This window comes from Astatotilapia calliptera, chromosome 7 (assembly GCF_900246225.1).
Source record: "Astatotilapia calliptera chromosome 7, fAstCal1.2, whole genome shotgun sequence".
In the NCBI taxonomy this organism is placed as follows: Eukaryota; Metazoa; Chordata; class Actinopteri; order Cichliformes; family Cichlidae; genus Astatotilapia; species Astatotilapia calliptera.
The window spans coordinates 57,376,917-57,632,504 of NC_039308.1; the positions used below are offsets into that span (position 1 = coordinate 57,376,917).

At 40.6% G+C, this 255,588-nt stretch overlaps 14 protein-coding genes and 1 long non-coding RNA gene across 34 annotated transcripts; 9 read left to right on the forward strand and 6 right to left on the reverse strand.

Moving 5' to 3' along the window:
- Nucleotides 1-6,369: 6,369 nt before the first annotated feature.
- On the forward strand, nucleotides 6,370-9,577 carry LOC113026843 (uncharacterized). Of its 2 annotated transcripts, XM_026176035.1 has the most exons (3): nucleotides 6,370-9,049; nucleotides 9,123-9,328; nucleotides 9,408-9,577. In XM_026176035.1, the coding sequence occupies exon 1, from the start codon at nucleotides 6,586-6,588 to the stop codon at nucleotides 8,215-8,217; it is 1,632 nt and encodes a 543-aa protein (XP_026031820.1). In that variant the 5' UTR covers nucleotides 6,370-6,585; the 3' UTR covers nucleotides 8,218-9,049; nucleotides 9,123-9,328; nucleotides 9,408-9,577. The 2 variants fall into 2 exon arrangements, with proteins under 2 accessions (XP_026031820.1, XP_026031819.1); XM_026176034.1 differs by having other exon boundaries at nucleotides 6,370-9,328.
- Nucleotides 9,578-12,953: 3,376 nt separating this feature from the next.
- syt1b (synaptotagmin Ib) lies at nucleotides 12,954-21,026 on the forward strand. Its single transcript, XM_026176040.1, has 9 exons — nucleotides 12,954-13,156; nucleotides 14,365-14,523; nucleotides 18,491-18,672; nucleotides 19,019-19,132; nucleotides 19,276-19,443; nucleotides 19,550-19,717; nucleotides 19,921-20,038; nucleotides 20,375-20,508; nucleotides 20,591-21,026. The coding sequence occupies exons 2-9, from the start codon at nucleotides 14,388-14,390 to the stop codon at nucleotides 20,795-20,797; spliced, it is 1,227 nt and encodes a 408-aa protein (XP_026031825.1). The 5' UTR covers nucleotides 12,954-13,156; nucleotides 14,365-14,387; the 3' UTR covers nucleotides 20,798-21,026.
- LOC113026846 (uncharacterized) lies at nucleotides 18,150-19,619 on the reverse strand. Its single transcript, XR_003272960.1, has 3 exons — nucleotides 19,559-19,619; nucleotides 18,989-19,021; nucleotides 18,150-18,573 (listed from the first exon to the last, which is right to left on the reverse strand). It is a non-coding gene; the product is annotated as an uncharacterized LOC113026846 (long non-coding RNA).
- A 3,405-nt stretch (nucleotides 21,027-24,431) lies between the features above and the next one.
- otogl (otogelin-like) lies at nucleotides 24,432-52,978 on the forward strand. Of its 3 annotated transcripts, none has more exons than XM_026176037.1 (57): nucleotides 24,432-24,515; nucleotides 24,822-24,864; nucleotides 25,201-25,246; nucleotides 25,510-25,588; nucleotides 25,692-25,784; nucleotides 26,889-27,043; nucleotides 27,574-27,695; nucleotides 27,902-28,107; nucleotides 28,648-28,772; nucleotides 28,938-29,044; nucleotides 29,154-29,260; nucleotides 29,379-29,504; nucleotides 29,578-29,686; nucleotides 29,766-29,812; nucleotides 29,900-30,045; nucleotides 30,143-30,269; nucleotides 30,446-30,623; nucleotides 30,699-30,823; nucleotides 31,072-31,281; nucleotides 31,464-31,632; nucleotides 31,790-31,864; nucleotides 32,102-32,145; nucleotides 32,428-32,593; nucleotides 33,303-33,410; nucleotides 33,589-33,727; nucleotides 34,525-34,659; nucleotides 34,755-34,901; nucleotides 34,981-35,100; nucleotides 35,306-35,422; nucleotides 38,293-38,449; nucleotides 38,646-38,672; nucleotides 38,771-38,950; nucleotides 39,044-39,322; nucleotides 40,101-40,218; nucleotides 40,307-40,386; nucleotides 41,088-41,953; nucleotides 43,336-43,513; nucleotides 43,602-43,744; nucleotides 43,823-43,846; nucleotides 43,951-44,043; nucleotides 44,132-44,321; nucleotides 44,613-44,830; nucleotides 46,042-46,183; nucleotides 46,271-46,456; nucleotides 46,549-46,761; nucleotides 47,948-48,052; nucleotides 48,147-48,254; nucleotides 48,354-48,455; nucleotides 48,548-48,652; nucleotides 48,842-48,882; nucleotides 48,993-49,056; nucleotides 49,229-49,407; nucleotides 50,010-50,114; nucleotides 50,191-50,310; nucleotides 50,444-50,489; nucleotides 52,072-52,151; nucleotides 52,272-52,978. In XM_026176037.1, exons 1-57 carry the CDS (start codon nucleotides 24,443-24,445, stop codon nucleotides 52,470-52,472), a joined length of 7,794 nt encoding a protein of 2,597 aa, XP_026031822.1. In that variant the 5' UTR covers nucleotides 24,432-24,442; the 3' UTR covers nucleotides 52,473-52,978. The 3 variants fall into 3 exon arrangements, with proteins under 3 accessions (XP_026031822.1, XP_026031823.1, XP_026031824.1); XM_026176038.1 differs by having other exon boundaries at nucleotides 30,146-30,269; XM_026176039.1 differs by lacking the exons at nucleotides 30,699-30,823; nucleotides 31,072-31,281; nucleotides 31,464-31,632.
- Nucleotides 52,979-53,684: 706 nt separating this feature from the next.
- On the forward strand, nucleotides 53,685-98,497 carry ptprq (protein tyrosine phosphatase receptor type Q). Its single transcript, XM_026176041.1, has 63 exons — nucleotides 53,685-54,121; nucleotides 54,288-54,407; nucleotides 54,514-54,658; nucleotides 54,755-55,039; nucleotides 55,153-55,370; nucleotides 55,986-56,166; nucleotides 56,387-56,755; nucleotides 56,844-57,146; nucleotides 57,859-58,155; nucleotides 58,263-58,562; nucleotides 60,094-60,224; nucleotides 60,522-60,651; nucleotides 60,726-60,879; nucleotides 61,002-61,108; nucleotides 63,350-63,447; nucleotides 63,830-63,998; nucleotides 64,090-64,350; nucleotides 64,479-64,639; nucleotides 66,152-66,263; nucleotides 66,944-67,052; nucleotides 67,892-68,006; nucleotides 70,118-70,187; nucleotides 70,307-70,506; nucleotides 70,690-70,918; nucleotides 71,014-71,142; nucleotides 71,241-71,387; nucleotides 71,572-71,729; nucleotides 72,159-72,675; nucleotides 72,811-72,972; nucleotides 73,086-73,265; nucleotides 73,364-73,471; nucleotides 74,202-74,483; nucleotides 74,591-74,872; nucleotides 75,316-75,436; nucleotides 75,510-75,664; nucleotides 75,794-75,939; nucleotides 76,238-76,409; nucleotides 77,680-78,000; nucleotides 78,090-78,365; nucleotides 78,454-78,605; nucleotides 78,864-79,005; nucleotides 80,602-80,877; nucleotides 80,957-81,325; nucleotides 82,169-82,278; nucleotides 82,482-82,668; nucleotides 82,758-82,996; nucleotides 83,778-83,847; nucleotides 84,183-84,341; nucleotides 84,557-84,818; nucleotides 84,930-85,000; nucleotides 85,188-85,293; nucleotides 85,444-85,572; nucleotides 89,104-89,148; nucleotides 89,814-89,840; nucleotides 90,028-90,109; nucleotides 92,903-92,993; nucleotides 93,143-93,219; nucleotides 93,314-93,448; nucleotides 93,600-93,725; nucleotides 95,175-95,320; nucleotides 95,556-95,691; nucleotides 97,509-97,632; nucleotides 97,714-98,497. Exons 1-63 carry the CDS (start codon nucleotides 54,077-54,079, stop codon nucleotides 97,749-97,751), a joined length of 10,764 nt encoding a protein of 3,587 aa, XP_026031826.1. The 5' UTR covers nucleotides 53,685-54,076; the 3' UTR covers nucleotides 97,752-98,497.
- A 1,240-nt stretch (nucleotides 98,498-99,737) lies between these two features.
- iqsec3b (IQ motif and Sec7 domain ArfGEF 3b) lies at nucleotides 99,738-135,672 on the reverse strand. Of its 2 annotated transcripts, none has more exons than XM_026176042.1 (15): nucleotides 134,706-135,670; nucleotides 129,270-129,344; nucleotides 124,655-124,772; nucleotides 123,188-123,622; nucleotides 121,452-122,179; nucleotides 120,537-120,698; nucleotides 118,193-118,315; nucleotides 109,550-109,716; nucleotides 107,454-107,593; nucleotides 107,151-107,282; nucleotides 106,943-107,042; nucleotides 106,177-106,335; nucleotides 105,987-106,079; nucleotides 105,024-105,067; nucleotides 99,738-104,048 (listed from the first exon to the last, which is right to left on the reverse strand). In XM_026176042.1, the coding sequence occupies exons 1-15, from the start codon at nucleotides 135,227-135,229 to the stop codon at nucleotides 103,629-103,631; spliced, it is 3,420 nt and encodes a 1,139-aa protein (XP_026031827.1). In that variant the 5' UTR covers nucleotides 135,230-135,670; the 3' UTR covers nucleotides 99,738-103,628. The 2 variants fall into 2 exon arrangements, with proteins under 2 accessions (XP_026031827.1, XP_026031828.1); XM_026176043.1 differs by having other exon boundaries at nucleotides 103,926-104,031; nucleotides 134,706-135,672.
- A 4,306-nt stretch (nucleotides 135,673-139,978) lies between these two features.
- Nucleotides 139,979-146,005, forward strand: wash1 (WAS protein family homolog 1). The gene is made up of 11 exons (XM_026176044.1): nucleotides 139,979-140,132; nucleotides 140,660-140,800; nucleotides 141,789-141,900; nucleotides 141,999-142,145; nucleotides 143,447-143,583; nucleotides 143,686-143,821; nucleotides 143,905-144,100; nucleotides 144,245-144,409; nucleotides 144,611-144,769; nucleotides 145,254-145,325; nucleotides 145,412-146,005. The coding sequence occupies exons 1-11, from the start codon at nucleotides 140,125-140,127 to the stop codon at nucleotides 145,555-145,557; spliced, it is 1,419 nt and encodes a 472-aa protein (XP_026031829.1). The 5' UTR covers nucleotides 139,979-140,124; the 3' UTR covers nucleotides 145,558-146,005.
- Nucleotides 146,006-146,017: 12 nt separating this feature from the next.
- On the reverse strand, nucleotides 146,018-158,923 carry ddx11 (DEAD/H (Asp-Glu-Ala-Asp/His) box helicase 11; the record flags this gene model as incomplete). Its single annotated transcript, XM_026172263.1, is given in 28 exon segments — nucleotides 146,018-146,233; nucleotides 147,882-148,036; nucleotides 148,120-148,195; nucleotides 148,304-148,388; nucleotides 148,977-149,077; nucleotides 149,179-149,247; nucleotides 149,362-149,511; nucleotides 149,607-149,710; nucleotides 151,117-151,189; nucleotides 151,275-151,387; nucleotides 151,477-151,611; nucleotides 153,197-153,332; nucleotides 153,430-153,468; nucleotides 153,556-153,623; nucleotides 154,797-154,838; nucleotides 154,940-155,019; nucleotides 155,104-155,150; nucleotides 155,239-155,316; nucleotides 155,514-155,588; nucleotides 155,699-155,901; nucleotides 156,012-156,099; nucleotides 157,196-157,303; nucleotides 157,441-157,498; nucleotides 158,082-158,218; nucleotides 158,323-158,409; nucleotides 158,497-158,712; nucleotides 158,802-158,836; nucleotides 158,839-158,923. Coding segments are annotated over 28 exon segments (2,676 nt in total), but the record flags the coding sequence as incomplete, so codon positions are not given.
- Nucleotides 158,924-159,875: 952 nt separating this feature from the next.
- fkbp4 (FKBP prolyl isomerase 4) lies at nucleotides 159,876-167,010 on the forward strand. The gene is made up of 11 exons (XM_026176045.1): nucleotides 159,876-160,079; nucleotides 160,594-160,738; nucleotides 161,097-161,239; nucleotides 161,939-162,059; nucleotides 163,208-163,364; nucleotides 163,806-163,896; nucleotides 163,991-164,074; nucleotides 164,163-164,348; nucleotides 164,476-164,619; nucleotides 165,029-165,124; nucleotides 165,231-167,010. Exons 1-11 carry the CDS (start codon nucleotides 159,981-159,983, stop codon nucleotides 165,330-165,332), a joined length of 1,368 nt encoding a protein of 455 aa, XP_026031830.1. The 5' UTR covers nucleotides 159,876-159,980; the 3' UTR covers nucleotides 165,333-167,010.
- A 1,223-nt stretch (nucleotides 167,011-168,233) lies between these two features.
- b4galnt3b (beta-1,4-N-acetyl-galactosaminyl transferase 3b) lies at nucleotides 168,234-186,551 on the forward strand. The gene is made up of 20 exons (XM_026176046.1): nucleotides 168,234-168,798; nucleotides 174,528-174,583; nucleotides 174,663-174,746; nucleotides 176,556-176,651; nucleotides 177,825-177,915; nucleotides 178,025-178,125; nucleotides 178,217-178,284; nucleotides 179,995-180,073; nucleotides 180,214-180,280; nucleotides 180,435-180,569; nucleotides 180,719-180,828; nucleotides 181,566-181,666; nucleotides 182,074-182,141; nucleotides 182,236-183,379; nucleotides 183,946-184,205; nucleotides 184,835-184,988; nucleotides 185,085-185,157; nucleotides 185,261-185,414; nucleotides 185,517-185,643; nucleotides 185,987-186,551. Exons 1-20 carry the CDS (start codon nucleotides 168,663-168,665, stop codon nucleotides 186,096-186,098), a joined length of 3,216 nt encoding a protein of 1,071 aa, XP_026031831.1. The 5' UTR covers nucleotides 168,234-168,662; the 3' UTR covers nucleotides 186,099-186,551.
- A 3,119-nt stretch (nucleotides 186,552-189,670) lies between these two features.
- Nucleotides 189,671-196,460, reverse strand: tnni1c (troponin I, skeletal, slow c). The gene is made up of 9 exons (XM_026172264.1): nucleotides 196,433-196,460; nucleotides 193,937-193,973; nucleotides 192,116-192,155; nucleotides 191,663-191,704; nucleotides 191,374-191,505; nucleotides 191,187-191,276; nucleotides 190,876-191,058; nucleotides 190,679-190,775; nucleotides 189,671-189,681 (listed from the first exon to the last, which is right to left on the reverse strand). The coding sequence occupies exons 1-9, from the start codon at nucleotides 196,458-196,460 to the stop codon at nucleotides 189,671-189,673; spliced, it is 660 nt and encodes a 219-aa protein (XP_026028049.1).
- A 7,640-nt stretch (nucleotides 196,461-204,100) lies between these two features.
- Nucleotides 204,101-230,416, forward strand: c2cd5 (C2 calcium dependent domain containing 5). 15 transcript variants are annotated; one of them, XM_026176051.1, is made up of 31 exons: nucleotides 204,101-204,672; nucleotides 205,105-205,213; nucleotides 205,361-205,447; nucleotides 205,579-205,750; nucleotides 205,842-205,937; nucleotides 206,235-206,390; nucleotides 206,474-206,711; nucleotides 209,426-209,541; nucleotides 212,420-212,644; nucleotides 213,073-213,161; nucleotides 215,871-215,979; nucleotides 217,808-217,861; nucleotides 220,600-220,714; nucleotides 220,867-220,965; nucleotides 221,073-221,184; nucleotides 221,272-221,351; nucleotides 221,747-221,933; nucleotides 222,019-222,180; nucleotides 223,852-223,896; nucleotides 224,367-224,507; nucleotides 224,591-224,654; nucleotides 224,788-224,849; nucleotides 224,972-225,070; nucleotides 225,204-225,293; nucleotides 225,402-225,480; nucleotides 225,914-226,006; nucleotides 226,516-226,548; nucleotides 226,835-226,966; nucleotides 228,101-228,294; nucleotides 228,380-228,526; nucleotides 228,616-230,416. In XM_026176051.1, exons 2-31 carry the CDS (start codon nucleotides 205,124-205,126, stop codon nucleotides 228,739-228,741), a joined length of 3,492 nt encoding a protein of 1,163 aa, XP_026031836.1. In that variant the 5' UTR covers nucleotides 204,101-204,672; nucleotides 205,105-205,123; the 3' UTR covers nucleotides 228,742-230,416. The 15 variants fall into 15 exon arrangements, with proteins under 15 accessions (XP_026031836.1, XP_026031833.1, XP_026031835.1 ...); XM_026176048.1 differs by lacking the exon at nucleotides 209,426-209,541 and adding an exon at nucleotides 210,145-210,302 and having other exon boundaries at nucleotides 204,104-204,672; XM_026176050.1 differs by lacking the exon at nucleotides 209,426-209,541 and adding an exon at nucleotides 210,145-210,302 and having other exon boundaries at nucleotides 204,105-204,672; nucleotides 226,835-226,936.
- Nucleotides 230,417-230,890: 474 nt separating this feature from the next.
- On the forward strand, nucleotides 230,891-236,448 carry lmf2a (lipase maturation factor 2a). Its single transcript, XM_026176064.1, has 14 exons — nucleotides 230,891-231,150; nucleotides 231,855-232,108; nucleotides 232,187-232,215; nucleotides 232,389-232,582; nucleotides 232,717-232,895; nucleotides 233,004-233,148; nucleotides 233,312-233,440; nucleotides 233,528-233,633; nucleotides 233,727-233,823; nucleotides 233,899-234,081; nucleotides 234,186-234,354; nucleotides 234,667-234,778; nucleotides 234,989-235,097; nucleotides 235,552-236,448. Exons 1-14 carry the CDS (start codon nucleotides 231,057-231,059, stop codon nucleotides 235,936-235,938), a joined length of 2,187 nt encoding a protein of 728 aa, XP_026031849.1. The 5' UTR covers nucleotides 230,891-231,056; the 3' UTR covers nucleotides 235,939-236,448.
- miox (myo-inositol oxygenase) lies at nucleotides 236,447-241,835 on the reverse strand. The gene is made up of 10 exons (XM_026176065.1): nucleotides 241,681-241,835; nucleotides 241,504-241,584; nucleotides 240,273-240,353; nucleotides 238,442-238,604; nucleotides 238,283-238,350; nucleotides 237,959-238,068; nucleotides 237,590-237,657; nucleotides 237,427-237,476; nucleotides 236,915-237,027; nucleotides 236,447-236,837 (listed from the first exon to the last, which is right to left on the reverse strand). The coding sequence occupies exons 1-10, from the start codon at nucleotides 241,696-241,698 to the stop codon at nucleotides 236,729-236,731; spliced, it is 861 nt and encodes a 286-aa protein (XP_026031850.1). The 5' UTR covers nucleotides 241,699-241,835; the 3' UTR covers nucleotides 236,447-236,728.
- A 370-nt stretch (nucleotides 241,836-242,205) lies between these two features.
- Nucleotides 242,206-251,231, reverse strand: adm2b (adrenomedullin 2b). 2 transcript variants are annotated; one of them, XM_026176066.1, is made up of 3 exons: nucleotides 250,297-250,347; nucleotides 249,973-250,093; nucleotides 242,206-244,955 (listed from the first exon to the last, which is right to left on the reverse strand). In XM_026176066.1, the coding sequence occupies exons 2-3, from the start codon at nucleotides 250,071-250,073 to the stop codon at nucleotides 244,550-244,552; spliced, it is 507 nt and encodes a 168-aa protein (XP_026031851.1). In that variant the 5' UTR covers nucleotides 250,074-250,093; nucleotides 250,297-250,347; the 3' UTR covers nucleotides 242,206-244,549. The 2 variants fall into 2 exon arrangements, with proteins under 2 accessions (XP_026031851.1, XP_026031852.1); XM_026176067.1 differs by lacking the exons at nucleotides 249,973-250,093; nucleotides 250,297-250,347 and adding an exon at nucleotides 250,933-251,231.
- Nucleotides 251,232-255,588: the final 4,357 nt, after the last annotated feature.

A 255,588-nucleotide genomic window follows, 5' to 3' on the forward strand; every position in this document is an offset into this window, starting at 1 on the left:
AAGCTCTTCACAGAGCGCCTCACTCCTGACCGCATTGGTGATCGCCTGCTTGAGAAAATGTGGCCAGAAATTAATGACAAACATTTGGATCTATCTCCAAAAAGCCTAAAAAATATCCACGAGGCCATTTTAAAGGATCTTTGCAAAACACACAAATGCAAGGAAAAATATTTGATTTTTAGTCTGAGGGAGCAGCTTGATAACATTACTGTTCCAATCTTCACCAAACACCTGCTGGGATTACCAAAAAGAGTACTCAGTGTATCTAAAAACTGGGACGAGTACTGGGAGCTTGTGGAAAAATTCACTAGAGATCTGGTAATACACAGTATGGCCGAACTAAATGAGACGACGACATGGCATTCAGGAACAACTGACTTCATTGTACAGAGGCTTAGCCAAAAGATCTGGAACAAAATTTTGTCCAAAAAATATAAAATCTCCCTAGAGAACATTGAAGAACTCAGCTTGACAGTATACAATGATCTCCATGAAAAGTGGCATTCTCCAGGACAGTTCATGAAGTTAAGCAACCCAACGGTTGACGAAATAATTGTCAACACTTTCAAAAAGCATGCCAAGCTGAAGAGACAAAGTATCATCTCTAGGATTTTCTCATGTGCACACTAAATGAGTGCAAATGAGAAAAAGGTGTGCTATTTTAAGACAAGCACACGTGCTTGTCTTAAAATATTTATTTAAATTGGTCCATCTCATCTAAACTTAGTTTTAAAACCAAGTTTAGATGAGATGGACCAATTTTAATTGGCAAAAAAAAAAAAAGAGTGGTTAAAATAACCACTCTTTTTCTCCTGCCTTCCTTCCCTCATCCCCAACTGGCCAAGGCAGATGGCCACCCCATTCCTGAGCCTGGTTCTGCTGGAGGTTTCCCCCTTGTAAAAGGGGGTTTTTCCTTCCCACTGTCGCCAAAGTGCATGCTCTTGGGGGTTGGAGTTTCTATGTATTATTGCATGGTCTTGACCTTGCAATAATACACCTTGAGGGAAGTGGAGGGGGGTGGTTTGGCACCGTTTCTTAACTTAAAATGTCCAATTACAACAGGACATTTTAAGTTAAGAAACAGTGCCACACCAAAATAAATAAAAAAAATAAAAAATAAAATGAAATAAAAATACATTTTGTGTTGTTTCATTTCATTTGCTGAAAATGGGATATCAGATTAGTTTAGTGTGTAAATAAAATACCTTCCATCTGGTGTTGTACCTCTCTCTGTCTTTCTGTAAGGTAGATCACGAGCCAATATTTTCCCCATGACTCCACCAATCAGCTCGTGTCAATCTGGAGTTTACCTGCATACATCCTGTTCACTCTGTCAGAAGTTTGGCGCCTGCTAGTGATTTAGGAAACACCCCCAGATTGCCTGGTGATAGTCACAGTTTAGTGTGGGCAGTAGCCTGCTCAATACAGTGTATAATTACGTATATATCTATAACGACTCATTACGTTATAACTACATTAGTGTACTTTGTTTCCTTAGCTCAGGCCTGCTGGAGATTGCCTTTACTCTCAGAGGGACTTATCCGAATTAAAACAGGTCTCTTAACGTAGAGCATAGAATAGAACTTTATTAATCCCTTTGGGGAGGTCAATTTATTGTTTATTTTTGAGCATGTGGTTTCTTTGTCTGTTCTTCCCATCCTCACTCAACCTTAAAAAAGCAGTGCAGCTGCATGGCTGCAGATGTATGTATGTTCCCTATGTTTGCTAGTACCACTTAATTAAATAACCTGAGCTCTTTTTACGCCTCCACTTCACAGAATTCAATAATTAAATAACAACCCAAAAAGTTTCAGTTCTATTTATTGTTCATTCTTATGGCTTTGCACCTCTGACACACAAGGATAAATTCAGCAGCGTGTGAGAAAGAGGAGGAGAAAGTCGGAGCAGGGAGCACCAACCTAGAGATGAAGAAGAGAACAAGAGAGATCAGACATGATAGCCAAAAAAATATTGTGATAATAGCCTATTTCATTTAAAAAATCCGGGTGTGTTTTAGAATATCTTGAAATATACCTTCTCTGATTTCTAAAAAATAAAATAAAACGCGGCTTGATTTTTCAGGACTTTGCTCACCATTAGTTAGAAAGGATCGCTCGCCTCTGTGCTTCTTCTTTGGTTGAGGTACCTTGGATTAGAAATCGCTGCTTCCACCTAGTGTATCCAGCCAAAAATGATCACAGCTACACGACATTTGTTGATCTCTTTCCAATGGTTTGCAATTTAATATACATTTAGGAAATACTGCCGGATAAGTATACCAGATATACTTAGTTGAGTTCTTTCCCCGCCACCACGCCACAAAATACAATAACGAAATAACAACAAAAAGACTTTAGTTCATATCAAAGTTATATTTATTTTATCTCTCTTAAGGCTTTCCAGGCTGTTCTCGCTCCTGTCGTTAGCTGATGTTTGTACGAGACTTTATTAGCGACAATGAAAACAAGGCAGCATTCAAAGCCTGTCTGTATTTCTTCACCTTGGGGTGCTTATGGATATATTATCGCTATTAACCTAAAAAAAAAAACGTTTAAGGTTCTTTGTTATTGATAAATGAGCCACATGAGAGCTGTTACTTACTTTAAACAGAATTTATTATTATTATTATTTAACTTTAAACAGTTTTCTTCGGGCCAAGAACTGCGTGTGACGTCACACTGGCTACCTGCTGTGACCTATCAATGCGTTCTTCGGGGTGGGCGTGGCTTCTGACATGCGAGGCTATAAATAGCCAAGAGCAATGCCAGTAAAGCTCAGTTCACAAAGCATTTATGCATCAGAGCAGCGAGTGTAATTTAAGCGCATTTAGTTTACAAACAGCACACATGTCTAGCACAACTGCAACTACACATCAAATGAATCCCACTTCTCCAATTCAGAGTTTAAATAGTACAGACTTTAACATGAATACTCCACTCACTTACACCTCAGTGGAAACTTGGGAGTTACTCATCAACCACTTTTTTGGTACAATTGTACCACAGTGGCAATCTCTGGTACCGTTCAAACCAGAGTACTGTGACTTTCATCTGCTTTCCACTTTGTTAACAGACATGCTGAAGTTTTGTAAAATGTTAGTGAGATCAACTAGGGAACCCACAGAGAATGGAGATCCAACCTCCATGCAGACCTCTGAGGTCTGTCTTCAGTCCATGGGCACAGACTGCCCCGAGAAAACAGAGGATACAGGAGCAAAGGACAGCATCCTGAATGAAAGCTCTGTGGATGACCACAGTGATAATGAAAACTTAGAAACTCCAGGACTGGAGGCTGAAGCAGCCCTAGACTGCATATCTGTGGGTAATTCAAACACACAACTCGAAACAATAGACACAGCAAAGCCAAAAAAGAGCTGTATGAAGAAAAACTTCACAGCTGATAGAAAAGACTTTGACAAAACAGAATCTTGTCTCCTGGAAAACAATGTGAAGCTAGAAGTACCTGAGTCTGACACTGAGTCTTTAACTTTTTCTAGTATCAGTCTGCTGTCTGATTCTCTAAGTGAAAGCTCTGTAGAAGACCAGGGATTGGAGGCTCAACCAGTTGTAGGCTGCATATCTGTAGACAACTCAAGCTACAGAGATGAAACAGAAAGTCGAGGACTGAAAGATGAGGCAACCCCCAGATTTCAGGGATTCCTCAGTGACAGTGAGTCTTTAACTTCTTGTCAGATCAGTCCACTATCTGATTCTCTGAGCGAGGAAAAGTTGTGTGTCAACAAAGTTATTCAGATGGTGGTTTCAAAGGCCATAGACAACGTCGCCTCTAAACACAAGCTCTTCACAGAGCGCCTCACTCCTGACCGCATTGGTGATCGCCTGCTTGAGAAAATGTGGCCAGAAATTAATGACAAACATTTGGATCTATCTCCAAAAAGCCTAAAAAATATCCACGAGGCCATTTTAAAGGATCTTTGCAAAACACACAAATGCAAGGAAAAATATTTGATTTTTAGTCTGAGGGAGCAGCTTGATAACATTACTGTTCCAATCTTCACCAAACACCTGCTGGGATTACCAAAAAGAGTACTCAGTGTATCTAAAAACTGGGACGAGTACTGGGAGCTTGTGGAAAAATTCACTAGAGATCTGGTAATACACAGTATGGCCGAACTAAATGAGACGACGACATGGCATTCAGGAACAACTGACTTCATTGTACAGAGGCTTAGCCAAAAGATCTGGAACAAAATTTTGTCCAAAAAATATAAAATCTCCCTAGAGAACATTGAAGAACTCAGCTTGACAGTATACAATGATCTCCATGAAAAGTGGCATTCTCCAGGACAGTTCATGAAGTTAAGCAACCCAACGGTTGACGAAATAATTGTCAACACTTTCAAAAAGCATGCCAAGCTGAAGAGACAAAGTATCATCTCTAGGATTTTCTCATGTGCACACTAAATGAGTGCAAATGAGAAAAAGGTGTGCTATTTTAAGACAAGCACACGTGCTTGTCTTAAAATATTTATTTAAATTGGTCCATCTCATCTAAACTTAGTTTTAAAACCAAGTTTAGATGAGATGGACCAATTTTAATTGGCAAAAAAAAAAAAAGAGTGGTTAAAATAACCACTCTTTTTCTCCTGCCTTCCTTCCCTCATCCCCAACTGGCCAAGGCAGATGGCCACCCCATTCCTGAGCCTGGTTCTGCTGGAGGTTTCCCCCTTGTAAAAGGGGGTTTTTCCTTCCCACTGTCGCCAAAGTGCATGCTCTTGGGGGTTGGAGTTTCTATGTATTATTGCATGGTCTTGACCTTGCAATAATACACCTTGAGGGAAGTGGAGGGGGGTGGTTTGGCACCGTTTCTTAACTTAAAATGTCCAATTACAACAGGACATTTTAAGTTAAGAAACAGTGCCACACCAAAATAAATAAAAAAAATAAAAAATAAAATGAAATAAAAATACATTTTGTGTTGTTTCATTTCATTTGCTGAAAATGGGATATCAGATTAGTTTAGTGTGTAAATAAAATACCTTCCATCTGGTGTTGTACCTCTCTCTGTCTTTCTGTAAGGTAGATCACGAGCCAATATTTTCCCCATGACTCCACCAATCAGCTCGTGTCAATCTGGAGTTTACCTGCATACATCCTGTTCACTCTGTCAGAAGTTTGGCGCCTGCTAGTGATTTAGGAAACACCCCCAGATTGCCTGGTGATAGTCACAGTTTAGTGTGGGCAGTAGCCTGCTCAATACAGTGTATAATTACGTATATATCTATAACGACTCATTACGTTATAACTACATTAGTGTACTTTGTTTCCTTAGCTCAGGCCTGCTGGAGATTGCCTTTACTCTCAGAGGGACTTATCCGAATTAAAACAGGTCTCTTAACGTAGAGCATAGAATAGAACTTTATTAATCCCTTTGGGGAGGTCAATTTATTGTTTATTTTTGAGCATGTGGTTTCTTTGTCTGTTCTTCCCATCCTCACTCAACCTTAAAAAAGCAGTGCAGCTGCATGGCTGCAGATGTATGTATGTTCCCTATGTTTGCTAGTACCACTTAATTAAATAACCTGAGCTCTTTTTACGCCTCCACTTCACAGAATTCAATAATTAAATAACAACCCAAAAAGTTTCAGTTCTATTTATTGTTCATTCTTATGGCTTTGCACCTCTGACACACAAGGATAAATTCAGCAGCGTGTGAGAAAGAGGAGGAGAAAGTCGGAGCAGGGAGCACCAACCTAGAGATGAAGAAGAGAACAAGAGAGATCAGACATGATAGCCAAAAAAATATTGTGATAATAGCCTATTTCATTTAAAAAATCCGGGTGTGTTTTAGAATATCTTGAAATATACCTTCTCTGATTTCTAAAAAATAAAATAAAACGCGGCTTGATTTTTCAGGACTTTGCTCACCATTAGTTAGAAAGGATCGCTCGCCTCTGTGCTTCTTCTTTGGTTGAGGTACCTTGGATTAGAAATCGCTGCTTCCACCTAGTGTATCCAGCCAAAAATGATCACAGCTACACGACATTTGTTGATCTCTTTCCAATGGTTTGCAATTTAATATACATTTAGGAAATACTGCCGGATAAGTATACCAGATATACTTAGTTGAGTTCTTTCCCCGCCACCACGCCACAAAATACAATAACGAAATAACAACAAAAAGACTTTAGTTCATATCAAAGTTATATTTATTTTATCTCTCTTAAGGCTTTCCAGGCTGTTCTCGCTCCTGTCGTTAGCTGATGTTTGTACGAGACTTTATTAGCGACAATGAAAACAAGGCAGCATTCAAAGCCTGTCTGTATTTCTTCACCTTGGGGTGCTTATGGATATATTATCGCTATTAACCTAAAAAAAAAACGTTTAAGGTTCTTTGTTATTGATAAATGAGCCACATGAGAGCTGTTACTTACTTTAAACAGAATTTATTATTATTATTATTTAACTTTAAACAGTTTTCTTCGGGCCAAGAACTGCGTGTGACGTCACACTGGCTACCTGCTGTGACCTATCAATGCGTTCTTCGGGGTGGGCGTGGCTTCTGACATGCGAGGCTATAAATAGCCAAGAGCAATGCCAGTAAAGCTCAGTTCACAAAGCATTTATGCATCAGAGCAGCGAGTGTAATTTAAGCGCATTTAGTTTACAAACAGCACACATGTCTAGCACAACTGCAACTACACATCAAATGAATCCCACTTCTCCAATTCAGAGTTTAAATAGTACAGACTTTAACATGAATACTCCACTCACTTACACCTCAGTGGAAACTTGGGAGTTACTCATCAACCACTTTTTTGGTACAATTGTACCACAGTGGCAATCTCTGGTACCGTTCAAACCAGAGTACTGTGACTTTCATCTGCTTTCCACTTTGTTAACAGACATGCTGAAGTTTTGTAAAATGTTAGTGAGATCAACTAGGGAACCCACAGAGAATGGAGATCCAACCTCCATGCAGACCTCTGAGGTCTGTCTTCAGTCCATGGGCACAGACTGCCCCGAGAAAACAGAGGATACAGGAGCAAAGGACAGCATCCTGAATGAAAGCTCTGTGGATGACCACAGTGATAATGAAAACTTAGAAACTCCAGGACTGGAGGCTGAAGCAGCCCTAGACTGCATATCTGTGGGTAATTCAAACACACAACTCGAAACAATAGACACAGCAAAGCCAAAAAAGAGCTGTATGAAGAAAAACTTCACAGCTGATAGAAAAGACTTTGACAAAACAGAATCTTGTCTCCTGGAAAACAATGTGAAGCTAGAAGTACCTGAGTCTGACACTGAGTCTTTAACTTTTTCTAGTATCAGTCTGCTGTCTGATTCTCTAAGTGAAAGCTCTGTAGAAGACCAGGGATTGGAGGCTCAACCAGTTGTAGGCTGCATATCTGTAGACAACTCAAGCTACAGAGATGAAACAGAAAGTCGAGGACTGAAAGATGAGGCAACCCCCAGATTTCAGGGATTCCTCAGTGACAGTGAGTCTTTAACTTCTTGTCAGATCAGTCCACTATCTGATTCTCTGAGCGAGGAAAAGTTGTGTGTCAACAAAGTTATTCAGATGGTGGTTTCAAAGGCCATAGACAACGTCGCCTCTAAACACAAGCTCTTCACAGAGCGCCTCACTCCTGACCGCATTGGTGATCGCCTGCTTGAGAAAATGTGGCCAGAAATTAATGACAAACATTTGGATCTATCTCCAAAAAGCCTAAAAAATATCCACGAGGCCATTTTAAAGGATCTTTGCAAAACACACAAATGCAAGGAAAAATATTTGATTTTTAGTCTGAGGGAGCAGCTTGATAACATTACTGTTCCAATCTTCACCAAACACCTGCTGGGATTACCAAAAAGAGTACTCAGTGTATCTAAAAACTGGGACGAGTACTGGGAGCTTGTGGAAAAATTCACTAGAGATCTGGTAATACACAGTATGGCCGAACTAAATGAGACGACGACATGGCATTCAGGAACAACTGACTTCATTGTACAGAGGCTTAGCCAAAAGATCTGGAACAAAATTTTGTCCAAAAAATATAAAATCTCCCTAGAGAACATTGAAGAACTCAGCTTGACAGTATACAATGATCTCCATGAAAAGTGGCATTCTCCAGGACAGTTCATGAAGTTAAGCAACCCAACGGTTGACGAAATAATTGTCAACACTTTCAAAAAGCATGCCAAGCTGAAGAGACAAAGTATCATCTCTAGGATTTTCTCATGTGCACACTAAATGAGTGCAAATGAGAAAAAGGTGTGCTATTTTAAGACAAGCACACGTGCTTGTCTTAAAATATTTATTTAAATTGGTCCATCTCATCTAAACTTAGTTTTAAAACCAAGTTTAGATGAGATGGACCAATTTTAATTGGCAAAAAAAAAAAAAGAGTGGTTAAAATAACCACTCTTTTTCTCCTGCCTTCCTTCCCTCATCCCCAACTGGCCAAGGCAGATGGCCACCCCATTCCTGAGCCTGGTTCTGCTGGAGGTTTCCCCCTTGTAAAAGGGGGTTTTTCCTTCCCACTGTCGCCAAAGTGCATGCTCTTGGGGGTTGGAGTTTCTATGTATTATTGCATGGTCTTGACCTTGCAATAATACACCTTGAGGGAAGTGGAGGGGGGTGGTTTGGCACCGTTTCTTAACTTAAAATGTCCAATTACAACAGGACATTTTAAGTTAAGAAACAGTGCCACACCAAAATAAATAAAAAAAATAAAAAATAAAATGAAATAAAAATACATTTTGTGTTGTTTCATTTCATTTGCTGAAAATGGGATATCAGATTAGTTTAGTGTGTAAATAAAATACCTTCCATCTGGTGTTGTACCTCTCTCTGTCTTTCTGTAACGTAGATCACGAGCCAATATTTTCCCCATGACTCCACCAATCAGTGTCATGGTCTACGGTGGGTGGCTGGAGTTTCCATTAGGCTCCTGAACTGACCTGGGATCCGCCCCTGGGCAGGGCCAGCTCCTGCACACCTGGAGCCTATTGCAGGCTATCAAGCCAGAGGGATTTAAACCACACATCGATGTTCACTCACTGCCAGTTCGTCATCAACCCATGTTGGTAACAGGTCTTGTGTTTCAAGTTCTCGCTGTGATTCATCTTACTAACTAAGACTCTTTTGTGCTACAGTCGCTGTACCCACCCTGGCTCACTCCACCTCCGGACTCGGAATACCTAGTGATCATTTTGGAAATCCCTCTGTGCCTCACCTGCCTGCCCTCCTGCCATAACACTCCATCTGGAGCCCCGGATCTCAGGTCAGCCTTTCCACGCCACTCAGCCTCCCTGGATCTTCATCATCCCCCTCTCAAACACTCCAGGTCCCTAACTGCAAAGTAAGAATTGCTGCTCTTATACTGGCCACTTCTGAGCTGCCTTCACTACCTGCCTAACTTCTATATCCTCTCCCCTCAGTGTGACTGTTCCCCACTCAGCTCCGTTCCACTTCTCAGGCCTCGTTCCCTCGCCACGTTCCCCTGGGCACGCCACACCAAGGCTCCACGTCTCGTCATTTTCTGTCTTTGCCACATTTCCCTTTTTTTGTTGTTCCCCTTGCACTTAACCGTAATAAACTATTAAATCAACTACCGTCTCCGCTCTGGGTTCCTGCACCTGGGTCCTATTCAGTACCGGCCATCCGTCGCCGTGACAATCAGCTCGTGTCAATCTGGAGTTTACCTGCATACATCCTGTTCACTCTGTCAGAAGTTTGGCGCCTGCTAGTGATTTAGGAAACACCCCCAGATTGCCTGGTGATAGTCACAGTTTAGTGTGGGCAGTAGCCTGCTCAATACAGTGTATAATTACGTATATATCTATAACGACTCATTACGTTATAACTACATTAGTGTACTTTGTTTCCTTAGCTCAGGCCTGCTGGAGATTGCCTTTACTCTCAGAGGGACTTATCCGAATTAAAACAGGTCTCTTAACGTAGAGCATAGAATAGAACTTTATTAATCCCTTTGGGGAGGTCAATTTATTGTTTATTTTTGAGCATGTGGTTTCTTTGTCTGTTCTTCCCATCCTCACTCAACCTTAGAAAAGCAGTGCAGCTGCATGGCTGCAGATGTATGTATGTTCCCTATGTTTGCTAGTACCACTTAATTAAATAACCTGAGCTCTTTTTACGCCTCCACTTCACAGAATTCAATAATTAAATAACAACCCAAAAAGTTTCAGTTCTATTTATTGTTCATTCTTATGGCTTTGCACCTCTGACACACAAGGATAAATTCAGCAGCGTGTGAGAAAGAGGAGGAGAAAGTCGGAGCAGGGAGCACCAACCTAGAGATGAAGAAGAGAACAAGAGAGATCAGACATGATATAGCCAAAAAAATATTGTGATAATAGATTTTCCTCACATCACCCAGCCTTTATTTCTAGTACACACTACAACAAGTAATAAGAAATATTTAGTGGAAAAGAGAATACAGGTCAGGTAAAAAAGGAAAGTCAATTTTAGTTTTTTATTTACCTGAGCAGCAGATTGCAGATACTAGTATTAAAAATACTCCAGTAAACTCTGAAGTACTGATTCAACTTGTTTACTTATGTAAAGGTGAAAAGTACAGGCTCTGCCATATACTCAAAATAGTAAAGACAGTAAAATTTGATATTTCAATGACATTTCTACCCGCTATTTTTGTGCAAAGCTAAACTTGCTATATCATAATAATAGAATTATATTAGTACATTAGAATAAACTCAAGTATTTTCTGAGCCACAACATGCAAAAAACATGGAGACACAGCTTCATGACAGGAATTACAGGAATAGATTATTTAAGACAGTAAGGGAAGGCTGTGGTTTAGGAGGGAAAGCTGCCACGGTTGTGTTTCAAGTTCTGTGTTAATATGTTTAAGTATTGTATTCCTGGGTTTGGTTATCCTTATTTCTTAAGTCTTAGTGATCTTAGTTCTTCTTCCCTTGGTATTTATCCTTGCCTGTGTTAAGTCTCTGTTGCCTATGTCTCCCCAGTCACTGCGCTTTAGCTTATACGTCTAGAGTTGGTGTCCTCTGTCACTACGTGTTCCCTGAGTCCTACCTCTAGGTTTTTTTTTTTAATTTGCTGTCAAGCTTCCTGTTTTATTTTGATAGTCCTTGTCCTTTGTCAGCGTATCTGTTTTGCTTCCTCCCTGCGTCGTCATGTCTAATTAGGTTCAGCTGTCTCCCTCCTGTTGTCTACTCTTTACCTTGTGTGTATATTTAGTGTGTGCTTCCTTCTGCTCCTTGCTGGTCTGTCTGCATGTTGTTCCTTGTGTGTCTCTGTGTTTCTTCTGCCCTTTTTCCCCATGTCTGCTGGTTCCTCATTTCTTGCCCATGTTTCCATCCACAGGTTATTTGTTTTCCTTAGCTTTTCCCCAGTTTTGGTTCATTTGTCAGTTTTTCTTTCCCTCACCAGACGTGTCAAGAGCATACTAATTGAAGCATAGATGAAAAATGGACAAAAAGTGCCCCATGCTGAGGTTAAGCTCAACTAAAGGCAAGCCCACAGGACCTTCTGGGGCCCCTACTTTTATAGGTAGTGGTCTACTACACCCATCCTCTCTAAATTTCCATTCTTGATCTCATCTCTGGCAGGTGGTGAACTCTGAAAAGTCAGTAAATTCCAGTTCCTTTGTTCACCACCATTAGCAGGTCACTCTGACCTGAAAGACTTTAGGGCACAGGTACCATCTGTCTTGCACTATAAAACCTTTGATGCTGTGCAAGACATGGCATCCAAACACAAATCTTACTATATTGATTACTTGGGCTCAGACCACCCTATGTGTTGTTAGATAAATGCAGGACTTCCAAAATAGAGTACATGAAACATTAAATGAGAAATGTAACGAAGTGTCACATGGTGCCAACCTTCATGACTTATAGTTCAACTTGAGATAACATTACACTCTTCAGTGTTACATACTGTTTCATTGGGAGTTTTTTATATATAAATGAGTTATGATCATAAATTTACTGATTAATTAATGATTTCTGAGTAAATAATGATTATACTCTTAACATATATTGTTTTCAACCTGAAAAAGGTCAAAGGTCATACTCATGAAATCTATATATGATAAATGTTGGATATTTGTATTTTGTTGTAATGTGTCTCTGGTAAAAGTTGATTATACAGCTTCTTGTCCTAAAATTAAGCTTATTTACTAAAATAAGGCCAATAATTGTGATTTCTCACAGGTGAACGCAGGATTAGCAGCACATCTCTGGCCTGCAGGCCTTCTCTATGATTAATTCACTTAAAGCATTTAAAACAGTTTGTAGTGACCAAATAAAATACAGTGCTACTATTTTCTACATGTCACAAACAGCAACTTACATTGATCTCCATGTTTCCCAGCCCATCCCCCAAACCCTCTCTTTTCCCTCTGTCTCATCCCTCCTTCTGTACAGTATCTCTAGGTCCTCAAGGTGAATGAGGCGGAGCAGGAACCTGATCTCAGTGTTGCTGCAGAAACCACATCCTAAGTTTCTAAATCAGGCAACATCATCCATAGATAGTATGAGACAGTTCTGCAGCTACTGCCAGATGTACAGATGCGCGCATGCACACAAACACGCACGCATATCGAGCCGTCCACGCTGAATGTAAATGTCCTCTATTGCTGAAGTCTCAGTATGCTAACGAGCTGTTAAAATGCCATGTCACTACACTAATGAATATACATCAGTGGCCTGGTGAGGGTGACCTGCGGGGATGGGACAGAGGTCACAAGAGGTGGGGTGGCAGAAATCAGGACCAGTGCTCCCATGAGACCTGAATGCACAGAACAAATTCACCAGAACACACACACACACACACACACACACACACACACACACACACACACACACACACACACACACACACACACACACACACACAGAGGGAAGCAACACAAGATGACTGAGCTGCCATTTCACCTATACCCACCCCACCCTTTCTCTCGCGCTCGCTCCTGATCCAGCTCTCGCACACCTGCACTGTTCTTCTTTATGTCTAAGAACGCACAAGACACAAAAACAAAAGGACAACGGCCAGCGTGGTGGTCCTTACCTCACCGTTCTCATCTGCGTCTCGTGTTCTGTCATCTTTTATCTTCCTCCTGCATTTTTGTGTAAGGAAAAGAATTGCCCGCAAGTCCGAATATTGCTGCTGGGACGCTTTAATACAGGTATGTCTCTATTTTCTATTAATTTCAAATGTTGTTTCATCAGTTGAAATGTCTTTTTCTGTCCTGACTGTGGTGAACCTAAATATTAACTATGTGAAGACTCATGAATACACAATGGTAAATATTTATTATATTGTCTACTGGATACAGTCTTGGTCATTTAATAATATGTAAAATCATAACTAGCAAAGGGAACTTCCTCTGAAGGAACAAACCTTTGGAGGTTGATATATATGCTAAGCTGTATATTGTCTAAACATTTAGGTGAATTTGACACCTTTTATACATATTGTTACATATTACATATTACCTTCTGTTTTGGAATAGAGTCATACATGTTGATTAAGTGTCTTGCATCAAATTAGCTCTTTTTTCTAAATGTTGTAGAATCTGTCATAGGACATGGACAGCTGAACATTTTATCATGTATTTTGAGCAATGCTGTTTAGAATACACGATAATATCACCAGTGTCAGAGCTCTGTAATATTGTAGATATAGTGTTTGGAAGAACTCCTGATTCCTTTGGGTATCCCTTTAATTCTGCTTGCTCCTGCAACTCTTAGTAACAGTGGTGTATCTTTTCAGACAAAATTGGTGTATGATCCTGAAAATGCAGACATAAAATGAGATCAGTATCTGTGTGTGATCCCATCTGCTGATTCAGCCTCAGATACTCAATCCTCGCGATGTCTGCAGAATAGAATATAACGTACCAAAACAGTTTTGCATTTGGGAGCCAACTTTTGGCAAATTAACTTCCCCTCACTTAGTTTGTTTGCCTTTGTTAAACATCACCTTGGCACATGATTTTCACCTTTGGCAGCTCATTGTGGAACAGCAGAGGTCCACGCATGACGCTTCAACCTCCCACCTCACCAAACACCTCCATGTCAGCAGTTTGGCAGAAAGAGAGAGAGAGAGAGAGCAGCTTTCACATCCTGTTTTCAAGTGTTTTTGCCAGGCCAGCAGAAACAAGAGAAGTCATTTCTCACTGATGGTACAGCATCTATAAGCACATTACTGCTATCTGATCAATAACAAATATGGAAACTCTCCTTTGTGTGTATCCGTGTTGATATTGCTTGTTTGGATGGTTCTACGGAAAGTTTGCAACAGTCTTCTATTTTATGGAAGTATAATGTTCGCTTTATTGCACGTGCTGTGATGTTTTTAGGGCTGAGCAATCTTTTTTCTTCATCTCACCAGTTTCTGTCGTCACTCTTCTAATAATGACTGGGAACCGCCGAGTTGAACCAAGCACCTCAGCTACCCCTACCCATCTGCCAAATGCAACTACCACGCCAGACCAAAAATCTGGAGGCCACAGTCTTAATAAGTTCATGAGTGAACTTCACAGCATCCACAGTGAGTTTGAGAAATGACTTAATGATAAAATGTATGAATTAACATTTGTAACCAGGAAAATTAGGAAAAAGGATTATAAAAATTATGAATGTGAGCAAGTTACATTTTTTTCTAGCTGCTACGGGGATTTGGTAAAGTATATGAAGAAATTAAGAAACTTGTGCACTATTAAGAAATTTGAACATCTCACATTTCCTATTAGTATTATCGGTGTTTTCCCAGTCAGCTGGAGGACTGGGATCGGATAGCTGCAATGATTCAGTCAGATATTATCCCCTAACAGCAAACAGTAATGCAAGTGATATAATTTCAATAAATATTTTTGAAGGCCAAAGCACAGAACAACATCTAAAATGCCATATTTGACACATTTGCTTTTATGGAGCAAATATCCCACATTAAACATATAGACATATTTTAAATGATATAGATTTAATTTTAAAATACCCTCCCTGGTAGTAGTGCATTACAAGTTTGTGTGACAATCATAGTTGGAAATCATTCTTTTTATCAGAATCAGAATGGGTTTATTGCCAGATGTTGAGGTTTACAACATTAGGAAATTGCTGCGGTGCTTCAGTGCAGACAATAAGAATTAAAGTGCTATGTAGAAAGAAAGATATATGCATGAGATATACATGAGATATATACATGAGAATAAGAATTATGAGTGCTACGTAGAAAGATATATACATGAGTGCAGGTGGTGATCAGTGCCAAACATATATACATGAGAATAAGAATTATGAGTGCTACGTAGAAAGATATATACATGAGTGCAGGTGGTGATCAGTGCCAGACATGAAATGATGCAGTGACACAGCGTAGGGTCATGTGTTAGTGGCGGGGACAGTCATGTGGTTATTGTTCATGTGTCCAACAGCAGAGGGGAAGAAACTGTTCTTGTGGCGAGAGGTTCTGGTGCGAATGGACCGGAGCCTCCTGCCTGAGGGGAGCAGGTCAAACAGACTGTGTCCAGGGTGAGAAGGGTCAGCTGAGATCCGGGCTGCACGCCGCAGAGTCCTGGAGGTGTACAGGTCCTGCAAAGATGGGAGTCTGCAGCCAATCACCTTCTCAGCAGAGCGCACAACACGCTGCAGTCTCTGTTTGTCCCTGATAGTGGCTCCAGCGTACCACACGGTGATGGAGGAGGTGAGGATGGACTCGATGATTGCAGTGTAGAATTGCATCATCGTCCGTGTTGGCAGGTTGAATTTCTTCAGCTGCCTCAGGAAGTACATCCTCTGCTGGGCTTTCTTGATGACGGAGGTGATGGTGGGCTCCCACTTCAGGTCCTGGGTGATGGTGGTACCCAGGAAGCGGAATGAGTCCACAGAGGTGATGGGGGTGTCAGTCAGGATGATGGGGGGGAGTGGGGCTGTGTGCTTCCTGAAGTCCACAATAATCTCCACTGTCTTCTGGGCATTCAGCACCAGGTTGTTGTGGCTGCACCAAGACACCAGACGTTCAACCTCCCTCCTGTAGGCAGACTCATCCCCGTCAGAGATGAGCCCAATGACGGTGGTGTCATCTGCGAACTTGATTAGCTTGACAGACTGGTGGGTGGAGGTGCAGCAGTTGGTGTACAGGGAGAAGAGCAGAGGAGAAAGAACACAGCCCTGAGGGGAGCCGGTGCTGATGGTCCGGGAGTCCGAGACATTCTTCCCCAGCCTCACGTGCTGCTTCCTGTCCGTCAGGAAGTCAGTGATCCACCGGCAGATGGGATCAGGCACATTCATCTGGGAAAGCTTGCCTCGGAGATGGTCTGGAAGGATGGTGTTGAAGGCAGAGCTGAAGTCCACAAACAGGATCCTGGCGTAGGTTCCTGGGGAGTCCAGATGCTGCAGGATGAAGTGTAGGGCCATGTTGATGGCGTCGTCTACAGACCTGTTGGCTCTATATGCAAACTGCAGGAGGTCCAGGAGGGGGGCCGTGAGGGTCTTGAGATGGGAGAGAACTAGGCGCTCAAATGACTTCATGACCACAGATGTCAGAGCCACGGGTCTGTAGTCATTTAGTCCAGTGATCCTAGGTTTCTTGGGGACAGGGATTATGGTGGAGGACTTGAAGCAGGCAGGCACATGACATGCCTGCAGTGAGGAGTTGAAGATGCCAGAAAACACTGGGGCCAGCTCGTTTGCACAGTGTCTGAGGGTGGCAGGAGACACACCGTCTGGGCCGGGAGCTTTCCGAGCATTCAGACTCCTAAACTGCTTCCTCACATCTGCTTCATGAATATGAAGAGTTGTGGTCGGAGGAGGTGGTGTGAAATCCTCTTTTGTGTGGGGTGAGGGGGCGGGTGTTGCAGGTGAACAGTTTGAAGGTGGTGATGGCTCTATGGAGGGGGGAGAGGTGGGGGAATGAGTGTCCAAAGTGCCTCTATTGTTGGGGTCGTTGGAGGTGTGAAGGCTGCCTGATGGCTCGTCAAAACGACAGTAGAAGTCGTTAAGGGTGTTGGCTAAGAGCAAGTCGTCAGTGGAGTGGGGGGTTTTAGACTTGTAGTTTGTAATATTCCTAAAACCTTTCCACACAGAGGCCGAGTCATTCTCTGAGATCTGCTGCTGCATCTTCTCAGAGTGCTGATGTTTGGCAATGTCCACTTCCTTAGTGAACCTGTACTTGGCCTCTCTGTAGCAGTCCCTGTCTCCGCTTCTGAACGCCTTACTCTTTTCCAGCCACAGCTTTTTGAGTTTAGGGGTAAACCAGGGTTTGTCATTGTTATAACTCACCCTGGTGCGTGATGGCACAATGCTGTCCTCACAGAAGTGGATATAGGAGGTGACAGTGTCCGTAAACTCGTCCAAGCTGTTAGAAGCGGCCTTATATTTTTGTTGTTGTACTTCAGATTAAGTAAGTCAAATGTATTTATATAGCACTGTTTACAGATATATGTTGCATTATGCTACAACAATTAAGAGACAATACCAATAGACAACAACATTAAAACAGAATAAAAACTTAAAAAGAAGAAGAATGTCAACTGAACGCCCAATTTAACAGTATTCTTTTCAAAAAAAGATTTCACAGAGATAAACTGTTCCAGAGCCTTGGTGCCACAGACTGAAAGACTCTGCCCCCCCTATTCTTCAGTCTTGTATGAGGGACAAATAATAGATTTTGAGATATGTAGTCTGGAGCTTTTCCATTTAGTGCTCTGTAGGGAAGTGTGAGAATTTTAAAACAAATTCTAAAATCAACTGGGAGCCAATGTAAAGAGGATAAAACAAGGGTGATGTAAGATCACTTGCCAGAGTGCATTAGGAGTCTAGCTGCAGCGTTTTGTATTGCTTGGAGGCGTGACAGAAATGATTGATCTAAGCCAGTAAATAAGGCATTAGAATAATGTAGGCGCAATGACACAAACACATGAACAATTTTCTCTAGTTCAGAGAAGATTATAGCTTGCAATTTAGAAATGTTCCTTAAATGAAAGAAACTAACTTGAGTTATACATGCGTACCGCTTGGACAGCCATATGCATGCACATTTTTTGGAAAATTTAAAATTGCATGCCAAATGACAAAAATGTAATCTTGGAGATGGTGATGTCCCTTGAAACGACACTTCAGAACAAGCACTTGAACTATGCTGTGATAATACCATGACATGACAGATGACAACACCTTGCAATATGTTTTAATCTGGATTAACATAACTCCAAATTATGGTCTAAAATTTCCATGGATTGTGCCCTCATAGATAACACTGTAGAGCTGTACAGTTGATTTACAATAAATGCAAAATTCCATAAAGACTTGAATTATCAGCTATTCAACAAATAATACAGGAACATTAGGGTTCATTGCACTATTTCCCAGTGTTCACTTTATGTACTCTTAATTCAGACAATGTAGAAATTTGTTTTATTTCATTTTGCCTTAAAACGATTTTAAGAGAAAACAACAAGAACTAAATTTTTTGTCAAACATTTATGTATGATTAATCTCTGTGCTTTGTGGATTTGCAGTGCCATCATGGGCTGTCGCTGCCCTTTGTATTGTGAGCCTGTGTATGGTGCTGTCCTGCGCTGTGTGCGTATGGAAGAAGTTCCTAAAAAAGGGGGACAAGGGCAAAGAAAAGGACAAGAAAAAGGGGAAAGAGAAGAGTAAGGGAGGTTGTGACACTGAAATGGATGGAGGTTACAATGAGGTAAGCTGTAAAAACACACAGTCTGTCTCCCCCCCCTCTCCCGCCTGCAGACGCATTGTCCTTGCAATGTATCACAGTCCTGACATCCGGGTCATCCAGGACTACTAAAACTGTCAGTGTGTGTTCAGACATATGGATGTTTTGTACTCCTTCATGTTGTAATAAGAGTTGAACTATGGTGTGAGATAACTTGTTCTGGACTTTAATCAAAGCTGTGTGTCACACATTGCTCATGTATCATCTATTTCTGTGTCTGGTTGTGTGAGGGTACACAACATACAGAAGGAACATCCTCACAAGTTGTAGCACAGATTACCTGATGTGATGCATGTCTGTCTGCATGCAGTCCCTGAAAGATGAATGTGACAAAGAAACAGAGCTGTCAGATAACGAGCCCGAGGAAGACGAGAAGCTGGGCAGACTACATTTCACATTAGACTACAATTTCACAGATAATACGGTGAGTCCCAGCTATTCACTATGATGCGTTTTGCCCACCATCTGCCAGCTCTCAAAATGTCACATTTGAATACTTTTCTTCTCCCTGTCAATTAGCCAGAGTCTCTTTTCTCCCCCTTACATTCCCCTGTTATCATGTTCCAGCTGGTGGTAGGCATCTTGCAGGCTGCAGAGCTACCTGCGATGGATGTGGGAGGAAGTTCTGACCCTTACGTTAAACTCTATCTGCTACCAGACAAAAAGAAAAAGTTTGAAACCAAAGTTCATAGAAAGACCTTAGAACCCAACTTCAATGAGACTTTCACATTTAAGGTAAATTGTAATACACCAACATAAATAAAGGTCATTTCCCCTGACTAGCAGCTCTGTTAATATATGTGCAAAATGACTGCCTTTAATCATGTTCTCTGCTCTGCAGGTACCATACACTGAGCTGGGCGGGAAGAGCCTTGTGATGACTGTGTATGACTTTGACCGTTTCTCAAAACATGATGCTATTGGAGCTGTGAAGATACCCATGAGCAGTGTGGACTTCAGCCAGTCTCTGCAAGAGTGGAGGGACCTGCAGAAGGCAGAGAAGGAGGAGGTAGGAGAATATTATGACAGGGGGAGGGTGAAGAAGGGAGGAGCACAGAAGATGAATGCGTTTAGCTTTTTAAATACTACACAAAGCATTTCAGTCTTAGGAACTCCAGCTTCTTTTACTAATTAATAATTTATGCATTAAAATTTATTAAACATTCATCGAATGTGATACTCTTCTTTTTCACTACTCCTTGTGTGTATTAGAGTGAACGGCTTGGAGACATATGTTTGTCCTTGAGGTATGTCCCTACGGCAGGGAAGCTGACAGTGGTGATTTTGGAGGCCAAAAATCTGAAGAAAATGGATGTGGGTGGATTATCAGGTGAGTTAAGCAGCAAAAACTTTGAAATCATCTCAGATTTAAAGCCTTTGGCAATAATCTTTTTGACCTTTTTTTAGTACTGATAATTTTCATGATTCAGTGCAAACCAATTAATACAAAATCTAAACATCTAAACATATGTCTCTCTGTGTAATTGATGATTTCACCAGGTGCTCTCTTCAAACTCCAGATTTGGTAGTGCTGGCTCAGTTTTGGTCTTCTAAATGCCTTCAAAAAGAGGACAATTGATGTTGTGCTTCATTGATGGAGTTACTGCATCCATGCCAGGCCGTTGGTCTGCTCTGTGACATAAAAACTCCCTGTTCTCATTTCCAGACCCATATGTGAAGATCCACTTAATGCAGAATGGGAAAAGACTCAAGAAAAAGAAAACAACAATTAAGAAAAACACTTTGAACCCTTACTACAATGAATCCTTCAGCTTTGAAGTACCTTGTGAACAGATAGAGGTACACATTTTTAATTGCAAATACAAGCACACAAATACAATAATCAGCACTGATATTTGTGCATCTGTATTTTCATTTGTAGAAGGTGCAGGTAGCAGTGACCGTGCTCGACTATGACAAGATTGGGAAGAACGACGCTATTGGGAAGGTGTTGCTGGGCGGGAACAGCACTGGAACTGAGCAACGCCATTGGTCAGACATGCTGGCCAACCCCCGGCGGCCAATAGCCCAGTGGCATAGCCTTCAACCAGAAGATGAAGTCAATGCACTAATTTCCAACAAGAAATGAAAGCCTGGAGGGATATAAAACTCAGCATTTACCTCAAATACTTCTAATTTTTGTTCCTTTAGAATGTTAAGCAGCTTAACTGACTAATTCTACTCAATGATAACTTGCTTTAGCCATGACAATATCCAAGTCTTTAAAACAGGCTGCAAGCTTTTCATTCCCTCCTCCTGCTTCTGCCTTATCAAAGATGCATCACTATGTACAGTGTTATTAAAGCAAATTACATTTTTTTACTTGTAAGTGTCATCTGTTCTATGATGTCCACCAAGAAAATTACACTTACGCAATAGACAAGCCAAAGGGCTGAAAATAGGCACTTGTATGGCTGCTATTAAGTGCCTGATTCATTCTTTTGAAATTCATTTAGGTACGTTAAATTTCTATTGTATTCCACTGTAACATTTTACAAGAAAAATAATATCATTAAAGGTTAATATAGTGCACTGTGACTGAGGAGCCAAGAAAGAGAAGCCAAGATAATTTCTAGGCGGCACTTACAGACTTGTTCCTTTGCTCTAGCCAAAGTGGAGAGTGGGAACAGGCCCAAATCTCAACAGGAATATTTTATTTTTCCTGTCTTGACAGAATTTGAAAATAGGAATTTGTCACATTTGCCTTTCTTGTTTTGCCACAAAAGTAAACCATGGGCATTTCTAACAGGGACTAGTGATGAACACAGACTTTGTATAGCCATGCAGAATGCTAAAAGAAACTAAAGCAAATAAATTGTTTTAAGCTCGTAATTGCATAAGCCACAAAGTGGCAATTTCTGCAAAATAACACAAAAAAACCCCACTTCACTCTTTAATGACAGGACTTTATTTCTAAATTTTAACCGGTGGGAAACAGTATTTGTTAATCCTAATTGTGCATAAAATTGCATTAAACCATGACCCATCCTTTCTCATTTTGGGGATATAGGTGTACACACATTTTTTTTTCTTTGATTAAAAAATATATCTGTGAAGTGCAGATGGCCGCACGATATAGTGTAAAGTAATAATGTGCACATAGTGAGCGCTGTAGTGTTTTGTCCTCATGTACACATAGACAGACAAATAGGAATTCCATGAAAAAATTATGGAGGAAGTTCATTTTCATTGAGGAACAACAAGGGTGCATTATTATAAGTGTAGATAATAGCTATCCTAATATATGCAGCTTTAATTATTTTAATAAACTGGTCCTTTAAACAGCTCAGAGGGAAAGGCCTCTGTGTATGCTACAAAGCCTAAAGCCCCACAGAAAAATAATATTTTTTCTCAAATAATTAATTCATTGCCATGCTGCATTTTGCTGTGTTTAGAGAGGTACCATACCATAATCGCTACTGCAGTTACTGACTTTAGGTGGGAAAGCTCAGGACAACCTCACAACAAATCTATTTTTGGTTTCAGTTTTTAGGGATCTGACTTTAAAAGTAATAATAAAAAAAAATGTTCAGATTGCTTTGATAAGACTGCTTCTGTATAACAAAAGATTCAAGTGTAAAACTCTGAGTTCGACATCTCAGCTGCCTGAGGAGACCCTGACTTATCCTGTCTATGCAGAACTAACTGGATAATTAAGTTTTAGCATGTGCAAAACCCACAGGATGTTACCTGAAATTAATAAAACATTTAGTGTGTTATCAGTTCTGTTCCCTGTAGGAGATTTACACTAATGTTTGGTGATTTCATAGCTGTAATGAGTGATTTTGCAGCCAGTGCATTAAGAGCAAGTTTTGTTTGGATTCTGTAAGGCTATAGCTTATGAAGCAGTCCATCCAGTGCTAGTGGTGTGGCAGAGAGACCTGTAAGTGTGCCAGCGAAGCAAAACTTTCTATCCTGTCCCCAGCAGGGCTCCATCACTGCTGAATCCCCTCCTTCTAAATCCTTTCTCTCCTCATTTAACAGTCCTTTGGGGCTGCTACAACATGCATCAGCATGAAAAAAGCTGAAGTGTATTAAATTATTGTGAGAGATCCCATCTGGAGGTGCTGAGACTTGCGACGTCCTCCTTTTTGTCCTCACACTAACTCTGTAAACTGCAGATGTCGCTGTAGAGGCATTTTGATCAGAACTTAAAATCATGGACAGGCCTACCTTTGGCATTTTTCATGGAGTCAACTATGTAATGGTGACATGATATGTTTTTTTTTTTACAGGCAGCAAGCAACAAAGTGCTGAAAGATACAATTTAAAATAGGTTATTTGCTTAATTGTCTGCTATGTGTACAAACAACAATGGTCCATCCCATGTTAATGACTTAATAATATTTTTTTTCTTGAATGATTCACAGGTCCATGTTGAGAATGGAACAATGGCGCAGATTATGACTGTCACCCCACAGCAAGGCAGGCTGGGACTTTTTGTTTACATGTTCTGCTCTGGCTCCATCTGGGTCTTTATAGCTTCCTTCCACAGTCCAAAAACATGCATACTTACTAAATGTAGTAAAAAGATCACAGCTGACACCAGATGACACTGGCGAAGTGTGGTGGCAAGTGCTGTGCAATAACATAGCTTTGTCTGTGTTAAGTGTAGGTTGAAATAAAGTTAACGTGAAAGCACAGATTCTTTGTTATGTGTAGCAAGAGAAAGTTATTCCTGCACTAATAGTCCAGTAAGCAGTGCAGTAATATACACCAGTATTTACTGGTGTAACATCTTCCGGTGTGGCTGAATTAAAACAATTCCTCAAACAAGAGTGGAACAACACTTCTCAAAGTGATAAGAAAGACTCATTGCCAGTTACTGCAAACACCTGATTGCAATCCTTGCTGCCAAGGGTGGCACAACCAGTTGTTAGGTTTAAGGGGCAATTTATGCCTGTTAATAAATCAAATTATAATTTTTAAAAACTGCATTTAGCATTTAATTAGGTTATCTTTGTCTAATTTGTCTAATTGAAATTAGTTCAAATATCTTAAACATGCAAGAAACAAAAGAAAATGTTTTTTTTTATTTGTTTGTATTTATGTATTCATTTTATTATTATTATTATTATTTATTTTATTTTTTTTGCTTTGCTACCTTTACATATGGTAGCTTTAATGATTTTCACACATCTTTGCATCAGTGTTCGTATTCTTTTTTAGCTAGCTAACATACTTTTCTGTTAGCTAATGGACTAAGTTTACTTCAGGGCTGTCTTCCAGAAGGGCTTTTACTCCTGTTGTTTTCTTTTTCAAATATATGTTTGTTGTTTTTATGGTTTGTTTTGGCTAATAATGTCTATATAACCAACTTTTGTGAACTGGACTCTTAATTCGAAGCTCTCTAGTTCATTTCCCCCCTGCTTGTTTCTCTGTTTGTGTCTCTGACAAGGGTCCCACCCCACAAGTGATTTTACGGTACATTCAGGTGAAAACCTCTGTTATGGAGGGGCAGCTTTGTAGGCTCACACGGTGGCAAACGGTCAAGCCAACGTCAGCCTGCTGGCTGAAGATGCAGTGATAGAGAGCAAAGCAACAGGCTTACCTGCGCAACAGGTGTAGGCTACTCGTCAGCTGGTCAGGGGGGGGGGGGGCTGTCTCCACCAGGTACGTTTTAGAGGTACAACCAGGCATCGTACCGGCTCAACAAACACCCTGAACTCTTTCCTCTCGGGACAGTTGAGATGCACCGTTAACGTTTCGGCGAGACTTCCTTTCGGACTCTGAGATGAACTTAAAGTGGACAGTGAAACGATTTCTTCTTATGTCGTTTTCAGTCTCCCACTTGCTGTTACTTGAGGGTAAGTCAGACACATCCAGACTTCTGTAGATGTTAATATTATTGATATTATATGATGTATTACAAGTATGAGACAATATTTACATAAATAAGCCACAAAATCCTTGAGGTCTTACAAGTTATTTTCGACTCATCTCTCCTTTCTTTTATCAGTATTAGCACTGACAGATGGTAATACAATTTTACAACTGTCTGCTTAACACGATGTACACTTTGAGATGTATTTTGATTTTACACCTATAAGATACCTTTGACTGAGATGAGTAAGGCAGAAACCTTAATGCTGATTTTATAACTTTGCATTTAGGAGTTCAGAGTCGACTTTCAGTGGCAGAAGGAAGACCACAGAGGTAAATAAAAGAAAGAATACTAAACATGTTGCTGTCTACTAATAATATTAATACAGTATTAATACATTAGATGATACAAATGAAAAGTCATTTTTTTCATATGTCATTCTTACACATTGCTCTAGGGTGAACATGATAAATGCATTTACACTTCCTGTATGGTGTATATGACAGAGACAGTGTATGAGAGTGTGTGTCTGTGTGTGCCTGCACATGTGCGTGTGAGAGTTCAGTACAGAGAGGTTTCAAGTCTAAATTCAAGTGGTGTAAAGTGCACTTAAGTCTCCCCTCTGACTGTTTCTTCCCACTAATGTGCATGTTTGTGTGTGTGTGCAGAAGAGCTAATGCACTCCGGAGGAAACGGGATCTCCTCGGGGAGGAGGTTTGTACACTACACCTAAGAGAACCAGAGGAGGTCAGGGCACCCACATGCGCACAACACCCTAAGCGGCACAAAGCTGTCTTTGTAGAGAATGAGACACACTCACTAACTTGTACACTTTCTCCCACTCAACTTGACGCAACTGTTATCTTACAGGAGCAGTTAGAGCAGTGGTACAGAAACATCAGTGTCAGCGATATTGTTAAAGCTTAAGAGTTATTTAAGGAACTACTCTTAGCATCTGTTGTTTACTCTTTTCCAAGACGTACAGACCATTGCTGTCAGAGGGTACTCTGTCACGCAGTATTTTGCACAACTACACAGCCAGAGATTCCTCTTCAGGTAAATACTCCGCCTGTGAAGTGATTCCAAATGCATTCACGGAAACTTAACACTCTTTACCTGGGCAGGCTGGAATGATTACCCTTGATTTTGTCTTTCCCAGAATACTGCGGCTGCCTCAATGGCGGCTGGTGTCAGGAAGGTGGGGTGTGTGACTGTGCCCAGTTCCAGGCATTGGGAGACCGCTGCCAGATCAGTGAGTAATCCACCCATCTACATGTCTTCCTTCAGATTTGTCTTATAACCACACATTTTTGGTATGCAATAAACCAGCTGGCTAGCATCTTTGGTAACAATATCCTTTTTTAATAACATAACATAGTCAGTCTTCAAGAATTTGTGAATGTGCTCCACAATCATTCAACAAATGTTAATTAGCTGTACACACTCCAGCATTAATTATCAGATTTTCCCAGATCTCTTTCTCTCTGTCTCTCCTTTGTTGATACAAATCCACCAACCTCCATCTCTACTAAAACCACCCACCCATACACACACACGCACACAAAGACTTTACTCCCTAGAGGAGCTGATATAAAGTCACTTGAACTTAGGTAATAGGGTAAGGGCTGAGTGATGGAGTTTCTGGTTTCTATATTGTGAACAGGCTCCTTATACAGCATATCAGGAGATCTGAGGTCACAGTGATTGTAAAGACATTTTTCATTTCAATAAAAACTAATTTAGTGTTGACAAATGGTCGAAGGCAATGCAGTTCTTTAGAGACCACCTGTGACTCAGCTGAGACTTGAGGAGAAACCCTGAAATGGCACTGACAAGATAAAAAATATGAATTTTAAAAATAAAACACCACTACAGAAAGAAAATATGAAAGAATGTCATGAGTGCAGGTTTGTCATGAAGGTAATAAAAGCTTCACCCAAGAGAAATATCAAGCTCTCCCACCGTAACAGATTATAATAATTGAGGCAACTGAGCTATTCTTTGAAAAGTACTGAATAAAATTTGAAAATTATATTTTTTAAGCATTAATGTCTGAAATTGAAGATATGTAAAATGAGTCATTCATGTCAGAGTATTAAAATCAGAAGATGTGTTTGCTGTCAGCGCAACCCACCTCCTCAGATTTTTGGGAATGGCCCTCGGCAGCATCTTGGCATATCCTGCTATGGGGATTTCCTCTAACAAAGAGCTTTTAGAAAATTCAGAAGTTCATTTTCCTCTGATAAGTGCAATGAAATAGAACATGATGAAAGGCATAACGATGATAGGTCAGTTCATTTGTGTCACTATCATTACAAGAATCTTGTCTGACTGAAGTGCCCATTTTTCCTCTCAGTACCTAACCAGGGCCAGGATAGAGATGGGATCTGCAGGTCATGGGGTCAGCACCACTATGAAACATTTGATGGAATATATTTCTACTTCCCTGGAACCTGCTCTTACATTTTGGCCCAGGATTGTCACTCAACTACACCGCAGTACACAGTGTGGGTAAGGCTAGTAATCAGTCTTTACTCTATGTCTATATATTAGCTTCTTGCTACATTGCCATGTTTGCTGTTAAAACAAAGCAATACGGAAGTTTCTTAAATAAGCTAAACTGCAGTGGCATCTGACTGCTTGTACTGAATAAAATAACAGGAAATAGGAGATCTGTAAAGGCTATAAAACAGTCATGTGGCAAGGTCTTAAAGTGTCTGTGTTTAGCATACATTATTAACAACTATCTGCTGTCAGCACAACACCGATGTGGCATATTTCTTTGTGCCATTGTTTTCTAAAAACTCAACAAAAAAATTGCCTTACTAAGGACAAAAAAATGTTTTTAATTATGATTAACCTTTTCAAAAAAGGTGCCAAAGTCATTCTAATTATGTCTTTATCCTTGCAGCCATATATTATTAGATAATGATAGTCTGCAAAATTTGAGTTGTAGCTTTAATGAGCCCTTGTTCATAAATCGGTATGCTTTTCCCTCTGTGGCTCTTATTCCACTTCTATCATTTTCTGGTGTTTGTCAGGTTCACAACAGCAGAGTGTGTGAGGGGAGTGTGTATTTATGTCCGAGAGCTCTCAGTCTGTTCTTCCCAAACGAGGAGGAGATCCACATCTCGGGATATCGGGTCCACCAGGGAGGTCGCAGGTGCATATGAGTGTGTGCATGTATGTGTGTGTTTGTTAACTGCAGAGGTGTCAAAATAAAAACTAAAAAGGAAGAAAGAAAGAAAGCATTTGCTCGCCATCCCATCTAAACCTACTGTAAAATCGATAGAAGACTATGAGTAAGATTTTCAAAGACCTGACGTCATCCAATGATCTCATGATGTTTCTGTCTCTGTATAATGTCAGGTTAAGTTTACCACAGACCGTGGGCGGTGTCTTTATTGAACGACTGGCTGATTACCTGCTCGTGAAGAGCGTGTTTGGCTTCTCTTTGGCCTGGGATGGAGGCTCGGGCGTCTACCTGAAGATGAGCGAGGAGCACCAAGGCGCCCCTTGTGGCCTGTGTGGAAACTTCAACAATGTTGCTGGTGATGACCTCACCACTGCTCGCGGTAAGACCGGCCTGACTGGCGACTCATCCTCTTATCCCTTCTCTCAGCACCCACTCATCATAATTATTGTTATTATACACTCAACACTGATTCTGGCCAATTATAGTAGCAGTGGGACCTGGGGAGTCTAGAGTGGAAGGACAGGGGAGAACTGGTAGTTTTGATTTGAATAGCTGGAAGAAGCATGGACTTTCCTCATATGACCTAGTAACATGAACTACGGTGCCCCGCTTGTTTGGGAGGAGAGATGACCAGTAATGTGGAGATGAGCCCAAGGAAAGACAACAGACAAAAAGGAACCAACTACAGCGCATTTCTACACGCACATATTTCCTCTTAGTGCCTCTTATAATCAGCCCTCTTTTTTATGTCTCATGTTATTGTGTTTAATGAATTAAAGAAATAATTTAATGTATGTTTGAATGGAAAATCTACTCCATTTTTACTCTGTGTATGTGTTTTTATACATTTTTATCTTTTGTCTGTACCTACGTCATGCTGGGTATACCACATACAGCTGCACATATGTGTTTACTTTAGGTATTCGGACTGATGAACCTGCACTGTTTGCTAACAGCTGGGCAGTGGACCTTGCTCATGAACGAGCCTGTCCCTCAGTGGATCTTGACTTTAGTGGGCCCTGCCAGTCTGAGTCAGACATGGATGTAAGAACCACAGAAGCAATATTTCCACTTAATAACATGTGCAAAGACAAATCAGGCCCACCAAAGTGCACCATAATAAAACCTTTTTTAGCAGTGTTAATTTTTGTTTACTTCTGGTGGTATATTATGTTGCATATATTCATACCATACTTTATTTGTATGCAGGATGCTATAGAGAAATGCAGTGCGCTTCTCTTTTTCCCCTTTTTGTCCTGTCATGAAAACATCGATCCCAATCCCTTTGTTGCCAGTTGTGTCTCTGACCTTTGTGTGTAAGTAAAAGCAAGCACACTGTCGAGTAGATACATTCAACCTTTTGCTTGAGTTGAAACTTTTTGCATAGAAAGCAGTTCCCCGAAAACATTTGATGCATGTTTTCAGCTCTGATGATGAGGAAACTTTTTGTCGAGCCTTGGTGGAGTACACCCGAGCATGCTCCCATGTTGGATATCCCGTAAGAGAGTGGAGAGACAGCTTCCCTTCTTGCAGTAAGTAATGGCTGCTGCTCTACGATTTCAGCGGAAACATGAAAACTTGTATAATGTATTTAGTGCACACTTGTGTTCTACTTTTATTGTTAAGCCAGTTGTTTGTGTTTATGCTCAGATGACGGCTGTGAGGAGAGTTTTGTGTATAGAGACTGTATCAGCTGCTGTCCACCTACCTGTACATTTGAGAAAGAATGCCTGGGAACCAACCTGCATTGTCTGGATGGCTGCTACTGTCCTGATGGTATTCAAAGAACCCCCCCAAATTTTTTTAATGTCTCTGAAATTGTTGACTGATCTCAGATCCTTGCATGCAGGTCTCATCCTGCAGAATGGAACATGCATTGCTGCCTCTCAGTGTCCATGTGTTTATCATGGAACGTCATATGTACAAGGACAGGTGCTACAACAGGGATGCAGTGTCTGGTGAGTGTGGAAAACTGTTACTGTGTGAGAATATAGCACAGCCAACGTGTTGCTAACTGTTTCTGTTTTGTTTTTTCAGTGTGTGCATGGGTGGTGTGTGGAACTGCACTGAGAATAACTGCACAGGTGAGAATCCCATCGAAGACAGCCAAAGAAGAAATAATGCATCCAGATTTAAAAAACAAAAACACTCTTCTCTTTGTCTCTTCTTAGTTGAATGTTCAGTGGTTGGGGACGTGTTTGTGACGACGTTTGACGGAAGGATGTTTCTCCAGCCAGGGGCGTGTCAGTATGTCCTGGCAAAGAGCCGCAGCAGCAGCAGATTCACCATCACACTACAATATACTACTTGTGCAGAGGTAGCACACACAACTACTTTTGCACACACCTAACAAGCCTGCAGTGTTCCTTTAATCCAGATATAACTGCCCCTTCCGTATAAATGTGTGTCAACAGCAGCAGGTGTGTATTCAGTCAGTGACAGTAGTGCTGGATGAAGATGTAAGTCGCCAAATCACTTTGACAAGAGAGGGGGAGGTGATAATTGGTGTAAACCCAGCGCCTGCCCTGCCATATGTCGATGGTAGGAATCACACGATGCACACACACACACACACACACACACACACACACACACACACACACACACACACACACACACACACACAATATCAAATGGTACATGTAAATACATTGCTAGAAATAGTTAAAAAAAAACAACCAATTGATTCGATTTTAAAACTTCTTCCTGACATACAGATGCAGTCGAGGTGCGGAAGCTGACCTCTGTGTTCACACAGCTGAAGACTGGGATTGGTTTCAGGCTGCATTATGACGGTCGAGGCGGAAGGGTCTATGTGCAGCTTGACAGCCAGTGGCGCGGACAGACGCTGGGACTCTGTGGAACCTACAATGGAAATCTACGAGATGATTTCCTGTGAGCATGTACTTCCCACTTATACATCAGTGTTGAAAATGTGACTTTTGCTGAGAATATTTTTGTGGGGGGTAGGTCTCCAGCGGGTATGATAGAGGGCACTCCGCAGCTTCATGCCAGTGCTTGGAAGGTGTCATCTGCCTGTGTTGCTCCAGTTAATCTACCTATTACAGACCCATGTGAGATGAATCAGCACAACGGTAATAGTTTCAATTACTGTGGATTTGGTTATTATTCTTTCATTTTAGCCTTAATGAAAAAATATGAAGAAAGAAAAGGATTAAGGCAAAACTTTAGGGGTTTGAATCCCAGATTGTACTATGCATTCTAACATTACTGCTTTCTGGTTTGAATTATGAATTGCTCAAGTGTTAGCTGCAGGCAATCTATCTTGTCAAAGGAACTATGAGGATGTGTTAAGTTTCGTGTGGGCTTATGTGTCTTGTAGTATTCTACGCATCCCAGTGTGAGGTGCTTTTGGGCACTGTGTTTGCTCCGTGCCATGGCTACATCAGTCCAAACATCTACCAGCAGCAGTGCCGCTATCAGGCCTGCCGCTGTGGGAGCAGCTGTTTGTGCACTGCACTGGCTCATTACGCTTACCTTTGCTCCAAACATGGAGTCAACATTAATTTCAGATCACAAGTCTCTGAGTGTGGTAAGTTTCCATAGTCTGGATTTTTTTTAGACATTAATTTGTGCCTTTGTGATTTTTCTTCTTATTGATATGAGATTTAAGTGTACACTGCCCCAAAATGTAGGCATTGTAAAGGGATTGCAGAAGACTGTAATTTACCCCAGAAAAACAAATTTGTACTATTCTCTGTGTGTGATATACAGGAGTGGTGTGTCTTGGTGGAATGATGTACCACTCGTGCGTGTCGTCTTGTGGCCGGTCCTGTCGGGCAATGTCCAGCAATGAGACATGTACCCCTGATGATTGTGCCGAGGGATGCGGCTGTCCAGACGGCAGTTTTTATGATGATGTGCGCCAGCGCTGTGTGCAGCTGTAAGCCTTAAGCACCTCATACATCATCCTTACTTACTAATGGGTATCAGTTGCCATTTGGCCAGAAAGGACATACAATGGCACACAAAGCACTTAAACACAAAAAGCATCATCATTAAAAAATGTAATCAAAATATTCTCATGACTTTCTCCTCAGGTCGCAGTGTCACTGTTATTCCATGGGTGGGGTGTCACAACCAGGAGAGGTGACCTTCAGTGCCTCTGGGCCCTGGTGAGTCACAGCTGACCGTAAGCTGCACTGAAAATTGAAAACCCACTCTTCTTGCTCTTCAAACTGCACACAGTGCAACATACTGGCACACACCATGATCCATTTGAGAAAGCAGTTTAAGCTTGAGTGATTGTCAAATGAGATGTAGAGCACTTAAACTGACCTTGTGTTTGATAACATTATTCTCTTTCCCAAACACTCGCCCCTTTTTCTCTCCCTTCCTGTCTCCACCATCAGCCTGTGCAGAAATGGGAAGATGGAGTGTGTGCCAGAGGAAAAAGGTAACCTCTCTGCACTCCCCCCTCCTCCCTTCAGTTCCTGCTTTCATCCGTTCCAGTAACAAAGTGGCATTTCAGGCTATGTCCCTCTTGCTGAAATCAAGAGCCTTATGTCTGTAGCTGTGGCTTGTTTCCCATGACTTGATGTTGCAATTGGTGTTTATGGCAACTAGGGCATCGATTTTCTTGTGTGTGTGTGTGTGTGTGTGTGTGTGTGTGTGTGTGTGTGTGTGTGTGTGTGTGTGTGTGTGTGTGTGTGTGCGCGCGCGTGCATCAACATCATAGAGCCAGATAGTATAGAAGTCGGGGAGTGTGCAGAGGGGAAAGTGTACCACAGCTGCACTGAGCAGAGGGGAGGAGTGGCCTGTGCACCAACCTGCCGCAACCTGATGTTGAACCTGACGTGCCCACCCAGTACACCATGCATACCTGGCTGTGTCTGCCCTTCTGGGTAATACAAAGACTTAGTGACTATTTTCAAAATAACATGAGAATGTATAGGTATTTGTTCGTTTGTTTTTAGTGGCCTCCTACCTGTTAGTCAGTCACTTTTTTTTGTTAATTTTAATACTAATTGTAATCCCTGCTTTACCCGTGTTAGGATAGTTACATTGAAACACAAAAAGTGGTACCTTAACGTAGTTAAAACACCTTTCACCTACCCCAGGACCATTTGCCATTGGCATGGGTTGCACTCACCACTGTGGACTGTGTGAAAAGAAGCATCTTGCAGGCATCAGCATATATGTGTCTTAATTTCACTTACAAGATTTTTGCCGATATTCAGCAACCAGAGCACAAAGTACTCTGAAAGCTCATGTCCAGGGAAAGACTGGTTTTCAGTACTGTCACCATAATACTGGAAAAAAACCTTCAATGCAGCTTAAATTTAGGAACACTAATTCCTGTTAGAGTTTATATTTCTAATAATTGTGACTGTTTTAATTAGTGGGGAGATGACTGATTGTTTTGAGTTTGTGTTTGAACTGTTGAATCTTGTGTTTATGTATTTTCTCCACCATTTTTTCCAAAAAGAGATTTGATCTCCAGGCCTAAAAGCTAAAGTGTTAATTGCAACACAGAGACAAACACAGATATGGGGTTTGAGTGTTTAAGTGTTCGCATGCTTTGTACCACCTACTTTTGTTTTACCCATGAAGGCTGGTGCTGCACCAGGGGGAATGTTATTATCCAGAAAATTGCCCTTGTTCCTGGCTTGGACTTGAGTACCTGCCTGGAGAAACTGTGGAAACACCATGCTACAAATGGTAAACACCTTTCCTGCCTCTGTATTATTTACAAAGTAATAATGAGGTTCCTTATAAGGTTGTCAATCATCTCCAAACAACTGATTCTCAAAGCAGTTACAAAAGAAAGTTTGTCTTTTGTCCCACCTCTGCTTTGTTTTTGCTCTTCTCTTATGCACCCACCTGTCCATCCCTTTAGCGTGTGTCACCGTGGCTATTTTAACTGCAGCTACTCCCCGTGTCCAGCTGTGTGTACTGTTTACAGCGACAGGCACTACCACACCTTTGATGGCCTCGAGTATGACTACCACTCTGACTGTCAGGTCTACTTGCTCAAAGTGAGTAGGCTGGCTGTGTGGATTTATATAACAACTTTCTAGTTAGCACAAAAAAAAACTAATAAAGGTGTAAAATTATATAATTTGCTTCCAGTGACAAATTTATGGATTCATTTTTGGCACTGGAATGTCAGTGGGGATTGTCTGATAGAGACTGTGCTAACCTGTGCCAGAGAAGTTTGTGTGATTGATTGCGTTTAAGGGCAAAGGAGGAGCATCCTTAACAATTCCTAGCCAACACTGATATGGATCTGGGAAAGAAGATCCAAGCTGGTTTCTAATCTTGGAGTTTGGGTTTTAATTAGAGCCGATTAAGGCATGTATGTGTGTGTTTGTGTCGGTGGGTTGGGACCACTGTAATGCTAGCAGACGCTGCGCAAAGCTGTAGTGACACAAAGAGACCAGTGTTCACTTCAAACCCCAGGGCTCCTGCGCTCCCAGGGATATAGAATTAGAATTAGCAGAACAGACATTCAGAGCTCGCAGGCCGCCTGCCACCATGCAGACCTGAAAAGAATGGGGAAGTTGGTCAAAACTGTACTTTAATAGTCTACAGTTGTTTCCTCTTTTTGTCACTTCTCATGTGTCCAGGATGATGATGTTTCCTGAACAGGTAGAATGAGATTCCATCTCTGAGTCTAGCACGTGGTGTTTAGATATTTGCTTTCTGACTGCTGTGGCTTTAGTGAGGAAAATTTTGAACAGACAAAAAACACAACAAAAGTATTTTGTTGTGTTTGCTAAAAAAAACACAACTTTCCTTACAGTAGTAATATTTTGCCTTCTCCTCTCATCAGAGTGCAGGAGAGACCGAGGTATCCATTGTTGCCCAAAACAAAGACTGCTATGAGAGCGGCATTGTGTGCATGAAAATCCTGGTCATTCACGTGGGACTTACCAAGATCTACTTCACTGACAATTCTGGCAACCTTGTATGGATAATACAAACACAGTAACAAGCTGAAATATTTCAGTAAAATCCAGTGAATCCTGCTGATGTCACGCTACCTGGTTTATTTTGTGTTAGAGCCCTTCCACTGTTGTTGGTCGAGGGTCAGAGTTTGAGCTCTGGAAAGCCGGCTACTACACTGTCATCCACTTCTCAAATCAGGACCTGACCATCCTTTGGGACCGCAAGACGACTGTGCACATCAGAGCTGGACCTCAGTGGAAGGCATGTACTAGTAGCACATCTGAAATTCGAAGTGTTGTTATAAGAAAAATATGACAAGTTGTCTGCTTTTTCGCTCCAGGGTCTTCTCAGTGGGTTATGTGGAAATTTTGACAGTGTGACAGCGAATGATATGACCACCTCCAGCCACATGGAAGTCAGTAATGCACAGACATTCGGCGATAGCTGGGCCCTGGGACAGGTATGAGTCAGCTCATTTCCTCTACTCCCCTTCATTGATTCTTCTTTTGCCCTCTTTTCTCTTTCTGTCTTTGTCCATCACCCTCAAACTCACTACCTCTCTACCTCCCTGCTCCCTGTGCCCGTCTCCCTCGAGTACACCGTGATATTTAAGAGTAATCAGACACTTGATCGCTTTCTGTGTGTGTGTGTTTTCTGTATTTTAGTGTGAAAGCGACTATGTACTTGAGCGACCATGTGAAGGGGACTTAGGGAGACAGCCGTACGCCAAAAGAGAGTGCGCTCTCCTCTACAGCGATGTCTTTGCACCTTGTCACAATGTTGTAAGTGCCATTCAAGTGACACATATAAACACACACAAACACAGAAACCTGTGTACAGAGAGACTGCAGCTATGAAAAGGTTATATCATTTGAAAAAGGGAGCTATAGGGATTAATAAGGGGTTATAGGAACAACTCTTAACTAATCCTGGTAAACACACTCTTTAAAGAGATTCACAAGCTTGCCACTCAAATTCAAATAGGGCACACCTAGTGTTTATTATAGTGTTATATTTCAATTTATGACCAGTAGATGGAGCCATGTTTTTATGTACAGTTTTTTAGCCATCACTATCAACCAGTGGAGAGTCCATTTCACTTCATTGCTTAAACTACATTTCAGAAAATACATACATTTAGAATTAACTAAGAGGTTCAGTAGAGATTATCATAAAAAAGCAAAAGTCAATCTTTGAACATGTCTGTATTCAAACAAATTTCTCTCTGTCTTATATTCTTTGCAATAAATTCATTTTTCTTATTAAACTTAATGTGCCCTCTTTGATCTGATCTGATTCACGTTCTTGTCATGTTCTGTTTGCCATAGTTGTCCAGTGAAGACAAATACGTTCCCTTGAAGCAACCTTTAGAGGAACATCATTTAGTAGTATATTCCTTTGAGATATTTCTGAATTCCTGCTACTTTTTTTTAGCACTTATTTAAAGTATGTTTGTATTCTTTTGCACTAAAACAGATTTATTTGAGGAAACAACAGTTTAATGTATTAATTGATCAAAAGCAAAAAATATAGATTACAACGAATTCTCAACAGAAAAAGAATCATGCTTGCAGACAGAAGACTATAAAAATGTAAATCAATACATTTTTAAATATGGTACAGACACAGCAGACCTGATAATAAGCAGGAGGCAATCCCACAGAGCAGGATTTAAAATGTCAGAAGCACAGTTCCTCTTTGTTCTCAGTTTCGATGGTGGGATAATTAAGTGCAGTCGGTCAAAAGATATGAGTGGTCGTAGTGGAGAATACAGGGTGATGAGTTCAGATATACAAGACTCTGCTATGCCATGGCATGCTTTTAATGTTAAAAGCAGAACTGAACTAAATTATGAAGCATATATTCATATAAAGCATGTCAGTCTGTGCAATTCAGCAAGAATAGGGTAATGTGTTCTTCTCATTTAGTATCATATATGTGCCTCACTGCCTCATTCTGAACCAAATGATTTTCAGTAAATGCTTTAAGATACAAATCTAGATTTGCAGTAATTAAGGCAAGGATAAATAAAAACATTAATATCCCAAGGCAGTACTGAGCTAACTTTGGAAATATTTCTGTACAGCTAGATCCAGGCCCAGTGAGTTTTAACTCATGTTAGTGTTGAGCTAGCATTCAGTCTTTAATAGTAAGGCTGTCACAGCTGGTCTGTTGATGTAGTGTGCAGTACCCAAATGTAGACACACGAAACCACTAATTATATGAAAATGAGCATTTTATTGGCTGATGCAAGTAGAAACCAAACAATAACAATCCCAAAGAGTAAAGACATCTAATCAACAGGGGTTAGAGGGACACAGGTGAACACAATTAACAATGGATGAAAACAATCAAGGAATCAAGGAAAGGCGGATAAAACACAGAGGAAACAAAAACGTTCAATGTAAAACAGGAAATCAGATGCTCTTACCAACACTAAACAATATAGGAGATAATAGGAGACAAGGAGACAAAAGGGACCAAAGCATAAACGTGGTATAAGACAGGAATGCATAACACAAACACTGTCGAGACCACTTCTACAAACAATTCTAAAAATAGACAACAACTAAAATACAAACAAAAACAAAAAAAACCCTCATCACTGGGACAGATACGAAGTAAATATACTGCTCTTTAAAATTCCGAAAAAAGGAACACTTTTATGCCTAACACCCTAACCTTGTCTAGTTGGCCATGTGCTCACGGCCTGGCAATGTGGAGCCTGATTTGCCATAGAATACCAGAATTAGGAGAGACACACATACCTCTACAGGCTAAGCAATGGCATCCTGACTGCCATAAGATATCAAGGTGAAATCCTTGATATCGTCCGACGTTACGCTGGTGCAGTGGGTCCTGGGTTCCTCCGGTGCAAAAGCATGCCCGGCATCATGTGATTAGAGAATGCAGGCAGTTCCTGGAGGTTTGATACCAATCAGTGGTATCAATACCTTATCAGTTCCAGAATATAACAATAACCATTCACAACTTTGAAATCTGTCTCTGTCTACGCTGATAATGTGACAGATGTTTACAAATTATAGGACAAAATATGATTCACATGTCCTGTTAAACATGTACCTGCTTGTTATTAGCCTCTGACAAGCACTGGGGTAAAAGTGACAAATTTATTGTTGTTAGTGTTGTTGAAAATAAAATTTTACAAGAAGAGAAATAATAATATGCATCAGGGGCACAGAAAGGGCTTATTAAATGTGTTTCATAATAACATTCTAGTAAAATGCTAACATCTGAATATTAATTGTAACCTTGTTGCTCCAACCTGGTTGCAGCACACGTCTCTACTTGTTATATTTTCTAAAATTATAGTAATACAGAAAAGTATTATTTGCTCCTGTTCATGTACATCATAGTAGCCAGTGTCAAAGACAGAGTTAACCTTCCCTTTGGCCACACCAACTCATTGCTGATGCATAGTTTGTCATAGAGTTCATCTGATACCTTCTGCACCAGAGGTTGACCCACATTTCTTTGTCCCGATATCATCGGTCTTTCCTGTCTGAATTATTTAAAACAACTCCCCCCCCCCTCCGAAAAATAAGACCTCCCTCAGTTTCTCCCAGCGAGATTTGGCCTCGTTCATTTCATGATTGTTTGTGTGGATATCTTTCTGTGTGTACCCTTTCAGGTTGATGTGGCCTGGTTCTACAGGAACTGCCTAACAGACACTTGCAATTGTAACCGTGGGGGAGACTGTGAGTGTCTCTGCACGTCCATCGCTGCATACGCATACAAATGCTGTCAGCAGGGGGTCACAATTCACTGGAGATCACCTTCTGTCTGTCGTGAGTACATACATACACAGACAGACAAATACAATACAGGCTTCTGCTGTGTGGGTCAGGGACGTGACCTTTGCTTACCTCTTTGACCCATTTTCTGTAGTCACTCTTTGCATCAGTCAATATTTTGCCATTTTTCACAAGATTAAATAATTCTTCTGTTATATCTTACATTTTACTCTTCTGGACTGTCTTTCAGCCTATGATTGCGAGTACTACAATCAAGGTATGTTTAACTGAGAATCTTCTACCAGATTTGTAAACCTTACTCTTATTCCCTGCCATCTTATCATTCATTTCCTCTTTCGCTCTCTCACATCACAGAGCTAGGCGATGGCCCATTTTCCTTGGTGAGTGCAGTCTATAAAGACACCATGTTTGGAGTGAATCGTACCAGCAGCTCTGTTTTTCCCCTGGTAAGAGAAAGACCAGGGCAGTTGCCTGCCCCAGGTCTACTGTTCAACTTCATGATCACAGCAGGATTGCAGAAGGACAGAACATCACGTGAGCATCTGCATTATTATTATTATTATTATACATTGATATGTGTTTATTTTCTGCATAAATTACTTTGATTATGATTACGACTATTTGTAGGTGTTCCCATGGTGTCGCTGGAGTCTGCAGAGAGACCCAACTACTTCCTTGTTGTGTCAGGGCGCAGCCGTCTGCAGTTGGAGCAGTGGAGTCGAGGGGTGGAGTTCAGTCGTAGAGCAACCTTTATCCAGCACCAGGGGCTGATTCTCCCAGGTCACACATCATTTGAGCTTGTGGCCCAGCCCGGAGTTTTTTTGACACTCACACGCACTGCTGCACGAGCCCAGAGATACGACACCTCACAGGGCTTCAAAGCCAGCAGCAGCTTCACACTGGAGGGTCAGAAACACACGCATATATACAGTGGCCCCAAAAACATATCAGAATGACCCAGTTCTTTTTTTTTATAAAATGTTAGATAAACTAGTATTTAAACCATAAAATGCATTTAGGACAATTTAACGGGAAGGTTTCTATTAAAATAAATAAATAAATCACAAGGAGGGAGAAAGCATGAACACAGTGCTCTAAATGGCAAGCTGGACAGGTTCTGATTGTTAAACTTAGTGGACCATGCCCATTCCTAATGTGATGAGCTAAACTCCACCATTGGTTGCATTGCTAGAGGCATATGTTTGAACTGATGAGCAACTGACTTAATAAATTTGTTACATTTCAAAATCACCTTGAAACTTGTTGGTTGAACATCAATTAAAATGTGAAGAAAAATTCAAGCATCATTTGCTTGCACACAGGAACACTTTGAATATATATTGTTAAACATCCGTGAGAAGAGAAGCAGACACAGGAACACCAGCTGCAGATTGGTCTGCATGGCTCTGTGCAAAATCAAATCAGAAACAGGTGATAAAAAGCAGCAAGGACAACTCAGCTTAAATATTATCTTATGAATAGAAACCATTCATAAGCTAAAAATCAAGACAGCTGTACCTGAACTTGCCTGAGCCCGTAATGTGATGTAAATCCATATTTTCCGTATGAATTTAGCTCTTTTTACTTGTCCAAATAACTTTTTGGAGCCACTGTATACCTTTTATAGATGCATGCTGTACATACAAATGCTGACTAATAAGGTATGTTTCCTCTCTTCTTGCAGAGAGCACTTTTGTAATACCTTACCGTATGATGTGTGAGTGGCGCTACCAGTCCTGTGCAAGTCCTTGTGTCCCCACGTGCAGTGACCCAGATGCTACACGCTGCCAGTTTCTTCCTCCGTAAGAGGCTTGGCTAATTAAAAAGCAATAATAAAATCAGCATAATGTGTGCTCGACGCAAGTATTGAAGTAGTTTTGTATTTTACAGTGTAGAAGGTTGCTTTCCACGATGTCCAAAGAACATGGTCCTTGATGAAGTCACTAGAAGATGTGTCTACACAGAGGACTGTGAGTACAGCCATTTTTATTTTAAGTTGCTGTAAAAAAAAAGAAAGAAAAAAGATATGGTTTTCTCATATACCAAAAAATAAACTTAGTACAAAAAGCAAGGAGATTTATGTTTGGTAAGTTATTGCTTAGCTGTAACAGCACTTATAAAAAATCTTATATTTTGGAAAGCCTTTTTATTTCTCTTAATTGTAAGGAAAATACATTTGTGAATTGAGCAGCAGCATGGACCGTACTACAGCTGTCAGTTGGTGTCTACTGCAAGCATGCCATGTTTGACTGATCTGGATTGGTCCCATGCCATAAGACAACAACCAAGCTGCAGCATTACTTGGCTGTATATGGTTCTTCCACATGCTACTGAAAAAATGGTTAAATTGCCAATATGTCTTATTACTTCACACTTCAAACACCCAATAAAATAAACCACACCAAAGTTTTTGAACCGACATACTCAACACTGCTACTCAACTCAAAAATGCATTTTGTGGCACCATTTAAGTGGAAATAAACAAGCAATTCAACAGTGTAAGGTTTATTGCCAAGAAGCAGGATTATGACAAAGAAATAATCAATCAGACATAAATGTCCTTACTTTTGTGCCAAGTTTATATTTTTTCTTGGTTTGCTCTGTATATGACGATGGTTTTAATCATTTTCAATTGAAAATATTTGCCTGTTATAATAAACGTCTTCTCCAGGTGTGTCTCTTCCCCCAACTCCAACCCCGTTTGCATATGTGACGCGGTCTAACAGGACTACTACAGCACCACTGCCAATACCTACGACTACAACAACAACTTCTACTACCACCACCACCACTACCACCACAAGGCCGACAACAACCACCACCACTACTAGAGCCACCACTACCACCTCCACTACTATCAGGTCCACAACAACCACTGCCACTTCTACCACCACCACTCCTGCTACTACTCCCAGCACAACATTAGCCACTGAGCGTGTCACCACTCTGTTCACCCCAACTTCATCCACGTCTCCATCTGCTACTCCCACCACTATTGTTTCAACTACTCTCACTCCCACAACCCCGACAGAAAGCACCACTCTCAGGACAACTGAAACAACCCCCACTCAAACGCAAACTACTACGGTGACTACAACAGTTACCTCTGCAACGCCTTCCACTGTACCCACTGGAGCCACTACAGCCCCCTCCACTACTTCTCGTCCCTCCCATACCTCACCCTCAATTCCTACCTCCACCACCATTACCGCACCATCCACATCCCCGCCTCATCCAACATCCCCCACCTTACCACCCACTACAGTTGTTACAACTACCTCCACCTCAGCTACTTTTGAACCTGAAACCACTACCAAATCCACAACCACTCCTCAACCTCCTCCAGCAGATACGACTGTCGCCACAGAGGCCACCACTCCAACAGACACTCCAACAACTACAGCACCCCCTCCAACAACCATCGAGCCCACCACTGAGCCTGTAACTACAGAGATAGTCACAAGTCCTGCAACCATTCCTGTAACAGAGGAAACATCAACCACTCACCCTTTCCTTTTGCCCACTATTCCCTGTACAGTAAGTCTTTTGTTTTAGTTTATTATATATGCACAAATATAAACGTGCATGAAAATACCCATCCTTGTTAAACTTTAGAAATCATGGTAGCAATTTAAATGATTACTTAAATCATCATAGATTCCTTACATGATTATTTAGTATGAATAGGCTTTAAAATATAAGCAAAATGCTACGAAGAGTCCAGGTTGCTGTTGACATCTTTAATAGTTCTGTTGTAATCTTGTAGTAAAATAAGTGTCACAGTAAGCATCCACAATACTAGCTCTCTAAAACCAGTGAAATTCAGTCGTGTTTTTTTAAATTGATGCTGGTGCTACTGTTCATACCGTTATGTGTCAAAACAAATTATACCTACTATTAAAAATTAAGAAATGCTTTCTGACTCACAATGAGCCTTTCATTTCAGAAAGGCTTGATCGGTCCTCGTACCATAAAGGCAACATTTCTGCATTACCTGTGCGCCAGTCACATATCACACCTATTCTTGTGGCCTTTCACTGACTTCCAGTGAAACTCAGAATCAGCTTTAAAATTCTATTACTAGCATATAAAGCTTTACATGGAGAAGTCCCTGCTTATATAGCAGAGCTTCTGAAACCTTATCAGAGCTGCCGGCCTCTCTGATCCTCTAACCAGAGCCTCCTAACTGTCCCTCGCTCTGATTTTAAAACTGGAGGTGATCGTGCTTTTGAGGTTGTTGGGCCCAACCGTGGAACAGTCTTCCTTAGTCGGTCAGGTCGGCTCACTCCATTATTTCTTTTAAATGACTACTGAAAACTCATTTTCATCATTATTGCTATGCAGAATATCCATTCACTTCTGCCCTTTTCAGGGTCGCAGGCCCAGTCTGTTGCTGGGCTAACACACAGGGACAGACAACCATTTGCACTCACATTCACACCTATGAGCAATTTTGATTGATCGATTAACCTAAGACATGGTAAGTGCATGTGTTTGGACTGTGGGAGGAAGCCAGAGCACCCAGGGAGAACATGCAAACTCCACACAGAAAGACCCTGGCCTGATGGTGGAATTGAACTCAGGACCTTCTTGCTGTGCAGCAACAGTGCTAACCACCGTGCCACAGTGCTAACCACCGTGCCACAGTGCTAACCACCGTGCCACAGTGCTAACCACCGTGCCACAGTGCTAACCACCGTGCCACAGTGCTAACCACCGTGCCACAGTGCTGCCTGCTATGCAGAATAATGCATAGTTAATCTGCATACACATACTGTATTCTAAGCAATAATGGGTTGGGCTGAAAGAAAAAACAGATAAATCATTATGTAGAAATTAAATATGTGTGTTTGATGATGATAATGAAGTTTAAGCCAGCTCAGCTTTTAAAAACAGAACGTGTATATTTGCATCCACAGCCCCCATACTCCTATCGCATTGATGAGTGTGTTGAGCTGATCTGTTTTAATGGAGAGCTGCTGCTTCACAACTCTTCTCTTCACTGTCGCTACAACACCACCCAACCTCAGTGCAGTCTGCTGGGCATGCCTATCCTGGTTAACACAGACCCCTGCTGTCCGCAGTGGCAGTGCCCGTGTAAGTTTTTCTATATGCACTAAAATAACTTGGTATGAAATGGTATGAAAGTTTTCTTTTGCCTTGATAATCTGTTTGGCTTTCACAGGTCGCTGCACTGTAATGTCAGACCTGCGTGTGATCACATTTGATGGTAATAATGTAGCCTTGTACGACAATGGCTCCTACATCTTGGTTAACCTGCCCAGAGAGACTATTATTGGCACTGTGGAGAAATGTCCAACTAGTCAGGTATTATATAAAGTAAATGCAATTAAGTCTAATATACTAAAAAGCAGATGTTAATGGCTTACATTGACGTTTTTTCAGAGTGTGAATTCCATCAGACGAACTGTGAGTACAGCTTCAATTCTTCCGTGTTATTCCCTGCAGTTATACTTGCATCAAAGCTGTTGTATTATTATCTCATTATGACTACTCTTTAATGTTTCCTGCAGAGCCCTACAGGTGGAACATCTGGACTTTGTTTTAAGAAGCTGAACATTACTACCTCTTTCTACAGAATTATAATCAACCGACTCGATCGGAAGGTCATTATTTTTACCAGCTTTAATCCCAAGACATATTCAATTTAGCCTACATAAATAATATGCTTGCATTCTTTATATTGGTCTCTAGGTTACAGTAAATTACAGACCTGCTAGACTTCCGTTCTCACGTCAGTCCCTTTATGTGGAAGATACAGGAAGCATGTACCTTATCCACACACCTGGCGGGATCAGTATACAGTGGTATCATAGCACGGGCATTATGGTGCTACAGTATATTGCTCCTAATAATACATCTGTGCCCACTCGAGGCCTGTGTGGTGAGCAGTCATATACATGCACCCATACACACACATACCCACTGGCTTTGACTACATCAGCACCAACATCAGCCTCTTTTATCTAAGTGCCATCTTTAGGCCCTTTAAGGTTTAATGTCTAAACTGCAGCATCACTTTGACTTGAATCATTATGGGATATGACAATTTGAGATGTCGAGAGCTATTTGGTTTAATTAGGCAGACACCATGTCACTTGACATTTTTATTGCTCATTTGCTGTACACACACACACATACATACACACACAAACCTGTCTGTCCACTATGCCAGGTTGCTGCGATGGGAACCCAGAAGATGACCTGAAACTGCCCAATGGCACAGTGGTGAGAGAGTTGGGAGACATGATGATCTTCCTACAGGCATGGAGAGTCCACACCACCGATGAGACCGAACACACACGCAGGGTCGGAGACAACTGCACCACTGGCGACTGCTCCACCTGTCTCTCTATGCTTTACCAAAGCGCTTTCACACCATGCCACGGCAAGGTAACCAGCAGTGCTTTCAAAACCTTGATTGTAGTGAATGTGCTAAGTTACTTTGTCATTTGCCTTTTGCATTAAAAACGGTAGCAGGAGAGTAAATGGGGTTGCAGTGGCCCATGAAGCAGAGCAGGTCATCTACTAATTGGAAAGATGGTTGTTCGATTCCTGGTTGCTCAAGTCAGCATCCCAAAGTGTCTTTTGGCAAGATAGTGAACCTGAAGTTGCTTCTGATACGGTCACTGGAGTGTGAAAGCACTTAGACTTAGAAAAAGCTGCTTGTATGAATGGCTGAATGAGACTTCTTGTGCTTTGAATGAGGAGTAGAAAAGTGCTATGTAAGAACCAGTCCATTTGCTGATTTGCTGGTCAAAAGGAAAAGCTAAGGCAATTTTGAAAAAGCTTTGTTATTTCAAGTATTCATCATGCAAAAATACCAAATGTGAGGATATGCCAAGGTGTGTGCTGTGGCAGGCAAAAGGGAAGACACAAATGCAGGACTGGAACATGGAAACATAACTTAAAACGGCAGCTTTATTGCTGGGAAAAACACTCCATTAAATAAACTCATGAAAGCCAACCAAAACCCTGAACATGGAAACAAGGAACTGAAAAAACTAGGAAACCGGGAGCACTGAGACCGCACACAGCATTGTGAGGGTACGAGTACAACGCGACAACCAACAGAGGAAAACACAGGGCTTAAATACACCAGGGAGTAACGAGGGAATGGAAAACAGGAGGGAAGTAAAGCTGGAGCTAATGTGACATAATGAGACAACAGAAACAACGAAGAATACACTGACATAGGACATAGACTGTCAAAGTAAAACAGGAAGCACGAGCCAAAGACGCAGACTACACAGACGTGGAAACATGACAGACTCTGGAACAGAGGGAACATGAAGAACAGAGACAAAAGTAACAAGACATGGGACACAGGGAAGACATAAAGACAGATAACTAATACTAAACATACAACATACGGAGAACAGAATTAAACCTTCACCAAGAACACAGAGGAGGCACAGAAACAGAACAGAAACCCAAAACTAAGAACTATAAATACAATACAAACAGAAAACCACCATTCAAGGAGTATAAGTTAAACCAAAAACCCAAACACTGGGTCAACAGACCCAGTGCCGTGACACGATATGTGGTTTGTTGATTAAAAACCCACTCACCCTTTCATGCCCTGCTTGTGTTTTTTTCAGGTGCCTCCGGAGCAGTTCTGTGACATCATTTGGGCAGGTGACCTTCATTACAAGGACCACCAGTGTGACTTCTTGGCAGCCTACGTGGCAGTCTGCTACACACATCAAGTCTGCATCAACTGGAGACGACACAACTTCTGCCGTAAGGAGACACAGCATAAAAAATGACATACTCACTCAGATGAACTCATTCATGGTTTTTGTTTTCTCATGCATTGTAATCTTGCAGCACTCCGGTGTCCCCCTGGTAAGGAGTATCAGCCATGTGTGAGCACTTGCACCAGCCGCACTTGTCTAAACAGAGATTACTACGAGGAGACTACCTGTTCCTTCATCAGAGAAGAGTGTGTGTGCCGCAGTGGAACTATCCTGCACCGTGCTGATTCACCTTACTGTGTAACCGAGGACCGTTGTGGTGAGTTATTACTTGCCCTTGTGATGAACACTGCAATGTCTAAGATGCTGCGTAAGTTTGTTATTGTTTTTGTTTGGTTCTGCTGTATCCAGTGTGCACAGATAATGAGGGTAACCCCCGGGCCCCAGGCGAGGTGTGGAATGGCTCTGCTCGGAGCTGCTGTCTCTACAAGTGTATGGAAAATGGCTCTGTGGTGGCTGTGGAACCAGACTGCAGCGCCGTGCCTACTCCACTGTGTGAGAGAGAGGGAGAGTATGTGCTGGATGTGCTGGAAGAAGGAGCCTGCTGCCCAAAGAAGATCTGTGGTGAGTTGCAACTGTCCCCGTTTATCTTTTATCTTTGATTCATCTTTAGGTTTTACCTTTTTCTTTTTTACTAGTAACTAACTAGTACATGACCATGCTACAGTATTGTTTTGTCTGGTTGTACTGTTGGCTAGCAGATATACTTAATCACATTGAGAAAAGTAAAAAACTAGTTGTGGGAGATGTTTTATAAATGATAAAATGGGGCAATATTATCAGTTGCTACATGGTTGCTAGGCGTATAATTAAGCTTTTTGTGGATATAAATGAGTTATTATTGTTGATAGGATAGCATGCTTTCATAATACTTTATGCACCTACAACAGTAGGTGCATAAAGTATTATGAAAGGCTAAAGCAGGTACCGGTAAATTTAGCCTAGAGGGTTGCCAGGCAACGAGATGGCATCATAGCATATCATGCATAATTCTCCTTTTGAACCTGTTATTGTTCTTAAATGGAAATTCAATGATGTGTTTAATAAGGTGTTAGAAGTGCAGAAATAAAATAAATAAATAAACAAATAAAAATGTATCATTTTTATATGACAACATCATAATATCTGATATAAAAAAAACAATCCACAGGCCTAAAATCCACCTCTGAGCCAAATCTGGTTGCTCAACTTCATATGTTTTACGAGGACTTTGTGGACAAAGGAACAAACAAACACATAGACAGAGATTTTGCATATTATTATAGTGAGATACGACATTGATGATGTTTCACCAGATGTTTAGATAACTATCATATCTGACATCATATCTCACAGTACAATAATATTGAACGGGTTGCATTGTTGTACTTTGTCATGTTTCTCAGGTCTTTGTCTGAATTTCTTATGAACATTACTTGTCATGTTCTCATGTTGTTGTTAAGGATTGTCTTATTGCACTGGAGTCACACTGGGTTAAATATTTACACTTGGGTTTTAAGGGGTATTTATTATTTTCTTCTTTGTTTTATTTATGGGTTGTACGGAAGCCCCAAACGCAATTTCATTGTTCTCTGACAATGACAATAAATAAATGAATGAATGAATGAATGAGTTTAGCTTAATAAAAGTGTGTCCTCAAATAGTTCGCAAAGTATACCACCATAATTTACACCAATTTCAGAGACCAAAAATCATTTTCATCAGTATAAAGTAATACCCATTAAATGAGCAATCCTTCACTACTTGTTAGACTGCAACATGACCATCTGTGATAGTGAAGCTCCACCTTGTGATAATGGGAACAGGCTAGTGATCGGTTACAGCGCTCTTTCCTGCTGTCCAGAGTACCGCTGTGGTAAGAACAAACTTTCATCATTACATTTTATAAACTTTCTGTCAGATATAACATTTGGATTAAACAGTTTCATTCACTAAATGGTCTTCCTCAGAGTGTGACCCCATGGCGTGCCCTCCTGTGTCTACCCCAGAGTGCAGGGAAGATCAGTTTCTAGTTGAGGTCAGGGGGCAAAAGTCCTGCTGCTACTCTTACCTGTGTGGTGAGTTTAAATTGCTGTGTACAGGCCTGCCTAGTTTGAGGTCCCTTTAATTACAGCAGTAAATCTGTGAATGTTCTTGTTTGTTTTCTCTCTGAGCAGTGTGTGAGTCATGTATCGAGCCCATTCCAACTTGCTCGAACGGAGAAATTCTGGCTGTGGATCTGAACACCACCAGCAGCTGCTGTCCACAGTACCACTGTGGTAAACTACATGAGCAGGCTCATGTGTGTGTGTGTGTGTATGTTTTTGTCTGACTTTCAAGTAATATTCATATTTTGTTCCTTTTATTGCAGTCTGTGATGTCAATCTGTGCCCTCAATCATCTGTGAGCTGTGCACCTGGTCTCTCTCTTGTCCAAACTGCCATTCCCGGGCATTGCTGCCCCCAGCATCACTGTGGTACACAATCGACAACACACACATATTCATTCACATGCACACCCGCGTATGCACACTCATCCAAATAATTACTTGTCAATTCACTGCTGTGTTGATGACTGCAGTAAACTCAGAAGTTGCTAAGCCTGTCATGCCCTTTGCGTAAACCTCACACTACCTTCCTCTTCAACTTTTTTCTTTCACGTCCAGAATGCCAATGTGAGGACAGTTCTTTCCCCATCTGTCAGGTGGTAAGTCAGCAAAAAGCTGAATCAGAAGTCACTGTCTAATCGGGTTTTTCTGCAAGGAAGAGGAAAAAGTGAGCAAATTCAGTTAAGTCAGCAATCTGTTTTTCTCTCAGGGGGAGGTGCTGATGGAGGTTCCAGACAGCAACACCAACTGTGGCTGTCCTCAGCGTACATGCCGTATGTGTAACGTGACTGAAAGCACACAGACACCTGATAATAGTGTGACAACAGAGTCTCTGCAGAAATCCTTTCTGTTTAACACTACTTTATTTCCAAAATGCTCAGCAGCTTTAATAGTTACCTTTTTGCATGCGGCGTAATCTTTTCTTCTATGTTTGTGTGTGTGCAGAGAAGGCAGAGGTGTGTCTTTTCCAAGGGGTGACAGTGCTGGGCCCAGGCCAGTCTCTGGTTCAGTACTTTGAGGGAGAACTGTGCTACACTGTCCAGTGCCTGCATCATAAAGATCCAGACTCGGGTTATTATGCCATGGAAATCACCTCTGTCAACTGCTCCCAAAAATGTGGACCAGTATGTATCCAATGGAGCTTTAATCTCAGGTTTGACTGGTCACTTGATTGGTCAATATTCTCTTATCCAATCAATCGTTGATCAGGCAATTTCCTGTGTTAGTTTCATAAGGAGAAAAGCACTACATGAAAAGCCTGTAAGTATTGATTTGACAGTGGTAGTAACAGACTCTCTGTGAAAAATAGCCCCTTATTCTCTCAGCTGGGAACTCACTGAAACCAGAAGTTGATTGCTACCATAATTAACCTTTACATTTACTGAACTTTTACTAAGAGTCAGCTCCAAAGTAATTAATAGCATCTCATGTGTGGCCTAATAGAGTTAAAACAGATGGCAAAAGAAGTTATGTGAAAACTTTTCAGCAGTTTGCATATCACAGCTATATTTTATTTGAGTTAGGCTTTCCTTTCCCTCCCAATCTCCAATTTATAGTTTGGTTGAAGAGGAGATTACCAAGATTTTCATTTGACTACTGTCTCTGTATTCAGTGTATTTAAATGTGAGCAAAATCCTGAAGTTTTATCTCAACTGAGGCATTTGCGCCACATCTCATCCTGTTATATTCTTTTTTCTGTTGGTCCTCCTTTCCTTTAACTTTTCAGCATCAGGTGTATGTACCATCTACAGACCCTCAGGTGTGCTGTGGTTCCTGTAAAAATATCTCCTGTACTTTCACTAATGAAAACGGGACAACGGAGCTTTTCACTGTAAGAATGAACAGATCCACATCCAAGTGCAATTAAAGCAAATCTTTAACAGTGCTAATTCTGACTGTGTGTGCAGGCAGGGAGTTCCTGGGTGGAGAACTGCACACGTTACGACTGCATGGAAACTGCAGTGGGAGCGGTGATACTTGCCTCTGGGGTGGTTTGCCCACCTTTCAATGATACAGAATGTATTCAGGTTAGGACCGCTACTTATAATCTATATCTAAGTATGAGTTTAACGATGCCTAATTTTTTATCTAAAGTTGCTCAGTTTGATATTTTTTCTTATATATTAAACTTTTAGTATTTCTTTCCTATCTTCTTTGCAGAATGGCGGTGTTGTTCAGAGCTATGTGGATGGCTGTTGCAGGACATGTGAGTCTTTAAATTTATTCAGGGCTTCTGGTGTCGCTTTGAGCAGTCAATTAGAGGGGTGAGCGCCTTGTTGCTTGGCAGTGGATGGGCTTATTGGCTGACTGGTTGGGGGTGTGGCCTTTTGTAGACGGTGAACATAAAGCCTGTTGGCCTATGAGTACATTTCACAGTCCCTTGCTTTCCCGGGTGTCCCCAAAACCTTCTGTTGACATATTTAAGAGCTACCACAGCATAAACTGAAGAAATACTTGCTGAAAACCTCAAGTAATTAACTAACCAATACATTCAAAGGGATATACTACACTACACTCACAACCTCCTGAAACTGTACTTTAAGGGTGAACATAACTGAACTATCTTGATGTTTGGAAAAAGTTTGAGTTAAAGTATCTTCTGAGCTATGTGGATGAAATTTGTAATAAACATACAGTGGTGAGATTTCCTCTCTCTTTGGATTCAGCGTTGCAGCCTTGCCCGCTTGCCTGCTTAAGCAGTTGTTCTTGCTGTTTGGCCAGTTGAGGTGTTCACAGTGAGCGTTTTACCGCTGAAGATGTGAGATGGTGCAGGGGTTAGCATTCGCCCTGCTGAGCTTTGTAGTACATCAAATAACTGCGTTCCTTGGCTGGCTGCCCGGAGTGACCCAAAAAAGATGCGACATCCATGTGCATGCCGGCTGCAATGATTTCATCCGCTGTGTGTTTGTGTGTGACATTAAACTGTGCTTTCTGAACAAAACATAACCTTGTGTTCTCCTGACGTTCTTTGAACCGGACGGCTGCGGTGCCAACGATGTTTCCAGGTTCTGGAGTGGGTGTTTTACCATTTACCGTTAATCCTGTAACGCCTACTGGTAGTACAAACTGTGACACAGGTACCACCATCTTGCACTATTCCGACTTCTTTGGCATCCTTGCTCTCAGTGACTCATTCCCTTGTGTTTTCAAATTCTGAATGTGTACGGTGTAAATGCGGTTTTTTATGTCTTTTTCAGTGTCTGTGTGTCTTATCGTTTCATTTCCTCTCTCCACTTTTGGTCAGATCCTTAAAACACAATATAACCTGCAAAGCATTTTAGGTTATTTGTAACAGAAAGACCTTAATAAAATAAAAATTGCACTTCTTGTGAAATAATATAAGCTTCAGTAATGCACACACAAATGTTTAGAAGAAGCACTTCTGTTTTTTTTCATGAATTTCAGGCCCACACAGAATTCTTTGAAACTTTGATTGGTTTAAAAGTAAGGTTAAATTTAGGTCAGTAGCCATTCAGTGGAACTGTGCTGGGGGACCTGTATCCCACACCCCCACCCATCACCCAGCTGTCAATCAAAGTAAGCGCCTACTGCTCAGCAACAAAGAGCCAAAGTGAATAGGCATTTCAGTGTGTATGTGAAGTCTCTGTAGTGTAATGATTAAAGTGCATTTGAAAGTGAGCATATTATCATTACTGTGTGCCAAACACCAAACATCAGTTTGGTGTATATAGGCTTCTCTAAAAATATCTGGTGTGTTAAGGATCTATGATTACTCTGAGGATCCTATATTTCTTCCTGAGTGTTAGTCTGTGTGAAAATCTCTGCAGGTAAAGAGGACGGCAAGACATGTAAGCGGGTGGCCATCCGGACTACCATTAGAAAAGATGATTGCAGGAGCAATGCACCGGTGAGAGAGAAAAGAGACATTCACTTGTGAAAATGAGGAGTCTGTGAAAGCAGAATTTTAAACACATTTAGTAGTTGTGGTTGTGTTTTGTTTAGTAAATATATGTTTTTCATTTGGCAGGTTACAGTATATTCCTGCGACGGGAAATGTCCATCAGCCACCATATTCAACTTTAACATCAACAGTCACGCCAGATTCTGTAAATGCTGCCGTGAGAGTGGACTGCAGACCCGCTCCGTCGCACTCTACTGCTCTCGCAATGCCACAGTCGTGGAGTACAACTTCCAAGAGCCTCTGGACTGTTCGTGCCAGTGGAACTAAAAACGGCTGAATGAGAGCAAGACAAGTGAAGAGAACGTCTAAATAACAGGGTGGGGTAGGGGGATATCTGAATATTGTTTTACTAATGGACAAACATGAAAACCAGCCATGTCTTTTTTTTTGTTGTCGTTGTCTTAATACACTTTACAACACTGACTTTGAGTCATAGTTGTAACTAAAAGATATGAGAATAACCGATTTAAGAGGCGGATTGTTTTCCAGATAGTTTTCTCGCACTTTAGCCTTATTTTCTGTAAGTCCTGCAGTGCCAACCCATTCAGCTTCTAGTGCTTTCAGCTGATGGTACCCTAAGCTTTTGAGCCTACAGTATATGAACACGTTGTTGCGTTTTTAAATAGCAGTTGTGTTTAAACACTGTATATGAATTTTGGTTTGTCTTATAAGATTCATTTAGCCTTTATGCTTTGTTGTCTTAGAAAAGTTGAATTTCTTTCTCAAATGTTATTTTGTCTTCCTTTTAGTTTTTACAGTAGTTTAATAAAAGATTTAACAGTGCTGTTGTCTAAAACTGTGTCCTCATGACCTGCTATGTTTTTATACTCCCTCCACTTTCTCTTTCATTAAACCTTTATTACACACATACTCATTCTGGTTCAGCATTAATAGTGCTGACACATATTTATGTCTCACTTTTCAGAGGTTATTGCTGAGTGGGAGTCACCTCTTGACAACAGACGCCCTTAGTAAAGTCAGCTCTTTGCCTGTCAATCATTTCTCCCTTTCACATTCCTGTCATTCCACATGGGCCAGCGCTCCCACCACACCCCACCTCAGAGCCAAACCATTCTTACCACTGCAATGCTCGGAGCAATTTGCAGCACATGCTTATTTTAGAGGTTAAATAAAGTCGTGAAAACAGTCATGAACTGTCTGCTCTAACCGAGTGGTTGACCGTTACTCTAGAGGTGTGAAGCATGGCGGGCGGCTTTGCCCAGTGAGGACATCTCAATTGCTCATAAAATCCCACCACATCTTTTCCCCTCAGTATGCCCCACATGTTCATCTCTCTCTACTTATCCCCCTCCTCAGGAGCCCAGCACTGGAGTGGCCGTGTGCCCATGGTTGTCATGGTAAAGTGCTCTTATCCCGACAAGGAGGCAGAACAAATTGGGTTGAACTAATGCACACGCAATCTCTCTCTCCTCCTACAAACCCAGGAAGACTGCCTCCTTCTTCACTTGAGGCTTGCTTCTCGAGGGAACTTTGGCTTCGAGTGCGCGCTAAATTCAAAGTCTTGGCTCTGCGTAAATGTGAAGTAAAACTAAGAGACTCCCCCCAGGCATTAACACGTCGAGGCAGCTGTAACTGAACTAAGTAAAAGCTGAAAGGTTTCACGAAAAAAATGAAAAAGTTTCAACCCGTTCACTTTTCTTGTTCTTCAGTTTTACGTCAGCGACCAAAATAGTTTGGGACTTTCCACAACTGATGTTTACGCACAGCTGGCTTGGATTTTCTTTTTGTGCAACCAATGGCTGACGAGAGGAAGGATCTGTTGTGTCTGGGCGTGGAAGTGACTGCATGTACCCATGTGGATCAGTGACACTCCTGGAAGGTGTGCTAAATGAGATGGATTGAGATTCCCAATGGGTCAAACACAGCGCCTGTGGCTACTAGCAAGTTTATGTCAGGTAAGGTAACCCTGCACGTAGCAGTTATCTGTAAATAAGGTAAAACTGCATTCTGGGTCTTTTAGGCTCAGTTATTTTCCTGTATCAGTAAGATTTAAATATTACATAGCGATTTGGGGGGCATTCAATTATTCAGCAGACATTTAATCCCTTTCTCTTTCCACAGGTGGTCTTGCTAACCTGTGAAAAACATTCAAACACTGTTGAGGTTGAAGTTCTTTTTCAGCCCTTTAGTCAAGATCCAGACAGCTACAGGGTCACCTCCAGACCTGCAAGTAACCATCTGGTAAGAACATTAGTAATGGTGAAAAAAAGCTGTGAAAGTCTTATTAAGTTTTGTTCGTTTTTTTATAAAGTTTACTCTGTTCTCACTTTCTGTCACATCTTTGCAGGTATATGTGAAGAGCTTCAATAACTCAGCATGCTCCCATCACTGCAGGATATTATTGAGAATGGTTGAGGATCAGAAGGGGTATAACATCACGCTGAGAGCCAGCAGGTGTGATGCGGTGCTCGAGACAAAGACCTTTCACTTCCGTGAGTGTCTGTGAAGTCTGAATCCAAACACCACATGTTGTATTTCTATCATGTTTAATAACGTTAACACCTCATCCCCTTTTTGTGTCTCAACAGTTCCAGTGTCCACGTCCTCCTTTAATGTATACAGCACAACCACCACCGCCCTTCTGACATGGAAACTTCACAGGCTGCAGACCCTGTCCTCCATAAGCCTGTACAACACACACACAGAAACTGTCGTGCACATCTTCAACATAAACTCTTCAGAAGTAAAATCCCAGTATACAATGAAAGGTTTGCAGCCGGGCACACGCTTCAAGGCCAAAGTCACAGTGACTACATACCTCAAACAGTTTAATATGACCTTGAAGCAGAGACTCAGAATTCGTCTGGAAACAGGTATTGTGAACATTAGTAATCCTGTGATCGCATGACCACAGCTCAATTATTAACCTTTTAGTGACTGCAGTCAGGAATTTGTACTGTAAGCTGATTGTAATATGTTTCTGCAGCTCAGTGCCCACCTGGCTGGATTGCCATTGGGGGAAGCTGCTACATTGTGAGAAGAACAGGGTTGACCTGGAGTGATGCACTGCACAGATGTTCAGACCTTGCAGCAGGAAGTCATCTGGCTAACCTGAAGAGCCTGGAAGATCTGTTTTTTATATCTTCTTACCTCCTGTCCCAGAACAACTTGCTGCTGCTATGGACGGGACTTAATGACCAGCAGGTATGCACAAACATATTTTAAATCACTTTAATTCTAAAAAGCAGCATTTATAATGACTTTAATTTTTCATTTTTGTCATGAATAACTGAGCACTTAGTACTTTAGAGAGGATTTTCTAAAAACAAAACAACATTTTGATTAAATATATTGAAAAACATGCACTTAAATATACTTCCAGGGTTAGGTGGTTGTGGAACGTGTGCTGCATGACATTATATTTAAACTTTTTTTTCTGCATAAATACAATTTCTTTGCATAAAAGTTTTTCACACTTGAAATCAAACACAAACCTTGTGAGGAAAAAAACAGGTTTTGCATTTAGGTAATTATGAATATGTTTTTATGACAAAAAGCAAAATATGCCTAACAAGGGAGGTCCAAACTGTTCAAAAATATTCCTGGTAGGATTTTTCTAAAGTTTTGTTAAAATAATTTAGTTAGAAAAACTCTGCAAGCCATCGCTGAAGTGCTGGATATCGCAAGGGGAGGTTTTTCACAAAACGTTGTTCACTTTGACAATGCTTCACCGCAGCACGTAACCTTCAGAGGGAAAGTTTGTTTTTCATACTTAAATGGCATTCGACTCGTGATGTCTGCCTCTTTCTTGCCCTACAGGAAGAGGGCCGACCTCTCTGGTCTGATGGCTCATCATATAACCGAACAAACACTATGAAGACTCTGTTACCAGCCAACCAGACGGACTGCTTCGCTTTCCAGAGGAATGCCACGGGGCCGGGATTCTTTCTCACTTCATTCTTCTGTAACATCCCCTTACCCTTTATCTGCCAATATCAAAGTAAATAACTTGTGCACGAGCTGTTTATTAGCCAGCATATAATATTTAACAGTAGTTGTAATGTATAAGTCATATGCAATATATAATTTGGGAGTATCACCACATTTCGTTTGTGATATTGCACAGCACTTACAGATTCAAACCATGCAATTTGTGAGCACTTCTGCCACTTATTTATCTTTTCAGGGTGCTAAGATATTGCTTTTTTCCTTCTTTACAGCACGTTTAGTTCCTGCCTCATTCTCATTCGACCTGGTTCAGGTGACAGAGGACCTGGTAGAGCTTCGTTGGAGTGATCTCTCACTCTGTAACTCACCTGCTCTTTCATCATTTGAGGTATTCCTGCAGTACCAAGAGGAAGAATACGGAGAGTGGGATCCAAGTGAAGAAGAAAGGAAGCAAGAGGACCAAATGGGCACAAAGAACCAGAGCACGCCTAAAAAAATTGTAAGGGTCCCCATTTCGATCTCTTCTAGAGGCGTAACTTTAGCAGGTTTATCTCCAGGAAGCATCTACTCCTTCACCCTTCAAGCGTCTCACCCTCCTGGCTTCGCTTGGAGCTTGGGACAAACACAAATTGCATATACTAGTGAGTGTATTGATAACCACTTACACAATTCAAAGGACATTATATTAATAGAGGCTGACTTTTAATATTTACACTGCCTTTCTTACAGGACCTCACCCTGCTCAAAATATCACTGTTGGTCCCATTACAGCCAGTCACATTAGCGTTCATTGGATGCTGCCAGATGTGTCATTTGTGGCTGGTTGGACTTTTGTTGTACTATATGAAGACATGTCTTCGAAACAGGATGGTGTAGTTGGCATGGCAAACATCTCCAGGTCATCTGGGTTGAGGTCCTATACTGCAGTAATTGGAGGGCTGGAATCTCACAGGAAATACAGGATTGAAGTATACACAGTTACCGAGCATGGGATAGGGAGCTGTGGACAGGCAACTCTAACTGTAAAAACTGGTAAGCATGTAAATGTTAGATTCATGAACAATTTCTAAAAGCTTGTTGTCCAGTAAGTACTGTCTGGTGCTATGCTCTACCTATTTTTAAATTATATTCTAGTAATTATCTTGTACTTTTTAACAATCGCATGGCTTATTTGAAATCTCTGCAAATACTGACAAGATAAGGTAAATGCAAATGGAAACTTTACAGAAAATTGAAGTTATTCTACACATTAGTTGCTCATGTAAGCAACCTTTAAGTCTGTCCAGTGCACTTAAGCATTGCTGTGAAGTGGAAGACAGTATTGTGATGCCAGGGTGATTCATTTCACCAGAGTAAAAGGCGCAAAGTGTCACAAGTGCAGATGGCATGAACGCAGACTATTGCCTTCTCAAAATATGCATCTTATTAAGCAGCTAAATCGCTTCACATCCAAGTGGGCTAGTTTCAGTTTGATTTTTACTGCCATTCCAACATTACTTGAGAGGTTATTAATTTTTTGCATGTGTTTACATCTACTCATCAGTATTCACTGATGATCCTGTTGGCAAATATGATTTCATAGATGTGTTTCTGACTGCTTTGCAATGCTCTCCTAAATAATATGGGCAGTATAGATTTTTTTTCAGTACAATATTAAATGAAATGGTTATGTGCAGGTATGCATAAGTAATCATGTAGCTTTTTAACCTCTGACTTTCAAATAATGCTGGTTTGTACTTCTTAGTGGTGAAGGCTCTCAGTGGTCTGGTAGTGATAAGCACTAGGAGCAGAAATCTGACTGTCTGTGGCACCCAACCACCCAGCGATCCTCCAGACGGTTACTTTATCACATCCCAACCTCTTGACAATCCTACTGCTCCTTTGTTGTGGCTAAACCACTCCAGCGCATATGGACACTTGATAAATGGATCCATGTGTTTTAATTTGGGCACATTTACTCCTGGTCAGACGTATGAAGTTGGAGTTGTTGCTCTGAAGGGAAATGACAGGAGCAAGAGGTCTAGCGTCATACACACCACAGGTAAGAGAAATAATAAAAGTGTCCAAATAGATGTATTGCAATTTTTTATTATCTAAGATACTCCACTATCTGTCTTTGACTCGTTTTGTTTGTCTTTGTGTATATAGCTCCTATGCCAGTGCAGGTAGCAGTGCCTGTCTCGGTGGGTACAAACTATGCACAACTGTACATCCAGCATCCACAACTGGGTGTGATGGATGGCGTAAAAGTGTGTGCGTGTCCTGGAGACTGGGATACTGTTTGCAAGGGTTTGGGCAACTATCTGTGTGACTGGTACTCCCTCACTGCTCAAGTTCATCTCATAAAACTCAGCAACCTCAGTCCGGGGTCACCGTACCAGCTCAGAGTGCACAGCACGAGCCGAGAGCAGTTGGGACCACCATACTACAGCCGCCTCTTTAGAACAAGTGAGTTACCTCTGTCACTACCAGCACATACAAATGCATGCACTCTTCAGAGTGCGCGTAACAGCTGCACTTAAACTGCTCCTAACTGAGAGGTGCCAACACAAACACAGAGATTTAAGGCCACTTTAATTAAGATAGCTTAGTGCAACCCTTGACTGCAGTGGAGCTGATCATATCATCCTATTTCACATAACTAAGATAGGCACATAGAGTCCAGATGGTAAGTAATTGGGTAGATATACATGTTTTGTTCTTCGAGCTCTATGCTTCAGCAAATTCAATTTGAATCAAATAATGGATAAGGCCACTAAAATGTCAAGTCACAGATTTAATTTGAGAAAGCTTATTCAAGTATAAAAAGAACTCAGTGAGCTACAGTGCATCTCTTTGATCAAAAGTTCCTGTTTTATTAGTGGGTTAAGTTGAAACTGCAGTATTAACAGATGATGACCAAAGTAGGTCAGGGCTGACTGAGAGAGCTGCCCCTCAGGCAGAGGTGGAGTAGTCTGTAAATATGATGAGGAAAGTGATTAAGCGAGCAATGAAGCTCAAACAAAGACAAAAGAAATTATGCTTTTTTTTTTAATGCATGTGCACAAAACTGGAGAAACACAAAGAAAAATGTGTTATGGATGAGCTGAAAAACATTTTTCAGGCAATTGTAAATACATGTAAAAAAACGCCCAAACACTCTATGTCTGTACAAAACATCACAAATGCTCTCAAATACCTTTGTCAAAGGTTAAGAGAAGACCTCATCATAAGACCCCCCCGAAACACAAGAAACTGCTGTTCAACCCAAATGACAGAAAAGCCACATTACACATCAGAAACGCAAGAAAACAAAATTAATGTATGACTGCCGATATTCTGAACACTATTTCTATTCATTTATTGTAACTGTCCTAATTCTTACAGATGGATTGTATGATGAGAGTCGTGCAAAAAAAGTCAAGCTACTACTTGCTGTGTATCCTCGCTCTGTAACAAATTGTTGAATGGCCCATGATAGAGGTTAGCCATCTAAGTATTCCTGAGGCGGTAGCAGATGTATTCCCCAATCTCTTTTCTTGTTTACTGTTTGTGGATGGTGGTTGCGTTACCGTAATCTGGAGAGGGCTTATTTTCTTTTGCGCTGCTCATTTGGCTTCACTTAAAAGCAGATTGTGCATCTTCATCATGTCATGGAGATAGCAGTAATTCAATTTCAAATGTAATCCATCCTAATCTTGGCACGACTTCACTGTTTCTCTCTCTTTTTTTTTAGATTTTTAGTGATAACATTTAATGTTTTAAAAAGATGCATCACAGATCACAGAGGCCGTGCTCAGAACTGTATGATAGATACTGTATTTTGATCCCTTTGTTTGAAACTTCATATCAAACTATAACACAAATTTTCTGTGGAGTTTGGATTTTCTAAATGAATAAAATCTTTAAATCTGTTTCTAAAACATTGTTTGCATAAATTATTAGAACTTTTAATAATCGTTACACTTAATGGGATGTGATATATGCTTTGTAACTTTAGGTCTGGCTCCTCCTAGCAGAGTAAGGGAGGGTCAGGTGACAGATACATCCATTGAGCTGCTTTGGGATCCTGCACCAGGCCAGGATCACAGCTACGAGGTCATCTGTCTCAACTGTGAAAGCTCACAGAAGGTAAAAATACAACAACTAAAAAAGCTCCCAAAAATTCACCTGTTTAGGAAGCATATCAACAGAAGCCTTTATTTGATTTCCCCGACAACTTTTCAGTGTCTGGTTTGATAATTAAATCAGAAGTTTTCACACCCACTGAAATAAATTTCCTCAAGTGTTTCACTAATCAGAAGTAGCTTCAGGGGAGACTTATGGTAAACAATAATTGGCATGTTTTTAATGTATTCAGTATAAATATATACAATTATAATAAGGGTCTTGGTCAGCTTTGCTGGTTATCTGATTTGTGTGCTGCAGGTGCAGAAGGTGTTGAGTCAGAGTGCAGTATTTTCAGGTCTTACTCCAGGCTCGCTTTACCGATTCGAAGTACGGACAGAGAAGCAGTCCTTTACTGACAGTTCACCAGTTACGATTAATATCACTGCAGGTAAATACAGACACACAAGTACAAGCACGTCTCTGTCTCTCTTTCCTAATAACTATCACTTTCTGCTGTGCCAGCTTCCAGCCCAGTGGAGGTCTCTCTTGTCAATAAAACCACATCATCCATATGCATTAGTTGGAGTATGTTGAGGGGATTGGTGACTACACTCATCCTGTCGATCAAAAACAGAACAAGCACTCAGGAGCGGATCACATCTTATCAGGAGCCCAGGTCAGTCTCCGTTCTTCTCAGCCAGTACACAAATTACTGCGGGTTTATGAGCCTGGCGTTTCAATCATCAGATCGAAACTACTTAAAAACACCGAGTGCTAAAGCTGAGTGTGTGTACACAGATTATTCTGCTTCAAGTGCCTCGCTTCTGGAAGCCAGTACACAGTTGAAGTTATTACCATCAGTGGGGACAGAAGAAGTAAACCTGCTACTATGACCCTCTGTACTAGTAAGTGTTCAATCGAATAATGTTGATGAAGTACAAAATAGATGAGCGCAAATAAATTCAAATGTATTCAGAAATAGCACGTATTAGATAAAGAAGAGAAGCAAAATTACTTCTATCTGCATTTGTTAAGGTTCACTTCAAAGGTAGACCTGAATGCAGACAGAGTAAAATCAAGAGTGAACTTTATCTAAAAACTGATCATCAGAGTCTATAAAAACAGCAAAACACACAATAGACAGCCAAACAGAGCAGAAGGCCGGACTATATTTACACTGAAGACTAACAGGGCATCGCCGATGGAAGAGGAATGAAGCACAGGCAAGTAATCAAGACAGTCAGACTGGAAGTAAAACACAAAACAAGACACCATAGAAAACCAACTATCAAAGTAAAGCAGGAAACAATCCAAAAGAGATGGAGACAACAAGACTCAGACTAACATAAAGGCGTAAACACAGAAACTAAACCCACATAGCAAGCAGGCCCGGCCCAGATCTGGTATCAAGCCGGCACTGCTGGCGGACTTCTGGCATGATAAGACATATGTCATCCAGATATGGGCCAGGCCTGACATAGATGGCACTGTCTACGTGATGGCATGCCATATCTGGCTCGATTGTGGTTTGGTTTATGTGGCCCAGGCCCATAGAAAACAGGTCTGGCCCAGATCTGGCACCAAGCTGGCACTTCTGACTGTCTGGTTTCATGGCAGAGTGTATGTCAACCAGATGTGGGCCAGATCTGGAAATAATGGAACTATTTATGTTCCTATTTTAGTTAGAAGACCCAAATGCCATGTTGCAATACTATACTGCTATGGTAGCCAATGTTTCAAATACAGATTTGACAGGTTTGTGAGTGTACACTTTATCCAAAACCTAGTAACGGTTTAGTCATCTCTGCCAGTGGGTGGCTGTAGCTCAGGAGGTAGAGTGGGTCACCTACTGATCGGAAGGTTAGTGGTTCGATCCCTGGTTTCTCTAGTTTGCATGTCAAGAGTGTGAATGTGTATCAGTGTAGTTAGAAAGCACTCAGTTAAGAAGAGTGTGTGTGATAGGGTGAATGTGGCATGTTGGATAGACCACTTTGAGTAATCTGAGAGACTAGAAAAGCATTATATAAGAATCAATCCATTCACTGTCTGAACAGAGTTTCGTCTGTTATTTTTGCACTGTTTTGCATGTTCTGGCACATGTTGTTATTACATGCCTTGATTAAGGTATGCATTAGGCTGACATCTGGGGCCAGAGCTGAAACTCAATTTCAGTTAGTTAATTATCAGTTTAACAAAACGTTATCACAACAATCTAATTCATCATTAGAACAACCCTAAAGCAGAAGCAGGAAACATAAACTTAATAATGTCACAAAAACTCGAAATTACTAAAACAACCGCAAAATCAAAACTGAATACAACAGAAAACAGCAACTCAGAATAATCACAAAACCACACGACAATAACAGCATTTCTACAGCAAATTTGGGTAAAACTGTGTAAAAATTAAACATTTTGAAATCGCTGTGTTACAGCAACCAATGCATCAAAAATGATTTAGCTCATTAAAGTAAAATAAATTCATACAAAACAAAATATATTGGAAAGGTAAAAAAAAATATACTAAGCAATGGAACAAGGAACTTAAACCAATAAAAATATCCAAAAAAGTACAGAAAATATATTTAATAATGTAATACTATAATTAGTTATGTTGCATATAGAATTAGGTCCATAATTTGCTGGACAAAGATACATTTTTTTTGTAGCTTTGTCTCTGTATACCATTAAAGTGGATTATAAATAAAGTCAAGATGTGATTGAAGTACAGACTCTGAGCTTTCATTCAAGAGGTTTAACAAAAGCACTGCATTAATTGTTTTGGAATTACAGACATTTTTATACATAGTCCCCATTTTTCAATCACCAGTCTGTAATAATTAACCATTGTAATGCTTATTAGCTACAGTAAACATTAAAGTAATTGATACTTTTGGTAAATTTAGCCCATCTTTTGATTGCCTTGTGTTCAAATGCATGACTTTTACTTTTAAAAGACTGTTTTTATACTGCAGTATTGCTACTTGCACTAGAGTCTCAATACACCCTCCACCACTGGTGCTCGGTCGTATCCAGTGTCGCCCCCTGCTGGTTTAGAATGAACTGAACCAGTAAAGAACACAGAAAGTTTAACTTTTTAGGTGTGAGTATGTGGTGTCAAATGCTAACAAGCACCTTGTCTCAAGTTCCTGAGGTGCCACAGGAAGTGACTCTTTCAGAAAACGCAGTGACGTCTGTGTCTGTCACCTGGAGACCGCCACCAGGACAGGTGATGCAGTACAAGGTAAGACATGCACAGCAATGCACAAGTCCAGAGGTAGAGGCAGTACGAGATGCCATGGTATATTGGTATACTGATTCATACCCCCAAAATATTGATTGATATGATTGATAGATAAAAGTACATCACCTGGGTCAGGTTCTACACTCACCCGTTGTTACTAAGCAACTGCTGTTGGCACGCCACGGATTTGGTTACTTCAGAGAAATATGACCTCCACAGAGCTACATCCAGGAAGAATGACCAAGCACATTGCCGACACACAACAAAAGTGCTCACTGAGTTATTATTTAAAGCAGAAAATATGAGCAATATTTAAAATGTTGAATAAAAATAGACAGAAATATAATCTGTTATATTAGTTGTTTTTTGTTTTTTTTCTCAGCTTCTTTTTGGCCTGCTGTCTGTAGACAGGAAGTCATGGACCGAGGTGCTTGTCCAAGGCACAAGTTGTGAGGTGAAGGATCTGATCCCCGGATCAGATTATGGGGTTAGCGTTCAGAGCGTACTGGGCTCAGACTCCAGTCATGCGGTCCACAAAAGGTTCAGCACACGTGAGTGACGCAAAAGCATCTAGAAACAGAGACGCACCGAAACAAGAGCACTTTCCAAAACAAGAGGCAAAAATTCTAAATTGTGTTTCAGGCCCAGCAGGAATACACCATCTCTATTTAGATCACCTGACCTCTTCTTCTGCGTCTGTGAGCTGGGACAGTACACATGGAGAGTTTGACTTCCACCGAGTGACTGTGACCAACACTTTAGTCACGTCCACACTCACCATACCCAAGGAGAAGCAGGTTGCTGTGGTTACAGGGTTGCTGGGTGGCTGCAGCTACAACGTGACTGTTGAAAGAGTGAAAGGAGTGACAGCAGGACGCTCTGCGTTTCTGACTGTAACTACAGGTAAATGATATCACAAATGATGCTGGTCAGCACCTCCACCCCGTTCTTATCACCAGCCTTGATCATGTCTTCATAAATGTTAGAAACTCTCTGCTAACATTGTTTTTCCCTTTCATGTTCTTCTTGAGTGCCAGCCCCTGTGCAAGGATTACATATCACAAACCTATCTGCATGTGCCTTCTCGTTGCGTTGGGAACAGGCAGTAGGGTGTGTGGATCATTACCAAGTAAATCTGCTACCAAACCAAGGAAATATCACCATGCACCCCGCACGTGACGGATACATTCAGGTACACACATACTTAGTTAGACGCATACTGTTTAAAGGTTAAGTTAAGAAATGTACCATAATTGTAGACGCTGGGACAACAAGCGTGTAAAAAGTTCACCTAAGTATCATCAAAGCCTTTGTCATTTCACCAAAGCAGTGTTTGAGTAAAAGGAACAAACTCAGAGTTGCAGTAGTGTTGTAATATTAAAGTGAAAAAAGTACACACACATACACACATAGATCTCTTGACCAGTCACATTCCGGCTTCTACCGGCAGCCAGGTGTCAGTTACCCCCCAAAATGTAACCTGACACACCTCAAACCACACACATAGACAGTACAGAGAGTTGAGTAATAGATCTCATTATTTGTTAAGTTGCCCTCTTGAGCTCAACCCTGAATCATTCATTTGCTTAAGCAGCTCTCCTGGAGGGAGAGACCAGTGGGAGACTGTTAGCCTTGTGCTAATGAAAGGACCCACTGCCCTTCCTTGTAAAATTCCAAACATTTTGGACTACCTCAAGAGCAGGATCTTTCAGTATTTAATGCCTGGATGACTAACCCTGTAACCTTCATTAATGCCATTAACCAGCAGCTTCTAGACTCGGAGTCATCCCTGTCCGGCTCACTGGATTACCTGTAGCCCACTGCTAACATTTGTGCACTAATTCTGGAAACAGGTATACTGGTGAGGCCTCTAACCTGCTGTGACTAAACTAAAGCTAACTCGAAAACCCAGCATGGCCTTCTTCTCAGACATCCTACTGCTCACACTGTGCCTGGGCCAGGTGCATTCACAGGTAAGAATTAGACAATGGTTACATGGCTCTGGTGCACACAGTTATTTCTAAACTGCGCACATAGATATGTTATGTATGTGTAACAGTAATACACTAACCATTCAGAGTCACGTTTTAGCTTTACAAATGAATGCACATGCAGTAAGATCAATTTTAAAGCACCCTTTCTTACCGTGTCTGAGTGTTTAGTCATTTTTCTGAAAGGTAACACACTATCCAACACCTTGATGTCACAGATGCTACAACATGCACTGAAGCAAAAAAGCAGTGATGCGGGAAGCAGAGCTCGTCTGTCTCACAGATGTTAAAATGCAAACAAGTGCAACCACAAGCTGTCATCCATTCACTAATACCCACCTTCAAATTGATTTAGATGGATGAGGAGAGGTCTGGTAATTCTGTCATAGGCAGCATAATGGAGTAAAATAATGGAGTGAAAATTGCATGTATTTTGTCATTTAGATGAATATTACTGCAAAAAAACTGAAGAAAAAAGACAATAAAAGACAAATGAAAAGACAATAAAGGGATTACTGCTGCATGTGTTGTCTAAAAATGTTTAAGCAATTTTTCAGCTGTCTATAATTTTAAGCAATAATGATTTTGCATAAAATCCAGTTTAAAATCCATCAAACAAAAATACATTTAGGTTTTAAAAGAGAAATAATTGGGAAGTAGCACGTTACATTGCTGATGAGCAAGTAGATTTATTTATTTTTCTGCTCCCACAGGCCGATGTGGTAAATGTCAGCCCCAAGACACAATACACTGTAACAGTCACAGCAGCCTCCTCCTCGAACATCAGCCGTGGAGTCAGCCGCATGATCAACAGGAATGGGAGCGGTAAGACACACACACACAGTTTGGTGTTGTTTGTGTACGTTTTGTTTTTTCAGATGTTAAAGCACCATCAGGAACTCGTTTTGTATTTGCTCACTGTATATATATATATTACACACACACATACACACTGAGGAAAAGGGATTGGCACAGTGGAGGTGTGTGTATAAATGTGTGTGTGTGCCTACTTTGCTGTTTAATTCCTTTTAGGTAACTTAAGCCTGGGTTTTTGAACCACAGGATGAATGGGTCTGCAGTGAATGTCAGTGAAATGCCACTGCTGTGTGAAGCCTTATTCATCAGGGTTCAGCCTAAAACACCCTTCATGCAGACCCAACACACACACACCCACACACACTCAGAGGATCAGTCTACAACAGATAACAACACCATTCTTCAGACGACACAGTAGTCTGTCGGGTAGATAATACAAAAGTTATTAATCAAAACAAGTGTACTGAGTTTGTTTTGTTGGTGATGTTTTACACAGGAGAAGCCGAGGGGATTAGATAAGAGATTACATATTTGAGCCCACTGAGGCGCCAGTTGGCTCAAGTACAGATGATTAACAGACATGTAATATACAGCTATTTGTGTAATTTTTAGATATTTTTACTTTACTTGTGTTCTGCTTATGTTTACATCATCTATCTCCTTCACACGGCTGCCCTCATCTTCATCAGTTCCTGGTCCACCTTCAGGCCTAGAGGGAGAAGCTGTCGGCTCTAATGGCATCCTGCTTTCCTGGAATATACTGTCTAATGCCAAAGATATAGATGGATATGTCATAAGGTAGTTTTTCAAGATCTTCTTTGGAAAACTGTCTAAGATACATACACTATCATAGTTTAGTATAGTCAAAAGTTTTGATCTCACATCTTATGTAAAAGTGCAGTATAATCAGCAACATGTACTAAACAAGTGCTAAATACTTATTGATCTATCTATATCTCTTCTATGTAGTTTTTCTGTCACGTTTACACATGTTGCCAAAAGGGATGTCGCAGAATACCTTCTGCTGGACAACCTATACAACATCAACAATGATCACTTCTTCACTTTTACAATTTTCATTTATTGACTGTTATAAATGCAGATGCCAATATTAGCAGCAAATAGCCAGAAATTGGCATTTGAGGTGTTCGAGATACATGTCTACAGTACAACCTGGCTTTTTTGTGCAAAAATGGTTTGAAATACTTTCCTAGGGATTATTTTTAATGTTAAAAATATATTACAACAAGACCTTATTACTATATGTTAAAAATTCAAAGATCAGCACAGAGCTAGTTACCAGTTTTTGGATTAATGTAGATCAGTGAAATATTCACCTCATGAAGCAGCTGTATAGCTGGTTCCATAGAAGAGGGGCCTGAAAACTGAAGGCTCTGCCTCCTGTTGTACTTTTAAATAATCTAGGAACAACAGGTAAACCTGCAGTGCAAGAGCAAAGTGGGTTGATACGGCACTATAAGGTCAATAAGATAAGTAAACAAGAAATATTAAGTGTAGTTGAGTACAGTTCGACAGTTTTGCATCTGACCATATATTGTATTTTCATTCAGTTGGATAAATTTCATAAGTGTGAAGTTGAGATATGATGATCTTAACTACCTGGTTTCTTACTGCAGGTACAAGGAGGTGTGTCCTTATCCTGACCCCGCTTTCACACAGGTGACAAAATACCTGGATATACCAGAGACCCTGATCACTGACTTTACTTCAGGATCTACCTACCACATTCAGGTAGAATATAATAGTCAGAATTAAATTAAGTTTACAGTCAGATTGTTTGGTGAATTCACTATAAACAATAAAACAAAATAAAACTCATTCTCGGGAACTGCTCCAACTTACCTGTTTTGACTACAAAGCCGTGGCCCAAAGGAGCTACAGTGGCAGGGGTTCAAGTCTGCTCCACACCATTTCTTTCGTCTCTTTCCCCCTTTACCTGTCTAGTCTCTGGAGTCTTATCAAATAAAGGCTGACCTAGCAAATTTTGTTTAAAAAGTCCCAGATTGAATCAAAACAGAACAAGCTGTCCTGCAGGGATACTGCACATAAAAGAGCTTTTGAATATGAGTTTTTATTATGTTAAAATGAATTGATTAATAGATATACTTCTGGGAACTGTGATCATTGTCCCTCTTAACAGACCTCCTTGAAACTGCCCCCCTCCCAGCATGTGAGTGTGTAACTATGTGACAGAGGATCAGATTATTCTGTTGATCTGGCTGAATACTGGTAATTGATCCTGATTGCATTATTAAACAGGTAAACAGATCTATGGATGAGTCTTGGCTCTTTCCACTATCTGTTGTCAGTGAGCTTGAATGCGATCATGCTTAAAGGTTTTCAGAATTCATTAACCCGCTATGACCTTCACACAAATGGACGTGACACACTTACAGATTATAGCTGCACATACTGCATTTATCTGTGTGTGTTTGCACGTATAATGTTACTAAATTTTACCTCTGAGTTTGCTAGACCTCTAGACCCTACGCACAGCTGAGCCCATAAGCAAATTCGTATTTCTTCCTCAGCCTGTAATAGCCCTTATACTCTTGTCACCAAGTGTATAAGGGCTATTATTTCCCCACAGATTTCTCAATAAACAAATAGAAAAAGCATTTGTGCCACAGATTAGCGTTTTAATACTCACATATCTATATTATTGCTAATATATATTGTAATATATCTATATCACTAAAGCACTTCTGGATGGATGCAAACTGCATTTCGTTGCCCTGTACCTGTGCATGTGCAATGACAATAAAGTTGAATTCTATTCTATTCTATTCTAATGAAAGCTGCATTGTTGCACTGTATTTTTACAAGGGCAAAAATCTCTTCTGCTCTGTCTTTTTCAATAGTAATTCCTCAAAGTAAAGCCCATTGAGTTTTTCTCTAAAGCTGAATATGAGATAGTTTTTCCTCAGCTTACCTATTTCTGATGTGAAGCTGAAAGCATTCAGTTTAGAAAGGCACGGATACAGCCATTTGTCATGTTGGCATAAAGAATGGAAGTCGAATAATAAAGAACAATCTTGCATGTAGGCAAGTGGTAAACAGAAAAAGTGAAAAAAAACAAAAAACAACTGGAACCCATTTGATGTGTAAGGAACTGACAGAGAACAACGGCGTGATTTCAGATATGAATAAAGGAGGAAGGTTTAGTCAAGAACAGGTGAAGCAGGTGTGAGAGTTAGGTGACAGGAAACACTGAGAAAATCTGAGGACATGAGGGTTATGTTTAGCTCACCTGTATTGTAGTGTTGCACCTAGATCAACTGATCCATTATGTCCATTGCTTGTTTAATTATTCTGGGGTTACCCTGTATGTGCTTGGCTGCTGATTGGATGACACTGACACGAACCAGAGAAACGCCTGCAGCGCCCCACTGCTAACCGTTTCGTGGCAACAAGGTAGAAACAAATAGCTGAACGGCGCGCGCTGTTTTCTGATCTCAGGCAGGAACGAAATACATTTTTTCTTTGTTCTTTTTTAAGATAACATGTCAGTTCCCATACTACTCCAGTACAAAACTAAAATCCATTTAAGTGACTCCACAGTTGACCTGATAAATTGCTATTTAATTTTGATCCAACCTTAAATTACTGGAAAAAATTCAAAGACTTGAGACTGTGTTGTGATCTGTTTACATCTACGCTATATAATGAGATATATTTTTGTAGAATATATATCTCTGGGATCTCTGAATAAACTCTGCTACGGCAGCTTGTTCCAGCAGCCTGAGATTAGCACATGACTGGGAGATGATAACTGACAGGAACATGAATTAATCATTATGCCTACCAACACTTCCTCTCTCTCTCTCTCTGTTTCTCTTTAGGTAGCAGCTATATCTCCATTTGGAGTAGGAGCATTCAGCAAACCTTTATACATAAAGACAGCAGAGTCCCGTGGGTATTCATGCACAAGCACACAGCCTTGCACTCCGATCCAAGCGTCTCAACATCATAAAAAAATAACATGTGCATGTATATTTCACTGAATTTGCATGTGTATTCACATCCTGCAGCCCCTGGCCTGGTGACCAATCTCACAGCGTATGCTCATAACCACACCTTCGTCGTCCTTACCTGGTTCTTGCCACACCGCATCAATGGCCTCATCACAAAGTTCGCCGTCAAGGCCAAATTTGCTCGTACTGGGCAGATTGTCCGTTTGCTGGAGGTCAATGCAGTGGACATCATGACTGTAGCCCTGCCTCACTGCAATGTACTGTGTTTTTCCTTCTCCCTCCTTCTAAACTGTGCTGTTATTGCCAAGTGTTTTTGTTCTATACTACTTTCCTGTCAAGATGATAAATAGCTCAAATGCACAAGGCCGACCGTCTTTTCTCTTTCCTTTTTTTCTTAAATGCACTCTCTCTTTTTATCCCGCATGATTTCATGTGTCTAGGATGCAGCCGATATCCTGTCCAGTGCGACTCTCAGTCCCTTGGAGATAACAGCATCATCGCCACCCATCACCCTCTCTGCTGTGCCCCCTGCAGCCTCTTGGAACGTACCCATATCAGTAGGAGTTGATCAGCTACGACCTTATATTGCCTATCTATTTGAGGTGTCCGCCTTCACCTCTGAAGGAGAGGGACAGGTAGCCTCCACTATGGTTCGCATGCCAGAATCAGGTGTGGAAAAAGAAGCGTGCAAACACTTTAGCACTAATTAAGCTCGTATTCATATTAGCACTGAGGTATGAAAACAAATATTCCTGCTTGTGCAGCTCCAGAAGACCCGCCACAAAACTTCTCTGTATTCAGCATGACGTCTCGATCATTCTCTGTGTCCTGGAGCCCTCCCAGCATCACGACAGGAAAGTTCTCCTACGTACTCTACCTTCATGGACCCACAGGTGGATAAATGTTGACTCAGAGCAAACACAGCTACATGCACACATAATACACGCAAAAATCAATGCAGTTTTAAATTTTGTTCTGTTTTTTTTTAAAGGTTTTATGTATGAGAACAGCACAGGAGATACCCGTTTTGCTTTTACCGGTTTGAAACCCTACACGAGGTACATAGTAGACGTCCGAGCAAAAGCAGCTGGTGAGGTGGGTCCTGCAGCGAAGGGAGACATCGTTACACCTGCGGAAGGTGAGGCAGTTACAAGATTGAAGTATAAATGAAAAAGTTCAGTTTAGTTAGTTTAGTGTAGTTTCACTTTTAATACAGACGCACACATTGGTAGCAAATAAAATAAATACATACAAAATACAAGAGCAAATTTAGTTTTTGTGCTTCTGTTTATCTATGTGCGTGTGTGTGTTTGTGAGGATAGCACCCAGTGCAGTGCAGCACCTGATGGCAATTGCTGAGGATTCAGTTTCAATTCGTGTAAGTTGGAAAAGCCCTGCCCAGCCCAACGGTCCCATAATCCAATACAGACTTCTGGTGCTGGTTGAGGAAACTCTGCTCCAGAACATCACGATGACAGCAGTAAGCCAGATGATATTATCTCTACCGCTCTATGCTTCCAGCTTAAAAAACACAGTTAAAGACATGTGATATGTTGCTGTGTCATGAATACTTGTACAATCCATTACAGCTGATGATACACTGTCGTCGTTTTACGGTCGGATGTAAGACCACTACACTCTCAAAGATCAATATGGTTCAGCAACACTCTGCAATAGTCTACAGTGGATTATCGGCTTTTTTAAACCACTAGTCTGGTGGATTACAATGGACTGTGTGCTGCTGTATCCTATTATAGGAATAATTTTAAAAAAAACACCTACTTTATATCGGAGCCCCTTTAATAATGAGTGCTATCTACTGATGCTTACTGATTTTATTAGAAATCACATTAAGGGATGATGAGTCTCATATATCCATATATAAGGTGTTTTTTTTGTCTCCTTTCAGAATACAACTGGTTTTTATGAAAATGAAACACGTCCACCTGATGTCCATAACAGTTCAAAGAGGCATAAAAGAACTGCTGAGCTTGGTCTGATCACATCTCCACCAACTTTTACAGCTACTATTTCAGACCGCACGCTGCACACTAGTGCTACTGCTTCCAGTTTCACACACTCTGGACTTAGAAGCACTGATTACATCACTAACACGAATGCTCAGCCAACCACTTACCCCATGGCCACCAACAGGCCCAGCCCTGATTATGACACTGCCTCACGCTCTGACAACCCAAATATGCAGTCTTCTGACTCTGCAGTCTCTGGAACGTCTGCACTTTCTCTTACCTCTGTGCCATCTGTTACACTTCCACCCTGGCTTACGAAGCAATTACATGCCGGGGAAGTGACCTCAGGCTCTGCCCCCTTGGCCCTGACCCCAGGCCAGCTTCGCTTGTCTACACTTGATGCTTCAATTACAGAACACTTTTCAACACGCAGCGGTGCTGTGTCAGGTACCACAGGTGGGAGAGCTAACTGTAAACACTGCATTTTTTTAACTTTGCTTTGCTTTGCTTCGCTTTAACCAGAATTATTATTAAAAAAAAAACCTTGACTATTCATAAATCCTCTGTGCATGTGTCTGCATGAATCTGCAGGGGTAACAGTGAGACAGGAGGTAATGGACGTTCTGTCTGAGGAGTTGTCCTACTTGGTGTCAGATCTAGTTCCCTTCACTGAGTATACATTCAGGGTCACTGCTTCCACCACTGTAGGAGAGGGCCCTGCTGCAAATATCACAGAGAAGACCAGGGAGCAGGGTGGGTGCTTATGGTACACGTTTAATAATTGTAATAAATATTAACAAGAAAAAATGTTAATAGAGCTGTTAAAGGTGCCCAATTTTAACATCTTGTGCGTCTGTATCTTTTAGTTCCTAGCTCCGTGCTTGAGGTATCCTATCAGAATATCAGCTCTACCTCCATTCTAGTGAGCTGGACCCCACCCATCAATCCCAATGGGCGGATCACACATTACACTGTTTATGGTCTCAAACTGCCCAGTAATCAAGGCCTGAAATGGGTTACTAACACTACCAGCATATTGATAACAGGTAGCGTCTTCATTCTCTTCAGCTGACATTTTCTTAAGCCGTTAAGTATAACTGCCACTACAATGTAAAGTATCACTTTTCCCTCTTGTTATGTATAGATCTGGACAAGTACACTCCTTATAAGCTTCGTGTAGCTGCATCCACAGTTGTGGGGGAGAGCTCACTTTCTGAGGAAGATGACATTTTTGTTTTCACTTTAGAGGATGGTACGTGTTGGACTTTTGAATTTATACATTCACAAATACAAGATGCCATCATACATTTCTGTAACTTTTCCCATAAAAATAAAAATCCTTACCTGAATACAATTTGGCCGATATCTCCTTCAAGGTCTTCCTGTAGAGCTGCTACTTTTCAGTCAGTCCCTCGAGGGCCCGTTCCTGACCACTTGGCATAAATTGAAAAAACAAAACAAAACTGCATTTTAAAAAATAAAATGTGCGATGAATGTAGAATAAAAAAAACAACAACAGATTTCTCTTGCTTGTGCTTCTGAACTCTCATTAACTGCTCATTCAGTTTGATGCAGAAGCTCATTCCTGCTCTCACAGCAAGTTTGAGGCAGACGTGTGAATGCAGCCGAACTGGAAGCATTCAGGAGGTGCACAAGGAAATGAGCTTGAATGGAGGGTCGGCCAAATTTAAGTCAAGAATTTATTATTTTTGCTGGTTGCAAAACTTTAGGATCGTGCTGCCTGTATGTGCAAATGCAAAAATCTAAACTTTGTCTGAATTCTGTTTATAATGCTTGGATCAACTATATGTTATCAATGATTAATGAATATCCAGTGTTAAGTTTTTTAAATTAATTAATCATGAGCTTTGCATAATAACTATTACTGTATTCTTTATAAATTGCTTGAAAATGTAACTTTTTTATTAACTACCTACTGCAAATACTGACAAGTTCTCTGTTTTTTTTCTTCTCCCTCTTAGAGCCCGACTCCCCTCCTGTAAACCTCACTGTGGTAAACACCACCCCCTCTACTGCCACAATAGCCTGGTCTGCACCAGAGAAAGCTAATGGGGCGATCCAGCAGTATGAGGTCCTGTATGAGAATGAATCCTACTCTGCGCTGGTGAACACGTCTTCTAACAAAGTCACCCTGTTCAGTCTGAAACCATTCTCCTTTTACAATGTGTCTGTGAGCGCGTACACGCGTTACGGAAATGGCAACCAGACATCAGACACTTTATACCTGTTATCTGGAGAAGATGGTGCGTTGAAGGATGTGCCCACCTTCACAGATACATTCATATGAAAGGCTTTAGAGTGAATACCAACTGTTTAACCAACACGTTATGATGTTTTATTCCTTCTCCAGTCCCGGGCAGTCCTCCATATGGGCTCTCCTATGAATCAGTTAGTCCCAGTGAGGTGAATGTGACGTGGATGCCTCCTCTGCTGCCTAACGGCGTCATTATTCACTACAGCTTAGAGATTTGGAACTCCAGTCACTACCTGAACCTGACCTCGCGAACCAACTACATCCACATCACGCATCTGAGGAAGTACGCACACTACCGCATCGTAGTTCAAGCACACACAAGAGTCGGAGCGGGAAACTACAGCAGCGAGCCGCTCAACATCACAACACTTGAGGATGGTGAGAGGGGCGTGAGTGACAAGAGGAAAAAATGGGGGTGGTGTGGGGGTTCTTTTCAGTTCCAGGACACTCCACCATTACATCATCACAGGCTGACAAGTTCGAAGGGCATCTGATTAAATCTGACTTTCCTCTAGTCTTTTCCTCCTCACGTCTCTGTTTCAGCTCATGCTAATGATGTTACATCACAGATATCCGATGCCACGTGACACTCGTGTTTTCCACCACGACTGGGAAGCACAAACAACAGATTCATTACAACTAATCAGTTTTTTTCTTTTCAGGGAAATGTTCTATTTTTTCTAGTGTCTTCCTGTGTGCCTTTTGAGTCCCTGATTTCCACAACGATAAATATTTTAGAAATTAATTTCCGTTTACTTGTAAGTTCACCACCAATGCAGGTTTGTGCTACGTTATTGGAAAGTCTTTCTCGTGCGTCTCAGCTCCAGGCACACCTCCTCAGTTTCTCCATGCCAGGAAGTTGTCAGACTATGAGGTAGAGTTATCATGGCAGCCACCACTCGAGGCCAATTCAGACATACGCTACTACATTGTCAGAGTCTGGTAAGGTTTTGAACTCTACTTCCATGTAATAACCTTAAAAGAAAACACAAATAATTCAGCATCTATGTGTTAGGAATGAAACGACTGACCTGCGGCAGAATGTGACAAAGACTTCGGTGGTTATTAACGTGGACTCAGAGAGTCGCTACAATGCCTCTGTCTCCAGCTGGACCAGACTGGGGGATGGAGGAGTGCTGATCTACATCAGCTTTACCACAACTGATGCAGGTGCTGGATACATGTTATGCAATCTTTAAACATTATCGTGTTATCCTCACATAAAAAATAACATTTCCTCTTAAGTGATGTTTTATCGCACAACTTGAGTTTTTGTCCTTTTAAACTGTCTCCTTTCAGAGCCATTTGACCCCCCGCAGAATGTGACTGTTGTTAATACAGACGCCTCCTCTGTTACCTTGATGTGGTATCCACCCACTGAACCCAACGGGATCATTGTATACTACACTATTTACTACTCATTTAACAACACTGTGACTGCGAAGGTGAGACAAAAATACTGAAGACAGATTAATTGAGTCAATAAGTCGGATGAAAGGTGCTGAATGTAGTAATCACGGCAAAGTCCCAGATTCCTTTATAGCATTTTAGCTCCAGCACACACACACACACACACACTCCCCCCGCACGACCCTGATAAGGACAGATTGAATGATAAGGAAAGAGAAACTTGCTTCCTGATGCAATGTATTGCACCTGATTTGTAACAGTATATATTTTGCTCTCGCTGAAATGCATTTTTCAGGCTGTGAAATTAAGCCTGACACATCTTTTTCTCCACAGACAGTTCCTGTTTCAGACTTATATTCCCACACCTCTCCTGACTCACGTCTCTCCTACACTCTGACTGGGCTGATTGGGGGCAATAACTACACCTTCTGGATGGCATCCAGCACTGTGCAGGGTGATGGAGGGGTCCATTCCGAGCCCTTAATCCTGTTATTACCAGAGGACGGTCAGTCAGACACACGCACACACAAACGCAGTACAAACGAGGATAAAGTAAATACACATACACATAAAATACTACTCGGGAAGCTGGATAATAATTGCATGCGATGATTAAGAGTCTCACCGGAGGGCAGGTCTGCACTCTTTTTTTCAGAGCTCTTCAACTTGAAAAAAAATTACATAAAAACGCTGTGATTGAAAATAGCTTTCAGTATTCGTGAAAGGAGATTAAAAAAAAATGACCACCTGTGACACTGCGCTTTGAAGACAGCCAGTTATGACAGCATGATGAAAAATGTTAGGGATTATAAAAAGGGAGGAACGCAGAAACACTTAAAATTTGTTGGCACAGAGATTCAACTGAGTTTGATGAGCTTTGAGGAAGTTCATATTAATTCACACTACAGTCCTTGAATTTGCATTTATGCATATGCAAATATTTTGTTGCATTTTAGCATTTTAGCCTTTTAAAGCTCTTTGTTTTTATGTGATTTTCAAAAAAAACGGTGCAGACAGCAACTACAGACTTATTCACAAACTGACTGCATTTTGGCACTTTTTGTTTTGTTCAATTTTGCTTGTCGTGTATTCTGTGCCTCTGAATAATCACTGCTCACACTGACTCTGTATCTCTGCCTATGCTCTAGCTGCTCCACTCTCAGCCAGTCGCCGGACCTCCAGGGCACCTTGTCTGTCCCGCACAGCTAAGCCCAGCAGGGGTTTACTCCCCTGGGCTCAGACCCTCACACACATCCGGCCCCTAACATCCACTCATTCATCTTGCAGATCTCTCTGTTTTTTTTCTGTCCTCTGTCTCCCCACCCCTTTTTTTCTTTTTACTCTTTCTAGAGGACCTGACACCATAAGCAGGATGAGTATCACTTCATCTCTCTCCCTTTCATTCCTTAATTTTCAGTTTGTAAATTTCTTTTCTAAGAGCCTCTGTATTTCAAAATGAAGTCTTGTTAATCGTGCATTGTTTTGTGTATGTTTACTGTTTGATTTTGCTTTGTTCCTGTTTTCCTGTGCTGCCAAATTAATGTTATGCTGTATTGTTCTTGATGTGCTATTTCTTTGCTAATTACAATCACCCTGAAAGTTGATGATGATGATGATCATTGTGATGACTTCATTTTTAAGTCTCAGGGCATTGATTGATGCCCAATTTGATTCCGCACTCAAACGTAAACTCACAGTAAGGGCTTAGAGTTTCAATCACTCGTGCCAGTGGAGATTAATAATAGTAACACTATTCTTCTTGTCTCATTCTTTAGTGCCAGGTGACTCGGTCCAAAACTTGACGGCACAGATCTTCAGCTCCACGGTAATCATAGTGAGCTGGGACCCTCCTCTGGAGCCAAACGGACGCCCCTACTACCTGCTCACCTTACAGGAGGCAGGCATCGTTCCAAACATCTCCAACCAAAGGGCTCCAGCTGTCAACAAGACCATAAAGCACACCACAACTGACAACATCTTCCTGTTCACCAAACTCAGGAAATATTTCCCTTATGTGCTGACTGTTACCCCAGCAACTACTGCTGGCCCTGCCTACAACCATACAAGCACAATGTACCTGAGAACGGATGATGACAGTGAGTTTATTCACAGATATTCACCCATGCAATATGTCTTTATGCATTTGTTGTGGCACTGACATATGTGCGGGCTTGTTTCCCCTTAGTTCCTAGTTCTGCTCCGTTGTTGGTGTCCACCAAGAACCTGTCTTCGTCTTCCATCGGTGTGGTCTGGCAACGCCCTCTGGAGGCCAATGGGGAGATAACAGAGTATACCCTGATTCTTGTTGGCCTGGAGGGCACCAACACAACACATACCCCCAACACCTCGTTCGTCCTCACTAACCTACTTCCATACACAGCTTACAATCTCACGATTACGGCCGCAACTCGTAAAGGCTCGGGGCCTAGTCTGCTGCTGCAGCTGCACAGCGATGAAAGTGGTTAGTTTGAAAGAAGAGTTTAAATGATTATAGTGGGATGGCAGAAACTTAATATTCTCTTTTCTATCTGCCCAACTTTATGATCCAGGTCCCACCTCTCCTCCCCGTAACCTGACTATATATAACCACACGGCAGTCTCTGTGTGGCTGAGCTGGGAGCCTCCTCTAGAGCCCAACGGAGTGGTGATAAAGTACGGATTTCGGATCCAAGACCTCATCACACAAACCGTCACACATCGGGTACTGTTAATTTCACACACTGAAAGCAGCCTCACAACAACAATAACACACACCTACACATACTCCAAGGACCCACTCAGTAAGAGTACACATGGGCGGGAGCTAATTTCACACTCCAGATGCTACTGAGCAATAACATGATACTTAAACTCACCATCACATATGTGCTGATATAGACATATTATCCACTCCAGCAGTCAGATTTAATATCGTATGTATTTCCTGTTTGTTTGTTTGTTTGTCTGGGAACAAATGCAGAATTCCTCTGGTTCATCAACCACAGAGTATCTCTCAGGCTTCAAGCCCCACAGCTCCTATGAAATCAGTGTGAACAGTTTCACCAGAGTGGGCCATGGGAATCAGTTCAGCAGCCCTGTGTCCTTCACAACCAATGAGTCAGGTAAAATATACACTGTATACAAACAAGGGACACATGTAAACACAGATATAGGTTTCCTTTCTCAATTAAAACTTTGGAATGTTTTTTTGGGATGATAAGATTTGTATCAGGATGCCAAGTGGAGTGTGACTGTAGAAGTAGCAAAAAGAAAATGAGGCCATACAGCAAGGCTTTCAGTAGGCCTTGGGGCAATTCTGGCAACCCGTTAGGCGACTCAGGAAGGGGACCCAGCTTCTTGTATACAGTGGTGATGGAGTGCTGCTAACCTTGCCTGCGGATAGTCAGGAAGTAGAAAGAATGCTTTAAGGACCTTCTCAATCTCAGTGACACACTGTAGTGGAAGCAGAGTCTAGTGACTTGCCCATCACTGTGGCTGAGGCCACTGAAGTAGTCAAAAACTGTCCAGTGTGGCCACTGGACAGTTTTTGACTACTTCAGCCCCTGGATGGATGTAATTCGTCCTGGATGTTGTAAGGCTGTCTTGGTTGACATTGCCTCTGCAGCATCACATGGATGTTAGACACAGTGCCTCTGGATTGGCAGATCAGGGTGGTGGTCCTTAGTTTCAAAAGGAATACATTCCTCAGTCTCTCACCAAAGGTCTAAGTCAGAGAGCTGAAGAGGAGACTCTGTCCAGTAGCTCATTGCCTTTACAACCAGGACTCCTCTTTCTTACCAATTCTGTTTATAACTTTCATGAAAGGGATGGATAGAAATTCTGGAAATGGCCAAATTGCAAAGGGTTTCCACTTTATTGGCCTCAGACTTGCATCTCTGCTCTTTGCAGATGATGTGGTTCTTTGGGGCTCATCATGTGGGCCCCTCCAGCATGCTGTAAGATGGTTTGAAGCCAAGTGTGAAGCGGCTCTAATGAGAATCAGCAACTCTATGTCTGAGACCGTGGTAGTTAGCTGGAAAAGGGTGGAGTGCCTAGCGAGTCTGGGACTCCACCCCAAGTGGCGGAGTTTAAGTATCTCAGGGTCCTGTTCACAAGTGAGGAGAGAGTGTATAGTTGATCTACATTCCTACCATTACTTATGGTCATGAGCTCTGGGTAGTGAACAAAAGAATAAAGCCCTGGATTCATCAGATGGCATCTTAAGAACAGCTTTCGGGCTTAAAATCTGTAGGATTTTCTTTACTTTTTGGGGCCAAGGACCACTTACGGGGAAGAAAACATTTCCAAGACCCCTGGTTATGGATCTTTGGGGTCTCTAGACCAGAACCTACGTCTAATGAAGTTAATGGGTTAAGCTGGAACAAGAATTCTGGCTATTCTACCAAACAGAAACTAAAATAATAAATGAAATGTGATAATTAGACAGGTTTGATTTGTTGTGTTGTGTCGTGTAGTGTCACTTTTTTTGGACCGAGTATGTTTCTAGATCTTTAATAGTGAAGAAAAAAGACGCAGTTAGTCAATACAGATATTTGCACGTTAGTAATAATTCAGTGTTCTGTCCAAAAACTTGCAACCTTTTTAAGTTCAATTAAATAATAAACAGTTAATTTTGTGAGTTCTTTAGTAAGAAAATCAACCGAAAGCTAAGATTTGGGTTAACAACATCACTGTCTCGTGTCTTTCTCTGTCTGCAGTGTCTGACGCTGTAGGGAATCTGTCTTGCTCAGGAGTGAGCTGGGATTCAATTCTTTTGTCTTGGGAAATTCCTGCCAATCCTAATGGGCAGATCATTTTTTATGAGATTCAATTGGAGGTAGACCAGCAATCCTATAAACATGAGGCCCATACACCAGAGCACACAGTGACTGGGCTGTCGCCAGACCAGGAATATGCTCTCTCTGTAGCTGCTGTAAACTCTGCAGGACCAGGAGACAGATTAAACTGTACAGCTTCCACCCTTTCAGAATCAGGTAGTCAAATCTTCTTGTACTGCATTTTACATAACCACCACAAGTGAATAATTGATTAAACCTTGTTGTCTCCTGACAGTTCCTGCTGCCCCTCGATTCCTCACCATCTCTCAGGTCACACCTAACAATGTGACACTTCGGTGGGCTCCACCACATTCTGTTCCAGGCCTGCTTAAAGAGTATCACATCGTTGCACAGCTGATTTCAGCTAACTGTGAACCAAGCATATCAGTTAAAGCTCAGTCAACCCCGAAGGACGACCTGGCCCTGCATTGCATTGAACATAATGTGACAGTGTCGATAAATGCTTCAGATGCAGAACAGAAACAAAGCTTCACAATCCATCCCGTGGCTAAATACAGACACTACCGCTTCAAAGTTGCTGCTGTGACCAACGCTGGAGTCGGAGACTATACACAGTGGAAATATAAACGCACCATGGCAGGAAGTAGGAATGACACTGACGACGTGACCTTTTTGTGTTGCCAGATAGCCAGAGAGATTTCCCGCTTAGTCAGACCTTCATGACCAATATTTGACAAATAATTACTTATTTGTTTTCAGACATACCAGCAAAATTACACAGCTTGTCTGATGTTTCATTAGCAACTTGAGCAAACACAGGCATGGTCAGTTGTTTTATTCTGAAAGATGTCTTTAGATGTTATATCATTATAGTTTAGCAGTGCGTAATTAAGTAGTAATTACCAAAATACTAAGGCTGTTGTAACATCATTATTACACGTGTTTGACAAATGAAAGAGAAAAAAGAAATAGAAGCTGAATAAGAAATTATACTGATATTTATTGGACTGCACATGTAATGAATCTATATGCCAATCTAAAAGACAACATATGATGACATCTAACAACTGCAAAACTACAGGAAAGGCATTTAAAGTGAGGTGGACCAAGTGATCCCTGCTAATCCCAAAGAATGATCAGTTAACACTAATGCAACAAAAGTACCTTTTTATTCATGTAAACATGTTAAGATTTAGCAATTAAAGTATTAAAATTGTTAGTCATGCCAATAATCTATAATACCTAATACATTTGCAATGACATGTCCTGCATTGCTGCAGTAATTTTATTATCTAATATGTTCCGGCCAAATTAAATACTCGACCTCCCCTGCCAAGTACAACTAATGTATGCAGGAAAGTCTTCAGCTCATTAATTCAGTATTTAGAACAAAGAAAAGATTAATTACCTTATCTTGTTTAGTCTTGTTTGATTCATATAACCGGAGCCACTCAGTTTTCAGTGTTTCTCTCATTTCCTTCCTCAGACCCCGATGCTCCTCCCCGTGACCTGAAAGTGACTTCCACCTCCAACAGCTTTCACATTGCGTGGGACGCTCCAGCTGTTCTCTCTGGACTGACTTCTTATCTTGTGCAGGTCATCTCGTTAGACTGTGTTTGTCACAAATATGAGCATGTCACCAATGAACTGTAGAACAAAGTTGGCTATTCTTAGAACAGCTCAACAGGCTATTATGTTGTTCAGGCTTTCTCAAAAAGCAGTAGCAATTTAAGTACAAGGCTATAAAAGCAATCCAGTATAACTTAATAACTTTTCTACATAATGTCCTGTAATGCCAGGTGGATGGTCCCGGGGTGAATATCTCAATAGTCAGGGCTCCAGGGGAGTTGATGACCATTGTTGTTACTAACTTGACGGCTTTCAGTCGTTACTCTGTGACTATCACTGCCTTCACTGGTGACTTGGAGCACGCTAGCAGTGATGGGAAAGCCATTGGACCCATTTACTTTCAAACAAAGGAGGAGGGTACGTCTTCACATTGTAGTGTCTGCACCACCTTCTGCCCACCTTTAGAGTTGACCAAATTAATACTGTTGTCTTGTATCTGACCCCAGAACCTAAAGACCCTCCAAAGAATGTGACAGTTTCAGTAATCCCAGAGGAAGTGCGTGCTGTGAAGTTGACCTTTAACCCTCCAGAGGAGCCCAATGGAAACATCACAGAATACATTGTATACATCTATGAGAAGGACCAGCTGGTCAGAAACATTAGCCTTAACATCATCCAAAAAGAGAATAACACGATGGATGCTGTAATAGAAGGGCTAAAGGGAGGACGGACCTACAGTTTACAGGTAAAAAACACACCGCTGTGTGAAGTGAATTCTTTTCTTTTCATTGCAAACTTGAGATTCGGTGTGTAAGTTCTCCATGTAAGAAAAACAATGTCCCCAAAAAATTATAAAACAAATATACAGTATTGTGCAAATGGTTCATCAGATGGCTCAGATTATCCAACATCATGGTTGTAGTGAAGTAAGTATACTTGCGACCAAAAGTGTCTTTTCATTCCCTTAGGTGCAGACTCATGTTGGCATACACCGCAGTTCTTCTAAAAGTTTTCCCTCCGATTCCTGGAAAATTCCCAGTGGAAAAATGTAACAGGCCTCGTAACTCACTGATAATGTACTCCCTGGCTATGAAACTGTGGGCTCTGTCTCTAAATAACTGCAGCTTCATCTCTAAATTGTAGCTGGAACTCTGAGCACTGGTGATAATTCTCGAAATGAAATTTGGATCAGCTTGAGATAGAAGTTGGTTCTTGCTCTGTAAGTTTGAGGTTGTAGGTGAAGTAAAAGCACAATTGGCCAGAACAAGGCTTCCATGGAGCAACTTAAAGCTTTAAGAGCAGTTCAAAGCTGCACAAGGAGACAACTGAAGGGGAAACTTCAGTTATAGAACTTTATGATCTCATCTCCTTTTACACAACACCAGCGCACCTATACTAGCCAAACAACCAAGCCTACCATCAACCAAAAGCTTGGACTTGTTAAACTTTTCAATGCTTTAGTTCCTTTCTGTGCTGGTCTTTCTTACTTTTGTATTCCCTTCTCTCTTGTGCTTGTCTGACTGCAGATTTCAGCAAAGAACGGGGCTGGCAAGAGCCCACTCAGCTCACGTGTCCTGATTACTACAGGGATCAAAGGTACAAGCCTGTCTGTCTTGTCTGTGCTCTGCAATGCTCCAGAGTCTTTCTTTCTTGATGCAGCAGTGCAGCATAGTGTGAGACAGAAAACTACCACTGCACAGTATTATTGCTCGGCATTCAGGGCCGCTCTGATACAGTAAATGTATCTTGGTAGTATTATTAGATGGGTGCTAATTATGCATTTATTCCAGCCTGTTTGTCGTGTTATATATGTAAATGTGGCAGATTAAAAGTACATCTTCTCACACAGTCGCAACTTCTACGCACACACGTGTGCGTGTGTTTCTGGGTGTGCTCATGTGTGTGGTTGTGTGTGTGTGTGTGTGTTTCAGCCCCATCCAAGCCAACCCAAAAACCTCAGGCAATGCTGAGCTATGGAGGGGTTGCCATGGTTACCCACAGGAGTATCACCATCCACATGCCTGCATGTTTCTATAGTGACGACAATGGACCAATCACAAAAATTCAGGTCATCGTGGCCGAGTCAGGGGGTATGACTCTTAAAAAACATTGACAGCCATCACTTTTAGTTGGATACACTCGACTCGGGTGTCTGTCTTTGTATGTGTGTGTGTTTTAAATCAGAGTTTACACTATGTTACTTTGTCCCTACCTCAAAGAAAAAAGCAAGTCAAAACTTAAGCAGCTGAAATTTGACTTGGCCTCTTTGCACTTCTTCTCCTCTCTAACTTTTATCTTGCCACAGTGAAGGACAACAAGAACGTGACCAACTGGAAGAGCGCGTACTATGATCATCCCGCCCCTTACTTTACTGACTCAGGGTTCCCCAACCCCCCGTGCAGTGACTCAAGTATGAATGCACATCTCAGAGGTGTGTTTAGAGATGGTTGGTCACAGAGGTACAACCAAACTGCTGCAGAATATGTGATCGGCAAGAGCAATGACTGCACGGGCAACAACACTGAGTATTTCTGCAATGGACCTTTGAAGCCTAACTCTGTCTATGTGTGAGTGCGCCACAGACACAGTCAAATAAAAAATAAAAAAACACTTTTTTTTAATGTTTATTTTTGGTAAAAGCTAATGCAAAGTCTTGTGTGTTGTCTTATATTTACCAGGTTTAAGTTCAGAGCCACTAACGTCAACGGGGAATACACAGACTCTGAATACTCGGAGCATATCAAAACAGGTACTGCTGTACTAAGGAAAGGGGTAACCTGTGTGGCAAAGCCCTCTTCTTTTTTTGAATTAATGTTTATCATTCTGTGAATTCTTCTCTGTTAAGGAGTATGGGGAAATTTACTAATGCATCATTTTATTGTCAAATTAATTACCAATGCATGGGTTGCTTCATTGCCATTTCTGTGACCCTCCAGCTCCAGGCGATGGGCTGTTGACCAGAGAAGAGCAGATAATTCTGGGCGTTCTGCTCTCCTTCTTCTTGGCTGTGTTACTCATCATCATCATCTGTGGCTCAGTCAAGTAAAATGGCGATAGACACTCACTCATTTGCATATATTAATAGTCTTAATCGTGGCTAGTTGAGCATTACATCATTTGAAAACAAAACTTCACTCATTTTACACATGTATTTGTATCATTATTTACCTGTTTGATTTATTGACATGTCAGGATCCACCAGCGTAAAAAGGAAGGTGGGACGTATTCGCCCAGAGAGGCAGAGATCATAGAGACTAAGTGTAAGCTGGATCAGCTGATCGCCGTAGCAGATATGGAGCTAAAACAAGAAAAACTCAACCAGTAAGTTTGTGCTAGTTTTAATCTAAAAGCGTCACTTTGACGAATATAACATGCACATTTCAGGCAACTGAATTAGGGTGCGTACTACGTGACTTCAGGCTTAATTTAGCTTCTCCAAACACGATCTTAAATCTCAGTCAACAAGACAAAAAATGCCTTTGCTGCAGCCAACTTGATGTGCGCTCCTGTCAGCACAAAATCTTCTAGTGTTGTAGAGTTTGTGCAGAAAATAGCAGCAGCACAGAGACACAATGCAGCACTAAAGTGGCTTTATAATTTATCTTCAGTTCTCTGCAGAACAGACAAGTCTTCCTGTCTCCTTTCTCCCACCATCCTCACAGACAAATTTAGCATCTAGCTTTACTTTGGTTTTTTTTGTCTTTGGCACAAACAAGAGTGCAGACACTAAGTGGTGCAAGCTGCTCTTCCTTTACAAGCTGCAATTTTGAATCTGGTGAGAATCAAACTCAGGTTTAGTTGTTGTTTATGATTTATGAGTGCCACCGATGGTTCGACTATAGCAGTAAACTTGAGGAAAAAAAATATGTACGTCAGTATAAACACTGGTTTATAATCTGATTCATTAATCAGCAGCTAATAGGTAGAGCAGATTGTCCACTAAGCAGAAATGTTACTGTATATACTATACTGCCAAATGCTTTGTAATAGTAGATCCTCTATATATATATCTACACTGTTCCAAAAAATAGTAATGTCAAAGTATCTTACTGTATATTTTACAGTTTTGTACTGTCTTTCTAGAATATCATGAAATTTACATAAGTAGACTGTGATTTTACATGTCAAAGGTAAAATAACATAACATCACTGTAAACATAGTAAAACACACTTTACTTAGTATTTAGTATTTAGTATTAAATACTAAAAGCACACTTTACTTGTTTTTTAAATATATTTTTTTGTACATATGCATATTTAGATTGTAAAAATACATTCAGAAATGTATCATAATTTCACAAATATTTGTCTGTCATGTGAGAGAATGATCTGTTAAATTCAAATGTAATACTATGGGAAAATATATAAAATGATCGAAAATTAATGAGAATAATCAATAATTAAAGGAGTATTTGAATTATAATGTTGCTGAAAATTTCATGTCATCTAGGTCTGATTCAATAATTCAGAGGTAACAAGTGAAAATATAATTAATAGGAATAAAAAAAAAACAACCATATAAAACATTGCACGGCCACGCTGTGCTAATTATATATTTTAAAAAATAAATGTAGAGGTAGGAATTGCAATTAATATGAATCTCAAAGTATTCACAACATTCCTGAACAGAAATAGGCCTCTGCACCTGGGGTGAGGGTGTGGCCATGAAAACAATGTGACATGCCATTGGATGTTGGGACACATAATAACATGACGCATCGTCCAATGAATGTGAACTAACAACCACAAGGTCGCGGGTATGGCTGCACTGTAGGAAAAAATCCTAATATAAAATTTTTTTACTGTGCATTTTACAGTTTTGTTCTTTCACATTTTAAATTTCACATTTCACTGTAATGTAATAAAACATAATTTTCATGATTATTAAATGTATCTGTTTGTACATATGCATATTTAGATTGTTAAAATACATTCACAAATGTATCATGATCTCACAAATATCTGTCTGTTATTTGAAAGATTGAACTGTTGAATTCAAATTTAATGCTATGGAAAAGTATATAACATGATCCCTATAAGCTTGTGTTACATCACACAAGTATTATTATCATTGCTGTTTAGGGCGATCGTGGCTCAAGAGTTGGCAGTTTGCCTTGTAATCAGAAGGTTGCCAGTTCGAGCCCCGGCTCGGACACTCTCGGTATTGTGTCCGTGGTCAAGACTCTTCGCCTACTGGTGATGGCCAGAGGGGTCGATGGTGCGATATGGCAGCCTCGCCTCTGTCAGTCTGTCCCAGGGCATGCAATCCATTATTATTTAAACCAACTGTTAACCGTATATTTCTGTACATTTACGTATTATGATTCATATTGCCTCATTCAGTGACCTTGTTTATAGGTAATTTCATTATTTCATCACGTTAAAATGTTCCTAATTTAATGTCTAAAAGCACTTGGAAAAGGCAGAATCCCATGTAAAATTAGCGCAACAAACTCTATTTTCATTACTGAAAATAACTGTATTTTCATGAGAAAATTATTTTCTGTTATTTTACGGTAGTATTTTGGCGCCCCAGCTGCTGGAATATTACCGTTTTTTTAAGATTTGTTTTTTTTTTCCTATTTATAGATAATTTCATTGTTTAATCACATTAACATGTTCCTAATTTAATGTTTAAAATCACTTGAAAAGACAAAATCCCATGTAAAATTAGCGCAACAAACTGTATTGTCATTACTGGAAATAGCCGTATTTTTACGAGGAAGTTATTTTCTGTTATTTTACGGTAGTATTTTGGCGCTCCAGCTGCCGGAATATTACCGTTTTTTTAAGATGTTTTTTTTACAGTGTAGCCATTAACGATGCATAAATAGATTTTGCCATTTAAACAACCTCTAAGTGAACCCCTTCCTTCCACAACATTTAAAGAATACTGTCAGCCACACACTGACAAAACACAACAGAAAACAAAAATAAAGAGGTCCATGTAGGTGAGTAAATGTGTCTGTCTTCAGGAAAAGTTGACCGTGTACGAGTATTAAAACACAGAACCTAATTACAAGAAGATAAATACAAGTTCTTCCCTGCAGAGGATAATTGCTACTTATCTCTTCTAATTAGGCAATTGATAAAGGATGCAGTTCCTGAGGACAGTTTGTCAACCACTCTTTTTAAGTTTCAAACAAGCAAAAAAATGTGAACCAAAATATCCATACGCAGTTCACATTGCGGTCATTAGGACAGATTCTTTTCCATGCTTTGTTGTAACCAGACTCTCTTCCCAAGTTAGGTGATGAAACGAGGTCTCTATACACGCTACCTCTCTCACAAGAATATCCATCTTCTTCTTTTGGCTGCTCAATGCCTCCATGTCACTCTATCCATAGCATCCTCTCCTCTGTCACTTCCAACCTCTGTATGTCCTCCATCACTACATCCACAAACTTCTTTTTTTCCTCTTGCCTGGCAGCTTAATTTTCAACATTATTTGCAGTTTACAACAATTTATATTTGGCAATATGGTCAGGCAGAGCATTAAAGGGAGGAGATAGACTGGAGATGGGTTGCAAAGGGAGCTGCAGGTGCAGCAGCAACAGGAGACAAGTTCAAGCAACTTAAAATATATTTTCCAGTTAGATGCATAGAAGGGTACCAGCTAAGTCCTTAGCTGATGTGCCCTTGCACTGAGGTCATCTATTTTCAGCAGATCTACATTAAATGAGGACTGTCCTTGACTCTGTGGTATGCCTGCACTAATGCTTTGCTGAGTTTCATATTAAAATAACACACATTCCATTGTATTTAGCCAGATTTCTTCCGCACAACTTAAGCACCTGCATTTGCTCGCTTAGGCTTTTGTTTTTCTCTCACTGAGCACTTCTCTCCCACCAGGTATTCTTCATTCTTCTTTCGACGGAAAGAGATTTATGTGATCCAGTAAGTTGGGCTTTTAGCATGTGTGTGGCACATTTTGTTGCATATATCTGTTTGTAAGCTGTAGTCTGCTTTGCATGCATGTGTGTCATCACAGTGTTACTCATTAAGCTTTCATTAAATAATCCATCTGTGCTGCTTAGTAAACCTTCAGTGGAGATCAAAAGTTGAACAAATCAGTGACATCAATGTATTACCTACAAACTGCTCCCTATTCTCCATCAATGTCAGGGAAGCTGGAGAGTTGCTGACAGACCTCTGCTTAAGACCATTTTAATTTGTTTGCCAACTTGTTATCTAAAAATTGCTCGGAAGGCTTAGCACTCTTGTAGGGTACTAATGTGTAAGCTTTATCGATGGCTGAGGATCTGCGTAGCTGCATGTCACAGCGCTGCAACAAGAAGGCTTCCTCGGGGGAATAGCTGCATTCAATTGATGCTACTGATGTTCACATATTCCTTTAGAACAAAACATCAAAGTCTGTGTCGATGTTTAACCAAAGCGATTAAAAAATGGTTAACCGTCCCTGCCTTCAACACATCGCCATATTCTGTCTGAAGCGGGGATCAGTTCAGTTCTGTCGTGGACAGAAAATGCTGTCGTGTGGGCTGTGATTACTGAGTTAATTTGTTTATATTGGTTGATTTTTACTGTCTATTTTTATCCAGGCTGCTCAGCTACAGGAAATCACTCAAGTAAGTCGTCCTGTGTAAATATTTCAAATATGCACACAGTGCAGCATGAAAGAGTCTGCCCTGTACTGCTTAGTCTTGCTTGTATCCTTGAATGTGTTTAAAGAAAATCACATATAGGCATAGAGTTACTGTGCATCCTCTTCTGCTTCTCACATTCAGTGCATTTCTCCCCCGCCCTCACCGACAGGCCTGTCAACAAGAAGTCTTTTCTGCAGCATGTAGAGGATCTGTGTGCCAATGACAATTCCAAGTTCCAGGAGGAGTTTTCTGTACGTTTTTCTTTACAACCTTCCCCTGTGCATACCACACCAATAAATAAACTATAAATACAAAAACAGAGGTAAATTAGATAAAGTTAAATACAGTGGGGCAAAAAAGTATTTAGTCAGCCACCGATTGTGCAAGTTCCCCCACTTAAAATGATGACAGAGGTCAGTAATTTGCACCAGAGGTACACTTCAACTGTGAGAGACAGAATGTGAAAAACAAATCCATGAATCCACATGGTAGGATTTGTAAAGAATTTATTCGTAAATCAGGGTGGAAAATAAGTATTTGGTCAATAACAAAAATACAACTCAATACTTTGTAACATAACCTTTGTTGGCAATAACAGAGGTCAAACGTTTACTATAGGTCTTTACCAGGTTTGCGCACACAGTAGCTGGTATTTTGGCCCATTCCTCCATGCAGATCTTCTCGAGAGCAGTGATGTTTTGGGGCTGTCGCCGAGCAACACGGACTTTCAACTCCCGCCACAGATTTTCTATGGGCTTGAGGTCTGGAGATTGGCTAGGCCACTCCAGGACTTTCAAATGCTTCTTACGGTGCCACTCCTTTGTTGCCCGGGCGGTGTGTTTTGGATCATTGTCATGTTGGAAGACCCAGGCTCGTTTCATCTTCAAAGTTCTCACTGATGGAAGGAGGTTTTAGCTCAAAATCTCACGATACATGGCCCCATTCATTCTGTCCTTAACACGGATCAGTCGTCCTGTCCCCTTGGCAGAAAAACAGCCCCATAGCATGATGTTTCCACCCCCATGCTTCATAGTAGGTATGGTGTTCTTGGGATGCAACTCAGTATTCTTCTTCCTCCAAACACGACGAGTTGAGTTGATACCAAAAAGTTCTACTTTGGTTTCATCTGACCACATGACATTCTCCCAATCCTCTGCTGTATCATCCATGTGCTCTCTGGCAAACTTCAGACGGGCCTGGACATGCACTGGCTTCAGCAGCGGAACACGTCTGGCACTGCGGGATTTGATTCCCTGCCGTTGTAGTGTGTTACTGATGGTGACCTTTGTTACTTTGGTCCCAGCTCTCTGCAGGTCATTCACCAGGTCCCCCCGTGTGGTTCTGGGATCTTTGCTCACCGTTCTCATGATCATTTTGCCCCCACGGGATGAGATCTTGCGTGGAGCCCCAGATCGAGGGAGATTATCAGTGGTCTTGTATGTCTTCCATTTTCTGATGATTGCTCCCACAGTTGATTTTTTCACACCAAGCTGCTTGCCTATTGTAGATTCACTCTTCCCAGTCTGGTGCAGGTCTACAATACTTTTCCTGGTGTCCTTCGAAAGCTCTTTGGTCTTGGCCATGGCGGAGTTTGGAGTCTGACTGTTTGAGGCTGTGGACAGGTGTCTTTTATACAGATGATGAGTTCAAACAGGTGCCATTCATACAGGTAACGAGTGGGGGACAGAAAAGCTTCTTACAGAAGACGTTACAGGTCTGTGAGAGCCAGAGATTTTCCTTGTTTGAGGTGACCAAATACTTATTTTCCACCCTAATTTACGAATAAATTCTTTACAAATCCTACCATGTGGATTCATGGATTTTTTTTTTCACATTCTGTCTCTCACAGTTGAAGTGTACCTCTGGTGCAAATTACTGACCTCTGTCATCATTTTAAGTGGGGGAACTTGCACAATCGGTGGCTGACTAAATACTTTTTTGCCCCACTGTATATACATTCATATGCCATTAAATGTAGATTATTAACAGATTATTAAAAAATTAATATAGAGAACATTTTATAAAGTTACCCCAATTTTGCCTTCAATTAAGTTGTCCTTATTAATTACAAGTCTTTTTGCATTTTTTTTATACATCTGTGCTTCTTCATGCAAATATGTCATTCTGTAATTAGATCCAGATTTCACCTATTAGTTGATCAACACCAGCTAGATGGTAAATGCCTAGGTTCTTCAGAAATGCTGCTGATACTTTAAATACTTTAAAAATACTGTTTTTTTTAATAATAGTTGGTCAATAATTCTGTTTACATCTTCACGTGAATACATAAAATGAGTATATATGTGATATCTCTGGGTTACTGGGTTACAGGATTTGATGTATTTGTTAAGAAATACAAAGGCAAAGCAACAAAATAACAAACTCAGGTTTTTATTCTAAGTTTGATCTCTCAGAGAATCATAATATTCAACCACTAGAACAATTTTTCTCTCTTTAGGAATGCAAATAAATAACTGTAATTTGTCACTCTAATCAAACTTGCTTTATTTTTATTCAGCTTTTCAATGATAATAACAATAATTATATTTTAGCATTAAAATATAATTTTTTTAAAAGAACTTGGGGGTACTGGTTGTTTTAACCATACAGAAACATACAAAATGATTTCGATAGTAGATTTGTAAAGCAGTGTTAATACAGTAGATGAAAATCTTAAGATATACATGGAAAATGAATGAATACAATGATAAATAAATACAGAAGAAAATGAAAAACTAGTGGTTTATATTACATTTAATACATTAGATAATTCACTAATGTTTGACCTTAGATGTTTCAGTAATGCATAATTTTAAAACTAAACCTGTTCTACCATTTACATACATACTAGATAATATTTTCTGAAGTCAAAAGGACTGTGAGTTTTATTTTTGAGTTTGCCAGCAGGAACTGGGTGAGTAGTCACCTGTTTTTACTTTTATCTTTCACTCACTCGTGGCCCTTGATTTTACTTTGGCAAAAATTGTAGCCTTGACCTTTGTGTGTTTCTGTGAATACTGATGTGTTATATTTTGTCCATCCAGGAACTCCCAAAGCTGCTGCAGGACCTGGCCACTACAGACGCTGACCTGCCGTGGAACAAGTCCAAAAATCGTTTCCCAAACATCAAACCTTGTATGTTGCCAGGCTGAAATTAATTTTTCAAGGCCGTTGCGCCTACAACGTACCAGAATTGTTCCTATCTCTCATTGCTGTTTGCTTCACTGTGGTCGCATTTCATATATTTAAATTCAGCTGTATTATTATCCCTGTACTGTTTTTAGATAATAACAACCGAGTGAAACTGCTGTCTGAACCTGGCACTGCAGGCTCAGACTACATCAATGCCAGCTTTGTCTCAGTGAGTACCAGTTAGTCACGATTCTGTCAGATAGACATCCACATACATAAGGGTAGATGTAAGCCTCCCCGTCTCCTTTTTTCTGTGTCTGTAGGGTTATTTGTGTCCCAATGAGTTCATAGCCACCCAGGGCCCTCTGCCGGGCACTGTGGCTGATTTTTGGAGGATGATCTGGGAAACGGGAACCCGCACTATCGCCATGCTCACTCAGTGTTATGAGAAAGGCAGAGTGCGTATGAGAGATTTGTCACTGTTAGAAAAAAAACATCACCGCTATTAGCATTCAGAGTACAAGCCAGTATTTGGGCTTCATTCCCTGGATGCTTATGTCTGCTCTAAAGAGCTGATGTATGTGTGTGTGGGTGTGTGTGACATTTCAGATTCGATGTCACAAGTACTGGCCTGAAGACAACAAGCCGATGTCAGTGTTTAGTGACATTCTCATCTCAAAGGTGTCAGAGGAAGTCTTTCCTGACTGGACTATCAGAACTCTGAAAGTAGAAAAGGTATGGCGCTAATAACCTCCGTCAAGTGAGCATTCACCGGCTACCACGCACACATGAACACTTACAGTGCACACATGACTTGAAATATATGTGTGCATGCAATAGTAATATTAGTTCATGTCAATGATACAGTATTGTTTGGTCTATTTGTGCACCTGGAAAGTGGAGATACTTAAAAAAATTGCATGTTTTTACAAGTCACCTGCAATGCTCAGGTTCTGCTCTACTATATCAGTGTTATTTTAATTCTTTGATAAGTGGTTGCTAGGCAACATGGTGCCATTTTATTATTATTATTTTATGAGGATAAATTGGCTTTTTTTGTTTAGTTTAGTTCTTTTATTTTTTACAATTAAAAAAGAAAAAGCAACTTCTCTTTTCTTCAAAAATAACTAATAAGATTTAAAAGAATAAAAAAAAAAAAAAACATCTGCTAATATGCCCCCACTTCTCCAGCTCCTCTAATGAATGAACCTTTGAAAAGGTTTGCTTTAAAAAACTTTTTCAAAGAATATAGTTTGGTTTATTAAAACAGGCTGAACAATTTACACTTCTGGCAAACTAAAGTACAGGTTTACTGGATTATTGATGAGCGAATAACATGGAAAAACTTGATGAAGAACAAAAAGGCATTAAACTGATTAAGTATGGATGAAACAGCATCATCCACTGACTGCAAAGACAATATGTTTGCTTTATTAAGGGGTGCAGGTGGAAAAAGTGATTCAGTGATGTGCATAAGGTAGCCATCAGAAGACACTGTTGAATGTAAAGTAATGTTGGGACTCTAGGCTGTCCGGCTACCCTTTTCAAGCTAAACTGGTATTTATGTCGAGCTCTTCCAGTTTTATTGGAATTTGGGAGCAGTAAATAATTTTTCCTACAGCCAATAAGGAGAGCTCAGACTAAGTTCAGACTTGTCTTTTGAGACTCTTGGTGTCAAAAGCACTGGTTTCTTAGTAGAACCCGTAATATGAATTTTAAAAGTAATGGTGGCACTGCCCAATTTTGGGGTGATAAATTATCACAATTATCAGAATTTTATGTTATATAAGAAAAAATATAAAAATAAAAAAAATCTTGTAAACTCTATGTAATAAAGCTGAATGATAGGGGAGGCTTTACATCTTTGTAGAACTACATGTGTTTCATAGGAAACAGAGGGTAGGCCTACTAACCATCTTGTTTTGGTAGTAAGACGTGCAGGCATATTGAGGATGGTCACACAACCTTTTAGTTTGGAATTACATTTCTGATTACATTAAGAAAGTTTTGTTTTGACGTTTCTCCATCAGTAGTTTGATGGCTTGAGAGAGCCTACATCCTTTTAATTAAATTTGTTTATTGTTAGAAAAATAATAAATGTTATCTCTGTTATCACTGAAAAACATCTGCCATAAAAACAGAGTTTATAATTGACTTCCTGTTATGTGTGTTCCTGTCCTGCAGCATGGGCACTACATTTTGGTCCGCCACTTCAATTATACATCGTGGCCTGAGCACGGCGTTCCAGAGTCTTGCAGTACGCTCATTAAGTTTGTCAAAGCTGTCCGAATGCACAGGCAGGACAATAGCACTATTGTTGTCCACTGCAGGTACGCTATCAGCTTCGTGTAAGGGAGACTAACATTGCATGAACTATAGCAAAATATTTAATTTTTGGTCATTAAAATTGAGTCTCATATCAACAGATTATCAATAAATGCTTCACTGTCAGTAATTTCATATCCTCTTTTGTATTACACCTACAAATAAGACCTAAATCCTTTTGTGTGGTATAACAGTGCAGCTGAAAGTATAATGGCATTTGCTCTCTTGTATTTTCTTTAGCGCTGGCGTAGGAAGAACAGGTGTGTTTATTGCTTTGGATCATCTTATTCAGCATGTCAGAGATCATGACTTTGTCGATATTTATGGGCTGGTGGCTGAACTGCGCAGCGAGCGGATGTGTATGGTACAGAATCTGGTAAGTTTACCATAAGTGCAGCAGTATGTTATCCTTTTGCATGTGAGCTTCATGGTAAATAGAATAAATATGATTTTTTTAAATTTATTTATCCTAAGTTCTTCCAATAAACTTAAGAATCATCAAAGACTGACAAATGGAAATGCAGCTGCCCTACTTTTTACTTTGTACCCTGCTGTGATCTCATCCCCATCAGAAGATATTCGGAAAATTTTAGTATTGACAAAGGGAATGATCTGGCGGTGGATTAAAAGCAAGCGCTGAGCAGGATTCCCTCTTTTGAAACAGCTTGAACCTTTCCTATATTTACCCTTGTGTTTACTTTTGGACTGCTGATTTGTCTGTCAGTGCCTGTATAGACTCTCTGCCTGCTGTGGTTACTGTGCTTTTTCTGTGTAATTGTTTTCTTGTTGCTAGACTTTCTCCACGTCTTTGTGAACATTATCTGGCTGTGGGATTTGAGCCTGTAGTGTCTGCAGCTACGAGAGCTGTGCTTGCTGAAGGCATGATTCTTTGAGAGTTCAGTTTTCAGTGTGCCAGGCTAGCTATTAGTGCAATGCCTGAGGACATCATTCATATTGATTATTTTACAAACTCATAAATGTCCTTGCTGAGACTCTGAAGCAGAGTGCCTTTTTCAGACGGCTTTAAAAAGACACTTTAAAAGTTTTCTACAGTCATTGATTTGAGCTACTTATGTGTTTATGGCATCAAAGGGTTGATGTTGTTGTAAAAGTCCATCAGATTTTGCAAACGTAGTTCCAGTTTCCTACTGAAATAAAAAGACCATGAATGACAATTATTATTAATTACACAAGCCACAAGTACTCAAACCACACATAGGACTAAACAATACACTTGAAATGTCAAAGACTGGGCCTGTACTGGCTAATAGGCTCAATCATTCTGGTGCCTTTAGTTCAGTATTCATGAATTACACAACTGCTGTTAGTTCAAACTATAGAGATAAGGATAGAATTATTTGGAAATATAGTTGGGAAGTATTTCAAGTCCTGTTAAACAGAATAAGGAGTTTTTAACACATTTCCAAACATCCTAGTTTGACTATTGCTAATAGACAGCTGTGTTTTGTGCTGGATAACAGCTTACAGTCATTTACAATCATGTTCCCTGAGCAATCCCAGCCAGCTTTGCTTTGACTAATCTCTCAAATTTCAGTTCACCCCAAAGATTTTCGATGGATTCAATTTCAGGCCAGTTCACTTTGATCTTCTGGACGTAGTTTTTCACCATGTTTTTGGTTGTCATCTTGGAAGACAGAGCGACAACCCAGAACCAGTTTTTCTGCACTGCTGAGTGCTTGAAGTTTTCTTTCAAAATCCTTTATTTGGAAGTAATGAAACTAAATAAAACGTCCAAAGCAAAAACCACCAAGAGGTGTTGTCGTCACAGCCATTAAGATACCAAAGTATTTTTGCACATCTCAGATCATCCATCTATTCATTCATTATTTTAACCACTTAATCGCCACGTAAAGCAGCAAGAAATTTTGAGGAGGGTTGGCCGGACAGGTCACCAGTTCATTATATGGCTTCTCACAGAGATGCAAAGCCTTTCACGCGCAGCCAATTTACATGTCTCTGGCTTTAAATCACCTCTGTTAAGTTTTAGTTCTGAAAAATAAATCAAGTGGTACAATCTTCGTACCACAGCAATTCAAACTTAATCTGCTTTTCCCACTCTTTTGTTAGGACTATATCATTGTTCATATCAACATCTGTTCTTTGTGTGATTAATGCAAAAGAACATATGGTCTGAATAAGCAGAAATATGTCTATGCATATGTGTGCTGTCAGGCCCAGTACATCTTCCTGCACCAAAGTACGCTGGAACTTCTAAACAACAAAGGCAACAGCCAGTCGATATGGTTTGTTAGCTACTCTGCTCTGGAGAAGATGGACTCCCTGGATGCCATGGAAGGTAAATATATGAGGTCATACTTAAAAAAACAAACAAACATGCAGCTCAGTGCTCACCTCACAAGGTTGTATTGCTCTTCAGGTGATGTTGAACTGGAATGGGAGGAGACCACTATGTAAAAAAAACTGACTAAGGAACATCTGTGAGATTTCTTTGGGGGGGTTTTGTGCGTCACTGTCACATGACCTGTGGGCAGATCCTGGAGATGGAGAGGTCCATCCCCACAAACCAAAGTAAGAGCAACAGGAGATGAATATCTACACTCAACGATCTGTCTGAAGAACTCCACTCAGTCCACTTCAAAATCTGTTCCGAGCACAGTCGTCTTTATATTGAACTTTTTGAACACTTGTTTCCAAAGACACTGCGAGGGAAAAAAGTGAAGAGCAGGGACAAAGAAGTTCAGAAAGGACAGGAATAAATGAGACATTGTGAGCTGATCGTGAGAGCTCTATCACAAGTGTAAGCCTACAGGTATTTGCACAAATCGATTTCACTGTCTTATTATTATTATGTATTATGTTCATATCATCTGTGTTTTTTTAAGGTAATTGTTTTCAGCCAAAGTAGTGTTGGGGCTTTTCAGTCTCTTTATAACTGTGTTGAGATGTTCGTTATCCTTTCTCAAGAGTGATTTGCAAAATAAAAGAAACAATCAAGACTTTCTCCACTTGACTGTTTCATCAAATGTCTGCACTTTGACGTTGCAGTAGGGAGTTACAAATTAGTGAGTCTTGCTGTTTCAACAAGGGAAGTCTGCAGTAGCTTAATAGCTAACATAACCGTTAAATCCAAGGCTGTGGTTATATATTCACTAAGCACTTTGTTGGATGCATCATTTCAGCTGCATATTAGCACACACATCAGAAACATTTAAGCATTCGGCTTGAGACGACCTGCGGAGGTTCAAACTGAACATCAGAACGGGGAAGAGGGATGGTTTAAATGACTTTGAATGTGGCATAATTGTTGGTGCCAGACGGGCCTGTCTGATAAAAACTGCTGATCTGCTTGAATTTTCCTGCACAGCCCATCTCTGTGGGTTTGCAGAGGATGGTCTGAAAAAGAAGAAATATCCACTGAGCAGCAGTTCTTTGGGAGAAAAGGCCTTGCTGTTACCAGGCGTTCAGGAGAATAACTCAAATAGCCACTCTTAACAATCAAAGTGTGCAGTGGAGCATCTATGAATGCACCACATGTCAAATCTTGATGTCAAGCCTTGAGGCTACAGCAGCAGAAACTGAGGGCACATGCTCACAAAGACTGGGCAATAGAAAACTGGAAAATACTTTGTTTAATGAGTGTCCGCTTCTCCTGCTGTAGAGTTCAAATTTAGCAAAAACAACTTGAAAACATTGGTCCATCCTGTATTGTATTTACAGCTCAAGTTCGTGTCTCGTAATGGTATGAGGGATATTTTCTTGGGACACTTTCAGCCTCTTAGTATCAGCTGAGCACCATGTGTATGTGTGTGTCACAAAGCTCATATCATCTCAAACTGCTTTCTTGACAATGACAATGAGTTCACTCTACTCAGATGGCCTCCACAGTCATCAGATTTCAATCGTGTAGAGCTCATTTGGGGTTTGGTGATTCTTATCATGGATCTTCAACTGACAAATCTGCAGCGACTATGCAATGATATCATGTCAATATGAACCATGATGTCTGAGGAATGCAAAAGGACGCTTTTAAGAGATTACTATTGGCCAAATGATAGCATTATTTCTGTAAATGGTCCCCATCTGTAGATATGCGTCTTTTATTACTACAGCACAATTTAGAGCAGTTTTTATGGACAGGTTTGTGCATATGGATCAGGTACCTGCACAAGTCATTGGACCCATCTTTGAGAACCACTACAGCAGACGCATATGACATTCAGACACCTCAGATTCAGTGTTACTTTGGGGGCAGGGGGTTTGGTGGAAGGACCTCTAATGAATGAGTTCAGACCAGGTGTGCTGGAATGACAGCGAAACACCGGTCAGACTGATTTCCCATAAGCTCCTTCATTCCACCATCCTCCCTGCACACCTGCTGCAAATTAATTCATTAGAAAGGCAGAGAGTGCTTCATACACAGACACCGTGGAGATGCAAGACTGAGAGTAAAAACTACTTTATTCTTTCATTCTCTTCAAACAGAAAAATTAGAAATTCTTTTAGTAAACATGTTGATCTTTAAGAAATCTCCTTTATAGAAATATTGTGACGGTGCAGAGATTAATGACAGTGCTCCACAGTGAGGATGCAGATTGGTGCATCTCCATGACAACCACGGAGAAGGCAAGGGGTAAGGGTAGAAAAGAGAAGGGGGGAGAGGGAGTAGAGCAAGAGAGAGAAAGGAGAAAATGACATCAACAAAGCAAACATGCCCTGACAATAATAACGAAAACGTAGACTCAAACTCCTCCTGTGTACTGTAAATGAAAAAAACAAAGCGAACAAAAAAAGCAAACAAAAAAATGTGTCATGCGGTATAGTACAAGTCAGAGTTTACAGTAAACAAAGTGGGGTTACTGACTTGAGAAATCAAGCAGTTTCAAAGGTAAGTCTAAGCTTAAATTTGTTGTTGCTTTGGCAGCCATGTGCATGTTTGCGTGTTTGTGTGATCACATGTGCAGCTGTTTGTTATGCTAGTGCGTGCATGTGTGTGTGTGTGTGTGTGTGTGTGGCGTGACTTGTGGTGTACTGTACGTATTCACCAATACAGCATAGCCCTTTGCATACCTTTACAGATGACACGCAGCCATCTCTTAATAATCCTGTAGTAACATGACATGGTAATTTAATGGCAAGTGTAGATCTGTAATAATGTCACGTATTCTATAAAAGCTGCCTGTTTTCTGTCTCTTATCACATATAGGACTCCCCCCGATATTAAATGTGAATAATAGTAACTATAATAACTATAATATTCTTTTTTTCTTTTAAACTAGATTTTCTCTGTACAAATACATACGTAGATACACACACTGGGCAAAGCAATCACTTTTTTCAGAATAAATCTATATTATCTATTTACAATATATCCAGTATATTCTGTGGTGCAAAAAGGTACAAGACGTGTTTGGTATGTCTCAGTCGGATGATTCGTGATGTGCTGTACAAACTGGCTCGAAACCATCAAGACAGACGACACGTGAGGAAATCAGTTATTATTCCACGGACATCTTCAGTTTTCCCCCTGATTTAACATTCAGTACACATGTGCATGTCTGCTTATATAATATTTTCATTGCGTAAGGAGAATATAAATAGGTGAGAGGGGAGACGTGGTCTAGTGAGGTGATTTGGGTCAACCCTGTGTAGAGCATTTTACTTCATTTTAATATAGTTTTGGAGGTATAGCTGTAGGAAATCAAGCCTTCTCTTGAGTATGATGGTAGCAGATGGCACTTTGTCTTGTGGTGCTCAAAGCACCAAAAAATACACATCAGAAAATTAGTAGCAATGTGATTTCTAGAAATCAAAATCCAATTTATCAAAAAATAAATAAATAAAGTAAATAAAAAATTCACTTCGGATCGATTCAAATCTTGTTGTGAGCAGTTTTAATGTGTCCACCCTTTAATGGACTGGCTGCCTGTGCGGTGTGCCCTGCCTCTCACCCTTGATCCTGAATATAATAATGGATGGATGCCTACAACTCAAACTCCAGGAAAGTTCGGACAATGTGGAAAATGTCAATAAAAACACAATGCAGTGATTTGAAAATCTCATAAGCACATTAAAAAAACGTGTAAACAAATGTTTAATCTGAGATATTTTATTATTCTAGGAACAATATTACGCTTATTTATAATTTGATGGCAGCAACCCATCTCAAAAAAGTTAGGATGGGATCAACAAAAGGGGAGGAACAGCGTGTAAATATAATACTAAATAAAGGTTAATTGGTCAGTAACATGGCTGGCATCTTAGTGAGGCGGAGTTTCTAAGAAGCAACGATGGCAGAGGTTCACCGACCTGCAAAAAACAACATCTACAAATTGTGGAACACTTTCAGAATATTGTTCCTTAATGTAAAATTGTAAAGATTGTCAATATCTCATCATTAACAGCACAATGGGCCTTCACGCAGCACTGCTTTGAAAACAGGCATGATTCTGTCATACAGTAAATATCACTGCATGGGCTCACAAATACTTCCAGAAATCACTCTCTGTGAACACAAATTGCCATCCACAAATGCAGGTTAAACAACCATAATGTAAAGATGATCTAGAAAATGTGTAGTCTTCTCTGGATCATTTAAAATGGACTAAGGCACAGTGACGCTGCATCCTCTGGTTTAAAGAGGATAGGACACCACCACGTCTATCAACAAGACAGTGCTACAGCAGGTGCACTAAACTGCAGAAATATTACAACAACACGGCTTTGCTGACACGGAGGTAAACACGGCCATGTCACAACATTTTTTTTAGATGGATTGCTGCCATTGAATTCCTTATCTTTACATTATCGGGGGGGGGGGGGGGGGGGGTTCCCTCAATTTGAACATTTAGTATGTTTTCTATGTTATATTGTAGATAATCATATGGGATTGTGTGATCTGCAAACTGTTGCATTATGTTTTTATTAATTTTTGGGGGGGGGATTGAGTTGTACATCCAACCAAAAAAGTGTTCAGGTACAAAACATTACAGCTAAGCACCGGGACCTCTTATTTACATCCTATCATGGTTATGCCTCTTGTCATAGATGCTTCCTTCTGCCATTTTTTCTACTTTTAGCAGTGCAAGGCAAGTGCTATCTACAGTAACTCCATTACATTCAAAAGAAGGCAGGCATGTCCACAACTGAGCAACTCAAACCAGAAGAAAAAAAAATCTAGATGTAAAAACAGCACTACAAAGCATAAGAAAAACATGTATATTTGATTTTTGGATAACGTTTTCTTTTTAGGTTTCCCTAAATCCAAAGGTAACATCCCTATGCACAAGGCAACCTGTTTGGAGTAAATAGACAGGAGGAGAAAGGCTTCTTTTAGCCTTGGTTAGGATAAATTACCAGCCTGGCTCCCTGTTGCCCATGGGTAAGCAGGCTGAACAAACAGTACAGAAGCACTCTCCCCTCAGTACAACTCAGAGGTGCAGATAAAGTGTTACATGTTGCAATGCAGCAGACTCTTTCCTGAGCTGTGTGAGAGCACAACTTCAGAATCACAGCATACAGATACTGTGAGGATATCTGCTATCTGTTCAATTTTAGAAAATCATGCAACAGTGAAGCACCGAATCATGATTGTCATCAGGATATTAATTTAGGATAGTTTAGTTAGTAGCAGCATCCTTGCTTACTACACTAACTCGTAGGTGGTAGAGACGGTACGGCAATTTATCTTCTTTGCCTTTTTTCACACACACTGATTATGAGTTCCCTAGAAAATGGAGAAACAAATAAGCTGGTGCTCTTGTTTCTTCACATTATGCAGAGATGAAGGAAAATGATTATGGTATAAAGTAGTTAGATTAGCTGCAAAACGATCCCTCACTGAGTGTGGTAATACTGAAAACAGGGGGATGCCATGAACATCAATATCCTCAAAGAAAACAGAATCTTCCCCTTTTTTTTAAGATATGTCATGTCTTTTCAGGGTGCTTTTTTCTGACACTCCAAGCTCACGTACACTTGTTGGATAGGCGACATTTAAAAATGCTAAGTCACCATACACCCAACAGCGTGAAATCCAGACAGACAACAACAGCTGCTACCAGGTGACAGGCTGAAGAGAAAAGAAAGAAGAAAAGTCTTTCAGAAATACCATCAAAGCTACTCCATGTTTAAAAAGCACACAGCCAAGTTAAGACTATAAATAAATTCTGAGGAATGCATTTAAGTCACACAATATAATCTTTACTTTACTTTTTTTTGCACTTCTTTTGTCTTACTATTTAAAGTAAGCTAACTTGTGCTCCAGCATGTGTTTGTTGAGTGTGAGTGTGCGGATCTTGTCTGGCGCAGGGAGTTTGTTACGCAGCTGATGACCTAAACGATGCTGCGGGAGCCGCTGGAGTTGCGCCTGCGGGTAAGAGGCATGGTGTGGTGAAGGGGCATGGGTGAGTCGGGTGGACAGAATTGGTGGGGATGGTTGTAAGGTGGAGGAGGTGGTGGCAAAGGGGGTTGAGGCCCATCTCCCTCTCTGACACGCGCAGGTGTTGACAGGGCCGACTGGATGAGCTGATGGGTGGCCGGGCCTTGGCTGAGGAATGCCTCCATCCGTCCTCGCCCACTCTGGTCCATGACAATCACCTTGACAATCTGCTGGCACTGGATGAGTGTTTCTGGGCGGAGATCTCCGGCCTGGACTGGGCTGAGCAGGGCAGGTGGCGCAGCCAGAGCCAGTGGCGTTGACTCAATGCTGGGCTGGCTCAGCTGATAGGTCTGCAGCCTGTTGTGAATTGACACCTAGTTTAGGAACAGTCAGAGAACGCATGAGGAGTTACCAGCCTGAACGCAGCCTCTACGCAGCCCTCTGGTGTGTTACGCACATGGGCATGCAGGCATGCAGGTAGGTAGTATGTAGAGCGAGCGCATGCAAAACACACACTCTCATTTTCTCTTGATCATCTCTTCGATGATTTAAACTTGAGTTCACATATTTACACGCACCAGCCTAGGAAGAGAAGAGGGTTGCTGGGTAAGACGAGATTTTCTTAAGGGATTATGGTGGGAACCCTTTGGATTTTATGAGTGTCGGAGTGCGACACAGGGAGTGGTCATTGAGTGGCAGACTGATAGGCTGAAAGATAAGGGAGTGCCAGACGAGGAAAGAGGTGACACCGAGGGCGTGGTGTCTCCCTAACACAGTGACTTACAAATCTAAGGGACTGATTGAAAGGGAGGAGAAGGGGGCTGGGAGTACGGGCAAAGGAATAAAACAGAGAAAACATCTTCTTTCACTTCGCCTACTTACAGGAAGGGCTGGTTGTACAGACATGCACACACGTACCCACACACACAACAGACCTTTAACAGTATCAAGCTTATCTGGCTTTGTAGATGTATTCTTGGAGCCAGCCAGGCTTATGGTGGCTTGCAGTGGCTTATACAGTAAGGCTGGCAAGCAGCAATTGATGAGAGAAGGAATGCTATATAGCGAGTAGAGTGGCTGCTCATCTACTCATGAGGCACAGTGAGAGACAGTTTGTAGCACCACTACACCAGAGTCCTCTCAGCATCCTTTGTATCTATGGCTGCATAGTCAGGATGTGCCTCAGGTGGAGCTCTTTTAAAGCAAAGCATAAAGCACACTTTCTTGTCAGGATGAGGCACAGCCCTTGTCCAACCACACACACGCACACACACATATAAAAACCACACCCACAGAGCTGCAGACGCAGATACTTACCTGAGGGAGACAAGAGTAGCTTTGGCACTCACCTCTACTGTGTTGTTGTTGCCGGTTTTATCGTACGCATCCTGGCCTGTGGGGGAAAAACAGGCAGATTTCAGCTTCACATACAGAATTTCGAAAATGTCAGAAACAGAATCTCATACAGGCAACTGTCATTCAGTTAAAAAATGGTTCTTGAATATTTTTTTTAAAATACATTTTGCACAGAATCAACTGAACATGTCATGTTTTCATATTTTAATACTACAGTTTTCTCATAACTGGTAATATCCAAATACACCGTATCAGCACAAACGTCTGAGGCATTTGTGCTCAATCACAGCAGTGGACATGTTATGATGTGGGCTTGTTTTGCAGCCACAGGATCTGGGACCTTGCCGTCACTGAGTAAAGCATGAACTTCTCTGTATACCAAAGTTTCTAGAGTTGCTATGAGGCCATCTCTCCAACAGCCAAAACTGGGACATGCAAAAGAAAGCACGTCAGCAAATCTAAAACACATTGGCTAACCCAGTCAAATTCCAGACTGCAGATAACACATAACTTTAACATATTTCTGTAAAATATAGTTCTTCAAGATAATGAATCATGGGGTGTACTAAGTTTTTCATATGACTGCAGATCATCTGAAAATTTTTTCCACAACTGTAATTGGCACTCTAGCCTCATCATTAACATATGACATTGGTATCCATCCTCTCTCTGAAAAAGGACCGTGTATTATAATTATTTATTGAATTAGAGACTGTATCAGATCTGAAAGTCTCTAACACCTGTGTACAATGTAAAAATGACAACTGGACAATCTTTTTGAAGCTATTTCTCTGTCTTTCTTTAATATTTCAAAAGTGACAGTGATGGCTTTCTCACCAGCTTTTTCATGTACCTTTTCTCCAAGAACTTGTTCTATTTCCTATATTCCCCTGAGCAATGTTTGCATTATTATGAGTAATATATTCTGTGTTATGCTGCACAAGCAAAACCAGCACCTGAGGGAGAGCCGTGTCCTGTATGTGCATCCATTTGCCCACCGTTAGTGTGTAAGCCATGTGGCTGGATGCCTTGTTGCCTCTCCAGTTCCCCTACAGCATGAGAAAGGGAAAGTTCAGTGAGCCGTACACAGGTTGATCAGTATTTGTTTACATAGATTTTGCAGATTTTGAGGATTTTCCTCCTTACACTGGATGTGAATCTGTTCCATCTCGTTGACCTCTGCGATTGACTCTCTGAGCTCTTCCGCAAACTTCCTGAGCTCTTCTCCACTTGGAGAGCAGAAACTCACCAGCTGCTTCTTCTCTGAAGTAAACGGGCTCATCATGGTGACACCATGGGCATAGACTGATGAGAAACCCCAACAAAGAGAAACAGAAGTGTTTTTACCATAACTGTGACTGGAAAAACGAATGGATAATCCAATAATCAATACCTAACACAGATAATCGCAGCCTTTCTTTCTTCCTTCCAGTAACCCATAAGCTCTCTCAGTTCACACACCTTTTCTATTATCTTTCCAGATGGATTTAGTGAATTATTTGTGTTTATAGATTCTCAGAGCTTCACCAAGTTCACAAACCTTACTCGATGATGCACCCGAGGACTCAAATGTTGATAGGAGATTGACAGCACACATAAGAGATTGACAGTAAGATGCTCTTGTAGAACATAGACAACATCTTGATGAATGTACAAGCAAAATGCTCTTTCTTTAAAAACTTAAAAAGACTAAATCTTAAAAAGAATAAAAATATATCCTTCAGGATATCTGCTGTAACACTGACAACAGCGTGTTAACACTGGTATACTGGTGAGTGCTTGGCAGTTCCTTAAAGTATGGATCCTGACACTGACATTGACAGACAACAGTGCTGTGGATGGCTCAGCATTTTTCAGCACAGGGTGAAACTGCACTGGCAATAAATTGCTGCAGTGTAAAATGGCAGCTTACATTCATTGCTGAAGAGGTGAAACTGCATTCCTAGGAGACCCATAGCTTTACAGAAGGTGTATGAAGCAGAGCTTTTCTTCTTGGGACATAGCTTCAGGATCTAGAGACATACAACACGGAAATATGGTTGGTTGCATTTGGGCACATACTACATGTTCTGAAATGGTTTCTAGTGCTTTTTAATGGTTTTTAAATGTTAAAATCTTACCAACAGTAGGTCATTGAAAAGGAAGACCTCTCTCTGGAGCTGAGACAGTTTCTGTTTGTGAGGTTTGTTGGCATCAGGCACCTCAAACAGACGACAGCAGCACACTAGACGTCTGTGGGGCACGGCGAGAATCTGGACAAGGTTAAAGAGATGAAGATGACAGCTAGCACAGAGCAGGGGATGGGCTGCAGCAAAATAATCCGTGATATAAGATAAAGAAGATTGTACAAAAAAAGGGCAGACAGCTCACTCAAAAGACAAAAGGAAATGCAGGACTTGCACAAAAACGTGGCTATTACTCACAGTTTTTAGGCCCAGGATTGACTGCTCCACACGGCTCACATAGGTGACATGGTCTTCATTTGAGCGGAGCTCTCTCTGCTGGATCCTTTCATAAATACCTGCAACCATCTCTCTGGGGATGTCCGCTCCATCATCCACACCTGAAAGAAATGAAGGGTTCATGCAATGCATGAGTAGCCACCATACACATTTTAACAGATAGGTTTAACCCCTCCCCCCACAACCACCGCCAGCAAAACAGATTCAGACACAACATCAAATCTGACTAAATTATAACCTGTCTTTATTATAAACTGTCTTTACTTGTTGGTTGGCTTATGTGATGGCCAAAGATGAATATATAACCCTTTCATGCATTGTGGCCACTACAGTGGACAGCTATTCAAAGGCTGTTTTCTTGTATTTGTATCAATGTTTATGGTATGTTTGCACATAAACCACTACATTGGACACTGATGTGTCATTCCATACCCTGCCACCCACTGGTCACCCAGTGGGCTGACTAAGTGGATGTGTAAAAGAAAACTCTTTGAAAATTACATGTTTAAAAAATGAAGTTCAAAAATCTTTTTTCATGCCTAAAAATACTTAAGAAAAAACCCTCACTGAGGTTGTCATAACTCATGTATGAAAGGGTTAATTTGGTTGGCCGTTCTCTACCCCCTTTTTTTGCACACTTACATCATATGTAAAATATCTCACCACCGTTGCAACAGTTATTGACTGTTGCATGCACTGTGCATGCAGCTTTGCACATTTGTACATTCAAGGCCATAGTTTAAAACAATATATACACAGTCCTTGTTTATTCCTGCAAAACTGAACATTGTCCTTGGTCAATGTGACAAAATAAATTACATTAGAAAGGTGACATCACCTTTGATATCCAGATTGAAGAGGAGATATCCACAAATGGTACGAGAGGAGATAACACAGGAATAGTATCAAGAGCACAGAGAAAGTCAGAGAATGGGGGGAAAAAATCCATTTTTTGATTTTTGGGTTGATTTCAGACAGTGAAGTCAATACTTGAAATCAGATACCAGATAACAGTTCTTTAGGCTGGAAATTAAATAAGCATCTCAAAAGTTTTGATTACTCACAGACTTGACTGTGACTCATTCTAATGTGCAAATTAATGGAAGTATTAGAGGGAAAAACACACAGAGGAAGTTAATGGGTGTCTTGAGATTGAGTGTAAACTTAACAATCTGAATTTCAAACTGTGTGACTGTATCACTTTTACCCAACATTTTAATGCCAAATTAGTTTGTGCCGTTATCGCAGCGTGTGTGTGCTGACATTGTATCCTGGCAGTTGTTCCACTATCACTGTGGAGCAGCACACTCAGCTATAGAAGATAATATGAAGGAAAAATATGTAATGACTGAGAAATAGATTTTTCTGTTAACTAAAGGCACAAATAACAGTGAAATCCTTTTTCCTTAGGCCATTGTTGCCGTTAATATATGAATCTGCTGAACCTTTGGATGGAGACAACATTCAGAGCTATGGGAAGCTCAGCCGCGGTGATGAGTTGCTTCTGGAAAACCAAGCTCAAATCATTAAATCTCACGCTAAGTGAGCCTCAATTAAATGGGCCGCCGCCACGGCCTCTGGGGCAGCGCTCCGAGTCAAGGATATCAGGAATCTCTTCCCGCACTGATGATGGTTTCCTTGATGGTACCGAGCATAGGCAGCCAACCACAGCCTCTTTGAGTAATTTACTTCAGTTCAAGAAGCTGTCACTCACGGGCCTGATAGTGAGGTTGAAGTGAGGTCGATAAGAGAGTGCCTGCTGTAAAATTTTGACTTCCCCTGCCATCTGCTCTCTTTTTCATCTTCACCGTCATTCTTTCCACCACACCAATCCACTGTGAGTGATCTACAGTAGAGGGGCACGTATGTATAAACAAGTTTACTATTTATAACCAGTGCTCGTGCCCTTCTGATAAAACCACTTGCTATAAATGTTGAAACATGTCTGCAGCTCATTATGCCAGCTCTGCCCACAGGGGCAGTTAGCTCTCGCATGGCACGTAGAGTAAAACCTGTAGAAAAATACTCTCTGCCTCGCAGTTTGAGCACATTCTTACCTCTTAGGTTGCGTATGAAGTCATCAAGGCCCATTTTTCGCTGGGGTTTGATGTTGGGCGAGTACATATCAGTGTTGAGGAGGACGACAGCAAAGGCCAGAATAAATATGGTGTCTGGATTGTGAAACTGCTGCACCACGTCAGGATTACACATACAGTACCTCTGACTGTGGAGGACAAAAAGGAGTTATATTTTTATATTTTTTTCAGTGGAGGTCACACACTTCTCTGTTATGTATTTGAAAGCAGAGAGCATTAAGCATTGCTGACGCAACAATACTGAAATCCTGTTTATTAGTCAGACAGAATCCTGAGGAGTATTATTTCTTTTGACGGGATAGATTGAGGTGAATTTTTTCTAACAGAATGGCATTGCTACGTGTTTGCAAGACACCACAATTTTGTTGTCATAACAAAAACATCACAAAAATGTAATGCCAGATTTTAATACTTGTGTTCACTGCAGTGTGTTAAAAATGTCCTAGCAGCACAGAAATACATGGAAAAACTAAATGAAAAAACAAGATGATAATGATGATGACGTGAAATCACACTCAGATGCCAAGTTATTACATACACATGGATAATATTCATGCAGCATGACGTCAAAGTCCTGTTATGGCTATTTTTAACTTGCATTCATGCAATGTAATACGATGCATGGCTTTTTGATTTGGTGAGCCTATCGTGCACTCGTCAAGTGTAAAATTAACAAACAACATAAGAAATATATGCTCTGTGTTTATATATTTGTGTATGTGGATTTCTTACAAATACGGTGCTGTGCAAAAGTCTTGAGCCACCCCTCATTTCTTCTTTTGGTGCAAAGAAAATGGGAAATATGTGTAGGTGAAATGGGCAAGCACGAATGCAAAAACAGCACATGATTCAAAAACAGGGTTTCTGACAAGCTTGAAGGTCAATATTTAGAATAATCGCCTTTATTCTTCAAAATTGCCGCACTCTCTTTGGCAAGCTTTCTTGTAATTTCTTTAAGTAGTCTTCAAGATTAGTGCTTCATGCTTCTTGAAGGATATTCGAAGCTCTTCTTTAGATTTTGTCTGCCTCTTGTTTTGTTCTCTGTCAAGATGATCCCACACTGCTTTAGTAATGTTGAGAACCACACTCTGGGCAGGCTGTTAATTCATGACTGGTAGTGTTACATGTTGTGTTTTTCTACCCAGGTATGTTTTTATTGCATTGAAATTGGAAACACTGCCAGGCTGAAAAGTACACGTTGTATGTCAGATGCTTTCCAGACAGTATTTTATGGTGGATGAAAATCTAATTGTACTTTTCTATGTTTATAATTTCATCAAGTTTTAGAAGATCCTAAACAAACCATGACAGAGCCTCCACTGTGTTTTACAGATGGCTGTAGACGCTCGCAGTTGTATCTCTCTCCTGACCTCTGTACAATTAACAATAATATGAACCAAATGTCAAATTTGGATTCATCACTCTACAAGGCCTGCAGCCACTGATTTTCAGTCCAGTTCTTGGGTAATTTGCCACACCTCAAACTTTTCTTCCTGTTTTCCTTCCTTAAGAATGGCTTCTTGACAGCCATCCTTCCACTGAGACCATTTCTAATGATGCTCAGTTTTTCCTATTTCCTGGAAAAAAAACTTTCAGATAGTGTTCAGTTGCTGTAGACTGATCAATTGGTTCTTTGATAGGTCACCTGTGATGTGAAGACAGAAAACCGATTCATCCCTTGAGTTTTGTGCTTGAGGTGCATTTTTATGGCTTAATGACTGAAAATGAAAGTGGTCATTTACAAGGACTGAACTGAAAATGAGTGAAAAAGCAGTACTCATATTCAAAGAAAAACTTTGAAAGACCTTCTAAAAACATGGGGAACTATTGACTAGCTCGAGACCACTTTAAAAAAATTTAAAAAGCGGTTGGGTTCCCTGGCAGCAAAATATGAAGAAGGAAAAGGTGGCTTGAGACTTTGGCACAGTTATTTACACACACACTAACACACAAACACACACACACACACACACACACACGCACACACACACACACGCACACACACACACACACACACGCATACAACTGATTGGTGAGTTCATGCTATATAAAAAAAATCAGGACATCTTTAAGAGAGATGCTTGCATACTGATCTAGTTGTAAAGACAGTAGATTCCTGCTGTAATTTGAAGATAGATAATTCTCTTTCTAATCTCACTAATTAACTTTAGCTCAAATGTGAAAGCCGTCACTCCACCATATATGAAAGACAGGACAGCAGAGAAATTTGACAGTGCAATACAGCTAAGAAAATTCTCCCCATTTTGTTTAGGAACCAGAGATGCTGCATTTGGACTTGCTTTGACCCATTGGTGCCCATAGCCTTCACAAACTCTCACTTCCACCCCTCCTTCTTCCACAGCTCTTTCCTTCTCTTTCTTACTGTCACTTACACTTACACAGTGGGCCATTTCAGTGGCGGGAGGCTTTTATCTTTGCAGTCAGGCACGATGCAGACACGGAGAGGGGCTGCTCTGCTCTAGAGGACTATGCACTTGGAAGAGCGTATGCAATCAAGAGGTCACATCTGAGACCGGTGCAACCAGAAAGCCATTTCTCACATTCCAAACCAGAACTGAAGTCAGAGGAGTCAGTGAGTATTAATCACGCTGTACAGTTCAGAAGAAATGCCTTTGTTTGAGAGAGACTAGATCCTGCTCGTCTCAAACTCCTTTGCAGATAGAACAGGCACCCGCACATAGATACAAAACCACAGACTCACAGATGAATCTGTATCAGCAGACTTGCCAACTTCTGCAAAAAATTAATCAAAGACTGAATTCAAGGCAAGCTCTGCTGTATCTGTGAGCGTATGCATGCAAATGGGCATGTGCATGGATGTGAAAGTGCATATGTGTGCATGTTTTCTCAGTGAGTGAGCAAACAGTTGACTAAATCGGTAGTGGTAAGCATGAGCGTGTATTTCTGTTTCATTCACACATTTTCAACCACACATCTCCGTCTTATGTAACCAGTTTATTTAAACACTAGCTCTGATCGCTTATCTTCATATCTGCATATAAAAGTTGCATGCCAGCTGGCACAAATACCACTTTGTATAAAAGAACTGCTTTCGACAAGAGTACAACACGCTTCAAACAGATGACATAACAAGTGTTACATAACAGATATGGTAGTGGATGTCTGGCAGTCCCGATAAAGCCCGCTCATTTCTGACCTAAACTCCCAGCTCCAGAAAGTGTGGTCTCAGATCACTGATGACTTTATAATCTGCACCCAGAGGCTCAGTATGTATGATTGAGTGTTTCTGTGATTAACTGATGACCGCAGTGGGTGTTCTGATTGGCCCTCAAATCAGAATCAGAGAGGGGAAGTGTCATGACTGCTCCCTTTCCTCTCTTCCCTCACCACCTCTTGTTTGGAATAAGAACACTTTTCTTATTAATGGATAGGCCGGGGATTCTGTACTTTTCACATTATCTAAAATCTAGAATCTAAAAAACGTCTCAATCCAAAATAAATAAATAAATAAGTGGTGCTTGCTGTCAGTGTAGCCAAACCCCCCATAAACAGTAGTGTCTTAATCAGTGTCATAGACATGCAGTGTTTCCCTAGATGTGCTAAAGACACTTTGATCAAGCCACATTTTTGCACTGGATCAAATGTTCCTTCACTTACAATCGTGGGCATTAATTCAACAGTGAGTCATCTTATGTTAACTGTACTATTTTTTCTACTTACAATATGATATTCTTCATTGATGTGATGTTAATTTGTATAAATAATTAAAGACAAACAGAAAAGAAGGCGTACGTTTAAATTACAAACTGAAAAACAGAAATCAAAAACGTGATTACTCATCTCATTTCCAGGTTAACTGAATAACACACCCACAAATTACCCTGTAAAAACCGGAACTGACTCAGCTCTGTCCTTGGTTGTGTCTCGTGCAACATGAGGTTAGAAATATTACCCCTCACAGCAGAGCATCCGGTTAGAGCTTTTCTTTGAAAAATGCTGCCTAGAACACTCTTTAAAGGATGCTCTAAATCTCAGGAGTCACTTCTGTATTAAATGAATATTAAAATCTTTTCAATGGGGTCAAGATCATGTGTATATGCTCTGAACCAGAACACTATTTATGGAAAACTCTTCTTCAAAAATGCCCAAACAGTACATACAAGACAGGAATGGTTTCGAAGAAGAAAACCACTGTCGACAACATGGCACAAAAACAGCAAAACTGAGAAAATAACATCAATGAATTCTAGCACATTCTTTGGTTAAAAGAAAAGCAAAATAAATGCATTTGTAGATGATACAGATAGATCCTGCATGCCTGATGTCAATAAGGCAAGAAATACCACAGTGGCTGAAGAGCACCAACAGTAAAACATGGATGTAGGCGTAGGCTGATATGGGAATGCATGAGTGCACAAGCTTGTAGGGGAGATGACATTTACAGATGGCTCTATGAATGCATCTTTATATACCCAAAGACTGAAAGAAAAGACGACTCGCAGTCTTGAAAGGACAGGTCAGAGAAAAAACGATCAGTTTTAAAGGAAGAAGTGAATGCATGGCTATATATATATATATATATATATATATATATATATATATATATATATATATATATATATATATATATATATATATATATATTTCCCTAACTTGAATGTAGGATAACTCATTTGGAATATTTTGCAAAGGATAGCAGCACAGCAAAATCCCTCCAGCAACGAGAGCTGAAAAAAATAACTTGTGAGAAATGGCAGAACAGTTCTCTACAGATTTGGGACAGAATGGTATCCTCCGTGTCCAGGAGGAATGAATCTGTCAGCACAAATGTTATACAACAGGCAGATAGAAAATATATTTTTTTAAAAAAGAAAGAAAGAAAAGAAATCACTAATTGAAGTTGTACTTACTTGTTCTTGCACTGAAAGACATGCTGTATTTCTGGCATGCTTACATTAGCCATGCTAGTAGTATTGTATATCAGCAGTTTTCATGAAACTGCGCTGTTCCAAAAAATAGTAATGTCAAAGTGTCTTACTGTATATTTTACAGTTTTGTACTGTCTTTCTAGAATATCATTAAATTTACATAAGTACACTGTGATTTTACATGTCAAAGGTAAAATAACTGTAAATATAGTAAAACATAATTTACTTGTTTTTTTAAATATATTTTTTTGTACATACAGTGGGGCAAAAAAGTATTTAGTCAGCCACCGATTGTGCAAGTTCCCCCACCTAAAATGATGACAGAGGTCAGTAATTTGCACCAGAGGTACACTTCAACTGTGAGAGACAGAATGTGAAAAAAAAATCCATGAATTCACATGGTAGGATTTGTAAAGAATTTATTGGTAAATCAGGGTGGAAAATAAGTATTTGGTCAATAACAAAAATACAACTCAATACTTTGTAACATAACCTTTGTTGGCAATAACAGAGGTCAAACGTTTACTATAGGTCTTTACCAGGTTTGCACACACAGTAGCTGGTATTTTGGCCCATTCCTCCATGCAGATCTTCTCGAGAGCAGTGATGTTTTGGGGCTGTCGCCGAGCAACACGGACTTTCAACTCCCGCCACAGATTTTCTATGGGGTTGAGGTCTGGAGACTGGCTAGGCCACTCCAGGACTTTCAAATGCTTCTTACGGTGCCACTCCTTTGTTGCCCGGGCGGTGTGTTTTGGATCATTGTCATGTTGGAAGACCCAGCCTCGTTTCATCTTCAAAGTTCTCACTGATGGAAGGAGGTTTTGGCTCAAAATCTCACGATACATGGCCCCATTCATTCTGTCCTTAACACGGATCAGTCGTCCTGTCCCCTTGGCAGAAAAACAGCCCCATAGCATGATGTTTCCACCCCCATGCTTCACAGTAGGTATGGTGTTCTTGGGATGCAACTCAGTATTCTTCTTCCTCCAAACACGACGAGTTGAGTTGATACCAAAAAGTTCTACTTTGGTTTCATCTGACCACATGACATTCTCCCAATCCTCTGCTGTATCATCCATGTGCTCTCTGGCAAACTTCAGACGGGCCTGGACATGCACTGGCTTCAGCAGCGGAACACGTCTGGCACTGCGGGATTTGATTCCCTGCCGTTGTAGTGTGTTACTGATGGTGACCTTTGTTACTTTGGTCCCAGCTCTCTGCAGGTCATTCACCAGGTCCCCCCGTGCGGAGTTTGGAGTCTGACTGTTTGAGGCTGTGGACAGGTGTCTTTTATACAGATGATGAATTCAAACAGGTGCCATTCATACAGGTAACGAGTGGGGGACAGAAAAGCGTCTTACAGAAGACGTTACAGGTCTGTGAGAGCCAGAGATTTTCCTTGTTTGAGGTGACCAAATACTTATTTTCCACCCTGATTTACGAATAAATTCTTTACAAATCCTACCATGTGGATTCATGGATTTTTTTTTTCACATTCAGTCTCTCACAGTTGAAGTGTACTTCTGGTGCAAATTACTGACCTCTGTCATCATTTTAAGTGGGGGAACTTGCACAATCGGTGGCTGACTAAATACTTTTTTGCCCCACTGTATGCATATTTAGATTGTAAAAATACATTCAGAAATGTATCATAATTTCACAAATATTTGTCTGTTATGTGAGAGAATGATCTGTTAAATTCAAATGTAATACTATGGAAAAATTGAAAATTAATGAGAACAATAATAATTAAAGGAGTATTTGAATTATAATTTTGCTGAAAATTTCATGTCATCTAGGATGGATGTTGGGACACATAATAACATGACGCTAAACATCGGCCAATGAATGTGAACTAACAACCACAAGGTCGCGGGTATGGCTGCACTGTAGGAAAAAATCCTAATATAAAAGTATTTTACTGGAAAAGGCAGAATCCCATGTAAAATTAGCGCAACAAACTCTATTTTCATTACTGAAAATAACTGTATTTTCATGAGAAAGTTATTTTCTGTTATTTTACGGTAGTATTTTGGCGCCCCAGCTGCCGGAATATTACTGTTTTTTTAAGATGTTTTTTTTAACAGTGTGGTCCTCACATTTAAATTGTAATGTCGATGATGAGCCTCTGACAAAACTTGTAGTGCAGTCAGGCAGCATTTTAATCTGTCCATTATTTTGGTTTAACTCAAATACCTGCAAAACTAATGACATTCCTACCATCTGTACTTCCATCTGCTGTTTGCCTTGCGTGCTGTTTAGCAATGCAAACTGATATGGTAAACATGGTGATCATTACCTGCTAAACACAATGGTTTTGTGAACATGTTTGAATGCTGACAATAGTATTCAGCTTAAAGCAGCAGGCCTGTGGGCTGTTCAATGTCTTCAGAGGGACAAACCGCCCTTGTCACAGAAGAAGGAGGAAACTGTATTAACAGTCATAAGATTTGTCAGAATGAGGATGCAGAAATTTGTTGGCAGCCTACTAACAAGCTGAACATTTGTTATGGTGTGAACAGGGAAAATGACGTCTTGGTTAATGAGTTCAAAGAGGCCACTGACTCAAGCCGTGTCATGCTGGTGACAGTGTGGGCATTCCTGAGGGAAAGAGCAGTACATCAAGGGAAGGACATTAAATGTATAGAGCAATTCAAGCAATTTCTCTGTAATAGAAAACAATGAAGGGCATTTTTATTGCATTTTTAGTCCTGAGGGGACGCTTTGGATATCTTTAGGACTTATCAAGGACATGGCCAGCCAGGGGACCAAAGTTGCAGCTTTTATTTGTCTGGTTGCTTCTATCTGTTTATTGCCTCAGTTAAAGGTTAAATAGCATGATTTTAAAATAAAACAGTTTCCATCCAGGTATTTGTTAGAAGCAAAGCTAGACAGTTTGCAGGAAAGGTATAAGTGTAGTCTGCAAACTGCAGTAAGTCTAACAAGTTCCACTTGGCATTTCAAGACCTTTATCAGCAGCATACACTAGCGTGACTTCAGGGCTGGATTCAACACAAAATGAGGACAAAACCAACTGAGGCAGATCTTGGTGAGTAACAAACTTCTACATATTCATGTGTGATTTTGAATGGGATGGACACGCAACTACCCAGCATGCACCAGCAGCCTAAAAAGAAAATGATTTGGCCAGGGAAGTGTCATCTGGTGAAAAGAGAGCTGCGAAACAAAGCATCTATTCTTGTCCTGATGGAACACACGCTGATTTTGCTGCAGTGTAAATCCCTATTGTGATTGGCTGATGATCAAACACTGTTGAGTTTATTCAAAGGTTACAGGAAATCAGTGTAACTTATTAATGACACAGAGCTTTGCTGTCATCACAGCCTGTCGCAGTAAGCCAGCAAAAACAGCCGATTCTTCTATGTCTATACAGTGAGCTGATTAGTATGCCATCTTGGACGCATTCTGCTACCCCAAGGCTGCGAGATCAGAAAAAGCTTTTTGCTTCAATTTTATTCCAAAGTGTGTGTTCTTGGTTGTGTGCCATTGTTTTTCTGATTTGTATTGGTGGCCACAAGCAAAAGGCCCATTCCTGTTAAAATCTTCAGAGTGCACTACCCAGCCCTGCTCGGTCACATGATGCACTGTTTTTGTGTTGCACATTGTTAAAAATCAAAGCCAGAGCCCGTTAGTCAGTGAGGTTGGGTTGTGATCAAGCTGACAGTCTCACCTAAAGGCTTCGATGAGTCTCTCCACTTTCTGTGCTTCTCCCTGAACACGGACATGGGCCTGGAACTTTCTCAGGGCTTCGTCAAGCTCCATGCCTGAGAAATCCATCTCGTCCACAACACAGCTATAAAGAGACAGAGAGGGAGGGGGGGAAAGACAAGAAAAAAAGGCAAAATGAAGCTGGGTTTAGTTTCAGTACTTCACTGTAGTGAGAAGGTAACAGAGTGAGTGTGCGAGTGGATCTGAGACAAACTATCTGTACCCAAGTGCTGACGGCAAATCTCGTCATTACAGTCATAGTTCCATTACAGAACCACTGACCTGAATGATGCACATAGAGACAACATGCTTGCACGTGCACACACATATACCCACGTGCTGTGCAAATATCAGTGGAGAAGAAAGAGTCCGAAAATAGTGGGAAAAGAGGGATGAGATGGCAAAAAATGAAAAGAAAAGAGGGAATGGGAAAGAGAGAGGTAACATGAAAGGCTGAGGACAGACTGCGGTAATGGGAGTAGTACGTACAAGATTGCGCATGTACATTTAGGTGCATGGGTGTATTTGTGTCCATACAAGTGTGTCTCTTTGAAAGAAAGTGAGGGTGTGTGCTTAAGTGTGTGTTCAGTGCAGTGACCTATTTCTACAGTCTGTACAACAACATCAGCAGAAAACCTCGCTACGCTGGTTCTCAGTCTGCAGCCTACACTGGGAGGATGCAAAAAGGGGTGAGTGTCAAAGCATTAAGAAAAAGCATGTTTTCATGGATGTCTTCCATTTCCGCAAACTGGTGCCACATGTCAAGTGAGTTTTGCGCGTATGCTCATTTATAAGGTAATTGCTTTCGAAAACCAGCTCAGTTTGAGATAGCTTTTAAAATAACTGAAGTTTGAAAGTCCAAATTTAACAGATGTTTTACTTTATTTACCTCAGTTTCTTAGCCATATAAAGCAACAGTACCATCGGACTTTGTACTATGATGTATGATTGAAACTCTACTAAAGGACCTAAATGAGAATATTAGTGAGATTAGGTTTTCCTGAAAAAGAAAAAGTCTTTAAAGAGGTCCATATGGATGCAAAGTATGTATAGAAATGACTTTTCCTGTGAGAATACTGGCAAGGAGAAGAGAGATAAGCACACATGTGCAGGAGCTTTGATCATCATTAAATTGTTATCATTTGCAGACATTTCTCAAATAAGGTATCACAGTGATTTTCTGCAATATCAACAAGCAGCCAGTTTGTCCTTGAAACCTTTGTAGAGGCAGAAAAAAAAGAAACCACAAAGAACTCAGTGCCTAAAAAAGCCTCTATACAGCCTGATTCTTTCAGGTCTCCTCAAAATAGGGGCACCCTCACAAATAGCGGGGTCAGCTCCTCAGCTACATGTGAATGAGTTTGTTTTTTTCCAAGGTCAGGAAGGAATTCTAATCTTAAAGCCCGATTCAATGAGAAGTGAAACGACTGAAAATGTGAGCATTTACAGTTTTGCAGCAACGAAGCAATCTAAATCTGGTGAAGAGAACCGTGTAATAAGGTTTAAATTTTCAAAATGAATACTGTGTTAAGATTATTAACTCAAATTGAGAAAATTAAATAGGCAAATAGCAAAAAAAACTTTTTCACTTTATAATGAGTAAATGCTAAATAGACTGGTACTAAACACTCAAAGCTCTACGAGCCTCAATCACCCAGACATACAAGCACTTTTTTCTATACCTAAGCACCTCGTCTAACATTCATGGACATGTTCATACTCCCATGGATCCTTCAGGAGCAGCTTGGGGTTCAGTATCTTGCCCAAGGGTACTTCAATAGGCAGACAGCAGTAGCTGAGCTACTGACCCTACAGTTGGTAGATGACCCACTGTACCTCTTAACTCACATCCGCTCCTAAACAATGTAGCTGTAAATGTTAATAAGATCTATTGCTGTCAGTCCAGATGCTGGACTGCAGCGCAGTTTCTGTTTCACTGATCTAAGGTGCTTGACATAAGATAAGAAAAAAGTGTCAAAGTGAGTGAGAGAATATTTTATGATCGGAAACTCAAAAAGTGAGGTGCACTTAAACCAGTTTTATAAATGTCATTGGTTCATTACTATGGGGATTACCTTTGTCAAATCTGACAAAATAACCCCCAAAATGTCATCATGTTCATACAAGTTTGTGCACTGACGCTATAAATTTGTAAGAAGCCTATATTTCTAACTGGAAGTACAACGTTTGAATGATCAGAATATAAGAAAAGGGGTGCCTTATTATCACCATAAAGTCAGTTATATCTTTTCCTAATCAAATAAACCTAAATGATGACTGATGACAGAGAAATGACATGAACTCACTCAAGGACATCTCTGTTGAACTGCAGTTTGCTGTTACCCAGAAACTCCCCAATCATCTGCCGACTTAGGCCCTTCCTCTGCAGCAGAAAGTGAGCCACTCCGATGGCCGTGTCTGGGACGAAACCACGCGTAATCAGGAAGTGGATGCCTCTCTCTGGATTCCTGTCCGCACATAACAAATAGAGAAAAGCACATAGCGTTAGAGGGAATGGTGCGTGTAAGAAGTTTTGTGCATTCAAGCAGAGAGGTGTGTTGAGCTGAGCGCGAAACAAAATCTCTTACACTATATTTAAGAGAAAGGGTGCCTAATGTGTGTGTGTGTGTGTGTGTGTGTGTGTGTCAGAGGAGGCACTAGGAAAAAGAGGGAAAAGAGAGGCGCATCCGTGCGCAAAAGCTGTTAGCTGTGGACTTTAGAAAGAGACCAAGTGTTACTGATGCATATGGGTTAATTTACATTAATTTGTATTAGCTAATAATAAGTGCAGTCCAACCGTGGACACTATTTATAGGAACTCTGTGGCTCTCGCATTGTTCATGACCTCCTTGACTGCCTCTAATGTTCCACCGCATTTATTCTCTTTGCATCTGTCTCTCTCTCTCATTCCCATCCCTGCCTTCCTCTTGATGTCTTTTTTTTGCCATGGACATCAGATCATCAGAAGATAACACTGAACAGGCAGCTCCTCCCAACAATCACAAACGCTAATGAGCAGCTGCCTAAAGCGGTTTTGCATGGCTGTTGGAGATGTGTTGGAGACACAAACAGCAGTAAGAGTACTTTGAACCCTGAGCCAGAGGGTGCAGAAATATTTATTATATATTTTCTGAGAGAGTGCTCGGTGTGTGTGTGTGTGTGTGTGTGTGTGTGTGTGTGTGTGTGTGTGTGTGTGTGTGTGTGTGTGGTGGTCTACTCACACATTGAAGAGGTTGAGTCCTATACGATAGAGGCGTTTGCGGTGTGTGTCAGTAGACAGGGTGGGTGAGCGGCAAGAGGCTGGATCCTGGCAGCGGTCCCTCGGCAGAGAGACGACCAGAGCCTGCAGGGCCTCGGGGCTCGGCCCCCCGGAGATCTGCTGGGGATGAGTGTAGTGGTACTGCTGGTACTGGGTATAAATCTGGGCAGGCTGTTGGTTAGTCTGGGCTGAGGTGGAGATGGAAGTGGAAGTAGAGGTAGAAGTGGAGGAGGATCCCAGTCTGTCTGTGCTGTTCTCCCCTTCGATTCCTCCTCCCCCTGCAGTTGGCACTGCTGAACCCCTCCTGGATCCTAGATCAACCATTTCCAGCTCTTCACTAGGCGGAGGTGCAGGAAACTCTGGCTCCTCCACTGACTGGTTGTCTCCTCCCCCAGCCATTCCACTCACAGAAGTCTTCCTGCTACCTGGTTGTCCCCCACCTGCATTGCCCAAAGAGGTGGTGGTGGTTGTGGTGGTGGCAGAGGAGATGGTATAGGAGCTATTGCTGTCAATATGAACTGTAACATCCCTGAACGCCATGAGCAGCGAGCTGGCACTACGTGGCAGACAAGCACTCTCAGCAGCTGCACGAAGCGCCCCGGGGTCCATTAGCAGTCCCTTGCCCTCTCCACCCTCAGACAAGCTCCAGCCACGAAGGGCCTCATCAATTGACTGCGCCAAGGAGTGCAGCTGAAAGTATGATCACAAAAAAATATAAAAATTCACATCACAACTCGTGATTTAATCAGGTCAAGGGCCATGATTCATGTATGTAAAAGCTTATGATAGTCGCAGGGTTGCTCATTAGTGGCTTTTAGTAAGACTAGTGGAACTAAATGAACAATGACAGCAGCTGGACTACTGAGTGGGCCACTGGCATTAAGATGAAACTCATTTCTATCAAGTCACTAGAGCCAGTCAGTTTAGTTTAGCTAAGTAAGATAAAGTGTAGATGCAAGGACACTGAGGGTCAGCTCTGTTCTTGGATAAGTAGTGCAAGATTTAAAGAGAATTTAAAGATAAGTTCAGTCAGGGTAAGAGAATATTGTCACGGAGATCAGTAGATTTATGATGGGACAGACTGATACTGACAGCGTGCCTCACGAATATGGTAAAATCTTATTTAACATGACTACACGCTCGTAGGGCTCCTTGGCTTTAATGAAGTCATAATGCCATGCAGACATTTGCTGATTTGCATTAAAACACAAAGTAAGTCAGAGAATAATAAGAATGTCATCAGTTTTGCAGATGTTTCATCATAAACCTCAGTATCAGACACATTCACATCTTGACCTGAGGACATCAAAGAATGATCAAAGTTATAAAAGATCCCGAGGAGATTATGAATGTCTACACCAAATTTTCTGCCAATACATTTACTAGAAAATGACACAAAAGTCAAGACGTTGTTAAAAATGTATCTTCTGAATGATGAGGACATGGTGTATCTATCGAATTTAATAGTAATATGCTCTGTACCTGTCAAAATATTTGACTAGAGGGTTAAAGAAGTCACTGGGATTCACAGTCATGGAAAGGTCAATGTCTAAAATGTACCAAAAATTGTTATAATTCATTCAGTGGTTTTCCAGATATTTCTATCTGGAGTTTATAAAAAGTTTATAAAACATTTATAAAATCATACAGTTTTGCATTCCTACAACACAAGATTAAAACAAAAAACAAAAACCTCACTTGTTCAGAGAAGCAGTCTTCCAGTTGTGTGAGTGAGGGTCCTGGGGTTTGAGGTGTGGGTGGTGCTGGGCCTGGTCCAGGTCCTGGGCCTGAGCCTGGGGCAGGAGTTGGGGGAGGTGCCGGGGCTGACGCAGGAGACGATGGGGGCAGAGACGTGGAGCGGCAAGGGGGTGGAGGGGGGGTTTTAGAGCGTAAAGGTATCTGTCCTCCTCCAGGATGCAGAGTGTAGCTGTGTCTCTGAGCTGCGTTCCGGTTTCTGCCCGAAGGGCTGGGATGCCGTAGAGAGATCCGACGAGGAAGCTTACTTTCTGACAATGAGTTGCGGATCTTCTGGAAGTTTTTGCTGAGCTGGTACTGACGGAAGGCTGTCTGGATACGACGGGCTGCCCGCCTTGCTATGAGATGGCCTCCATACTTCTGCTCCAACTCTTCTATCTGGGAAAAGGGAGAGAGCGAGTATATTAAATTTGTTGACAGGACTCTGAGACTTTAAGACATTTCAGGAATAGTACTGCAAAGCACACAAAATCTAATGAAAGATACTTATTCATCCAGCAGTAAGCAAACATGTTACAATTTTGCGCCAATGCCTGCAAAAGATCAAAAGAGCTGACTTGAATCATGAAATTCCCACTCACACCCTTCTTAAGCCTTGATTATACTTTCCACTAGTCCATGAGTCTGCTAGCGCCCGCTTGGGTCTTACTTATCAGTCCACTCTTTTTAAAACTGGTGGGTGTTTGTGTTATTAGAACCAAAGTAAACATCATCTATCATCATTCAGCTGCTAATACTGGCTGAAGGGGCATGAAAAAGAGGATGGATGGGCTGTGACAAAGGTGCTGTTGAGAAAATGAATAGAAAAGTAAACACCCGCACAAGCTTATTTCTGTTCCATTTGTTGGCAGAGCAGCTCAGCTTAAAATCTCACTGTCCTCCACAATTTTTTGCTCTCTTACATTTTCGGCGAGAGGGAATCGAAGGAGAAGTGGGAGGCAGGGGGAGAAGAGACAAAAAGGGAGGGAAAAAGGAGGACAGCCACTCATTTGTGTGTGTTTCTGTGTGTGCGTGGATTTGATCATACCAAAAGTACACACAGACACGCTCATATAAGTGAATCCATGCAACAGCGCTAGCAGTAACAGCGGACCCTTCAGCAGTTTCCTATGAGGAATAAAGACATCTCCAGCCGCCAGAAGCAGTTATTAGCTGTTACCATGACAACTTAGCATCGTTCATGCTCCTGTCTCTGTGGCAGTGGTATCCTGGGTGCTCTTTTTTCATGTGAACATAGACAGAAATAGATCTGAATGGGAATCTGTTTTTATTTTTTTGTCACCCAACTCTGTGTCAAGTGAGCAACCTTCACATGCACACCTTCTCGTGCAAAGACAGGTAGAACAACCAGCTCTGCCTCAGCACCCAAAATATGCTCATGAGCCCACATACACCTGCTAAAAGACATACCTGTTTGTTTTTATTCTCCAGGGTGCTCTCGTACTCACTGGGTCCCTCCCTTTTGGTACCCTCTGTTTCCTGTCTGTCCCCAGAGGAGGTGCCATCCTCCAGGCTCAGCATCTGTCCACTGACACAGAAATAAGAGCGGAAAGATATCAGTCCTTCTGACGGAGTAAAACTCTGATGTCAGTGGCTGGTCATCAAGTATGTGAAATGTGAAGAGACTTATAAGGGGAGCAGCACGCAGACAGTGATGTGTAGCTGTGGCGGCCCAGGGTGAGGTTGACTGGCTTTATGTGCCCAGTCCTATTTGGTCAGATTTGTGGCTCGAGTGCAAGTTGCAAGTGTGCAACTCTGAATATGTAACAGTGTAAAACTATGTAAAAATTATAATCTCCACCTCTTATTTGCTGTTTCAAACATAAAACTCAGCTTTTTCTTATTGTGTTCTGCAGAAAAGAAACAGCACATCAGCTGTTTGTCAATGTGATGAAAAAAAAATGTTTTTAAAAATCATAATTTCTTGGACCCAAAAATGACTCATTAAATGAACAATCCACAAGCAATATTCATTTCTATCACAATAATACAACATAGAGAAAATGCACAAGTCCTCACACTATGACAAACAGTGAAAGCATTTTATTTTTCCATTAATAGCCAAAATAACCTAAATTACTATTCAGTTAATATTGATTCATTTCCCTTTAGTGTGCTGATCCAGTTGTTCCCAACCCTTTTTGCTTGTGAGCCGGTAATGTGAATCAATATCTTCTTGTGATCCATCATCGCAGGATGCATGTCTATAAACTGTGAGCAGTCAAAGACTGATTCTTTATTCTCTGACTCTCTCTTAAGGAGGTAAGAATCAGCTGTAATAGAAGTGAACGTTTTCCTATATTCCTCAGTGGTGACTAGCTCACACTTGACCAGTAACTGGTTTTATCAATAGATTGTTCCTCCTATTCAATCGGTAAATTAAAATGTTATATATAAAGCATAAATGATCACCTCTTTGCGGTTAGCTCGCACTGTAGTGTTATATAAATGGAAGATTGTTTAGTTTAGTTTAGACATGCAGCCACTCTCATATTTGCCCTCCTTATAAGTCTTCTTGATGACCATCTGACAAAATATTCAGCAATTCTCCGCTCATGCATATTTACCAAACATCTGTCGATCTCTCCAGGCCTCCTTCTATTACTATGTGAGAAGTTTGAATGTTTCTTTTTATTTGTTGATGTTCATTACATGTTGTGTACTAAAATCTGAGGGACATATTTTGTCAAGTTTGCTCAGATTTGTTCCAGAGTATTGCATGAACAGACTGACACCACCACTTCACTTCCCTTTTCCCTTCAGAACTGTCTTAATTATTTGTGGCATAGCTTCAAAAAGGTGCTGGAAACATTCCTCTGAGATTTTGGTCCATATTGACATGACAGCATCACACGCCCGTTTCAGATTCGTTGGCTGCACATCCTCTATCAGATTGAGATCCGAGGACTCTGGAGACCATTGTCATGTTGAGTTTTGTGACATGGTACATTATCCTGCTGGAATGGTAAATGGCCTGCATTTGTATAGCGCTTTTCTAGTCCCTAAGGACCCCAAAGCGCTTCACACTACATTCAGTCATTCACCCATTCACACACACATTCACACACTGGCGATGGCAAGCTACATTGTAGCCACAGCTGCCCTGGGGCGCACTGACAGAGGCGAGGCTGCCAGGACACTGGTGCCACCGAGCCCTCTGACCGCCACCAGTAGGCAAACATGAGGTTAGCATCTTGCCCAAGGATATTTGGCATGCAGCCAGGAGGCAGCCTGGGATCGAACCACCGACCTTCTGATTAGTGGCTGACCTGCTCCATCCTATCCATCCTGAAGATGGATACAGTTTGGTCATAAAGGGATGGACATGGACAGCAACAATACTCAATACTGTGACATTTAAACAATGCTCAAGTGGCACTAAGAGGCTCAGTGTACCAAGAAATGATTGATTATTCCACCAACGACAACCTGAACTGTTAATAAAAGGCAGGGTGGATCCAAACTTTCCTGTTGTTTATGCCAAATTTAGAGCCTAGAGCCAAATATTGCAGCAGAAAATGAAACTCATCAGACCAAACAAATTTTTTTTTTGTGCCAGTGTGAACAATTGTCTCCATTTTCTGTTCCAAGCTGACAGGAGAGGAGTCTGGTGTGGTCTTCTGCTGCTATAAGCCTGTCCAGAGATGCTCTTCTGCATTCTCTGAGTTACTGATGCCTCTTGTAATTATCATCTGACCTCTGATTACAACAAGGCATTTTTGTCATGGAATGTTTTCTCTTTTTCAGATCGTTGTCTGTTTTTTGACATAATCAGGCCAGTCTGGTACAAACAACCACGATGCTCAGGTTAAACTTCAGCACGTTATCTTCACCATGTTTACATGCATTAAATTGCTGCATTGTAATTGACTGATTAGATAATTACTAAAACTAATAAAGTAGCAGGTGAGTATGTGTATTGATTATGAAAAGAAACTACAGGTGAAGGCATGTTTTTTTTTTCATACGGAGGTCAATTTTGAAATTTTGGGTTATTTTATTTCCATAAGATGTCTTTTTCCAGACAAGTCATGAGAAAATGTCCAAAATACACAAACAGGCATTTTAAGACACTTTGTCTACATATTCATGGAAAATACTGTTTGGAATTTAGCAGCACCATTTCTTTATAATAATTTTTTTCTCATAGTCAAAACCAGAAACCTCCTTGAATGTGTGCGCATGACGTTGTGTGCTTGTTCACTCTTTCTTCCTCCCAGATAAGGCTTACTCTAATAATTTTTACACGAAGAGGACCAGTGCTAAACGGGACCAGGGAGAACAAAAAGCCCGCTCATGGTTAAATAATGACTGCATCACTAAATTTCCTCTTTGTTTTCTTTGATTGCTGTGAAAGCAACTATTCTGAGTACCGAGCTAAAAGTCACAGATAGGGCCAGAGACGCTTGCTCTTATCATTAAATGAGATAAAGTTAGCGAAAATAGATGGAAAAAGAGAGCGTGGGACCAGAGGAAAGAGTGCGATAGGAAAATAGAGAGGAAACAGGAAGGTTGAGACTGTGTGTTGGGGTGTGCATGCTGGAGGCTGTCTATATCAAAAACTCTATTAAAACACTGCCATGCCCCAGTACTGCATCAGAATACATTAGAGTACATTAGAATACATTAGAGGATTTAAAAGCAAGAGTCAGCTATTAATGCATCTGGACAGCAAAAGCCTCTGTAATGATATGGGCACCCTCTCTTCCTCTCGTACACGCTCGCAAACATAGACTCCTGCCTTTGCTTTTGTGTGACAAGGTGGCAAGATTTGAACATCTGTCAAAACGCATTGCTCACAGTCCCACGGAGACCTAAAGTACTGTACAGCCAGGGGAGAACTCGCTCACACGCGAAAAGGCTGAGTAAAGGAGAAAAGGCACACCAGTTTAAGCTAGAGGCAGATCTCGTAGCATCTCTTGGGAGGTTTGTGTGTTCTGATGGATTCAGCGAACATCAGCGCGTAGACGTGGGTGCAGGTTAGCAGCCACCGAGAGCACAAAACTTTGTGTAACGATGATAATAATGAGCTACGGTGTTACACATCTCCGCTACATCTCATCATCATCTCAGCTGGCTGTCCACTGCCGCTGTGCCATTAGCCCATCCAATCAGGGATATGTGGGTGTAGGAGTAAAGTCATCAGATCAGAGAGAAGAGAGGGATTCCAGACAGACAGATGGTGATATTAATAAAAGCAGAATAAGTGAGAGACTTGATAAGGAGGGATGAGATAGAAATAATTGCAGTGAGCTGATTAGAAGAATCTTCCAACAGACAGATAAATAATGAGAAGAAATAAACAACACAGGGAGGAAAACTACGCCATAGCAGATGAAGAGACTGGAGGAAAAGAAATAGACCGGGAACGACTGGATTTAGAAACAGAGCACAGAGGATTAGAAGATGGGAGACATTCGGGAGGAGGGTGGAAAAACAATAATCATTGAGAAACATGACAAAATCAGCTTTTCACAGTTTTAACGGCTCATTCAAAAATCCAAGTGAAATGTCATGCATTCCCACACATCCTCATACACAATACTTTCTACATACTCACAAACAACTCACATCACAAACAGACAGCACTGCCCACGCACAGTCACACGGTAAAAGTCACTACAGTAGATTCTCCAGTTACTATGGTAGTGGCGAGGGTTGCGTCAGAGTTGCCATAGGCGCTTTCATAGTGGGAATATCAGTTCGGTTACCCACACTTCCCATTTATATGCCTATGAATATGTGAGTTACCCTTGAGGCTGTCAGAGGTGTAGTTTAGTCACAGAACATTTAACTATCTTTATGAAATCCATGCACAATAGGTCTATAAATGCACCAATTCACACTCACATGTGGTTCAATAAAGAGCAAGCAGGCTATCAGGCATGCTTAAAGGCCTGGGTGTTGAAATGGCTCAGCTGGCACTAATGCACAGAGTGTATGTATGCAGACTGGATGTTTTACATTGTTGCAAGAGCACACTGTGAGAGAAAAAAAAAAGTCCATTAAAGTATCTTTGGCTTACCTGGACGAGCTAGTGGTCTCAGTCTCTGGATGCTCAGGGGCGGGGCAGCAAAACTGATGCAGCACAGTCTCGCTCCTGCAGCAGAAGAGACAGGTGAGGAAAGCAGTGGGGTGGATAGACTTGAAGGGAAAGCATGTCTTTCAGGTTGTTATTGGTTCAGTTGTTGGATTGCCTTGTGCTAATACGCTTCTCTGCGCCCATTCCCGACATCACAAAAGATCCTGAAGAAGTGCTTCTTGGATGCTGGATTATTGTAACATTGCATTACACAACTTGCCACTGATCCCGGGGTAAATACCCTATGTAGGTCAATTCAAGGCTGAGAAAGCTTAGATAGAGTGGGAGCACTTATGTGTTTGTGTATCCGGATGTGCTCGTCCTCTCCCCTCCTCTCCAATTCAGCAGATCAGTGGTGATTTAGCAGAATTCCCCTAACCCAATCTGGACAGATGGTTATTCTGGCTCTGCTTCCTGTGTTTTTCTTAAGTTCTCATTTTCATTTCTCTCTCATACATTTTGCATTTACATTCATATTTTAAGCACTTTGCTAGTCCTTTTATCTGGGGCAGATTACAACCGAGGAGAACAACGGACAAAAAAATCCCATGCATCACGTGGAAGCTGTTGCCGTTCGACCTTTTCACCTTCCGAATGCTGGACACCTTCCACTACCAGAGGCTTGAAAATTAGCATGATCATCACTGTCCATCCAGCTAAGTTTTTGTGAGGTCTTGGTGTAGTATTGGTCTTTTCATGCTGAGCTGAAAGGATTCGGCTGACAGTGAATTTCTTGGCTACGCTACAGCAAGTCTTCTGACCTGGGCATATTGCTCATGACACAGACCCACAGTGACAGGCAGTCAGAGTCAGTGCAAGACTAGGAATGACAGTCTGAGCTATAAAAAGCTATCGTTTCACAGCAACTTCCACAGACATAAAGGGACACTGTGGGGTTTTTTGTCTTCATTTTTTTAAAAGATGCATGGCAAAAATTATTCATATTTATTTGGTATGAATAATACTGCTTCATCTGTTGCAACACCTAAGCCCCCCAGTGACACCTCTGACACAAAGAACTGCTTTTTGTGGAATTTATAGACTAGTTATTATACCTGGATTCATCTTTTTTGGGTTTTGTTTTGCAGGTTTTGCAGTAATTTTCACACTCTTCTGTTAACAGCTTGATCCCAGGAGGTTCAAAAAATTTCCAAAACAATCATGTTAGATCTGAATATTAATTTTTCCATTGTAGTTGTTGTCTTTGTTGTGCCGTTGATCCGCTTTAAACATCAGGTAAAGCGGGGCAAAAAAGGGAATATATCAAGCTAAGAGGACTTTCTGAAATCACTGGAGCTAAAAACATAAACTGCTCTGTCATACATCTGAAACAAGTAATTTTCAAACATGCTTGTCAAAGAATATTCCCTTTCCCCCCTTTTTTTTAGTACGCAGATAGATGTTTAATAAACAGTAACACGGTCCCCCTCTAGTTTTCCTGCAGGTTAAAACAAGTCTACACACTTGAATAAATCTTACTTTTTAACACCTGATCTACTCTATATAGCCACAAACCTTTTTGTAGTTTGAGACGTTTCCATGTTTTTAAAGTAATTTGATCTGCTTTTTATTAATTTTACACTTGATGAGGTTTTGATGCTGTAAATTGTCATTTAAAAAGCCAATTTCTTAGTATTTCTTAATCTTAGTAAGCACTCAAAATGCTTTGCATTAAAAATCTGATTCAAATCTGTTTATACTGTAGACTGTATTATTCTGCGGGTACGATGCTTTATCAGTTATGGATGTAAACGGGTCGTATGTGGGATTTAGTGTCTTGCTCAAAGGCTCTTCAGTGCGTGAACTGGAGGAGCCAGGAATCGATCGCTGGCTCAACAACTGAAGGAGTTTAAACATCCCCGTAAGCCTGTAAACTACATTCCCTGTGCCATTCACCGTCTATTTTGGTTTTGGATGAGATGATGCCAAAATATACTTTGTCTAATGCACATCTGACTGACAGGTGAGCAGAAAAATGAAATTGTGTGAAAGCTCAGAGTTTATGGAAGACACAGCTCAGTCACGGATCTTTGTCATCAAATATAAAAGAGTGTCTTTACACTAAATTGCAGGGTGAAACTATTTCTGAGGCCACAACCTCGATGAAATGGAGAGCCATATGACTGATACTGTTACCACATCAGCAATTGAAAGAAAACATGGAACACTTTTTACATTTTGGAAAGTAAATTAATTCGCTTTCATCAAGTTTAGAAGAGGAGACGCACAGCACGAAGCCACATCTCGAGAAGAGTTTAAAGTTACGACTAGATTGCAGAGGGGTTGCTGACCATGGTATTTTTTTGTCCCAGACTACTTGCTTTGAGTCCAGTGAATTAATTAATCTGGCCGAGAAATACTACAGTGTAAAACTACAAATTTTCTTGCTTGCACTTTGGGGTTTGCACAGATTAAATAAAGCAATATGACATTTTAATTTAGGAACTTTAAAATATGCAGGGGGGTGGGTTTGCTTTTTCACTTTTATTTTTCATCTACTCCTGCTAGGCTATAGCTTCGTGTTTAACGTATCAAAATGATAAGATAAAGATCATTCATCCTCTAACTCTCCAAAGGAAAGCAAATACAATATAGCCTATTTTTAACTATACTGGTTTAAATAGGAGCTGACTGTTCAGGCAGTTGTTGTAAGACCTCAACTCCCAAAGTCAACTCCAGTTTGTCCATCATGATGAGAGTTGGAAGTTTTTGTCAGGCTAATATAAAACAGTTCAGCTCTGCTCAGTTTTATTTGGTCATACAGGGAAGAAGAGGCCAGCCTGAGCAGACACACATAGGCTACTCATATACACACTCGCACACAAACACTCAGCGGGTCCATCTGTCTGTACAAGGCACACACGTAACGGCCATTCGTCTGCAACAACACTTACAAAGAGAACAGGTGAATATTTTAACAGGACATGCCTCCTGCTGTTGGCCTATGTTCTCTCTGGCTCTCTCTCTTTCTCTCTCTGTGAGCTCTGTCCTCTCTCTTGCACCTCCCCTCTCCTCTTCCCTGTTTTGTAAGAGCACTTAAAACGCAATGCCTTTCATCAGCCAGTACCCAGTACAAAGTGTAAGGCGAGAGGAGCGATGGAGGAGGGTTGGCATGCAACAAGATCAGCTCCATTTGGACTCAAAAACATTACCAGTTCTTTGTATGCACATTTCATGCCGCCACAGGATAGCAAAGTGTTGTTCAGCCTTTGCATTTGTTTGCCAGACGGATAGATCGTGGAGACAGCTCTTTTTTTCTGTGTGTGTTTTACTCTCTCTTTGTACCTGTCTCAATTTTTGTACAATGAATGTGCTTCTCTTTGCCTCCTCTTCCTCTTTTAACCACCCTCCCATCTCTCTCAACTCCCCTCTCTTTCAGCGGTCCATTCACAGTGTCAGCCTCAAGCTCCTTCCTCTAGACACCTCCAAGGGCTCCATCAAAGACAACAACTGGGCATGCATGTCTCTCTTTCTCTTTATATCTCTCTGCCTTTCCCTCTCCTGAGAATGGCTGATTACTGTTCGCTCCATGGGCTAAGTGGGGCAGATAGAAGGCTCAGCTGGAAAGAAAGACTGAGAATGAGTGGAGGAGAGGATCCTGCCTCTCCCCCATAGGCATATCCATTGGTTTCTGCAACAATGACAATGCAAACATAAATACACTCACAGCCAACCCAATGTAGAACTCTAGTCCACATGTCTCTGTTTGTCACAAAAGTCGATAGTGAGTTAAAATAAATCTTCAAATTAACTGATAGAGTGGGATGTGTGAACGAAGGCATGCCAGCACATATGCATATGCACAATCACACAACTTATACAGGTTAATTAGCTGGCAACAGGACTAATGGAGCAGAGATCTGATTTCCAGTTAGCTGCAGACAGGATGGAGCAGGGAGGTGAAAAGCTTTTCTCCTCCTCTCCTGCTTGGCTTGCCAAAAGCAAAAGTAGACATTAGGTGTTAGGCTACTGGTCTAATCCAAAAGACTTAAAATCACTGAGGGAGCAGAGGCGTAAGGTTGCATTCAAGGACATACATCAGTACCCACAGGAGCAAGAGGGCTATTTAGCCAACTGCTCTGCAGCAGCCTGCTCATCTGGGGGATGTTCTGCTCCAAGCTCTGAGCTCTTTTAATAACAAAAAATTATTGTTATTGTAATTTCTTCCCCTCTTCTTAATTATAATTAAGAATCTGTGTAATACTGTTTCTTGAGCAATAAATTGTCGTTGCAGAGTAAGACGTTCAGGAACAACTTGGGGTCAACGCAGTGCAACAGGGTCCAGAGGAGCAACAGGGACTCTGCACACACACACTCATGCACATGGAGCTGCGACTGTAAGATGCATGATCATGTGCACTTTTGGATTAATATCACTAATGTTAATATGTGCTCCTCTGCACCTCTCATCACAACTTCATTCTGTGTTGCTCCCCTCAGTGGGGGTGGAGTCCCAGAGAGACCAATAAGGGCTCCTGCTGATAGAAAACTTATGAACAGAAAGAACACCACACACACTCTGGCAAAGAGAGAAACATGGGTCTTCCCTCATTAGGGTGATATTCTGTGAAGCTCTGGTGACAAGCAGGAGGCGGTACTGTGTGTGTGTGTGTGTGTGTGTGTGTGTGTGTGTGTGTGTGTGTGTGTGTGTGTGTGTGTGTGTGTGTGTGTGTGTGTGTGTGTGTGTGTGTGTGGTTTGTGGTGTGTAGCTGTGTATCTCATCTACCAGGGGAACATCAGAGGAATTGAGATCCCGTGGGAGCTTGTAGATCCCTGGTGGTAATTGACAAAGAAAGCCAGCAAACACGGACAGCGGCTCGAGGTGTGTCATCGTCACACGTGAAGCTGCTTCTGTCTCCTGCTGACTCTGACCGCTGCGCTGAGTGTGTTTCTCGCTCACACACGCGCGCCCGCGCACGAACACACGTACAGGCCTCCAGCTGTTTGTTATGTAATGATCCAGTGATCGTGATCCAGTTTCTCATTTAAATAATCCACCTCTTCCTCTCCTGGCACGGTCCTTGGTCGGCACACACATACACAGAGCTGAAAATTGGAAATTTGCAAGCGCCCTCTTCTTTAATTAAACGCCTCTCAATCTGCAGAGCACGCGCACGCACACGTGGATGCGCCTAATTACACAGTTTCAGACAAAAGCTGGATTCGACAACAGGCTAGCCCGTAATATGGAAGATATGAAATTTGTTTTGGCTTGAAGTTGATACAGCCGAATAAGTCAGGTTAACGCGAGAGGTTTGAAATTATGGGCTATAGAGCTACTTTTTGAAAAGCCACTAGGCTATGTATATAGGCATCTGGAGCGTTTTGGCGCACACGCATACATGCAAACAATCAAAGGCTCTAATATTTTCTACTCACTCGGATTTCCTGGCCAGGGCCAGAGACCGACAAAGGGTTGTCGGGGTCATCGGAACCAAAGAGCGGCAGCTGTGGCAACTTCCACCGTTTTCGGACTCACTTTCAACCGGCGAAATTGTGGATGGCTCGGCTGGGACCAGCTGCATGTCTCCTGGGTCCATAGGTTGGGTGGGCGAGGACTGGACAGCCGGAGCCGCCTCGACTTGTGCTGGTGAAGCCGCATCTGGCAAAGACCCCGGACTAGTCTTGAGCGGGGGGTCCTGGGGATGGTGGTGGTGATGATGAAGGCAGCTGGGGTCGGGGTGGTGATGGTGGTGATGGTGGTGATAAGGATGCTGTTGTTGTATCCTGACGTCCCGCAGGTGTCTGTTCTCGCCGATCAGCTCATCTACCCTCCGGTCCAGCTCTTCTATTCTTGCACGCTGGGTCTGGATGAGACTCTGCTGATTCTGGACGATGGTGGTAAGCTCCCGCAGGTACAGAATCGCCTGCACCGGGTTTTCTAGCAGGCTGGAGCTCATCATACGCTACCCACAGCAAGAGGAAGGAAGAGAAAGAGAGAGAGGGGGGAAAGAACCTGGACGCGCGGATGGAGGACAGAGGAGATGCAAAACAGCCTATTTGTGAGTGCGGATGAGAAGGTGGCGTGGGATGTCCTTCCGCTCTCCTCTCCTTGATTCTGTTCGGCTGTGGATGAGGCTACGCCGACCAAGTCAGTCTCCACTTCTCCAGTCGTTTACTCCCTCCCTCCCTCTCTCTCACTCGCTCTCGCTCTCTCTCAAACACACACATACACTGCGCTGAGTGGTGCTGATGAGAGCAGCCAGCTCCAGATGTGACAGCAGGGAGGAGGGGAGGTGCTCGAGGATGGATGCGTCACTGCACGCACAGACACGAGCACGGTCCTAGCACGCGCCCTATAGGTAGCTACAAGGAGTTCTACGGAGCATCTTTAGTTTGTGGACTAGTATGTGAAGCTGATTTATTGCACACAAAATCCTTTTTTCTTTTAAATCTAAGAATTTGGTTAAACAATCGCAAGGCGGTGTATTTGTGTAGCATGTGCATCTTACCATGCATCTTGCCCCTGAGCTTTGTATGTAATTTAAAGGCCCATAAAAACTAAGTTAAAACTATAAATGCTCCAGAATGTGAAATTAGTTCGTACGAAATTGTCTATATAGAAATAAACAATACGGAACAAAAAAAAAGGGGGGGGGGGGGATGTATTACATGCAAAGACAATTGAACGTCTCATGGTGCCTTGACCTAAACACTCATTCACAAAAGTCAAATAATACAAAACTTAGAGACTTTTATATTATTGTTTGCTTATTTATGTTTGCGTTGCCTATACTTTTTTTGTTTGCCTGTCCCGTTTGTCTCTTTGCCATCAGAATTGTTGTCTAAAGGCGAAGAAAGATGCCCAACGGATTTACTTTGCCAAATGGACCATCCCAGCCTTGCCGTAATGGTCTATTTGATTCACCTTTTATTGTTTATTTTATTTTATTTTCACTTGCTAAATATGGGACAGACTTGACTGGGGAAAAGAAAGGGGAGAAAAAAAGAGGGAAAGAAAAACAGCGGGGAAGAGGGACGGGGATAAAGGGCAAAAAACAAAAACCAACAAATTAAGCAGACAAAAAATACATGTATCAATCACCTGGATCACCTGTTGAGAAAGAAAAAAGAGAAAACAAGCAGAAGAAAAAAAAAGAGCAACATAATAAACAACATCACGATGATCTATGGGAATATAACAGTAAATACTAAATATTAAACATTATTGTGCAGCACGTAAGATCGACAGCACACAGTGTGCTTTGAGGTAGGAGCCAAAAAGGGTGTAGTGTGTGTGTGTGAGAACCCGTGTGTACACCTGTGAGCATGGTCGCACTTGTTTTTAAAAGGTTCCTTCATGTAATGAAGTGCAAGAGGGTGTGGGGGGCCACAGCTCCGTCCTCCAGGGCATGAAGCAGGTATGGAAGAGATCAAAACTCCAGACATCCAGAGGCCCTCAGAACACAAGAGACCAAGGAAGACCAACAGAGGGGCAGCCAGAAGCCGGGGGGGGGGGGGGGGGGGGTTGCAGTGACGCGCCCGTGAGCTCCGTCGGCAGCCAGCTGTGCCAGAGTGACCGAGCCCCAGGCCGAGAGGCTGAGGGCACCCCACCCCCGAAGTGGCCCGAGCGAGCCCCAGGCTCCAGGCCCCGACAAGCAGCCACCAAGAAGTGAGGTTCTTTGTGTCCTGGACGCCCACCCCCGGACACAAAGAACCACCAACGCACCGATGTCTGAGGGCGTCTGCCACTGGCAGGGGAAGTGGTGGGGGGAGATAGGCCTCCATACCTTGGAGGGCCTGAGATGTCCCCAGAGAGGTGGCGTCTGATACCCAACCTGACATATAGACACAGCCATACAGGCACACACAGATACAGACATCCATTCCCACCCTCATGCTCTCATATGCAATTACTCAACACTCATCCAACGTGGAGACAGACATAGGTACCCTTGCCCCTGGAGGGGGAAACTGCACCCAGACCCAGGTAGTGTTACCCTTTTCCCTGGGGTGGAGAGAAGCAGACTGCCCCGACTCGGCAGCAGCAGGGAGGCCCCACATTCCAGACCCCAATCAGACGGCCAACTCCTCCTCCCACCCCGTCATCCACTCATCTTCCAGACTACACAGGATAATAGACGCCCAGGCTGAGATCTTCCTCCACCTCTCCTGTATCTCCCCCTCCTGCAGAGTGAGTTCCTGAAGGAAGAGGAGACCTCCTGCAAGATGTAACAGCCTCCCCCACCAGTAGAAGAGCCCCCCAGGTGGCTCGATGCACTGGCCCCCATACACCCACCCGCCCACAACCCCAGCAACACACCAACCAGGACCCAAGCCCTCAAGGCCCAGCCAGGGCCCCAGCCCAAAGACAGAGCACCCCCAGAACCCCACGCTCGTCCCGGACCCACCCAGGGGCAGCCAGGCTACCAGTCAGTAACCCGCGTCCATCAGCACAGACCCTCCCCTAGCCCCGCTGCACGCAACCACGAGGAAACCGTCACCTAAGAGCCAACAGAGCCCTTAATAGGCCATGACCGCAACCCCGGGTTGAGCCCTCCAAGGAAGATGCTCCTGGGGAATCCCCCGACGCCCCAAGCCTATCCCTGCCCCCACACCAATCACAACAGCAAAGGTGGGACCAAACTATGACCCCCCACCCCCACTAGGTGATGGAGCTGATCAAAGGAGCCTAGAGTAATTGATCTGATGTGGTGGCAGAGGCTGTATCAAGACTAATGTAATCTAATAGATCATTTCTATATTATTATTAAGATTATTTTTATTTTTCCAGTTCATGAGGACTGTTTTCTTGGCTATGCATAGGGCAGTGAAAACCATATGGGCTATATTCTTTTCTGTAGTGACATTATCTAAGCTGCCCAACAAACTCACTAAAGGGGAAGTTGGAATGTTACATTTCAGACACTTCGATAAGTCTTCACATATCTCGCGCCAAAACTTCTGAACTGGTGGACAGAACCAAAGAGCATGGATATAATTGTCCGGTGAATTGGTTTGGCAGTGTGAGCAGTTGTTGGTAGACGTAAAGCCCATCTTGAACATCCAATGACCTGTATAGTGCACTCTATGTAATATTTTGTATTGAATTAATTGAAGACTGGGATTTCTAATTAAATGAAAGGTTTTTAAGCAAATCTGAGTCCAGAAGTTTTGGTCTATCAAATGGAATAAATTCTGATCCTTCTAATATATGTTCTAAGTATTTGATTCCTTTACCACTCCAATCTGGAAAGTTTATCATATTATTGTTTTGTAATATGTCAGGGTTGTTCCAGATAGGTGTACGTTTGCATGGGATTAATGAAGACTCCGTCAATTTTAGAAACTCCCACCATGCTGTCAGAGAAGAGCTGATGCTGATGCTTTTGAAGCATTGATGTCGTTGGATGTTTGAGCTGATAAATGGTAGGTCTGAGATCTCTAGATTATTGCGAAGTGCTTGTTCTACATCTAGCCAAGGTTCATCTAAGAGGGTATGTTTTAGCCATCCTGAGATAAACTGAAGCCTTTTGGCTAGTAGTGCTGAAAGTTGGTAGTTGTGATCATTGAGAAGAAATAATTTATTTTTGGTAAGACCATCATTTTTATAGCGGCAACCCTTCCCATGAGTAATATGGGTAAACATTTCCATCTAGCCAGATCGCCTTCTACTGTCTTTAAAAGTGGGATATGGTTTAATTTAGTCAGATCTACAAGCTTGGGAGAAACATTAATACCTAAATATTTTATATTTCCCAATTGCAGTGGTGTAGAAGAAGAATTATGGAAGGAGCAATTAATCGGGAGGACTGTAGATTTTGATCAGTTAATTGAGTAATCTGATATTCTTGCAAAAGAGTTTATCAATTCAATCACCCCAGAGATATTGGTTTGTGAGTTTTGGAGAAAAAGTAACACATCATCCGCATAAAGGCTGATTTTATGTTCCACGTTCTTGCATTTTATGCCCTTAATTACTGAATTCTGTCTAACTGCTGCTGCTAGTGGTTCAATAAAAATTGCAAACAGTGAAGGAGAGAGTGGGCATCTTGCCTGGTGCCCCTCAGGAGACAGAAGCTGGAGGATGCTTGGTCATTTGTTTTGACACAAGCTGTTGGGAAATTGTATAATATTTTTAACCAGTTAATGAAAGAGGTTCCAAAACCAAATTTGTGTAAAGTTGCAAATAGAAATTTCCAATTTACTCTGTCAAATGCTTTTTCTGCATCTAAAGAAAATATTGTCGTTTCAAGGTTTTTACTGTATAAGTAGTCCATCAAATTAAGTAATCTACGTGTATTTGTTGATGAGTGCCTACCTTTTATGAAACCAGTTTGGTCAGGATGAATTAAGAGGGGGGTTATTTTCTCTAATCTCTTTGAGAGAGCTTTGCAGATTATTTTAAGGTCTACATTTATAAGGGATATTGGACGATAGCTTGAGGGATATACAGGGTCTTTGCCTGGTTTTAGCAGGAGATTAATGTTTGCAGAATTCATATTTGATGGAAGTCTGCCCTTTTCTTTGATTTCCAACAACGTTCTGTAAAAAACTGGTGCTAGAATCGTCCAGAATTCTTTCTAGAATTCTGCAGGAAAGCCTACACATTTTCTGAGAAGTGCTCTTGCCATTTACTTCTGCTCTTAGCCAATACTTCGGTTTACTGACGTAGTTCAAGCGTAGGCTGCACTAAACGAGAGATTTCCGAGTGTTCCTGAAAGCAACACAATAATTGCTGAGTCGTCACGTGCTACACGGATGCGGAAGTGCGAAACTGTTGTTTTGCTAAACGAGTGGCTATCGTCGACACGTTTTTTTTCCCATTATACTGTTTTTGTGGTCGTAAACAACACTCATGGTCAGGTGAGACTGTCTTTCTAGTAAAACAAGTCTTTAAACGGGTATGGCTATGCTCACGGATATTCTGCATTTAGGATTAAGAGGTGTCAGATGTCGGGTTATTTCATTACGGAGATCAGCTGTTTGAAATATAATATCTTCAGCAATTTGGGTGCAGATTTATTTACCGTTCGAGCTATTAGCTTTTAGAAAATTCTGACCAGCTGAAGACGATAAAAAAGAGTCCACATAGTGCTGTGGTTAAAGAAATGATATAATATTCCTGCGCCGTCATGTGAGAGTCAGACGTGAAGTGTGTGTGTGTGTGTGTGTGTGTGTGTGTGTGTGTGTGTGTGTGTGTGTGTGTGTGTCAGTGTCAGTCAGAGACAGCGAGAGAGATTGCCATATGACATAAGCCCTCATAAATTTGATACTCAGCATGGTATTTTTAACAATATTGTTTGTCAGGAATGCAATCCTTACTATGAGAATATGCCATTACAACACAGTGGTACAGTTTGATTCAACTTTGTTGCTCTCTTGCTTTGCAGGATGACACAGAAGCACTGCCTGGAGGGCCAGGTGTACTCTGTGCCTCTCATCCAGCCCGACCTGAGGAGGGAGGAGGCTGTTCATCAGATAGCAGACGCACTGATGTACTTGGAGAACATTTCTACAGACATCTTCAGAAGGCAAGCCCACCACACACACACACACACACACACACACACACACACACACACACACACACACACACACACACACACACACACAGTTTCCAGGTTGGTCTCGCAGTGTTTGACTCTTGGTTGTAAACTGAATCACTGGGTCTGCAGTCTTTTTCTTTGTTTACATTTTCATGGTTGCAAATACGGGATGAATATGAAATTAATAGGGAAATTACATTGTTGTTTGTGGTTACATTGTAGTAATACAATGTATTATACAAATTCATTATTATTGATATTGTTTTATTCCTTCAGTTTATACCACTACATTTTATTCAGGGTAGGAGTGAGCCAGATGTTATTCCAGAGCCTGTTTCAGGGATTGTTTCATTTTTAGTGTCATTTATTTAAAGGTTACTTTGATCAATTTTAGCTTATCAGATTTTCAAAATAGCAAAAAGTTTTAAAGCTACAGAGTTTTTAAAAAAACTCAACAGTAGTGATCTCTGCATTTGCTCAGGCTAGGTAGCAAAGAGTGTTTAACAACAAAAGAACAGGTTTTAATAACGCACAAAATGAATTGGTAGCAGATATAACAGCAGCTGTTGCAAGTTTGCTCATGGGCCAAAAAGCTTTGTCATATTTAATAGATTGCACCGTTAACAAACAGCAGCTGCTTGAGGACAGATGGTCCTGTCTGGCACCCTGAAAACAGAGGAGGTGTTGCCTGTGACAGCATGGAAACAATAACATTTATGAACAGAACAGTTTTGGCCATGTAAACTTTTGAAACATGAGCTTTTTATAAGTAGATCACTGATAAAACATGAGAGTGGCATTTGATACTTATACATAATCTCAATGAATTGTAGGAGTCTTCAGTTCCTTTTGGGGGGTTTCGGGACTCTGCAGGATATATAATAAAGAACTGGATTGTGCAGTATCCTTGACATACGGTTATCCTTTGTGTGTAGATGTGCATATGCCCATATTCAGTTGTTGTTGCTTGCAGGGTGTCAGACAGTGTCGAGAAAAACCGTCACCAGCTCAAGAGCATCACTGACCGGATCAGACTAGCTCAGGCCCGTGTCGACAAGATTAAAGGCAGCAAGAAAGCCACCAAGGTAACACTGAATCTTCACCCTAGAAGGCAGCTTTTTAAGTTCTGATACAGAATATAGGAGAAAAAAAAGAGTAAAAATGTTATTTTATGTGCATATAGGTTTTCTCCAGTGCCAAGTACCCAGCCCCAGATCAACTTCAGGACTACTTGTCTATCTTCGCTGGAGCTACAGACCCCTCTTCACAAACACGGCCCCGACACAGAATACAGAATAAACTGCGACCCTTTGATGAAAAGGCTTTGCAGGTGAGATCAACACATTAAAATGTTGGGGGGGAAAAGAGCAAAGGTTTTGAAAAGCAATTTTCAAAATTATGAAAATGATGACTGTGACTTGCTAAGAGCCACATTGCATATTTTATTTTCGCAAAGCTGATGTCTTAAAAGAGTTTGCTGACTAGTTAGTGTTGCTGCTTCTTTGTTCAGCTCATGCTGCTAAAACAGCAGGTAGAAAACAGGAATATGGACGCGGTTAACTTTATTTACATAGCTTTTATCCACACCTCACGTTCTAGTCAAATGAGGGCATGGGGACTCTGAGCACACTGGTCATATTTATGCAGACTGCTGGGCAAACCACTTTAAAGCTTTAGAGCATTTGCAGGAGTCTTGGTCTTGGATATATCCATAGTGATGTGGGTAATACCTTAAATTACACACATTTTATTTTGACCTGATTTAAAACTTTGATATTTCAAGTGAATGCTTGACTGGATGTGAATGCCCTGTAAACCTTGTGAAACATGTTTATGCATAAATCTCCACTCGGCCTGCGTATTTCCTGTTTTGCTAAGTAAACATTTTCAGGCCAAGTAGGTTATGTTGTCTGTTTAAAAAATACTGCAAAGTAGTACACAGCAGCCAATTGTATGTGCACTCTGTTGCTTTTACTTGCAATTTAGTACTTATTCAGGAGGTAAAATGGAGGTGAAAACAACATAGACTTGTAGAAAAATGCAGCTTGTCAATCATGTATCGAAAGCCGCAACAGGCATGTCCCTTCTTTTCTGTAGATTTAACTACACATGAGTCACAGTTGAAGTTGTCACATACTGTATGTGATGTATGTAAATGGGATATCAGAACCCAGCTGTATTTGTGTCACTGCACAGTGACAAGAGATGTGTTTTTTTTCCCCCAAGTGGTTCTTGTGTGTACGTGCTCTGCTCAGCACAAGTTCCTTCATTATTTATAGCAAACACCACTGTTTTTCCTTCACCGTTACAGAAAACTTAACAGGAAAAAATATAAAAATAATATTTTTTCCTGCCTGTGCTTGCACGTGTTTGTGTATCTGTGTGTATTTGTCGGCTTGGGAAGGGAACAAAAAAGAAAATAGAGCTGGCATTTGTCTCTGATGCAGAAATGCATTATTCAGTACCCCCCTCAATAGAAGCAATACCCCCTAACATATAACTTGGTGTTGTAGTTTGTGTGCATCTATGCGCAGGAGCACTTTGATGACATTTACGATATGCGTTGCTAAAGATTTCGTTAACATTTTCTTGATCTCCTTCTCACTCCAAGTCCTGCTTTCTTCCTTTCAGGAGAAGTTAATGTATTTCCCTGTGTGCGTGAGAAATAAGAAGAAGACTGAGGATGAGACAGAAGAAGGATTGGGCAGTCTGCCGCGTAACATCTCATCTGTCAGCTCTCTTTTGCTCTTTAATACCACAGAAAATCTGTGAGTCTGCACACGCCAGCACAGACACAGATGTTTATTGTAAACACTGACTGATTTCAATGTTCTCTCGTATGTTTTAATTTGTGTCTTATTTTTTTAAAGATATAAGAAATATGTGTTTCTTGATCCTTTGGCGGGAGCAGTGACAAAAACGCACACAACACTAGAGACGGAAAAAGAAGATAAACCATTCGATGCTCCTCTGTCCATTACAAAGAGAGAGCAACTGGAGAGACAGGTACCTTCTGACTTTTCCTTTTTTTTTCTGTGAAGGATCAGATCTGTTAAAACTTAATCATGGTTTTCTTTTTCTCTTAACAGATAGCAGAGAGTTATTTCTATGTGCCAGACCTGGGTCAAGTGCCTGAGATAGATGTGCCGTCCTACCTGCCAGACCTGCCAGGTATTGCAGACGACCTGTCTTACAGCGCAGACCTCGGACCTGGATTTGCCCCCTCGGGACCCACACACAACATCCCCGAGCTGCCCTGCTTCTCTGAGGAGAGCAGTGCACCAGGTAGATGTCTTATGTTGTGAACCTCAATCATTTTGTGCCCATTTGTCTTTTACTGTGAAGCTTTTTGTGATATCTGAAAAGATGCTACATAAATAGATCAAATTTTCTTCCAGTGTTATACAGTATTTCATCTGCTTGTTTCAGGAACTCAGCTCCAGCTTGATGGCACACCACCTCCGCCACCTCCCCCCCCCCCTCCTCCGGAGCCTTCCCTCCCTCCCGCAGCTCCGGCGTCAGCTCCTCCTCCGCCACCTCCACCACCCCCTCCTGCAGACAGCTCCGCAGAAGTTTCCCAAGTGCCAAGTTCAGGTTTGTCACATTTATGCACGTCAGTAGTCTCGTACAGGCTCTACACTGCTGACTTGGAGCGAACCTGACAGTGTCTTAAAGCCTGTTCCCTCAGTTATGCACACGCACACACGGACTAAATGATGTTTGTCCTCATAAATTAGATTGACCTCAGTGATGTAAACCCAGACCACACTGACTCACTGGCTCCTCTAAATACAGGTCCTGTGTCGGGTGCACCCAGCGAGGTGGTCCAGCCGTCAGATGGCCGTGCCAGCCTGCTGGAGTCTATCCGCAACGCCGGGGGCATCGGCAAAGCCAAGTTACGCAACGTTAAGGAACGCAAGCTGGAGAAGAAGAAACAAAAGGAGCAAGAACAAGGTGTCAGATGGTTTGAGCGTGGATGTGGTTCTGCCCATGTTTTATTAATGAGCACACGGCAGTCATCCAGGCAAAGTGGAGCGTGACCAGCCCCTAATTAGTATTCAACCAGGAGTTTATACAGTATTTCACACTGAATGTTAAGATGAGATCGTTTTTGACTATCACATATGCTTAACTGTGTGACTTCAGTTTCATACCAACCAACGATTGTACTTAAAAACTGTTTTACCTAATATTAGACAGCATATCTCTGGCCCTTTCATTTTCTCGCCAGGTCATGACCTTACATTTCTTTCTTTTTTCAAGAGAACTGCCTTGACTGAATAACTAGATTAAGAAAAAAAAAGTCTTGTAATTATATGCTTCACTTTGAAGTGCAGCACTGGGGAATTAGTGAGACCATAATCTCTTCCAATTGCAAATTTAAAAAAATACTGGTAGCATGATTATTTATTTACTCTTTTTTTTCCTTCTAAAATAGCAGTGGGAGCGGCCGCCGGTGGTGGAGACTTTATGTCTGATCTCTTCAACAAACTTGCTATGCGACGAAAAGGTTAGAGGCCCGTTTTATGTCAAATGAAATTGAAAATACTGATATTAGTGATTGAATTTGCATAATGTCTTCTATCCTCTGTTCAGGAATATCTGGTAAGGGTCCAGCTGGTGGAGAGTCAGGTGATGCTCCGGCCGGTCCTTCTGGGGCATTTGCGAGGATGTCAGATGTCATCCCTCCACTTCCTGCCCCACATACAGCGACAACAGACGATGACGACTGGGAAGCGTAATGGACAAACACCACATTCGATGCCCTTTGATACAGTTATTTAAAATGATTTAATTTCCTTCTAACACAGAAATACTATTTAAAAAAAAAAAGGAAAATGCAAATGATCAAACAATTTACTAATGTTTAATTTAAGCAGAACATGTTAAACGATGATGATGGAACGGATCTGCAGGCTTTGCATTACATAACACATTGCTTTGAATTCTACGAATATTTCAAACTTCAGGAGTAAATCAGTCACATGTATTTGCTATGCCAGCGCTGTGCCTGAAAGTTATTTTCCTTTATGAGATTCAGACGGATAACCCTGACTAGAAGTGTTAATTGCCCCGTTAGCCTTTGTTTGCATCGTGCCATCAAATTCATCATTCTCCAACCATTAAATAAAACGAGATGTAGAGAGTGTACAAAAAATGAAATATATAATAAATATGAAAACTGAAAAACTGCCTGACTGATTTTTTTTTTTAACCAGCAGCACTCACAAGGGTGCAAGATGTTCAAAAGCCTGTGGTGTGATATTGAACTTTGTGTCTCTTCCCCCCCCTCCCCTCTTGCAGTTGCACATCATTTTCTTATCATCCTAACACAAGTCTCCGTGAATATTAGGGAGATGTTAGTTGGGTCCTTTGGGAGAGGAACTATGCTTTTTTCTGCTTCTTTTCCAGGAAGAACTAGGAAAGAAGAACATACAGACACAATATGAAAATTTAAAATGTCAATCATGAAGGGGACGTTTTTAACAATACAGGGAGCGCAGAATTATTAGGCAAATGAGTATTTTGTCCACATCCTCTTCATGCATGTTGTCTTACTCCAAGCTGTATAGGCTCGAAAGCCTACTACCAATTAAGCATATTAGGTGATGTGCATCTCTGTAATGAGAAGGGGTGTGGTCTAATGACATCAACACCCTATATCAGGTGTGCATAATTATTAGGCAACGTCCTTTCCTTTGGCAAAATGGGTCAAAAGAAGGACTTGACAGGCACAGAAAAGTAAAAAAATAGTGAGATATCTTGCAGAGGGATGCAGCAGTCTCAAAATTGCAAAGCTTCTGAAGCGTGATCATCGAACAATCAAGCGTTTCATTCAAAATAGTCAACAGGGTCGCAAGAAGCGTGTGGAAAAACCAAGGCGCAAAATAACTGCCCATGAACTGAGAAAAGTCAAGCGTGCAACTGCCAAGATGCCACTTGCCACCAGTTTGGCCATATTTCAGAGCTGCAACATCACTGGAGTGCCCAAAAGCACAAGGTGTGCAATACTCAGAGACATGGCCAAGGTAAGAAAGGCTGAAAGACGACCACCACTGAACAAGACACACAAGCTGAAACGTCAAGACTGGGCCAAGAAATATCTCAAGACTGATTTTTCTAAGGTTTTATGGACTGATGAAATGAGAGTGAGTCTTGATGGGCCAGATGGATGGGCCCGTGGCTGGATTGGTAAAGGGCAGAGAGCTCCAGTCCGACTCAGACGCCAGCAAGGTGGAGGTGGAGTACTGGTTTGGGCTGGTATCATCAAAGATGAGCTTGTGGGGCCTTTTCGGGTTGAGGATGGAGTCAAGCTCAACTCCCAGTCCTACTGCCAGTTCCTGGAAGACACCTTCTTCAAGCAGTGGTACAGGAAGAAGTCTGCATGCTTCAAGAAAAACATGATTTTCATGCAGGACAATGCTCCATCACACGCATCCAAGTACTCCACAGCGTGGCTGGCAAGAAAGGGTATAAAAGAAGAAAAACTAATGACATGGCCTCCTTGTTCACCTGATCTGAACCCCATTGAGAACCTGTGGTCCATCATCAAATGTGAGATTTACAAGGAGGGAAAACAGTACACCTCTCTGAACAGTGTCTGGGAGGCTGTGGTTGCTGCTGCACGCAATGTTGATGGTGAACAGATCAAAACACTGACAGAATCCATGGATGGCAGGCTTTTGAGTGTCCTTGCAAAGAAAGGTGGCTATATTGGTCGCTGCTTTGTTTTTGTTTTGTTTTTGAATGTCAGAAATGTATATTTGTGAATGTGGAGATGTTATATTGGTTTCACTGGTAAAAATAACTAATTGAAATGGGTATATATTTGTTTTTTGTTAAGTTGCCTAATAATTATGCACAGTAATAGTCACCTGCACGCACAGATATCCCCCTAAAATAGCTAAAACTAAAAACAAACTAAAAACTACTTCCAAAAACATTCAGATTTGATATTAATGAGTTTTTTGGGTTCATTGAGAACATGGTTGTTGTTCAATAATAAAATTATTCCTCAAAAATACAACTTGCCTAATAATTCTGCACTCCCTGTAATGTTCCTCACCTTTCGTAAGGCAGCAAAAGCAGGCCCAAACGTCGTGTGCGTGGTAGTGCGATCTTTAATCCATGTGGGAAGTTTAGAGAGCGTAGCAGGCCGGGAGTAACGCCTGTCACACAGCACAACGGAGGAATAATCGCCCCGATGACGAATAGCTCTTCCTTTGAACAGAGGATATCACGCACAAGTTAATAAAACTGTATTTTGATATTGATATGTATTAATATGACTTCATTATCTGTACCTATAGACTGATTGACAGCCTTCATGCAGATGTTTTCTATTAGAGCTTGTCCTGGACTCCTCCCCTGACTGTGAGGCTGAAATAGAAAAAAAGATGAGATTTGATACTAAGCTGCATGTCGCCTTCCCTCTAATCTTCTATTTACAATGAAGTCACAGTAGAAGCTGCTGGTAAAGAGTCTCACCAGGTGTTTGTCCAGATATGACATCTTTTCTTGCAGCTCTGGGGACTTGATGTTTGGATAGGGCATTCCCACCATCACTACACACCTGTTATCAAAAGCACAAACCCACACTGATTAGTGTGATATACTTTAAACCAGGGGTTTCAAATTTAAGACCCAGTGGCCAAACTCCAATCTGGCTCACTGCACGGTTTTAGAAAATGTGAAGGAGGGAATACATTTTATATTTTAACTGTATTTTAATACATTTTCCTGCTTCTCTTGCTGATAAAGACCTCCCCCCATGGCCATTCAAACTACATTGAAGTAATTAAGTAATAGACAAACAATTAAATGACATAAAAGTTCTTGTTTTTTTCCCCACTATCAGCTAGAAATGTCTTTTTTTTTTAAATAAAAAAAATAAAAAAAAATAGGAAATTTTTTCTGAGAACAGAAACTTCATGTTTTATAATTACAGCACAGTCTGGGTAATGGAAATAATTCTGTCTTTTTCTTATATTAACACATCTCAGCTAAAAGTGTAGTTCTTTTCACTGACTGAAAGGCCAGTTTCAATGGTCCAGCCCACTTGAGATCAAAATGGGCTGAATGTGCCCCATGATGTAAAATGACTTTGACTTTCCCTGCTTTAAAACGGTGTACAACTGCTTGTTCGGCGCCCTTCAATTACCTGCCCAAATCATCGGAGAAATTGATTCCCTCACTCATCTTTCCCCCAACCACAGAGAACAACAATGCTCCTGTGAGTCCACTGCAGTCCGCAGAACACCTCTAAAGTAAAAAAGACAATCATTGCTTGGCAGTGGTAAAACACAATCCTAATGATCATCAGTTTAGTTATGAGATCGGTTGTGTCAAGAGTGCAGTTTTACCTGGATACAACGGGAAAACTCATTCAGCACCTGCTCTACCTGGTTGGCCTTCTTTGGCTCCTGAAAGATCTGAAGAGGTGTGATTAGATAATTAAGAGACTATAGGACAAGATGTCTTTTGACTCTTTTTAGTGACTTGAGTATTTACTAAGTAGTTTCCAGTAATATATAAAGCTAATGTACCTTCTTCTTATTAGCCAATCGAGTAAGTGTACCGCTGGCCTCCCAGTGAGAAATGATCCTCTTCGAGTAGTCGTAAGAAGGGAAGAAGCACACCACGCCCCCGGGAACCACGTTGCAAATGTTGGAGAGAATGCGCCCGGTCTCATCCATCTGCAAACAAACAAATGTGCATCAGTCAAATGACACCACTGTAACCAATGAATAACAACGCAAACTTCATTCAGTATTCTGCATGTGTGAGTTACCATTCGAGGCGTGTCTCTGTTTTGGAAAGTGAACTCGAGCTCCTGACCAGACGGGCCACTACACAACACGAGGGGAAGGATGTTCTCCGGAGGAATTACGTGACCTAGAGGGCAAAATTTCTGTTATTTATCATGTTAAATGCATTAATGCAAACTAATATTCTTATGTTATTTTCGTGCACTAATACACTTCAGTCAACCTATGCACAACCACTACCACTAAGGCTTGCATGTGTTGTGAATTAAGATCATGTTCAAATGTCACAAAATGAGTCACAGAGCACAAAACTTAACTTGTTATAGGTTGGGCTAAAGTTTGTGTACAGTGGATTAATTTATGGTTTAGTTCATGAGATGTCTTGTATTTCCTCCTCTGCTTTGCCTGTAAACAATCATCCATCTAAACACATCAATTTTTGGGAGTCTTCAAAAATTACAAAGGCTATTTCTGTAGATCTTACCCTAAGTCTGTAACTGAACAATAATAATGTAACAATACAATATAAGTAAATAACATAACTATCGTGATGGGATAAGCAGGATTTGTGCTTGTCCAGGTAACTTCGGAGTAAATCCTGAGTTTTCAGCATCATGAAGGCAGTTTGCCACGTACTGCGGGACATCTCCATGGTAACTTGTGCAGCAGATCTAACCAGCTCCAGAGCAGACCATATTTGAGGTAAGAGATCAAAAATTATAATAAATAAATAAATCACTGCATGCTGATCAGCTATTTCTCTAGAAAAAGTCACTATTCCCTCAGACTTTTGTCTGAGGGAATAGTTTAGATTCAAAGAATCTAAACATTTAGTTTATTTCCTAATGGACATAAATAATGATGATGAATAATAAATATATATTCTTAGACAACTTTTTTGCTTGTCGGCTACAAACAATTTAAATTATTTCATTTTATTAAGCATTAATATGTGAGCCTAAAACAGGGCACCTATTTCTACTTAAACTTTATTAATATAATAGATCTTTTCCAGGTTGCTGAACAAAGTGCTTATATGTAAGCAGATTCACATTCCACTTTTCCTGTTATAGACAGTGACACCACTGATTTGTCTGCAGCAGCTGTGTCCCTTTCAGACTCTATTATATGTGAAACCTCTTTGTATTTTCCACATAGTATAGTTTTATGTTCTTTTGTAAAATTAGTCTCTCTGCTGTGATTGGCTATAAGCTGACACCACCTTCTTGTAAACATGCTCGTAGGTAGATTGGGAAAGCCTGGGTTAACGTATTGTGCTGACAACCACCTTCGTGTGACATCACCTGACTTCAGGAACTTATTCCTATAACAGTCTGGGTAACCTCACTGGAAAATTAGAACTCCATCTAAATGTCTGTCATCACTTTTGTCAAGCAGTCTAATTATTCCCTTTATCAAAATTTCCCACAAACAGAAATCTTGATAATCTCGTCACTTAGCGAGAGTGCATAATAAAAACACAAAAGGGGGAGCTCCACAAAGTACTGTTGTGTTATAAAATGGGCCACTCACCACAGGAAAACTCAGTGATGCGCTCCTCTCCCACCCCAGCAGAAAACAGAAGCTCTTGTTTGAAGTCTGAAACCTACATATAACATCCTTTAGAGTGGAAAGATAAAAGATACGCAGCAAGAGCTCAGTTTATTTTTAGAGGATTTAACACAACTCACAGGCTGCATAGTTCCTCCTGCAATGATGACTGCTCTGCACTCCTCCAGCACCTGGGCAAAGTGGACTGCCGGATTCAACAGAAGGAACTTGACGCTGCTCTCCGACAAAGACCCTGTAAAACAAGCAAAGGGTGTACTTTACACTGTAATGCGTTGATGTCATAACTGTTCTTTATTTTGTGCTGTGTGTTTAAAACGGCACCTTGTTTGTGCACCACCACTCTGCCGTCAGTGTTGCTGTTAGTGAGAGCCATGAAGAAACCCTCCACTTGCATCATTGGAGATGCAGACAGGACTTTTTCCGTCTCTACGGACTCCTGCTGGTCAGCTGCAGGAACTGCACACAAAACAAGAATACAAAATAAATTTCTAAGAATGCTGAAACCCCCCCCAAAAACAAACAAAAAGAAAAACAATAACCTAACCATAAGGTATCATCACATATTATGACTTCATCCCGCACAGTTATGACATTATTGCACTGACAAAATCTGTCCACAGACAGAGAGACATGCCTGCCAAGCTACTCAAAGGCCTCTTTGTGGCAGTTTTTGCTCCCTTATAACATATACTCAGAGTCATAAGGTTAAAAACAATACCAGTCGGGTATATTGGCTGGTAAAACTCACTAAAAGCAGAGAAATACTGTTCAGCCTGATGTTTTATGTTGGGCTGGATTCCAGTTTGTTTGCATGTTGGAATCAGAGACATATTTTTTTATTTTTCCATTTAAAAATGTCTACCCGTGCAACTCAAGTGCAGTTTTACAAATCCTTATACATTTTTAATGCACTGAATTAAAACAGTAATTATTTCCGTGCTTTAGAAACTGATTCACTGCAAAAGCTGAGTGTGCATCTGAATACTGTGAAACTTTCTGCTATCATCTACTTTAGCTCTTCTTCGTCTCAAGTGAGTCTGACCACCTTAAAGTAATCAGGTGACTTTATAAATGAGGAGGCCCCGGGGCAGACCCAGGACACGCTGGAGAGATTATATCTCTTGGCTGGCCTGGGAACGCCTTGGTGTTCCCCCGGACAAGGTGGCTGGGGAGAGGGAGGTCTGGGCCTCTCTGCTTGGGCTGCTGCCCCCGGTAAGCGGAAGAAGATGGATAGATGGACTTTATAAATGAGCCATAAACATTATAATTAAGAAACCACAACAAAATTCTGATTGTGATATACTCGATTCATTTCAGACTGGAGACAAATCCAGAGTGTGCTCCGCCTTTCTCCGCCAGCAGTTTGTTTTAGAAATTGATTCTCGTACTGAACTGTTGAAATAATTTGTAAAACTTAGTATAGAATACCTAAAAAGAGCTTTTACACAATCTGCCTTTCATTTAACAGCATCAAGGAATTGAACAAGCTCCTCAAAAGTCTGAAGATGTGATGATAAAAATTAGTGTTAAACAATCAGAATAATTATTTCTATAAAACTCTAATCTTTATATGATATTGTGATGGGTAGTATAACCCCTGAAGCAGGGACTATTTGTGTCTTTGTGATTTATATCTATGCTTGAATATATCATCCATTGTGTATCTACTACATTGAATATTATTACATGAATTTTTTTTTATTTCACAGTTCTGTTCTCCTGCTGAGGGGCTACAAATGGAAATTAGGTAGTAGCTAAATATGGTAAAAATCATGTGAGATTAATTGCATTTGCTTGTATTGTCTCTTTTTACACTTTTCTGATACAACATCGTGCAAAAAGCCAAGTGTAAAAAACTTTCAGAACATCTTAGATCTTCAAAAGTACTTTTGTGACTGATTAAAAAAAAAACTATGTACAGTGAGGCGTTCTTTCAGTATATACACTATGCCTCCAATAATGATGCAATTCTCAGAAATATTATTTTGTCCTGAAAATTATTTAAATATTATTTTTGTGGGTAACAAAATACACAGCCGACCTGTTCCAGGGTTCTGGTTGCTCTGTAGGGTCTGAAGGTAGCGGTTTAAGCCTTCTGTGCGCCGGTTCTCCTTGTTGTTGCAGTGTGTGTGCAGAGTCACACCTGAGCCTGCGTACTTCTCCACAAAACCCCCCAGCTGCAGAGAGAAAACCAGGGTGGTAAAAATGTAATTTTACATAAGTGAACTCTCAGACGTTTACCGTCTTTGTATGTATGAGATAAATCACACTTACCTTCCTGCTGATCATGCTCTTCTCAAAGTATCTTTGTAACTACAGCAAGAATGACAATGAGAGCTTGTAGTTTCGATGAGGTGTGCAATTAAAATGATTGTGATTCCTAATAGAATTACCAACTACCTTAAACAAATTTATATTGTCAATCTGAGCCTTGAAGAGAAAGTTATTGATGGTGAGCATCTCTGTTCCTAGAAGAACAAAAAAACCAGATTTGTGCCTTGATATGTATGACTGCGTGTTTACAGTTTGTGGTCAGAAGTTTACACTCATCATATGTAAATGTCATGGTAATTTAGGGCTTTTAATAATTTATTAGAAGTCATTCACTCGTTTGAGGATGGAATGATTATACAGCATACATCTTTGGGTGCACAAGTTTGAATTTATTTGGGATATATATCTCACACCAGGCAAGACCCCAGGTGCAGGGTGTAAGACGCTAACAAGCAGGGCATACATGGAACGCCATAACCAAGTGGGTGGCATAGTGTACAGAAACACCTGTGCCGAATACGGCCTGGAAGTCCCGAGGTAGGGTGGTAGAGAACGACCGAGCTAAGATCCTGTGGGACTTCCAAATGCAGACGGACAAAATGGTGGTGACTAACAACCGGACATAGTGGTGATAGACAAACAGAAGAAGATATCCGTAGTGATAGATGTAGCGGCTCCCAATGACAGCAACATCAGAAAGAAGGATCATGAGAAGCTTAAGAAATACCAAGGGCTCAGAGAAGAGCTGGAGAAAATGTGGAAGGTGATGGTAACAGTGGTCCAGAAGAGCGCAGTTCTAGGAACAGCTAAGATACTGTGCAAGACCTTCGGTTAAATGTTAAATGTTCCTTAGCAAGTTGCATCTTCACCAGTTGATTTGGTAGCAATCAACAAGCTTCTGGTATAACTCTGGTTGAATATTTGACGACTCTTGGCAGAATTGGTACAGTTAATTTAAAATGGTTGGTTTCCTGTTAATATACAGACACAGACCTGCTGGCAGTAAATCAATGATAATCAGTAACAAGAGGTTTATGGACTTTAGCTTTGTTAAATTAAAAGAAACCGTAGAACCTTCACCACTACTTATTAAAAGTTTTAAGTGATTATACAGTATGTACACATTTGAGTATGCATGTATAATTTTTGGCCCTGTGTTCCTTAGAGAAATTCCAAAATAAATTCAAACTTGCACAACTAATTCATTTTTTAAAGACACTAAAGATGCATGCTATACAATCACTCCATCTTGGAAAAAGGAAAGCTCAAAGAAATCATTAAAAGCCTCACATTACCTTGATATTCATGACCATGATGAGTGCATGCAAACTTTAGACCATAACTTTATGTGTTTATCATTGACTGACCTGGTTGTGTAGTCTGGCTCTGTGGACTCTGCCCCACCTTACCTGGAAGAACAAATAGGAACAAATATCAAAATGAGGTGCATTGCAAAATTTGATTTTACTGTCCAGCTATTACCCTCGCTAAGCTTGTTGCAGACACTCACCTCCCAGCACCCGAACAAGTCCCTCAATCACAAACAGGATCTGCTTAATGTACATCAGGTTCTTTGCCTTCAATCTGCTCCTGGCATTTAAGAAACAAAAATATCAATACAAAGAAGGAGAGACTGCGATCAATTTCCGAATAAGCGAATTTTCTGAGACTCACTTATAGCGGTCAGCATACTGACTGAGCTGGGAGTGAGCACAACAAAGCTGCAGAAAATTGAAACATTAGAACATCACAAGGAAGAATCGTCTCAGAAATCTGTATTTTGTGCATGTTATAGAATAATGTATTCACCTGTGCTCCACTGAGCTCTGCACTGTGTATACAGGAGAGAGTGTCACTAAGGTTATGAGCTTCATCTATGATCAACACCTGTAAAAGATACCCCAACAACTTTTTTTAAATATCCCTTTATCACTCAGTCATTTGGTCATATTTGTATCGTTATTTTCAGATATTACAATTGAAAAGAGAAAAAATATATTTCTTAATACTGCCAAGATATTTTAAACACTTATTGTTCTATATTTTTTAAGAGAGGAAGAAGAATACCAGACATATAATTGTACCTGTCCCTTTAGCTGGACACCTGCTGCTCGTCTTGTAGCTTCATGAAGCACCATTTGATAAGGTAACACAACCAGCTACACCAACATAAACAAACCACAAAGACATTAAATGAAAACCAGATCTTGTGGGAGAAATACAGTAACCAAGTAGCTCTTGTTGACAAATCGACTGGCGACTCAGTTACCTGTGCAGGGGGAATAGCGAGACGTGTAGAGTAATAAGGACACGAGTGTGTTTCTCTGCCCAGCTTCAAAAGCTGCTCTATGTCATGAACAGCCCCCAGAACTACATCTCGCATCTGCTGCAGTGCTGAAGCCTTATAATAGGGACACACGCTCTTTGCTGGGCCTCGCTTACGTTTTACACCCTCTTCGTGATGATGCTTCTCTACAAAATGGAAGGAGAGATGAAAGAGGCTTTCTCGAGAAAAATCAATAAAGCCTGAGGTTAAAATAATTTCTGGAAGAAGAGCAATTCTTCCACAAAATGCCTCTCACCGTGCTTGTTTTTCTGCATCTCCATGCAGCGGTCATTTATGCGCTGGATGCTGCCCAGCTGCCGCACTTCTTCATTGATGCACAGATTCTGCAGAATTTTATAACAGGACAATGTCAGATGTCAGTGTCAAGAGTCACAGTTTTATTGATTGAATAAATGTAATAGTTTGTGTGCAATCCCAAGTAAAGTCTCAAGTACAGCGTCTTTGAATACTGTGTATTTCATAAAGGAAATACCCTCCTTCTACATAGACACAAACTAGATTGTTCAACGTGCTATAGAAGAGAACATAACACCATTTATCTTGCATTTGTTTCTCCATTTTTTCTATCATGTAGAGGATTTAACAGGCCAATCTTCCCAGCGCTGGCTGTTGTTAGGTGCTACTTGATAGTTCTGTCAGAATCTAAAAGGACTCTCAGAATTAGACTGTTTCATAACTGTTCCCCATCATATCCTGTTCTGCAAATGTCTTCTTGGCTTTATTATCCTCTGAAAATCAAGATCAGGTTTTTTCCTACATTTGAAAAAGCCTCTAACGGGCTGATTACACACATAAGAGTCTGCATATGTCAAAGGCAATGAACCTTTGTTAACTTATTTGTTATTTCTGACCATTTGATAAACGAAATTTAGTTATTACACCTGTGTAATAAAACCTAGTTAACAAAGCACGTTGGTGAGATTCCTTTAGCTATGCTTAAAACCTCTTTGGGTGGGAGCAGTAAAAATTCGTCTATGAAGGAAAAACTGCCAGTAGGTAAACAAACAGAAAGACTTGGTGGCGTGCTTTATGAACAATCTGTACTTTTACTGACAAAAAATAATAATAATAGAGACAAATTATACCAGTCAGTTACTTTGAGGAATTAAAGGAAATCTCTCAAGTACTCGAGCTGACAAAAGAAGCACCATGGAGAAACAGTCAAAAGCAACTTCAAGAAAAAAGTATAATCACATCTATTGAATGAATAAGTGTACAGGATGAAGAGATCCATGCAAAAATTTACCAGCTTATGTTCATATATTGTTTGTGTTACTTTAATGAGATAAGATGTTTATGTACTCAACCAATTATGCCATTTGTGTGTTTCTGTGTGTGTGTACCAATGACTGTATAAACATTTTTTTTCTACAGTAGAAAAGATTTTTATTTTTTCCCCAGTCACTGCTGGGTACATACCTGCCGTGAACCCAGTGTGACCACACTGATGTCCTTGCTAAAGGGGCTCTTTTGTACCTCGTGGACAAACTGGGCCAACTGGGAATGAGTGCGGCTGCAGTAGTAAATCTACAGATATGCATATGAACACAGTTCCACATCAGGAGAATGTCCGATGCTCATAATTATAATAATGTTCTTGTTATAAATATATTAATTCCATCCAACCCATTTAACTCTTACAGCTACAACGTGAAATTTCATACCTTAGTAACATGTTCTTCAACCAGTTCATCATCCTCATCTTTTTCAGCTCCAAAGAATCTGAGGATGCAAGCAAAGAAATCCTTTGTCAATTTCAGACTCTCATTTGGATTATTTATTAATTTTACCCATTAATTCATGTCCTCACTTAGTTTATTAATATATAACTAGAGATAAACTCAAAATAACGATAACTGATGTATGATACACAAAAAAAATAAATAAAAAAAATTGAAAATTGTACCACGTTGTATTTGAACTAGCAACCTTTAGCATACTGAGAGAGGACTGGTGCACCATTCAAAATCAATGGGACTGTATTGTCAGAGAAAAGTTTAATATTTCAGAAACAAAATTTTGAAAATCTAAATAGAAGCACGCAATGCATAACTGAGCTGCTCGTTTTGGCATATGAACACTCTGTCTATGACACATGGTGCGAGACTAGTTAGCAGGCAAAGAAGAAGAAAAATAGCCAATGACAATAACATGTACTAGGACTGCTGCTTTGCAACAGTTGCGCCAACGAACAAGCAAATCCACTCTGGAAACTAACAAAGACTAAACTGAACTGTAACCAAAAACTCAAGATGAATTCAAACTAATTAGAAAATATGAAACTATAACAATCAGTCTTCCTCACCTGCTCTTAATCTTTGATTCATCATCGCTCTCATATTCTGCAATGATCAGCTCCTCGTCTTCTTGATCTCCTGTTGCCTCGACCTGCTCCTCCTTACTGAGCTGAAGCAGCTTGAATGCCTCATCCTCTTCATAGCTCTATGAACAGACGAAACCATTTCATTCACTTGTTTTAAATGACTTGGAATAATTTTAATATCCAAGTAAAGTTCCATTAAATGCTCATGTGCATGATGGCTCACCTTTCGCTTAACCGCATACTTTAGCTGGACATTGTTTCGGATCATTTCTAACCGTTCTTCTCTCTTCTTCCTCTTCAATTCTTCCTCCTGACACCAAACCAATCAACAATAAGCAAATGTTGAGCAAGTTAAAATTCAGACTTCACATACACTTCACATCAAAGTTTTCCTCACCTTCAACTTTGACACTAAATCACGTTCTGCTTTTTTTTGTACAAAGTCAGTGATCCAGTCCAGCTCTGCTGAGGAACTGACTGCAGAGGACTGAGCAGCATTAGTGGAAAGAGCTTCTTCTCCTTCCTGCAACAGAGCAGCTGCCTCCTGCCTCTTTCTCTCCTCATAATCTGTGAGCCAGCTCAGTGCTCCACATATCAGACTCAGTGACTTGCCCTAGATTGACATAAATAGACAAAAACACTTATTAATGAAGTCCAACAGCTTCTACACAGATATGCTTTTCCCCATGCATTAGTACACACCGTTCCAGTGGGACTTTCAAAGATGCCAACTTTGCCTTGTCAAGTGCGCTGTACAGGGCTTGCATGAACTCCTCCTGGATGTTATAGGGCTGGTAGGGAAATGGAAACTGTGCCCTACTATTTTCCCATGCTCCTAAACCTTCCTGGAAGGAAACACAAAAGCAAAGGTTAGTTTCAACTTTTCATTTCTGATATGGACCTTTGACTTGCCTCTACAAACAACCGATTATAGCACCTTTTCAATCGACGACAAATTCCTTTTTCGGCAGGGCTCATTTTACTACAATAACTAAATCTTCATTAACTAAAGACCTTACCTGTTCACCAATACGTTGCGTCAAGCAGCTAACATTTAAAACCGACAGCTTTTCAGCTATCTTTAAAGTGAAGCGTTCTGCTAGCTAGCAATCTTTCTCCTTACAATCGTATCTTTTATCGAACGTCAATCAAAATCTGAGAAAATAGGACTGCCGTTTCTTACCGTGTATATCATGTAAAATAATGTCTGTTTTTAGTTGTCAATTCCCGGCTATTCAACAACCGCGCCAAAAAACAGAAGTGGTCACAGAGTCTGGCCAATAGGAAACGAGCTACGAGAAGGAGTGCATGTTTTAATGTACAGTAACGTTTTTCCGGACGGGGTTGTGTGTATTTATCCACGATTTTGTCATTTACTGTAACACTGTTTGATGACAGAGAATGTCAGATAGCCTTGATATTAGCAATTTGAGTACTGACCTAAAACATTCGTAAAATAAGCATGAGTATTGCTCGTTGGATTTGCTGCCGCCTTCCAGGTAGATCCTTTAAACTATATTTAACGTCACCTACGCTGGTCCCTCCCCCCCGGTACCTCCTAGACTGTCTGGAAAGTTCTCTGCCCTTCTTTAAGCGTCTGTGAGATGCCAGATTGCAGGATAACGTGGACTGAAGGCAACATTGCGTAAACCTCGTATTATAAGCCGATAGCAGCGTGACTGGTGAACTATAGCAAAGGACCTCTGTTGCTAGTTGGTAGTTGTGCTGTATTCTCGAGGAAGTTAAGCCAGCTAGTAAACGTTGATCAGGTGTTGCTTGCAGCACTTGATCTGAGGAGTAGTAGGGGCTTTAGCCACCGTCACTATTAGCCAGTGTTAGTTTGGATTGTTGTGCAAGGCAGAGAAGGGACAGATCAGCTTCATGACGATGACTGCAGAGGAACAAACAAGTGAAGTACAACATACAATCCCCCTGGAAGGAGAGGACATCACACCAAAGAAAGATGGGGGTGTTTTAAAGGTAAAAAATGGTGCTTGATTTGGTACTCAGCACCTAGCTAGCTGAGTGGTTAGCTGACAGCTTGTTTACTGTTCGGCTAGGTTAACGTTAGCTATCGATAGCTATGCTGTCGCATACACTGATTTTTTTTTAAAAAATTCAACGAAAGCTAACTTTAATGCTAGGAACACCTTATAATGGTATGCAGCGTCACAGTTATGAGAACTAACTCAGTACCAGAATGTCAGAAACAAGACTAGCTGTCAATGAAACGGTCTGCATTTCTAGAAGGATCTGGAGCCTTGAAGAAACAACTGTCATTTTATTGATGGACACATTCTATATTTCATCCCACAATTAAACACATACTGAGGGCTTTAAATATATAGGCCTTCATTCATAATAAACAAGTTTGCAATTTAGTCGTTCACTAAGCGAAGTGCGTGGTGCGCGTGCAAGGCAGCGATCACAAGCATGTTCAAGAAATTGCTTTCTGATGTTCTTTGATAAATTCTCGTCTTACCTTTTTCTCCAGGTGATCAAAAGGGAAGGTACAAGCACAGAACTGCCTATGTCCGGCGACAAAGTGTTTGTACATTATGTGGGCACACTTCTGGACGGGACTCATTTTGACTCCAGTAGAGACAGAGGAGAGAAGTTTTCCTTTGAGTTGGGCAAAGGTTAGTTTCATATTTGTTATAGCTGCACAACCAGTGCAGGATTTTCTCTACGTTTTAAAAAAATGACCTTTTAATAAAGGAAATGAACCAGAATGCATTTAAGGTAACACATAACCACATGACCCCACATAACCACAAAGGGGGTTGCTGCCCCTTGAGACAAGGGTGTGCCAGTGTTCGGCAGCCTCGCCTCTGTCAGTGCGCCCCAGGGTGGCTGTGGCTACAATGTAGCTTGCCATCACCAGTGTGTGAATGGGTGGATGACTGGATGTGTAAAGCGCTTTGGGGTCGTTAGGGACTAGGAAAGTGCTATATAAATACAGGCCATTTACCATGTAATCTACCTTTCCCCCCATAGGACAAGTAATAAAGGCTTGGGACATCGGTGTAGCCACAATGAAAATTGGAGAGTTGTGCCAGCTCATCTGTAAGCCAGAGTATGCCTATGGCTCTGCAGGCAGCCCACCCAAGATACCACCCAGTGCCACTCTTGTTTTTGAGGTAAGGATGCCAGTTTTCATTGTCCATTAAGTACTTTTAACTGTGTAGTTTGAGATACTATATATCTGGGCTCCCATGATAAGATAGAAATTGAGAAGTGGCTTCAATTCAGCAAGTACAAAATACTTTACAATCTTTTTGCTTCCAAGTTTATAAATTACCTTTACAGTTCAGGTTACACATTGCATATTTCAGTCAGTCTGTCTCAGTTATCTTTGCAGTGAATTTCAGCTGTGGATCATAAAATGCTTAAATTTAGCATTTAGGATAACTTAAATAATTTTTCTGATAATGCTTATCTCTTTAAGTGGTATCTCTGTGGCCAGACTTGCAAAAAAGCAAATCATGATAAGCAGTTTCACAATTTGAATCTCCACTGTGCTTATAGTTGTTGCTTCTGATGGTGTTAAAAATTGTTATACAGCCTTCTGTTTTTATTGTTTTGTATAAAACCAGTTGTTACCTTTTCATACATTTAGGATAACTGTTGTAACCTTTTGTTTAAAGACTACAGTAAAAGAAAAGGAAAAAAATACAAACCTGAATGACTGCTCCCCCCCACCCCCTGCCCCCAAAAGAACTAATCTTTTGAGGAAAAAATTGGAAACTTTGGAAATTATATTGAAAAAGTTGTTGTTTTTTGTTGTTTTTTTTAATGAAAAGATATACATTTTTTGTCACATGTCTACATGCTTATAGGTGGAACTGTTTGAATTTAGAGGGGAAGACATAACGGAAGAAGAGGATGGAGGAATCATCCGACGCATTATCACTAAAGGAGAGGGATATTCTAAACCTAATGAAGGAGCAGCTGTTGAAGGTAATTCATCCAGAAATGTGTTTGATACAATTAATTTCATGTTTTATATTTCCATCCTTGGAAAGTAGAGTCCCTGGTTAAATGTGTTTAAGTAAGAGCATATTGAGGATAATAATCTTTTCAAACAGCGTTGCCTTTGGTTATGGTCTTATATGTCCCTTATTATGTTTTAACAAACCCACTGAATAATAATTCAGTAACCGATTGGTTTTGTCACCAAGAGTGGACTTGCAGACATAACGAAGAAACTACTTTCTCCTGCGCCCTTGTCACAAGGGGTCGCTAGAGCAAGTAGCTTTGCATGTTTGATTTGTGAGTTTTACACTTCTAGGCGATTTGTGACTCCAGCTGGAGTTAAACGAGCAGCATTTTACTTGCCAAGTCACTGTCTAAACCACTACAATATAGAGCTATTCAAAGGTAAACCTGCAGATATCCACTTTCAGCAATGGTCCAGGTGATGTATTGGGCTTGATTAAAACCTCGATTATACTTTCCAAGTCTGCGAGCTTGAGTGGCATTCACTTTTGTTTTGTTCCCCCCCCTTTGGACCAACTGTGTTACAATGCTGTGGTTGCAGCCATTCCACAACTCTCTATGAATGGTACTTATGGCCATTAATCAATGGTCTTTGATCAATGGTCATGACATTTTGCATATTAATGATCACTCAGTGGGCTACTTTCAATCATTGTGCAAAGGTACTGTTTATAAGCGTGGTTAAAACTGCAATCAGCTGAGACTGAAGAGCTCACATGGATGAGTGACGAAATGTTTCTCCAACTGAAACCGCTACGTCTAGATGAACAAAATCAACTTTTTGGGAGTTCGGGGAGAATTTACATTTCAGCCCACCGAATATGCACACAAGTATAACAGGAATGTCTACTCGGGTCTCCAGCTCATCAGTGTGACTGTAAATGCTCAAAGATGACTGTAAGACAGTTTTGGTTTCTTTAAGAAACTGAGTCTGTAATCATACAAGTACTATTACACGGAATTCTTAAGGTTCCTAAAAATGAGACCGAATGATGGAAAAGAACTTCACTGACACTTTAGAAATGGCTGACTTTGTAACGTGGCAGTCTGCCAAGAAATCAAGACTGAGTGGGACATGAACTAACCTGAACATTTTCTGTCTTCTTCAGTAACCGTGATAGGGACCTGCGATGACAGTGTATTTGACGAGAGGGAATTAAAGTTTGAAATTGGAGATGGTGAGAGTTTCGGTTTGCCAGCTGGAGTCGAGAAGGCTATCATGGCTATGGAACAGGGAGAGGAGGCGGTCTTCACAATTAAACCTAAGTATGTTCACATGTGCAAATTCTTACCACTAACTTCATAGTGGTGACATTTTATGTTCATATGAAGTCAGTCCAATTTTAGACTCTTGAACTGCTTTTTCTGCAGCTCTCAAGCATCTCTTTACAGAATATTTCCACAGTTTAAAGATGCTGCTGTAACAGTAAATAAACATTAATTCCTGCAAGAATTAGCTACATGAATTTTTAACTGGATAGTTGTGCAGTCTTTGGTTTTAAGCTAAGTGACAGCATGAGTAATGACTAATATAATCAACTATAACGGTTAAGCTTTGCAATGTGATTAAACAGGAAAATGGCTGCAGAATTATCTCTTTTTTTGCAGTATCCAATACCTTAACTTAAATGGTTTTTAAGTTGCACACCAGCAGTGATTTTTGTGCCCTTTACTCATGACTAATGATATGTTTGTCTGATTTGTTAGATATGGTTTCGGGAATGCAGGAAATGCAAAGTTTAACATTCCTGGTGGAGCGACATTGCAGTACAAGATTAAACTAACAGCTTTTGAGAAGGTAAGGTGGGAGTGTGTGGCAAACACAGCAGCACTTTAGATGCTCATTTACAATATTTTCATCTAAAAAGGAAAATGTGTTCTTTCTATTTTAGGCTAAGGAATCATGGGAAATGAACATCTCAGAAAAGCTGGAGCAGAGCAGCATTGTCAAAGAGAAGGGAACACAGTATTTTAAGGTTTGTTTTGTTTTTTGTTTTAAATTTAAGAAGTGATCCTGTCTTGGATTTCAAGATGTTTTGTGATGCAATGGTTTATATGCTTCAGGAGGGAAAATATAAGCATGCATCAGTGCAGTACAAAAGGATTGTGTCATGGCTGGAACATGAATCTGGTTTGTCAGAAGAGGACGATAAGAAGGCGAAAGCACTGCAGCTCGCTGCACACCTGAATTTGGCCATGTGCTTCCTTAAACTACAGGAGCCAAACAAAGCCCTGGAACACTGTGACAAGGTATCTGGTAACTGTTCTTTGTCTTAAAGCAGCACGTGTGTGTGTGATCAGTGGTTTGTCTTGGTTTTTGCTTAAATACTGAAAACATTTAATTATATTTATGTAATTATATTTAATTATGTTATAGTCGATGGAGTTGGATGCATCCAATGAAAAGGCGTTATTCCGAAGGGGAGAGGCACTGTTTGGAATGAACGAGTTTGAGAAGGCGAGAGATGATTTCCAAAAAGTGGTTCAGCTGTATCCTGCCAACAAAGCTGCCAAGAACCAGGTATAACACAGTGTGCCTTTGATGTGTAATTCAAGCAGCTTTCAATGTTGAAATTTAATCAATCTAAGATGATATTTAATTTTTAAAAAAATCTGTCTCTCTCTGTTATGGCAGTTACAATTCAGTTTGGTTAATGTGTCTAATTTTATTGTACTACCATCCAAAATGAGACAGGTGAATGTTTAATTTATTTTCATGGTGTAAACGAAAGTTTATACTGGATTCATTTAGTAACAAACCAGGATGGGTGAACAAATATGACTGTGCTTCTGGGATTGAAAACGCTGTTTTTTTTTTTAGGTCACTGGTCATAAAACAACTGTTCTGCATATCCAGTCTTTTAGTTGTTGTTGTACCCATAACATATCTGGAAATACAGCAGGGTGACGTCTGCTTTATGTTCTTCCAGGTGCTACTTTGTCAGAAACGTATAAAGGAGCAGCACGAGAAGGACAAACGCATCTATGCCAACATGTTCCAGAAATTTGCAGAGAGGGATTCAAAGGTGATGGATCTGTTTACTAAAACAGCCACAAGAGGGTGTGATAAGCACGATTTTAGGTTTGGCAAAAAGTGAAGGTGTGCTGAACTGGTTTGTGTCTCGTGAACAGAAAGAAGCAGAGAAGGGGAAGAGTGAGAGCGTGGAGAACGGAGAAGATGCGATGGAGGTTGAAAACGGAGAAAAGGAAGCTGGGGGTGAAGCAAAAGCGTAGATGAAGACGCAGCTTTTTTTATTTTTTGTCTTCTTTTTTTTTTTTTTCCCCTTTCCTATTCTCTCCTGCGGTTCATCTGTACTTCAGACTTTTGTAACTCTGGCCATTTGTGTTTAAGGTGTGATTGTTTGTGTGTGAGAATGAGTATGTCATCGACAACACTGACCTTGGGCACGTCCTCGCTGGCTTTCTTCTTGTTGGGCTTTTTGCTGTGGCAGCTAGCCGACTGTGGGGTGGGGTGTCGTCAGGCACCGTGGGACGTGGATTTAAATGAATTGTATGCTACAGTCCTACCCCCCCCCCCCCCCCCAACCCCTCCCCCTCAACTCTGAACTGTGCATGTGGTTTCAAAAGAATTTGGGAAGTGTGGGGGGGAATTGCATCCAAAATGTTAAGTGCTGAATTTCAGAACCTTCACCCGTCAAGGGCTAGACCATCCCCCACCTTGCACTACCTTCTGTATGACCCACCCTATGTTTTTTGCTGTCCATCCGAGCCTCCTCATGGGCCTACTGATCAATTCCTAGAGTTGTGATGGCTGTGTGCATAGATCCACTGTGTTTTCAATGTTAGTGCCTATGTCCCAAAGTATGTATGTAGCAGCACTGTGGATAGGTGGAGTAATAAGATGTTGGTGTGAAATAGCTGTCAGACTTGGAGCTTTTCTCTCAGTTTAAAATGGAGTTCACTTTTAACCCCTAGGGTACAGGACTGTTCACCTTCTGCTTTGGAAATGATTTTTTTGTACTTTTTATTTCCTAGTGTTGTGCTTGTGATTCTGTATTGTTCTCAAAACTACAAATACAACAGTTTACTTAACTGGAATATGTGCATTTTTAAAGCAGCTACAGTAGAAACTACCTGAATTAGCTTCTCCTGGACGCCCTCGAGTATTAAGCAGTTAAGTCTTAATTTACTGTAAAAAAAGTACTTGTATGAAAGTGTACATATTTGGCTTGTCAGATTCAGGTTTAGACTGCACACGAGAGGATTAAATGAACCTTTATTCATTTTAGTCAGCAGTGCCTGCAGGAAAGGGATGAAAAACCAAATGAGAGGCCCGGTTTTTTAAAAACATGGCTGTGGGTTGTATGTACAGCTCATCTTTGTTGGGGGGGAAAAGTCACTGCTTGTTCTGTCCTGACAGAAGGATTTAATAAACAAATGGATACAACTCAGCTGCGTGTGATATTTTTGACTTGTACATGCATTTCCTCCCACTTTTCGTTGGTCACGTGAGGAACTTGAGAACCTGTGATGTATCCATCGACACAAAGTGTGCAAAATAAAGAATCTGCTGACAGTGTCACACGAGGAGGGCGACTCCTCAGCTGGACTTGTGCTCTATGATGAGGAATTTGTTTATACGTTAAGCAAAATTAAATTGACCTGATTTTAAATGTTTAAAGGTTGTACGAGTTGATGATAGCCATTTAACCTGTAATAAGTTTGATTTGTAATATTTGCATTGCAAGTTAACTGAATTTGGTGTTTGCACTGTCTGTCACATAAAGTAAGCTACTGCAAAAAGATGTGATGGGGTGGGACGGTAAATGCATTTTTTTTTTTTTTTTTAATTATTATTGTTTCATATTGTGCTTTAATGAAACATAAGGTTAACTAAGCTGTTTACTCTCCATCTTTATGGGAGGAATATTAAAATCTCTGTGCAAAAATACCAGTGTTGTGTGTATTTTGAAAATTAAAACTACCGAGCTTGCACCTGTGACAGTCAGGAGGCCTTGTCTTGAGGAGGAAGAGGTGTTTATCTGATCCTCAAGCTCTCTCACTCAGCTTACAGATGTGCTTTCTCTCCCTTTGGGGTAGTTATGACCCAGTACTGCTTATTCTCCACAGAAGTCAAAAGTATTAAAAAAATCTTTTCTTTACAGTGTTTAACTTTTTACAGACATTTCTTCTGAGAAGATCTTCTTTTAGTGACTCAGCATTTTAAAGGCAGACAGGTGTGGGGATCGCGCTTACCTGGGAGGGTCTGCTTTCTTTTGTGTTCCCTATGCCATGAGCCCTTTGTTCTTTTATTTGCTGCTCTTGATTTTAGACATACAGTATCAGAGTGGTTATATAATCCATATAGCCACTGGCATTTTTGATCATGTCTACGATTATGAACAGATGGAGGCAACACTGGATATAAATAAATGTAAAAAAAATAAACAATTTTAATTCAATAGGGAAAAAACCCTTTTACTTTTTATTTGTTTATAGTCTTAACCATTATCCCTTAATGATCCCATGCATCCACTGAATAGCACTTTGGATTAGTCATGGTGGCTGTTAAATCATTGGTAATATTGTTTCTTAGGCGTGTTTGTTATTCAGAAAAGTCACACGCACCCTCAAAGTCTGGCAACAATTTTTTTGTTTTGCTTTTTAGATTTGAAGACAATTTTTACGTTGTCTAACTTTATTACAAATGTGTAATTGTAACATACGAATACATGTTACGTGTGAAACGTAGGAAAAATCTCGAAAGGCAACAAAATCCAGGAAGCATTTGTTGCTATACCTGTTGCAGGTAAATCCCAGGGTAAAGGGTGTGGGTGTGTGTGTGTGTGTGTGTGTTCGCTGAACGTGTTTACTCCTCCCTTTAATCTCAGCGGTGTGTAACGTCGAGCTAGCTAGAATACTAAAGAGTGTTTCCTGTTTCAGATTTCAAAATAAATCACAAGCGTGCAAAAGTTGTGACCTGAGGAGCTCGGAAAGAAGGGAAACGTTTCGCTACAGGAAATAAAATATATCATTATATTTCACGTTGATGAAACTTTGCGCTGAAGTAATTTTGCCATATTTGTGCGAGTATTCGCAGATCAAGTATTATTTTTTCTTTCACATGATCACGATCGTGCTTTTACGTTGACGGCAAAGCTGGTCCTATTCTGGCCGCTTACTAGCTCCTTCCATCTGGCTTCTTTAAATTGTGTGGAGGATGGTGAGGGGAGGGGAGGTGAAGATTTCATTCCTTGCTGAGTTCTTTGTACCGAGCTGCGTGCGCTTCATGTGGTACTAGCAGGAACAGAGGTCAGGTCTCAAGCCGGGCGCTCAAGGAGCAATAGGAGACCTATTAAAAGTTTTAGATGATCGAGAGTGCCCAGTGTAGGTCACCGGCTGGCCCAGGGCAAGGTGGGATTTTTCTCCGGATGAGAGGCACCAGGGGACCCGAGCGCCGGGGATATCCAGGGTGCCGGTGATAGTGCGCATCCACCGGGAGCAGCGGTGGGCGGCAGGCGGACGTGCTCAGGGCGCGTTCCGTCCCCTACTCATGACAAAGCGGGTGAGGAACTCGGGAGCAAGTTTCCCCCGGGAGTCAAAATGATCACGTCGTTTTTCCCCTTGAAGAAACTGCGGCGAAATGGCAAATATCTCCTGTTCGGTGCGATCCTGCTGGCGGGATTGGTGGCCGTGTACCACGAGATGGTTGCTGCAAAAGAATGGAGGAGTGATATGAGTAAGTTTATGGTTTATGATTTCCAGTACGCGCACTGCTACTCACAGAGTGTCACTCAAACCTTTGCTGATGCACCATTCAGACGGAGTTTCTATTTATGATAATTATGCAGTAGCGATAGCAAGTGAACATGCGCATGCGGGAGGGAGGGGGGGGGGGGGGAGAGAAATATAGCCGAACAAAAGTAAAAAGGTTTGGACTGTATTACGCATTTGAGCGTGCATGATATAAGCTATTTGTCACGTATCACACATTTCCATGGCACTGTGGTGTTGAACAGTCCACATCATTTACAAAAATAAGGAAACACAAACATGAAATACTGCTAAGGCCACTGTAAAAATGAGTCATCACCAAAAACAATGTATGGAGTTGTTTGGTGACATTTTTTATCATGTGAAGTTGGAAGTCAGAAAACGAAGTCGCAAAAGATTTGTTTATTTGCATGAAAGATTTGAATGCATGTGCATTTTAAACACGTTTTCACATCTAACATCTGCTTTAGCTTTCATGATGTTGGATGCATTTCCTCAGGAAACTTGAGCCTTCAGCAGGTGAAACAGCAGGTTGATTTAGGGAAAGAAAGACAGTAAGAAGGGGGTTGGGGAGGTCAGGAGGTCACATAGTAGGTTTACACTCAGAAGGAAATCTAGTCTCACACTGGGTAACCAGATTTCCTGCTTTCTACCCTCACACGTTGCCTTACCGTCTGTCGCAGCACACATACACACACACACAGCACAAAACAGATGAAAGGAAACAACAGTGGGGTTGTTGAGAGAAACAGAAACATATGACACGCTCAGTCTGAGCACAGCATCAGCATGTAAACACATGCCTAGATCTACATTAGAGGGCTCGCCTATATGTGCACACATTCCTGGGCTGAAGCCCCCCGGCCACAGTGGGGCTTCTATTGAGAGAAGGACTCCACAAAGCTCTTCAAACAGAGCTGTATTAAAATCCTAACATGGATAAATAATTGGCAGGTGCAGTTAAGCACATGACTTCAGTTGCAAGTGGTCAGTATGAGGTTTCTTTTTCCCCCCCCTTTTTTACACAGTTCATAAGACAAGACAGACGTTTTTAAAAATGTTGTAACTTGATTGTTATAACATACATGTACATGACTTTGAGTGAACAAAATGTGTCATGGCTCACATAAAAAAAGCCCAAAACACATAATTCAAGTCAGTCTGTTACATAATTACAAGAGAAAGAACCAACAGCAATTAAAAATGATATTTATTAAGAGTTTTTAGAACCTTGTATTGAGGGTCAAAATGAGGTCCACTATGGGGATGTTGTGCCTATTCGTGATGCCATGTGGCTGCTGTTTTAAAGTATGCTTGTTGAGTGATTTGCATGGCTCGCCAGCAGCTTGAATTGCACTTTTGGAGCTATGCAGAAATGTCTTCTTCATGTGGAATTCACTGAGGTTTAAAATGTGCTATCCTAGAGTACACTTTGTGGGTCAGAGCAGCACTTTATATCTTTAATGGGTCATAATCTGTTCACACACACTTTCATTAAGAACGACTTCTCACAAGTCCAATTTCTTTTTACCCTAAATGCGGTTTACGACTCCCCCACAACTCTGGTTTTTTTCTACCTTTTGGGAAAATATAATCACCCAAGTTCCGTTTTATTTCCCACCTTTTTAAGAATGCATGCCCGATCTACACCTGCAATTAATGTATTCTCCCCCCTCACCCATCACCACTGCATTTGTGAAATTTGCTTTTGCAGTTTTTGCAGAGATCACCTTGGTGGAGAAACGTGCATCAAGGTGAATTAAAGGAAGTGCGTAAGTCATCAGGAAACTTCACATGCAGATCTTTTATTTGTGCAGCAGGTTACTCACTCACTCAGGTTAATCACCTTTAAACTAGACAAATAGGACTTGAGATGTGCAGTTTTTATGGGACGGGCTTTTTTTTCTGAGATCATATGAGCACTACAACTAACAACGTAGATAATGTTTGCTGCAGTAAAGCAGTTAATAACTGGCCCAGCAGAATAAAGATGGCCATTGTGTGCATGACTTATATGTGATAATTCCATGCAATGGACACGTGGCCTAGATTTTTAATAACCCTTTGGTAAAAGTCGAGAACTAGTAGTTAAACTCATAATGTGCAATTTATTATCCAATTAATTTGGTTGACATCTACACACACAGAAAAAAAATTGTGATGCAGACAAAGATCCTTTAATACACAATGGCCACATGCAAGGTCAAGTGACTTATTTAATTAAATAGCTTGAAGAGCATAGGCCTCAGTTAAGGCTTCTAGTCCAGCTTTGTGTGATATATATCTGTAAGCGAAAACAAAACAATATCTTTAAAAATGGCATTTTTCCACACAGCAGGAGCCCTTATTGGGAAATACTACAAAATTGTTTGATTTATGCATTGTATGCTTGGACTGGGGAAGAAGTGCTGTGTGATAATGCAAATTGTGGCATCAATCCAATACCAAGTAAACACAGTACTGCCGATACCAATACCGACACTGATATTTTTAACTTCTAAAGACAGCTTGTGTAAGGGGGAGCAGTGTGTCATGATTTATAAGACGAATCATCGTCACTTGCCGAATTCTGAACACATTTTAATGAGCCCCTAAATCACTGTGATTTTTACTGTCCACAATAATTTAACACAACAGCACACACATTTCAGATTTTCATGTATTTTGAAACTGGGTTGGTTTTTGGGGTTTGTTTGTGTTTTGAGACCCGGAATGTGAATGTGCCCCTAAAGTAAATATTGGTACTTTTTGAGATTTGAATGGCACTTTACTTTTTGCAAGAGGCTACAAATAAAATAGACATGACAGTCAACACAAAAAGGTTCCTCTTTCATCGTGCATGTGGGAGGTATATTTTTCGTTTCCCAAAAAATTATTAACACAATTCAGTGGGCTGCATATTGAACTTAGAGGCTAGACACATAGTATCGATCCTGTCGTGCTAGTATTGATCCAATACCAATACCAGGGTTAGTATCGATATTTAGATCGATCTGTCCACCTGTCCAACTTTATATGGAAGCCCCTTTGCGGGAGTACAAAGACATGACCTCACAGCCACTTTGGTAGCTACCATTTGGCTTTATTATTCTGTAAAACTACGCCACAAAGGTCCTTATAAAAACCTTTCTGAGGCACGTTTTTAGAAATGTTACCAGGAAAAAAAAAATCTTTGTCATAAAATCCAAGATGTCAGGCACAAGTGGATCAAAGACATTCTGTTGGATTTCCTCTGTGAAAATTGTGCACGTTGTTCAAAGGTTTCAAGCTTTCTTATTTGAGGTAAATACACAATATAGACAAAAGTACTGGGGCACTTACACATTACACCTACAGTAGCTGTTCAGCCATGCAAACACATTCTACGTACGAAGCTCGTGGCACAGATTTTATTTGCTGATGTTAATGCCAGAGGAGCTTTGATACTCAGCAGTTAATGAGTCAGCAAAGCGTCGGTGGCTCTATACACCTCGGTGATCCCATTCTGTAAGTTTATGTAGTCTGCTACTTCATGGTTGAGTTTCTGTGGTTCTTAAACACTTCCACTTTGCAGCAATACCACTCACAGCTGATGGTGGAAGATCTGAGAGGTAAAACATGTCATAAGCTGAGTTGGGGCAGTGGAGGCATCTTATTACAAGACCAAGCTTAAATTCACTGAGCACTAGAAAGGCCTACTGTATCACAAATGTTTGCAAAAGGCAGAAAGCATAGCTGGATGCTTGGTTTTATACACATGTAGTAATGGGACTAAAAACCCTGAATTAAAAGATTAAAAGATGTGACCCAGAGGTCAAGAAACATCCATCTCAAGATATGACTTCCTGATCTTTGATCTTTGATCCATACTCATCGACACACACCATCTCCACCTTGGAGACGCTGTCCCAGGCTATTGTTGCCGCCACCTTCACTTCTTGATCTGCCTTTGACTATGGTTTACAGAAAGTGAACCGTATGCTGAGCTTAATTGGGATCAGGAGATATATTTGGCAGCTTGGGGACATTGCAACACTTTACAGAAACTCTTTGTTTGCTTATAGGATTTTGGTTTTTATATATTGTGCATTCAGGGCATCTATCAGGAGACAAATCATCTCGTGTGCAAAGGTACTACTTTCAGTAAACCATAACTGCTCAGTTACCACGTTTGGTTGATTCCAGTTTTCTGCATAGTTAACATAGAACACAGCGTTACACCTCCGCTTGTTTCCACTTTTTTTTAAAACAACTGCAAGTAAGCTTTCATGCTTTTTGAGGCTTACCAGCGGTTTGTCTCTTGTGGTGAGTTGTCTGAGGCTTTGGTAATGAAGTTTTCTTTTCCTCTTTGCAAAGAAAAATGTACGCCTACATCCTGGAAATTTACCTCTCATTTTCAGAGCCAGTTCCACTTCAGTTAAAAAGGCAACGTTTAACTCTCGGTGTATGAGTTCAAGCTGAAACAACACAGAAGCTCAAGAAATATTATGCATCCATTTGACACATTGCTTTTAAAACTTGCTGTATAAAAATCTATGCATCTCACAAACAGTTTAAAAAAAAATCCTGTTGTAAACCTTCTTAACACTAAAACTTCAAGCACATAATCCAAAGAATACTGTGGACACTTAATTTGCATGCTAAAGCATGCAAATGAAGCTTTTTTTTTTAAATGTTGTAAATGATATATTTGATTATATTCTGTTTTGCATGTTATCACACAGCCTCTCCCTTTTATTCAACACTTTAACTAAATGTCTGTTAGCAACATTTTTTTGACAGAATAAGAAGAGTAGGACTGCTAAACTGGTATGTTGTGTCCAAAGTGGACAGAAAAAAAAACACTAAAACAGCAACAATGTGACAAGAGATTTAAAAAAAAAAAATTGTTTTCCTGCCATATATGGACGCAGAAAGCTAGTGAAACCCTGCTGCATCCTTCTTATCACCTGAAGTGTCCACCCTGACAGTAAATTTCGCAATACATTCCACGGAAAGTAGAAAAAAACATGACAGGGAAGGTTTAGTAAGAAGAGGAGAGGAGTGCACATAGAGATGAAAAGTACTCCACTGTTGCTTTCCTTATCCACAGCTCTAGAATTACTTGTGCTGCTAAAATTGGAACGTATGTCACAAGGGTGTGTGTTAGGAGATCTCCACCCTGGCGATAATGACAGACCATCACTGCAGTAACTCCAGTTCACTGCTGACACCACATGGTCGTAAAAAAAGAAAAGAAAGACAGACGAATAGGTCCTGTTTTAAAATACACCCTGTCCTGTAATTTGAAGGATGATGGAAGAAGTCAGCAGGAATAATATTTGAGCATCTGCTCTGCCAGAGCGCCAGAGATGTTTGCCAACGAGAGCCCTATGCCATAGCAGCTCTTTGAAGCCTGTCACTGAGATGAGCTATGTTCAGGGACTATGAGCAGTGAGTCTCTGCTTAGACACCGGGCCTGATTGTTGTGTGCAATGCATGGGCAGAGTTTATCATTTATGCATGGACGTGTAGCGTGCCTACCGCTCCTCACATGCAACCCAGATAGAGTTTCTTTTATGTCACAAGTTGTAAGAAGCAGATTGGGATTTTTTTGTTTAGAATGCATTTTGATTGGATGTGCACCTACTGGGGAAGCCTCAAGTCGCTTTAAAATAACAACTTTCACAGAGATGATGTGACCATGTTGACTATTGTCTTCACCTATATCCTCAGATCCAATTACTGACGCTGACCACGTCAGCTGGAGGAGAGACGTGTTTGAAAATAGGGTAAGGATGGCACCCGAGAGTGTTTGTTTTTTCAGAAAGGAAACCAAAACTAAACCAAGTTTAATATTTGTTTTTACAGGCAAAAAAGGACCATCAGCCAAACACTGTTGGGGACAGCAGTGCTTGGGTCTCCAGTTATGCTCCACAACCTTGGAAACCAGAGGTGTGTGCGCTTGCCCATACCTAGTGGCCCAGTGGCCTCCCTCAGTCCCTCCGTTTATAGTGTGACTCCATTTCAGAAGCTTCCCTGCTTTGTGTTAATGTTTCGAATATTTCATGTCAGGTGTAACCGGTTCCTGTTTATGTTTTTGTTTTGAGCCAGTGTTGCCTATTTCAACAGCAGTATTGCATGATTAAACAGACAGACCTGGCAAACAGGGCATCAGAGATTCTATTATAGATACACAGTTTACAAATCATCCACAATAACAAATCAGGAACAAAAAAGGTGCGGTTTCTAACAAATTTAAGAGCATTCACACTGACCAAGGGTACATTTTTCTTCTTTATTATCAACTTAATGTCTCACTGGTAATCGGGGGGTTGGCCACATATTTTAAAGTGTTTTTCTCACTTCTATTGTCACTCTGGGGACAAACATTTGGAAAATATCACAAGGGTTGAGACAGCACAGGCGAGGAACATAGGAGGATAAGAGGAAACCAGCCTAAGCAGATATTGAAATGTAAAAAACAACCAACAGAAAAGTCTGCAGACATGCATAGATTGCTACATAGCTGCACCCTTTTAAGACGTCAAGGATTTACACACAATTTACAGCACAATATTAGTATACATCTTCTTTGGGTCCTGATCAGGTGCACTGATAAAGAGCAAGAACAAAAGTTGCAGAAATCATGCAAAGAGAAAAACAAAAAAAGAACCTTAATTTTCAGTTTTGTAGATGAAATGCAAATACTAACCACTGCATATAAAATATATTTATCCATAAAACATTTTTTGTTAGTTTTGATGAAATACCTGTAATTTTATTCCATCTAACTATGACTTACTTTCCTGTTAATTTGCTGAAATCTTTCTTGATAAACTGACTCACTTTGGGGTTTTTAATGTACAGTCAAGTGAAAGGAAAGCCACATGTACCCAACAACAAACAAGTGTCACGTATCTGCTTTGAGAAAAAAACCCCTTTTGATATCAATGTCTTTATTAGTTCTACAGTCAGTATTCCTCAGTTTTACATGATTTTGTGCACACTGTATGCCCCTGTAGTAGATTTGTCTATAGTTTTGTGTTTTTTGTCAAGGAAGAGGTTGATAAGTTTTTTACAAAATGTTATTATTGAGTTATAAGTAATATTGCTGTGAAAAACGATGTAAAACTAGGCTAATGTCTCGGAGAATTAACAAAGCTCAAAAATGCTTTGATGAAGCGCCACACGTAGCAGGCTAGTTATTGAAAAATAGAGTTTTAGCAGAAGCAAATTGAGCTTTACAACAAAAGGGCTCCTTAAACTCACCGCCTTTTGATTTTGAGTAAGAATCTCCTTAAATGATTACAAGCTACACTCTCAGTCATCATTTTACGGCATTTTGTGTAAACTTGTGAGCTTCAGTCATGCTAATATTTAACTAACTAGCCTGACCACTACTGAAATCTGATGAGCTGCTTGGCTACATTTGGCTCCGATCTGCACTGTTATGTCCCTTTGGCGAAACCAACACACACTCACTCACACACTCAAACACACACGCACACACAGATCAGATAACATGGCCTCTTTGGCAGATATCACAGAGGTATATGTTTACAGGACATCTGTGCATCTACTGAAACTCAGCTGCTTCTTCATTTACGTGTTCGTGTTCCAGTGTTTCTTATTGACTTTCACTGAGCATTTGAACTGCAAATGAGAAAAGTGATTTAGACTGTTGCTCCAACTTCTGTGCCTTTAAATACAGTAAACATACAAGTTCTGTGTTAAAGTCACTGTCACTCTCCTGTGTTGCAGTATAAGGGACAGGCCAATCTGCATGTGTTTGAGGACTGGTGTGGCAGTTCAACGGCCGATCTTCGCAAAAACCTGCATTACCCGCTTTACCCTCATGTGAGTCAAAATGCCCAACTTCTCAGTTGTCACAGTCAAATGTAAACCTTCACTGAGTCAGACAATCTTAAACTAGATTTGACAAACCTCAGAAGAGGAAACATTCACAAGAGCACAAGCACAGTTTACAAGGAATCATTAAACATGTTGGCGAAAAAAACCCATTTCTTAATAAAACTCGTTTTATTAATGGTTAGAATATGGTTATTCATTAATCTTGCTTAACTGATGATTTACATTTTTAGCCACTGTGGCCATTGTGTGACCAAATATATGAAAACCAAATAGCATTCCAGCCAGGCTAAAAATGGTAATTTGCAAAAACTGTACTAGGATGCTAACATGCCAAATGTAACAGGTAAACATAGTAAACATTATTCCTGCTATATATAATTATGTTAGTACTGAGTCCTTTCTCATTGTCATATTATACTGGTTTTGCAGAAAACTGCCCAGTATGTGTGATGTTATATTCCTAGTAAAACTTCATTAAAAAAAAGTTTTTTTATTTCTTTCACATTTTATGTGTAAAAGTATAAAAGTAGTAGAAGCATAGGCAGAAGATTGTCACCAGAGAATACCACCAAACTCAGATAACCCATAGATATCACCTCCTCTTGCATGTAAGTATTTGTGGTTGGATGTGAAAGAAGACACTCGTGCACACGCTCTCACACACGCACAGTTGGTTTTACTCAGTGGTACATTATACGTCTTCATGCCAGATTTTCACGTTCCTGAGTTCACACCATGGTTCAGATACCTCGGAACTCGGGAGTAATGTCAATCTCAGGTTAGTGCATTACAGGAAAAGCGACATTCGGGACTCACTAGCAAACCAGAGCAATACTTTTCATGCTTAAAAACATGTCTGCTGCACGTTCATGCAGAGTCTAGTCAGTACTAAGTGATTTAATAAGTCACAGATACACAGCAGTGGCAGTACAAATGAAGTTTTACAGTTTTACTACTGGATTTTACTACTTGGATTGTTAACTTGGGGTTGGTTAGGCTGTTCCGACTCTGACTGGTCTGAGTGTTAAAACCGAGGTAAGGAAGCGTTCCAGATTCAAAGTCGACTGGGAACTCAGAAATTCTGACTTATTCGGGAATGCACCATCACTTTGACATCAAATCATGGCTGATTTTCTTTGTCTTTCATTACTCCTTTAGTCCAGAACCACAGTGGAGAAGCTGGCCGTCTCTCCTCAGTGGACCAACTATGGGCTCAGAATATTTGGCTATCTTCATCCACATACTGATGGTACTTTTTCACTTTGTGTATTTTCAGCATGTAATACGTGTATGTTATGCTATACAGACTCAGTCTGTCTCTTCATTCCTTTATCTCATTTCCTCTTCTTTTGTCTCAGGAGATTTTGTGTTTGCTGTGAGCTCTGACGACAACTCTGAATTCTGGCTGAGCACAGATGACTCTCCCCTTAATTTGAAGTTAATTGCGTGGGTTGGAATGGTATGCATTTTATTATCTCAAGTGTTCCGGGGTAAATTTCTCATACTAGTCTTTGTAACATTTCCTTCAGTGTTTAATTTTCATTTCCTAGACGGGAAAAGAATGGACGGCCCCGGGTGAGTTTGAGAAGTATTCCAGTCAGACCTCCAGACCAGTTTGGTGAGTGAAGTTGGGAACGTACTTACATTGGTTGGTTTGACATCTTACACAAACAGTTCAAACTGATAAGAGTCTCAAAAGCATTACCACCAACTGCCAGGGTTTATCATTTAACAAATAACGAACAAATGCTTTGAACTTGTGGAACTGACCTAACTGGAGAACAAGAACAAGGCTTATCTAACACTGGTAAAGCATCGTTAGCAGTCAAAGACTTACGCTACTTTCTTTCCCCCCATCTGGTACCCTTACTGTTTTCCTGGGTGTCCTCATTCTTTCTCCTTATATTAACAAAGCAGTTCCCTCATAATAACAACTTTCTGTGTATGGAGCTTTTTAAAACACAGTTACTCGTGAGCACTAAAGCATCCAGCCTGATGGGCTGAGGAGAGACAATGTTGAAGGCTACAAGGTCAGAATCGTGGTATTTTCTGGACACACACAAAAAAGAAAACGATTGTGAACAGTCATAGGGCCCTGACGTGCTGAAATATGTCTCAACAATTCTTCTATATTAAGCAGGTTCAAAGCTATGCAAATTTTAAAATTAAAAGAAGGTAATTCTTTAGTGATTTCAGGTCTGGGGTCATATGTTCCTATTTCCATGTATGTGTAAGGACCCTGGGCTCTGCACTCAGAACAAGTTGAAGTCAACCTGACGATAAGAACCTGCATATAGAGCGTTAGAGTAGTCTAACCTGTCTGACATGAATATATTAACCAATTTGTCAGAGTCAGTTTTTAATAAATATTTTGCATGTTGCAGTGGGGAAGTAGCAGTTAGGGATTTGTTTGTGTACTGATTTTTCTGTGTATATTAAATGAGGCAGAAAGGTGAAATTTCAGCTCTTTCAAGTCACAAATATTTCTTTAAATTTAAAAAACTTTACAAGTTGTACTTGTTGTACTTGAGGATAAGAAATTAGGTTTGAGGCATCAAACCTGTTTCAAAAGCACAAATGACTCTTCTTAACAGTTGAATTATAATTAATGGCATGCTGGAAAGCACACCCTTTTACACCCTGTGCGTATAAAATTAGTTGCTTTATTAAAGCAGTTTAGTGAGTTGCCATAGGAGTGGCGTGTATGCTCGTGCCAAGATATACAGAACCGGCCTAAATCCACATTAATGCAAATATTTAAATAATGTTAATGTCTACTCATAGTTTTATATATATATATATATATATATATATATATATATATATATATATATATATATATATATATATATATATATATATATATATATATATATATATATATATATATAAGGGTTTATGTATCAGGATAATAAAAAAAATGATCTGGACCTCATCTGTTCTTAAAAGGTAAATACAACCTGAGATTAAAAAAACAGCACATGACATGTGTCATTATTTATTTAAGAAAGGTTCATCCAAGGGTACAGGAAGATGGTATAAACTTCCACATTTTTCCTTTAATTTCCAATAAATAATTATTGAACATGTGTAACTTCTGTTTTTCATCTGAGGTTGTAATTACCTAATTTTAAGACCTATTAAGGACAGTATGGTTTTATTATGTCCTGATATGTAAAAACATTACCATGATTGTATATATTGAAGTCTTAAATAATTTATTATGTAGATTCAGCAAATAAGGGTTTGAGATTATCTTTGGGTAAGTAGTTTATATTGTCTTTTTTATGACTATAACATGATACTGAGTACCTTTACTGTCTGACAGGTTGTCTGCTCAGAGGAGATACTTTTTTGAAGTTATTCACAAGCAAAACGACGAAGGGACTGACCACGTGGAGGTGGCAGTAAGTAGCTGGATCCCTCTCTGTTTTCTTATCTCATTCCTTGTTTCCAAACTCCCGCGCCGAGTATGCGCTCTTGTATTATGTGAGTAATAAAGTGGAAAAGATGTGCAGTTTTTAAAGTTTGTTTTGTTTTCACACAGTGGCTGCAATTGGACTATAGCAGTCTGTTTAAGGTTATTGACTCCAAGTACATCTCCCTCTATACTAGTGAGTACACACATCATGCCTCAAAATATATCCCTCAGAATGAATGTTCATGAGTCTAGATCGCAATGAAACATTTGCCTTTTATTCTGCATAGATGCTAAAAAGCACAGTAAGTAAAAAGCTTGTATCTTCTTCTGACGCTCCGTGTCTTCAGATGAGTCAGCACTGTCAATGAATGATGTCGCCCACATACCACAGACAGCTGCAAGCCACCGGCAAACCCCCACAAAGCAGCGCAGTGCTGATGCAGATATGTTAATTGAAGACCGTCGAGATTCATTCTACAAAGGTCAGCTACGTCGCTCGATTGTTTCAACACAAAGCAGATACATCAGCTGTCTGTTTCCTACCATCCCGGATGCAAGTACTGTGCAAGTTATTTCCTCTTACTGAATGCACAAAGTAATCTCGCCTCTTATCTGTTTCGCTTTTTTGCAGTGCGCATGTTAAACAGCAAGTACCTACAAGGTGTTCTGCCTGACTGCTCATATAACCCCTCTTACACAATCAAAGACTTCCCTTTGCTTCGTTATCAAGGACTGCAGTTTGTACGTATCTGTTGTACTGATAATTTGTTTACGTCACTTACACTACTTTTCTGATATTTAATCACCTTATACCATTATTCTCAGAAGGTTACAGGTGCATTTTTAAAATCTTTTGTTTGTTCAAGAGATAAAGAAAGGCATGCCAGCAAGAAACGCTGGGAAGCTTTTTCAATCTTTTATGGCTTTTATGTCAGTCTTCTAATGGTATCCCTGGTATACTGAGTTATGCTATCTGAGGCCTTTAAATTGCACCCACATTCTTAATGTCTTCCGAGGACCATATAAAATAAATTAGTGCTAATTGCATCCATTAGGAAGAAAAAAAAACAGTAAAATAGCTTGAGATTTTTCTCGTATTGATTTTACTACTGTTGCTGAAGTCGAGTTATTTGCAGTGACTTCCTGGAATCTCTAATGGTTGCCTCCAGGACGTCATTTACTGGCCAAGAAATAGTCTTCAATGTCTCTTTCACGCTTCAGCTGAAATGCGTTAGTGAGATTTGGAAGAGCTCTAAAGTAGATGTTTTTTAATCTTTAAAGAAAGCCACTGGTAGCTTTACCTTCTCTTTGTTTCCAGTCTGCTGAGTTAAGCCTCTAATTGTACCTTCATATTTACCAAATAGATTTTTATCCAACTTTCAATACAAAGGACAATAATTACATACCTCAAAATATTCAACTTTTTTCAATAAGATGTCATATATTTTACACCATGTCATTTCATTTCATATCCTCAGGTCCACTTGTCCTACATCTACCCCAATGACTACACTCGACTAACACACATGGAGACGCAGACCAGCTGTTTCTACTCTGAGAGCTCTTACTACCTAAAGAGGTGAGCTAATTGTTACAAATACGTTTACTGTCCCACTCAACTCAACTTAAGTTGATGTTAAATCCAGAGAAATCCAAGTTCATGTTATTCTCAAATGGCAAAGAATTGTTATCTACGTCTCCTAAGATTAATTTGATCTATATGTATATTTTTCACATGTTTGTACAGGATATTGTATTTGTTTAAAATGTTATATACTTATGTGGTACATGTATTTTGACTTTTGTTGTCATGATGTCTCTCTTGGAAATGAGATTTTTAATCTCAATGGGATTTTCTACCTGGATAAATAAAGGACTAATAACAATAATGCTGGAAAAGTGTGAACTATAATTAGTTTTAGAGTATCACCAAGCAAGGCTGCTATAACTTCCGTCCTTTTTTCTTTTTTTAAATGTCATATCTAGGTTCGGCTTCTCTAGATACATGAGATTTGACCGTCCAGCTACAGAGGAAAAAGTAAATCCAGACAGAGGTATTTTGCCCTTGTTTTTCCCCATAAGCAAACATAAGCTGCTTGCGGTTTCAGTCCATTTAACTGTCCTTTTTTTATATCTGGTGTATATTAGATTTTAATTTCCAGATGAGGAATTTTAACCAGGAGGACAATGACTTTCATAAAAAAGAAACGGAAACCAAGCCTGCTCATGAGGATAAAGCCCATTATCAAGACTATGGAGATGATTATGATGATTATGTACAAAAACGTAGGCGCAAACTCTTCTCCTTGGTTGTCCCAAAATCAAACAACACATTGGGCAACTCTTCAGGACTGCACAGAGGCGAGTTGGGGAAGAGGGAACATAAAGAAAATTTGTCTCAGCCCCAGTCAGTGCTAAAGCAAGGCTTAAAACATAACCTGCAACTGAATCAGACAAAGTTACAAAAAGAGGAGGGGCAAATTGTAAAAGCAGAACAGCAGAAAAGCAGAAAACGAGTAAAAAGAAAAAGGGTAAAAGCAGCTCAGAGACCAGGACAGAATAATCTACCAATACTGGGTAATAAAAAAGACCTTAAAGCAAATCAGCAACCAGTTGTCCAATCAGAGCAACTTGGCTCTAAACAGGATCAAATCCAGAAATTTGGTAAAACGAATAATACCGAAATCCAGCGACTCAACAACTCACAGCCTGAAAAACCACCAGTGGCCAAGCAGCGGAGGTTTGTAACCAAACAGAAGGAACTTCAGCTGCCAAACAGCAAGCGTTTTACCCCTCCCAAAAGAGATTTCAACCACCCATTAAAAAGATCAAATCAAAGGGACTTGGATGGCAAAAAAAGCCCCAATGATAAGGATATGGAACTGACTATGCCACAACAACAAGATTTAGAAAACAGCATTGTTAGAGGTAAGAAGATTGCTAAAGGGAATATTGACAAAAGGTGGTCAGATAGGAAAGAAGGGGAGGAAGATGAGCTCTCCAACAGGGCTGAGAAAAGGAAAGACACCACAGAGGGTGAGAAACGCTACTTCTGGGAAAGACAAGAAGACTTTGAAGGTACTGATGATGAAGATCTTACACCTGCACCAGTTTTTGACACTCAAGTCAACTGGAACCAGACCTTCCATGTCAACCACCTGGATCTTCAGGCCCAGCGTTCAGATTGGATCGACCTGCAGTGCAACATTTCTGGAAACTTGTTGCTTCACTCCAATGATGCTTTGCCAATAGTCAAGATGTTCATGGACCAACTGAATAAAAAGCATCATGGGTAAGTTGTGCATCTAGTGATGTGTGTGTGTGGAAAATGTTGATCTGATTGGATTTTGCTATATCCTCTAGAATTTGTTAAAATAAGTATTTTAGGTGATTTTAACTTTTCTCATCTTGAAAGTCAGTGGTTAATTTATGTATACCTCCTCAGGTAAAGTGTTTTTATTTTTTTTTAAATTGCTTCATTTGCTACTATATTTTTAAAGCTATAACTTGCCTAAATACTTTGAGCTGCTTTCATATGATTAGCTGCTTAGATGTATGCGTTAACCAGCAGTTGGACAGGGCTATGTAATAACGTGGCTGTTGATTGTAGTATGCAAAAATATTACACTGACAAGAGCCACTTTGTAGCAACATGAGAACTTTTGCTACTTTTTTAGTAGTTATTTTATACTTGGTGTAGTAAATTAAGTTTTTCAGATTAATTGTAACAAGTCAACGTATGATATAAGACTCTTATTGTAAGCTCATGCCATTTTCAATTAGGTGATAAAATATTCAAAAACCTTTGTACTTCCTTTACAGCACATTGCACTTTTATTTTTGTGGTTGCTCTTGCAGGCGGTTTAAGTTGGTACGTGTGGTTAACATGGTGAAGCGTGTGGATGACTTCCAGGGCAGCCGCTACCTTCTTGAACTGGAACTGAAAGATGTGAATGGCCAGCTGCTGCGTGTATCACACTACATCTATGCTCTGGTAACCAATAGCTGGTCCAACGGCTGGGACTCAGACTTCCAACAGTCAAAATCTAAGACTTTGCTCTGCAACCCGGTGGGCTTCCGCTGGAATCCTGTTGCCATGGTCCACTTCATAGTGCCAGGTACTGTACACCTGACACTTACTTGGTGATTGCACATAAAATCAGCCAAATCTAAAAAAAAGTTCCCACACCTGCTCAAAATCAACTGATTTACATGTTCATTTTCTTGTTTGTTAATATTTCATTTTTCAAAGATAGAAGTTCTTACAGCCTGACAGTGTCATATTAAAAAACATGGTGAGATGTAAGTGGACCTTTTTAGAGGAAAAAGAAAACCCTTCAGTGGGATTAAATAATGGCTCCATGTCTCTAAACTATGCAGAAATAAAGGATAATCTCTCTGAGACAAGGTCCTTAACGGTAAAATGTAAAACTCTTATCACCTGAAGACAGAAATTGAATCACATTATGAATTCAGCATAATATAATATTAATGTAAATTTGGCAGTAATGCATTAATACTGGTATGTAAAGCACATAACAGAGCTTCCCTTTATTAATGCAGTTTAACTGTCAAGCACCGCATGGGCATGGCAAGCCTGTTATTATACTGTCTGTGGGAATGACCTGTGTTCCCTTTGAGAATTAATAGCTTTAAAAAAAATGCAAAGGTCAAAACACCTCTGCCAGATAAAAGATAGAGATAAGTCACTTATCTGTCATATAATTGGCCTGTATGTCTTTTTCAGTAAAAAACCAGGCTAGATGGGTGCAGCAGCTGATTACTGACATGGAGGAACTGTTCAAAATAACTGGAGATAGTAACTTCAACCTCATAATCACTGACTACAAAAGCACTGACATGGATGTGAGGAAGGCTCTTGAGAAGTCCTCACTGCCCAGGTTTGTGTTTGTGAGTTAATTTTACAGGCAATACAAGCCTATTGCAAACTATTCATGGTGTAACTGAGCTGTATGTATGCTTGTGGAAATGATCAGGTACCAGTATGTGAAGATGGATGGGAACTTTGAGCGCTCTGCTGGTCTGCAAGCAGGTATCGACCTGATAACTGTGAGTACTGCGGCATCACTCGGCAAGGAAGCATAAAAGTGTACCGATAGATGTCAATAGTAAATTTCATGAATTTAATGTTTCCCATCTCGCTGTTCCTTAGGATGACCACAGCATCGTGTTTCTTTGCGACCTCCACATCCACTTCCCTCCTTCAATCATTGATACCATCAGGATGCACTGTGTAGAGGGATACATGGCCTTTGCTCCCATTGTCATGAGGCTGGGCTGTGGTAATACACCTTTAGAGGCCAGAGGTGGGAAATGGGACCAGATTCACTTCCTTTTGTTTTTTATTTTTTTAGCCACTAAAATGACAAGTATTTATGTCTTGGGCTATGTGATTGTCTGTGTTGTAGGTTACTGGGAGATCAATGGCTTTGGCTTGCTGGGTATCTATAAGTCAGATCTTGACACAGTGGGAGGTATGAACACCAAGGAATTTACTGATCGCTGGGGAGGAGAAGACTGGGAGCTTCTCGACAGGTTTGTCTCACACTTTCTATCTTTTCTAAATGGATAGATATGTTTAGAGTTTTTCCATCCATTTCATCCACTGAAAGAAATTAGATAGCAATACTTGGAAGCAATACACCTTCCAAGTAAGACGCAGACTGGTTAAAAGGTTGCTGGTAAAGGCAAAGAACAGATGGACATACTCTCAAAAAAATTTTGATTTATTAGTGCAAGGGTTTTTTTCAGCCAATCATGATTTGTGTCTAAGAAATGACAACAAAGCACGTTGGAGCTCTTAATTGGCGAAAAATCGTTTCTTTCCTGTTTGTGATCCAGGTTGAGTAAGCACTCTTCCTCTTGTTTTCTCATCTAGAATCCTTGAGGCAGGTCTGGAAGTGGAGAGGATCTACTTGAGGAACTTTTTCCACCACTATCACTCCAAACGTGGCATGTGGAACCGGCGAATGTCAACAAGTCCCAGGTGACCTTGTCACCTGCATTTGCACAATGACATCACCACGGTTACAACCAAGGCAACGCGAGCACTTTAAAGCCGGAGGGTGATTCCTGCTATGTAATGGTAATACCTGCTGACGGTTAGAGAGTAGCACATGAGCCGGTGCTGTATTTGCTCACTCAGGCTTTGGGAAGCAGGTGGCAGCACTGAAGGTCATTGCTTAGGAGATACTACTGATATGCTCAGAGTTTATTTCATTGAATATGCTGTGGACTCCAAAGAGGGTACTGGCTACTGAGTGCCAGTGACTATAAAATTCAATGTATGAGGATACCGCCGTGCACAATGATGCTGACCAAGATCATGATCTGCACTACTGGCAGGAAGAACATTTCCTAATCTGAAGACAAAGCTGGATTCCATATATGTAAGCTCACAAGTGTCCCTTATTATGAACATCACTCTTGCACATAGGTCTTAACTAGTGGGAGGGGGGGGGGGGGGGGGGGGATTTTATTTTATTTGTGTCCCAAAATTTCTTTTTACTGTAGATTGTTTATATGATAAAAACACAGCCTTACTTGTCTTGTTGTAAATTAGAGAAAGCATTTTATTTATTGAATAAATATTTGTGGTGTTCTTTTTTCCCCCTTTTATATTTAATGCTAGAAATGTTGAACTTACCTCAGTGCTCTTCCCTGTTTGTTCTCATTATGTTTAAGTGTCCTTACTCTGCTGTGACTCGAAGTAATGAGAACTGTTTTACAGGCAAATCCAAAAAAGCTGAAAATAATAAGTTAATGTTAAAGTGATGTTTAATTGTAGCATTAAGTTGTTTTTAAGGAAACAAAAAATAATGGCTTTAATTTAGACAGATTTGTTTTTGTCAATGCACAGGCAATTAATGACCATATCATATCCACTGTGGAAGTACATTTTCCACTTTTGCCAGTTCTCCTTACACTGCCACTAACCAAAAATAACCAAAATAACCTTTAATCATAGCATTAAGTCCTGTGTTTGATGGTCCCTTTGCTCTACTTTTTCATCTATGGATCATGCTTCTCCTTAGGTTGTCATTTCTGACAGCAGAGAAATTCCTCAAAATGTGATTAATGAGTGAAAATTCTTGTCGCTTTGTCGCATTGTTATGTTGTTAGTTAATGTTGGAGTAATGGCAGCATTTTCTCATTAACATTCCATGTCAGCAAATGAGTTGTCTTTTAGCGTAACCTGTAAAAATGACTGACAGGTGCTGAACTCTTTCACTTGTCATTCAGGGCAATGAAGACAGAAGACGAGTTGAAAGTGATATTTATAATTTATAACACTGCTAAGAGTAGTGTGTTGTGTTTGTTTTTTGTTTTTTCCTTTTACGAGCATTGCCTCTTTCTAAATTTGGTTTGTGAGTTTGCTGGAATAATGGATACTTCCCCCTTTCCTCCTTTACACTCCTTCACATGACTTAAAGTGCTCTTGGTTTACTTTTAAAATACCTCAGCACTGTCTTTATGCTGGGAATAGGTTCTCCATTAATGTTCTGAAGCGTTTTCTCTCAGGGACAGGTTATTCCATGTTACGCTGCCTTGACAAATCTGGCAAATAAAGTCCTCTTAAATGTGTTCGTTTGATTGCCGTGTTGTTTTACATAGCTGATATATACTGAGGTATACTGTGGACTTGTACCTCAGTTGAGCACTCAAAGAACTTTTTACTGGAAGCTTGATTCACCCAGTCACACTTATTCATATAGCACTTTTATCTGCCTAAGAGTTTTCCTAACATTCCCACACACACTCATATAGGTGCATCAGAATAGTCTCTGAGTTTAGTGTCTTGCCAAAGGATACTTCAACATGTAGGCTGTAGAAATTTGGGATCAAACCATCAACTTTCCAACTAGAAGATAAACTGCTCTGCCTCTTCAGCCACAACTGCCCCAGGATGCAAGTAATGAACTGAGACAACCTTTAATTAAAAAAAAGAGAGGTATTCTAGTTATTGATTAAATTACCTTTGGAGAGAAACAAGCTTTATAGGTGCATCATCACTGTTTTCCTCCTTGGTACATCTCTGCACATTTTCACAATAATCTAATTGGTAAGTAGTAATTATTCTTAAACTCATTCAGATAAACTTGAAAGACATTTGTGTTCCTGCCGGTCGGCAATCTTATCAGCCAATCTAATGAATTTAGGCATAGTTAACTAGCTGAAGTTAAAACCTGGTGAAGGATGGGATGTGTTCATCTACACAAAATTTCCATCTCTATCTCTAGGGTTTACAGACAATGGTATGAAAAATATAAACTATCCAGTGAACAGTAGTTCTCTAGGTGGAAATCCCTTCTTGATGTCAGAGGTGACATGAGAATAGTCAGGGTGCGTCGATCTGATAGGTAGGCAAATGTAGCTCAAATAACCACTCATCACAACCAAGGTATGCAGAAAACATGTCCTGCTTTTTTTTCCTCAAAGACACAACATGTCAAACCTTAAAACAGCAGAAGACTGCAACGGGTGTCACTTCCTATCAATTCGAAACAGGAAACTGTGGCTACAGTTGACACAGGCGGATCAAAATTAGACAACAGAAGACTATAAAAACATTACCTGGTCTGACAAGTCGTAATTTAATTCATGCACGAATTAAATCCTACCTTGTATCAACAGTTCAGGCTGCTGTAGGTGGTGTGATGTTATGGGAGTTCTTTTCTTACCACACTTTGGGCCCCTTTTTATCATCTAAGCATTGTTTAAATGCCACAGCCTACCTGAGTATTGTTGCTAATAATGTCCATCCTTTATGACCACACTTTACCAAGCTTCTGCTTATTTCAATCAGAATAGAATATCATGTTACATGATATTTGTACATGACAATGAGTTCACTGTACTCAAATCAAATTCAAATTTTATTTGTCACAAACACAGTCATACACAGTACGATATGCAGTGAAATGCTTAGACAACTGCTTGTGACCTAAAATAAAAGACTATGAATAGGATAGGAAATAAATAGGGTACTGTCGTTGCTACTGTCACCAAATTTCAGTCCAACAGAGCACCTTTGGGGTATTCGCATTATGGATATACAGCTGACAAATCTGCAGAAACTTTGGGCCAAAATCTCTGATTTGGGCATTAGGTACATATCTATACATACATCCTGATTCTTGTAAAAGTAAAAATAGAGACTAGCAGGCCAGTTTCTGTGATTTTCTTATTCTTGAGGCTAGACTGATATTTCTGGGTTATGGCAGATTATTTCATAGCTCATATAGACAGAAGCTGTACTATTGTAGTGCATATAGGCCACTGTTATACTAAATGAAATAACTTCACGCAGTAAAAATAGCATTGTCAGTCATACACAAATTCTTTCCATCACCCTTAGAGTCCTTAAAGGCTGCTGACTCCATCCACAACACCCTTGATTATTCAACCCCCTGTCTTGCTGACAGTGTTTGACGCTAGTTCAAGGACAAGTATCAGTATGTGTGACAATATTTGCTGTTTTTAACCGGAGAGGAATTCATTCCATAGAAGAAGAAAGGCTAAGTATATCCTTGCTCTAAATATCTCAGGTGGCACTGCAAGTTTATGGCATTCCTTAGTGGAGACAGAAGAAATACAGCTCCATTACCGTGTACAAGGACAATGCCAAGCAATGTAAATCTGCTACACTCACAAATGAAATACAGTATTATCACCATATGATAATATGCCTAAAATCTAAGTCCAACCAATCCAGTTGTCCATGGAGTATATCTTATTGTAATGGTCAAGCTCTGAACTTCATCGCGTATTAGTCTCCACTAGTAATTTATGAATTCATTTACTTTTAGGTTTGTAATTTTCACTTTTTGACTATCCCATTTTATTTTTGACTCATTTTAGTTTGATTTTATAAATGTTATGTTAAATTTTGGTTAATTTTTTTTCACTTTCAATTAAAGTTCTTTCATTAAATCTTCCTCCATCCATCCTGCAGCGTCAGCACATGAAGGAATTTGTTCACTGGGCCCCACCAGCAGCATTCAATTCAATTCAATTCAATTTTATTTATATAGCACCAAATCACAACAAAAGTCGCCTCAAGGCGCTTCATAGATACAGAGAAAAACCCAACAATCATATGACCCCCTATGAGCAAGCACTTTGGCGACAGTGGGAAGGAAAAACTCCCTTTTAACAGGAAGAAACCTCCGGCAGAACCAGGCTCAGGGAGGGGCGGCCATCTGCTGCGACCGGTTGGGGTGAGAGAAGGAAGACAGGATAAAAGACATGCTGTGGAAGAGAGACAGAGGTTAATAACAGATATGATTCAATGCAGAGAGGTCTATTAATACATAGTGAGTGAGAAAGGTGACTGGAAAGGAAAAACTCAATGCATCATGGGAATCCCCCGGCAGCCTAAGTCTATTGCAGCATAACTAAGGGAGGATTCAGGATCACCTGGTCCAGCCCTAACTATATGCTTTAGCAAAAAGGAAAGTTTTAAGCCTAATCTTGAAAGTAGAGATAGTGTCTGTCTCCCGAATCCAAACTGGAAGCTGGTTCCACAGAAGAGGGGCCTGAAAACTGAAGGCTCTCCCTCCCATTCTACTTTTAAATACTCTAGCATCAAACATCTTCTTCCTGCCCTGCATACCAGACATGGCCTCCACATTTTTACGCCAGTCACCCACCTCCATCGTCAGCTCCTAAAGTAAAGCCGCATTCAGACCATCAGATTCTGCAGTTTTATTTGGCTGCTTATTTGAATGTACCTAGATACCAATTATGTGTGTTGCTAGAGCAAACCTTCTCTTGTTTGATGTCTTCTTTCTTTACAGACTTGAGATTGGCCCTCAGATCCATGGAGCCCTTAGTTTTCGATCCAAACAGAGCTTTCAACATCTCATCTGCTGACACTCTCACCTTCCTGAGAGCTGGTTTCTTAAACTTTCCTCCAAGGTCCTGTACCTTTAGCTTCAACTTGTTGATCTAGCAATAGAGGGAAAAGCTTTATTGGTGGCTTATTGTTAAGGGGGGGGGGGGGGGGGGGGGGGGGGGAAGCGTGTCAACATATTTTAGTTTAACTAGGTGTATTATGATGTTTGCTGAGCTCATACATCTCTGTAGTTCTTGAGAACCTTTGCTTCACAGTCATAGCGATCCTCGTCCACCACATGAATCTTTTCATGAATCTCCTTACAGACTTTCTACACAGAAAAAAATAAGTTTCAATTCATGACACTTAATGGGCTTTAAAAACATTGTCAAGCCCATATGCTTACTCAGAGTATCATAAGCTCACACCTGCAGATCATCAATGTTTAACCCTCTGAGCTGCAGCGGTGGAAGCTTCTCCCTCAGGTATCGAACCTTCGCTTCCTCATTTGCAGTTTTCTCTGCCTCCAAGTCTTCCGTTGCACGAGTCAGGAGAAGGATCTCGAAAAAGTCAAAGAGGTTTTCATTTGTGTCATCTGGTTATCGCTTATAATTTTAATATTGGTTGTTATAGGAAAGAACATTCTAATAATGACATTCTATTTATTATATATTCAGGAGTTATTATGGCTCGTGCATTTTTTGCCAAATTATTTACCTTTAGTGATAGCTTGCGTGACGCAGAAATCTTGCATTTAGGCTGGAAACAATACAAATCTTACATATTATTGATTACTTGAAATGCCACATTGCTTAATTAAGTGCCTAATTCCTTTAAAACAGCAACAGGATGGAAAATTTTCTATCTGCAGTTATCGCAGTTATCTAAAATAGGTACCCTTAACAAACACAAGAGCGTATCTGGTATTCTGACATCACTTATAAGCTCATCAACCATTTAAATGATTACCTTTTTTTTTCTATAATGAGAAACTAAATGTCAGATCATATCAAATAAAACTGACATAAATATTTCACAATGACACTGAAATTATTTCTTTTTTCTGCTGCATGAAAGTATACAGTCTGCAAATATAAAAACACATTCTTGACAGGTTAGAAATATAAGACTTAATTTAATAATCATATGATAATATAAAAATATAAATACCTTCGCCTCTCCCTTGGGGGCAATGGATGATGTACAGGGAGTGCAGAATTATTAGGCAAGTTGTATTTTTGAGGAATAATTTTATTATTGAACAACAACCATGTTCTCAATGAACCCAAAAAACTCATTAATATCAAAGCTGAATGTTTTTGGAAGTAGTTTTTAGTTTGTTTTTAGTTGTAGCTATTTTAGGGGGATATCTGTGTGTGCAGGTGACTATTACTGTGCATAATTATTAGGCAACTTAACAAAAAACAAATATATACCCATTTCAATTATTTATTTTTACCAGTGAAACCAATATAACATCTCCACATTCACAAATATACATTTCTGACATTCAAAAACAAAACAAAAACAAATCAGCGACCAATATAGCCACCTTTCTTTGCAAGGACACTCAAAAGCCTGCCATCCATGGATTCTGTCAGTGTTTTGATCTGTTCACCATCAACATTGCGTGCAGCAGCAACCACAGCCTCCCAGACACTGTTCAGAGAGGTGTACTGTTTTCCCTCCTTGTAAATCTCACATTTGATGATGGACCACAGGTTCTCAATGGGGTTCAGATCAGGTGAACAAGGTGGCCATGTCATTAGTTTTTCTTCTTTTATACCCTTTCTTGCCAGCCACGCTGTGGAGTACTTAGACGCGTGTGATGGAGCATTGTCCTGCATGAAAATCATGTTTTTCTTGAAGGATGCAGACTTCTTCCTGTACCACTGCTTGAAGAAGGTGTCTTCCAGGAACTGGCAGTAGAACTGGGAGTTGAGCTTGACTCCATCCTCAACCCAAAAAGGCCCCACAAGCTCATCTTTGATGGTACCAGCCCAAACCAGTACTCCACCTCCACCTTGCTGGCGTCTGAGTCGGACTGGAGCTCTCTGCCCTTTACCAATCCAGCCACGGGCCCATCCATCTGGCCCATCAAGACTCACTCTCATTTCATCAGTCCATAAAACCTTAGAAAAATCAGTCTTGAGATATTTCTTGGCCCAATCTTGACGTTTCAGCTTGTGTGATTTGTTCAGTGGTGGTCGTCTTTCAGCCTTTCTTACCTTGGCCCTGTCTCTGAGTATTGCACACCTTGTGCTTTTGGGCACTCCAGTGATGTTGCAGCTCTGAAATATGGCCAAACTGGTGGCAAGTGGCATCTTGGCAGCTGCACGCTTGACTTTTCTCAGTTCATGGGCAGTTATTTTGCGCCTTGGTTTTTCCACACGCTTCTTGCGACCCTGTTGACTATTTTGAATGAAACGCTTGATTGTTCGATGATCACGCTTCAGAAGCTTTGCAATTTTGAGACTGCTGCATCCCTCTGCAAGATATCTCACTATTTTTGACTTTTCTGAGCCTGTCAAGTCCTTCTTTTGACCCATTTTGCCAAAGGAAAGGACGTTGCCTAATAATTATGCACACCTGATATAGGGTGTTGATGTCATTAGACCACACCCCTTCTCATTACAGAGATGCACATAATATGCTTAATTGGTAGTAGGCTTTCGAGCCTATACAGCTTGGAGTGAGACAACATGCATGACAAAATACTCATTTGCCTAATAATTCTGCACTCCCTGTATACTGAGGAGAAAGGGATGCACAAGAAATTCAAACTATGTTAAACACAAATCTGTATAATTGTTAGCTGAGAAAGTACATGGTCATGCAGGCTGTAACTTACACCGCTTTGAGTGCCCAATTTGTTGTTCAGCAAAATCAAAGATGCACAAACGAAAAAAAGGCATGAGATTATTATTCTCATATGAAAGAGTATCCGGCTTCATAGGCCATTTAAATAAGAATAAAAAAGTGACAACTTACTCGCCAGACATTGTTTTTCCTTTACACAATTTGGATGCTATTAAATTGGAAAATGGACAGAAAGAAAGAAAGAAAGAAAGAAAGAAAGAAAGAAAGAAAGAAAGAAAGAAAGAAAGAAAGAATGAAAGAAACTATGATGCCTAATTGAAGTTCTCACTTCTCACGTCAGGAACGAGTTACTTTACAAGCGGGAAACAGCAGCGCCTGTAGATCGAAGATCGTCTATTGTGACGAATAAATCTCCCCTTTTCTTCTTTTTGTTTTAGAACAGAGATTTCTCACCAAGATACAAATTCAGCACTTTATTTTTGGCCACCTAGCTAAAAACAAAACTAAACAAAAAACTGTTAAGATAAGACTCTACATAAAAATAAAATAATAAAATAAATAAATAAAAGAAAGGAATTCGTGGCAAAGGGAGGAAGACTGAGTGGGGAACGTTTTCAGCCTGAAATGCGTGACTTTCTGTGGTCGTTGGTAGCTTTCATCTTCATATTTGTGGTACAGTGATGGCATCTCCAGAGAGGTTTACAGTGCGTCGGTATTATAATGTTATTTATTAAAGGCAAAAAGTTCCTGGCCTACCAATAAACCAAAAGGATTTCCACCTACTAAAGCATACTATTAGGTGTCTGGAATAAGAACCAGAATCTGATCTGAATGAAAGATACAATATTCTTCATTGTGTGAATGCTGCACAACTATGAAACTGTATTCTTCAGGGTAAGATGTATGCATAGTTTAAACGTCCTTTATTCTTGTGCACACTAAAAACTTGGTGCCCTTTCTCCAACTATTTCAGCTATCCGCACAATGTGTTAAACCCGCTCAGACATTAACACATGGTTGGATTAACCTGTTAGTGGCCCATGGGTGCAGAGAACAGAGTTCCCAGTACATAACTGTTTTTTGTTTTGTTTTGCTTTTTTGTATTGCTCAATAATAAGGTTTTATGTTAAGTGGTTAAAGTTATTTTTTTTATTAAGTGATCAACTGTCAAGATCACTGTCACCAAATGTTTTGGACATCAACACATCATGATCCAATAAGTAAATGTAATGCAATTGAAATATGTAAAATCAAAGGTTTATTTAAATTCAGTTAAATAAATGAAATTGAACCTGATTCAATCAAATTCAATGTTTTACATTGTACTCGTGTAACAATATTACAATGAAATGCAGGTTACTTATATAAAGTCATAATTTATGGGGAAAAATATATTTTGTAAGATAAAATGAGAAGTTGATGAGATTTTATCAACAAAAAGGTGTCAAAGTTCATAAAGTTCTACAAAAGATTTCTGGCCACTATTCAACCCAAAAGTCAAAATATGAAAGAGATGTGACCACAACATATTAAATCCCTTACTATATTTATATATATGTACTTAATCCTTACTAGATATGGTATCTGAGTCTAGACAGATAGAGATAAAACGGCAAGGCAGTAATTCATATAGAAAAGAAAAGAATAGAATAGAATAGAATAGAATAGAATAGAATAGCCCTTTACAACAAAGTTGTGTGTGCTCAACGTCAACTGTGCCAGCTCTGCAGGAATAGAATATAGACAAATCGCAACCCAAACTGCATATTTGTGTTGCAGTTGGTTAGACATAATTTCATAAGCAGTATGTCCAGACTATATAAATTAATTATGATTTAAAACTATAACTGTGAAACTGTGCTCTTCCATTATGACTTATAATAAATGTTGAGAGGTTCCACTAAAAAAACACAAGTACCCACTTTGTTGTGTTGGAGACATAATAAGGGCACGATCAAACCCTGCAGGACTTTTCTTCTTTGAGCCATAAATGTTAGAAAGAGCCATGAACCTAGTGAACCATAGCTCCTGCCTTCTGGTGCCCTTGGTTTAGTTTTCCCTACTTTGTTAAGTTATTTTGTTGTCCTTTTCAGATTATTTCATGTATTGTGATTAAAATCTATTAGTGTAAGGGAGATTTAATTTTAAACCTTGGTCCACAAATATAGGTAGTCATACATGTGTAACTAAATCTCTTTTTATGTGACAGGTGTTTGTCTTCATACATATCATACATACTAAAAATACCATTTGACTCCCCTCAGTAGACAAAGGTGACAAGCTGTGTTTGATATAGACTAATCCACCTGGCACAAGAGTTACGTGTACTACAAAAGAACACTGTGTAATGTTTTCCTGATGTCTTTTCTTGCTTTGTTTTGCAGAACATTTTTACAGTTCTTACACATAACATATTACATATACATATATAAAAGGCTCTCAGGTTGAGATGTTTTTTGTTATTCTCTTTTTATTAAACAACCTATATAAACACAAATAATCCAAAATAAACATATAATCAAGAACAGACGTAAATAATAAAAAAAAAAAAATAATAAATAAAAATAAGAAAAACAGACGGGTGTACCCTCTAGTGTGTATGTACTCGCACACACATATTCACTCACACACCCATATTCTTAAGCATACATACACATACCTACTTACATATGTGTTCACTTGTAGTCTCATACATACTAACATATACATATAAACACATAACGATTCAGAAATGTGGCATATATAGTTACAGAGATTCAAACAAGATCGGGTCTCCTTAACCGGATGTAGTGTTTCCATTTACCCCAAATTTCACTAAATATATCAAACTGGAGTCTTTTAATGAAGGTAATTCTTTCCATTTTAAATATCCCATGTACAGTCTCATGCCAATCACCCAGTGATGGAATTTTCGCACTAAGCCATTTCTTGGTAATAATTTTACGGGCAGCCAAACTCAGGATACCATACAACTGCTTAGACATTTTATCTACATTTACTGAGTATAAATATCCAAACAAAAGTTCGTCCCAATTAAAGGGAAGCTGCATACCAAAAATAATCTGCAACTCAGAGTGGATCAATACCCAAAAAATGTTGATCCTTGGGCAAGACCAGAACAGATGAAAATGTTTTACTCCTTGGGCCCCACAATTTCTCCAGCAATTAGAGTGATTAAAATAATGTTTACTTTGTGCAGGGGTAATAAAAAACCTACAGATACTCTTCCAACCGTAACATCTCCATGTATTAGAACTAGAAATTCTCCACTGAAAAGCGCACTGCTCATACCAAATGTTATCTGATATTGCTATATTTGTTTCATTTTCCCATTTTTTTTGATGTAGGTAGTATTCCACTTCTTAACCTCTTGTATACCCTTGTACAATCTTGAAATCACCTTAAGGCCTGTGTCAGCCTGATAAGCCTTGACAAATATACTCAGAACAGGTAAAGAAAAAAGATCTGTTCTCTTAGGTATAAAATTATATAGATGATGCCTAATTTGTAAGAACCTAAAAAAGTCCGTTTTACTTAACTGGTATTGATCTTTTATTGATTGGAAGTCCCTAAGAATTCCCTTATCGTAAAACATACAATATGCCGTTAAACCTTGTCCAGACCATTTTTTATATCTTACGTCTAATTCATTAGGTAAAAAATCACTGTCAAAAGCGCACCATCTTAAAATCCTAACCTCTTCAATCCAATCATTCTTATTAAGAAATTGTAACCAGAGTTTTAAAGGTAGGTTAATCCATTGGTTTCCTTGATGAATTTGTTTTTTAATAAGTGTCACATCCCCTAGAATTGCCTGAATTGGAGAATCTTTTAAGGTCACTGTTTCTAGTTCTTTCCATCTCGCTTGATAATCTACATTACACCAACACACTAATGTCCTCAATTGAGCAGAAATATAATAGTCTTTCAAACATGGGAACCCCAACCCTCCTTTGTCTTTAGCCAACTGAATAGTTTGGTACTTAATCCGTGGTTTTTTCCCCTGCCATATAAACCTAGAGATTATTTTGTCCCATTCCCGAAATTGTTTGTCAGTTATTTCTACAGGGAGTGTTTGGAATAGGTAGAGCATCCTGGGCAAGATATTCATTTTAACTGTATCTATACGTGATTCAAAATTTAAAAATGGTAATAAATTCCATCTTTTAATATCCTCATTTATTTTATAACTTAAAGGATTAAAGTTTGCATTGTATATCTTAGACAGATCTTTAGTAATATTTACTCCAAGATACTTCATCTGCTCCGTTTCCCATTTCAAATTGGCTTTAGCCTTAATTTCATAATTGGGCTCATAGTTAAAAGTTAATATCTGAGTCTTCGATATATTTAGTTTATAACCTGATATTGAACTAAAGATCTCCAGAAGTGACAATAGCTTGGGGAAAGTAGTGTTTGGATTTGTCAAATAAATCAAAATATCGTCAGCAAACAAGGAAATCTTATGCTCTCGACCCCTAATCTTGACTCCAGTAATAGTATTGCTTTGTATTACACTTTGACTCAGGGCCTCTATGAAGAGAGCAAAGAGTGAGGGGCTTAGAGGACAACCCTGACGTGTCCCTCTCTGTAGGTTAAAAACATTTGAAAGCGCCCCGTTAACTTTGATTCTTGCCTTTGGTGATTTATATAATGCTTGTATAATCCTGATAAACGATTGATGGAATCCGAATTTATCCATGACTTTGTATAAAAATTCCCAATTAACCCGATCGAAGGCCTTTTCTGCATCTAAGCTCATAAGGACCATCTGAATTTTATTTTTCCTAACATAATCAATAACGTGTAGTGTTCGGCGAACATTATCTTGCGTTTGTCTCTGCTTAATAAAACCAGTCTGATCCAAACTAATTATCTGAACAAGAATATTTTCAATTCTTTTGGCAAGAATGTATGTAAATATCTTAAAGTCCTGGTTAAGAACACTAATGGGGCGGTAATTTCCACAGTCAAGCCTGTCCTTTCCTTCTTTAGCTATTATAGAGATAGAAGCCTCATTCCAAGATGGGGGAATTACTCCCGTCTTTAAAATATAGTTGAATGATGTTCTCATCAAAGGAATCAGTACCTCTTTCATTTCTTTATACCAGTCTGATGGGAATCCATCTGGGCCTGGGCATTTATTCGGTTTCAATTTTGTAATAGCTTTTTTAATTTCAAATTCAGATATGTCCTTGATTAGGGTTATATTCTGTTTTTCATTCAACTTTGGTAAGTCGAATGAATCTAAAAAAGATATCATACCTTTAATATCCACTCTAGGTTGTGTATATAGTTCTTTGTAGAATTTTAGGAAGGCTGACTGTATATCTTCAAGTTTATACACAATGTTATTTGTTTGAGGGTCCTTTATTTTATATATTGTATTTTCTAATTGTTGTTTTTTTAATTTATAAACAGATGTAATGGTAAATCTTTTAAAAAATGAAACAAACAATGTATAATTTTAATTTAGAAAAACAAAACAAAAAACGGGCACAACTCCTTCCCTGAAATTCACGGGGGCTGTAGTTTTAAAACATATAACATTCAAGCTTGAGCAAATGGAGAACATGCTGAGGGTTTATTTTCAGTCAATATTTCTAAGTACTCAAAGCCACTACGGTGGCCCCTAGAGACAAAGCACGTACAAACTCCAAAACACTTACAAAATCCAAAACACGTGCAAAATCCAAAACACATGCAAGCTCCAAAACACTTACAAAATAAAAAACACATGCAAAAGACAAAACACGTACAAAATACAAAAAACATGCAAAATCCAAAACACGTACAAAATACAAAACACGTGCAAACTCCAAAGCACTTACAAAATACAAAACACGTGCAGACTCCAAAACACTTACAAAATAAAAAAACACATGCAAAAGACAAAACACGTACAAAATACAAAACACGTGCAAACTCCAAAGCACTTACAAAATACAAAACACGTGCAGACTCCAAAACACATACAAAATACAAAACACATGCAAACTCCAAAACACGTACAAAATACAAAACACATGCAAAATACAAAACACGTACAAAATACAAAACACGTACAATATACAAAACACGTGCAAAATACAAAACACGTGCAAACTCCAAAACACGTACAAAATCCAAAACACGTGCAAAATACAAAACACGTGCAAACTCCAAAACACTTACAAAATACAAAACACATGCAAAATACAAAACACGTACAAAATACAAAACACGTGCAAAATACAAAACACGTACAAAATACAAAACACGTGCAAACTCCAAAACACGTGCAAAATACAAAACACGTGCAAAATACAAAACACGTACAAAATACAAAACACGTGCAAACTCCAAAACACGTGCAAAATACAAAACACGTGCAAAATACAAAACACGTGCAAAATACAAAACACATGGAAAATACAAAACACGTACAAAATACAAAACACGTGCAAAATCCAAAACACGTGCAAAATCCAAAACACGTGCAAAATACAAAACACGTGCAAAATACAAAACACGTGCAAAATACAAAACACGTGCAAAATACAAAACACGTGCAAAATCCAAAACACGCGCAAACTCCAAAACACATGCAAAATCCAAAACACAACGGAAGTGCTCCAGGACGCTAGGGGCAGTGTTGAGCTTTTGTTACCTAGTAACTACACAAGCCAGGAAGTACCAATGACCGGATTTGGGGTCTGCAGCCTTAAAGGCCGCATTTTAAGGCCGATTAATTTCCCTGAATTTTAAGGATGGGTCTGTGTAGCCTTCATGGCCCAACATATCCCAGACTTCATAGCGCGGCGGTGGTTTGGATAATTTTGCCGAAAAAAAAAACGGCGGAAGCGGAGCGGACGAAGAGTAAACTTCCAGAAGTAAGTACTGAATATTATGTCACTTATTTATGCGCAAATGTTTTTATAATGAAGAACATTAAAACATTACTGTTGGCAACATGTCGGGAAAGTTATGTGACATTAGCGACGTTTGTACTAACTTGGTTTTAAAGCCTTCACTTCAAAATATTCGCCGTTCAATAGCTGACTTTAATCTTACAGAGAATGTGATGATTTTATGCGTAATTAAAGTCAGTCATGTCAGTCAGCTGACGGTTCACTCCTTAAGCTGAAAGAAAGATGCTTTAATCACAGGAGTCACACATGTGTCCACTGTACCATCTGGGAACTCTTCTTGTTTAGCACTCGTAATGACACAAACACTAAATCCTCCTTCTCTGGTGCTGTTTTGTAGCAGTGTGTACACCTGAGACTGTCACCTGTCTGTCTGTCCTGCACTCTCTCTCTGTTTCTTTCTCTCTGATTGTGGAATAAAAGTATGAACATTTATAAGTCACACTTGTGTTTGAATCCTGCAGCTTATCACACATTTGATTTCTATGTGTGACACCTGCAAGTGTCCAGAGTGAGGACAGACTGAGGGACCCACTGCATTACATCATCTGTGAGGCTTTGCACCCCTGATGATCCACCAGGACAATCTCAGCAGTATGTGAGGAAGAGGAGGAGGAAGAGCCAGCAGCAGCTGACAGATGGAGAGAATAGACAGACTGTTCCCTGTTTGTGAAGGACTGCTAGAAAAGTTTAAAATAACTAATTGTCTGTCCTGAATCAGTCTTATTAGGTAATGTTCAAATAATTTTATCATTCCAGTGTTTCCAGTGTGGGAGAAAGTACTCAGGGCCTTCAAGTTACGCACTATGAAAGGCAGCAACAAGTTTAATGTTCAGAAACCTAAAGTCTGTATCAGCAGCAGAATGGAACTAAAAATAAATGTTTGTTTCAGTTCTATGAAACTTTGAGTATTTTGGATCAGTAGCACTGCTGTGTTTGTTGCATCATATTGCTGTAATTGTTTATATGCTTTATATATTCTGAGGTAAGTTGATCTATAGTGTTACATCATATTCTATAAGGATGTTATGTGTTTGTATACTTTCTGCCCAGTTTGACCCATTTAGCAGACGTCAGCCTGTTTAAAGCTCTGATATCTATTCTGTATGACTTAAAGCAGTTATGACATGGTCTGATTTTCTCACCCAATAAAGGAATATTTAATACATCAGTCTACTCTTCATTTTATCAGAAACATATATATACTATTATATATTGTGCATATATTTATTAGTTTCAGATGTAGCCATTCTTGTATTTTGCTTGTTTACATTATTGTATTTTGCACAACTCTGTTGCTTGTGAAGCTCGCACACAAGAATTTCACTCACATGTGCTGTACCAATGTACCTGCACATGTGATGTGACAATAAAAGTGATTTGATTTGAAACAGCTCACAGCTTGTACATTTTCTTTTTACACATGTATGTAAGCATTTGAGCCAAATTTAGTAATGCCAACATACTGAAGGAACAACATTTGTCTCTTATATATGATACACCTATATATGCACTGTCAATATACATTTTGAACCAGCTGCAGATGTCAGAGTAACAACTGACTGACCCCCACATAAAGTGCGTTACAGTAGTCCACAGGGGAAGAAATAAAAGCATGGATCACGGTTTCAAAGTGCTGCCTAGAAAGAAACGATTTCACTCTTGCCAGTCGCCTTAAATGATAAAAATGGACTGGTCCAACTTAAAACCAAGGGCAGTAACAACAGGTTTAAAATAAACCTCCAGGGGTTCCAAATTAAAAGAAGAGGACTCACAGGGGCCACTGGGTCCAAACACCAACAAATCTGTTTTCTTTTCATTCAAATTTAAAAAGTTTAGAGCCAACCAAGCTTTAATGTCATCTAGGCATGTCAAGAGAGGTTTTATTCAGATGCCATCCTTCGGCTTCAGTGGCAAATAAATTTGGCAGTCATTCCTATATACTTGTCTTTGAGTGAAGATTTAAGGTGGTAAGACATGTAAATAACTGCAACTTGAATCTGTACTGAAGCTCAGTATTTGACAAAGAGTTCATGTTCACTGCTGTAATACCTAATAATGACTAATATAATAACCATAATATTGGCCATATTATATTTACATTACCAAAGTGATATGACTTTAGTCTCATGAACAACATTAGCTAATTGTTATTTACTAGCTAATCTTAAATGACTGTTCAGTACAGAAATGAAGCCCAAAAATCATGTTTTACTGTCCTGTGGTCTCAGCCTCAGATACTTATCAAATCACACAAAGCTCTTGTAGAAACAAACAAACAAATGAAAAAAAATATGTTCTCCTTCATTTCTGTCAAAAAAAGTTGTATGACACGTTTCCAGGTGTTAGTATCATAGTTGCTAGGCAACCTGGGAAGCGCAACGGAGACTAGAGCCCATGTGTTTGCAACAAACTTGCCGTTTATTTTACAAATCGAGCTCAACACTGCCCCTAGCGTCCTGGAGCACTTCCGTTGTGATTTGTTGTTTGCATGTGTTTTGGATTTTGTACGTGTTTTGGATTTTGTACGTGTTTTGTATTTTGCATGTGTTTTGAATTTTGTACGTGTTTTGGATTTTGCACGTGTTTTGTATTTTGCACGTGTTTTGGATTTTGCATGTGTTTTGGATTTTGTATGTGTTTTGGAGTTTGTACGTGTTTTGGATTTTGCACGTGTTTTGGATTTTGCACGTGTTTTGGAGTTTGCACTGTTTTGGATTTTGTATGTGTTTTGGAGTTTGCACGTGTTTTGAATTTTGTACGTGTTTTGAATTTTGTACGTGTTTTGGAGTTTGCATGTGTTTTGGAGTTTGCACGTGTTTTGAATTTTGTACGTGTTTTGGATTTTGTACGTGTTTTGGATTTTGTACGTGTTTTGGAGCTTGTACGTGTCTTGGATTTTGTACGTGTTTTGGATTTTGCATGTGTTTTGGAGTTTGCATGTGTTTTGGATTTTGTATGTGTTGAGGAGTTTGTGCGTGCTATTTGGAATTTGTAAGTGTTTTGGAGTTTATACATGCTTTGTCTCTAGGGGCCACCGTACAAAGCACCTGCAACAGTGCAACAGTTTCTTATTGAGATGTTTGGAGGACTACGGTTCAGGCAGTAGGCTACTTCTAGTTTAGGTCTTTTGTTGGGTTTTCCTGATTATTAGGAAAGCCTCCTCCTATTATAGGTTTTCCTGTTGTCATTTCTGCAAAGATATATTTTTTTTTCCGGATAAAGTATTCAACGTGCGCAAAAAAAATAAAATAAAAAATACAACAGCAGGATTGTTAAAAAAAAATCTATCACGTAACCTCTTACAGTACCCATGCACGCAAAACATTTTGCATTTATTTTAATAATACTGGGAGTGTTTGCTTCCTCGTGCTACGGTCACATGGAAGGTAAACGAAGTTGTCAAAGTTGCGCATGTTCAAACCAAATCTCTAAGATGCCTTTAAGGGATACACTTAACGGGGGAGCTGCTATTGAAATAGATAAAATTAAGCGAAATTGAACTACTGAAAAGCTAAACTTAATTTGACTGCATATAAGCACGTTTTAATCATCCTAGTGGAAAAAGATATTATATTATTTCTTATATTATTATTTTTATTTGAAGCAGGGGCGCGTCGACGTAACGTTCGCATGTTAAAGTACATCTTTACGAGGTACACACAAACGCAGCACACAACAACCCCAAGTGAGAATTCATTCATCATGGGCTTCATGCTGTCAAGCTAGCCGTTGTATTTACGCGGGACGTGTGTAATAAATAGTTAGTGAACAGTAATGCCATTTGTAGAGCATCGCCAGTATCTGTAAAGCCGCAATATCTGCGGCTGGATGATTTCTAAGTTGAGCGACACTTTCCTGTGTGGTGTACTGGGAACTCACGTCTCGTGTTATGGGAGAGACACGGAGGTCAGACGAACGGTGGACTGTCAACAATAATGTCCGAGTAAAACGAGACTGCTGCTGCTTGGCCAGCTGTATGTTAATCTTCTAGCACTGGTAAGGATGCTACAGTCTGCACTGAAGACAACATGCTTATTTTGTAGCTGCATAGGTGGAGGCTTTGCCGTGTGACTGTAAAAACATGGCCGATCAGGTAACTAGAGCTAAAGAGATTCTGACTGCAATGCAGTTAACCTAAGTGGCTTTTCGTGTTAGCCTCGTGTTGCTAACTTAATCTAGCACACTGATAGTTTGTTTTTTGTTTTGTTTTGATAAACGGCAATCCTGTAGATAACCTCAAACCGAGTGGATCAACCTTTTTGAAAAACAAGAAATACAAATTCTAGTTTAGCTTTTAGCTAATTAGCTAGTGAGCTTGTAAACAGAGGAAGGGGCTCTGCACGTTATCACCAAAACATGTTTACCGACGCCTCGATGTTTCCTGTTGCTAAGGGCAGTGTTGACAGATTTAATTATATATGTTGACAGATCAGCGTAAAATTGAATCATGCCTGGGAAACTGAAGGCCAAAATTGTGGCAGGGCGCCACTTGCCTGTGATGGACAGAGCCAGTGACCTTACTGATGCTTTCGTAGAGGTAAGAGAAGAATTTATGTACTTAATTTGTTTACAGCAGTGTGGCTGTACATGAACTGTTTGTCCTAATGCTGATAGTCACTTCCCCTCTAAAATGAGCCAAGAAAAGCAATTAGGCATTTTAAAAAGGTGTCTGATTACGTTCCAGGTCAAGTTTGGAAACACAACCTTCAAAACTGATGTCTGTCCCAAATCCCTCAATCCACAATGGAACTCGGAGTGGTTCAAATTTGAGGTAAAATGCCTCTCTTTGAACATGAGGGACCGATGTTATTACTACATTAAATTGCAATCAGATTCTGTAGATTTCTAAACTCTCCTCCTCGCTTTTGCCTCTTGTTCCTCTTCATGCCTTGCTGTCTGTAGGTCGATGATGAGGACTTGCAGGATGAGCCATTGCAGATCACAGTATTGGACCATGACACTTACAGTGCTAATGATGCCATAGGGAAAGTTTACATTGACATTGATCCACTGCTTTACAGTGAGGCTGCTTCTGTCATCTCTGGCTGGTTTCCCATCTATGATACCATCCATGGTATAAGAATCAGCTAATCCATCCACAATGATCACTAATTTTATTTTGTTTTCTTCATGGCCTTATCTATATTTCTATTGTTTGTCATCAGGAATTCGAGGGGAAATAAACGTCATTGTTAAAGTGGAACTCTTCAACGATTTGAACCGTTTCAGACAGTCTTCATGCGGGGTCAAGTTTTTCTGCAGTAAGTTTGGGTGGATTTTTGATTCTAAATGCGTCATAAGACACAATTTTCAGATTTATGTGAGGGAGAGCAGTTCATTAGATGGCATTGTAATCAAGTTTTTTGTGTCATAATGATCTTGCCAACAAAAAAAGGGGTTATTCCTTAATCAGCAAAATTATAAGCCGTGTCAGTGCCATCAGCACATCTGTAAACAAGGAAATACCACTTAAAACTGTGCAGTAAAGATGGAATATCAGCTATAACAAACCTTTCTAGTGAAATCTAAGTTCCTTCCCCTCTGTTTTTGTATGGCAGCCACATGTATTCCACAGTGCTACAGGGCAACTTTGGTGCACGGCTTTGTTGAGGAACTCGTGGTAAATGAAGATCCAGAGTACCAGTGGATTGACCGTATCAGAACTCCCAGGGCCTCCAATGAAGCGCGACAGAGGCTCATCTCTCTCATGTCTGGTAAGGAAATTCAGGTGTGGAGGAATGAGTGCCCCAATTTTCCCTGTTTTGTTAACATGGCCGTGTGTTACCCCCCCGTCCAGGAGAACTACAGAGAAAAATAGGGCTTAAAGTGCTGGAGATGGGTGGGAATGCAGTAGTGGGCTACTTGCAGTGTTTCGACCTGGAAGGAGAGTCGGGCCTGGTGGTCCGGGCCATAGGTACCGCCTGCACGCTGGACAAACTCAGCTCTGGAAGTGCCCCTAACACCAATACACACATGCACCCAAACACAGCTCCTGCTTCCAATGCCTGCAATTCCCCCTCTAAAGATGGAAAGGAGTGAGTATGAACCAACATCACGAGCATGCACACTACTACCTCTTTTATGTGCAAGACTGTGAGTTATGGGAAAGACGATTGTGTGTGCACGAGAGGGAGAGTGTGTGGATTAAAGCGTGTACTGTATAAAGGTTTATGTGCACACTCCTGTGTGTGTCTCAGTACCTCTTGATTCCCCTTTGCACTTGGTGTGTCCATTGTATCACGTATAGTGCATCATAAAACTAACAGCACACGACATAACCTGAGACACACACATGTACAGTACACACACAGCCATCCTCAACCCCCTCCTCCTCCCTTGTCTGTGTCTGCTCTTTTAGACTCCTCTTGCATGGCTTTCTGCTCTGCCTCTGCATGTTCTAGTGCTGCATCTTTTTAGTGTGTATCTAGTACACATGTTCTGCTGTGCCTCTAACTATGTGGTTACTCACTTTTTTCTGCTTTTCCCATCATAAGTGATTTGTTTTGTGGTTTACATCCAGTTCCTGTAACCTTAACGACTTGGTGCGCTTGTGTGCCTCTTATTCTCTTCAAACTTTACATCTGTGTGTCGGCGTGTGAGATTTTGTGTAACGGGGATGTAAACATCTGCTGGTGGTGAGATGAAATGTGTGAATTTAATTGGAAAACTTTTTTTTTCGGTGAGGAGAACAGTCATGAATGTCCACTAAAAATAGGACAAAGTGATGAATCGAAGCGAGCGTAATTATTGTACCGGAGTTCATTTTCTTCTTTCTGTTATGATTGTCTTTCTTCATCTTTCCTTTAAGACTTACCTGCATTTTGGTTTTTCTTGCAATTAAGAAAGTGTTGTAAAAGAAACCCCTATTTCTTCTATGTTATCAGAATCTAAACAGCTATCTGTGATTACACACATTCTTGATTGTTTTTAAACTGGTTATTCAATGAGCTAAAGCTGCCATGATTCGGGATTCTTGTCGTTTAATCTCTTTCGGGTATTTATTGTTGTTTAATTTACTGACACTGTTCAGCAGTAGTGAGTATAAAGCGAAATTCCACTAAATTAAATCCATTTAGTAATTTTGGGTTTGACCTCAAGGTCAGAGGTCAAGTCTTGTGAATTCAATAACTTGATAAGGTTATAATAACAGATTTTTAATTTCCCCATAGGTGTATCTAGGGCTGTGCGATATGACCAAAATCTCATATTCCGATATTAAGACATCTATCGTCCGATAACGATGTAAATCACAAAAATGTAACATTTTCTGTAAATTCTGTGAATCTCGGGCAGCTCGACTTGCCTGAAGCGTTTCCAGCTGGGCATCGTACCTGGAGTGCAGTGTTTTAACTGATGCATGAAACTATACATTTTTAGACATAAGTTGTAACGGCCGCCGTTTTCTTTGTGAGTATTTATTACACAGCGTGCTGCGAGGAAAAGCCTGTTCTAACGTTTGAGTCTAAGGTTTATTTTTTAGCACCTGACTGCTCTTTTTTGCTTCTCATCCGTAAACACTCTGCATCTTTCACGTGATTCAGTTTATTTTGAAAAGTCTCTACAGGATCTTGAGCTTTATTGTGAAAGGTTTATGTGGAACAAGCGGACACGCGGTGGATTTACCGTCGTTGTTGCTAACCACAATGCATTAAAATCAAACGCTTGTCTGTCTGTAGTGTGGTTATATTAAATATAAGAGAAAGAGAGAACTTTAAGAAATTAATATAGCCACTACAGTGACCATCAAAATAATGAAAAAATATTGCCGTAAACAGTTTATTTTGCGACACCACGAAACAAACGATAGCATAAAATGAAACTATAGACGTTTTTATGTCGTCATCCGATATATATCTTATATCAAACACTAGGAGGTTGAGGGGCAGTTGCCAGTCATTTACAGTCTCAATTCCTTCTCTTCAATAAATGCACTTTTAGTTACTACAAAAAAATACAGTCACTTTTTTATTTAATTGTCTATCTATCTTTGCTTAGGCCTCCTTTACTTACTTTTCAGTAAAAACAAACAAACAAAAAAGACATAATGAGAACAAAATGGTGCCAAAGTGGAAAACAAGGTCATCAGATTTCTTTTTTTTTTGACCAACAGTTCAAGATGTAGCGGTTGGATATTTTACACTATTATAAAATAAAGGACCTTTCTTAATCAGTTTGCTTAAAATTGATATCCACAGTTACTCCATGTATTAAAATGATTGCTGATTATTTTCTTTTACTTTTTTTTTTAATATTTCAGCCATAATGGAGAATTTTAAGGTTTCCCAGGGAGCCATATAAAAAGAAATTCTTTCCAGGCTAGCTTATTTTTGGTTACTTATCTGTACTGCTGTAGAGCTTTCGTTACCTTTTTTTCCCCTCGTGTTTGCATCCCTGCTCTGTATATGTGTGAGACTGAGATTTCAAACTGAGAGCTGCGTGTTGTTTTTGTGCTTCTTTCACATGACTTTAAATTGAATAACAGTGCAAAAAGTGGGAGTTTTAACAAAAAAAACCCAACAACCTCTTTTTGCTGTTCTTTTCCTTTTTTGTCTCCCTTTTTCACTCTACTGCAATGTTGTGTTGTGTTGGTTCTTGTGTGCACCTCTTTCTTCCTTTCTGCCAACATTTGGATTTGGACGTTTCTCACCGCTCGTGTCCATATCGGCCCTTCGTCTTCCTCTCTCTCTTTTTCTTTGTCTTTCTCTCTCTCTCTCTCTCTCACTCTCATTCTTTCTGCTGATTGGCCCAGGTCTCCCCTTGCCCACGGATGCCGCTCCACCCACAACAGCCCAGTGCATTCGGTCTGCAGCTCCCAGAGACTGTCCCAGAACTTCTCAGTCTCTGTACCCACACTCATCTTCACTGGTACGCAGAGGCAGGAAAGGAAATAGGTGCAGGAGAAAGGCAGGAAATCAGAAATGCAGTGTAGCAATAAAGCTATAAGATAGAAGCATCAAGGCAAAGAAGGTAGACAGACCCTTATGTCCTTAAAAATGATTTTTAGTCTGGAATCCCTCCACTTCTCATTTTCTAATTACTGCGGGGTGGGCAGTCGGGTTTGCAGTTGCATCAGCATTTCTGAGGAAGGGCCTGTAATCACCCTACAGTCACCTGACCTTTGCTTCACTCTACTGGGACACATGCTTCAGCTCGTCATCCTCTGTTAATCTGATCTTTTTTTGTCTGTTTTGCCATATTGCTTTCTTTAGTTTCATTTATGTGTGTGTGCGTGTGCTGTTCTTCGTCCTTACTTTTTGCTTTTCACGCTTGCTTTTGTTTTTTTGTTTTCCAGCCATGCGTAGCACCTGACAACACACCTCACCCAAAGCAAACAAGTGTCACATTAAAAAGTCACCCTTCCACTTAACAACCTCGGTTCACTCTCACCCACATATGCGCACACATACAAACGCTCAGAGGGGTGCAGTGGTGACTGACGTGTGTGTGTGTGTCATGTTCTCCTGGCAGGCCGGTATTTGTTGAGGATCTGCCCTCGTCCTCCGGCCCGCCAACCCCTTTCAGAGCCCTTCCCACCTCCTCCTCTCCTCCCCCCTTCTCTCCCTCCAAGCCATGCAGCCGCCAGTCCTCATCATCAGACACAGACCTCAGTTTGACGCCCAAGACGGGTAAGAATACTTGGCCCCGTCCCTCTTTCCCATTCTCATCCCTCCCTTCTCCTACACTTCATATTGGTGCTGCTGTGTGGTTTTGTTTTTCAAATTCAGTTTATTCAGTTCATTTTTTAAGAATATTTTAACATTATTTTCTGTTGTAAGTTTTATTATAAATATTTATTAAGCCTTGCCTCGTCTCCCACTTGTCCTCAGTGGCCTGGTGTGTCTTCTTGTTTCACACTTTGAAAAACAAAACAAAAAAAACCAAAAACATTTTTAATATTTGTAATATGAAACATGTGCTTCATAGCCTGAAGGCACACCAGATCTCTGTATTTGTTCCGTCCCCTTGTTGTTGTAGCTTTAGAAGCACTGTGTCTCATGGGGGCTGTTGTTGATTGAAGGTCACTTCTCCATTAGTAGTCATTATGGTTAATCATTGAGCAAGAGATAATTTTGGTAGAACTCTGCCCTAAGGACAACTTAAGCACATTTTAATGCAGGCCACTAATCAATGCCACAAAAACTGAGGAACTTTTCACCACAGCTGCCCTCCCGAGCCCTCAGGATTGGACCTACATTTTCCCCTAATCCACATTCCTCCTTTCTTTCCACTTCATTATCTTTCTTGCTCATGTTTCCTCTTCTGTGCCTCCTTTCTTTTCCTCTTAAGCCATTTTCACATGTAGATTGCAGGAGTCCAGACTTGAATCTGATTGAATCTCTGGAGAGATCGGAAAATGGCTATGCACCAACGCTCCCCGTCCATTCTGATGGAGCTTGAGAGATTCTGCAAAGAAGAATGATAGAAACTTCCCAAAAATAGGTGTTCCAAGCTTGTGGCATCATACTCAAAGTTTTGCAGAGAAAAATGAATTTAATCAATTTTTGGAATAAGGCTGTAACATGGCAAACTGCTACAGCTGTGAATACTTTTTGGGTGCACTGTATAGCTAAGTCTTTAGGATTTAACACTTTTTCAATAAGATTTGACTGAGTTGTAGACTTTTAAGCTTTAATTCGAGGCATTTGACAAAGTTATTGCATTAACTTGTTAGGAATTACAGCCAATTGTTTACATAGTCCATTACATCCAATTTCAGAGGAATGTTCTTTTGTTATTCCGTGATAATTTAAAAGCAGATAAAAAAATCTAGGGCTGATTCCAAGTTTAGAGCTTGCATTTAGTAGCTGACCTCAATATGAGATCAAGAGATGTATAAATACAAGTTAAAGTGCTCATCATTTGGCTGAAAGACCAAAAGAAAACAGAGAGCATCAGCTTTAAGGAACAACATTCTGGTGTATTCTTAAAAAGAAGAAATGAACTAGCCAGTTCAGCAACATCGAAAGGCTTGAAAAACCACAGAAGACAAGTAAAGTCCACTATAACAGAATTATTTCCATGTTTAGGAAAAACAGCTTCACATCTAACCGAGTGAAGAGCACTTTTGGTAAAGTTGGAACAATCAACGAGATGCCTGAACTGAGGTTTTCACAGGTCGTGACAGGAAGGCCAGATCAGACCGCCGGGAAACATCTAGAAGAGCCTTCACAGTTCTAGAAAAATCTTTGGACAGATTGAAACCAAGATCAACTTGTACCATAATGATGGGAAGATAAAATTATGGAGAGCAAGAGAAATGACTCATGATCAGAAGCATTGATTGTCTGGAGTTCATGTGTGAAAATGGCTTTTGCTTCCCATCATTCTTCAGCATTTTTCCTTTTTCTCTCTCCTTACAACCAGTACATACAGTGCACATTTGATAAATGTCATTAAATTATTTGAATCGAAAGTATATTTTGGGTTCTGCAACACTGAAAGTCATCAGTTTGTAGTTAGCATGCTAATTTAATTAAAATGTGGACCAGCCATGTAATGTATTGACAGCTGATCCGCTCACCAAGGTCAGTATCAGTACAATGCCCAGCTTACTTAATACTAGCTACCTACTTTGCATAGTTCATTTCTCTATGCTTGTGTCCACTTTCCTCCTCATCGTGCTCTTCTCCATCTTCTCAGTTGTTGTGCTTCTACCTACTCTCTTCAATGCTCTCTGCCTATCCATTCTCAATATATCTGTTTTCTTTATGCACCCTCCATCTTTTTCTCTGCTGTTGGATAGAGGAGCCCCATTCAGTGAGATGCAGACCTGGGATCTTCCTCTGCCCCAGCTCCCCCATCCTTTCCACAGACACTCTGTCCCTTCCTGGTTCTGGCTCAGTGGGCTGTGGTCGTGGCTCTAATCCCAGGGCAACCACCTCAGCCCCACTCTCCTCCATCCAGTCAGACTCTGCCTTGCTGAGAAAGAGCGTGTCCTTCACTGAGGACCTGCTGCTGGCAGCCTCCGGTATAGTAGGCCTGCTGTGTGTCACCGAGTGCCAGAACCTTATAACAGTGAAGTGTTGGCATCTCACTCATTTGATGGGTCAACAGCAGGACTGTTCACACCCAAATTGTCTTGACTGGTTTTGTCAGAAACACTAACTGCTCACAGTCCACAAAACTACTGTGAGAGTCCTATTCTGAATACCTTAACTCCCAGCATGTGGTTTGATGTATTTTCTAGTGCACTAAATGATCAGAATAAGTTAGTCTGAGGTTCATGAGGCTGAAGATCATTAGGTTTTTTTTTCATCCAAGTTCAACTTTCTCTTGATTTGTTTTAACATGAATGCTGCAATGTAATAATCACCTGACAGTTTGTTTGTCTTTGTGTTCGGCTGACTTTTGTGTTTAAAATGACAAAACTGAAGCCAGGCTCTCCTCTGTGATCAGGAATGGGCAGTGGAGGCAGCGCCGGGAAGGAGGCGGGACCTCTGAGGACCCTCCTCAGACAACAGACGCAGACAGCTCTTGAGCAGCGGGTACGGTGACAATGGTGTCACTCATCGTCCACGCTTACAAACAATTAATTACTAGCTCACTACTGGTGCAGACACCTGAGACTGAAATGCAATGTCACAGCTGACGAGCCATTTTGGAGAGTTGAGGGTTTGACATTTGTGTTGGCGTTGCATATCAGCCTCAGATCTCTGTGCAAATGGTGAGTTTTAACACAGGTGCATTCTTTGTGACAAATTCATAACTGACATTGGAGAGGTGTTTAATGGGGATCGGTCTGTGTAAGACCAAGTAATGTTCCATTTTTTGTGTCTCGACCACTTATGCTATTCAGGGAGCATCTTCCTCTGGGTTATTGTTAAACGCCAGGGTATGTCCCATCAGTGTGACACCTTCTCACTCTCCACCTTTCCCTTGAAACCCTAACCAAGCGGATGACCACCACCTAGCCTGAGTCAACTCCTAACCTAGCTCTTTTTTTTAATTTTTTTTTTATTGCTCTGCACCCTCCAAACCCTAAAAGATTGACAAACATGTAAGGCAGAGTGCCTGAGGTTAGGAGTTGGGCTCCCTTCTTGTTCGAAGGGGTGTGTTTGAGACTGTTCGTGTTTCGTCTGGATATTCATCTCAAGTGCCTCCCTCCTTCCAGAAAAATTTCCCGAGTTTGACTTTTGGTTTCCCGTATCAAAAACAGGAATGAGCATACTCATCTCATCAGCTCATTCTTGTGACCTGGCTCAGAGTGGGAGGAGCTGTCAGACAAATTGGAAGACATCTTCCTTTTGTGGAGTAGTGGATACGATTGAAATTTGTGGCATTCCCACCTGATTTCTGATCACTGAAGCCATCCATCACATACTGGTCCTGCATGGCTGGGAATCACTACGTCCCTCTGCTTTTCTGTAAGAGTGTTGTCTCTTCAACTAAGAATGAATACCAGCAGGCTTTGTTTCCTGCTCCTCGTGTGAGTGAATGCATGGATTTGCATCACATTACTTGGCTAGAGACAGAAGACCAGCTGTGTTCTTAGTGGGCAGAGACAAGCATGTAAATCAGAGTAATGATTCACAGCCGCAAACTACTTTGTCTGTCTTTGTCCTTCACTTTCAGCTCCAGACCTAATGAATGCATGTGTATACAGTAGACTCAAAAGAATTCAATCACTACATCAGTGACACTAAATACCTAGGCTTTCATAGATGTTTTTCTCAATCATTTCCAGCTGTATTTGAAATGCTTTTGAGTTTTATTCCTACATGGGTAGGCTGTAGTGGGGAATCTCAGTGGACAAAACCTGCATGGGGGGCTCATCACACTCTGTCCTTGGTGCATGTTTCCACTTATCCTATACCTGCTGTAACTTAAGTCTACATGCATCATGTTTTAGACTTTAAAAACAGTTTTGATTGATAATCACCTGCTTCAGTGTGTATTGGAAGAGGAAAAAATGTGAAGTTTGATATCTGGTTCTGCTTTAGGATTTTCCAATTTCTCAGTTTTTGCATAGAATTGATACTGTGAGGTTTCTGGGGTTGAAAAATATTAAAAATATAGGATGATCTCTATTCAAAGTATTTACAAATTAATTTTTTTTGTTATGCAATATAAAGATCTTATTAGTAGTGTGCAAAGGTCTTGAGCTAGCCCTTGTTTTTTTCTGGGGGTTTTTTGTGTGTTTTTTTTAAACTAAATTACCTCCAAGCAGGAAGTAGGTGGTTTTGAGCAGTAGTTCTCCAGTGTTCTGAAAGTCTTTCTAGGTTTTTTGATTTGCATGTTGGCTGCTTTTTCATTCATTTTCAGTCCAGTCCTTGTACGTGATAGTTTTTCTTATTGTTTTTGTCAAGCCACTAAAAACTGATGTCTTAATCATGCAAACATAAAAAGGAATTTAACCCACATATGTCTGCACATTACAGTCAACTTGGCAAAGAAACATTTTTAAGTTGTATCTTTAGGGACTTTTTTACTAGCAGACCATGAGAAAAAAAACACTTTGTTCACTTTTATTTAGTTGACTCTATGAAAAATTGCAAATGTAACATGATTAGATAGATGTATTTTTGCACCAACAAGGTGATTTTTAAAGAGCTATTAGCTGAGAACCAGATGAACAGTAATTGAAATTCATATATTAAAAAAAGGAAATAAAATCCAGCAAAGACCTGACACAGGACCTCGCTGTGGCTTAATTTTTCAGCACAACAGTGATTCCAAACACAAAAGAGTTAAAAGCATACATGGCTAAAAAAAAACACATGAAGTGAAACATTAACACGTGAATGTTCTTTAAGAAGCCTGGAGAACTTTTCCTGAAGACTACTGAGAAGGACGCTTGGCTGAAAGACTTCACACTTTAGTGAAGATTTAAAGGGGTCCTATTGACCTTTCAGGCTAGTTAGAATTGTAAAAACTGTTTTTGCCTTATGTACTGTATTTCATTTATGTTTGTAGAATTCCCATTTTCTTGGTAAAATATAAAGAAATATAGGCTGACTCAAGACTTTTGCCCACTACTGTAGGTGTTGTATCTTATAGTGGTGTTTTAACCACCTACCTAACGCAGAACAAATTAGCCTTGTCAGCAAAAAGTAAATATTTGAACTCAGTTTTGAGTTGAGAACCTAATATTCACCAATGTATAAGTAAACATGAGACACAAAAATACTGGAAAGGCCCTTTCTGTAAGTGACCAGTGTGTGTGTGTTTTTTTTTTTTTTTAATTAAATGTGTAGGAGTTCCCCTTCTTCACCTTGACGTCGTTCCCGCCTGGTTTTCTGCTTCATGTTGGTGGAGTGGTCAGCGCTCGATCTGTCAAATTACTGGATCGGATACACAACCCCGGTGAGTTCAACACACAAAAGCACACAAGTTCCTAACGTAGCTCGTCCATCGCGCCATGAAAAGATAAGAGTGAGCTTTTTCCATTGACCCTACAGTGTTGTGTGTGTTTGATCTCGTTGCAAATGGCTGTTAGTCAATGCTACCCATTATCCTCTTGTGTTGCCAAATTTTTCCAGTGTATGGTCCTACTCCCAATTTGTTTGCAAAGGAAAAAAAAAACAATAAGTTGACGGTCAGACTTAAGTTTATCTGCAAGTCCTGTAGGTAGCAGGTGAAAGCTGTTCCTGGTCACGCCGATAGGCTGCGTCTGCAGTTTGTTCTAAACTTTAGGATGGGCTATCATCACATGTGTCAAACATTTTTATGGATAGGGGCAACTTTCACCTTGTCGTTTGACTCACTGGCTTTATGTAATTAATAGTCTGTGCTGGTCATGTGGTGGCTCTGTGTGTGTGCCTGTGCTGTGGTTGCTGTGTTGTTGTCGTGCACTGCTGCCCCCTGCGGCTGAATTGCAGTAGTGGCGCATGGCTCCAGTGTTTTGCCTGCTACTTCTGTTGTGTGTGTGGTTGGCTGTAGGTGGCAACATATCGGGGTGCTGTGGTGTCTTGATTAAGCTCTGCCAGCCTTTCTCTGTCTTTATTGAACTCAGTGTGTTGAATCTGTTCTTGTGTTAAGAGGGGCATAATAAATACACCTTCAAATGAGATTTACAGACATTTGCTCGTCAGGTGATCACCTGCCTGTTAACAGTGTTGAAATGCCTGAGTCCAGTTTATAGACTTAGTAGTTTTACCTTTTAGCTCAGTTTACTAATAGCCTACCAATATGAATGAAGGATGTCTGAGAATCTAATCAAAGGGGAGTGTTGATGAATGTGGGCTGGGTTAGGATAAGCAGGGCTCTTGTCAGAAGTGGACAGGGGAACTAAAATAAGACTGTAAAAAAGGTGCTGTGATTAAACCTGTAGTCTTGTTTAAATTAGACTCAATGACCCTGATTGAAACTCCAGGATTAACTTGGAAAGCAGTCTGAAAAGAGCCCTGTTCACTGTTGCCTTTCTACTACAGAAAAACATCAAAGGTACCCTGTGGAGTTTTTCTTCAAAAATAGCACCGGGGAGCAATATTTTTACAAGTGCATTACTTTTTTAGCTTGTTTTTACTTCGACAATAACAACAATAACTTAACAGTTATGCTCTGCTTAACTCAGGCTTGATCTGCTGGTTATTAGCAAAATACATTAGCTAATGCATGTAAAAGCACTTCATGTAATGTTTTATAAATGCATCCAAGGCCGTCGTTGTTGAATCACTGCAGCTAAATGTTGGCAACCCAGATGACTTCTATCACTCACTCAGGTTGGTCGGCCTGCTCCAGACTGGCACCGTTTGAACCTGTTGACTGATGATTTAAAATCGGAGCAGGGGGGCATTTACAGTAAGAACATGCCCGGTGCATTATGATGAGACGCATTCGTTTTTGTTTACGTGAAAACTCCACAGTGCGCCTACATGTACTTACAGTCGCTGCATGCTCCTTTTTGTGTTGTAGAGCTTCTCTTCTCCTTATGTTAAAAACAAAATAAGTAAATATAGCCTGACGCTTTTACTCATCTCAGTTCTCCTCTCTTCCTCATCAGTCTTTTTCTTCTCTGTCAGATTGTTTCAATAGGACCTAACTTAGTTTGTCGTCGCATTAGTGACTGTGAAGTGGTGTCTGTCTTTGCATAGTGATTGTGGAGTGCTTCCGTTGTGCTGTGTCGGTTTGTTAGACTGTCTCTTCTTTTCTTTTTCTCTCTTTTCTGTACTAACGGTGTGTTCTGGCCCAGCCTTGGGTAACACGCGCTCATACAAACTGCTAGACTGGAATAGTGTCACTGCAGGTATTTTCCCCCCTTTTAATGCTCTCACCCACAGGAATGATGGCAGCTCAATGAAATTAAACCCATGTCTGCTTAGTGTTAAACTATAACGCCCCCATAGAAAGCTTAAGTAGAATTCAGCATAGCCTCATATTGCTGAAAACGTCTGACTTCAGTGAGCTGCCATCTTCCTCTCTCTAATCTGTGTGTTTGCGTGTGTGTGTGCTGAGTTTAGTTGAGCATGCCCTGCGTCCCCACCCCATCCAGCCTGGCCTGGCTACCCCACACCCAGCTCATCCTGCTGCACAGAAGAGCTCCTGCTCTTCACTAACGTTGTCCCAGCGCTGTTTCTAACGCTTCCCGAATGAACATTGTGGTCAAACCTGTCTAGACCAGAGGAGGTTTAGGAGGTTTACTCTGTCACAAAGAGCCACTGAGGCATGTGCATCCTTAACTCACTGGGCCGTATTCATACTGAGAGAAAGAAAGCGAAAGAGAGAGAAAAGTGATGAATGGATGCATGGAAAGAAGTCGTTGGGGGGTGCAGTTGAGGAAAATTAACTGGATCTGGGACTTTACGGTGGGGATGGAGGGAAAGAGGTGAGCTGACTTAAATAATGGAGTAGATTTGATGGACTCTAGTGAATGAATATGGCCCTTCTCTGCCCATGACTGTGCACGTGGTCATGAGTGTGCACGTTGGTGAGCCTGTGCCTGTTTGACATAACTGCTTCTGGTTTAAAGAAACCCACCTCATGGGCCTAATGCCTGACCATCAGTCATTGTTCTTCATCTCTTCAGTTTCACAGCCCATTCTTCTCACCCCCTCATTCATTCCTCTCCCCTGTCTCACCTACCATTTGAGTTTCTCTCTGTATTTGGGAGGCTCTGTCAGCATGTAGCGCTCCCAGGGAATCATGGGGTGAAGCTCAATACTCTAATGTAGCTTTTTTTTGGTCATGTCCTCTTTGTTCAACAGCCTAAAACAACCATATGAGTCAGATTAAGCTAGAGCTGGGCGATAGAACGATAACGATATGTATCGCGATATAACTTTTACTCGATAGAGAAATTAAGCTATCGCGATAGACCTCGCCGCTCTTGTTCTCTTAAAAAAAAAAAAAAAAAAAGGTCAGCAAGTCTGGAAATACAATAAACTGGTGCATGCGTCACACTGTGCGCCACGTTATTGTTTCGGTGAAATGAATTTCTACAATACTGTTACTGTTAATTCTACTCTCTGCAGTGTTTAAATGCTTACATATACACACAGTTACTGTCCGTCCACACATACGACTCTGTTCTGCTTCTATGCCCCAGCTTTGTTTACTTTTTCCCACCGAGGCTTCTAGACTTCTGATTGGCCAACATTTCTGCACGGTTAGGAATCTAGCGCCACCTGCTGCTTTGGCATGTTCATAGCAGCGTTTTCCTTCATTTCTGCCTTTATGTGTGGACGGGATTATTTTTTAAAACGAAAACGGAAAATCTCAGTTTTCAAAAATACCCGTGTACGTGTGGACGTAGCCTCAGTCTCTGACTGGAAGCGCTAATTCGTCATTCGGCTTTTGTCAGACTAAAGTAACTGTTAAAACTGTTTGAAAAGCTAAGCTATACAACAAGGAGAGATTGAGAATTTTCTTTTAGTTCTCAGTTTATTTGATATTGACAAAAGTTAGTCAGTTTTGTCTGTTCTTCTGTAAAACAAACTAAGATTTATTTTTAGAATTAATATTTTGTTTCTAAGTGGAATTGACAATTTAGTCTGTTTCGTTTGTTCTATTTTGAAACTTAAACGCTTTAGCGGCTGCCTTTTGTGTAGTTTGCAATATTTGCCTTTATTTATCTGAAAAAGTCTCATGTTCCTTAAGTACATCTACCCTGTTGAACTTATTATGGGAAATAAATATTTAAAAACAAGCTGCTGATTATTTCACATTTTACTTGTGAGCAACGGCACATTTAAATCTTACAAATATAGTTATTTGGCTTATATCGTGATAGATATCGTTATCGCCTGAAATGAAAAAAACATATCGTGATATGAAAAAATCTCATATCGCCCAGCTCTATGATTAAGCTCTCAACTTGCAATGATTTGGCTTTAAAGAAAAAGATGTTTGGAGCAAAGCCTCATGAGAATATTGAAACACACCCATGGTTTAGCATAAGTATGATGAAGGCTCGATCGCTTTAAAATTACTAGCTTTGTCACCAGGATAGGAAAGCACGTTTAAAATTAGGCGTAGTGTCTTCTTTTATACCAGATTTTCTATCTATACTAGCAGAGCCACATAATGGCTGGTGGCTGTGTCCTTTCGGTTAGTGCAGCTGGCTGAAAGGAGACAAAGAGAAGGGAGACATGAACATTTATATGATGTCCACTAATGAACTAATCTTGTCTGACCATTGACTCTGCCTTCATCATCATCATCTCTCTGAAATTCTCACAAACCATTTTCAGTGTCAGTTTGTTTTACAAACTCACGGTTGGTTTTGGCCTGCTTTGATACACTGATTAACCCATAAAACATCAGAAAATACAAACTGTAATGTTGGCTGTTTGTTGATTTTCTGGTAAGTCAAAGCAGTCAGATTAGGCACCGGATTATGCACAGATTTCCTGTTAGTGTTGTTTGGATTTGTGAGGGTACTGCATTTTTAACCTATATTTTAGTGTTCAGTGAGGTGTTTTGATAAATAATTCAGTTAGAAATGCCTCGTGAAGGCTGTTTGATTTAGAATTGTGTGTTTCGCAGATGAGCCCGAGACTCGCGATGCCTGGTGGGAGGAGATTCGCCAGGAGATCAAATCTCATGCCAGAGCTCTCGGTTGCCATGCGGTTGTAGGGTACAGTGAGAGCACAAGCATCTGGTATGTACTGCGTAAACACACAGAAAAGTGATGCACTTTAATCCCGAGTTTGGTACAAAACACTTGGATCCTTGTGATTTCTCTCTTTGTGTCCTGCTCTCATTGCGCCTTTTTGTTTTTCTCTTTTCATTTCTCCCATTGGCTCAAAACAGCGAGGAGGTGTGTATTCTGTCCGCATCTGGCACAGCAGCCATCTTGAATCCTCGGTACATGCGTGAAGGCTGCCTGGACATCGGCTGCACCGACCACAGGTTGGTTTCTTTTTTTCTTATTGTTCAGCTCAAAGTCTCGGACAGTCTGAATGTCAGTCATCACGTGTTTATGACAATGCACCTTTTTGGTTTTTGTTGTTCTCCAGGTTTGAGGAGCCATCGCCACCGAACTGTGGCTTCTGTCACATCCCGTACGATGAGCTCAACATGCCCTTCCCTGCACAGCTCACCTATTGTTACCACTGTAGACGACAAAAGGTATCAAATACAGTTAATTTCTTTTTAGGTTAAATAAAAGGTTTCTGCTCTTTAAAAATATCAATAACTACTGCCTTTTTTTGTAAGGTTCCTGATGTGCTCTTCACAACAATTGACCTGCCATCAGAAGCAGCTGTTGCAGGAAAGGGCTGCCTTATCCAGGCCAGGTATAACACCTCACAAACCCACAAACCCTTCTTGATATTAGCAGAAAAGGAGTTAAAAGGCTTTAAAAAAATATTACTTAGGGAAAAAAACACACAAATCAAATCTATAAAAGTAAAGAATATTACAAGCATTTCACTCTATAATCTAGCTATAAATTATAACTTTTACAGTAGATATTTCAGATAACATAATTTATAAGACCCAATATTCTTCAGTGGTATCATGTGGACTAAACAATACACCTCAGACGATGCATTTTGACATCAAAGGAAGTTATCAAAGTGAGCAATTTTGACCAATCAAGGTCAATTTTAGACCTCAATTGGGTTCAGTCAAGCAGGTTTTCTATGAGTGAATCAATGCACCTTCAATGCCAGTGCCTCTTATCTGTCAGGCTGTGCCGTCTAAAGAAGAAAGCCCAGGGAGAAGCGAATGCAACGGCCATCTCTAACCTGCTGCCTTTCATGGAATATGAGCTACACACTCAGCTGATGAATAAGCTGAAACTGCGGAGCATGAACGCGCTGTTTGGCCTGCACATACAGATCAGTGTTGGCGAGAACATGCTCCTGGGTCTGGCTGTAGGTTAACCTTTCATGCTAACAAGTGATTATGTCGCTTTTATGTGTGGTGGATCTTAATCGAAGAAAACGTGTGTGTGTTCAGTCTGCTACAGGTGTGTACCTGACAGCTCTGCCTGCTCCAGGGGGTATCCAGATAGCAGGGAAGACTCCAGGAGACTTGAGCAGCGAGCATATATCATCCATTCAGAAAAGGATTAATGACACCATAGCTGTGAACAAAGAGCTCTATCAAATAAATCCTCCGGTGAGACAGTCAACACTTGCTGATACAGTGAACTTATGGAAGCTGATCTTTGTGATAAAGCCTGAAAAGTCTCACCTTTCAGGGCAGGTTTGTGGTAATGTAGGTTTGTTTCCAACTGCAGTAGCTGTGGTGTCATGTATGAAGCCTTTTAGCACAACAGAACTAAAAAAGTTAAAATTTATGATGTTCAGACATGGTAAAAACTTACCCTGATGAATGCGCTATAACATCACTGTTTGTGGTCATTTTATACTGCAACAAGTGGGAACAGTTTTCACATTTTTTTCTACTTTGAAAGAAAAAATATCTACGGTCTATGACCAAGAATATTAAAGACTAGTGCATTGTCATCAGGCTTTTACATTGTATGGACAATACTAGTGTTTTCCATTATTTTGGTGATATTTTACAGTGTTAAAAAACATTTTATGAGACATACTATACAGTCCAGACTATAGTTATGTGGACAGTTACCTTTTTATTTTGTTCTCCAAGCTTTGTTGATTGGATACAACATTAAAGGGTCAAGATTTACAAAGATTCAAAGTGCCCGGCCAACTGGAAACTGTTTCCTGGGTGGCTGTGTGTCATGGCTCAGAGCTGACTATCAACACTTAATCTTCAGTTACAAGTAGAAGTTATGTGTCATTAAATGAGAAGAGAGGAATTGAACATGAAAGAGAAAGAACTCCATGTTGGTATTTGTTTTCCAGAAAATCTGAAAATCATGGTGAAGGAAAAAAAAAAAAACTTGCTGAAAAGCAAGCCAGAAATGCTTCACAAGTACATAACTTGTTCTCACCTTTTAAAGGAAGAATTCGTGACCAGATTAATTCATGATTAAAGGATCAGAAGAACAAAGGGGCCAAGTCATATGTGTATATATATCTAGATCAGGGGTGGGCAATCCACGAGGGCCGGTGTCCCTGCAGGTTTTAGATCTCACCTTGGGTCAACACACCTGAATCACATGATTAGTTCATTACCAGGCCTCTGGAGAACTTCAGGACATGTTGAGAAGCTAATTTAGCCATTTAAATCAGCTGTGTTGGTTCAAGGACACATCTAAAACCTGCAGGGACACCGGCCCTCGTGGACTGAGATTGCCCACCCCTGATCTAGATAGCTAGATAGATAGATCTTTTGACTTAAAGCCCCCTCTCTGTTATTGTTTCAGCCCATATGGCTGTGTTTGCTAATGTCATATTGCTAGTTGTTAATTAATTCACTGCTGAAAAAAAGCATAGGGACGAGTGTGCAGGTGTGCACTGTAGGTGAATTCTCTAGATGCATTAAAAATGGTCATCAGGCACATAGCCGAAGCAACCAAAGAGCCTTCCAGGGTGAAGAAGTGAGCTGTCTTTCAATCGCTGTGTTAATCACTTGAGCCAAATCTGTTTGAGACCTATTCAACTTGCTGAAGGTCAGATTAAAGAAAGAGTCCCTAAACGTTGTCTGCCGTGCATAGGAAGCAGTCCTTTCCATACTGATGCACACCTTCTCAAGTGAAATCTAAGACTTGACACTTTAATGTAGTACATGTCATCTTATTTAAATCCTCTGTGCTGAAGCTGAACAACTTCTAACTGTCCATATATGCCTGGGCTGTATATTCTGTTCTTTGTGAATCGTGATAAACTTACCCCTCTTGTCTCTCTCTGATCATTAAAGAAATTATTTGCCCTGGACCCTGAGGTGTTCTGCGGCATAAACATGGTACTGAGCATGCCAACCTTTAGCTGTGAGACGCAGCAAAGCATGACAAGTGTTTCACACTATTAATCTCACACTATTAATTGCAGCTCTTAACTGGGGACTTTTTTTGTGTGTGGGGATAATACATAACCCACACCAGAGTCACCTCTTCAGATGACTCACTGCAAAGTCATTTTATAAGTTGTTAACGTACTTTGATTATGTCCATCTCCCCTGACCAATCACACTCTCCCCTGCATATATATTTGTGTGTGTGCGAGTGTGCGTTTTCCCAAATTAACACCAACCATGAGTGTGTGTCAGTAAAGTTGACTGGGTGAGTGAGAGCATGTGGATTGTTACTAACACAGTCATTCTACTAGTTACAGTACAGATGTACAGATGTTAGATACAGATGTGATCTTCTGCGGTGTTCTGGTTTTCTCTCTGACGTCCCGTCTGCTCGGACGCTGCGTCTGTTTTGCTTGCAGGAGCTTGCAGAGGAAGGGGTGGGCTCTCCAATCCCTGAGCCAAGGCATCGATCCAGACTTTTTCGCTCCCACTCGGAAAGCTCAGACGAGCTATCAGAACTGGATCTGTCCCACGGCAAAAAGGATGCCTTCGTCCTGGAGGTGTGTATCTGTACAAATCAAATCAGTACACGCCAGTTGTAAATGCCAGTTTAAATGGTGACAATGTTTGATCACTCCTATAGATTGATGACACCGATGCCGTGGAGGATATCCACTCCCTCCTGATCGATGCACCTCCCCCCACAGGTACATGCTGCACACTCACTCTGGTTCAGTTACAATGGATCGTTATGCACTGCACACAAGTTAATAATTCAGTCCAAGCTCTAGCAGGTGCCATTGTTTCTGTGCTTCATTGCATCTGCTTCAATGTCTTCAGGTTTCTACAGCTGCAACACTGAAAATATGCCTGGGATTTCTAACTGGACTTCAGGAGTACAGGTACGTACCGAACGTAGTTGTAGCAATACTAACCATTATTGCAGAATAATTATTTTAGAAATAAATACAATTAAGTATTAATTCAGATCTGTGTAAATCTGTGTCATCCTTTATGTTGACAGATGTTTACATCAGTGAGGGTTTTGAGGTTGAGCAATGCCAATCTTACTAACCAAGGCTTAAACAAGATCTTTACTGACCTCTGTGAGAACCTGCTGAAGGTAAGAAACCATCATGGAGCAGGTTTCACACTGGCACTGTTTTTTGGGGGGTTTTTTCTTAGTTGAACTTGCTATGGTTGTCTGTGTTTAGTTTTGGGTTTTACAAGTCTACAATTCATCATGTTTGTTTCAGAGTTTTTACTTCAAGCTGCGCTCTATGATCCCCTGCTGTCTTTGTCATCTCAACTTCACCGTAGCAGTGCCAGAAGAAGAGCTCATACAGGTGAGACAATTCAGGCTATCACTCATTTGTCAAGCTGCCAGAGCAGTGAATGTAATTGAGAGAAAATTTTTTATCTACTGCTGTTCCTCTGCTCGTCTCCCTGCGCAGGTCACAGTGACAGCCGTTGCCATGACCTATGACAAGGAACAGACTCAGGAGAAGACAGCTGAGAAGCCCATCAACAAAGGTCAGTCTCTCTGTTAATTTTACTTCAGTTAAAGCTCTGCTCAGATGAAGGAAAGCTTTCACGTCCAGTTTAATACACTCAGTACTCATCAGTCAAGGAAAAAAAAATTCAAGCTGTATCTATGAAGTGAGCCACTACTTGACTCCAAATAATGCAATAACTCAGCTTAGGTAAGTTGATATCAATATTGAGCAAAGCTGAGAATTATTGCATGATTATTAGTGAAGTAGGAAAACAAATATTCTTTTAGGATCTAAGCCAGGATGTCAAACTCATTTTACACGATAGGCCACATACAACCCACTTTGGCTGATTCTGGCCCCTGAGGTCTTATGTTTGACACCCCTGCTCTAAATAGTGTATTGCTTTTTAGAAACATCCCTGCTAGTGCTGTGTGTAAAGTTGAGTGTGGTTTTTGTGTGTATCTTTTTAGGGAGCCTTGAGGCTGAAGAGCAGCTGCAGTTTCCCCTGGAATTGTGTGCAGACTCGTCCTCTTCCAACATTCAGACAGCATCCAAAATCTCAGGTATCATTAACTGTATTTTTACCTCCCTTACCTCCGTTACCCTGCTTCACTAAACAGGTATCACCCATCTCGTCCACTAACACATCAGATACAGTCTCTTTATTCACCCCAGCTGCAAAGCTCTGCCAAAACCAGCTGCTTATAGTCCGATCAGCAGGTAAATGAACTGTAGTAGACAAGTGAGAGTTTGTTTTGCCGTGAACTTAGATAACAGTCTGTGACGCTGTCTAGAAGAGACTTTGTGTTGGTGACCCCCATTTGCATTAGGCTAACACAGCCATGGGATAATGGGGTGGGGGTGATGGTTAAAGCTAGGCAGCGCCTGCTGTGTTCGCCTTGTGGCAGTAATCGGTTGTTACTGAACTTTTCTCACCTTCCGACAAGGACAAAGTTAGACTGTGATGGTGTGTGTGTGTGTGTGTGTGTGTGTGTGTGTGTGTGTGTGTGTGTGTGTGTGTGTGTGTGTGTGTGTGTGTGTGTGTGTGTGTGTGTGTGTGTGTGTGTGACAGGTGTCGGAGAAAGTACCAACATGTCACCCAGAGGTAAGCTACCTTCTTGTCTTTTATTTTCCCAGCCCCTTCTCCCGCTACCGAAACTACTACACTGCCCTGTTTTGACTTTTCATCCTTTAGTCTCGGACAGAGTTATCCTGCACAGCTCCCAACCCTCATCCAGTTTTGTTCTTTTCTGTTCGTTTGTTTTGTGTTCTGTTTTGTCTTTTCGTTTTCTTTTCTTGTTGTTGTTGTTGCTGTTGCGTTTGTGAATGCACGTGTGTGTGTGTGTGCGCGTGTGTGTGTGCGTGCGTGCGTGCGTGTGTGTTCTCTCCAGCTGCCTCCGTTGATTACGGTTCCTTTGCAGACAGATGCAGCACCTGGCTAGAGCTGCTTAGGCTGAAAGCTCACACCATAAGACGAGGATCAGTTAAGACAAGTAGGAGGACACAGTCTCTAGCACACTCTGGTGATCATACCCACAAATACAGAACACGGTTCACAAGCGGTCACACATACGCGCACACACCCCTCCATGCATGCCACTGGGGGGCGGAGCATTGTAAATCAAGCACCAGCTTTGTTTTTGTTTTTTTGGCTAGAGTGTGAAAGTTGACGCCCCGCCCCTCAGAGGGATCCACAATTTGCAGCTTGCCAAAAACAGTGTGTCACATTAGAAAGGTTTTTGCATTTTGTGTGCAGCATTTTTCTCAAATAGCTTGTTGGTTGCAGCAATTTCATGAGAACCTCCGGAGGGTTCCTTTTATTCCCCTCCCCTGCTTTTGCATCACTGATTCTTCTTATGCTTGGAAGATAGGAGGAGACACTGTATGAATGCTAAAGGATTTCATGTCTGATTTGTTTGGGAACACACTGATAATCACGGTGGGGCGGGGGTCAAAGCTTTTCTGCAAGAGCTCGTGTGACTTTTCAGATCTGTGCATGTTAAGTAAACTACAGTCTAATATGTGGCTCTGAAGGTTCCTGGTTTGATGGATGTAAGCCACATCAGGTAAATTTGCAATAAGATATTGGAGCATCTTTCACACTCTGGCTTGTGTACATGTGCCCAGCCTCAGCCTCACAGCTGTTTCTGTCTGTCTCCATGTCTGAAGCCTTCCTCACAAATGCCAACATATAGAATAAAATCTCTCATGTACTTTGCTGTAAGCACTCTATTCACACTTGTAAACAGCTGTGCCCAGGTCTGTCTCTCTGTCTGCAGACATGTGTAATTGTTTGTTTGCATCAACTGCATGATATGCATGGCAGCGCACACGCGCCAAGTGATTGTCTATTGCATTCTCAATGCTGCATGTAAATCTAACAAACACACACACATGCCTAAGCACATGTAAGTGCACATTTTACTCTTGCTGTGCAAACCCTAACAGCTGAGTTTCTGCATTTTCATTCCACTATGACATTTCTTTCTGCTTCAAGGCTCATGTCTGCTTTTAATCTTTCCACTAGTTTTGAGTTTTTTCTGGTATCTCCATTCCCGTTTTATCTCTTCTTTTTCTTTATATCCCCTCTCCTCTCTTCTTATTTTTCTCTTCACGTCTCCCACTTGCTTCTGCCTACACTCTCTCTGAACCTGCAGTCTCATCTTTGGAGCGCTGCAGTCCGCTTCAAGAGGGACGTTCCCGCTCGCTGCGCTCCAGTCGCTCGTTTGGAGGCAGCTCGGTAACGGTGGTGAAGATGACGCCGCTCTCCTTCCTTCCCGGGACACGCATCATTAAATACCTTGGCATTATCAACATGTTTTTTATCAGAGAGACGACATCATTACGGGAGGTACGAGCGACGTCAGTAAAATATCCAAAGTCCCGCGGTCATTTTGCGCAGTTTTAAACGTAAAGTGTGTTTTTGTTCTGTGCAGGAAGGCGGTGTCAGCGGCTTCCTTCACTCATTCATCGCAGAGGTGTTTGCGATGGTTCGAGCCCATGTAGCGGCCCTCGGCGGCAATGCAGTTGTGTCTTACAGCATGAAAGAATGTGTGTTCATGGAAAATCCGAATAAAAATCAGGTGATATAAACTGCACATTACTAACAGGCGGTTTATCTCAATACTGGCTGTTCAATTGATTAAATTTTGTGTACTTGTTCTTCTCTTAGGCTCAGTGTCTCATAAATGTAAGCGGTGATGCGGTTATCTGCATCAGCGAAACAGACCAGGAGTCCTCAGCATCTACGGCAAATACTGGACAGACCGGTGGCAGTGAAACTGATGGGGCTACATGACAATGACACTGGTCCCCAATTCTGGCTCCAAGAAACACACACTAAGTCAACACACTTTAAGTCTAGCCGTCCAAATCTGACTGACTTATGTTTGCCTTAAAACTCTATAAAAGATCCAAAGGCTTGGACACAGCGAATAAAGAACCATTGCTCAAGCATGCAAAGCAATCTATATTAATATAGGAGTGTGGGATGTTTCTTTTTTGTTTAAAGAGAACATATTTTGCAGGACATATTATGGAATTTCAAAGTATTTAAAAACATTTAATTTAAAACCAGTCACCGACTCCTTACACCTAACCTTCATATTAAAGCCATCCATGCTGGGGTCACTCGCAGCCACGGTATATTGGTCATCCAGTCGGGTATGAGTAAGGCAGCTATGACTGATTTGTCCATCCACGGATCACAGATGTCGCTCAATGACTGAAGTAAAAGGGATACAAGCTAATGATTTTAAAACACAGTCAAATTCTTACTCAGTTATTTTCATCCCATGTGTTGAGCACCAAGTGAACAGATTATGCATCAGGCAAGGCAAGTGTTTAAATTTCAACTGAGTGGTGCTCTTTCTTAAACTATAGAAAAAATAGCCTGAAGTGGAAAATTTTGAAGCTAATTCCAAAGAATCCAGGTGGACATGTGATCCGTTCACTGTTGTCCAATTTTAATGTTTTATGTCTAAACTGGGCTCATGTTGAATTTTTGAGAATCTTGCTAATTAGTTTTAAAGTGTTTCTCAGAGGAAGTCCAAAATTGTTCTGCAAGTGTGGAACGATGGTGTCACAGCTGTATTTCTGGGAGGAAACTCATGTTACATGCATATAGATAACACAAGCCAAAATTACAGGTGTTATATGCACATATTTTTGTAGAGCAATAACTCCCTTTAGAATAGCCATTACCATATATTCAGTATAAAGCTATTTAAAACTATTAGATTATATTGCTTTATCTTAAATTCAAGTGGCATAGCAGGTATGCTTTTTATTCACATGCAACTGGAGTGAGCAGGGAAATGGTGACAGGTGTGATGTCAGATGAATACAAACAAAACTGGTGAGTTGATATAAAGCGGGTCTTTGGGATGTCGTAGCAGGGATCTGTAATAGAATATAAAAAATGAGGTTGTTTTGAAGTATTTAAACCTTGATCTCTGGGTATCGAAGCAACTGACGTCCTCTTGATGCATTTATCTGTGTGTGTCAAATTTCACATACCTTCGCCAAGCTTAATCGCTGTTTCGTGGGCACTCGTGTTTATGTTTAGAGTCTTGCTGCTGGTCTTCTGTCTATTGTGGGGGGTGGGGGGGGGGAGCAGCTACAAGTGTCTGTGCCACCTGAAAACAGACTGTAAATGTTCTCCAAAAAAAAAGAGAAAAAAATCAGATTTCTAGTATTTTTGTAAGTTAAAGAGTCCTACTACTTAATTCAGCTGTGCAATGAGTTTCATGATGTTTTTGTGTCACTGTGTCAGAGGATTAGTGGTACTCTGTTTTGTGTGTGATCAGCTGTTTGTGATTAGTTTCATATGTTTGTGTCTAAAACTTGAATGTAAATACTTGGAAGCTTTGGCTCTTTGACTAGCAGCATGCAGACCCATTTTTTTTTTTATTGCCATGACCCTGTATGCTTGCCTGATAGGTCTTGCACAATAAACCTGAGTCAAAGTGACAGCTATTGGTTTCTTGTTTTTATTGTTATTTGTTTAATTTGATGAGCTATAAAAATAGAACGGGATCTGTAGTTGTCTTTTTAAAGATTATTTCTGCCAATACAAAAACAAAAAAACCCCTCCCCAAACCATAATTTAAAAAAAAAAAAATTTCATTAGAATTTCAATAAATAATGTATTTATTTATTTTTTGTAGCCGTAGAAACAACCTTCTGAAGTCGTGACCCTGCGTTTTATTTTATTTTAAACATTTTCAAAGTTTATTCTTCTGTTTGTATCGTTTTGTTTATTTTGCATTCAGCTTCATAGAATAAACGTGAGGTATCCCTCGAAATAAGTGATGAAAAATAAATGTATACGACATTGATTTGTTCTTGTAAAATGTATTTTATTAATTATGATCTGATCGTCAGAAACAAGCTAATCCTTAAATCGGGTTATATATCTAAATTCCCGTGTACCTTTAACGCACCACACCGTTCAAGCCACCTGCAGCGGCACCTAGCGACCATTCGGGTGAATTTAGCGTAAGCAGCTCGTTTCTACGTGTCCCCCAGCTACGTGAAATCCCGCTCCCAGCTTCCACAGGAGTAGCAGCGATAGGTGAAGGGGTAAAAAAGCAGAACGGGAGTCGGTCAAACATGGGGGAAGTTGTTCTGCCACGCCGCATGTTCCTCTGGTGCATGGCGGTCATCTACTTGACTGCTTTTGTTTCCCTCTACGTGCAGATACCAGGTGAGCCTCTCAACTCTGCAGCCCAAGAAGCGGCTAGCTGACTTCCCTTAATGTTATGTGTTAGCCTGTTAGCTGGGAACTTGGCGCTTCCTGTGTGTCCGTTCCTCTGCTTTCCACGCCGTTAGACGTGGTGAAGAACCGCCTGGAAGTTTCTTCATCCCGGGCACGGTCAGCCTGCAACTGGGCCAAATTTACAAGCAACCTGTTGTAAAAAAAAAAAAGACATACGGTGGCATTTTGAGTCACAGCACACCCGAACTATGTTTTTAATGTAAGGGGTATCTCTGCAGCCCAGTTAAGTTGAAAAAAAAAAAAAATTCCTCCGCCCATATTTGAAAGGAAATGTATTTGGGCTATTTTTTAATTTAGTCGCAATGGCAACATGACTTTCCACTGCAAAGGTTACTACTGTTTATTTTCGTTAATTTTTACGCCATAGTACATACATTTGCAACATTGTTAAACTTGTTAAGAACTGGTGGTTATAATAAAATATTTTCATTCATTTTACTTATAGAACTGCATCACATATGTATGACCAGTGTTGTTATTTTTCGATTCCACCCAGCAGGTCACCAGATTATAATGACTCAGATTATAATCTCCAGCACTGAGAAGTAAAATTCATTAAAAAGAGTAACATAATGAATCCACTGCTCACCACCAGCATAATCAGTACTGTTGCTTTCCGTGTTTGTGTGCAGGTCTGTATGGAAATGAGGGGCTGCTCCCTGCCCGCTGGCAGCTGCGATACAGTGGGAAGCCTCTGGTGGAGCAGCTGCTCTCCTCTCCCACGCTGTTGTGGCTGGGACCTCGGCTTGGCCTGGACACTCACACTGCCATGGAGCTGCTGTGTCTTATCGGTGCGGCACTGAGCCTTGCTGCCACGCTGGTGGAGGCTTTTCGAGACAGTGTGGTGTTCTTCTGCCTCTGGGTCTTGTACCTGTCTATGTATGAGGTGATTTTGCACGGTGGTAATGCGCTCTTCTGTTTTTTCCTGTCACAGTATTTCTCACTAAACTTTTGTCTGTTACAGGTAGGCCAGGTTTTCCTCTACTTCCAGTGGTGAGTGCAATGCAGTTCATTTTTTTCCTGAATACCACACAGCTTCTAAAACAGCAGCTGCTTAAAGGAGATCATTTTATCAGTGTGCTGCAAGGTCTCTGCTGCTGTGCAACACTGTTGTAGATGCAATTTCTTACTAGTCTCTCCTCTTGCTTTGATTGCTTGCTTTTCAGGGACAACCTGCTCCTAGAGACGGGGTTCCTCTGTATCCTTGTTGCTCCCCTGACTTTAATCGGAGGGTCACGAGGGGTCAGAGAGCACGATCGTGTCACCTTCTGGCTTACTCGCTGGCTGCTCTTCAGACTCATGTTTGCATCCGGGGTGGTGAAGCTAACCTCACGTTGTCCCACCTGGTGGGGCCTCACAGGTACGGATGAGTGACTGTATGGATGCCATTTATGCTGTCTTTACACAGTGGTGTCATGTTTTCTTTTCCCATTTCATTCTGTCATTTTCCTCCATCTGATTACTCTCTCCCTCTTTTTGCTGTGTGTTGAGCAGCCCTCACGTATCACTACGAGACTCAGTGTATCCCAACCCCTCTGGCCTGGTTTGCCCACCAGTTGCCGGTGTGCTGGCAGAAGCTGAGCGTGGTGGGAGCCTTCGTTATCGAGATCGCTGTTCCGTTCCTGTTCTTCAGTCCACTGCGGAGGCTCCGACTTGGAGCTTTTTACTTGCAGGTGAAAAGAAATGAATTTTTTCACGTTTTGCTTTAGTTTCACCTGCAGTATTATCAACTTCAATGTTGGCTCTAAAATGAAATCAGTCTGTTTTCTCTCCTCGTGTAGGTGCTGCTTCAAGTCTTCATCATTTTGTCTGGCAACTACAACTTCTTCAACCTGCTGACTGTGACCCTCTGTCTGTCACTTCTGGATGATCGCCATGTCTATTTCTGGTTGCGCAAGGCATACAAGACTGATAACGGGAATGATGGTATGAAACTTCATTGCACAGCTGCAGCCCAGGCGATGTTTCGTAGGCTAAGGCGTAGCTGTTTGTCACGAAGAATGCACATTTTGTTTTATCTCAACTTCCTTCAGACTAAAAGAAATATTGAGGACAAACTTTGCTCACTCTCTCTCTCCACTGTATTTAGACTCAAAGCTGTGGTCGTGGCTGTGTTACCTGCTGGAGCTGGTGGTCTGGGCTCTGCTGATTGTTGGAACAATCATCTGCTTTGACCTGCAGCTGGATACAGCTAAGAAAGGCATCTCCTCGCGGACAGGTGAGTGTTTCTTTTTTTTTTTCTTTTTATGTGCCTGTAACCAATTTTGCTTCTCTTTTTTCATGTTCCTTAAAATGTCCTTGGCAGCATTTACATACCACCAGTTTAACCTGTTTCTGAAGACCGTCACTATTCCCTGTATCTGGATCGGTGTCCTCTCACTCACCTGGGAGATGGTTACCTCTCTCTTCAGGTAAGATTGACCTATAAATGGTTGTGATGTGTTGCTTGTTGAGCAGTTGCCTTTTAGATGTTGTGCAACTTAACATCTAACTTTTATTTCTAGGTGTGCGTGTGTGTCTGGTTTCTTTAAGAGGTTTTGGGGAACGGTCCAGTGGACGGTGTTCGCAGGGGCTGCAGCTTCAATGTTCGCTGTCAGCCTGGTGAGTTCTGTTGGAAACATGGGAACTGATAAAGCTCATAAGCGATCAGCTGTAAATCGCCTGATTCTCTTTCAGGTGCCGTTTACCTTCATAGAGTACGATTCCAACTCCAGGTTGTGGCCAGGAGTGCGCCAAGCCTATGAGATGGTTGATCGCTATCAGGTAGTCAACTCGTACGGTTTGTTCAGAAGGATGACCGGAGTTGGCGGGCGACCCGAGGTTGTCATTGAGGGAAGCAGTGATGGGGTCACATGGACGGTGAGAACTTAAACAAGATGTAAAATTCTCTAATTTGTAAATTAGGAAAACTGCATATTTCATAACATTAACTTATTTTCATTTAAATCTTTTTTTCTTTATAGGAGATTGAGTTCATGTATAAGCCAGGGAATCTGAGTGCACCTCCTCCTGTGCTGACACCCCATCAGCCCAGGCTGGACTGGCAAATGTGGTTTGCTGCTCTTGGGCCCAATACGCAATCTCCATGGTTCACCAGCCTGATGTACAGACTCCTGCAAGGAAAAAGAGACGGTATGAACACGTAGAGCGGAGAGCTGCATTTTCCTTGTGCAGCTGCTTAATGGGAAGTTCAGTTAATCAAATTAGGGGGAAAAAATCCCATGTTGTTTGTTTATACGGTTTTATTTGAAAGCCACATTTTATGGTATTTTCAAAGGTGGTGCAATCAAAAGAAAAAGTAGCAGGAGGCAAATAAAAATCCACCAGAGATCCATGTTACAAGTTTTCTGTTCTACCTTAGTCTTGACTTAGACTATTCTACAGTGCTCAATTACCTTGGTCAGGAACAAACAGTTCTCTTAAAGTTTGCTTTGTGTTCTGCAGTTGTTGAACTGATCCAGTCGGATGTATCCCAGTATCCATTTCACCAGCAGCCGCCTGCCTATCTGCGAGCTCACCGCTACAGATACTGGTTTACCGAATCAAAGGCTGACGGGTCAGTGCTCTCTGGTTCTCCTCGTGCTTCATTGTGTTTGCATGCATTGAAGAAACTTCACTGGAAACATTTCACGGCTTGATTTATTCCTTTATTTCATTTTCTGGTGTTTAAAAAAAAAAAAAAGTGACTTTAGACATGCATACTAAATTTAATGCAGGTTTACTTATTTTATCCTAAAACTAGACCTCACCGACTCTTTGTTTGCAGCTCTTTCCCAGAGCGCTGGTGGAGGAGGGTCTATGATGAGGAGTTCTATCCCATAGTGCATCTGGGAAACAGTTTCCTAGAGGGCATGCTCAACCAATATGGACTTAAGGTAACTCTCGAAAATGCTTTCCTGTATTCGAAGAGCTTAATGTTCGCTCCTGATTAGATTTAGGCTTCTGGATAGTTGTTCCACAGAACCAGATTTTTGTGTTTGAAGCCCTCCCTGGGACAAAAAAGGCAGACCAGTCAGAAGAGAAAAGAGGACCCACTGTACACCAGTGTGTCATCCTTTTCAGATGAGTTGTAGAGAATATTACAAGTGGTCAAAAGTGTGGGGGAGGGTGAAAATGAGATGCGGCATGCAGTTCTATTTTCCTGCATGAATTAGACTACATGTCCATGACGTATGCCAGTATAGGAAGCAGTCGGTTTCATAATTTCAGTGTGAAAACAAAACTAACATGATTGGTGATGTGATGTAATAAAAACACAAGCCTTAGTTTTCCAGCTCAAAAGATCCAGTGTTAGCACCACCACTGATCCACACTGATTTCTGTTTATAGGACAAGTCTCCTCCGCGCCGTTTGTCCAACACCACTGTTGCCCAAGCGGTGAGGTGGGTGCGCTCTCAGGTCAGAGGTGTCCCTGCGCACACACTTATCTGGACCCTGATTGCCTGCAGTGCCACCTTCTGTCTACTTCAGGGATTGCGACATAAAAGCAAAGATGCAGAGAAGCCTTCAGACGCTCACAAGGCCACAGCGACCGATCGTACTGAAAATGCGGCCGACGGCTCTTCTTCAGACCATCATGAGAAGTCTGATGAACAGCAGGCAGATGAGGAGGCTGACAAAGAAGCAGACAGTGAAGACGAGGTGGAAGAGGAGGGAGAAGAGGAGAACGAAGTTGATGAAGAAGATGAGGATGAAGAAAGGATAGAAAAAAGATGAGGGCCTTGAAAAAGCTACTGGTAATCCATCGTAGACTGTTATCACGTCTGCCTTTATAAAATGTTACCAAGATGACCAAAGAAGATGTTTTCTGTATTTTTGTGTTTCCCGATCAGCCACTCGTTAACAACATGCCTGCCTTGTTTCACCAACACTTCACTGCACCACACTGTATCTCTCTGTATTTCTGCTTCATCACTTTGCAGAAGTTTTTTAAACATTTTAATGCCTTCCTTGTCAGTTCTGACATATACAGCTGAACACCTGGAGAAACCCAGTTTAAAAAAACCAAACAAATCATGTAGAATGAAACGAGAAACGATGATGTGGGCTCTGGTTTGTCTAGCGTTGACGCTACTGTTCGGCACAGTTTGTCTCCCGCCTGTGCTGTTTGCGTCTTGCTGTATGTACAGAACTAAATCACACAAGCACTTTTCCCCTTTTCTACAAACGTGTGTTTTGGGTTTTGTTTTTGTTTAAGATTTCAAATTAAACACATGGAACACTGTAGTGTTTTGAAATCTTTTTATATATATGTAACAGTACAATAAAAGTGAAATTTTGATTTGTACATGCTTTATTGTATAAAATAGGCATTATTATAATGATTAGAATATACAAAATAAGATTGATTTATCCAGTAAAAACTAAACTATATACAGAAAGACACCAAGTCCAGCTATACATTTAGTCAGAGTGTCACAATATAGGTATGTAAAATCATTCCACTAACCGATTTCTAACAGTGTTGTCGGTGATTTTTCTTTTTAAGCGTTCCTTTTGGTCCGTTTTACCACTGCAGTACTCCAGGACAGTACTTGTCAATCAGAGACCGGTAGTACACCTTCAGGTTGTTGACGTCAGGCAGATCAGTGGTTTTTGTGTACAGGTCAAATTTGCTGTAGATGAATCAGAGTTAAGTCCTGGGTGCAAAACTTGACTGAACACATTTTACATGTGTGTTTAAGATACTCACTTGAACTCTTTGACCCAGGGCAGCATCTTCAAGTCTTTATCGTTGCACAGATGCATGTAATCTCCATGGGAGTGCCAGGGGTAGAAGGAATGGAAGCGAATCATGTATAAGCCCTGGAGGGAGACACAAATTAGAGGTGTCTCCAGTCACTGTATGCATGGAAAAAACAAATGTATTTTTTCCACTATAATCGGGATTTATCCACTAATTCTTCTATTCTACCCCTTTTGTTCTGATGCCTAATCTTTGACCTTTACTCCGGTTGTGTTGGAGTTGCAATCAGTCTTTCCCCACAAATTAATCCAATTAAATGTTTGGTTCTTAAACCTGCTGAAATCTACCCTGGTTCTCAAAGAGCACCAAGCAGAACTGGCACCATGTCAGAGGAAAAGAGGAATTAGTGTTTAAGCTGTTAATTCAGAGCCAAGACTTTCCTGTTGCCTAACACTTTTGTGCCAACTATAAAGCTAATTGCCCCCGATAAAAACAATTTAAGGTAATAATTAACTCACCTCCTCTGGGATGAGGCACTTGTTGAACTTCATAACTCTATAGAGATACTCTGAAGACAAGAACGCAAGGGTGTAGATCACAGTGTAATAGATAAATGCTCTTCTATAGTAGTAGAACTTTTAAAAATAATTTAAGTCATGCGTGGCTGATGATGCTTCTTACCATCGTGGCCCCAGGACATGAGGACATTGTCAAGGCCACAGTTTGGTTCGTAGATCCCAAACTCAGTGCTAAAGGGGGAAAAAACATAACAGGATCAACTCCCTGCACTTTTAATAATTAGACTACAATTTACTGTCAGCAGTCATAATTTTACAAGGAGCATATTTTCAATAGCACAAATAAAAAAAATTTTTTTGGTCAGCTGATTAACACCAACTGTGGACTGAACAGATGCAGATGTGTGTTTTTATGTCCACTGAGCAGTTTGCTTTCAAGCACACTTCGTTAACTTTTTTTTCCAATGTTCTCATCTGTAAAATATGTGCAATTATTTTGTGAAATTCGCAGAGTCAACGTCAGAATACCAACTTGTATTTGGGATTATTGTCATCTGGATTTTTCAGGAAGGTGTTGTTTCTGAACACAATGGAGTTTTGAAATTTGCAGCCAACAGGAAAAGTGTCGCCCACTACAGCCCACTACAGGACACAGAGACACAGACAGTTACCTTAGAAACCTATTAAAATTAAACATGAAACAAATGGGATTTATATAGTAATAATAACAATAATGAGCAATAAACTAAATGAACACAACTGTGTTAAAACTTCCGTTTGAGGAAAAGCAGCTCTGAAAACTTTGAACAGATGAATCTGCTGTGCCAGCTTTACCTATCTTGGACCTATCCCTCACCTGCGGTTCATCCCAGAGAGCCATGATCTTTCCGACATCATGGATCAGACCAACCAGCTGGAACCATTCTGAGAGGTACAGTAAGTAAAAGATATTTACTCTATAGCATGAGCTTTTCCACAGTCTCGGTGCATTTCTGATTCTCTCTCTGCACTTTACCTTTGTCTGGGTGTTCTTGGCGGATGCCTTCAGCAGTCTGGAAAGCGTGGAAGGAGTTGGGGAAGTCCACATCGGGATCAGACTCATCCACAAGCTGGTCTAGAGACATGATGGCATCCATCATCCCCATCCGGGTGTGGTTACAACCGTTCCATTCAGTGTGCTGCATCAATATTAGACAGTTAAATAACTCCAAGCGGTGTGTGAAAAATGCTCTGGTGAACAGATAGAAGTGATGCTATTCAGCGGTCAAAGGAGCTTGCAAAGAAAAGCGTCTGGACTTCTTTAAGTTGCTTGAAGACGTTTCACCTCTCATCCGAGAAGCTTCTTCAGTTCTAAGGTCAAATGGTGGGGAGTCCCAGATTTAAACCTAGTGGGAGTGTCTCCCCACAGCATGTTGCTGGGTCTGAAATACACTGGGATGTCATGCTTGGAGAAAACTCTCCTGAGTTTTTCTGATACACCAGCTACATAGGGGATGACAATGTTGTTGCGTCTGTCTTTCTTATCCTCCCTCGCTGGTGTCTGATCTTCTTTTCTGTGCCTCTTTGCTGACTTTAAGAACGCCCATTTAGGATAGCTGCACGTTTTGAGTGCTTCCTTTACATGCGTGTGTTCCTTGCACATGCGTGTGAAGGAACACACGCATGTAAAGGTTGCCGGTGTATCAGAAAAACTCAGGAGAGTTTTCTCCAAGCATTTCAGACCCAGCAACACACTCAGACAGAAACTGGTTCACCCAAAAGACAAAACTCCAAAACACAGACTTAACAATGTGGTGTATGCTGTACAGTGCAGCGAGGAATGCTCAGACCTCTACATTGGAGAGACCAAACAGCCACTTCACAAGCGCATGGCACAACACAGAAGAGCCACCTCCACAGGACAAGACTCAGCAGTCCATCTGCATCTAAAGGACAAAGGTCACTCTTTCGAGGATGCCAATGTTCACATTTTGGACAGAGAGGACAGATGGTTTGAAAGAAGCCATCTATGTCCACTGTGAGCGACCATCTTTGAACAGAGGCGGTGGTTTACGACACCAACTGTCTGCCATCTATAATCCAGTTTTGAGTTCCCTCCCCTAGACGCCTTAACGACCACGCACATCCTGGGCCATCTGACCTCAGGAATTCTCATGATAAGGTGGGGCCAGGTTTCACAATGAGCTCACCCGAAACCCTGGCTGATTGGGACCCACACCCAGTTCCACACCTTGGCTCAGGCGATTAGAGGATCATCAGGGGGTCCTTTTTTCCCTCTGTGGGGGGATACTCCCACTAGGTTTAAATCTGGGACTCTCCACCATTTGACCTTAGAACTGAAGAAGCTTCTTGGATGAGAGGTGAAACGTCTTCAAGCAACTTAAAGAAGTCCAGACGCTTTTCTTTGCAAGCTCCTTTGACTACGATGACCTGGATGACTGAGAACCTTCACAGACACGATGCTATTCAGCAGTTAACACTAATATTCTGCCGTTTATAATAAAGCAAAAGCACATCATGTTGTCAAATATATGACAATATATTCAATGTATAACTTTGTGAGGAGAATTAGGTTAAGTAAACAATGTTAAGGCCAGAGACTGGTCTGTGATTCAGACCTCTTTCTTTTTTGTTTGCTCAGTCTGAGTCAAGTTTGCTCATCCAGAGGCAAATCCAGAGGTCGCACAAGTTCAGTGTGATTGACTAAAAGCTGCCATTCATGAATCTGTAACTGATCATTTCACATAGTGACAGACCTTATTTTTAATATCCAGGTCTCTTTTTTAAAATGTTCTCTTTGTACGAGGTTTTACTCACTGTTTTTTTTTTCCTTCTAATTTTCTCACCTTTTGGTTTACAAACTCCACTGTTTGATAGGTGTGCATCAGGCTGTACGTGTTGAAGACACGGTCAATTAGGTTTCCGCTCTGAAAACACAGACCAACACCAACAGATTCTCAAAAGCAAAAACTGATTTCCAATGTTTCCGTGTGTTTTTTTATGTGTAATATCGTTACGTATGTTGCTAAATAGACTTCGGTGAACAGGTATTGCAAAGGGGTTATATACAAAATTTAAAAAAATTACCTGTTTCTCAATTATCTTTGTAGCTGTGTTATTGTACTTAATTGTAATCAATCAGCTTCCTTTTGTCCACTTACAATAAACAATAATTTTTTTAACTGCATAAATAAAGGATACATAAAAGTCCCTGCCAAAAAGTGATTGCGGCTTCTACCTTGTTACAGGAATGTTGTTTGTTGGTTAAGAGGACTTGATATAATTCACGAGAGATATATTTGACATATGTTTCACATATTGTAGATCAACAAGTTATTTATAGCAGTTTAAATACAAGCAATCAGTTTTTGGCACAACACCGGCCAATGATTGGTCGCTCAGTGGATCTAACAAACACACTCTAAAGGACTAAGTTCTGCCCCCACACCATTTATATATTACATATACATATGTACATATTAATTAAACTTATATTTACATGCTTTTTTATCAGTATTTATTATAATTAACTTTGTTTTTATCAATATTTATTCCCATTGTGAGAGTATGAATATTTATACTTTTAATCCCGTTTTTAACACTGGGTTACATAGTTGTTTAGTTAGATCAGACCATCAAATCAATGAGCTTCTCGGAAAATCTGCATTAGACTGTAATGTTTGATTAGTTAAAAATCTGATGACATATGCAGAACTGTGTCAGCCTCTGCTGATAAAAACTCAACTATCTTTCAGTGAGTTGACCCCACTGTGGAAGCTTAAACTCAGTGAATGACTAAATGAACTGAGTGAATGATCTGCTGTTACAGAACTGATCAAATTAGCCAGAAGTCAGACTCTATTGAGTAGAAAATAAGAACCTGAACTCCCCTTGTGGTCAGCCTTGGGTTAGTGTTAGGTACATTTTGATATTTTGCTTAAGTTTTGGCTCACTCTGAAGCTCAGCTTTTTTTTTTTTTTTTTAACTTAAAGCAGTTATGTCTGCCTGTAATTATAACCTCAGTTTTTTCCTTCAACTCATAAATTAATGTGGAATTAAGCTGGTTTGTTTAATTACCTCAAAGTTTCTGTAGTCTTCCTTGTCTTTCGCCTTACTTGTCTCCAAATTTGGCCGATATGCCAGAGACGGGTCCGGACCCTTTGAGCAGTAAAAAGTACATTTTCAGATTTTACAAAGCTATGCAGCAACTCTGCTTTCAAATGAATGGTGTGAATGGGCCAAAATTAAACTTACAATGTTAATGATCCTCATGGCTGATAGGTGAAATCACAGTTACTGTTGGGTTGTGATGGGTTGTGATGCGTCGATGCTCTGGTGGTCACTGTCCGCCTGCCCATATATATCCTCCTGGTTCAAACTGTAACCTTTTTGACGTGCACTGGGGGCTAGGTCTACAGCAATGTCCTGTCACACTTTAACCAAATTTTATGTAATGGGGTACCCTGTGTTGCACGTTGGCCTTGTTTGTGTGTTTTTGTATGTCAGAGTGTCTGTCCGTTCCAGGAAGAGCTTTTCAGTGATCAGCAGATTGCATGTTTGGGCTTATGTAGAATGACTCAGTACTTCTTTTCACAGTTAAGTTGTTTTTATTTTTTTTATAATTATCGGGGGAAAAAAGTTTTTACACATATGTAGATCTGTTTTTAATACTATTTATGCATTACATACAGTAGATTTGTCATATTTACATGTCTGCGAACTATATCACAAACTATTTAAATAGCAAAACAATTCTGCTTTCTTGTAATCTATGGGTACTGGTCCTCATGAAGGCAGGCTCTGACTTGGGATTTTTTAGTATCAACGGTCCTGTCTTTCAAGTATCAGCTGGTTCAAACGCAGATTAACAGAGGTAAAGTTGACAAAGATGTCCAAACAAGCGTTACTTCGTGACTTCTATTTTTTTTATTGATTGCTGTCTGTCACATAAACCAAATGCCTGCCTCTTTACCAGGTCACAAGGTGAACATTGTAAAGACTGAACAGACGACAGGAAAACCTTCATATTTTTCCGCTTTGCTGTGATGAGATATTTGGATTTGAATTTTGATTTGCAACCTTTACATTCCCTCGGAGAGGACACGGAGTACAACAGATCTTTACATTTTGTTTTATGTGTTAATAATACTGTACGGCATAAAAAAACATTTTTGGGCATAATTTTTTGGACACAAACAAGATAACTTCTCAGAAAAGCTTAAATATTTCTAGTTCTGATTTGCGTTTAAGGGGTGTATCTGGGGGTGGTAGAGGCTTGGCCCACTCTTAAATCTAATTGGCCACATTAAATGCCTCCCAAAACTGTTGAGAAACAACAGCCTGCATGCGATCAAGCATGGCACATCTGATGTAAATGTTGCAAACCGTGGGGTTTATTATACTTGTGTAAAATATGTTTTATATCTAAAGCTATTTGTGGCTGTAGAAGGAGCTGGATCAAGTCTGGTAGCCTCATTAGCCCCTGCCTCTGCTCTTTGTTTATGAACGTGACTTACAATGTGTGTTTTTTCTGAACATTTGAACTCTACCTGCTTTGTTCTGTGCATGTACAGGAAATGAAACGTGAATGTAAGTCACACTCACCTTTTAGGAATGGACAAAAAAGTGTTTCATAGTGAAAGAATAAAGGAGGCAACATGGATATGAAAAGGGTAAAATGATGCTGGTTTGTAACTTTACTTCATTTGTAAAATATTGTCAGTATAATACAGCATGAAATGTTCACAAAAAACTTCACACTGACGCCTCGATTTGCTGTTGACAGGTGAAATAACTATAAAGCTTTTATTTAACATCAGTGTTAGAAGAAAACAGCACAATGGTTTACAAAAGGACACTTGTGTCTTTGAATGGAGTGTATATGAAAACAAAGATTTACTAAAGTGTGATATTTACAGCAAAACTGACCCATTCATTTAAAGTTAAATAACACACCTTTAAAATTCAAGTCATATTGAATGTAAAGGATAATAAAGTGCTTTCATGCATTCCTAATAATAGCCTGTGTGAACTACCAAAACGGGAGTTATAATGAGCTGATGTGCACACAGAGAGAAAAGAATAAAACAAACTATAAAGCTTAAAAAATGATGGTCTAAATTCACTGGCATGCTTAATCTGCGCTGGTGAAAGGCAAAACACTGTAAGCCCTTATAAATGATCAATTAAGGCTCAAACTGATGCAGAGAATATCGAGTGCGGCTGTCCTCCCTCTGGTTTAATAGAGTTGAGACCTGCTACGGTGTCTGTTAAGTGTACAGACAGATTACGGATTAGGGTTAGTGGTTATTTTGGCTGATCATATGCACTGTGGGTTTTTGGGTGAAGGGTTAATTGGGTTTGATTGGGGGTTATTCTCGGGTTCTGTCTGCACTGAAGCAGAGAGGGATAAATGTGCTTTCAAGACACATTGTGGATTAACACTGAGCTCAGGTAAGTTAAGAGGAGGAGGATAACCATTCATCAGCAGACATTAGTCAGGTAGGGATTGGTTGAGAGAGGCTTGTCTGGTTACAAAGATAGTCGTGCTGTAAATGCCAAAACATATAGGACTCTAGTTTTAGCTCGGTATAATGCTGTAGCCCACACTACAGGTAATAATCTTTAAAAAGTGTTATTTTTACAGATTTGACAATCGTATCTGTAGCTTACAATAGCAATGTACTCGTCAGAATAATTGATAGATTCAATCTCAAATTGGTGATAATGAGTTGAAGCAGGAAGTTGTCTTGGGAAAGACTCCTGAGTGACCAAAGCACTCTGACATAAAAAAAAAAGCAGTCTGCTGTTTCCAGTCAAGCGACTCTGACCTTTCCAAATGGCCTCTTAGTCTTTGCTGTTGTCTTTTTCATGATGTTGCCTCATTCAAAGCGTTCAACAGTTTACTCTGTGAGTACCTTGTTCTTATTACTGATGAGAGTTTTAGTCAAAACTATAAAAATAAGACCCAAGCTGTAAAAAACCCCACAACTGCTCTGTTAAGGAATGACAGCAGTAGCGATATTTTTGAGCCTGAACATATAGTTAGTGTAACAGTGGACCTGGGTAATTTGCCAGCAGGTGTTGATGAAGTTGTCTTGAGTGTGGGTGAGTGGGTGTGGCTTTATCCATAGCTGTGAGGACTGCGGGGGTTAATTGGGGAGGAGTCTTCCCTCCCACTCTGTCCAATCAGCTGGTACAGACGGTGGCTGAGGTTCTGAACCTGACAGGTGCCTAGGACACACCCCACCCTCATCAGGTGGGGGTGGCCCCTGCCTCTACCAGCATGGCGACGACCCCGTGACCCGTGCTGCCAGACTGGCACCTCCGGTAGCACGTTGTGGCTTTGGTCGACCAACAGGTCAAAGGGCTTTGGCGGGGGATCTTTGTGTGGGAGCAAGGCCCTCCAGATGATCTGTCCGTCTTCCTCTGTAATTTGGTTGGGAGCAGCGACAGAGAGATCAGACACAGTTGGCACGATGCTGGGGTGAAAGGACTTTGGGAATTTAGAGGTTCTGGGAAAACTCAGCCTGAGAAAAACAGACAGAAAGACAGAAAATATTTCCAGGGAATCACATTCACATACGTCATATAAACGTGACTTATGGGTAATAATACTACTTTCAGCTGCTGCCTTATTCACAAAGGGTTGTCACAGTGGGTTTGTTGCATGTTTGACTTGGCAGGTTCCCTTATTGATGCAACCCCAAAGGGATATATGTCGCCTCTCAGGATCAAACTAAGGATCTCTGACTCTACTATGGAGCCCCCATGACTTTAGGGTACATTACGTTGGTGCAGATTCATTTCCTGAAGACTTAGTGAATCCTTTAGTATAACTTCAATTAACCTCATCCCCGCCTAACGCAGCAATTTAAAATTGAACAACTGTGTGGATATGAAAGGGTGACTGTGTAAACGCGCAACATTAGCAATACCTGTTCAAATGTGATGATTGGCAGTCATGCATGTCACCTGCTTGAGTTTCACAGTGAAACTGGATAAACGCCTTACAGGATTCACGGTTGCACTGCAGGAATGTCTGCTGTGCTCAGTCTGAGGTCTCATTTTTGAGAAGAGATGATAAAGAAAGACAGAGTGGTGCACAGGTAGTAGTTCTGCCTGTAGCTATCTAACCGTCTATGTGCATTGCTTAAACATTAAAGCACTGCTTTCCCCCATTAATCTTCAAAACACAGTTAAAAGGGTGATAAGTTCATTTTAGTCAATAATTAAAAAAGAATGCAACCAGTCGGTCTAAAATTTCTGCTAGCGACATCTAAAGGCTGCTCTGTTTCCAGCTCCCAACCGGACCAAAGTGGTTTAAACCAACAGAGTCGAGAACCAAGACACTGACATCCGCTCAGTCAAAAAAAAAAAAGACATGGTTAATCAATAACAGTATGCAAGTCGGCAAATCTCACAACAGTTCCGGGAAGTGACAAAGCACAATGTAGATTGGTGGTGAGGGGCTCCTACACCTCCTCCACTCCCCTTGAGTGGGTTTTAAGTACTTTATTTCTCAGTCTCCTGCTGTCTGCACACGTTTTTTTCCCCTCACATCATCACAATACCTTTTCTATTTAAAAAAGAAAAAAATAATTCCCACTTTCTCCCAGATGCTCAAAAGTTCAAGTGCAAAGAGGGGGTATGTTTTGTCATGTAAGCAACCAGCGATGACATAATACTGCACAGGTAAATTAAAGGTTTGCAATAAAGCAATTGTCTGTTTATTCCAGCCCTTTTATACTGCTGACAGGAGCAAGTGGTTAAGTCAAATGACTGCAAACCCTCATCGTCCCTAATTCTCTTTAATACTTTTATAGTTTTGTCAAACACAACACTGCCTTACGCATGACTTATAATTCTGTACTGCAAAAAATGATATTGTATATTCAGTATGTAAGGAACAAAGAATAAAGGCAGAGGGATGGATGAAGTAAGATAATGTTTGTTTGTTTGTTGTGAAAAGTGGGCCAGATTACCATTTTATCCTGTAACTAATCCTGACTGGTATTCTGATCACTCTTCTGGCTGGACACCTTTAGCTCTCACTGCCAACACACACGAGAACACACATTCATTGTGTGTTATACCATTGACTTTAGGCTAGGTGAACTGAACTGGTTTTAATGGATGGTGAATGAAGCGTGCACACTTAGACACACACACACTGGCATAATGTTGCATGGTGGAGAATTAGTCAAAACACGTGACTGTGACACGTGACTGTCAAACTGAGATGCAGACTTTTGCATGCATGCGGTACACAGCGTAAGAAAACTCTTGGCTTTATTCATCTTTACATGCGTGTGCTGACATCTGTAGTTGCCTGTCTCTTTTTCTTTCTGCACAAAAAAACACACATTTGTGCATTTACTCACACACATACATGGTTAAATGGCCCCCTGTGGTGAGGTTTAAAATCAACTGCCACTGAAGGGAAAGGCACTTGGCACCAAACTGCCTCCCAGTAACAAGAAATCTGGGCCACTGAGCTACTTGCTAGTTTCTAACACATCTAATACAGGTAAGCTAATATACAGCAAAGAACCAATACAGTAAACACATATGCCTATTTTTTATTTTACTTCCAGTAATTTTTAGTGTCTGCATTTTCATTGTGGTGAAAAGGTTTTGCTTATCCACTGTACTACAAGATACGGGGATGGGTGTTCTTCTTCACCTTTCCACCTGTCTCCTTTACATGCACACAAATGTTCTGTCTTGCTTCCTCTGGCTTTCCTCCCTCTTCTCTCCAGAGCATACCTACAGCACTCTAGACTCTTTTCCACCAGCTCCATACTCTCACTATGGATCACAATGCCATGTGTGAACATCCTAGTCCACGGAGACTCCTGCCTGACCTCATCTGTCAGCCTCTCCATCACCTTTGCAAAATAGACGGGGCTCAACCCCACCTTGAACTCCCACTGCGCACCTCACCTCTGTCTCGTTGTCCTCATGCATGTCCTGCAACACTCTCACACACTTCTCTGTCACTCCTAAATTCCTCATGCAGTACCACAGTTCCTCTGTTGGCACCCTTCCGCATGCTTTCTATAGACCTACAAGGACACAGTGCAACTCCTCCTGACCTTCTCCGTATTGCTCCTTTTCAGCTGTACTGCTGCTCATTAATCATTACTAGCTTCGGTCAAGCTTCAACAGCTCTTTCTCATATCTTTGTGAGTGGCTCTGTAGTTATTATAGCTCTGAACATCACCCTTGTTCTTGAAATTCAGTACACAACTTTTCCATCTTCTCATTTTTCAAGATTATGTTAAACAATCTGGCAAAAATAAGCAAACTCTCCTGTCTTCTCTCCTAGACTCCAGACCTGTGGAGGTATGGAGATACCTCCACAGGTATGCCATCTGGACAAATCAGCTTTCCATGTTTCATCGTCTTCATAGCACATTCCCTTGCCTCATTCAGACATTTGCATAAATACCACTCTTTCTTTTCTGTTTAGCAGTGGATGGGTCAGAGTGCAGTGAAAAACCATCTTGCATTCTTTAAAGTGCATCCTTAGTCTCCACTGGCTGTAGATTTATAGCTGTGAACATGAATTCACTGCATCCTGAGTTCTTGTAGATGAGAAACTGCCCACCAGAGGTGCATGCGAGCACAAAAATGTCAGACGCAGTTAGATATATGTAACAGAGAGTGAGAGGACCTCATGTGTCCTGCCTTCTTAGGCACCAACCTCACCTTCTTCCTTCAGAAGTGAGAACACACCTCACATCGCCTGCTGTGTGCTACATGTGAGAAGGGATAGCTTTAGACAGCATCTCACCCTGGCTTTGTTACAGCCAGTTACATTAAAAGTACGACTTTATTATGAGTTGACAAGATCTGATGATAGTGATATCCATTTCCCAGTCACAGTTTTCTTTGCCCACCTGGTCTGTTTAATGGCGGTACTAGCTGGAGAACAGAGAGGGATTGCTTATCGTCAATGAAACTTACTGTAAAGTTGTAAAAAAGTTATTTTTTGAGCAGCTGAGATGCTTTAAAATGAAATTTGGTCATAACTCACAGGAAGGAAAACAGAAACGATTGTTGCCTATAATATCTGGTAGCAATTAACACTCCATGATAGCAGTATGTAATAAGCTGAACCCCCTTTTTGTGTTTTTCTTTCTATTGCAACCCCCATTCCCTCACCTCTCATGTGTGATTCAGGATGTGAACCTGAATCTGAGAGACCAAAAGGAGCGTCTCCAACATTCTTCCCCAGTTAGAGCTCAGCATGGGGCTGTTCACAGAGAGACTGAACACACATGCAGACACATACGTGTACACAGACACACACACCCTTTTGTCCCTATGGGTTGCCCACAGCTTCACTAACAGCACGACCCCCTCCCTCCTTTTGGCTCTGTCTTTTTAAAATTACAGCAGGATGCTTTCATTTTTCTTTCTCTCCTCTTTTATTTCTTTAGGCTCACTTTGCTGAGAGCCAGCAGCAATATTACGTTACATCCAACAGCACTGAATCACACTGAGACGTTTGAGATGGGGTTCCCCACAACCCCCACCCCCATTAGCCAGAGATGTTTAGTATATAATGCTACACAACTTAATCAAATTGATAATTCTTATTGGTGTTGTTGAGGAAAAACAATCAAATAAACAAGCAGGAATAGTTCTGAAAAAATAAAAATAAAAATAATTGTATGAAATGCATTGCCTTGATGCCTTTTTATCTTACACTGTTATTGCACTAATTTAGCTCTCGAACAATAGATAAGGTGTATTAACACTAATGTGGGATTAAAGCTTTATAAAAGCTGCAAATAAGGGGAGAAATCCCTCTTATATAACTTAGACTCAGGGAGCATAACCCCTCTCCCTCTCTTACGCTTTCTTTCTCACACACACAAAACAGCGTAAGAAGTTTTCTCTGATTAGATCTACCAAGGTAGCAGAAAACAAAGTAACGACCTGTGGGTTTGCATGTGACGGTAATTTTAAACGGCGTGCTGCTGGCCTTGAAGCAGCCACATCATAACATGTTCTTAAGGAACCTACAAGCTGCTGGTGTCTTATTCAGACTGCTTGCTTGCTGCTTGGCCCCTCGGTATGCGCATGTATCCTTGTCCCAAATCCCACTAAATCACCTTCACCTCTGTCTCACCTCCTGCTGCTACTGAGAGGAATTACCTTACTCCGTCACTAGACCCTTTTTCTTCTCTTTTATGTTTTTATTTCTTTCTTTTTTTTCTTCAAATGCTGTGATGTGTAGTCATTGTTTTGCCAAAGTTACCTTTTTACAAAGGCTTTTTATTTCTAAAGAGAGAGTTTAAAGGGTGTTATGTGGTGCAAATTTATTCACAATTACTCACAAAACCTTTTAACATTGCTTTATACTTTATCTTGTATGGGGGGAAAAGAGGAAAAATACAAAATGTGCATCAAAGTAAAGCAGCAAAATTAAAGTTGTTTTCCATTAAGGTTATTAGTTAAGAAGATATTCTGAATTTAACAATTTACTTAAAAACAAATATTTAAATCCCCCTAAAAGTTTCGGGGTTCGGGTACCTGGGTCTGTGAGTTCTCTGCGGAGTCAGTGCTTGGGACTGGATCTCCAAAGGCAAGAGCCCGAGCAGCACGCACAGCCACGCCGGACGGAGGGTGCACATGACAGGGTAGCGGAGGCACACTGTCCGGGAGCAGTAAACCAAAATATTATTGATATTACCGGAAATGTTAAAAAGAATCGATTAGAAAAAAATCCGAGAATATGGTCTGTCTTTTTGTTGTTGTTTTGTTTTTACAAAATTATCTCTAACATGTAAAATGTCGCGTATTCATGAACGACACGGTCAGCATCATCTCTGTTTCCTGCATCTTCGGCACACTGACCTCCGCGGTGTAATCCAATGTGATGCTCACTGGGGCGCAAAGCAGGAGCGAATGGAGTGTTCTGGTTTATAAAGTCCGAAGGAGGAGGAGGAGGAGGGAGGAGGAAGTTTTATTGCGTGTCCTGCTCACCAACCTCACCTCCAATGAACCTCGCAACCTAATTAAACCTCAAGAGCTTCAGTCCTCTCACTAATCCTGGGTATGAAGTGGATCTGCCATATTTGTTTTGTGCTTTATGTAAGGTAACTTATATTTTTGGATTTCATTTCCCATTAAGCAGTGTCCTTGTGGCCAATGAGCCTAGGCTGACCCACTTAGAAATAACTGCTGAACCGATTATTATTAACACAGTGAAGTCGTATTAAACCCCCTGGAATACAAAGAAAATGTTATTTTTAGTAACAGGACTTCACTTATATGACAACCACGGGTTTTCATACAGTAGCCTACTCAATGCATGCCTGGAAAACTAACAAATAACTTCCTATAAAACCTGAAATAAAGTCATTATAAAAAAAAATAATTTTACTTTGAAAAGGTATTGCATTTTATTAGTCTAATGCTTTCTACTTTGCATAAATCTTCTATTTCTTCTTCTACCTGCTGGCATTAGTGGATCATCTGCCTCCATCTCACCTCATCGCTGGTATCCTCCTCCGTCATACCAACCTGCTCCATGTCCTCCTTCAATACATCCATTAACCTTCTCTGAAGTCTTGCTCTTATCCTCCGGCCTGGCAGCTCCATCTTCAACATCCTTTGTCGAAACCAGGTTTCGCTGTCGAAACCTGTCAAAGCTGTCTCACCAGCTATCCCATGTTAGAGTCCCATGTTAGAATGTCCGACTTACCATCATTAAAAAGCATATTTAAAGCTTAACACACATTAATATGAATGTCTATGGACAATTCCCCCCTTAATAACAACTATGAGTAGGGTAATTTTTTAAGAAATTTTTTTTTAAATGACTTTCTTAACTGGATAATTGAACTAGGTACATGTCTGCATTGGCTGATAGCTGTCTTGACAAGGGCAGCTACAGTTTCTGCTAGGCCTCATCCACTACCTCAAGTTGTTAAACTGGATCCTTTTTGTGTTATCTTTAATAGACTGGCTACTGTTATGGCTTGCTGTGTGGTTCGTACTTCGGTTTTGGTGAGTAACTTTTTTGTGTTTGTGTTTTCTGTTTGTTACCACTGATTAGCTGCATTGCACTCATACAGTTTATGAATATAGCTTGCTATGAATCTAGCTAGCATTAGCTAATAAATTAGCAGTCTGTTCTTTTGTTCATATAATATATCTGCTTCAAAAACCAACATGGCAGAAGCCAAAAAGCTAACATTATAGCTTCAGGTCAGCACCTACACAGGTATTTTGGAAAACATAGCCTTTTTGCCTCTTGCCCACATATTAGCACCATTTTAGGTCTTTGAAAACGGAGATTTCTGGGGGTTTTGTGGGTTGGGGAAATCACAATGCAACTTTGTTGCTTTTATTTTGAAGGTGACTGCTATTAGACGTGTGTGTGTTCAGTTGATACACATACCCACATAGCAAAATTGGTATGGCCCGGATCAGGCCCACACAATGTGCTTACATATGGCTAACATACCGCAAAGAACGACGGCCCTTTGGTGGCCCAGACCTGGTTTGCCCAAGGTTGCCCACACATGGGCCAGCACAAGGCCAGTTGCATACACACTGGTGGTCCTGTGCTGGCCCATGCGTGGATTACCTCTGGCAAACCTGATCTGGGCCACCAAAGGGCAGTCATTCTTTGCGGTATGTGGGCCATCTGTAGGTGGTGTGCAGCCACGGGCCAGTTGTAGACACACTGCTGGCCCAGAACAATTTCAGCTCTGGCCCCAGATGTCAGCCTAATGTATACTTTAAACAAGCCATGCAATAACAACATGTACCAGATGTTATGGCCCTGGCCATAATCTGCTTTAGTAGTTGTTTTCTTTGTCTGTGCCTTTAAGTCTTTGCAGGTCCCGGATTGGATGAGCTGACGGCTGCCGATTGGTCCGCTGATCATGTGGTCGCATTCAAAATCCATCACCAGGAGTTGTCCCAGGCAGCCACTGACAGCAGCAGCAGACCTGACCCTGGCCTCTAAAACCTGAGACATTTGTGCCACTTTCTGAGTTCTGTATATAGTGTGTACATTAGTTTTCATTGTAAATAGCACCTTGTAAATAGCACTGGAACAGAAGGGGTGAGCTGCCTTATCATTTTCCTTGCACTGTTTTCTCCTGTTTATTTCAGTTAGGGAGTTAGGTGTAGCGCTTGTCTTTTGTTTGATGTTTGATTTCACATAGGGTTTTAGATAACACCTCCTCCTGACTTAGCTTGTTTTGTTTGTTATTTTGGCCTTTGTTCACCCCGGAGCTTCATTTTTGCAGTGTAGATAAATAAACCACCATTCACTAAGAAATTGGTTTTCCCTCTGTGTATGGTTTTGGGGACCAGGGCGGGGCAATCTTTTCAAACTTATGTTGCGTTCCTGTACCCCTAGACTGGGGCGTAACACCAGAACATGCAGAAGTAACATGCCAAAACTCTGTTCAGACAGTGAGTGGACTGATTCTTATATAGCACTTTTCTACTCTCCCAGATTACTCAAAGTGCTCAATACAACATGCCACATTCACCCAATCACATACTTTTGCTTAACTGAGGGCTTCCTAACTACTTTCACACTCTTGACATGCAGATTGGAGGAGCCAGGGATCAAACCACTAACCTTCCAATCAGTTTGTGACCTGCTCTACCACCTGAGCTACAGCCTCCCACTGGCAAAGATGAGTAAGCCCTCACTAGGTTTTGGATAAAGTGTACACTCACAAACCTGTCAAACCTGCATTTGAAACATTGGCTACCATAGCAGTAGAGTGGCATTTGGGTCTTCTAACTAAAATAGGAAAATAGGAACATAAATAGTGCCATCATTGCCAGACGTGGCCCACATCTGGTTGACATACACTCTGCCAAAACACCAGTCAGTCAGAAGTGCCAGCTTGATTCCAGATCTGGGCCAGACCTGTTTTCTGTGGGCCTGGGCCACATAAACCAAACCACAATCAAGCCAGATATGGCATGCCATCACGTAGACAGTGCCATCTATGTCAGGCCTGGCCCATATCTGGATGACATACGTCTTTTTTTTTTTTTTAACTCTTTATTTTGTACTTTTTCCTTTGTATTACATACGGACAAGACAATAATAATAATAACACAACAACAAACACACAAAAAAAAAAAAAAAAAAAAAAAAAAAAAAAACACGAGAGGTCCCGCCCTATAAGGCTGACTGAGACTTATAAATTATCCATTTTGTCCACTGTTTTCGGTGTTTGTCAGATTTCAGTCTCAGAGTGTAAGTCATTTTTTCCATTGTATATATGTCCTCGATTACGTCCATCCAGTCTTCCAGTTTTAAAGGATCGCTTTTCAGCCAATTCTTTGTTATCACCTTTTTGCTTGACAACAACATAATCTTAAACAAATACCAGTCCTCCTTTTTTACATTTTCCCATATTCCAAAATACATTACTCGTGCCTCACACAGTACTTCATACCCCAGCACCTTCGTCATTGTTGCCGCGATTCTTTCCCAATATGATTTAATATATTTACACTTCCAAAACACATGTGAGTGATTGGCGTTCCAGTCTCCACATAATCTCCAGCATTGTTGGGGTGTTTTCAACTGCTTGCTTTTGATATACGGAGTAATAAAAAACCTAATCACATTTTTCCAGCCATATTCTCTCCATCGTCTAGAGCTAGTGGAGTTATGCTGTGTGAGACATAAGGATCGCCAATCATCCTCTGACAACTCAATTTGTAGTTCCGATTCCCACTTTTGTTTAATATATAATGTTTCATTCCTATTCGAATTTTGTAGGCCATCATATAATTTCGACAGAATTCCTGATGGAAGATTTTTATATGCACCTGTTATTGTTCCTATTATACGATTTCTTTCTCTCGAGAGCTTCTTTCTAATTTCTGTATTGTAAAAGTGTCTTAATTGAAAGTACCTAAATAAATCTGATTTATCCAATCCGAATTGTTTCTGTAGATTCTCAAAAGATTTAAATGTTGTCCCATCTATTAATGTACACATTGCTGTAATTCCTTTATTGACCCATCTTAAAAATGTGCTATCCCATTGTCCACTTTGGAATTTTCGAGAGTATGCAGGCCAAATCAGCAATTTACAATCTTCTGTAATTCTATATTTCTTCATTATTGTCCACCAGAGTTTAATAGTAAATTCAGTGATGAGATTTTTGTTCGTGGGCTGGGTAGTTTCTTCTCCCAATCTTGCTTGTGGATGACATGATAGGCAATAATTTAACTCTATATGCTTCCATTTTGGATGACATACGTCTTATCATGCCAGAAGTCCGCCAGCAGTGCCGGCTTGATACCAGATCCGGGCCAGACCTGCTTGCTATGTGAGTACAGATTGATGCAGAATGTAGCGTTTTGAACAAGAGATGGTGTTAGAGATAAAGCAGTGTGCTTAGTTTGTGGTGAGAAAATTGCTATGTTGAAGGATTACAGTTTGAATTGCCATTATGAGACTAAGCACCTACATAAAAATACAAGAACTTGAATGATGCAGAGCGCAAACTAATATGTGAAGACAGAAGAACTTTTTTTTTTTACCAAGCATTACACATCCAAGGAAGAAGCAGTCAAGACCAGCTTTGTCTTTTCCCATAAAATTGCACAAATAGCAGTAACAAAGGTAAACTATTCTCCGATGGGAAGTTTATTTGGTGAACTGTTATTATGCCCATGAGAAAAAAAGAAGCATTTGAGAATGTGTCTCTATCCAGGCGAAGCATAACAAGACTGATCAAGGACACTGTGGGAAATCTGCAACTTACGCTGACAAAGTGGACACTTTGAACTGGACGTGATGTCTGTGACACAGCCAAGTTACTCATCTTTATGGATGGGAAAACTAAAGTGTTTGAGATTGCAAGGAACAATATTTGTTCATGGAGGTAACCACACGCTTGGGATGAAATGGGAAAAACTGGCAGATGTGACCCCTTGGGAAAATTAACTGCTCACCTCTGGTATACATACAATAAAAACTTTGTTACTGTAAGCTCTCGGAGGACATTTTATTAGATACACAGGCAAGTAGATGTGGTCAAGATGACCTGCTGAAGTTCAAAATGAGAATCAGAATGCAGAAGAAAGTTGATTTTAAGTGACTTAGAAAGTGGCATTGTTGTTTTGAGTATTCCAGAAAATGCTGATTTA

Bases quoted from the DNA above. Each gene is read 5' to 3' on its own strand.
- LOC113026843 (XM_026176034.1), top strand. From the start codon at position 6,586: ATGCATCAGAGCAGCGAGTGTAATTTAAGCGCATTTAGTTTACAAACA.
- syt1b (XM_026176040.1), top strand. From the start codon at position 14,388: ATGACTGGGAACCGCCGAGTTGAACCAAGCACCTCAGCTACCCCTACC. The intron at 19,718-19,920 runs GTAGGAGAATAT...TGTGTGTATTAG, and splicing joins AGAAGGCAGAGAAGGAGGAG to AGTGAACGGCTTGGAGACAT. The intron at 20,039-20,374 runs GTGAGTTAAGCA...TCTCATTTCCAG, and splicing joins GGATGTGGGTGGATTATCAG to ACCCATATGTGAAGATCCAC.
- otogl (XM_026176037.1), top strand. From the start codon at position 24,443: ATGAACTTAAAGTGGACAGTGAAACGATTTCTTCTTATGTCGTTTTCA. The intron at 48,053-48,146 runs GTAAGAACAAAC...GGTCTTCCTCAG, and splicing joins CTGTCCAGAGTACCGCTGTG to AGTGTGACCCCATGGCGTGC. The intron at 50,115-50,190 runs GTAAGAATGAAC...CTGTGTGTGCAG, and splicing joins GGACAACGGAGCTTTTCACT to GCAGGGAGTTCCTGGGTGGA.
- ptprq (XM_026176041.1), top strand. From the start codon at position 54,077: ATGGGTCAAACACAGCGCCTGTGGCTACTAGCAAGTTTATGTCAG. The intron at 64,640-66,151 runs GTACACACATAC...CTGCTCCCACAG, and splicing joins CACGTGACGGATACATTCAG to GCCGATGTGGTAAATGTCAG. The intron at 75,665-75,793 runs GTGCTGGATACA...GTCTCCTTTCAG, and splicing joins CTTTACCACAACTGATGCAG to AGCCATTTGACCCCCCGCAG.
- iqsec3b (XM_026176042.1), bottom strand. From the start codon at position 135,229: ATGATGAGCTCCAGCCTGCTAGAAAACCCGGTGCAGGCGATTCTGTAC. The intron at 122,180-123,187 runs GTGAGGTTTTTG...TCATACTTTCAG, and splicing joins AAGACTGCTTCTCTGAACAA to CTGCACTCCTTGGCGCAGTC. The intron at 109,717-118,192 runs GTGAGACTGTCA...TGTCCTCCACAG, and splicing joins AGACTCATCGAAGCCTTTAG to TCAGAGGTACTGTATGTGTA.
- wash1 (XM_026176044.1), top strand. The intron at 142,146-143,446 runs GTGAGATCAACA...TCTTCCTTTCAG, and splicing joins TTGATGAAAAGGCTTTGCAG to GAGAAGTTAATGTATTTCCC. The intron at 143,584-143,685 runs GTGAGTCTGCAC...ATTTTTTTAAAG, and splicing joins TTTAATACCACAGAAAATCT to ATATAAGAAATATGTGTTTC.
- fkbp4 (XM_026176045.1), top strand. From the start codon at position 159,981: ATGACGATGACTGCAGAGGAACAAACAAGTGAAGTACAACATACAATC. The intron at 160,080-160,593 runs GTAAAAAATGGT...CTTTTTCTCCAG, and splicing joins AAGATGGGGGTGTTTTAAAG to GTGATCAAAAGGGAAGGTAC. The intron at 160,739-161,096 runs GTTAGTTTCATA...TTCCCCCCATAG, and splicing joins TTCCTTTGAGTTGGGCAAAG to GACAAGTAATAAAGGCTTGG.
- b4galnt3b (XM_026176046.1), top strand. From the start codon at position 168,663: ATGATCACGTCGTTTTTCCCCTTGAAGAAACTGCGGCGAAATGGCAAA. The intron at 180,281-180,434 runs GTGAGTACACAC...CCGTGTCTTCAG, and splicing joins GTACATCTCCCTCTATACTA to ATGAGTCAGCACTGTCAATG. The intron at 182,142-182,235 runs GTATTTTGCCCT...GGTGTATATTAG, and splicing joins AAAAGTAAATCCAGACAGAG to ATTTTAATTTCCAGATGAGG.
- tnni1c (XM_026172264.1), bottom strand. From the start codon at position 196,460: ATGTATGAGACTACAAGTGAACACATAT. The intron at 191,506-191,662 runs GTAAATAATTTG...GACTTTTTCGAG, and splicing joins CACGCAAGCTATCACTAAAG to ATCCTTCTCCTGACTCGTGC. The intron at 191,277-191,373 runs GTGTGAGCTTAT...TTTTCTGTGTAG, and splicing joins TAAACATTGATGATCTGCAG to AAAGTCTGTAAGGAGATTCA.
- c2cd5 (XM_026176048.1), top strand. From the start codon at position 205,124: ATGCCTGGGAAACTGAAGGCCAAAATTGTGGCAGGGCGCCACTTGCCT. The intron at 221,352-221,746 runs GTATAACACCTC...CTTATCTGTCAG, and splicing joins GGCTGCCTTATCCAGGCCAG to GCTGTGCCGTCTAAAGAAGA. The intron at 222,181-223,851 runs GTGAGACAGTCA...TGATCATTAAAG, and splicing joins TCTATCAAATAAATCCTCCG to AAATTATTTGCCCTGGACCC.
- lmf2a (XM_026176064.1), top strand. From the start codon at position 231,057: ATGGGGGAAGTTGTTCTGCCACGCCGCATGTTCCTCTGGTGCATGGCG. The intron at 231,151-231,854 runs GTGAGCCTCTCA...GTTTGTGTGCAG, and splicing joins CCTCTACGTGCAGATACCAG to GTCTGTATGGAAATGAGGGG. The intron at 234,779-234,988 runs GTCAGTGCTCTC...CTTTGTTTGCAG, and splicing joins ACCGAATCAAAGGCTGACGG to CTCTTTCCCAGAGCGCTGGT.
- miox (XM_026176065.1), bottom strand. The intron at 238,605-240,272 runs GTGAGAAAATTA...ATATTGATGCAG, and splicing joins TGGAGTTTGTAAACCAAAAG to CACACTGAATGGAACGGTTG. The intron at 236,838-236,914 runs GTGAGTATCTTA...ATTCATCTACAG, and splicing joins CCCTGGGTCAAAGAGTTCAA to CAAATTTGACCTGTACACAA.
- adm2b (XM_026176066.1), bottom strand. From the start codon at position 250,073: ATGTGCACCCTCCGTCCGGCGTGGCTGTGCGTGCTGCTCGGGCTCTTG. The intron at 244,956-249,972 runs GTACCCGAACCC...TGTTTTTCTCAG, and splicing joins CAGAGAACTCACAGACCCAG to GCTGAGTTTTCCCAGAACCT.